General features: G+C 51.2%; 5 protein-coding genes across 5 annotated transcripts; 1 reads left to right on the top strand and 4 right to left on the bottom strand.

Annotated features, from left to right (window-relative positions):
- Positions 1–54,569: 54,569 nt before the first annotated feature.
- Positions 54,570–171,973, bottom strand: OSBP2 (oxysterol binding protein 2). Its single transcript, XM_056342587.1, is given in 16 exon segments — positions 54,570–55,359; positions 55,551–55,771; positions 56,612–56,796; positions 57,241–57,336; positions 57,765–57,868; positions 58,631–58,751; positions 62,145–62,390; positions 65,814–65,981; positions 66,394–66,460; positions 67,164–67,281; positions 69,784–69,982; positions 87,574–87,824; positions 141,054–141,262; positions 163,869–163,946; positions 171,622–171,749; positions 171,752–171,973. Coding segments are annotated over 16 exon segments (2,484 nt in total). The 5' UTR covers positions 171,902–171,973; the 3' UTR covers positions 54,570–55,216.
- A 2,597-nt stretch (positions 171,974–174,570) lies between these two features.
- Positions 174,571–181,456, bottom strand: IQCD (IQ motif containing D). Its single transcript, XM_056326875.1, has 5 exons — positions 181,325–181,456; positions 179,756–180,591; positions 178,292–178,525; positions 176,532–176,603; positions 174,571–175,197 (listed from the first exon to the last, which is right to left on the bottom strand). Exons 2-5 carry the CDS (start codon positions 180,446–180,448, stop codon positions 174,922–174,924), a joined length of 1,275 nt encoding a protein of 424 aa, XP_056182850.1. The 5' UTR covers positions 180,449–180,591; positions 181,325–181,456; the 3' UTR covers positions 174,571–174,921.
- Positions 181,457–197,520: 16,064 nt separating this feature from the next.
- SLC35E4 (solute carrier family 35 member E4) lies at positions 197,521–202,164 on the bottom strand. Its single transcript, XM_056349982.1, has 2 exons — positions 200,966–202,164; positions 197,521–199,608 (listed from the first exon to the last, which is right to left on the bottom strand). Exons 1-2 carry the CDS (start codon positions 201,576–201,578, stop codon positions 199,181–199,183), a joined length of 1,041 nt encoding a protein of 346 aa, XP_056205957.1. The 5' UTR covers positions 201,579–202,164; the 3' UTR covers positions 197,521–199,180.
- Positions 202,165–202,614: 450 nt separating this feature from the next.
- On the bottom strand, positions 202,615–207,399 carry TCN2 (transcobalamin 2). The gene is made up of 11 exons (XM_056349966.1): positions 207,070–207,399; positions 205,766–205,987; positions 204,882–205,068; positions 204,699–204,779; positions 204,446–204,588; positions 204,177–204,338; positions 203,921–204,096; positions 203,433–203,607; positions 203,130–203,322; positions 202,826–202,947; positions 202,615–202,731 (listed from the first exon to the last, which is right to left on the bottom strand). The coding sequence occupies exons 2-11, from the start codon at positions 205,965–205,967 to the stop codon at positions 202,670–202,672; spliced, it is 1,503 nt and encodes a 500-aa protein (XP_056205941.1). The 5' UTR covers positions 205,968–205,987; positions 207,070–207,399; the 3' UTR covers positions 202,615–202,669.
- Positions 207,400–207,586: 187 nt separating this feature from the next.
- On the top strand, positions 207,587–215,474 carry PES1 (pescadillo ribosomal biogenesis factor 1). The gene is made up of 15 exons (XM_056349951.1): positions 207,587–207,739; positions 208,249–208,328; positions 208,577–208,730; positions 208,827–208,936; positions 210,181–210,352; positions 210,590–210,679; positions 211,736–211,852; positions 212,026–212,100; positions 212,508–212,597; positions 212,805–212,935; positions 213,096–213,221; positions 213,369–213,553; positions 213,677–213,819; positions 214,152–214,319; positions 214,799–215,474. Exons 1-15 carry the CDS (start codon positions 207,716–207,718, stop codon positions 214,883–214,885), a joined length of 1,752 nt encoding a protein of 583 aa, XP_056205926.1. The 5' UTR covers positions 207,587–207,715; the 3' UTR covers positions 214,886–215,474.
- The last annotated feature ends 3,991 nt before the right edge of the window (positions 215,475–219,465 follow it).

The following is a 219,465-nucleotide window of genomic DNA, read 5'->3' on the forward strand; positions in this document are numbered from 1 at the left end:
GACATCAGAGCTCTGTCTCTGTCGCTTCTTTAGCGCTTCGATCCCGGGGTTTGGAAGCGATCTGCTCACATTTGTAACGGGGGCTCCTCAAGGTGTGACAGCATTTGCTGCATCGCTAAGGCTGGGAGCAGAAGGCCACGCACGCTCTGCGCTTGCCGTTGGGAAGCCACATCTCAGCCAGCGCTCCTGCGTGTGATGTTAAAAGTTCGTGTCTCTAATGAACGTGGTGGCTGAAGGCTACAAATTTCACTCGTGTTGAGAAAAAAAAGCAGGCGGTTTTGTGGGCACAATACCATCCTGCTTTAAGCAAGCTGCCAGGTTACCCACAGGTTGGGAAGCGCGGCGAGAGAAATCATTTCCGAGCTAAACAATTACACCGCACCTCTCTCAAGGCATCCATTCACAGCTCCCATTGCAGGCAAAAATGAGCACAACGGCAGCAGACACGAAAGGATCCAGGAGCTATGGCCAGCGTTGAGTCACGCAGCTGTTACAGATGTGATTTAAAGCCATGGTGCTGGAGAGCAGGAACAGTGCCTCGCTCCGTGCTTTGCACGGGCACTGCAGGTAGGGGAGCTCTCTGAGATACAGCATACAGTCTCAAGCAAGAGGAACATAAAATCAAGAAGAATTCAGGCGGGGACAGCTCAGGAGGTGTCTCGACCTTAGAGCAGGGTGAAGACTTCAGACGAGATTGATCAGGGTTTTGAAATTACGGTGCCCAGTAATACAGCTTTGGAAGCACCAAGGTGCTGAAACATCACCTTCTGCATATAGTGAACTGTTAATATAGCAGAGAGCCCCTTCAGGAAGATCCTGTGGGCATGGTCTTTCTGCAGGACAGACAGAGCTGGAACAGTAGCCATGATCAGCATTTAGGAATGATGCAAAACCAGGATAAAGTGATAAATAAGTAAAGTGCCATGCTTGCTGCAAGGAGCCGTTCCACTGCAAAGACGCATTCATAAAGCATGAAAAATAGTATCACTGTGTGGTGTTAGTGTTGTTTGTAAAAGAGTTATAGAAATATGTAACTGGGAAATGCCAGAATACCTACATAAAGCTCCTGTGAATTAAAGTGTACATAAAGGCTGGAATATAATTTTCTTTGGATTAGAATTTAAAGCTGTGTCCTTCCCCCAGTTAGGCAATGCAGTTGCCTCAGTTGTTGTGCTGAGATAAACATATCTTACCGTATAGTTAGTGTAAGTTTGTACATTTAAATCATGTTGTCCCAGGAGCTGGTCATCCCCCTTGGAAACATCAACATGCAGTAGCAATAATGCATAGTGCAAACATTCCCCTTAGTCACGAGGGGATCTTGGAGTATTGAATTAAAACCGCGTGCCAGCTCAGCAGCTCCGCGCTACTGAACGCACACGCTTGCAGCTCCTTAAACTGTGTCATTTAATGGATGTAGCTGATTTTTAGTGAGTTGTCTGAAGAATGAACGCTGGGGCTGCATGCGTGCAGGAGAACTGCATCTCTCGTGAATACCACTCCTGCCACGCGTAGCCCCCGGTCCTGCAGCCAAAGCCAGCGTGCCGGCTGATCACCGCTGGGGGCAAAGCTCCAGCTGCGCATGTGCTGCTCCAGCAGAGCCCTCTGGCACCTGCTCTGGTGACAGGGCTGAGCAACAGCTGGCTCTATGGGTGAGTTCATCCACCAAGCCAAAATTCAAATTAATTGGCAGCCCAAGTATAGAAATTGCGCTGCCTGCTACTTCAGTACAAGGTTAAAGTCTGTTCAAGGATGATGCCTTCGAAAAAACTCAACTTCCGCTTGTGTCTCTACAACAGCAGTGGTAGAGGCAGAGCTTCTCCTTGAATGGGCCTCGTGGAGCTCAGCAGGTCCACGTGGATTGAATGCTGTACATTTCCACATGCTGAAGCAGTACTTTTGCCAGGGAGGCAGAGGTCTCACTGTATTTACTATATGTTCCCATATGCTACAGAGTTATGCATCAGCACTCAATTCTGGGACCCCAGATCTTCTGGAGAACATTTTTATGTTAAAAAAATCCTCTGGACAGCCAGAAAATATCTTGCAGACTTTACTATGGTGTGTCAGAAGAGTAGATTCAGAGTTCAACATGACCAGATTGTCTTTTAGGAGGAAAACTGTCTTCTCCTAGATGTAAACATTTCCAGCAGAATGAACAATTCACATCTGTCAATGCATTTCCTTAGAATTTAAAATCTTCCTGGGGGAGAGATTCGTCAGTCCTCCCTGCACCATCCTCAGAGCACCAGAGACAGCACATCCAAGCCCACCCAGGGCAAGGGGGAGAGCGTGGGGATCAGAGAGGAGCCAGCAGCACTCCCCAGGGTCACAGAAATGAACCTGGAGCTCTTAACACGGTCACACACAGCAACAGATGGCAGAGCTGGGGCCACGTTTAAAAAGAGATAGAAGATAGCGAGCAATCCTCACTGGTCGTAAATCACTGTGGGGTTTATTGTGGAGAAAGCAGCTGAAACAGAGCGCCGTAACGGTGAGTAATGCACAGCCAGAGAAAACAATCCCGCCGGCGTAACTCCCAGCTGGGACCTGAAGTGGGACGCGGTGGCTTGGCACTCGCGCGGAGGTGTGCGATGGGGGAGAAGGGCACCAGGAGAAAGGAGAGCACCTCCCACCGTTTGCTCCCTTCTTGAAGAAAAGTGGAGGGGGACAACCCTTTCTTCCTGGCAATGGGCCACTAGCCCAAGTGACCACCAGCCCAAGTGGTCAGCGACCCATCCTCCCCTCACATACAAAAGCAACTATTATTAATATTTAAGCATGCAATTACTAATTATGTTGCTGGAAGCAGTAAGCCTTTACCATTGAAACTAGACATGGCACAAGGCAATATCAACCACGTGGGCTGGATTAACTCGTATTTATTACTGATTTCTATGTATACACAGTCTTTCCCCAACATTTCTTGTAATTTTGGCTCTCTCTTAGCCCTTGCCTTGCTCTGCTTGGTGCCTTGCTTTTAGATGAGCAAGCAGTATATCACATAAAAGTTTTCTAATTCAGCTCTCAGTAGCCAAGGAAGCAAAGCCGCTATAGAAATGTCAGTAAAATAGGAGGGTGTCTGCTTCTTAAAATAGACACAGATGCTAAGGAAGAAAGACTTTGAGGTCTGAAGTCACACAGAAAAGCCGTGGTGGAGCAGGAGGAGAGCCAAGGAGCCTCAGACCTTTGCCAACATGTCCTCTCTTTTGGCCATGCTTGCAATACTCACTTTACATGCCTTTCCCAGTCTAGGGTTGTCTGTACCTGCTGTGTTTGAGGAGGAAAGAGGGGGGGAGGATCCACAGCCCTGGGAGGGAGCTGCCTGGCACTAGCCAGCTCTTTCCAGAGGACCAGGGAGCCTTCAGCCCAGATCCATCTGGGACTTTCACACCTCAGTCATGGCTGCTGCAGCCTTTCGCCATGGCAGACCCTTCTTGGGTGGGCCACCTCTGCCCTTCCTTGGAGAGGCTGGACAGATGCACAGGGGAAATGATATTTGTCCTCTGAACGTGTCTGTGCTGGTGTTTGCTCCCCACCCCGATGGCTCTCTGCAGCCAGGGAACGCAGCCAGCACCCTCGCCTTGCGGATACGAAGCTGAACCCAGCTGCTCAGCCACTTAATGGCTTCTTAAGTGATAAAGTGAGATCCTCTCTGGATGTCCAAGCACATATGACTCCTCCACATTTTCAGCAAGAAGAAATTACTCTTCAGCCTGCTAGCTGAGACTTGATAAATCAGAGTAACCTGTCCCAGCAATGATGGATTGGTACTCCCATTCTTCTACAACGCTCCAGAGCAGGACTAGAATTTAGATGTCCCCAGACCCCTGCAATAATGAGCTACCTGCCTGCACCCTGGCCCGGGAAAGCCACAGTCCTGCTTTGTACGGTGGCTGAAACGGGGCTCAAAAGCATCTACACGACTGCCACAGGCATAGCTTGTAAGCCAAGTGGTAGGGCAGTTCCCCAACAGATTGAAAAGGGGCGGCTGAAGCCCCTCCAGCAGATCTGAATGCCTCAAGTGTTAGAATGGAGAGCCTTTCCTGGCTTCCCGTGGGGTTCACTCTGTCAGGGTGCTCTTGCATCCCCTGCTGCCCCAGGTTTCTCTACTGGAAGAATATCAGCAGTAGAATTTTAACTTACAGTTGCATCCAGAAATCACCAAGCTCTGACCTTCCCAGTCCATCCACCATGACACGATTTCATACAGTGCTGCAAGGCATTGGCCAGGCACCTGGGGACATCTGAAGGACCCTGGAGTCCGTCCTCAGGGGTAGCTGTAGGACTTTTCATGGTCATGAATTTCTCCCAGATTCTGCCAAGAAGAGGTACATTAGCAAATTGGTCGAGTTACCAATTTCGATGTGTTATAGCTCATCATACGAGCCGTAACGACTGCCGGCACGCACAGCCAGCTGTGACACTACAGCGCATACAGCACTATAGCAAGCTCCAACCACCACAAAGTTTGTGGGTTTTATCTCTCCCCAAGCACCCTTACAGGCTTTTGACAAATAAAGCTGGCTCGCTGTGCATCACTAGAAGACGAGAATCAAATGCTTAGTGTGCACCCATTTTGGAGGAAAAATTGATGTGTGTGAATGATGCCTTCTCCCAAATGCCTCTCTCCACCTCTTTCCTTGCGCCTGCCCAGCGCTGTGGCTCAGAAAGGCCTGCACCACCGAAAGAAGAGATGAATGTCTTTTCAACTACCCAATAATAGGTCTTAGACTAATTAAAACAAATCAGCAGATTTCACGTACACATCTCAGCAGCTGGTTGTCTTTCTAATATTACCAGGCATTAATCATCAGAGAGAATGATTTTTAAATAAGTTACCAGTGAGCAACTGGAGAACCGAAGTGGTATAAGCATCTGCCTTAGTAAGACTGAGCTATATGTTCAAAGGATAAACATGTATCACTTATCCTTTGAGAAACACATCTGCCTTTACCCTGAAATATTATCATCACCAGGTGCCAGTAGAAAACTCCTGTACAGGCTGCAGTACTGTTCCTGCAGGGTTTGGTGGTGAATTCAACAATGCAGCAAATGCAACAGCCCAGAGCCTTCGCTTGTGTTTGAACAAAGGTGGTTGCAGCTCCTCTGGTTTTTCATGCTTTACATTGTCCATCCTCCCTGAACTCCACATATCCCACTGTGGTGAGTCGTATTTTTTTCTTTGGTTGTGCTTAGGTTGTGGGTTCCCTTCCCTTAGGGAGCCTGAGTGTGTCAGGCAGCTTTCAGAGAGAAGGATGAAGGGAGGGATGAAGGGAGGGATGCTCCTGCCCCAGGACCAGCCGAGCAGCAGGAGGGCTCGGGGTCTGGGGGCACTGGGCAGGAGGACAAGAGGCACAGCAGGGAGCAGGCAGCCTGCGGCTTCAAGGGAGACCAAGCAACCACTGACAAGACCAAGGAGCAGAGAATAAAGCTAAGAAGTGGCAGAAAAAGCCCTCCTAGAGACAGGCTGGGCTGTGCAGCTCTTCCCCCGCAGCAGGAAAGCCCCAGCACTGCATGAAGCTGAGCCGGGGAGCAGGCAACTGTGCTGAGGAAAGATGAAGATATACACATAAACCTATTTCTATTCCTTCTTTTTTCTCTAGCTCCTTGGAGTTGTCTTAATGTATAAATTAAATATTAGAGGGTTTATTCTAAAAGGCCTTGGGGTTTGGATGTAAAAACCTCTTCTGGCTTCTTTGGATAGCTCTCTGTAAGAGAAGGTCCGAGCAGACCAACCACAGGGCTCTGTCAGACTCAAGACTTCATCATACCCACACAGATCTTAATCTTAGGAAAGAAAGGCTGTGAAATTCTTGTTCTGAAGATCAAGGGCCTAGTGTTCAAATTTCTGCCTCATTTTCTTAGCAGAGGCTTGCTGGAGCTGTCTTAGGAGGTCACAGCATCAGACCACACACTCAAAGCAGCAGCTGGGAAATACCCTGTGTCAAAGGACAAATCGTCTGAGCGTGCATAAGTCGGCACACGGGCCTCATAAACAACCTCCTCCTTCAATACGTTGCCTCTGGACAACTCAGCGAGAGTGGGAGACTGGAAACCGTAAGCAGATCGAAAACTTGCTGCCACTTCCCTGGGGTGCTGAAGCAGAAATAGCAGTTCTAATCTCCCATCTACTGCAATCTCTGGGGCCAAACCAGTGCCTGCCAGTGGAAAGCAGAAAGCCGTCACAGTGGGAGCAAGCCCCCAAAGTGATGTGCTCAGGGAGAGGATGGAGGAGCTCGTAGCACAACTAAATGTGAATGGCTTCACAAAGGAATATTTGGCTTCCAAGACTTATTCTAAAGTTTAAAAAAAAAAAAAAAAAAAAAAAAAGTGAGTCTCGGTATGGTACAGAAGAGGCCAACAGCCCACCAGATTGGCAGGAGCCAAGGAAGAAATGACCATAAAAAAAAGTCAACAGGTGGTTTTCGAGGGAGATGTTTTTCATTATCAGTCTACCAACCTTTCTGGGGCTGAATTACAAGCCCATACGTTAACAAAATCCCTGTCCTCCACCCCTTAGCAAATTCAGCCAGCTGGTATTTTCCCACCCCACAATCTTTTGTATTTCTTTAATACTAAATTTATGCGTTAAAAAGTCAGGAGAATTGGGGGCTGGATCTGTCCATGTACGGTATTTACTCTCCACGGCAGTCTCAGGCTTACAACATTTTAACTTGCCCTTCTTTAGTGTAAATGTGTCTTCAGTAAACTAAAGCAATTAATATTGAAAACAATCAATACTGCAGCCAATACTGATTTTTTCAGGTACTGTAATAGGTATTGTGCTGGTAGCACAGAGTTTATTGATACTGCAATACATCATCTAAAACCCACTATCATCTTTGGCATAGTCTATGAAACAAGTAGCCCTTTCCTGAAGCACATTTAAATGGAAAATGTAGAACTACATTTCCCTGCAATGAGTTTAGGGCTTTGCCTTGGTGGAAAGCACACAGATTTTCCCACTCCATAGTATTCCAGATACAAAGGAAAAATCTAGATGGATTTCACCAGCGCATACGAAATAAGAGTTTGTGTTACTACTCCATGCTTTCTGAAAACAGAGTGCTAGTTGTCATCGTACCCTGTGGTGTGGAGGTTTTCCCTGGGTACAGAAGGCATGTAATCACAACGTGACAGGAGATGGGGAGAACGGCAAACCTGAAATAAACACCCCTGGCACCAGAAGGCACGTGGGTTCAGATTCAATATCCGCTCCAGCAAAATCAAAATATGTGATGAAGATACAGACGGGTGTAAGTTCTCAGTGAAACATTTCTGCTGGTCCCAAATTTCAGACTCATGGAGAGAGTTTTCTATTGTAAGGCAAGTCAAGGTCCCTGATGAAAACTCCTCTGGCACATTCTTCATGGTAGCTTTTGAAATGACCTCTGGATATTTGGTTCTGGGGAATTTCAAGAAATATTGAAAAGTGACGAATTGAAAAGCACCTGAAACTCCGTCAGACTTCTTTTGGATTTTGCATTTAATTGAATTTTATCCTGCATTGTCCCAAAGTGTCACTGAGATATGATGTGTCTTTTATAGCTTCTGTGAAGTGTTATCTTCCTGGAACAACAGAAAGTATAAAGAGCCACCGAGACAGGCTGTGTGTAGACACATTATTAAAAGCTCACTGCACTTTCTGATCTATGCGCACTTCTGCGAGCGGGTGGGAGCACTGGTCCCACAGCCCATCCCAGCACCGAGTCTACTGCCACTCACAGAGGTTTATAATAAGATAGAAATTTCATTCGACATGAAGGCAATGCTCTTAGAGAGAAACGTGACATTTTTGTGTCCTCTGTGTGACCAGAATGAATACATGTGTAATATCCTTCTGGGCCATTACAGCCCAGCCTTTGTGCTGAAGAAGGTTGGGGTGACCAGGCAGCGAGGAGGCAGCTTTACCATTCTGCACCCTTTTCCCTTTCTTGGGTGCCCTGTGCAATGTTAATAGCTGCACATCAGGAGCGGAGCAAATGGATACTTTTCTATTGTGAAAAAGATCTATTCTGTTCTGTTCTGTTCTATTCTATTCTACATCTATCTCTATTCAGGGATGATTTTATTCAAAAGCTGTGTTACTGATACTCTGCTGGGCTGTTAGTCCTTCTTCCATAGCATAATAGGCAGCGGCTAGGAAAAAAAATGCCTTTTCCTTTGCAAGGACTCCAGCATGATTTATCAATCATCCCTGCCACCCTGCAGCACCACCACCCAAGGGGAGTAGTACCCCTTATGGTGCCGATCCCAGCAAAGCCACAAAGGTCTCAATAGCTGTCCAAGACCAAATTGCAGCCGTAGCCTCTTAAGGGGACCTGAAGGTGCTCAGGTCTCATCCAGGTGAGAATTCACCTCTGCAGGGCCTGGAGTCCAGCACTGGATTGCTGCTTGCAGCTGGCAGCCGTGAGGATGAGCTGCTGGGGGGAGAGGGGGGTGCAGGCTGGGGTGCAGGGATGCTGGACAACCTGTGCAACAAGCAGCCTTTGCAAACAGGAATTGTGCCTTGGCTGCAAAGGAATGAAATAGCCATGTCCCCAGTTGAGCTGCTGCCAGAACATCCTTTCCAAACTGGGCCCCTGAGCTCCAGAAATACAAAGCTGCCCATCAGTTGTTCTAGGGAACAGTGACAAGAGCTGGCTGCTGGGACCTGCTGCCAGGGAAGCTGCTGCTGACCCCAGGCAGCGGGGGTGGCAGATTAGGGGGTCTCCCCACCCCCCAGCTAGGCACAGCCAGCCACAGCTCTCACACTCAGAGGCAGCACTGTGCAAATGAGCATGCAGCACCCATGGGGTCCCCTGGTCCCTGCTGGTCCCCCACTGGGGGGACCTCTCTGGGGAGCCAATGTATGAGCAGCCGGGGGACGCTGGAGGGGGGTGGGCAGACACTGCGTGAGGGCATCGCCTTTGCACGCTCACAGATTGAGCAGGAGGTGGGAGACTCAGACAAACCAGCAGCAGCAGCAACCAGATTTGAAACTGGTCCCAAGTACGAAAGCACATGCACAACACTTAAAGGGTGAAATGCCTTAGCTGGGACACATCCACACCCCAAGTGTCCTGTTCAGTGTCCTGTTCAGCGTCCTGTTCAGTGCTTTCCCTGATATCCCTTGCCCTTTCCTGAGCATTGGCCCTGCACAGCTCCAGGTCCCGGTGCTGACAAAGAAGATGGTGGTGGAGACTGGATCACCCCACACCTCCCAGCCCTCCCACGACCCAGTAGGTCCCATTGGGGGCCACACAGGGCCAGGCCAAGGCAAGCTGACCACTGTGCAGGAGGTCTCCCCTCTGTCTGGGTCAGGAACACATTGAGGGGGGTGCTGAGGAGAGCAAGAGCTACAAAACCTGGTATGAGGCAAAAAAATCCAAATCAAAGAAAGGTCTGAATGTGATGAAAGGAAACAGGGAGAGCAGCAAGGGAGAGGGAGCAGGTGGCGAGATCTAGAGCCAGTTCTGCACTATAAGCCCTGATGCTGGGGAGAGATAAGAAGGCAATGCTTATCTACAGACCAAAGCATGGTACAAGGCAGACATGCAGCACACCTTCCTGTGGCTTCCTGGGGTGCAACATCTCATCTAGCAGCATGGTCTGATGCTGGACTGGTGCTTTGTGCTGCAGCAAAGTGGTGTACAGGGGTCCCAAACCAGCAACAGCATCTCTCCAGGTGAGCGAAGGTGTCTCCAATGTGGTCACCTCCATCCATGCACAGTACCTGGTTCCTTTTGGAGACAGTGGAGGCCCCGAGCGTGACCCAGGATGGGCAGTGATGTACATACAGCTCAGCACATCCTTCGCTGTCCCGGGTGAATCACATCCTGAACTGCACCGAGTATAGTTACATGGGTGCCATTGCCTAGAAGAAGATCCCAGGATGGTTAGCTCCGACGTAGATACCTCCAAAACAGACACCTAAATTTTGTGCTCTTGGAGCCAGGTCCCATGTCAAAGGCTGTACCAACAGCCGAACCCCCAGCTCAGCCCAGCTGTGAAGCACTCACAAGTTCCCCATGTTTTAAGAGCAGAAGCCAGGCATGCCAGTGCTGCTCCAGGGCTCTATCCATCTTCCTTCTTCCCCAAGTCCAATCCACATCCATCCTGCTGCTGCCGCACATTCCTGCCCTGCCTAGGAGCAAGGCGGAGATCATGAAATGCAGCTTTAGTAAACAGCTCAGTTGCTCCAAACAGATAAATAATAATAATAGAGTGCAGCATTTTCCAGAGCATTCTTTCCGTTTTAAAGAAGGCATCTCTTCCCAGAGACTGACAGATATTTTCTTTTTTCCCTGCTTGAAGCCATATCACAAAGGGTTATCTTCCTGCTCTTGCACCCTATAAACAAATTGTTTGCTTAATTTGTCACATGCCAGTGCCTGCGATTCCCTTTGCATTATTCTCTTACCAGGCGATTCTCTGCAGCTCATGGGAAGGGTGTTCCCAGCCAGAAATTGATGTCTGCTCTTCCCTAAGAAACTGGTGGTTGGATGTTTTCCTGATTGTCTGAGTGGGGGGAAAGACCTTCTTTCATCACTGAAAGGGCTTATTGAGCCTGGGCTGAGCACACAAGAGCATTTCCAGCTCAAGAATATTTTTAATTGGTTCCATTTCAAAAACTGGGCTGCACAGCTTTTGAAAGAGTCTTAATTCTTATTAATTTTCCCGATAGCAGACGTGGCCTTCTTTTGATGTGCAAATGTGAAACTATTTTTTTTCCCCACTCAGCGTAGATAGGGATCTTTGGGAGATGAATATTATACCGGGGGGGGGGGGGGGGGGGGGGGGGGCGGGGGAGGCAGGAATGGATAGGGAGGGACAGGCACTGTGTCAGGAGGAGCAGCAAGCGTGCAGCAGCCAGGCAGAAGATGACTGATGGCCGTTTTAGAAATAAAAACAAGACAGCTATAACCACTGTGATGCTTGGCGTGTGCTGGGGGCACAGCTGCTCCCTGCAGTACGCGGAGGTGCTGCAGTCACCCATGTGCTCCTCTATGGGACACAGCCACACACAGTTAACCAGTCCCTGCAATGGCCAGCACCAGCAGCTCCTGCACCCCATGCCTGGAGGTATGGTCAGGGCTGAATAGTGGTCACTGGTTTTAACTGGAGCTCTTAACTCCTCACTGTCCAGAATGGAGTAGAAAATAAGCCATTTTACCCATGGTTTTAATTTATCACTATTTCAGCCACCACTTCTGGGTCCAAGGTTATGGAAGTGGTTTTCCTGGTGAGGTCTCCTCTCATCCTATATCAGCAAAGCCCTTCCAGGACGGAGCAGAGCTGTTGCTAACAGTCACCCATGCTCTGGCTTTGCACTTGCCCATGTCCCTGCCTGCAGTTCACCTCACTGGTCCCATGTGGAAAGACCCAAGAGGCTGATGTGACCGAAGCCCTCCCACCTCTGCCCTTACCTCCACACATGCAACTGGTCCCCATCCCCAAACCTGTCCCCAGACGTGGCATGTCTTCAGGCAGCGCTCCCATCACCATCACAGGGCTCTCAGGAGCCCAGAGGCCACCAGGCTCACCACAGTCCTACCAGCACAACCCACCTGCAGTAGGTACGTCACCCAGGAGGGGCTGTCTGCAGAAGAGAGCATCGCACCGAGGTCACTGGGTGCTCAGAGAAAACCGGTGCGTGTGCAACTTGTCACAGGCACTGAGAAGCATCCAGAAGCACCAGGGAGTTCAGACCATCACCACCTGAAGCAATGACAGCCTGGGGTCTGTCCAGGCCAATCTCAAGTCGTCAGACCAAGGAACGAGCTTGTCTTGGAACAAGATGTCTCCAGTGTGGTCATCACCGTCCACGCACAGTACCTGGTTCCTTTTGGAGACAGTGGAGGCCACAAGCATGGCCCAGGATGGGCGGTGATGTACGGCTCAGCACATCCTTTGCTATCTGATGTGCTCTGTGACCTGGTTTCACACACCCTTGGTGCTGCCTGGAGGACATCTTCAGCTGAGCTGTAGCACCTTCCACTGCTCCGAGAGCACCCAGCATGCCATGAAGAGGCCACAAAAGCAGGGCACTGCTTCCCTGTGATGTCACAAGAAAGGAGATGGACGGTGTTAAGGCAGTGAGCCACAGTGATGTGTGGTGGGTTCACACTTGCCTGAGCACTTTGTTTTCCTCTATGCACTGGGACCCCCTATGTGAGCTTGTGTCTGTGCAACCTGGGTGTAAGGCAGGTCTGAAGCCCAGCAACAGCTTAGGCAGATGTTCAGGCAGGAGCACAGGTACAATCACGGAGGTGCCCTCAGCACCACGGGGGGCTAATGAGCTTCTGAGAGATGCTTGGGTGCACAAACCTTTGGGCTGCTTGCCGCCTTTCCCCAGGGAAACGGGCAACAGAAACATTTTGGCTTTCAGCTGAATCTTACCTGAAGGAACACCTCCAGCAGTCAAAGGCTGATGGGAAGTTCCAGTTTTGGTCACTTCTTTGGACCATTCACAAATGTGGAAAGAGCTTGTGAAGAAAAGGAAAGAAAGGAGGAATATGTCAGAGATGTCACTGTAAAGAATGAAGAGAAAAAAAATAGCAATGGAAATCTTTGGAGCAATCTTCCAAACACTCATCAGCAATTTTTTTCTCTTTCCTTTACTGGTTGAACAGACTAATAAGTTGTTGCCAACAAATTAAAATGGCTGTAAAAACATTCTGTATAAGACCATTGTTATTTTTCCCTGTATCTTCTTGTAACTGCTTATTAGCAGCCTGCATCCTTATGGACCACATCAGCTCTGCAGTCACTGCATTGCACACTCACTTGGTTCTCACCAGCTCTTGCACGCCCATCTCAGGTCTTGTTCACTGCAGGGTACGGCCCCTCACCTCACAGGTATAAGCTGCTTTCTTTCTAGAAATATAACCTTGCATTTAGCAATATTAAAATGCATGTTCACTGCAGCCCCTCTTGTCAAGTTATTCAGATCATTCTGTGAAAACTGACTTGTCCCTGTGCACCAATTTTTGTCACTTGCAAAATTCATGTGATGATTTAATATATGCTTGACTCCGGATCACTGACAAGGATTAAGACTTTCACAGCACCCTCCCAGGAACTCGTACCAACTTTGAAGAAGTTTATGACCTTTTGGGGACATTATATCCCCAGCAAACTATTTCAGTGGGGGGACTTAAAGATATCAAAGGACTATATATCAAGTCAACCAGAAAAAAAAGTGATATGCAATTTGGGAAAGGCATACCCAACTTGACTATGAAAATTACTTCTGTCACTTCTACCCGGTATGAATGAGGGACACAAAATGGGAGAGGAGCCATTCTCAGTGAAACTCAGACCTCACAGAAATACCTCAAAAGAATGCCACTTAAAATTTATACTTTACAGTAAAATGATAAATGGAGAGCAATGCAATGGAGCTAACACTGAGAATTCAAGCTTGACGATATAACGGAACTTATGTGAAAAATAAAGAAGACAATAATAAATGTGAAATGGAAAGGATTAATTTTTTGGTTCAGAAGTTTTGCTTTAGAACAAAACACAGATGCCCAGCTTATCTCAAGAGAAAATTTACCTAATCCCACTCTGGAATCAGCCTACTCCACTGACTGTCTGCATGGGCACATCCGTGGCTCTGCAGGGGCTTTGCATGTAGGGAAGGAGATCCTGCAACCCCAGGCAGGTGATGGGCATTTCCCATTGGTTTTCTCCATACCAGGACCCAAGCCAGCAGCGATAACTGGCAACCCACAGGGCTCAGAGAGAGGGGCAACAGGCAGGGTGTAAATAAAAGACAGCATGGAAAGGTACCAGTGCTCGGGGGTGACTTGCTCTTCCCAGGCTACTTGGAAAGACCTGCCCCACCCACCTTCCTCTCTCCCCACTCCTCGATACCAGCACAGCTGAGATCTGGCTACACACCCACAGAAAGAAAAGGGAAGAGTGTTTCTAGGACACACTTTGCTCTATTGCATTTGATAGACCAACCCCAAAAAGGACATTTCTAGCAAGCTACACTGATAACCAGGTGCTGAAGTAAAAAGGAGTGGCAGAGGAGTCAGGTGCTTCTGATGTCAGGAAGAAAACCGTTTTCCCATCCTTGCTGGAAGGCAGGACCACCATCAAGTAGCCTCCCCATCCAACCCCCAGAGGGTCATCCTCTCTCAATTCCAGGCAAAGAAAGCCATCAAGCATTACCAGTGCTGCCCAAGGAAGCTGAGAGGTCATGCTCTGCATGGATAGAGAAGCTGGAGCCGTGGCCACGGTGGTCTGGATGTGCCCCCTGATGCACGGTACACAGGGCTAGGAAGAGCCATAGGCCGTGGCCAGGCTGCAGGTGCTGAAGCTGGCCACAGCAGGTCTTCCCACCCAGACTCATGTGCCTGTATTCCTCCTGCTGAAGGAGGAGGAAGGGTTGTGGTTTCCAAGGAGGAGACAGCGGAATTTCTTGCCAAACCTGACAACTCCTTGCTGGTGCTGATGTGGCAGCATCATTAGTGGGGGTTACCATGACAGCTGACAGGGAGGAAGACCCATCAGAAGGTCATCATTAGTCCCTCACACTTGCCCTGCCTTCCCCTCTTGGGTGGACCTGGAGCAGATTTTCATGTTCCACATTTTAATGCTACAAGCCAGATTTTACGCAGTGAAAAATCCCCTGCCCTCACATGCTGTGAATGATGAAACGCAGGGGCTTTGTTTGCATTTTGGCGTCTCTCAGCAGCAAATTTCCCTAGCAACTTTGATGTGATGTCTGTGCGAGTTATTGAGGGCGAATTTTAGCACGCAGGGAGGAGGTACAGTCATCTTTGACCAAATGTCTTTAATCAGGGTTACTTAGAAAGATAACAGAATCAGCTCAGTTTCTCCTGATAGCAACTCAGCCTGGGTTTGTTGCAAGCACGGAAAGCGGAGGAGTGGCAAATTTATCAGAAAAGTTATACCCTAGGACGAGACAGTGAAAGCAGCAATTGCTCAGCTATTGATCTCCTACCAAAATATGTGGGAGTAGACTAAGCCCAGCCCCAAACTAGCTAAAATGGATTCAGTTACAGCTGGGATGTGCAGCCAGTTCACACAAGGGTCATGCAGACAGCACAGGCATGGATGGGCGGGGATGTGCCTACAGGGAAAGGCCACCCGTGTCCACAGCAGGTATTTTCACCCCAAAGTCACTGACCACCCCCCACTGCTCTGGCCAGGGGTGGGGGCTCAATCCTCAGTTGGCTTCAGTGGGGAAAACACAGCTCGGGTGCACCCATGGGAAAAAATCTGTTTAAATCTGTAACATAGGAAAACTCTAACTCTGGACCTATGGCTTTGTTGAGGACAGTGGAAAAAAAGGAGGGGAAGCTATCACTAATAAGCATTTTAAACTTCCCTATATCTTAACTGAAGATATAAGGCTGAAAAATTTAAGAGGAAAGTCCTGTTCCCAAATGTTCAACCAGGCTTTGGCATACAATATGCATTAGAGGTTCGTATATTTTAACCAGTGCACAGAGAACGCAATATGCCTGAAATACAACCTACCTCTGTGAAAAGCACATCCATGGCACGTCTTACATCAGCTCCCTGCACCATCCCCGGCACGGCAGCAGCGGGTGACTGGGGCTGCTAAAGGAAACCAACTGGCACGACCGACCTGTGACCAAGCTTGTGTGGCTGCAGGGACCTACGGCACAGCTGGGTCCTGAGAAACCACGAGCAAAATACTCCAGAGGCAAAATACTGCCTGGAGGTTTGCAAAGCGTAAACATGTGTCTTTCCGTAAAGCTCAAGGGCATAAATCATCTGAAGGCTGTAAACACATATCAACATTTTTAGGAAAAACTAAAATTTGTGAAATCAAAAATTCTTACCTGTCTGGTGTGTTCAGCAGGGTCCGTGTCCCAGACCACAGCGAACAACTTTCAGGACAGCAAAAAACTGGGAGCAACAGTAACAAACCCCTGCTAGCCTTGCAAGTATGAAACCCTGAAGCAAACAGGCAAGGGACCAAAGGGCAGAATTACTTTCTACCATTTGCTTTGCTCTTTCACCACTGTGCCCTAGCAGGAACATAGAGGAACTCATTCCCAACGGCTTCAGTTATTTCCTTTTAATTTTGTATAGCCCTGCTTTTTGGGTGGGCAAGTCAAGAGGGAACTAACCTTGGGGAGGTGCCGAACCCTTACCCTTGAACTTTAAGCCCGTTTGATTTATTGAAGCAGCTGGACACCTCGCAACTTGTAACGACCTTGGCATGCGGCCCCATCTAAGGCTTGAATGAATTTTTAAAAGACAAACCTTCTGGCAGAGTGGCAAGTCTGGAAAAGAAAAATGAGACACACTGCTGGAGCCAGGCTGTGTTAGAACACTTCTGCAACAAAGCCTACAATGGAAGCGTGAGGGTTTTCCATATTTTGGGGGGATATTTTCTTGCAGAAACCATTTGCCAAGACACCCCTGTGCCACCGCCCAGGGACTTGATGGGACAACCCCTGGCTGCCCTGAGCATCCCATGGACGGGGGGAACCGTTCTTTGAGCACAGCTATAAAAATGCCCCTGCTGTCAATAGCCACAATGAGCTGGAGTTTTTTCCCATTTGCAGCTGTTAGTCATTCTGCTCGGATGACACACTGGGATCCCTGGACTTCTCAAACAGCCGCCGCTCGAACAGTCTGATGGAGCAGGAACATCCCTGGAAGCATAGCTCTGGCCATGCTGCGGCCACCACAGCCCTCCAGCCCGAAGCAGATGGGGACCTGGGATCTCCCAGGCATGTCCCCAGATCCCAGGGTGAGATGGGGAAGGGGACATCCATACTGTGTTGGTTTCCTATAGGCAGAGGGGGTTTGGGAGCTGCAGTGCAGTGCCCAGGCACAAGATGCATCAGTGAGGTTGTGTGAGAGCAGGAGCTGGCAGGGGCATGGGACCATGCAGGGAATAATAAAATTCAACCACCCTTTATTTCCTCGATCTACAGAAGACGCTTGTGTGCTCTTGACACCTGTGCACTTCTCTAGGGGATTCTCCCAGGAAAAAAAAAAAAAAAAAAAAAAAAAAGGATTCGTTTAGAGAAGAAAATAGCAAGTAAAAACAAACATACAGGGCTTAGATTCAACTTGAAAGTGATACTGCGGGCTGAACGGATTGATGCTCCTGTAAAGTAACAGCAGAGTTTGACATCTGCTTGACTAATGGTAGAACTGGGCAAATGCTGCACCGCAGTGGGGGTGTCACAGCTCACATGCTTTGCCCATCCCAGCAGTCAGGTTTAACAAAGATATTTTTGGTAACACAGATGCAGATTCCATCTCTTAAATCTTTAAGGCTTATCAAAGGGGTTTTTTTTCCATTTTCAGCCCTGTATATTCTTAACCACTGAGATCTTCTTATGTATAATAAACACAAAAACGCTTCTCTTTCCAGCTTTGCTGTTAAAGCCAAGATGATTATAAAGCTAAATCCTCGGCATATGGCATGGGTACTGTTCTTGCAAACTTCTCACTGCATCTTGCACTGAAGGGTGAGTTAACCCTTGGTAGGCAAACAGTGTTGTCCTCCCACAGCTCCTTGTGCCAGGGAAGACACCTGGGGAAACAGGCTGACCACAGCGTGCAGCACAGGGTGATCGGACCCACGCACATGTGTGACCGGTGACATTTTCTCCAGCTATTTCCAATTCAAATATATTCCAATTTCTCCAGTAATTCCAATTACAGACAGGAATTGCCTCAGCAAGCAGTTAACCAACATGGGATGGAAGGGAGGCAGAGGGACAGAGGCAGGGGAAAGGTACAGGTAACCCAAGCACCTGCATTACCTTCAAAATTTGGTCCTGCCTCTCTGAAAGCTGGTGCAACCTGCAGCTTGCAAGGCTGGAGCACTGCTTGCCAGGCGGCTGGGCTGGTATTCAGCTCAGGATGCTGTTGGGATTTTATAAAGCCTGGGAAGAGATGAGCAAATGGGGCTGCCCAAGGAGAAACGAGATCTTGCTGGTAAGCCCAGAAAAGTCCAGTGCACAGGCACCATCCCATCAAGCAGGATGCAAGCACAGGGAGCTGGGCTCCTCCAAGCCCAAATCAGGTGTGCCAGGGGTTACATCCCACGGCACTTTGAAGATGCTCCTTACTGAGACCAGATTATCAATCCAGACACGCACCCCAGATAATGGATAGCTCAGTTGCCTCCTCCAGGACTGGAGATGGACAGCAGGAGAACTTCAACCACCGGCTGCACCTAAACAGGTAGCAGAGATGCAACTGTCTGGTGTCCAGAGGGGTCACCAACTCTACAGATGAGGAAAGCCTGAGACGTGACAGTGCTGAACACATCTCAAGGGGATCAAAAAAGAGCTGCAAATTAGGGATGTGTTTGCCATGAAATGCAACTGCAGGAAAGGCCCAGCCAGCCTCAGCTTTGGTTCACCGAGGCATCTTTCCATCAAGTGGGATAACAGCCCCACTGTGTGGCTCCAGCGAGATCAAGCGCATCTTGAACTCCATACAGGAGCACTGGCAGGACACTGCAAGCCTTAGCACAGACCAAGGGACAAATTCAGTGCATCGTCCAGTGGTGAGCCTAAAAGGTGGAGAAAGGCAAAGCAGATATAGTGTAAACCCTGAGAAGTTTGTTGTTTTCTGTGTTTGTGTTTGAATACACAGGTTTTTTCCATATAATTTCCAAGTTTTACTGGGTTTGCACTTCTTAATTTTTTTTTTCCAACAAAGGAGATATTTCGTATCTTTTTAACATCATCTCTCACCCACTAGTTGGATGTGAGATGCCAGTACAAGTATTTATATCATCAAAAAGAGACAGGGCTCCACAGATCCTTCAAAAATAGCTTAAGTGCCTTCCCACTTTACCTTGCAAAGGTTAAAAAAAAGCAATACTGGTCCCTAACGCTAGCTCTGATGATACTGCACTCTGTGGAGGGACAGCTCTAGCTGCCAAGAAAGGATGTTGAGACACCAGTGAGCACCTATTGACAGCTGGAACATGCAGATCCCCGGTGTCTTCTGGTTCATGGGCGAGTCTTACAGCCAAGGGAAGAGCAGGAGGATAAAGCTGCACTTCAGAGACAGCTCAGGAAGAGAACAGGAGAAAAACATAACTAGAAGGGGGTCTGGGGGAGAAGAGGGGAGTGGGGTGCTTGTGGGTACAGCAGCGAAACAAGATTGAGTATATGTACCATGAGTAAGAGCACTACCTTCACTCACCAGGCGGGTGAATGATGCTCAGCATCGCAACCAGCGATGGTATCTGTTGCAAAACACAGTTCAGCAAGCGCTCCAAAGCTGGAGAGAGGAGCTTTTCCATAATCTTGTAAATCTCACGCAGGTCTCTGCTTTAGGGAAAGGCATAGGGCAGCCAGAGCAGGCTACTAGATGCCCAGAGCCAGAGGAGGTTTCTCCGAGTAGCTCCCACAAAATAATACTGTGAACGGCTGGGGCCAGGAATTGAGTTTAAATGGGCGCTGCTGCCAACGTGCCAATGCTCCCTCTGCGTGTGGGACTTCCCAAGGCACAAAACAAAGAGCAAAGCTACAGCATTGAGCGGCGTCTGCATCGGGCAGTTCACGCACTTGATTTGCAAGGAGAAAAACTTCAGCCCAAAGTCACTATGGAAGGCTCCACCTATTGCAGTCGTTAATGATGAAATGGATGATCGCACAGGTTCAAACATGCATTTTTGATCACATCTCAAAGAAAGGGTACATGTGGTCAGCTGAAGTTCTTACCTGTCAGAAGCTCACACATGGCACCATAAATCAAGCAGTCCTGAAGGCAGTTCAGAGCCAAAGGACTTAATTTGAAAATATTCTTGAGTTTCAAAAGCAAGAGGCTGCATATATTAAAAAAAAAAAAAAGAAAAAAAAGAAAAAGCTTTTGCCTCTGTTCCTTAGGGATCCTTTAGCACTCTGTTCACTGCACATGTTTTCTGCATATCATCAATATATCACCTAGATGAGTGCTTCAGACAGCTCTTTGAACAGTGGACACATTTTGTTCCAGGGGTTTCTTTCAAATATATTTTAATCATGGACAAGGAGTTAGACACAGAAGGGACTTGAAGAGTTCCCTCCCTAACTGGCACGCATCTCTCCACAGCTCTCGACCCCTGAGCCACTGCAGTGTAACGCACCACAGCAGAAAGGCTGTCAACAGTGAGTGGTCCTGAGTGCATGAGATTAACAGAATAGTGTCCGCCAACCTGCTCGCTCTGCTTACATTGCTGCCCATCTTCGCGGGCAGGATGCACTCCCTTGTTATCAGGTACTTGGAGTATCTCAAAGAACAAGGAGTCCTGGAGAGCTGCTGTCTTAGAGAAGATGGAGGAAATGCTGAGATATCTGGAAATCAATTCTCTGACTCGGGAAGAGGCTTTCAAGTAAGATCTTTCACAGGTAATTTGTCACTTGCAAAAGAAACATCCAGTTCAATGAATTCAAAGGATCCATTAATATCTCAATGGGAGAAAAAAAAAAACCAAAAAAACCGAAACACCTTGCGGATGGAAACAGAGGTCACTCAGGCATCCACTTTCTAAAGGGCGACAGAATGTTCATTCCAAACAGAGTTCCTTTTATGTCTTGCAGTATTACATATTAGAGCTTTATTCCTAATTGCATCACCAGCGCTCCTCCTGTTGAGCCGGCTGTCGGCACAGGCAGCCTTGCTTCTCTTCAGAGCCAAGTGCTCAGCCGTAATCTCCTTTGACATCCCGTGAGAGACCATATTCTACAGCAAATGACCACGGAAAAGTTATAAAGAGGCTGTGGTAACCCATCAGGCACCAAAATAAAGCAGCTCAACCTGCAGCATTACAGTGTCCCATGAAAGATGGCCTGAGCCAGAGCACAACCTGTGGGCATCAGTCTTTTCTATTGCAACTGTGACTATGATTTAGTATTTCATGATCACTCTTTAAAAATTGACTATATTACTAATGAAATCAGCTTGCCTCCCAAAGAGGGAGCAAAACAACGTGGTGGACAATCCTGCAAATTGGTTTTGGAAGAGGAATGTGAGCCCAAATGCTATAAAATTACTAGCCAAGGAGAGGAAGACGGTGTATAGCTCTTGGGATGTCAGGTAGGAACAGCAAAAGGAGACCTGTAAATCACAGGGATGAAATCACCAAGCAAATCCGGGAGAAGAGCATGTTAGTGAGTCATTGTGACAAGAGGACTCCAAAACTAACTGAAGGTGGAGGAAGGTCATTTTTAAGAAAGCATCTCAAACATCAAACAGGTCACCTATGTTATAACACATCATGTGCTGCCTCTTTGAAAACCTTGTAGAAAATGGTAAATTGTCTGATCAATAGAAAATGCAGTTTCACTGCTATATAAAACCGTGTTTTGGCCATACCTTGGCTTCTGCGTGCAGTTTTGATCCCCTCATCTCAGACATACCACAGCCAGGAACACATCAGAGGACAACAAGAGGTCTGGAATGGCTTTTGTACGAGGAAAACTGGAGGACAAGACCCAGGCAGAGAAAAAGAGATTGACATAATGAACATATGAAAGAAATCAACAAAATCATCAGAGCCCTAAGAGGATGTGTATGTAGGGCTCAGCTTTTCATTTCTCTTCCTACAGAAGGACAAGGGGCATCAAATTAAACTAGCGGGAGTCAAGCTCAAAGCAAACAAAAAAGAGCTTATTCTTCATGCAACAGGTAATAGACTTGCTGACCTCCTTGCCAAGGAAAATTGCAACTGCTAAAACCTTGCATGAGCTCAAGGGAGACATGGGAACGGGTTTGGGGGAGAGATTCAGCAGGGGCTACTAAACACCTCAGCAAAAGCCTCAGCGTAGCAGGTTTGCATGGCAAGGTTTTCGTAGCCGGGGGCTACCGGGATGGCTTCTGTGAGAAGCTGCCAGAAGCTTCCCCTGTGTCCGATGGGGCCAATGCCAGCTGGCTGCAAGACAGATCTGCTGCTGGCCAAGGCTGAGCCCTCAGTGATGGTGGTAGTGTCCCTGGGATAAAGTGCTCAAGAAAGGGGGGGAAAAAAGGTGCAACAGCAGCTGCAGCCAGAGAGAGGAGTGAGGCTCTGTGAGAGCAACAGCCCTGCAGCCCCCCAGGTCAGCGCATGAGCGGGGCAGGAGGTGCTCCAGGCACCAGAGCAGGGATTCTCTGGCAGCCCATGATGAAGACCATGGTGAGGCAGGTTGTGCCCCTCAGCCTGTGGAGGTCCATGGTGGAGCAGATCCCCACCTGCAGCCCAGGGAGGACCCCACGCTGGGGCAGGGGAAGAAAGTGAGGAGGAAGGAGCAGCAGAGACAACGTGTGATGGAGCCCCCACTCCCCATCCCCTGCAGCACTTGGGGAGAGGAGGCAGAGAAATCGTGAATTAAGCCTGGGAACAAGGGAGGGTTGGGGGGAAGGGGTTTTTTTTCTTATTTGAATGGTAATAGATTAAACTAATTCCCCAAAGTCAAGTCTGTTTTGCCCATAATGGTAATGCCTGAGTGCTCTCCTTGTCCTTATCTTGACCCACGAGCCTTTCATTATATTTTCTCTCCCCTGTCCACCTGAGGAGGGGGTGATGGAACAGCTTGGGTGGGCACCTGGCCTCCAGCCAGGGTCAACCCACCACACTCAGAAATCTGCAAGATGCCCCCGAAGCAAGAAAATGGTCCCACCAGAGGCCTGTAGATCGTCTAAGATACCATAAGAGAAGGTCCTCATCAATAAATGTCTGTCTAAAAAGCAGAAAGCAAAGGACTGGAATAAGTGCTCAGTTTCTGGAGTGCAAGGAGGTGGCTTTTTGAAGGGATCTCTGCTTAAGGCAGGACACTTATGCACGATCTGTGAAGGAAATGGATGGAAACGTAACACAATTTGCTGAACTGAGTTACTGAAGGCAGTAAAGGCAAGGGCTGACTACAGAGACTTTCAGGGGGAGCTCATAACATTGAGAGAATGGATGACAAAATGGCAGATGAAATTCAATATAGATAAATATAAAGTGATGCACACGGGAAAAACAAATCCTAACTTCAGATGTACTATAATGGGCTCTGAAAAATTACCACTCAGGAACAAGAGCTGGTGTTATAATGTACAGTTCTGTGAAAATGTCAGTGCAGCTCTCTGAAGTGGTCAAAAAAATAAGAAAATTGAATGCTGGGAACAAATAGAGAATGAAACAGAAACCATTCTTGTAAAGCACTGAGGCTCACCTGCAAGTGGAAAATGGTAGTGTTCCCTGTCCCTTTCCCAGCTTCCAAAGGCACACGGCAAAGTCGGAGAATTTACTGAGAAGAGCAATAAGGAAGGAAAACCAGACATTACTTGATTGAGAGCTATTAAAGAGAGGTCCAGGGGGGTGTTGGATCTGAGGAGATCACATCCCTACAGGCTGATGCTGCTCCCAAAGGCTTCCCTGAGCGCTGACCACTGCAGTCACTGTGGCCCCAGGCGGGGGGCTCCAGGGCAGGACTCTGCCAGCCCACGAAACAGAGGTGTGGAGGGATAGGGGGTGTACAAGCACCAACGTGTGGATCCCCGTGGTGAGCAGGCTCTCATTTCAGGCTTTGTTCTCTTTTGTGTGCTTCACCCTTGTGTCTCCTGACGTCATCTTTTGTTGAGGATGCCCCAGCTGCATTTTGCACAAGCGCTTGCTAAGACGTACGTGTTCTGCCCCAGCGCGGGACTGTACATTTCTGTTTTCATCTCTACCTACACTTCAGTTGTGGGCCCAGCCTGGAGCCTGGGTTTTTCAAACATTATGAAGGTCAAGCCTTGTGGAGCTCATTACCGTGAAGGCTGACCTCTTCCTCCTTCCCTCTGTTTCCTAGTCTTTAACCTGATGCCCTTCTGGAAGGACCTTCCTTCTCATTGTTAAGTGAGTTCGGTGACTTTGGGTTACTTAAAGATTTCTTACAGCTCCTTTGATTAGAGAACCTGTTAAAAATCTTTAGGAAATTCAAGTAGATTATGTCAGCTGGATCCCTGAGCCCTTGCTGACTCCTTCAAAAGCTCCCAGGAGTTCCTAAGGTAGGGCTTCCATTCACAAAACCGTTGTTGAAATTCCACATAAATCACGTCTCACTTACACGCTCCCTAAATCTCCTCCATACTACAGTTTTACCTCATTTGGACATCAGTTTTAATAATCTGCTGTTCCTGGATCTGCTCAGGAGCATTTTTTAAAATCAAAGTCTTTCCGCTTTCTTTTCCTCTGATAGGGAGAAAATTTTAAGTGAGAGGTTTCACAGTAGACTTAATACAGTTAATAGTTTAGCTATTTCATCCTTGAATTCCCTCAGAGCTCTTGACTGAACACCATCCGGTACTACCAAACTGTTACCGTTTATTTTGTCAAGTTGTTTTATAACTTCATCTGCTGAAACATCACTTTGAGACACATTTTCTGACTCATCCCCCATGAAGAAGGGTTCCGGGCTGGGGACTCCTGTAAGCTCCTCTGCACGGACAGAAAACGTTTGCTCAGCTTCTCTGCTGTGGGCTTGTCCTCTTCATGCGGTGCTCCTGCATCTAGAGCGCTGGCTGGCCCCAGAGCTGTTCTCACAGGCATCCTGCTCAGGTGTCTTTAAGTAAAGAAAATGCCATTGGCACGCAACGCCTGAGATACCAGTGAGCACTGGAGGGACGACAGTGGCCCTACAGGTGCTGTGGGTGATGATATTGAGAAGCTGCCTCTCACCCCAGAAGCAGTAAACCTCATGTTTTGTAAGATACAGGTAAGCACATGCATGGCCACTGGTGGCTGCACCATCTGCCAGCTCAGGTGTGCCCACTGCGCTGGTGGGGTGCTCACAGGTTTGTCCCTCCAGCCTTCATGGGGCAGATCTGCTCCTGATAGTGTCCAGGGACCTGAAACCGTGTGGCTACCAGCCATCCTCTTCTGCTGCCAGCCCCTTCTGCAGCCCACCTTCCCCACCTGTGATACTGAGCATCACCTACAGGACAGCATGGATCCCATGGGGCACGGTAGCCAAACCTTTATGTAGGTGCAACGTGTGAGTGCCAAGGGACTGACAATCAGGCAAATATCAGAAAGGTTGTAGGGGATGCGGCATGGATAAGGTGGGCACACTCCAGCTTTGGATGCACCAGCCAGGCTCTCCAGAGCCAGAGGTGGGTAAAGCTGTGTGGTCGATGGGCAGCTGCAATGTGTGCACAGGGCACAAGGACTTGTCTGGTTCCTTGCCCCAGGGAGGGATCCATCACAGATGCCTTCCTCAAACAGGAACCTTCCTCTTCCTCTGATCCCCCTCAAAAAATGGTGTCCCCATCACCAGCCAGAACCACCTGCCCTGGGACAAAGGGCCGATCTTGGAAAGACCTCACCAAACACCAAGACATGAAGCAACCTCCACTTCAGCTTTTTCCCTCACGCCATTCCTAAACCCACCTCACTTGTCACAGGGCAGACACAGAAGGCAAAAAGTCTTCATCAGGACTGTCAGCTCCCACCTTGTCACCATCAGAAATGGGATGCGTTTCTTCCTCTAGCTCTGGGTTGGTGGTCATTGCTTCCCAGGGTCCATCTGGCCATGCCAGCATTGCTGTGTCCTGTCTCCAGCCATGCCTGCTGAGCAGCACAGAACCTTGCTCTCTGCCAGGCAGGTCCATCTTCTCCCTCTTCTCCTGCCAGAGCCTCTGTTGTGCTTCCAAAATCTCCTTCCACCTGGCCCAAGGCTGCACATTCCTCCCCAGCCCCTCACAGCTCAGAGCTGCAGCCTTCCTCAGACAGCTCTAATTCAATTACAGCCTCTTCAAATATTTCAGTTAGGCTTTGAACTGTTTGGTGGAATTTGTATCTAGCAAAAACTGGATTTGCTTCTCTATTATCGGCACTTCCTACGTATGAGAATGAGTTCCCACTGCATTAGCATTCTGGTCACCGGGGCCACATACAAAAGGTGCCACCACTTTTTTAATGCTTTCCTCTCCCTGCTCTAGAGGATGAAGCAGCCTCCAGTTTCTCTGTAGGGTGTGTTCTGCGCAGAGCCTCGCAAGCAAAACACAAGTGTCAACGAAGATTATGATTCATAACCAGAGTATTTAATGCATGATTTTTCCAGCCCCATTGTTTTACAGATGCTGCAGTCCAGGTGCACAGGAGCCAGCAATGCTGTGTGCTGCTGGAAGGCGTTGGTCCTGCCAGAGAAACATTTTCCATCTGCTTTACAAATGAGGACCGTAAAGAGTTCTGTGCAATAACTCCCCCTTCCAGCTGCTTGCTTTGACTCCAAACATACGATTGAGTCAGGTAGAAACAGCCTCTGTCCAGGCAAGAGTGGTCCAAGAGGGCAGGGTGCCAAGAAAAAGACAAGGTGAACATGAAGGAGAGGAATATGTTCTGCTCTAAAACTCCCTCGGCTCCGGTGAGGTTGGACATGTAAAACTGCTGGTTTATAGAAGAGATTTTTCTTCACATTGTTTTGGCTGCGTAGATAAAACCCATGTGAAGTTTCACAGGGGAAAAGGATGCACTTTGAGATAGGTCTCCTGCTCTGCTCAAGCCCACTTGAAATGTCGGCCAAAGCTTCTCTGCTCGCAAGCAGCCAACTGTGTGCTGATTGCAACTGGATAGAGACCTGCATGGGGAAAGATGGCAAATATTAGTGAAGGGGGGTAACTGTTTCTTACCCCTCTTTTCTGGGGTTACATATAAGCCCATAGGGGTTGGCTTTTGGGTGCTGGATCCAAGGTTTGTCTCTTAGAGATGTGGGAAGGGTCCTGTGGTATTTGGACCCTGGCAGGTGCCATTTCTCCATGTCACACCTTCATGCTCTTGCAGAGGTCAGCCAGCTCTCCAGCATCAGGTGATGATAAGAAACCCAAAGGAAATGCTTGGGAAACGGCAGTGTCCTAAAGGAAAGAAAGGCTGGTAGACTCGAGATGTGCTCAGCCACGGCTTCGTGCTGAACCGCACAGTCGGTTGTCCCAGAAGGCAGGACACATCCCCCCTGGCTAACCTGCAGCCCAATGCATCCGTCTCCAGCAAAGCCCGGCCGCACCTAGATTTACCACTTTGGCTTATAGCCTTGATGCTGCTCTATATCCTGTTGCTTCTCCAGGAGAAAAACCCCCCAAGTCTCAAGGACCCGCTGCCTTTTCATAACCCGCTTGCCGTTTCCCGAGCGCTCTGCAGATGAGCATTGCTGAGCGCGGGTCTCTCCTTGCGCAGAGCAAACTTGCCATCTAGTGGGTGAGAGCATCTCTGCAGAGGTGCCTGGGCTTTGTTTGCCTCCAGCGGTCACCAGAGTGGGGTTTATGTCCAACGGGTACCATCCGAAAGGGAGAGCTGCCACCTAGCCTCGCCTCTGGGGTGAGAAGAGTACCTTGCCACAATGACTGATGCAACTGCTCCGCATCTGCTAATTGCAAAGGGACTGGATGCCCAGTATCAACCTCAGGCTTGCTTTTAGCCCGCTGATGTTAGGCAAGGTGGGTCCTATGTGCGTGGTCGCAGGACACTGTCCTGGGGGTTTCTTTTAGGCTCTGTGGCTGCAACTGGAGCTCCAGTGCAGGGTTCAGTGACTGCAACCAAGAGATTTTCTTATTGCTTGCCTGACTGCCATATTTTCCATAGTTCTAATTAAAGCGAGAACTCTGCATATTTCCAACACCCGTTAGATGCATCTCCTACAGGTAAATTGATTAAAAAAAAAAAAAAGAAAGAAAGAAAAGAAAGAAAAAAAGAAAACAAACTGTTTTCTTCTGGCAGCTCTTACAAATTAGCAGTGCATAACATGTATTTCCCTGCAGCATTATCGTGGGGCCCCTCCGTTAAAACGCCCACAAATGTGCTCAGACTATAATGTCATGGAGTGGTGGTTGTTTCACAGCTATATCTTCAGCTATATCTTCTGTTGACTAGCCCCAGTTCTGAGAAGGTTTGCAGATGCTATGATTTACTGCCCTTTCATACAGCAAGCATCTTCTCCAAGAAGAGTGGAAGCATCCTCTGAGCCCAGCAGCAGTGCGTGGGAGCGGGCTGCCTCTTCCTATCCCTGCTCCTACAGAGCATCCATGAGTTTTGGGTTGCAGAAGTGCCACGAGGCTGTAGCAAGAGCAGGATTTTATCACCCAGGGAGTTGTGCAAGATTTCCTTAGCAGTAACAATTACACAAATCAGGAGTTACTGAGCATAGAGAGGCTCTCATCTGCAAACTCAGGGGCCATTTGCGCTCCATAAAATGCAAAGGCAAGTTTGAAATGCGATGCAAAGGGGGGTAAAAGAAGTCCTCGCATTGCAAGCATGAAATACGCTGGGTGTCAGGTTATTACTGGCTTTTGCCTATCATAAAAACAACTCTTGAAAATCATTTAAACATTTTTATTAAAGTTGCTGAAAGAATGGGAAAACCAGTTAATGCACTGGAATATTAAGCGATAAGGCTCTTCATTTGATGGCAACCATTATTCTCATTCTCTTGAGCCCTAAAGAGCTTTTACGGCCAAGAACCTTCTGTTTGACAGTCTTTCAGACGTGAAACCATTAAATGTGAACCGGTTTAAAGCAGGGTTAAGAGAAACCAGAGAATTAGTACTATAAATAACCAAGCAGTGAAGGTCTGCGAAAGGTGCTTGTCCTTCTTGGGCATGGGGAGAAGAGCCTACAGACAGAGGAGGGTGGGAGATCCTGGGGTCTCTGCCTTCCTAAACCAGTGCTCTACACATGGGTTTTTTTACGGGCTGGTCCATCTTTACTCCCCCCACCACAACAGCCCTCCGGTGGGGAGGGATGTAGGATCCAGGGCTGTGTCGTAGTGATGGGATCACTGCCTCTGGTCCTCATCTCAAGCCCCTGGGCTGGTTTGCACTGGGGGTGCTGGCACAGGGGGCTGGTCCCAGGCATGAGGGGTGATGCAAGGGAAATGGATCACTTTTACTCAAGGGGTGATTCTTTTCTTATTTATATTCTTTCTCTCTTTCCCATTTTTTTGGCCATTTCCCCCCCTCCCCGGGACCTGATTTGTCATAAACTTCCTTTTACTTTTCCTCCGTTTGGTTTTTTTTTTGGTTGGTTTGTCTCATGGGGAGAAGGGGAGACATGCAGTTTTCATTATCTCACCCACCGGTGGGGAAATTGGAGGGGTTTGCCTGCATTTTTCTAGATCTCCTTTCTCCCCAGGAAGGCCAAGTAGCACCTCTTGATTTCTTTGCTTCTTCTCCATTTACTGACAGTTTCCTGTTTTGATCAAAAGCATTTAATATTTGCTTCCATTTGACATCTTTTTTTCCCTTGGATCTGCTTGATTTTTTTCATATCTAGTGAAAAAAATCCTCCTTTTCTTTTTTCTTATTTTATCCCATTTCTTGTTCTTTAGCAAAAGATCAGTTTCCATTAAATGTGGTTTTTTCCTCATCTCCACAGTTTTTCTAACTGATTCTCCAATTTTTTCCCTCACCTTCTTCATGCTTTCTCACTTTTTTCATTGAAGCATGGTTGGCTTTTCCCCCTACCCTTCCCCCTGCCCCAGATTTTCACCTCTTTTTGCTTCACTTTTTCTTTGGGGCAAAGCAAAGGGATTTTTTCCCCTTATTTCTTCCTACTGGGGTCAGAAAGCAGGTCACCTTCCCTGCACTGCTGCTCCTTGTGTGTCCACCGCCTTAAGCCCAGCAGGGCAACAACAGCTTTTCTCTCATTGCATATAATTTTTTCCCCTGATGGACAAAATGGTGGCAAACATTGTTTCTCATTTTTCTCATTTTTTTCCCATCATTTTTCATCTTTTTCTTTTCATGTGATCCCTCCAGTGGAACAATGTGGCAGTGGCTTCATCTCGTTTGTCATTTTTTCCTTTAATTTTCTATCCAGTTTCTCATGTCATCTAAGTGGCAACATGTTTTCTTTACTCTTGTTTGGGTAGGTAGCTTTTCTTTTCTTTTTTCCCCCCTCTCTTCTCTTTTCACGAGAGATGAAACAACAGCATTCCTGATGGGGGGAAAGCCATAAACAGCCCCGCCACCCCTCACACGGTCTCCTGGCAGGGGGGACCATGCCCAGCACGGAGGATCTCCTCGTCCAGAGGTTTGTTTTTAAACCCCTGCTTGCTGAAGGCCATCAGAACACATGAGAAAATGCCAAACATGCCCCAGGCAGGCATGCAGAAAACCTTCAGGTCTCTTGGGGGGATGCCTAGCGATGGGGTTGGGAATGGACAAAGCAAAGGGCAGGGTTTCTGGTTATTTGGAAGTGGCTCTCAGGGGCTGGTAGGACAGGAGTTTTGCTTTGCTCAAAGCATCTTGGGTGTTATTAAAGAAAATGATTCCGCATTTGCAACAATTAAATAAATAAGGCAAATCTGAGTAGGCTTTGCTTCCCACAGCTCCCTAGGAAGGAGAAGAGTTGCAACCCATGATCAAAAGTTGCCAACTTTTTCTACAAAAACAGGAAAGAAATCAGTAGAAAGAATAAACAGCTCTGAACACCCACCTTTTCCCAGATCCCTGAGGGACCGGCTGGACAGGGGTCTGCCAGGAAACCATCTGCAGCTCTTCAGCCTTCCCCAGGGATGTGGGGAACTGCCAACAGCAGCATGGAGATGTCTCTGTTTGACCATCATCACCTGCAGTTTCCTAGGGATGACGTGGTCTGGACAGTAAAATTGCTTCAGATTAACCAGCTTTTTCTAGATGGTGTGGGGATTAATATATCCCCAAGAACGTTCACTGCTGCAGGACCACACTTCTGCAAGAACTGGGCTACATAAGCAACACGAGCGAAAAACTCTTGTTGGCTGGTGTTCCCCACCAGCAGCAGGATTGAATTGCCATAAATCAATTGTGTCCAGTTAATTACTGCCACTTCCTCAGGAATGGCGGAAATGATGAGGAAAACACCTTTGATTAATCCCCATTGCCTAGAACTGATGGGAAATTTTCATTAAAACCCACCAATGGCTCTACTTAGTCACTGCTATCCACAATGCGCTAGGACAAGGGTTATGACCCTAGAAAAAGTATCTTCACTGAAATTCGTTAGAAAGCTGAGAAATTGCCACTACAAGGTAAGCACGGCTCATCATCGCTGTCATTGCTCAAAATTGCCTGGAATAAGGAGAGTGCCTCATCCCGAGTAACAACAGATATCCTGACCCCCTACAGAGATGATGGCATTTATCACCATAAATTATATCCATTTCCACGGCCTCAGAATAATTCACCCTTGCAGAAAGCCACTGGTCCCTCCAGCACGCCCAACCCTCAGGGCAGTCAACCAGCATAAACAAAACCAGTCACAACCGTGTCCTTACGAATGCTGGGAGATGGGTATATTAAGTTGGCTGGAATTCCTAGGGATGCTGGGAATTAATCAGTCGGTGACAAATCTGCTCCTGATCAACCATCATTAGCTCTCATTTCCCTGGGAAAGGGGGGAATTACTCACCACGTGCACAAGCTGCTGCCAATTAGCTGAGGTCGTCCGTGGAGAATGGGAACGAAGCAGCTTGAGGCAAATATGCCACCAATTGACTGCCAGTGCCCCAGCCATAAATAATAATGGAAGCTGTTGGGTATAAGTACAAAATGCATCTAATAAATCTAATTACCTACAAATTAAGAGGCTTAATGAGCATAATACAAGCCTAGCCCTGCTTAACAACAATACCAGCCATTCCACGCGCATGATCAAATTAGGCTTTACCCACAAAACACGTACCTGATGAAGCAGCACTCTTTGGGAATGGTGGGGAATAGAAAGAAGCACGCTGCTGAGCAAGTGGATTTCTCAGGGTCAAGTGGGAGTTTCTGTCACGGGACAAACAGGTCTCTTCACCACGCGGACCTGAGCCTCCTTCCAAACAGGGTTACACTCTGTGAGCAAAATACTCTTTGCTACTTGCAACTTCCAGCAGTGTTTAGTAACTGAATGTGTTAAAGCAAGTGAACAACTACAGCTCCTTCTGACCATCACAAACAGCCTAGAAATACTGGCAGAGAGCACAGGCAAAAAATGCTGCTGATTAAGTAGCAACCTACAGAAATTATTGGAATTAGATAGTAGACAGAAAATATGTCTTTAGTTAAGCACTACTGCACACTGCATTACCGTATGACACTAATAACTAACCAGGAGGAAAAAAAATGTCTTTTACAGGCTGATGTTGTCTCAGAATAGTAGAAATTAATCAGCAGATGGTAAATGTACTTCCATAAAATCACCATGCTCCACAGTCCCTATTGATTGGCTGGAGTTAGTAATGATAATCAAAAGAATATAGCTGATTAACCGGTATTGCCCAGGAATAGAGGGAATTAGTTAATTAACATGAGGTGGCTACATTTTCATTTAGTCAAAGCTGATGAGGAGCTGTGGGTATTTCTCATCATAAGCAGAAATTGTCTGCTTACCTGGCACTTCCCAGGAAACTGCTACAATCAGATGTGACTAAAATTAACTGCCACCCCCGAAAACAGCATGAGCACCAGACTGTATCAGCATAAAGCAAATACATCTTCGATTAGCCACTACCTGTAATTCATACAAATGATGGGAGTCTTTACCACAGCCCCAAATGGCTCTTGTTAACTGACATGGCTTAAGAATCAGGATAATTAACGAGTGGGAGGCAAATATATGCGACACATACAACTAAGCACCCTTATCCTCAGTTCCTTGGGACAGTTGGCTCTCCTGCTGTGCTCTTTTTCTCAGTCCAGGTGCCCAGGAGGTGACTGCAGACCAGCTGAGCCCCTTCCTCCCAGTCTCCTGGCCGGTTTGCATGGATGCTTTGAGACTACAGCATCTGCGGAGGGATGCTGGGTGGGACCGAGGTGCATTAATCTTGGTCCATGGCAGCAGCTTGCTCACTTGTGAGTCCCCATCCTGGATGGGTCGGACTCCTTCCCATCGCTGGCTCTCCAGACTTCAAGATCAGCCTTGCAAATGGCTTAGACCACCCCACTCAGAGCCTTGCACCCCTTCTTCCATCTCTGGCCAGCCCTCAGACCAACGCTGGCCAGGTCCAACCAGGCAGCCAGTCCAGCCCCAGACATGGCTGAGAAGAACTTCAGCCTTCTGCTACCTGAGCCAGGCTGTTCCTATGTGCAATTTTTTCCTATTCAACTACCTCTGGCTTTCCAACATATTTTTCTAGATTGCATTAAGTCCTTTTCCTATGGCCCTGGGGTCTCCATGCTGTTCTTAGCACGTGCTTTGACTTGTAACCTTAAGGCTCTTGCTCAGGGATGGTACCCATGGCCCCGCTGCACACACATTAACACACGCCTGCCCACAGCTAGGCGAGGAGATCCAAACAGCATCTATTAAGCACCAAGAGAAAGCACAGAGCTGTGGCTAACAGCCTGCTTGCACTTACAGGTGAGTCATTTCCCACATGCTTATGCAATAATTCCAGCTAATTACCCTCACCTGCAATTCCTGCAGAAGGATGGGGACAACTCTTTCCTTCTGACAAACACCACCGAGCACCCAGAAGTCACTGACGTGGCTGGGATGTGATTATCCTGCTACAACTGCTCCTCACTGCTCTGCTTTCCGTCTCCCTTTCAGAAAAGACGAGAACCGCTTGTATGGAACGAGGATACCACCAATTACTCTGCGTTTCTCAGAGGGGGGAATTTAATTACCGCAAAGCAAATATATCAGCCGTGAACCACGAGTATCCACAATCCCCAGGCATTAGGAGATGCTCTCCATAAGTAAATATCTCTAATGGGTGAGTGCTCTCCATAAAAACATACAAAATTACTCAACAAGAAGACAAGTGATCTTTCAGCTAAGCAGCACTGCTGCGGGTGGGTGGCTCTGTAAACAGTAGAAAATACCAAATTCCAAATCTCCATCTGGCCTTGATTAACTTCATGCAAGCATGAGGTGGGGAGCATCTTCATCTTCAGCCCCTCAGAGGCCCAAGGCCACCACAGACACTAGGGCTGGGGAGCTCCCAGCAAATGTCCTGAGCCTTCATGGTTCAACACACCCATTTCACCACCTTGGTTAGGATAGTTCCTCCTTTTTTCCCTGGCAAAGCATGCTCCACGTTCCTTACAATCACAGAGAGCCAGTCCCCAGAGCCATCAGCCAACCTCCCCGCTCTGCCAGGCAGAAACCTCCTCTCTCTGCAAACCCCCAGAGATGTCAAAGCTGCCCCCCTGACCTGCGTGGAGCTGGAGAGATACTCTATTATTATATTATTACGTTATGTTATGTCATATCAGTCTGCATATTAACACACCAGATTTATTAATTGCATTATATTACGTTATATTACTGGATCGAGACAACCATTTCTGTGTTTCAGGCCACACACCCTTTGCTTGGCGTAAGAGTCTCCCAGTACCACCCACAGCCCTTTATGGCTACCAAGAATACCCAGTAACTCTAGCGGCTATTTTTTTATACCTTTGCAAAATCATATTCAGATACAAATAAGCATTTATTTCCAGATCACGTGTCATACCTCACCATTTCCAGGAGTTCAAGAGTTTCTAGGATGCTGTCGCTCACTCCCAGTGCCAAAAGAAAAGGCTTTGGGATGGGGATGGCGGCATATTCCAGCGCTGAACGAATGCAGGCAGGCAGAGGGGACCATGCACAGTCCTGCCTTCCTGTTCTCCGTTTTCTTCATTTGACTGGCCACAAGCTGCAGTTTTAAGGTGAAAAGAGCTGGAGTTTCACAGGCAGCTGCTGATTTAGAGACTCCCATTTCCTGGGTAGCAATTACATCTGTAAGCAGGATAACACTGGCTGCCAAGGGAAACAGAGTTCAGCACAGTCCTGCAAAGAAACACTCTGAAAACCTAAACAAAACCAAACAAAATAAAAAAAAAAAAAAAAAAAAAAAAACAACCAAGAATGCCAACATGTAACTTAATCACTCCCATACGCACCCAGTTACCTAACCACTTGCTAACGTACACCAGCCACAGAGCAAACACAAAGTGATGATAACATTGAAAGATACTTTGATACTTAACAGGTTTTTGTCTGTAGAAATAGAAGATTTTCTCTGTTCTGCTGCCTCTATTTCTTAACAGGGGAAAAGGCTTGTGAGATAGAACTTCAATCTGCAGTCCTTTCAAAGGCCACATTATTACAGAAGACTTTAAAATAGCCAGGCAAATTATAAATATATATGAGCTATATTAGAGGAACCTTTTATAACACCCAGAAGTTACTTCCTAGGCAATCTCAGTGACAGGGAATGGTGAAGAAAACAAGTCCTTGCAGCACGTGAGCCCTACCACAGGCATCCCTGCATCTCTGCCACGTGTACCCCACCAGCAGTGACGAGGGACTCCAGTGCACCGTCAGGCCACTGGAAAGATGGAGATCTGGAGCCCAGTTAGCAGAAATAATATAGTTGAGCAGAAAGTTCTGTACAGGTAACTATGGCTATAGGATCGCAGCTGCCTGTTCGAGGGCTGTGGCAGGAAGTGCTGTCCCGTTCTGGAGGGTTTTTTCAGCAAAGAAAAACCCAAAAGCTGAGGCCTGCTGGTGGCACTGGCTGGTTAACCGGAGCTGAACCATCAGCTGAACTGAACCATTAACTGACATGTCAAACCCTTGACTAGGGGCAAGATAACAGCTGGTCTGATAACCAGAACAGGTGCACAGGGTTTAAGAGATCCCATTTCTACCTGGATTTTTCACTCTGTGCAAATATGGAAGTGTTTTCTTTTTAAACCTCCTATTTTTATAAGCAAACCGAACCAAAAGAGCACGCCCCAAAAAAACCCAGCTGAGATCTGGAGTCCTTCTAGGCTTCACTTAGGTCAGGTTTTCCCTGCCACCATGAGAACTGGAAGCTTAACATTTGGGGTATTTTTTAAAAATAGAAAAATATTGACTCACCTATAAGGGTCAGCCCCAAGCATCCCTGGCAAGGGGAAAAGCTGGATCCACACACCCATGGTGACCATTATCACAGTAAAAATAGTGACAGCTGCTGGAATTAGCTTCCCTGGTTACAAATACCGGGTTTCCTTGGGGTTCTCCTTGTGCTACAGGGCTTCTCCCTTGTGCTTTATTTTCTCTTTGTATATAAGGCAGAGGTGAACGTTTGTGGCGTGTGTTTTCATATATTACTCCTTGCATCTGACAGAGAGGTTTGCATTTTCAGCTCACCAGAGGGCACGTGGAAACCATGTACCAGGCAGTTCACCAGCGAGAGGCAGCCCAGACCCCATCCTGGGTCACCATTAAGAGACTGGCAACATGAAGATCACAAAAGAAATTATCAGTTCAGGTCACCCCCATGATTAAAATGAGTTACGCCACAAAAGAGGAAGATTTGATGCCATTCTGTAGCAGGCACCAGGAGAGAGTGATGGGCAGCTTTCACCCAGGGATTTTTAAATAGAGGGCTTTCATTCCTAGCAGCTTTTCTACAGCAATTTCTGTTAAACTACTTCTCCTCCTGAATAAAAGGCTTTTTGTTACCCAGACCATTTTATCTCTGAAAGCTCCTCCTTACACCTCCCTCATAACCCAGCCCCCACACACACACCCCAATAAGAATTCACCGCCAGTGCTGGTAGCAAGCGCCTTCCCAAGTTGTGCTCTTTGCACCCAGCAGGTTTCAACGTGGGGCAGCTTTGGAAACCTTTAACTAAAAATATGTGATTGAAAACGTCGGCCAAGCGCAGGCAGTGAAGGGTCCAGCAGGGCTGGAGTCACCGGCTTTAATGGCACAGCCCCGCTGTGCTCACGGTTCACCCTGGATCAAGCTCTCCTCAGTCCTCCACAGACTGTCCACTGTTACAGCTGCACAGAACACTATAAAATAGGAATTGTCAGCTCATATTTTCTTATAGAGGACATTTTCTATAGCATTACAAGTTACACATTGCTCTGTCAGAACTTTCCAGAGTCTTTCTAAACACATCTTATTTTTCTTTTTTTTTTTTTTTTTTCCTGCGTGACAGTTCATCATTTCTGGTGCAGAGCATTGACTTTCAGTATTTCATCCAGCTTTCAACTGGAGTTTGGTTATCCTAAATTAAAAATAACAGCTGCTTTCAGATTCTTGCACTGCCTTCCACAGGGACACGTTCTGTACCAGATGCTGTCCAGGTTGCACTGGTGTCCCAGAGCTGCGCTGCCTGATGGACCTTCAAGCGTGAGTCAAGGCAGAAGCATCAGGTGTTATGGCTTCTAATGAAACCGGTTGAAACGGCATGGCCTGTCCCCCCTAGGATCCCCCGTACACCACGCAGTTCTTCCTGCACATATCTCTCTCTGTTCCTTCACGTCTGTCTCCTCAGCATTTTTATTTCTCACCACTTTGTGCATTTCACAACCAAATGCATTTGCTGCACCTCACTATTTTTTTCCACTCTGCATTTCAACCAAAATCTGGGTTTCTGCAGCTCACGCCACGTCCCCATTTTAACACCCCCCTGCACACTCCCCTTTTTGCTTCTCATCACCAAACTGTCGGCATCACGCCGTGCCCCCGTCTCACCACATTTCCATTTTCAGTCTCCTTACGTCTTCTGCATTACACATACGTCAACATTGGCTTCTCAATGACAACACTTAGAGCTAAGCAGGCAGGCTCCACCGGCTCCCTTCCCTAGCGCTGCCCTCCTGTAACGAGAGCATCTCATCCTCGTGTCTTTAGCCCCAAAAGCCAGGGAAAGGGCCTCCTGGTTACTGTCAAGCAGGAGCCGAGGCTGGGGTGCATCACCTCTGCTCCCAGCCATTCCTCCCAGCTCAGGGGACCTGCACATCTCCAGGAAAACCAGGTGCAAAAGTGAGCAACCGCTTCAGACTCCGGCGGGTATGAGCATCTGCACTCGGAGCTGCGTCAGGTCCTAACAGACCCCTTGCCCCCAGGGCACCGGGGCGCATCCCACCGCTGTAAGTCCCATTTCCATGGTGTGCTCCAGCCAACCGGGGGGACTTTGTCCACCCATGGGACCTGGGAATAGCCTCAGCCATCTCAGCCCGGCGCCTCCTTCGCAAAGGCTGCCAAGAAGCTGCCTCCAGAGTGCAGCCTTAGCCACGGCTTCATCTTGTGCTGCGCAGGGGCAGGAGGCGTGTGGGGCTGCTGCGGATCTGTCATCTCAGATGTTTGTCTCTGCAGTGAAAATATGGCCCAACAGACCCACAGGACAACCCTCAGCATAGTTAAATCTCCATGATAAGTTACTCTTTTGCAGACAGAACAGCTCTGGTAACAAATGAGTGGGCTGTGACCTGCAATGTAGGAGTAAGGGGAATTACTGAGCATTTTAAGGAGATTCATCATTTCCCCGCACATTGGTAGGTGTCAGCTTTGAAATATATATATTTTTCCCCCTTCTGTAAATGATCTCTTTCTGGCAGAGTAAACTCTACCTTGCCAGAGAGCAACACAGTTCTTTACTGATGCTGCTGCAGACAAACAGACCAAAGCCACATCCACAGCAGGAGGGTTGTGCCTTTCAGCTGCATAACAGCGCGCTCACTCCAACTTCAGCCACAGCACCTACACTTCATTTTGGCTGCACAGCTACAGTCTGGGAGGCAGCAGAGCACGAGCCTGCTTATTAATCTTAATTAAGATTAAGGAATCTTAATCAGCAGCAAAGCTGGAACTGACCTGCAGGACATGGCCAAGCCCTAGCACCTTTTAGATGTGTCAGGAAAGCACTGATGCATAACACTGTTCCTAAAATTGCAGAGACTTGCTCTTTACTATTTAGTTTTAAAGCCACATTGCAACTCATCCAGCAGGCAGTTTAACCCATGGCACAGGAGCTGAATGCAGCACCGGGACATCGCAGGGTTTCCCACCTTCACAGCTATGATGGTTGTAGGACATGTTCCCAGACCTGCATCTCCTACCACCTCATGCCTGCCAGTTCTCCTGGGTGAGACTCCTCCAGGCACTAATAAATGCAAGTTAGACCATACGTTTTCCCCATCCCCTCCTCCTCCTGGCCACTGTGGGTGAGAGGCTTCTCCGCAGTGAAGTGCAGAGAAGGCATTTCCCTCCCGCACAGGCGAGGTTATCCCCGTACCTTCACAGGGTCCCTGCTCCGGTGAGCAGCACTGTTCAGGGGCTTACTGGAGGAGTCCTCCTTGCCTTGAGGATCTGCCCAGCTCACCCTCCCACCCTCCCAGGCCCCTTGCTCTCCATCTGGAGGACACATAACACTCAGGGGTTATGTCGGGATCTTCCTGCCAAGGAGGATGCTGTCCCCCTTTGCATCCCCTGACTTGCTGGAACAAAATGCAAATCCAGACCTTACATGAACATGCAAAAGATCTTGGACATGCAAACGTGACATAAGGAACCAAAGCTGTTTTGAGGACAGGAGTGTAAAGTACTTTACACACTTTAAAAGCAGCAGTAATGCTTACCTGCTTCCCTTCCCATGGGTCAGCCATGCCACCGTCAATACCGAGGCCAAAAAGGGTCTATGAGCCCTAAACCCAGTGAAATACTCTTTGTGCCCTCTGAGCTCACCCTGCAGCGGGGTCTCTGCAGGTCTCACCCTTGTACCCACCAGTGGAGGTGGCTGGAGAGGGCTCCCCATCAGCCCCTTAGGCACGGTCACGTGGACACTGATGGGTTCCAAGGCAGCAGGGTCTTTTAGAGGGAAAATGAAGTCTTCTGCAGAGCAGAAAGGACAAAGCTGGCCCAAGAAAAAGGAGGAGAAAGGGACAGTTTGTGCTGGATCCCAGACAGTGGCAGCGAAGCTCTGGAGATGCTCTACCAGAGGAGAAATGGGAGCACAGACAAAAGGGTTGTGTTTGCATCCAGCAGCACCACACAGCATTGGTACAGGTGACCTGTACCTTTCCAGCTTTATTCCCAGCACAAATGTTTTTCCTATAGAAGAGGAGAGGTGCAAAACCATCAAAATCCAAGAGCACTGTGACACCAGCCGTGCTCTGACGACGACTCCTGACATCTTCCAAGGAGTTCCTCTCCTCCTCCAAGAAACTGCCAACATCCTCAAACATTGCAGGGGCATGAAACAGAAACCAAGGACCCGAGCATGCCAAACAGGAACACCCAGGCCGCTCCTCAAGCCCGAGGTTGGGATTTGCCTCCACAAGCCATCAAAACAAGGCAGACGTGGGTACGGGGAGCTATCAGCATTGCATGAACAGAGTAGTCCGGTTTCAGGGCTGCCTGGAAAGCGTGTGGTGACAAATCAGCTCCCATCCTCAGCTATTCTTCCTGGTCTTTGACAACAAAGCATCTTCTCCCTACAGTCCTCTGGATGGCTCCAGAGCAAAGCAATAGGCCTCGCAGCAGCAGGCGAGGGGGCAGAGGCAGCGCTGACAGCACCAGCTTCCACCCAGCCGGAGCAGGAGGTGCAGGTCAGTGCTGAGCAGGTGCCCACCTGCACCCCAGCATTAAAAAAAAATGGTCAAACCTGGAAAAAAGTGAATGCATGAACATTTCAAAACGCAGAAGTGCTACGGTCTAGCTCCATCCACTGCCTTATACCGTTCTTTAAAGGCTTCTCCCAGGCAAGTGTAAAATTGACTCCAAAAGCCCAACGTGACCACAGGACTGGGAGCACCAAGGCTTCAAGTAAAATTCCATTGCAAGAGCACTCCCAGCTCAGTTCCCATTTAAAAGGGGACATCCCACTCCAGAATCAAATACAAGAGACCTCAATTAGATCACCTAGTTTTCCATTTTTATTTTTTTCCCTGTGAAAAACCTGCAAGTTATCCCAGCCACAGGCAGCCTCCAACCAAACTGAAATGTTTCAGCAGGAGTGAGACCAGACTGGGAAGCTCCCAGACAAGGGTCATTTACCTGAACCATCTCCATCTGTGTATTAAAAGTAGAATAACAGCGTTTGCAGTTAATAACAGCTCAGAAGGGGCTGCCTGGTTCTGCAGGGAGGTGACAGGTTCATGCATGGTGTGTGTCAGACTGAGATGCTCAGCGCCAGACACCTCCTGAGCAGCCGTCCTCCCCAGGACATCGCCACTGCACCAGTAGCCAGAGGAACATCTGATCCTCGCTGCAGCAGCAGCAGATTTCACGTATGGACACTTTCAATGCCAGTTTAACCTAAAGCAAAGCCTAGGTGCTCTGCCTGAAAGACTTTCCCCCAGCCTCGCACCCAAACCTTGCACCAAAGCTGGGTCCTGCCTTCCTCTTCTGCGCAGGGGGATGCAGCAGGCTGCTCCCAGCCCCATCCTCCAGGCTCAGCTCTGCTGTACCTGCATCCCTGCATCACCTGCATCACCAGCAGTTCCCCATGCACATGCAGCCCGGAGCTTTGCACCCAGGAGATTGCAGCCAGCACCCTGCACCAGGTCTCTGCACCCAGAGCCTTGCACTCAGTCTCCACACGCAGCAGCCAGCACCCTGCACCCATACACGAGTATCTGGGACCCTGCACCCTATGACCTCAGGCTGTGCACCCAGACCATGCACCCCAACAGGGCGCACCCAGCACCTGGGATGCTGCACCACAGAACCTGACAGCAGGCACCTCGCACTCGGGGCTCTGCGCCCAGATCATGCACCCCATCAAGGTGCAGCACACCAGCATCCCCGCACACACCACCTGTAAGCCCTCCTCATCCCTACCCCCACCACTCTGAACCCCACAGCACCCTCCTGCATCAGCTTACACACCCAATACAAAGCCCAAAAGCAAAAAGGTTTGTCACCATTGACTTAAAGAGAGGAGCTATCTGGTTTGCTTTGCCCACACAGCACATGGCAAACCCACGCAGACAGGGACGTCACAGTGGTGGTCATCTGCAACATTTCCAGAGGAAAGATGAAGATCAAGCAGAACATGGCTGAGGCCCTTCAACAAGACCCATCTCACCCCTCAGCCTGAGCTTATAACCCATGGCCACGTCCAAAGAGGAAGAAGAGGCCCCTCTGTAGGACAAATTAGATGTGGAGACGTGTCCAAGAAAACCATATTAAAACTTTGTCTGCATTATGCAGCCACAGGAACATGCCAATTCACTGGAGCAGCTGTTCCCCACCCCAGCAATCAGATGGGTCCCCATCAGGCCATGACCCACCCGATTCTTCAGGACTAACCTTGACAACCTTGATTTGTCTGGAAGGTCCCATGCAGACAAGCAGTTCCAACAAAGAAAACGTTTAACTTGTGCTACAAGGGACAATATTTCTATACATCAAATTGGCAGCATAGAAGTCCAGGTCCCTCTGTTACTAATAAACACGTAACGCTCTGCTCTGGAGAACCTTCTCTCTTCTGTATCTCCAGGAACACCAGTTTGACTGTAGCCCAGCAGACGCTGCCTCTGATCCTGCCAAAGCTCTTCTTTGGAGTTTTTCCCTGGTGAATATGGTGACGCTGGATGAACTGCAGGCTACGGCTGAAGCTTTTCTCTTTTCCTGGCATTTGGAGGGCTTCTGCAAGAGCATCCTCTGGTGAGCAGCGACTGCTGAGCCCTGCAGAAGCTCATCTCACACCTCTGCATGGCTGGGGTCTCTTCCCCAGGAAGGTTCACTGGTGCTGCAGAAGCCGTGACTGGTGAGCAAAGCTTTTGGCATGTCTCAAAATGTTCCTGGGGTGATTTTCCTGCTGATGGTCCCTCTCATCTTCCACACTGCTCCTTCACCTGCTGGGCCGAAATAAGAATCCAGGTGTCTGTGCAGTGGAGATCATGGGAGACATGGAAGCAGATGCACAGGAGCAAATGCAGAGTCACTGCATGAGACACTGCGAAAACAGAGGCATGGCTTCATCCCAAGCTGCAGAACAACAAGAAAAACAAGCAAAGACAGAAACAGATGCTTCAGCTCACACTGAGCAGGGAGAAATAAAAAAAAGGTGGTAGGAGGGAGGAGGTGCAGTCCAGCCAGAAACACCACTGGCTGCAACGTGCTGTCCTTGGGGATCAAAGCACCTGTGATAACGGAGGGTGATGCAAGTTCCTCCACCTGAAGACTTTTTGTAGCTCGCAGTAGGGAAGGAACAGCACTTCTGTATTACTTTTAATTTTCCTTCTCATTCTGTGCAGGCTTATATCACTTTCTGAGCGGTCCCGATATGCTGAGCAAACATCTTCCCCAGTCTATAAATAAATCCATATAAAAATGGGTGGGAGGGCAAAGAGGGTTCCTCTCTAGCCCAGCCGGCAATCTCTAGCCCCAGCCTGAGAGCACAGGAGGCAGCTCCAGGGAGAGGAGGACCTCATCCTAACCTGCTGCCTGTGTTGCTTTTCCTATCGCTCTGCATCGTCCTCTGAATGGCAGCTGGACTGCAATGGCCACACTCAGAAACTGTGTTGCAGGAGTTTGGGAATAAACTGGAGTTAAGCCATACACGGAGGAATGTCATAAAATTTCTGTTATTCCTCAGTTACCAAAGGCAAACTGGTGAACACAAAATGCTTTCCTTGTTTCTGTTATAGCATCCCTGCTCCAGCACCTGGAATAGACTTTCTTGTGCATGAAACACAGCAGCAGCTGACTTCGGACGTGGGATGATTTAGAGATAAAAGTGTGAGCAAAGAGTGGTTGAATTTCCATTGCCCAAAGCTCTTTCTTTACACCAACAGATCCTCCAAAGTGAGAAACAAAACGACACCTAAGATCTGAATCTCCCCTGAGCATCCTGTAAATTCACACACCCTCTTCCAACAGTTCTTACCATGCCACCTCAAAGCCTCCTAGTCATCCTTCACCGTTTCCATCAGTCATCCCCAACTCCTCCCAGCCCTTGTTTGGAAAGCAAATGGTGACAACCCAACCCCAACGCTTCCGTGAATTGTTGAAGAACCAGCAAGTTCTGTTATGAAAGTCCATCACTAAAGCAAAGTTAACCACGGTCGATCTTCCACTTACTGTGCCTTCAGCTTCCTCCAGAACCAAAACCTTCATGCACATAATGAAGAGGGAAGGACTGAGACTCAGACAAGGAACCCCACAGGTGAAATTCCAGTGATGAAAACATTGCTGTGATCATCCAGAGATTCAGGAGCCATTTCTGTGTCAACCTTCTGCTAAAGCACCAGTTCGATCTTTCCTAGTATCACTCATACGACCAGGGACCTCAGCTGGCTGTTTGCAAAGACATTCATGGAGTCTTGCAATCATTCGGGTTTTAATTAAAAGTTCTTCAGGAAAAAAATGTTGCCTGCCCCACAGTTCTCTCTGTGAAACTTAAAGGGGAAAAAAAAAAAAAAAGAAATGCAAGAACTTCAACAAGGGAACGGCTGTGCAACATAAGTAATTTCAGAGACCTCCCCAATCCAACACGGCAGAAAAACATAATGAAAAACACTTTTATTTTAATCGGAAAGAAAGCATACAGATATTTCAACTCTCATCCCCTCCCTTCCCCTGGAAGGAGGTGTAGTAATAAAGTGCTACCAGAAATTCTCATTTCCCCCCCTGCACATGGAGGAACTCTCCTTGGATGCTGTCCTGTAAATTAAAACCAGCATTCGCTCCAATGAGATGCATCAAGACTGAGAATGAGGTTTGTCCTTTTCAAAATTAAAATCAAAGCATCTGAACAGAACAATTCCCCATTGATTGGGGTTTTTTTCTTTTTTATTGACCCTTTCTGCCTGAAGCCATCCCAGGGTCAGTGCTCCCAGCTCAGCTGAGGGGCCGGATCCTGCTCACCTCGGGGCACTTGGCACCTTCCAGAGCCATCGCAGCAGCAGGTATTTGCAGGAGCTTTGCCATTGCATTCATGGCACATTCATGCAACCCTGTAACTGCAACACCTGGGCTTCAGCGCAGCCCCTGCGGAGGCCTCGGTGTGCGGGAAGGGAAGGATGCTCATGAGATGGCACGTGGGGAAAGGAGTGCTCCCATCCCATGAAACGGCCCAACGACCCCTGAATGCAAGTGGCCCAGCTACCTGCAGCAGCAGGACTCTGGGGAGGGTGAGCAAGAGCTGAATTGTCAGAAACTGGTTCTGTTTCTGCTAGGGGGGCTGTGTCAGCCCCCAGCCACCATCTCCACGCGGTATCCCCATCCTTTCGCTGTGCTCCTGCCCACTCCCTGGCACTTGTTCAGACACCTCATAAAGCAAACTTAGTAACAGCCTAAATGGGCTTGCCAGCTTTCTGTGAAACCTTCATCCCGCAGAATTTTCTCCCAGAGTGGACAGATAATTGCAGCAAGGAGCGTGCAGCTGAAGAGAGAAGAGGAAGGGGATAGCAGAGGACCAGGACCTCTTCTTTTCTGGGACAGCTATTTTCGAAATTACCTTGAGCATCCCTAGATAACTGTACCCTCACACTGAGCTAGGATGAGTCCTCTAAGTCACCAAGAGCAGGTTTCTGCTGGGTGAATGAGCTGAATTATATCAGCGAAGTTCTGCTTGGTGCTGAGGACAGGCAAGAGGGTGCCCAAAGCCCTCCCAGCAGCTCTACTGCCCAGAATAACTTCACCCTCTGAGGGTAAAATCCTGACCCAGTGAAGGAGTCAGTGGCAAGCAGCTCCCAAGCCTCCCTGCGTCTTTTCTGGGGGTGAGGCAAGCTGAACTCCTGGGCTGGGGCCCCACGACAGCGTGGCTTGTAAAATTGCAAAGCCAGGAGCCCTGAGTGTGAGCATCATTCCCTCACCAGAGGTCTGGTCTAGGGGATTCCTGCCTCGCTGCTCCCAGCCCAGGGGTGGGAGGGATGGAGGGACAGAGGGAGGGATGGAGGGACAGAGGGAGGGATGGAGGGACAGAGGGAGGGATGGAGGGACGGAGGAAGGGATGAAGGGATGGAGGGATGGAGGGGTGGAGGGATGGATGCCGACAGGGCAAGAGCCACCAAAGCCCCCAGCACCCGGCTGGGTGGCACAGGCAGAGGGCACAGCTCGAGGAGCCAGGGCCAGACACCACTGGTCAGAGCTCACCCTGGCTCAATGGCTGCGCAGGGCGAGACCCTCCTCCCCGGCCCCAAATCACCTTCTTCCTCTGGCTGATGGGTCCCTGGGCTCCCTCTGCAGCTCCCTGAGGTGATACTGGATTTGCTCTTGGAGGTCACACAGGACACGGAGTGAGTGGCTGGGAGAGAGCAGAGACGAGCTGGAGGAGATGGGCCACAGGCAGAGAGGGAGAGCCGGCATGCCCAACAGCACCGCACGGCATCTCTAGAGGATGCCCCGTGTTGCTGGGCACAGGAGCCCACATCATCCATGTATGAAGCACCTGCGGTTGCAGGACTCACCTGACCACTGCTGGCAAAGAGGCCTGCCCCACGGCACTGTTGGGGAGCGGGTTGTGTTGGCACGGGCACACTGAGGGGGTCCCCACGGCCAGGGAGCGCCCAGCCTGCCCCGGCACCACCGGCTGCCCTGGGTGGCTCAGGAGATGCTCCAGCTGCTGCAGCCGTGCCCACAGCCGGGCGCTCCTGCCAGCCCTTCCCTGGGGGAGCAGTCACAGGGCAAGAGGCAGGTCAGAACGGCACCTGCACCACCCAGACCTGCCCCCCATGTCACTTAGTATAAAAACAGCCCTGCAGCCGGGTCAGAGCTTCTAGGAAAGACCTGGCGCCACCTCACACACCCAGGGCTGAGCAGGAGAGGTTGGCGTGTGCAGGTCAAGCGTGGAGGCACCCAGGGGGGCAGCTGTGCCCTCCCAAGGCATCCCCAGCTCGGTGCAGAGTCCTTGCCCCTGTCAGGCAAGCTGCTGAACTTGCCGCCCAATGTGCCCAGCAGACCCCACCATCCCTGCACAGTCCCCCTCGTGAGCAGGACAAAACACTTGGGTGACCTCAGGGAGCAGCACATCTGGGCTGCTGTGCTCGCCAGCAGTGCTCCCCCTCCCTGAACGAGCCCCAGCCCCTGGCCAGCTGAGTGGAGCCAGCACTTTTGCTGTGGTTGGATGTGACCAGCCATGGTGTGTCCGGTTCTCCCTTTCCCAACCTGCTCCAGGGTCTCCTGGCACCACCGAAGGGTGTCCAGCTTCTCCTTCTGGAGCAGCACGGTGAGCTGGTGCAGGGCTTCCCGCCTCTGCTGCAGGAGGGAGCAGGTATGATGCTCCAGCTCCCGGAGCCTCTGCAAGAGAAGCTGGGGTAGTCACCCCTTTTGGCAGCCCACAGCCACCCTCCAGGTCCAGGCAGGCTCTTCCCAAGGGCAGGCTCCCTGCGGGATGCCCCAGTCCCCCCTGGCCGGGGCGGCACCCCTCAGGCTGCTCTGGCACAGGGCTCGATGACACACCCGGCAAGAGCTGAGGTTTGATGGGGAAATGTCATCAGCACAGGGATCGCCACCCCAGCATCGAGCCCTGCCTGCACCCAAGCTGCCAGCTCTCCCTGCTTCTGCTGGGACTCTCCAGGGACCTTCTGACCTGCAGACCAATAACCCCAGTCTGCGTACAGCCACAAGAGTGGTTTCCCCAACAAATTCTTCTCTTAAAAGCTCCAGCTCCTCAATAAAACCTTCCTGCAGATAAATCTAGTTTGGCTTTTCAGGAATTTGGGCAACAGCAAACGCTTCCCATGGGACACGTGCATGCCTGGGTAAGGGGCTCATCCTCTGACAGGGAATGTGGTGTGCTCCTTCCCAGGGTCCCTCCACTGCAACCCTGGCCCCACTGGAAAGCCAGGAGGACACTGACCTTCTGTAGCTCCAGTTTCTCTTCTTGCAAAGCCGATGTTCTCCTTTTCTCCTTCTCCAGCCCCTCCTGGCAGTCCACACAGGCTCTCTCCTCCTGCCAAGTCTGGAAAATCCCCCTTGTCCACCTCCTAAGTCTTCATCTTTCCCAGGAGCCAGCTCTAGCCCAGGCACCATACACAGGAGCAGCACTGCCTTTCCCTCCCAAAGCAGAGCTGGTGGCCATGGCCAGCACAGCTGCCTGCAGCCTGGTGTCCCCCAGGCCACCAAAGGTAACCCAGGCCACACGCCTGAAGACCCCCCAACCTATCTCTGCCACTTGCAGCGCTGCCTGGCCAGCTCCCGCTCTGGCAGCCTCACCATCCTCGCCAGGTCCACCGGGTCCCCACAGCAGGCATCCTGGGTGGGTGCCAGCAGCGCCAGGCCAGCCCTGTGGCAGGGACACCGTCATCCACATCCCTGCCCACACCGCTCCCTGGCTCTGCAGGCAGAGACCCCACAGGATGTCCACCCAGTGACCAGGGGTCCAGGACCCTCTTGGGCTTCCAGTGCCACCATCTTCTGCTCCCGGGGCACTGGCAGGCACCTGTGGGCAGGCCTGAGCTGAGTCTCCAGCCTCAGTGTGGGATCCGTCCTCGACACCTCCGGCATACCTGGCTCTGTCCCCTTTGCTCCAAGTCCCCTTCGCACGAGATCTCAGCTCTCGCTTCCCCTCCTGGCTCCTCTGCAGGGACCAACACAGTGACACCAGCTACACCAGTGGCAGCCAGGAGTGGGGCTACAAACCCATTTGCTCCTTTCCCTGTGCATTCCCTTGGCCATCACGTGGGACCCAAGGACTGTGGCCAGGCTTGATGTCCTGGTCACAATCCCTCTGGTCTCCACACCCGGGCAGAAGGCAGAGCCAGCAGTTGTCCCCTCATCCAGCACTGGCCACCTGGTGCACCCTGCCACAGCCAGGGCTGTCCCCTTGGAGCAGTAACACCCACCCTGCTGTACCCCACAGCAGGGCACAGCCAGCCCAGGGGTGTACCTTGCAGGGCAGCATGGCTTTCTGCTTCCCACACTGCCACCAGGACGCAGCCGCTTGTCCTGGCCGGGGTGACAGATCTGTCCTGGTTCCGCATCGCCCAGGGGGTCCCGCTGCAGGAAAAATGGCATTTTGGGGGGAGAGCTCACACCCCCCAGACAAACCCCACGAGCAACTGGGGCTGGTCCCTGCCTCCATGCCCTGCACACAGCTCACTGCACCTGCCCAGAGAGAGGGTCCCTGGCCCAGCCGTGCCCCTTCCCCCTGCTTGGTCCCCGTTCTCCATCCTCCTCCAGCCCTGCGCCAGCACCGCGCAGCCAGCCCGGACTCCTGATGAGCTGAGCAGCGAGCTCTCCTCCACCTGCTGCCTGCACCTTCCTTCTCCATGTCATCCACAGCCAGGGTGACAGCCCCTCCATGCTGTCCCTGGAGAGCAGGTGGCTCCTGCCATCTTGAGCCCAGGGGCTTGCTGGTGAGATGTCCCCTGGTCCCAGCTCTGCTGGCCCCTGGCAAACTGCCATGGGCAGAGCCCCTCCTTGCCCCAGCCGTGCCCCTGCCAGCAGAGACACCTCTCTGAGGATGCCCAGCAGCCAGGTCTTCACCATGCAAGGCGATGGCCAACGTATCTTCCCTGGAGCGTGGACTCCCATGGGCAGAGCCCCGCACACCCAGGGCCAGTTGCTTGGAGGGGTCTGGCCAGGGACCCCCCAGGCCATCCCCAAAGCATTGCTCTGGCTTAGTCTGGATATCCTCTCTCCTAGAGACTCCAGGCTCTCCCTTCCCATCAGAGGTGGAGACCTGCCCTGCAAAAGAGATCTGGCCGGCTCCATCGCCAACTGTTGCTGGACATCCAGTCTTCTCCCTGCAGGGAACAAGGACTTATCCTGCCCAGGGTCGTCTCCCTCAGTAGGGACACCCCCAGCAGGCTCATCTTCCTCCTCGGACAGCAGGGACTCCACCATGACCTCCCCAAACCTGGCAGCAAAGTCTTCTGTGCAGATAGAGCTGGAGCTGCTCCGGTCCCCCGGGCTGCGCTGGGAGCCCAGGAGCTGAGCCAGCCTGCAGCAGCGCTCCTCCCATGGGACAGGGCTGGCGTCACCCCGGGGACACCTGGAACGGTGTCCTTCCAGCTCTGCATGGGAAAGCAGAGCCCTGAGCCTCTCCTGCACCCAGGCAGGGAGGGGAAGGAGCCATCCCATCCAGCTGGATCTGAACCAGCTTGGAGGTACCGGCGTTGCCTGTTCTCACCAGGAAGCATTTGGTGTGCGCCTAAGCACAAACACTGAAGGCATCCCACCCCCTCCAGCAAGATCCTCAACCTCAACTGCTTCCGAAAGAAAAAAACACAATATAATCCTTTTTTTTTTTTGTAAACTAGGGTAATTTTTCACCCTGACGGATGCTCCCAGGCATTGCCGTGGCAGCACAGCCCAGCAGCAGCTGCAGCACAAAGGCTGGCCGGCGCAGCGGGGCACAGGGGTGGGATGCTGCTAGCTTTTCCATCACAAAAAATGGGAAGCTGCTACCTGATGGTCCCGAAACTGCCCTTTGCACCTTTGCAAAAGCCCCTCTGACATTTCCCCGGGTACAGCTTTGCTCTCTAGCACTTGCTATTTCGGTCTCTGTGGTGCGCTGTTGTTTTATTTAAGTAGCTCTAGCTGCAAAATCCTCTTCCCCAGCACCAGGTCACCTGCTGGGCCCCAGCCAGGCACCCTCTGCAGCAGGGTTTGGGGCTGGCAGGCTCAGGGGGGCAAAGCAGAGCCCAGAAAGTACCAAAGTGCCCTGTCCCTACTCACCAGCCATCCAAGAGCCATCAAGAAAGGTGTCAGGAGAGATGTCACCATCCCTGGCGCCAGTGGTGCCCCGCACAGCCACCCCATGCCGCCGCAGAGGGGAGCGCGGGGCACGGGGCACCGCTGGCCACCCGTCTTCAGACAACTTCAGTGCACCAGGCTGTGGGACAAGGCAGGAGCACCCTGGTGTTGGGGCTGCATCGTCCCCTGGGTGGTCCCACTGCACCCCCATGATGTGACCCCCCCTTCCCACGCCCCACACCTGGCTGAGCCGGGCATCAGCGGGGTGCAGCCCACAATCCCAGTGTTCCCTTGCCCGAGATCCTGCAAAACCCAGCTGCTTCCCTGGGTCCAGGTCTGCAGAGAGGAGGAAAGAGGCGATGCTGTTCAGGACAGAGCAGCAAGTCTTAAAGCCTGGGGGGGGGCTGGGATAGGCCGGGGGGGGCACTCCAGTGGGGACAGGCAGGGAGGGCAGCAGGCAGCAGCCCTGGCTTCTTGCACCCGGGGCTTGCAAACCGCTCTGCTATGGAGTGGATGGGACAAGCCCCCCCCGCCGCCCCCCCAGAAACACGGCAGGGTGTTGGTCTGGGGCCGGGGGAGAGCCAGGGACCCCCATGCCCCAGGTGCAGCGCCAGGCACCTGTGTGAGCCTTACTGAGTTTCTGCCCTTTGAAGACAGCCTCCTCCAGCTCCATGCCTGGCACCCAGGCCTGCAACACAAGGCAAGGTGTGGGTGAGCCTCTAGGAGCTCTAGGAGCCCCCTGTGAACTCATTAGGCTTCAGGGTGAACACGCCGAGACCAACACAGAGCTCAGCCCGCTCACCTCCCAGAGCTGTGGCGCCAGGCTGAGGGCCACGCCGCAGGGGTGGTGGGTGGGTGGATTTGCAGGTGCTGTAGGGTGCAGAGGTTTGCCTTTCGTTAAAGTCAAGGTGCCGGCGCACTTGCTGCACCCAGGAACTGTGTGCCCGGTGCCCCGCTGCCTGCACCCAGAGCAGGCACGGAGGTTCCTCCCCACCACCAGGCAGGCTCCCAGTGCCCAGTCCCCCACCCCAGACCCAACTCGTGCTCACCTGGCCAAGCTGGGCTGGGGCAGGCAGGCAGGCAGGGCAGGCAGGCAGGGCTGTGTGTGTCTGTCGCCTGGTAACGCTGCAGCAGCCGGCCAGTCTCTGCCCACTCCAGGCTTCCCCTGCCCAGATCCCCTGGGCCTCAACTTTTGGCCACTGCGTGTCCCAGACAACGTCCCTGAAGCCATCTCCTTCCCACCATCCCTAGAGGAAACTCCTTACCTGGGCACCTTCCCCTGGGCCACCATCTTCTCCCTTGGCCGAACTCCACCGGGACATCTCCCATGGATGGTCTCCTCCCCTGGCTCTCCTTCCTTCTTGGGCAACCCCCTTCCCTCATCCTCCTTCTCTAAGCTATCTTTCCCGGAGCACCTCCTTCCACGGGTACCACCCCTGGGCTGCATCTCATGTTCTGGCCTTCCTGGACCTCCTCCCCTGGGCAACCTGCCCATGGACAGACACCTCCTGCCTTGGACAATCTCTGCTGGGCCACATCCTCTCCTGGCCCTCCTCTCCCACCCCAGTCACCTTCCCTGACCATCTCCTCCCCTGGCCAACCTCCCCCTGATCTTTCTCCCTCACTGAACCACTTTCCTGGACCTCCTTGTCGTCTGAGCCACCTCCCACAGCCCCCCTCCGCTGAGCAACCTCCTCTCAACAACCCTCCCTGGGTCATCTCCTCCCCTGGGCCACCCCCTCTGGTCCCTTTCCTGGCCACCTCACCCACCATCCACCACATGCCCAGGCCCCCACGCGCACCCCAGCGCTCACCCGCCTCGGGGCTCCTCCAGGACCCCCACCTGCAGCCTTGGGCAGCGAGTGACCATCTCAGCACTGTGGCTTTTAAAACTCCCGAATCCAAGTTTTATTACCATGTAGGAGAAGAGGGGATCACTCACAATATATTGTTCCAAAAGAAATACATTCAACAGCATTTACAGTGGAATGACATTAAAATCCTCTGGGGGGAATAGAAAGACCAGGAGATGGTGCTCTGATTAAGTGCTGCTGCTAGATGATCACTGGAAGATAGAGCAACTTTTAAAATTAACCTAAAAAACGGGGGACTTCTGTTGTGGAGGGTGCTCCTCGCGCTCCCCCGAGCTCTGCTAAGCTGTGCAGGGTCCGTGATGGCGATTTCTAGGCAGGCGCAGAGATGGGAGGTACGTCAGAGAGGACCCCTCAGGGTCCCAGAGCCCAGCAGGACCCTTGGTGCCAGCACTTACTGAGCAACATCTCGCTCCCACTCCGCTGCAGGAACACTCGGCTCCTGGTTTGGGGACAGCCCGTGCAGGAGTTTCTCACCTCTCCAAGTTCTCAGGCAACACTTGCATTGACAAAGCAAACAAGGAAAATAAGGCATTTTGAAGAGCTCTATTTCTAGCCCATTTTACAAAACCAATTCGGGCCTCGAGTGGGATAAAATCCCCTGGGCAGCTTTGGTTGCCACCACAAACTGAGCCAGCAGCATCAAGGTTTAGTGTGGAGCATCCTCTGCTCTCCCAGGTAGGCGAAAGCCCATCTCCAAAGGATATATGCACATCCTGGGGCTGGGACATCCGGCAGCTCTCCGCAGGCTGCATTCAACAGCTAACGCAGAAGTCTGGATCATTTAAGAGCTGCACCAGAGCCACAAGCAAACCTCCAGGAAGGCTCTGGAAGCAGCAAACATGCCAGACCGGCTGCTGTAACACCCAGAGAGCTGGGAAGTGGCTCGGAGCATCCCACTTCTGAACACGGAGGATACCAAATGCCACCCTTCAAACCCCAAATGCATCATTTCCAGAAGGGAATGTCTTTCTAACACCTTTTAAATGCTATCACATCCAGCTCTGGAGCAAAACGTTGCTTCTCTACTTTGGGAATTACTCCATCACCATCACCCCTACAACCCTACCTTCCGGACAAGCCTAGGGAAATCGTACTCATGCTACAAAAACTCAGACAGACACTTCTGTCTTCATTATTTTTCTTCTATTGTGTACCATAGAAATTTAAGCAAAATAATTTTATATATATTTATATATATATATAAATTAGAAGCAAATAAATAAGATTAAAGGGTACATTGAAATCAGTGGGTGTTGCCACTCCAATAGCCACTCACTACTGTTACGCCGTACAAGGTCTATATATACTGTACACGTAGGTTTGCTGTAAGTAACAGGTATGGAGGTGGTGGAAGAGAAGCTGACCAGGAGGAGACTGATGGTTGAGGAACCTGATTGCATAAATGTCCCATGTGCAGCCTGGGTATTCCAGTTACCATTGCCTCAAAGTTTATTATTGCTAATTATCTTCCAATGTGGATGTGACAGTCCGGCTAGGGCTGGCCTCTCACCCCGGGAGGCAGCAGTCTGTGATATGATGAAGACCCAGAGAAGATGACATCAAAAATGAGATCCAACGGGGCAAACGTGGGTGTCCAGGCCTCCCCGATACTCTCTGGCCCAGCAGATCCCATCTTCAGGGCCCTGCCACCCCCATCCTCCCCTGTGCTGCTGGGGACCAGCGGTACCTGCCTGCGTGGCTGGCGCCCAAGCACCGCTGGCTCCTGCTCCGTGCCGATGGCTGGCAGGGCTTGCTCCGCTTCTTCCAGCAGGTCCAGGGCTGCAGCAAGGCGATGGCACACAGGAGGGGTGAGCAGGGGACATGGGGTTCCCCCCGCCCTGTGCTCAGGCTGCTTTAGTGATGACCTGAAACTGCTCCTGGGCGAGACCAGCCACGAGGGAGAAGGCACGGAGCCGGGCACCGGGCTGTGGGTGTCCTCCAGGCTCAGCCTGTGACCCCCAGTGCCAGGGAACTGTGGATCAGACCCATCTGGCTTAATGGGGAAGACACAGGGACAGGAGACCCAGGAGCAAGGCTGCATCCCAGCGGCACCACAGCATCTCTTCCCTCCCCTCCCGCTTGCATCAGGCAGAGCTCAGCAGGGAGATGCTGCCTGCAAACCTGGCACCGAGGTCCAGGCTCCTGCCAACCCCTGGGCTGCAGCTGTATGGAGTGAGAGGGAGCTGGTACTGGAACCCCCGAGCATCGCTGGCCTGCAGACCTCCTCTGTGTGTCTACCAGGCATTCCCAGCCTCAGCGAGGCCGTTTTCCCCTTTGGATGTGGTTGCAGGAAAACCAAACCAAACCTCACTCAAATCACTCTCACAAAGCATCATGTTAGAGACAGTCCTAAGCCTTGACTAAACACGGCAGACTGCGGGGAATCTGCTCAAACACTTCTTTAAAAAAAAAAAAAAAAAGAAAAAAAAAAGAAAAGTAAAGAAAAAAAATATCCTGATTGGTGCTACTGGGATGACTGGGCACTGTGAGAACCACCTAGAGCCTCGAGGATCAAGTGCCACAGCCCCTGGAGACACTTTCTGAGCAGGATGCAGGCTAGTTCACGTCTGTTTTTGAAGGAACCTGAACCAGAAGCAGATTATTAATTTTTTTTAAATAATTCTATAAAGTCACACACAAATGGGGAAAAAAAATACCAAAGAAAAGAGCTCACACAAATGCACAGCATCCCCACAATGCGAGCATCTTTGGAAGTTGACGTCTCAGCTGATAAAGCTGAGGCGCTGAAAGATATAGGCAGCAACTCCTGATAGCAATAAATATGCTAGGCTAAAAACGAACCAGATTCACGTGTTCTCGTTCCTAATTAGTCGCTGAAAAAGCCATCATTAAAAAGAAAAGGATGCTATTTATTAGTGCGTAAAAAAATAGGTTTGGAATCCCTGTTTAGATTTGCTTTTCAAATTTCTGTATGTATTGACTCTGTGTATTCGCACTGTTAACTGCCGGCGGGACGGTGCCAGCGTGTCCTCACTGTCCCTCTGTTTGTCCCGGTGAACCGAGGCGCAGGGCCGGCCACCCCGGTGCCAGCAGAGTGGCTCAGAAGATGTCAGGGCACGTACTCCAGTCCTGCTTGTCCTTGGCCTCCCAGTAGCCGCCCTTATAAACACAGATCAGCTCCCCCGTCACAGCATCCAGCTTGCGCTCAAACCACAGTGGGATGTAGCCTTCGTAGTCCTTGCCTGTCCAGGGAGAAACAGGGGCTAAGGGCTGCTTGTCCTGAAAGCCGGCAACTCCCGCGCTTCCCCCAGCCCCCAAATAGCTGCAGGGTCCTTCCTTCATCCCGCAAAGCCGGTGGGCTTTCTTCGCCACATCCCCCTCCTGCAGCGAGGGGCGGGCAGTCCCCGCCTGCCAGCATCCCAGAACATCTTACCTTCCTCCAGGGCTTCCACAGCCTCGGCCTCTCGCCGCCGGCGCACAGCTCGCTGCTTCTCCTCCAGCCGCTGCTTCTCCACGTTGGCCTCATCCCAGCGGCCGCTCTCCATCAGCCGCTGGTCGGGTCTCAGCCGGCTGTCCGTGGGGGCCACTCGCTCCTCAGGCTCGTTCAAGGTGAGGGCCAGGTCAGAGAAGAAATACATGTTCTCGGCGTTCTCCCTGCAGGCGGAGAGCCCTGATCAGGTGGTGGAGACGGTGCCTACCGTGAGCGGAGCTCCCCCGGCCCTCTGCGTCCTTGCATCTCACCCCAGCCCCACTGACGCTTCTCCTGCTACCCCAAACCAGATACACAGAGGTTATTTAGGGAGCCCTGCCTCCCACCCTCTAAGTGGAGATGCCAATGACACCTCAATGGTGTCCTGGAGGGGAGCAGACCCCTCCTCTGTTGGCTCCATATAGGGAAGCTAAAAGCCAAGCCTGGCTGCTGCGCTGCACCACTGAGACATGAAACTGCTTCACCCGAGAGCTGCTGGATCCCCGACTGCAGAACCAGTGGCACCAAGCGGAGGGTGCTTTCCACGGGGGACCATTCCCACAGAGCACCTCCAAAGCTGGGACCGGCCATTGGTGCTGCTGAAGGCTGGAGACAGAGCAGCCCCACCGTGGGTAAGAGTCTCAAGAGAGGACCGGTCTCCAGAGGGCTAAAGCAACCAGTGGGACAAGATGGCCAGGGACGCAGCAGCAAGGCAGAAAGCCGACACACCTCCCCACTATAGCCAGCAGCCCAAAAAAACCTAAACAGTACCCTCACCTGCCCAAAACCTACCTGCAACGGATCCCCCCAAAAGCCACCCTCCTCTCGCAGGGACCTGCTCTCTCCTGCCGTGTGCTCACATCGAAAAAGCCAAACCAGCCACTCAAGTCCTGGTCCCCTTCCCATGTCCTCACAACTAGGCACACAAGCCCCCTCCCCCCCACGGGACTCAGGGTGATGCCATTAATCCCCATCCGGCTGTTGAACCCCCAAGCACAGCACCCCACGCCGAGGAGGGGACTCACGGGAGGGGGTACTTCTTCCACAGGACCTTTGGAGACAGCGTCTGGTAGACTGTCTTCTGCTTGCCCTCCATGCTGGTGCTGCCGTGGCTGCTATGCACTATCTTGGAGCACTCCATCTTCTCATCCCATGTGCCAGACATTACGTAGTGGGCTTTACCATCAGCATCACTCACCACCCCTGTCACCTGGCAGAAGGAGATGGCTCTGGTAGCATTTGGAAACATCCAGAGCACAGGGAGAGGCACAGGAGGGCAGAACACCTTCCAGGTGCCCCAACAAGAACAGGTGGACCTGGCACTGCATGTCCTCAGATATCAGCTGTGCCCAGCACAGGGGGAACGCTGGCCCATTCTGACCACACAGGTGGGTCTCCAGCCCACCAAACCCTTTCCAGTCTCTGTGGCAGCTCCAGCACCTGGAGAGCCAAAACAGTGGCTATGCTTGGAGGTCCCTCCCCCCAGACCTCCCTGGTGACCCACATCAGAGGTGCCAGTGTGGCTCCTTGGCCCCGTGCTGGGGCTCATCCCAGCTGCGACACTGGGATCCTGTGAGCCCAGCTTAGAGGTAAGAGTCAGGTCTCATCCCACACAAGGCTGCTAGAAGGAGCAGGGAGATGGATGGCTACGTACCTTTCGGGGGACATCTCTGGAGAAGTAGCTGTAGGGGGTAAATTTCAGCTGGCATTTATCTTTTGACTTATGGTTAACAATCTCTATTTCACCAGACTAGATAAAAGACACAGAACCACAGCGAGTGAGAGACTTTGCAAGGAGACAAATCAGGTGTTAGTTGTAGTGCAGGTACAGATCAACACCAGCTGCAGCATTACTTCTGGCTGTAGCCACCACAGCGACCACCCCCACGAGCCCTGTGGCTCGCCAGCAGCACAGTAGAACCCACCACGCATATGACCACCCTGCTGCATGGAGCTGCTGGCCTTGGGAAGAGCCATTAGGAGCTCCCAAGAAGCCTCCCCCCTCATCCCTGCCAGGAAAGCACACCTTCCTATCATGGCAGGAGTATGGTGGGGACACCAGGCAGCACTGGCATACACCCCAGGAGGGAGGGCAATGTCCTTCCAGCCCCCCTGCCCCTTCCCTGGAGCCCGGTGAGGCCAGGCAGGACCCATCACCTTGGACCCATAGCCACCGACCTGATCAATCCAGAGTTTGCCCACAATGATGTTGTGAACGGTGGAGGTGACTTTCCTCCAGACATAGTGATTCCCGCTGGAGTGAAACTCAAGGTGGATGGCACCTGCAGACAGAGGGGTGCCTGGGCTCAGCAAGGGCAGATGGCTGGGCAGGGCTGCAGGCACGCTCCCCTGGAGCACCCCAGCACCATGCCTGTCCCCAGAGCCAACCTGGCCTCTCTACCTGCATCCCCCACCATCAGCTCCCAACCAGCGCCGGGTCTGGATTCACCCCTCCCTTGCTGCATGCTCTGTGGGCTGCTGCAGCAAGAGAGCTGCAAGGCCCTCTGCCCTCTTCCCACCCCCTCAAAAGCACTAATTTTAAAAACAGGTCAGAAACAAGCTGCCTGGTTGATTCTCAGTGCCACGAGACCAGCCAGGCACCACCACAGCTCTGGGACCAGCCCCAGGTGTGCTGCCCAGCCTGGCGACAGGCAGAAGACAAACAGAACACTGGAAGCAGGCAGCTTAGTGCATCTGCCTGCCAGGGAGAGGATTAAAACAGGGAGTAAGCTAACCTTTATATATCATTTGAGAAGAAATCAATTAATGGGCAGGCAAGATACTTCCAAACCACTATGGTGCTAGCAGCAAGCAAAGCAGTCTCCCTTTGCAGCTGGTGTAATTTCCATTTCCAGGGCAGACGAGTTATTGTCGGGTTGTCTGTGATCAGGAGCACAAATCTGTGCTCTCTGCATTGCTTGGGGTAGAATTCACTGAGCCCTGGGAGAGCCCAAGGGACTGGCATGTTACTTTAACCTTTGAGTATTGCATGAGCAGTGCAGGGAAAAAAGCAAGCCCCAATCCTGTCGGTGTAAGTCACCTACCCAGTGGCATGATGGAGAGGTATTTGCCCCTGAACTTGCTGGCGATGGTGATTTCCTGCCACAACGTCCACCCTCGCTTGGAGTAGACGTGATGGGCAGCTGCCGGGGGGTGGTGGCTCACCTGGAGGAAAGGAGAAACAGCCCGTAAGATCACAGCCACCAGCACCGGAGAGCCCTGGCGAGTCTCACAGCGTGACTCCTAGGAGAGGCAATAGCCGCACACCAGCTTTAGCCCTCAGGCTGCTCTGCTGTGCTGACCTGAACACTCCGGTCTCCTCCTGAACATCAGGGTGACCTCCCATGAAGTACCCTGGCAGCAAACAGAGATGCACCGAGCTCCTGCCAGGATTTTCTAAGGCACATTATTTGAAGCATTATCAATAAAATGTTAATTTAATCAACTATCGTTGTGAAACAATGCTGTACTGTGACCCCAGGACACGACCCCACTCTTCAGGGGTCCTGACTGAGAAACGGTGATGTGCCAACATCCAGCCTAGATCCCCAGTAATCCCAGTGTAACAGCACCTCTCCTACCAGCAGCGGCTCCCACTGCTCTGCCTGGGAATTCCCGGGGGATGCAAGTCTCCAGGTTGTCTGAGACACACGGACCTGCTCAGCCAAGACTTTGGCTTTGCCCCTACAGACACACTGGGCTGGAAAGGTGGATAACAATATCCTCTGTCCTGGGCATGACTTGTAAAAGGACATTACTCACATTCCCTTGCACTGGAAAAGCTGCCCAAGAGCAAAGTGGGAGCAGGACACCCCAACAAGAGGGCTCTGCCTTCACAGGGTCTCACACAGCCGACCCAGCATGCACCACCCACCACTGGGAACCCACTAACCACCAAGCTCCGACAGCTGCACTGCTGAGATCAGAGATTATTTGCACCAACATAATTACAGGCTGAGCGCCCCAAGCTACTGGATTACAAACATGAGCAGAGCAAAGACCTCTCCATTAAATCTCACTGTCACCAGCAGGAGAAAATCCTATTTGGATAACTGGATTTCAGGCACGAGATGATCAATGCTTCGCTCAGTGTGTTGGTGGGCTAAGCAGCGCATGCAGCATCCGAGGAAAGTTCAGAGCAGCAGGAAGGGTGTCTGTCTACCCCACGCTGCCCGCACTGACAGCAGCACCGGGGCAAGATGCGCTGACAACGCTGCATCAGCACAAAGCTACTGTCACTGAAACGTGCCCTTTTGAGGTGGGTCCAGGAGGGAGATTTAGAGGCTCCGCTCATAAACCGAAGGCTCCAGAGCGCTGCAAGGGAGCGGGTTTGTTCCAAGTTACAGTAAACCTATTTTCAAATGAAGCTCATGTGCTGTGCCAGCGAGGGAAGGACTCAAGGACCAGACAGGAGGGTGCACCCAGGGTTCAGGCCAGCCTGCAGCTCAGCTAACATCGAGGTGTCAGAAACAGCAGATTTGGGTACAGATGCAGGAAAACTGGGACCAACCAGAGAAAGCAATTCAGAGCAGGTCATTTATTTGGGATGGAACAGGAATGGAGGAAGGAGGGTGGTGAAACGGAGGGTGAAGGAATGAGACAAGGGATGGCAAGGTGTGGGAGTGATGTGGTCAGCGCTGTCCAGCAGCACCTGACAGGCAGCACCGGGCTTCATCACCACAGCCCAAATGAGGATATAAACCCAGCCTCCTGTTCCGGCTGGACCCTGGAGGGATGAGGGGTGTTGCTGGCTAAGGGATGGACTGAGCATCCTGATAAGGAACCACCCACTTCCTATAGTACTGGGATGAGCAGGGTGACAGCACAGGGAGACGGGGCACCAGGGAGGTGTTGGAGAACAGAGACTCCTAATTTCTCTCTGCTGTGCCTAAAGCCAGCTGGGGAATTTGGCTGTGTGGCAGGACAGGGGAATCACTGCTGCGCAAGGGGAGGTGAAGGTGTGATGCTGCAGCCTCTGACCTGCCTCCTGGGAGCAGGCAAGGGGCTGGGCAGAGCAGGAACAGGAGGCACATTCGCAGTTGTAGCTCATTACACTCTGGTCAGCAGTGTCCTGGCTCACTGCAGCCAAGGGCATGAGCTCCCAAGACTGGGACAGACCATGTGGGCATCGCTGGGGACGATCAAAGCTGGCTGACATCGGGCATGCAGCTCTGGATGGTGCAAAGGGACAGCAGAGACACGAATCTTGGAGATATCTACTGAAGGACCTTTCCTTTTGTCATGAGCAAGGGCTCACATTTCCAGGAGACCCCACAGAGTCTGTCACTGCCTGGAGTAGCGCAGCCGAGAGAAGGGATGTGACAGAAGCTGCTATCCTGCCTCAGGCCAGAGCTTTCCAAGTTTGTCGAGCTTGGGCACCCATTATCACAGAGGGGTTTTGTACGTGCCTGTGTCCCCTGCTGATGGCAGAGCATGGCACCTGCTACAGTGACTGCTCCAGACTTGGGTACAAAGGGCCATGACTTGGAGAAGATGAGGAGGAGGACAGAGACGAGCTGAACAATGTCAGGGGGACACAGGGATGCCGGTGCAAGCCTGAGCCTCCTTCACTGCATATTCTCAGTACGTCCTGTCCACATGTCTGACATCTGCTGTAAACATCATACAGCACAGCATGGCATGTCCAGGTTAGCAGTAAGACCCTTCTCCCATGCAATGCCCCTCCAAAAATCCTATGAGTCTCAGGGCATGGTCTGCTGAACAGCTCTGCAGGTCCTGGACCTGCATCAGACTCTGCAGAGTGACAGAGGTTTGTGATTTTGTTTGATGCTTCTGAACACTGAAAAGACGTGGTGGTTGCTCAGTCCCCAAGATGGCACAGCCACCTCCTGAAGAACAGAGAGGCCCCACCAAAGCGATGTCCCCCCTGAAAGGGGTGATAAATGGCCCCATCTCTCCCCAGGAACCCAGGCCGAACCAGCCAAGTGTGCTAAATATTAAACAGTTCATTTTCTTCACAGGTCACAACTCACTAAGCACTCCAGGTTTTTAATTAAGACCTGATGTTTAACTGATGCATGCCAGATGCACTCTGTGGGTAGAGCATGGGGCTGTCAGAGGTTCTCAGGTTGCTCCCAAGCTCTGAAACTAAAATTCTGCAGTCCAACAAGAAACAAGACCTTATGACACCCTCTGGCCCAAAGACATCCCAAAACCATTTGGGGCATCACTTTATAGCTACAAAGGAGCTCGGGTAAGGAGAGCTTCTTCCTTTCTGCTCAAGGTTTGAGATGTGACAACAACCCCAGCTCCAGAACGGCTGCCAGGAGACCTGGCAGGGTGATAGGGCACCTTTCTCCTCTCCTTCTTCCCCACCTCCTGCTCTGCAACACTGGAGTGGGCACACTTGGCTTCTGAAGAATGGCTTGGGCTGCACGTGCAGCTGCTTCTGCCAGCGCCAATAGCAACGCACTGGCTGTCTTGGCCAGGAGGAAGGCTCAGTGCGAGGAGATGCCCGGTCTCCTTCAGGGAAGGGCTGCTTTGGCTGGACATGAGCAGCAGGGAAGGTACGCAGAGCCCCTACATAGACCAGCTCACCTGCTCGCACAGGGAACGGAATCCAAACTCCTCCAGCCGGTCGAGCTCATAGGTCTCCCCCAGCAGAGGGTTGAATGGCTTTGCGGTGCGGTGGACAGTTGTTGAGTAGGAAGACACTGAAAATGCAGCGACAAAGCACATCTGCTCCGTGGAGCTCTCGCACTTGACTGCTTTGTCCAGCAGCTCGTGGTACTCCAGGTCCTCTGTCAGCCTCTGCAGCATGGAGAGTGGCTCGTTGAAGTTTACCTGGAGGGGAACAAGTAAGAGTTAGCAGAGCAGGAGAGATGCCAAGCCAGGCACTTCATCCTTTGCCTTTTTCCCCCAGCACTGTGCCCTGCTAACCACTGGCATCCCACACATTTGGCTCTCCAAGCACGCTGCTACGCACTCCAAGAGCCAAGGATCCAGGCAGATGGGAACTGCTGAACCGAAGCAGCAGCCCCACAGGGCAGCTGACAGCGTGGGGCTGGATGTGCCAAGGCACGCTGGGCACACACTGCTTCTGCAGCATCACTCAAATGTTAAATCAAGGCAAGAAATATGTGCTCTGCTCTGCTCCCTGAACCATACCACAAAAGCATGAAGGCTTTGAAGTTTCCAGCTGAGAAGAGGTGGGCCAGGGAGCCGGCAGCCCAGTGAACTACGCAGGTATCACCTTGCTCCAGTGATGGAGCAGCAGTGACCCCCAAAACGAGCCTCAGCAGCGAGATCAGGTCCCTCCTGTCTCCTGGCCAGCATCCCACCAGCCACGAGCATCCAGCAACGTGGGGCAGAGATGTGCTGCTCCCCAGGCTGCCCTCCATCACCTCGTGGCAAAGCCACCCCCATGCCAGGCCGCAGCCGAGTTGCTCAGGAAACCTTGAAAAGCTCCATTTCAGGGTCTCCCTGCTCCTGGGGACTGCAGCCCCATGACAGCACCCAAACTGCATGTGTGAGCTACAGGCAGTGGCAGCAGCCATGCCCCATGGAGTAGAGAGCAGAGGGGAAGCCCTGTCCTGGAAGACCCCAAAAGTGTTGTACTTATACCCCCAAGTCATTGCTTTATCAATTAGAAAACTTTGCCGTAAATTGCAAGGTTGGACAGGCTGCAAACATCTCTGGGGAAAAAAAAAACAAAGGGTTGATTTTAGCAGTAATTTTTGTTCTGAAAAGAATCGAAATAAAAAAAAATAATTGAAAGGAAGATGGAGATACTTCTTCTCAAAAGGTCTTCTGCCTCAAAATGATGTGAAATTTACATTTACTTTCAGTTCAGAACAAAGAAATCTATTTTAGAAGAAGCAGATGGTTAAGGATGGGAGAATGACTTCTATAAGCCAAGTTATGTATTTAATACTGAAGAAAACAAACTCCAGACTGTTCCACTTGGGGATTTAGCCTGTAAGCCCTATAAGCAGCAGGGAACTTACAGCATCCCAGAAAGAAAGAGCTGTGTAGAAAGGGCAGCATCACATCCACACACAAAAAATCAAATCACTGCCGGCTTGAGACAACTCTCAGGAGAGATGCAGGCGGCATGAGAACAAAGCCGGCAGCTGCATCCTCTCCACCAGCACTGCTCTGGCAACAGCAAAGCAAAACCCTTCCATGGAGGAAGGAAAATGAACCCACCCGAAACACAAAATCCCTAAACCTGTTTTCTTCATTTTCAATGCTGCAGATTTGTTCATTCAGAGGAAAATTTAAGGCGGATGCTGTTTGTACAGAGAGGTTTTTCAGTCCATCGTATCCCTCAGGAAGGGGACCAGGTCTCAGAAATGCTCGTAATTTGCCAAGAGTCAGCTGAAGCACACGGAAAGAGAAACTCCCATCACTGGGTGCACACAACATGCTCATTAACAGTTTGTACTATAATTAACCACGTTTCCAAACAGCCCTCCCTGAGCCGGCTGCTCCGCTTCCTTCTGTTCCTCCTCCTTCACTCCATTTACCACAACGTCAGCTTGAAAGCCCTCACTCAGCAGCTCCGTTTCAATTCACAGAGCTGCTGCCTTCTCCTGTGCTCCAAGCACACTTACTATGGAAGGAGAACTTAAAATATCTGTTGAAAGGAGATTAAATTGCACCCTGTTGTCTTCCCACAGGCTGCTTGTTCTTGGGGTGAATGCCCCAGCAAGGAAATGCCGTGTTGGGCTGAGCCTGTGAGGTGCAAAGCATCTTCCTTCCTCTGTATCTGTACAGATATCCAGAGAGGAACTGACAGTGAGTGAGCACTTGATGCTGGGCTGAGCCCCTTCTTTACAGCCCATAGCTCTGCTGAACAGGTTACTGAGACAGCAATGCTGGGAAATCGGATCCACTTGCCCCAGGGAGGGATGGAGTAATTACATCCCCTGAGCCACATCAGGGGGCTGCTGTTCGAGCAGAACATATTGCCCTCAGCTTCAGACTCAGCTTTAGCAGATCCCAGAATGATTTTATTGATAGGGAAGGTATAAATTTCCTCTCTCCAGACACCAGCAGCTGCTGGTATTTCACATTCTGAGCTTATTTCTGTACCCATCACACCTTCATCTGATACTGATGCTGCTGCAGAAACACTAATGGACAGCACGGGGCTGTATATCTCATCTGGAAATAGCACAAGGAAGAGACACGCGTCACTCTCAGTTGGAGAGCGTCAGGCACTGCTTTAGGAAGAGACAGAAATACAATCAATTCAGCATCCAAGCCTCTGTAACATGCTCCTCCCCTTTACCCAGCAAAGGAAGGACCCTGAACACAGTGCCAGGGCTATGGACCACACTTTGCTGGGCTACTTCCACACCAGTCAGCACCACAAAAAACCCTAGTCACCCCCAGCTGGTTTACAACTCTCCCACAGTGCTTCTGGGTTTTGGGGAAATGGGATTCCTTACAATGGCACCTAGTCCCACCCATGCTGCTTACTGGGGTGGTGAAGACCTGCTCGAGAAGCAGCAGCCTGAAAAGGGCTGGTTTGCTTTGAAAAGAAGGGCTGTAGGTTTTTTTTCTTCCAGCTCCTGCTTGAAACACTTGAATCCTCAGGGATTCAAGGTGTCCTGGTTCCCTCCTTGCCTCTGCAACAGTTGGATTTGCAGAGAACACCTGGGCAACATCCCCTCTGCTCCAGCTCACTCTGGGACTCATGTGAGCAAGCTGCCAGGGCTCTCCACAGCTGGCACAGGAGAATGGATCAGTCCCAAAGAAAGAGCCAACCCAACTCAAACAGTCCCTAATGTAACAGCCACGACACCAGAGCTATTTACCACAAAGCAATTAGCACTACAGCTCCGAGCCGCTGAGCACAGCCTCCTCCTGCCTGGCGGGTTTAGTTTTCTGGCTGTGCTGGCTCTCTGGCAGCAGACGGATGATTTCAAGGGATAAATAAATTGCCGGTAAAAATGCAGGGCTTAGAGTCAGCAGAGCTGAGCAGGGAGGACACACTGATGGGTGCTGCAGAGCAGGGCTGGGGAAATGAGTGAGGTGGTTTCAGAGGGCTCTGCCAGTGCAGGACTGGGCTGGAAACTGATGACATGCTCCTGTCCCGCTCAAGGCTGCTGTGCTACCACAGCACCTGACCAGACCACCCGGAGCCATAATCCAAATCCTTTGCACAGCCAGGAGCCATGTCCAAATCAAACCCTCAATGCTGGCATCACAGCAGCACCCTTTCGGCCTGCCCTCAGCACCTGGGACATGCTCACTTACAGGCATGGGGATCTTGGATAGTTCTTTGCCGATGCAGTTTTTCATGATGCTCCAGAGGTTAAGGCTGTAGTTGGGTTTGTCAGGGATGCGAGTCCGTCTCCTTTTCTTTGGCAGGAGATCTTTGCAAGTGGACTCATTGCAGCTGCTTTGATTTGAGCTTTCAAAGACCTGTGGAAGCAACAGGAGAAACGCGTGTCTAAGCTGGACCAGCCCAGCATGACCCAACTGGACCTGACAGCTCCCAGGAGCAGCAACCACAGCTCAGGACATACTGTGTGCACTTGTGCTGGGAAGCATCGCTGGAAGCCTGTCTTCCACAGCACAGGGGAAACAACGGTAACAATGGTGACACTGCCCTGCAACACTTTCCTGCTTCCCTCAAGATGGTGTCTGGGGTGCTGCTGTAAGGCTGCTGACATTTGTCCCCTGCCCATAGCTCACAGAGCAACCAGTTCTGCTCCATCCTGGTGGCACAGGAGGGATCCAGATGGACAGTCCCTCCAACAACCTCCTCTCCTTCTCCTGTCCCCTGGTCTCATCCCACTGGGACTGTCCCACCCACTCTGCCCGGCCAACTCACACTGTCCTCCAGGTTCCAGTCCTCGGGGTGGCCCTCGCTGGCCCCACTCAGGTTACTGCCTGAACGCCTGTGGGGAAGAAAGTACTAGCTGGTAAACACCAGAAAGAGCAGAGAAGGGGAGAGAAGAACTGGAGGTGGTGCAGCATAGCCAACATCACCTGGAGCACCTCCCTGCACCACCCCAGGGTGCTGCCTCGAAGGCAACAAGGTGATGGAGGCCATGCACAGGCATTGAGAGGGAATGCTCAGCGCCTATGTCCCAGCATGGGTGCAGAGCCTCTGCTTTTGCCAGTGAGCCCAGCAATGTGACCATGGCTCAGACCACAGGTACCTCCAGACCAGACAGATGCCCAGGGAGGCATCACAGCAGGTCAAGGCAGACAAAGGCAAGATACTCCCTGCTTCTGCCCAATGCTCCGAGAGATCTCCCTCCAAGTCCCTACCCAGGCTTCCCTCGAGCTCACATCAGCTGTTGGGGCAGAGGACTCAGCTTTCCACAGCACAGGTTTGATGCTTGCCTTCTTCACTACAGCTGGGACCATCCTCAGCCTCACTTGCTCCAGGAATGCAAGAGCAGACAGGCGTAGCACAGAGCCCTGGGCAGAGACAGCCCGTTTGCTGGGGGACATGCACCCAGAGTAGCCCCACGGGAGAGGATGCTGCCCTCAAGCCCAAGCACACCACCAGGCAACCAGTGCTCCCTCTGCACTGACAGCAGGTTTCACCAGGTTGCACCGTGCAACGCATGGCTCTGGGGCAGGGGCTTTTACCTGTGGTGCTTGGGGTCTGCGGTTACAGTGATAAAAGCTGGCGCATCCTCCATGGCATCAAAATACTCCGTCTCTTCATCTTCATCACTGGCCTCTCCTTTTGCAGACTGCACACTCCCTGTTGGCACAAAGGGTTTGAGATGTTCAGGTGCTGCTGGTCCCTTTCAGAATCCGTCAAGCACGAGCCTGTGCCCAGAGCCCACCCTCCTCCTGTCCCCACCAGCGCTGGTTCCCTTTACAGCTTTTCCCCCTCCTCTCCATCCCACTCCGCAAAAGGATGCCATACCAATTTCCAGCTCCTAAAAGCAAGGATGCGCCCTGGAAGCCTGTGTCCTGCTCTGCAATCCAGGCATACAAGGCTTCCCTGCCGTGTTCAGGAACACTTCCAAAAATGCCACCAGGCTGCCCGAGCCAGACACATGCGCGTGACTCGCACACCCAACCACTAACGCGGCTGCCACCCCAGCACCGCCCTGTCTACCAGGCAATCTGGTTTGGATTAAAACAGGGGGGGGGAGGGGGGAAAGAAAAAAAAAAATAAAGTCACATGTTTCAGGTGATGCTCAGAGAGATTTCCTGGCCCTCAGATTTTCCAGCCCTGCACTTATAAACTTCTCTCTTCTCTGCTGTGGTGGGAGGGATCACTACAAAGCCAGGAGCAGACTTTAATAGCAGTGACTTTTGAGACCCGGTGCAGCTCCCCTGCTCCTGTCCTTGCTGCACTGCTCCCTGGGTGCAGGCTCACTATGCACTTCACACCAAGCAGTCAAGCAACCTCACCAATGCAGGGCACACGGGCAGAGCTGGTCACCTCTCTCAAGACCTCTGGGCAGTACTGCTGCTCTGGTGATGGTGATGTCGCAGGCATCTGGCACAGCACTGCCGAGGCCATGTGGAGGGACCAGAAGAGTCACCCCAGATGAAGCCACCTTGCTACAGTGACCCGTCCAGCTCAGCAGCTGGTTCAGCTCCCCAGCAGCAACCTCCTTCCCTGCATCATTCCCACACTCCTCCAAAGGAGCAGGGTCACCCCCTGCAATGGGGTCGGGCTGGAATTGTGCCTGTGTCCTGGTTTCAGCTGGAACGGAGTTGATTTTCTTCTTAGTAGCTGGTGCAGTGCTGCGGTTTGGATTTGGGGCAAGAACAACCCTGACAGCGCACTGATGGTCCCAGCTGTTGCTGGGGGATGTTTATACCAAGTCGAGGACTTCTCAGTTTCTCAGGCCCTGCCGGCGGGAGGGCTGGAGGGGCACGGGACACTGGGAGGGGACACAACCGGGACAGCTGACCCCAACTAGCCAAAGGGGTGTTCCACACCATGGCATGTCACGCTGAGTGTATAACCTGGAGGGCAGGGGGGTTGGCCAGGGCCAGGGGATCATCGCTCGGGGACTGGCTGGGCACCAGTCAGCGGGTGGTGAGCAATTTTACTGTGCACCTCTTGTTTTCTTTTCTCTCTTCCCCTTGGATTTCATTCCTCTCTCCCTCTCCCTCCTTTTCATTATAACTGTTAGAATCATTATTACTCTTTTTATTTTATTTCAATTATTAAATTGTTCTTATCTCAACCCTTCAGTTTTACATTCCTTTCAGATTCTCCTCCCTACCCCTTTGAGGGGGAGTGAGCAAGCGGCTGCATGACACTTCGTTACCAGCTGGGGTTCAACCACAAGAGCCTGGTGCTACAGCAGTTTCCCCCCTGCCTTCCCCAGCGGCGCCACAGAACCACAGAATCACTTAGGCTGGAAAAGATCAAGTCCAGCCATTAACTCAGGACTGCCAAATCCATCACTAAACCACATCCCTAAGCACCATGTCTACATGTCTTCTAAACACCCTCAGGGATGGTGACTCCACCACCTCCCTGGTCAGCTTGTGCCAATGCTTGACCACCCCTTCAGGGAAGAAATTTTTACTAATATCCAATCTAAACATCCCCTGGCACAACTTGAGGCCATTTCCTTGAGGCCATACAAGAACAAGGGCAGTGCCTGGCACTGCCACCACCCCCTGTAACAGCCGCTATTCTGTCCCTTGAGTCTATATATCCTTTAAAAATCAGACAAGGCACTATTTACAGTTTTTGGCTACCCAGCTGTAGGCTAATGCCTCCCACAGGGAAGGAGATCTGGCACGAATATGCAAAGCTGTTAGATTTTATTGCCCAGTAACTCCTGTGAGCAGCAAATGAGCCCTGGCTGTGCCATCGCCACCCCACGCAGCTGGGAACTCCACAGTGCCAGGGCAGCCTGGGCTACCTCCAAGCACCATAGCTGCCCTCGAGCAGCCAGAGGTGTGCCCACCGGTGAGGGTTAAGGCTACCAAAATAGTCTGGAATAGCATGAACAAGCTGGGGACACAGCCCTCTTCCACATCTGTATCTTGGGAACATCCAAGTCCCCAAGAAAGGAGCAGCAGGACAATTATGGTGCAATGGGATTTGTTAAAAAAAAAAAAAACAACCTCAGGGGACACACAGGGTATTGCCTTGTGCATCCTTCCCATCTCTGCCGACTTGCTGGGAACAACCGAGCAGAAAGTCCCCGTTAATCCTAGGGCTTCCCACAGGGCTCTGCCCTGTAACAGCCCCAGCCCCACTGTCTGGCCTGCCGGTGCTCACCCTTGGCCGTGCTGGTGATGCCAGTGCTGCTGGCGGACAGGCCAGGGGCCCCACGGCAGGCTCGCTCCAAGCTGTTGTGCTGCTTGGCTAACTGCTCGATGGTCTCCTCCAGCCGGATCCTCTGCTCCCGCTCATACTGCAGTGCCCGTTGCCATTTTCGGCTGTGAGTTTCAGCTAAGTCCAGGAAATCGCGGCAAGCCTGGAGGGGAGGAAGGGACATGTCAGCACCCAGCGTAGCCTGGAAACTTGTCATGGAGCCAGCACTAGCACGTGGTGAGTCCAGAGCTGACTCCCCACCACTACCCCCCTCCTCCTCTCCCAAGACCCTGGTTTTATGAAATACAGTCCCAGAGCTTTGCACAATCCCCCATACCCACGGGGCTAAGGACAGTGCAACTCTGACCATCCAAACCTGAATCATCTCCAAGGAGATGGCTGCAACACTGACAACTTCCCCAAGTCCACGAAGCCTTCGTGATGCCCCACCTCCCATGACAGCCTGGCTTGCCATGCCCCAGCCCCATAGCCCATTTCTGTCCCTGACCCTATCGCTGGTCCCTGGGAGCCCAGGCTGGGCTCTCACAAACCTCAGCCAAGCCCAGCCTTTTGCAGTTGCCCTAAGATCTTGAGCAGCCACCTCCATCTCCAACCCTGCAGACAGGACAGTGGTCCCCAGGGTAACAGCCACAGACAGGAGAGGATGCTCAAATCTGGGAGCCAGCAAGGCCTTTGCTCCGAGAAGGCAGAGAGGAAGGATGCCCAGCTCCTGCCCAGAGCCACAGAGCTCAGCAGACACCAAAAGGCCCGGCCTGGCACCCATAACACATTCACCATGGCCAGAAGCCCTCTTCTCTCCACAACAGACCCTCGGGACCCACCAGCCACAGGGACACACGCAGACACACAGGGGAAGGAGGGCTCACAGGATGCACTCTAAGTGACGCCTTGCAGAATGCACAGCGCTCCTGTCCTGTGCCACCAGGGAAGGGACAGCTGGGACACCACAACCTAGGCTGACAGGAGAACCCCTCGATGCCATAAACCACTACCACAGCCCCCAGACCCCCCCTCAGTATCGCCATGGCTGCAGCATCACCCATTCCCACGTGTGCCAGACACCCAGTAGGACATTTCCTGGTGCAGGATGTCCGCTCGGGGATGGGACACTGCCAGGTCACGCAAGCTGCTTTTCTATTGTCTGATGAGAGAAAGCCAGCCCTCAGAACTCTATTTTTAGGTTATTTTTCACATTAGACTGAAACACCTTGGCTTTGCTGCTTCCTTTGCCATCAACACCCAACCCCACATGAAGCTGAACACAGAGGCAGGGCTGTAACACCTCCTCCCTCCCTTAAATCTCTGCAAGTTGGAATGCACTAAATTTTTTCTTATGTTTAAAAGTAGGATAATATGATTTTTATGGAAATTATATAGGAGTTTGGAGGCAGGCTGTCAACTTACAGGCCAATTTACTGTGCTTGTGCTTCACTAGCTCCAACCCATCGTCATACCAAGGGAGGTCCTCTGTAGATAAATGCTGGCCTGAAAAACTCAAAGCTATCCAAAAGGCTTAAAATGAGAGAGTTTTGAATGTCTTAACAGGCTTCTAACAATCCCCAGGACTTAGTTATTTTCTTTGTTTCCATCTACATGGATTTCACATGTGATTTATTCAGCCCTTGGCAGGTTACTCTAGATTTGGGCTGCAGGTGGCACCTGGATATCAAGGTCTCTCTGGTTCAAGCAACAGGGTCAGGGCTTCAGCTTCCATGACCTGGCCTGATATTACCAGGATTTGCACAACAAAAGCTCCAATTTATCAATTCTTCATCAAACCTCTCCTTTGGATAGGAGCAGGATCAGAGTCTCATCCAGGGAAGGTAAGTTTTTCCTTTAACAACATCAGAAAAAAAAACCACCAGGGAAGTGACACAAAGCATCAGGTGTTCATATTTTAGGTGAAGAAGCACAAAGCAGAGAGAATGAATATCGCATCACAAGGAAGAAAAATGCAGGGGGCAAGCACACGTGCCTTTGGTGACATCCTGAATACAGCCACATCCCCTGGGTGCTCACCACTGCCCCCAGTCCCACCTCACGGAGCCCCCTCATTGCAGGAAGAGGCAGGAACAAAACTCAGATCAAATGATGAACAAACACAGCAAGTTTGACTCTGTCCTTTGGGAAGAAAAAAAAATAAATATATAGAATCAGTGCTACCCATCAGATTTAAAAAGATGTTCTGCTTTGTATTCATGTCTGCTCTCTCCCACTCCCCAGGAAGTGCAGCATGGAAGAACCTGATCCTGCATTTGTGTTATCTCCATCCCCAACTGCTCCTGCCTGCTCTCACCACAGATTCCAGTTCACAGGTGGATTTCTGCAGGATCAGCCCCAGCACCAAACTGGCTGGGGCGAAATTAAATCCATAAACCACAATGCAAGTGTCCCAAGGGCGAGCTCCATCATACATCCATCTTCAGCATCATGAAGGCGCTCCAATGATACACAATCACATGCAGTTTTGCTAGGCAGAAATAATTCAGCCCAAAAGTGTTTGCAAGCTCTGAACATGGGTTTGTCCTACAGCGTCAGCCTCTCAGCCTCTGGATTTCTATTTGTGGCCATCAGCAACTCCAGGAAGCAACTCAGCAGTGCTGTCACACCAATGGAGATGCCCACCCGCCTGAGCTCAACAACTATTCCCCTGCAAGCACCACACTGCAAGGGCATTAAGACTATCATTAGCCAGGAGAAAGGGTGGAAATGCCCCCAGGAAAGGCGAAGAGCAGAGCCCTTTGCACATCCTCAGCGCCACGATGGGCAACGTGGGTCCTGCAAGCTTGGAGCAATGCAGCAGGTCCCCCCGCTTTGCTCTTTCTCTGATTGCAGGCAGGGAGGTGTCAGGATCCTGTCCCTGTCCCATCCTGCATCCTCCCAGCCTGACAGGGACCACCCAGCTCCTCCTCACAAGAGACATGGACCCCGCAGGGATGGGCACAGGGAGATGCGAGACCAAACCGCAGATTTTCAGGGCGCTTCGCACCACGTTTTCACCTCATTCTCTGGAAACAGCTCAGCTCCTCTCCCTATCCCAAAAAGTCCCACTGGCAGCCACGCATGGCCACAGAGCCCACGGGCAGACCCTGCCCTGATGCCTCCGTACCCAGCTTCAAGCTGAAGCCTCCTGCCAGTTAGAACAAACCCATGCCCCGAGCTGGCCTGCTGGCTTCTTTTATTACGCTGATGCCTTGCAATAAGAGGATGAAACCATAAGGGCAAGTAATGAGATAGTGGCTGTGACCTTCCCAGCCCAGCAAAGCTCATTATCTGCTCCAAAGGTCCCTCTCACATACAGCGGGCACAGAAACACCCATTTTGGCGCAGCTTGCTGGCACTGAGGATGGAAATTGCTGGCTGTCCCTGGCTCAGCGGGTTGAGCGCTTTAAAACGATGCGCTAGGAGATCGCCTGTAATTATCACGCTGCAATTAAACACAGTTTGTAAGGTATAATGGTAAATTAGGAGAAAAGGAGGTCATTATAGAGAAGCCACACAAAGCCAGCCCTCCAGTGTGTCACCAGGCTGCAGAGAGCAGCAGGATGTGGAGGAGAAATTGCTTGATCAGTTGACAGGAATCAAAGTCCTAAATAAAAATCGCAGCATATCAAACCTCGGGTCCTCCCATCCCAAGGCTGCTAAGCTCCATGGACCTATGCTGTACTCCAAAGGGAAATCTGCACTGACAGGCTTCATTTACAGCCATTAAAAAAATTTAAAAATCCAAGTGATGGAGAAGTGGCTGCTGGCTTTGCAGACCTCCTCCACCAAGTGTGGGGAGGTTTTGGGAAGATGACCAAGATGGCCCTCATGGGGCCTCAGACCCCACCAGCAGCAGTGGTACCTCCACATAGCTGGTCCTTGTTCCTGGCAGCGCTCCACAACTTGTGTCCATGTGGATTTAGGAGCTGGCTGGGGTACGTATGCACAGGATTTATTCTCTGTTTTTGAAAGACTGTAAGGCCACCTTTCTCTGTAATTCAGACACTGGCACGAGCGCCGTCCCCATGGTCTGATCCAAACCTTTATACTCATGAAGCATCTGGATCCAACACAAAAGAGCACCACATTTGCTTGTTGGAAGAGAAGCGATGCTGAGGGTGGCAACATGAGAACATCCTGCCAGAAAGATCCCCCAAACCCAGCTCAGCAGCTGCCAGCAGCAGCCAAGCAAATTAAAAGTTACTAATTTGCTTTTGTAACTCCTACAGCCAGACAGTGCCGAGTTTCACAGGGATGCTTGCCAGAGGCGAGAGTAGCACTGAACAGGGCTGAGGGTGTATTTTATCACCACAGTCTCCATTCAAGAGAGCTCATTCCTGAGCCAAAATACACCCCAGAACCCCCGCGTGGAGAGCTGGGGCAGCCCCACAGCACCAGCCCATGAGCTCCCCGGGGCTGCAGGGAGCTGAGCATGAGCAGCTCAGACACGAGCATCTCCCCCACAAAGGTCAATATTGAAGGGAAATGAACCCCAGCCCTTATCTCGGGCTTGGCTGTCAGGTTTTCTCAACCCCCATGGCTGCTCACATGGTCCATGAGGAGCCAGGTCTCAGCCACGTCTCGGCTCCATCCTGGCTCACCACCCAACAGCCCCACTCCCTTCAGCAGCTCAAACCAACTCCCACCTTGGATAAGCCTGTTTTGGCTGTCCCCAACTTTAGCAATAACAAACCCAAGATCAGTAGTTGTTGCATTACGGTATTTGCTTACACAGCACCAGCTCAAGCAAGGAGCCATGATGACCCTTCCCCAAGACAAACAGGCACATGAAATGCAGCCACAGCCTGACATCCTCTGGGGCCACATCGTCCCCAGCTGTCAGCAGCAGTAATTAAAATGCCGCTGGCTGCTGCCGTCCACTGAAGGACATGACATGACTTACTTCTGGTCACAGCCACAAAATCCCAGAGAGCTGCAGCATCCCCTTGGACACACGTTCCTCTTCCAGCGAAACCCCTTGCTGCACACTGTCCCCATCCCCCTGAGATGCAGGATGAAGCCCCTGGACACACTGCACCAGAGCTGGCATGCCAGCGTGGCGCTGCTGCTCGGTGTGGGGACACACATCGAGGAGGCCAGCCCGATGCTTCCAAAGGAAACAAATCCGGAAGGAAACCAGTCACGAGGCTCCTCCGGGACTGCTCAGCCAGGTCTTCTGTTCCAGGCTGGGACAGCTTTGCCACCGCTCTCTGTGACATCCATCACCAAGATGCTTTTTCCAGCTGGCTGAGCACCACCAGCTCCCAGGGCTGTTTGGTGCCACTGCAGAGCAAGGAAATGTAGCTAGGAAAACGGTCCTGGAGGAGAGGGGAGTGAAGGCAAATGGGAGACAAAGTTGGAAAGGGGAATGTCTTGCGGGGCGTGGATCTGGGGCATGACGGTGAGAACCTGAGCAGCAAGCGACCATCATGCAGGAAAGGGAGGAAAGAAGAGCGACATTCACTGCGCACAACAACCAGAGCAGGAGGCAGCACCTCGGTGGGATGCTCTCCACATGCCTTCCCTCAGGCAGAGCCACAGATAATCAGAGATGCTGTGCACAGGGACACATAGCTTACCCTGCTGCCACCACTCCAACCACACCAGCAGTGCCCTGGAACCCTCACACTCCAGCCATACCCAAAGAAGCATCAAGAATGATGCTCCCACACCTCGACCCACTGGGGCAGCCAAGGAGGACCAGCTGCAGCAGGAGATGGCATGACAAGGTCCCAGGACAAGCTTGGACCCAGGGAAGGAGACAATCCCTTCATGCCCCCACTCTGCCAAATCCTGACTTCAGGCAGGTTTGGCTCACTGCTCTGCACCATGCTGGGATGACTCCTGACTCCGCTCCCCTCCTGGGCCACTGCCCCTGTCACAACAGCCCAGCCACTGGTCAGGACCTAGGCTGAAAGCACCCACAAGCTGCTCACCCTCATTGTCCTCCTGCCTGCTCTTGTTTCAAGTGAAGCCAGAGGTAAAGGGTCCAGGAGCCACCCACTGTTTCCTTAGTACCCATCTTACCTCAAACAGAAGCTGGGAACATCCGTGGGGGAACCTGGACCTTCTGCTTCATCGCTCGCACGCATCGCTGCTTCCCACCTCCATCAGTGGGTTGTGTCACATCGTCCCCAACAGCAACACCTCTTACAAGCCACACAGGATAAAGGCAGACAACCACTTTTGGTGGCAGCAATCCTTCCTCTGAGGGAAGCTGAGGAGCAAAGGGAAGACCCCACCAGCAATCCCGGAGGGATGCAACCAGCTGCCTCGGACCAGTCCTGGTGCAGATTAAGGTGAGGGCAAGGGACACAAACCTGCCCCAAACTCCAGCATCCCAGGTCACCACTCATTCACTTCATTAACCCCTGGCTTGGTGATTCAAAGGTGCAAACAACTGCAACAGCCAAGCAGAGCAACACCTCGAAATCCAGCTTATAAAACCCTTATGGAGTGGCAGCTAAATTTAGTTACAGCTGAACCTGATCTGGGTGGTAAGCAAGAGACAGCCACAAATCCACATTACGCTGGTGCAGGGACACAGGCCATCCTCACAAAGGTCAGCAGGCAAGAGCCTGCTTTATGAATGTACCACAAAGGAGAACATAGCCCCCAGTTTGCAGGATGAAAGCAAAAGAAAAGCAATTTCCTAGTGAGCTATATGGCTGGGGTGTCGAGGCAATGCACATCTAAAGATACAGCCTTCATACAGATATCTCCATCATCATCTGCAGTTTACTCACCCTACAGCTCTCCTGCAGCACCAGGAAGACCAAGTCATACCCCATACACCCACATCCCCGCAAGCCATCACTACCGTGAAGCAGCTGTATTTAAGCAGTGCCTGGATGCAGGTGGGGTTCGGACAGCACCAACATTTGCTCCACTCCTGCAGAACAGGGCAGCTCCTACCCCCAGCCCAGCCAGGCAGGGACAGGGCACAGCAGTGCTGTGCATGCAGGGCTTTCAGGGAGCCACCTGCTAACACCCCGGAGCAGGGTCTATCACGAGGGAAGTCACCTGCTTTCAGTGCCTCCTAGAGAAAAAGGTGATTTCTTCCTCCCATTCTACTGCACCTACACAAACTTTATCTGCTGCCCTCCTCAAAAGTCTCCTCATGAGCAAGGAGAGGGACCGGCAGAGGATGCTGCGCCCATCCCCACCCAGCATCCCATCCCAGCAGAAGAATGCTTTTAATCCTCCAGCACCCTAGCTGATGCCTCCTCACATACAGGGGAGATGGCAGGGTACAGGAGGTGGCACAACATGCCCCAACTTTTGCCACAGGGCCAGAGCTGGATAGAGTCCCAAAGTCCAACTGCCAGCCTTGCAGCCCAGAGGCCGTACCATTCCTCAGCATCATCAGGGTCAGAGAGCAGTGGCCAAGATGTTCTCCTTCGCCACAAGCAAGCCTGCTTGAAAACAATCAAGACGAAGGTAAGGGTAGGAAGCAGGGCTGCTTAGTCACCCCTGAATGTCCCAAACAGTGCTTACCCCTCGTCATCTTGGCAATTCTGGCAGGTCACCAATGACTGAAGATAAAAGCAAGTTCCATCCATCTGCAGTACAGGTCCAAGGTCCCAGAGGAGTCCAGCATTACCTGCAACCAGGTGGCAGGAGGGACAGAGGTGGCTTCTCTTTCTCCCAGTTGCTGGAACAAGTTGTAGCAGGTCCTAATTCAGTGTTGGATGATGGTGCTGTAAATCACTTGTCAAGACAAGGAGGCACGGCCAAGGTGGTCAAAAGAGCATGTTTTCATGGAAAAACACCATTGAGACTCCTCCAAATTCCCATGGAGGAAGAGGCAAGGTGCCATCAAGATCCTGCTGGGCAGCAGGAGGCGAGATGTGGTGCCACCAGCTCTGTGGTCTGTCCCCATGCTCAGCAGCCGCTGCCATGATGGGCAAATTTAGCACTTTTCACACATTTGTCATGGCAAATATACCAGATTTCACAGCTTGCTGCAGGCTAACAGGAACACTGTTAACAGTCCGTGGATTATCTATGCTGCTGAAAATGATCACCTGAGGTCACCCGCACCCTGCCAAGGTGGTGATGGTGTCACACACCTGTGGGCACCTCTGCAGAGCAGCAGTGCTTCTGGGTTCCTCAACGAGAGCAGTCAAAAATAGGTATAAGGGATAAAGAAATTAGGTTAATTAGCTTGAAAGTGTAAATGGTCACATCAAGGTATGCCAGATTTCTGCGCAGGGGTCTGAACCACAGGGGATGACAACTTCTCAGGAGGCCTAGCAAGGCTAAGCATTTTACCACCTCCAGCACGATGCTGATGGATGCCGAGAGAACGTGCTCAAACCTGTAGTCCCACCTGCCCTGAGCATCCCGAAGGAACAGCTCTGCAAATCTAACCTTGGGGAGGAAAAAACCTACCAGGAAGTGCCTGCTGTTCTGGGAGTGACATCTCCTGCTCCTCAACCAGACCCTTCCTTTGCCTGCATGGGACAAGGAGCACTTCATCACCCAGGAGTGACATGAGAGAAGGCAACTGCCAGATGCATTCAATCATCTCTTTTTCAACAGTGAATTATGCAGCAAGAGGCATCACTTCATTCATGAGGGGAAATAGTGCCTTGCCTTTTTGCATGCATCTGGTGCCTCAGAGATAAGTGCTCCCTTCCTTCCTGGAGTCATCAAAACCCTGGGACACATCTGTGCTGCTGCTTACTGCATAACAGCTCCCCCAGGGAAGGGCAATTTCTGATCCTCTTTTTAGCTCTGACCGCATTCACACCGTGTCAGCAATCCAGGTGCATGGCACGGCATAAAAATGAGTTGTTTGGATTCAAAGCGGTGAGATACACAGAGCGTTTGGACCGAGACAGGGTTAATTTGTCCTTACACTCCACCAAAATACTCTTGAGCAGAAAGCAAAAGGGAAAACACAAGGATGAAGCTGACCTGAATCCCAAATCATCTCACACCAACAGTCAGATCGCAACAAGACGTGGTTTTGAGCATAGTCATCTGCCGCAACAGCGAAGGTACCCACAGACGTGCCGGTGGCCCAAGGCCAGGCTGGCTGGACACCACCAAAGCAGCAGCACAGGGAAACATCCAGATCAACACAGACAGCTTAAATAATGGCAAATCTGTCCCAAATTCTTGGAGTGACCCTCAGCTGGCTCAAGATCATCCCAGCTGTCTGAAGCAGGAGGATGCAGACACACCAAGAGCTGCTTCTCCCTGGGGCAGGGCTGAGGAGAGCCTGAAAGAAGGTGTTGAGCTGAGCCTCATCAGGTCACACCACCACAAAAAAAAAAAAAATAAAGTGGCATTCCATAAAAACCTGTGAGGGCAGCAGATGTGAGTTCAACACAGAAAATCATCCTACTCCTTACTGCCTTTCTTTCCATATTTAAGTGTTACATTGGAAGGAGCTTTACATCCAGGCAAAAACGGGTGCTACAGAAATGCATGGATATAGAAAAGCCCGTTAGTGCCCCAAGGGGGAGTGGGAAGATGCCAGAGCAGAGCAGGCTCCAGCCCACCTCTTGGTGACCTGCTGCTCACACTGCACGTCGCCAATGCCAGCATCTCAGCAAGACCTCCAACGCTCACCCAAGGTGCTCACAAAACCACTGATGATCCTGTTCCAGGTGGCACCGTGCACCCCAGCAGCACCGGTTTCTCTCTGGGGACTGTGGATTCCCTCAGAGTCAGAGATGTCCAAGATGGAGATGTCCATACTCAGGTGGGAGTCGGATCTGGTCTCCTCGTCACATCTCTGGGAGTTTTACTACCTTATGTTATTATGGGCCATCTGCCTAAATGATACAAAGACACCAGCATTTTCCTCCATGAAGCAGGTTCAGCACTGCTTAGCCAGCCACACACACCTTGCCCTGGGTGTAGTTCCTCAAAAGAGGACCTCACCCAAGGGTCCAAAGCAGCAGAGGCAGTCCGGGGCCCACGCTGGCACCACGGCCAGACTGATTGCAGCAAGCACCATTACAGACATGTAATCCACCTCACGCAACAAAGAAAGGATCAGTGTTAAACAGTGGCAAATCTGCCAGCCCAGCTATGTTAACAGGTTCTAATCCCGTACCCATGCAGCCTTTACGTAGGCGACTGAATCTGCAACCATCGCATACTTGGCACGATAAAAGGAAATTTTCATTGTGGCTCTGAGAAGCAGAATAAACCAACGCTGCCCGTGGGTTACAGACCAAAGTGATGCCAGCCAGGAGCTGTGGGCCAGCAAACACACAGGGTCTGGTTTCCAAAGCATCGCTCCCTGGTGGAAAAACAACTGAGGCATTTGCTGGATGCTTCGGCATTCGGTACTACCCCTTCCACCCCAAGCCTCGCTGAGCAGCACACAGCAGCCTCCGCTGGCCATGCCAGAGGGTTTGTCAGGGCACCACAGCATGCCAAGGATGCACCAGGACCAGCATAGAAGATGCAGCTGGAGCTGAGGTGGGGAGCTGAGACTTCATGCTGGGACCTCCTGCTGTAGAGCAGCCAGCCCAGGATCGTGCACTTTCACTGGTCTCCTTCGGCAATGCTTAACATCTTCAGCTTTTCCTTTTAATGCTCTTGCCCACCCAGCCAGCAGCAGGGCCTCTCTCCTTGCACCAAAAATCAGCTCCCAGGGAAGCTCCCAGCATCAGCTCTTCCCCGGCCAGGAGGTATCTCCAAAGTGGCTGCTGTAGTTCCATCCTTCCTCTTCGCTTGCCCAAACCACCAAAACCCACTACAGCAGTGTGGGGACCCTGGCAAAGCAGAAGAGCCAACACCAAGAGAGCAGCCAGCCCCTGCTTTTAGCACACCTGGAGGCCTGACCCTGGCTCTGGTGGGCTTGGAGAGCTCTGTCCTGCAAACGGCTCTCATAAAGAGACATTTATGAGGCTCTCGCTGGCAGCTTCATTTCTCATCTGCCCAATGGAGCGAACTCCAGGCTGGAAGAGCATCTGTCCCCAATCGCATGGCAGGCGGCCGCAGTGGCAGCGAGCAGCTGGCATTGCCCACGGGCAGCTCCAGCCCTGGGACATGGAGGAAGCTGCTTCGGTTTGTACCTCAATTTCAGCCTCATGCAATGCCTCTGCAGCCCGCTCTGCTGTACAAAAGGTGGTGCAGGAGCAGTGGCTGCCATCAGCAGCTTCTCTGCAGGCAGCACCTCTCTATTCCACCAGTCTCCCAGTGCCATAACTTCCTCTGGGTAAATCCACAGAAAAGCCGTGCTGCCATTTCAATGTCTTCTCCTTCAACAGACACTGGAGGAAGAAGCTGGAGAGAAGCACCTTGGTGCATCAGCCCAAGTAAAAGGCGAACACAACCCTTACGATACCAGGAGCAGAACTCCACAAGGGATTAACCAAGCGACACTTTGCTGTGTGCCCTCCCCAGGTCCCCATCCTGCCCCAACGCACCAGTAACCACCAGGCACAGACACGTGGCAGCTACCCGTGTGCTGTGGGCAACTGCCAGAGGATCACACAAGGTATGGGCAGGGCTCACCCGGTGACAGCACAGTGTTTTAACATCAGAGGCAATGCCTGGCTGGGCTGTCTCACGGTTCAGCAGAGCTGCTGATCAACATCAGGCACTGCTGACAGTGCAATCCCCATCTACAACGTGCTAAGCCCACCAACATGCAGCCCTGCTGATCCAGCAGCCGCCTGAGCAAAAATGCTGGAAAGTCTCCACTGAAAGCTGCAACAGAGAAGTTATCGCACTCAGCCAAAAAAACAGGAGGACAGAGCTGTGAGAGACATCATCAGGTACTGGTAACGGATACGTCCCCCTTCCTCTTGCACAAGGCTCCGAGGGGAGCCCCAGCAGAGAGTCTGAAGCCTTCTGAGGGTCAGATGAACACTATGAGGAGGAAGAGGAGGAGGAGGGGGAGAAGGAAAAGTGAGAAGCCCCAAGACATGGTGAGGATAAAGCAAGTTGTCTGCAGGAGCACCAGCTGAAAGCCCTGGCCAGCATGGAGGTCCCATAGACGCACGTGAGGTCTAAGCAGCCACACACATAATATAATCTGGCTGGAAGGACTCAGCAACCATGGGGAATGATGATGAAGGGAGCTGGAGGAAGGCGCCGCCTGTCTGGATGAATCTGATCAGAGATACCCTCACACCTCTAAATTTAAAAAAGCAATAAAGGATGCTCCAAAGAAAGTCACAGCAGCTTTGAGCACAGGGGCCAGGCTCTGCATCTAAACAACCCCTGGACCCCAGTCCCACTCTAACAGCTGTGCAGGCAGGGACAGAACCCAGGGTGACACCCACCACCTTCCACCACCTCCCCTGGGTAACAGCAAGCACCCACCAGTTACTTATTCATCAGCGCAGTGCATCCACAGCAAAACCACCCCAGGACATGCAGACCCCTCGCTGCAGCCTTCTCATCTGACAAGGATTAGGGCTGGGTTAAAGATTTAATCCCAAGGCTGGGGGTTTTCTGGGTCAGTGACATCGTTTGCAATGCACTGATTAGTGTGCATGTTGTTAGCATAGCACAGATAATTAACACGGGCTGCATTACCTGCAAGAACAAGCTCCCTCTTCACAATCACCATTGCAATAGTCACAGGGAAGAGAAAGCCAGCCCCGCTGCAGGGTTTTGCTCTGATTTGAGGCAATAGAGCATCTGCCTGGGGCCATCGAGGGCAGTGGCGGGAGGCAATCCCTGCCACTAACAACGTAAATCCGGAGGCTGAAGCTGGAGCTTGTTTGGTGCATTGCCTGAATTAGCCCCTGTAGTATAAGGATGCACAGGGTGGAGGCTCCTCCAGCCCCACTGGCTGTATTGGGAGCAGCCCCGCGGGCTGCTGTTCTCTCCCTGCCCCAGCTGCCTGGAGTACTATGAAGAAGAGTTCGGGTCAGTCAGCCTCCCTGTGTCGTGATGGGTTTGGGGGACCCTGAGGGACAGCATTGCACGCCCACCCTGTGCCAGCAGCTGGCTCTGCGCTGGGACCTGGCCAGGTTTGCACAGGCAGCATCACCCCCAACCATGCGGTCGCCCCAGGGAAGAGATCCCGGGGACTCAGTTTCCTACCAGCTTTAAGCAGTTTTGCAAGCACACACAGACACATACGGCAGTTAACCTATCACTAAAATAAACCATTAGAAATCACACACTGGGCTGGAGGCTGCTCTGGTGAACCTGATGCTGCTCAGAGCACATACTCAACATCAGTCCGGTTTAACATGGCAACAATTTCAGGAGTACGGATTAATCACAGCAGCATCCCTATGGGAGACTCGGCACTTCACAAAAAGAGCAGTGAAACTGGGCCCTGGGAGGGCAGAGGAATGGCTCTGGGGAAGCACATCTTGCTCCAGCACAGGCACCCAGGAGGTCTCCAAATAAATAATTGAGCAGCTGTAATCACCCCAGCTCCAGCACTCAGACCTTCTACAACTCACCCAGGAGTGGATGCCTCCACTGGGCAAATGCCACTCAGTCTCCAGGAGCCACGCATGGCCACAGGGAGAAGCTGGCTACTCCTCAAGCCACCAGCTCATGGTACAGGGCCACCCCATAACTACTGCTGAGCCAGAGCACAGCCCCAGAGGGCTCCACAGACAGAAATGCTGCCAGGGCTGGAGGATAGAGCCTCTGGAATGCGGCTGGGCATCCCGGAGAGGCTTAAACAAACAACCCACAGCCACCTTCCCCAGGGATGAAGCAGCACATATCATTATCGATCTCGCTTCTGGTTCCAGCACTGTGTTGCACATACTTAAAACCCCTCCCTACAGGTTCAGAGGGGCGAAGGATGCTCTTTGCTGGTGTGTTGGGATGCCAGTACTCCAAATGGATCTGTTCCCACAGGAAAGGAAAACGTGGGTGGGGAAGTCAGCCTGCCTCAAAGTGGGTGCCAGCATCCTCTGTATGACAGGCTTGGGTGGCCACCAGCACAGTGGCCTCTCATAAGAGCAGTCATGGAGTCCTTCATGTCCCTGAAACGGCCTGCTCCTTGCCAGCCTGTGCAGGGCTCCCTTCTCGCAAAACCTTGCCTGCTCAGTATCTCCCACCTCGCACCACACCTCTGCCCTGGCTGCCTCTCTCATCCCTCCTTGCCTGGGCTGCACCACCCAGCAGAGTCTTCTTCCACCTCCGCTCCTCATAAACTTCTAGGGAAAATGCCGACTAACCCAGGAACAACAAACCAAGCCCAAGCCCTGCTGCTCTCCTAGCTCACATCCCTTAAGGGAGCACAAAGCAAGCCAGGAGAACAGCTACTGCACGCTCGCATACAGTTTGGCTGCCTCTGAGCTTCACTGTAGCAAACCCCATTCCCATTAAAAAACCATTTCTAGCACCACCCACAGCCCTGTGAGCTCTTCCTGACGCCCAAACTGGCTTCCTCAGCATATCCACATGGCCTTCCTGCCTGCTGTCTGCTGCTAAATTATGAGACAGGAGCCTTCCCTGCTCTTTGGATGAGTCTACGCAATACAGCGCAGCGCTCTTCATCTCTCTTCCTCTAATTACCCCCTTAATTTGTGGCTTCTTGTTTTCACACACCTCCCACTCCTCCCCCATGGCAGACTGACTTGCTTTTTTGTGTCTCCCCCTCGTTGCTCCTCACAGCCCCACTGACACCAGGCATCTTGGTCCCAGCAAGGCCGAACTCTGCCACGAGTCTCACCTGGCATGGTGTTACATGAGATCTCCAGGCACAGATGGGGGCAGAGCAAACAGGTGGCTCGCAGAGGTCTGGCCCTAAATTTAAGCCCTGCAGCAGTCAGCACCTCTGTATTTTAGATCCTCACCTGTAATGCAAAGGTCCAGCATATCCCACTATGTCTCGGCCAAAACATTCCTCCATCATTCTGAGCATCACCAGCCCAGGGACAGCCCGAGCCACTTTCTCCTCCCAATCTCCAGAGGAGAAGCACCCAGAGCATTCAGCAAGGAGGTCACCTTTGCAGTGAAGCTCTTTCATTTACATATATATTTATTTATTTCTACTTGCTTGTAGCCACTCCTCAGACATTTACATAATTGGATCACACACAGCTGGACAAAAACCACAAGCACTGGCCCTGGAGCATCCATCCCTTCACACTGCAGGCAGCAAAGCCCAGCCCTGCCCTGTCCCTTGCCTGCCAGCTGGGGAACACCAGCCACACAGATCCCAGCAGCCAGAAGCAAGACCTAAGCACATAGCCCCAGGCTGCTCCTGTGAGCCCAGCACTGCTCAGTAAAAGGGCAGTAAAAAAAAAAAAAAAAATAAAAATCAAAAAGGGCAGACAGCTCCTGGGGGTTTGTTGTAGCTGGCGGGTCACAGGTCCAAACCCCCCTAAATCGCTCCAGCATGCAACTGAAAAAGAAGTGAACGCAGCGCAATCTCGGCAACAATCGAGCAGCACTGCATGTCACCATCCTCAGCCAGCCAAGGCATGGACGTGAGCCACAGCGTCTCCTGCAAAAGCCAATCTCTGCTGCCCCAGCAGAGGCGATGCCCTGGGAGGCAGGATTTGGCTGTGCTGGGTGGAGCGGATCAGCAAGGTTTGGTGCTACAGCCAGGGCAGAGCGTGGACATGCAGTATCCACATGCCGGCAACAGCCTGTCACTGCTAGCTCAGTCCTCTCTGGGGAATAGCTGGCAAATAAGGGTGGTTTAATTGCTCCTGCAAGGCACTACCAGCACCTCAAAATCACCTTGTGCTCCCGTGAGATGTGTGGCCCTGAGAAGCCTGCAGGGATCGCGGTGGGCAGGGGCAGGGGCAGGGTGTATTTTCACCTACTGCCAGGAGATGGCTTGACTCCATGTGCTTCCCTGTAGCGATGTTTTGTCTTTCAATACGGGAGATTTTGGGACCTTTGCATTGCACAGAGCAACCCCCCCACTCCACGAGACTCCCTGGGCAGGGTGCACGCAGCAGTTGCAGAAGGCATCACCCCATACTGAAAAAGGTAAATCAAGGTGCAAAAATCTGTGCAGGAAAAGGCGACAGCAGAGCTGGGAGCACCACCCCACCATGATGGGGTCGTCAGGCTGTCGGACCCCTTCCCTCCTGGTCCCCCAGACCTGTTCACCATCCTCTTGCCTTTCTAATCCATCCCCTGCAAAGTATCGCTGCTTCCTTCGGTGTCAGCATCCCCTGCCCACAGTTCTATCTGAAACGACAGGCTCAGCAGGAAGCTGTGACAGCCGTAACCAAACCCCTGGAGCTGCCACTCTGCTCCCATCCTGCTTCTTCCATGTTTCAGCCCTTCCCCTTCAGACATCTCCTCAAGATGCTCAGCCACAAGCTGAAGTACAAAAGGATGCTATTAAAAACAGACCTTTGACACCCACCTGAAAACAAAGGCTTCACTCCCTCCTTGGCCCCTCTCACCTGCTCAGTGTTTTGGACAAACCACCTTTCTACCATTTTTTCCCTGCACAACAGTTTTCATGCTATTTTCCACCATCCAGACAGCCTAGCTGAAGCTTTCATCATGTCACAACCACCACAACCTCCTCCTCTCTGGGCTGGACATAGCCAATATTGCTCTGCTCATCTCTTCCCAAAAGGCTGCCAGAGAAATCCTCTCCCCAGCAATTCCTTGCCCACATCCCATCACTAGTCTGCCTCCTAACAGCAAACCTTGGCAGCACTGAGGGCTCCACCATCACCTCCCACCGCTCGCAACACTGCCATCCCCACTCCAAAAACTTTGACAAACTCTCCACGGGGAGTGTGCTGCACGGGCACCCCCAAAGCTGCTCCAAAACACAAAACACCGTCTCAGGAAACCCTTTCCCCCCATGGCTACAAAATCCTGAGTGGAGACTGGGAGGATGCTGCAACCTCAGGGCTCCCAAGTACCCTCCAGCTCCCATTGAAGATGATTATTATTTTTTTAAAAGCCCACATAAAAGAACACACGACCTCCTTTTGCCCAGGGCTGGAACAGCACAACGACAGCACTGCTCCATTCACAATTCCCCGAGCTCTGCCTTCACATATGATTCCAGCTCTGTTAGGTTTTTGGGCTGTTGTTGTTTGTTGGGGTTGCGTTTTTTTTGCTTTAAATATTTCACTTAGTTTTCCTCTCTCTTCCCCTCCCCAGAGAATATAAGGCTCCCCAAGAAGGGTCATCTCCCTGCGATGGAGGCAGATTCACCCCACAAACAGAAGCTGTCCAAAAAATAATCAGAAAGCATCATCACACTGCACAAGGCAGGGAGCAGCGTTGGTGCCAGTACACGCTTCACAACGTCTAACCAGCCGGGCTGGAAGAACACAGCCAGCACGAGACAGCTCTCGGACCCCGCCAGGGTTAAATTCCCCCATCGTGTAAAACACAAGCAGCTTTACAGAACTCAGTGAGGATGTGGGTCTGCCTCTGCAGCAGGCAATGGGCTCCGAATTGCTGTGCCAGTCACAAAACCACCCCCAGGAACAGCAGAAAGCCCCTCTGCACTCCAAACCGCCTCATTACCCAGCTTTACATCCAAAACATCCTATTTTGGAGCAGAAAGCACACTATAAAATGTAACAGACCTATATCTCAGGTCTCCCTCACGCGCGCCCATGCCCGCTTCCCAGGCTGCAGCTTCCCAACTTCCCACCCCCACGCCGTGGTGCTGAGCCGGCACCGAGCCCCAAGCCGTGCCCCAGCCCCGTGAGCCAACACACAGCTCCTGCAGAGAGCCGGTGCACAGGGAGTAAACGGGGCCGTGCCAGGGGGAAGAAGGACAATGGAGGAAGAGGAGGAGAAAACACACTTCTCCCTCTGCCTCTTCAAAACCGCGGTGCCTCAGCCGGCAGCACTTACGTTGATCATAGCATTGGAGGTGATGCGGAAGAGCGTGGCTCGTTCATTCACCGCCTTGATCTTCTCACCGCTCTCGGCTGGCAGCTTCAGGTTCTCCAGCTCGCTGAGCGAGCGCTGCAGGGCCGCCCCATGCTTCGCGATCAGGTCATTGCAAGTGCTCAGATCCTCCAGCTTACTCGAAAGGGTTTTCAGCGTGCCATGCAGCTCGCTCTTGTCTGACTGCGAGGCGGGCTCCTCATCGCCCGAGTCATCTGCAAAGGGAGGGATGGAGAAAAAACAGTTTCCATGGTTACCCCCGGACCGTACTAACCACCATGGCAGCGGGCAGGGGGACCTCCTGCCTCCTCCCGCACGCAGGCAGCTCTGTCAGGGCTGGGGGTCATGGCCACCACGCTCCCCAGGAGCAGAGCATGGTGTGGAGCGGCAATGTGGGAGCACCACCCTGAGCCCCAAGGCATCTGAAGGACTCCTGTGGCTGTCACCAGGATTTGGTTCAGGGCTACTAAGGCTGAGTGATAGGGGGTGGCATGGGGGGTGGCGTGCTGGTGCTACTGGCAAGGGTCACATGCCAAACCTCCCTTTTCCACAGTGTCAACTCACCCTGCACCAGAAGTGAAACTCACAGGAGCTCTGCAAGGTCTGCTTTGGGCAGGATAAACTATTTCACCCAAGGGAAAGGTCACAAAGACACAGGGGGGAGTAATAGCCTTTATCCAAAACCATCATCACATCTTCAGAAAGCAGAAAACTCCGTGATCAGCATCTCAGGTACAGCAGAAATGGTTATTCCTGCAATTTCAGAACACCTGGATGTCTTAAAACCAGAAAACCAACTGAAAACCAACCAAAAACCAAGTGAGTATAAAGCAGCATTTCTTCTCATCATCCCACCACTCCCCCAGGGAAGGCAGAGGAGGTGAATCGCTCTGAGGGGCAGCATTGCCCCAAGTAAATACAAAACACAAGAGCAGAGCAGGTCCTGCACAGCACCTGCACCCCATCCTTAGGTTTAAATTTTATCAAAGGTTTCTCCAGGTACACCCCAAAACCACCAAGGCAGCAGAGCAGGGAGCAGCCCCTTAATTTCCCCTCCCTCAAACATCAGTCTCTGGATTAAAAAGAGATGGGGACCAGCAAAACTTGCCTGGCAGCTTCTGGGTGAACCAGGGCAGGTATGAGGATCTCCTCCAAGTCAGCCAGGCTGAAAGACATTGCAATGCTGCAAAGCACAGACCTCGGGGATGCCTCACTTACAATGGGGTGCAGCACATCCCCTTTCTGGGCTGCAAGGAAAGGAGAAAAGCCCATAGTTCACTGTTGTGTGGGTGCTTGGGTTTTATTCCTGGCTCATTTATAAGACCTTTGGAAATGCTCTAGATACAGAGAGTGATGTTCAGCCATCACACTTGTGGCTATGAAGCTACCCAGAAAGTATCTCATGGGACAAAGAAGTGTAGCCCGGGGATAAGATTTATCCTACACAGCAGGATCTACCCCAGCTGCCCTGCTGGGGCAATCAAAGCCCTGCTGGGAAACAGGGCACAGAGCAGAATGCAAGTGGCTCATGAAGCACCAGGGCGTCTCCTCCCAACACAACCATTTGGTCTGTCCACCACCCAGCCCCAAGCATCCACAGCACACAAATCTCTGACAAACACAAGGAGCTGCTGTTAAAGCCAGGAGACAATACAGTTTGTGGCCACCAAGGACAAAGGACTATCAGAGCCAGCATTCTCAGCACCCATGGGAAACCAACCAAGACCTTCCTGAGGAAGATGAACAGCCGGCCAAGGTGCTGGGAGCAGGGCCGGCTCCCATCAACAGCCTGGGGAGCTACTGAGCGAGCTGCATGGCTGGTGGACCAGCACTTTGGAAACACACGCCACCAGGGAAGTCTCTGGCACAGGTGGAGAGGACAGGTAGGGGGAAGAAAATGGGAGCATGCAGGTTTCAAAGGGCTCTGTCCCAGGAGGATGCACAGAGGTACCATGACAACAGGCATGGTCTTACACCACAGGCATCCTGTACATGCCATCTGCAAAAGGTCTAGCAAGAAAATTTAAGCCACTTATCCACCAGCAAGTAAAGTAACCAAAACCTCCCTAAGGTCCACTTTCTGTTTCAAGTATTTCCATAGTGCGTTTCATCTTGGGGCACACAAAGGCGCTCTGAATCCCTGGCAGTGTATACACATCCTCCTGAGCTTTGACTATTGTCTTTGTACCTGCCCTGAGCTGGTGCATCTGCAGGACACAGCACACTGTACCCTGCAGTGCCCAGACGCTCACTGGGAGATGGACATGGTGCTGCTACTGCTGCTTAGAGCCACCCCCACAAGGCTTTCCAGGGCAATCTTGGTCAGAGGTGTGAATCCTCCTTTCACGGTCTCCCATGCAACTTTCCTCTGCCATCAAATACCGCATGGGCTTTCAGCAGACCTACTGCACAGCAACACAAGTTCCACCTTGCAAGACTCCATTCACAGCTATCGCCTCTGATCAGGCTGTTAACCTGCTCCACTTGAGCTGCAAGGTCCATGTGCTGGTCCAGGAGCTCCATCCTGGGGCACTGCCCTCAGGCCATGACACCACACACCCCAGCAGCATCTCCACAGGCATGGATCCAAACACAGCCCAGATCTCAGGGGTGCAAACTGCACACAGGGTGGAAACAGGATGGGGGTGGCGTTTACACAGCTCAGCCCAGCCACAGCCACCCATTTCCAGTCCAAGAGCCCCTTGCTCTCTCCAGACACCCACCTACGCTCTCCCCATGAGCATCCCAGCAGCCCCTCCTGGGCTGTGCAAGCTGCCTGTGCTCCAGAATGCAGATAGGAACTACCCTCCATAGCATCCAGGATCCGATCACTAATGATGCCAGTCTTTAACAGCCAATTTATAATATATTATAGTGTTTTATAACAGTACCAGATGCAGAAGTCAAACATGCTAGCTCAGCTTTCATTGCAAACACAAGTCAGGCATGTACCACCACTAATTATGTCAAAAAACACCATTAACTCTGTGGGACTCAAGGGGACAAACCAAATTCGCAATACTTCTGTTTGCAGATATTGGTAATACTTTCCAACGATGTTTTTATCTGTTAAAAAACTGCAAAAATTGTGCCAAGCAGGAAGAAGCATCTCTTTGCCTGTCCTGAGGCAGTATTTAACCCCAAAATCTCTCAGTCTCACTTCTTCCCCCTTTTCTCCTTACATAAAATGCTTTTTCCCACCCAGAGAAGTGCCACAGGGCCACCCTGAAGCCCCGGCTCCCATGGGCTGTTGATGCTCCATGCTTCCCAGAGCGGATCCTGGATCACCTTTCCCAAATGCAATCCCAGATCACAGCCTGAGGATTTCCGCCCATCATTAAAACGCTCTGACACAGGGACAGCACTGCATGGCGACAGACGGGCTCCATCCTTTGCCAGGGCATTACTTCCTGCCTGTCACTGCCCGTTTACCGAGGCTGCAGTAATGATCCCTGCCTCTATGCTCAGCTTGAGGCAGGAGGCGCGAACACAAGCGTGGCCCATTTATTTTTTTTTTTTAATCACTGTGCAGAATTACATAAATGCTTCAAAACCCAGGAAAAAGGGGAAAGGCACCTGAGTCAGACCACGCGAGTCATGATGCTGCTTATCCAGGCTGAGCTAGTTGAGCTGAACATCCCTCGCTGGCTGCCCCAGTTGCCCCAAAACTGCCTGCACTGCTCTGCCGGGATGCTGATGGGGTGGGCAGCAGGATCCCACCTTCCCCCTCTTGCCTGTGCAAATGGAGGAACAGGGTGTCAGACCCTCTGCTGAGGCTGCAGGCTTCAAACAGGATCTTAAGGCTAGAGGGTCATGGTGTACCCATGGGGAGCAATATGCAACGCTGCCACGGGAGCGAAATCACAGCCAACGCAAAGGACAGAAACCTCATAACCTCCACCTGTCCCCAGTAAGCACATCCCCATAACCAGCACTGCCTCTGCACCCAGGACACACAGAGACCTGGACCAATTTATGCTTCTGTGACTCACAGTAAAATAAAAATATCTCAAGTAACGTAATTTGCTGTAATTACCTCAAATCAAAGCACAGGAAGAAGGAAACACGAATGTCACAGCTACAATCAAGCCAGAGCAAGTTAAAGCAGAAACGATCATGCAAAGCACCCAGACAACTGCACGGCCACCCCACCAGGGTGAAGCACTGACACCAGTTCTGAGGATGGGTTTCCAAACCATGATCAATACCAAAACACCCCCCAGCACTGAAATACTCTGCCTCTTACCACCCTTGAGGCACCAGCACAGGCCAAGCACAATCAACCAAGTTCCCTGAAACTACTCATCCCTCACTTTGCTACCTGGGTTTTTTCTGACTGTAAAGATAGTCACTAGTGAAATCCTGGCTCTGGAAAAGCCAGGAGGTCGAATGAGGTCTTGGCTTCACCTACAGATGCAGCACCAGAAAAAGCATCCTAAAAAAGGGCCAGGAAAACACAAACTGCAGCCCCACAGGGACCACTAGCACGAGCAGAAGAGCAGTGTGTGCACTTACAATTATTTTTTTTAAGTTATCCTCATGTTTCCCCCGCTCCATCCTTCTGCACCTGCTCCACACACAGTGCTCACCAGAGACTTTAGCATCCTCCAGTGCCAGGCTGCCAGCAGCACACTACTCTCCAGCCCCAGGAAGGGAGGTGGGAGGACCAGTGCTGCTGTACTTCTTTCTTCTAGAAGCTCGGGAGAAGGCTGACCAAAGCCAAAATACACAGGAACACATATCCTTCTGTTTCCTCAAGCAACCAGCAGCCTCTCAGATCCATCAGCTTGTGGCTAAGAGCTGCCCCAGATCCAGGCAGAAGAGCCCTGCTTCCACGCGACTTCCACCCAGCTTTTGGTTTCTTGGTACCACCAGGACAACCACCACAACAAGAACTCTCCTGCCTGTCCCTGTGGCACAGTCGAGAGGGTAGAGGACAGGGTTGTCCAGGGTCTGGACAGCCCCTTGTTTCCCCATTTAGCAGAGGATGGTTGCAGGGATGCCACTTTGTTGTGGCAGCACAAGACCCACGAACTCTTACAGTTACTGCTGGAGGTTATCTGTAAAGTGCTGGAGGAGAGAGGAGCAGCAACATTTGTTCTTATTGCTGAGGATAAAGAATTCACTCATCCAGAGAGGTGAAACAGCCGCAAGCCATTGCCCGGAGGTCTTTGCTTGGAGCATGGCCAAATGCCACAGCATTGGGGATCCTTCCCTTATTCAAGCTTTTGTATCAATTCAGCGAGGAAAAAAACCTGCATTTTGCTTTGCTAAGGCTGGTAAAAACCCTGAAGGTCAGAGAGTACCCACAGAGAGGGAGGGAGGCTCCGTCCAGGACTCCTCATCTGAGGATAAAGACAGCAGGCGATTTGCAGAAGCGAATCTGCAATGGGCCCAGCAAAGTCACACCACTTGGTGCGAGAGCCATCCAAATGGGGAGTTTCCTAACCGCAGTGATTCAAGATCGCAAAACATCCTGGAAGTTGAAGAAACTTATATTCCTAAATGCTTAGAAGCTAGGGAGGAAGCAAAAATGACTCCCAGCTGTTTTTTCCATCCCTGGCAATGGCTGATAGGTTCAACTTGGAAGAGACCTGACAAAGGAAAAACTGTTCTTCACCAAGGCCACTGCAATGCACGAGATGCCAAGCCAACGCAGGGCAGCATCCCTCACTGGCCCAGCACGGCTCCACCACAATGGGAGAGCTGGCAGAGCAAGGACTGCACGAGGGTGATGGTGAGGAACACTCAGATGCCCAGGCGCTACCCAACAGACTCCCGTTGCAAAACTGTCCAGCACAGCAAGTGCATCCCAACCCAAAATGAGTTTTCATGATGGCTTTGAAGGGGGTTTCCAACACAAGCAGGGTATGAGCAGGAACCAGAACCAGGGCCGTGAGAACTTGCTGAGATGGAAGATGCTCTGTGTTCATTGCCTCTGGATGCTGCCCTCACACCTTTCACCAGTTTGGCCCTTTTGGATCCTCAGCTCCAAGCCCAGGCTGCTCCCAGCAGCTCCTAACTCAAATTAAACCTCAAACCCACATCCACTAGTGGGGCAGGGCCAGGGTGTACAGGGGGCTGCGTGCTGCAACCGGCAAAAAGCCTGGAGGCTCTGCAGAAGCCAGGAAGGCACCCCTGCTCCCTTCACACAGGGAAGATCCTTCAAGGACACAAATACTATTTTAATACATGGTTTCCAACCACGTCACCCTCCAATGCAGCCCACAGCACACCCTGCCCCTGCAGAGGGAAGGGGCTCTGCAACGGATCCCCCTCCTTTGGCGAAGGAGGACAGTGGTGTTTCGACCTGACCCTCGTCCCTCTCTCTCTGTGCCAGGCGCCAGCTGGTGCTGCCAGCAGCAGCTCTGCCATCTGCTCTCCACAGAAGAAAGATCCTCCCTAAAGCAGCAAACCTCCAGTGGGTTGGCAGGGGGGCTGCCCAGCCTGGGACTCCCCATCCGTGCTGATGTGCAGGTGCCCCTGGACACCCTCAGGGAGCAGCACACCCCCAGCTCGTGAGCTTCACCTTGGCTCACCCTGCTCCTCGATACAAGCCAGGTTTGTAACGAAAGACAGACATTTAGCAAGAACTCATGTCACTCTTCTACAGCAAACAAAAGCTACCCAAGGAAATAAACATGAAAGGCTAGCAGCAAATATTTGACAACAAATTGCAAGGTTCCTCTCAGTCCTGTGCCTTGGATGAGTCAGCACAGCTTCCATGGCATCATCCCAGGCCTCCCTGCCCTCCCGAAGCTCAAGTGTCCCCTGGAGACCTCCCCATGCCCCAGTAGCACATAGGGACAACCAACAATTTGAATCCATCCCCGTCTCCCTCCTGCAGTCAAGCTTTGCACCAACCACGGACTGCCCATGACAGGGCCCACCGCTCGGTACCAGCATCTCTGGAGGCGACGCCTGCTGGGACCCTGAGCCAGAGGTGGCCCTGAGGTGGAGGTTTCGGGCTGAGCCAGCATGCAAGGTATCATCAGCCACGTGGGAGCACAACCCAAGCCCAAAACCGCTGCTTTTGCCCTCTGCCTGCAGCACTGGGCAGGGCTACCATGACGTGCAAGCATGGCAGAGCAGGGCTAGCCCCAGGCAGCACAGTAACCCACATAACAGCTACCAAACTTTGCAAAATCCTCCTCTCCCTCTCGCACCAGGAAGATTTTACAAATGCAGTTGCTGCTTTACAATCTTACAATGCACACAGGAAAGATCTGCAATCAAAGCCTCTAACACAAGAGACACAGATCACCATTAACAGCAGCTTTTAATCAATCTCCTCTCCAGGAACATGCACCTCGTGTTTTGCACACACTATGCACGCTAAAAACATGCGCCGCTGCAAGCCGAGTCCCTTCATTCCCCATCTCATACTTTGTTTTGACTTGTGAACCAACTTAAAGGCAATCTGTTGTGATTTGTATTTGTAGGGCACTGGCATGAAGCAGTTGCTATAGGAACAGCCAGCCTCACAGTAAGCTGGGAAGATTATTTTTGGAGCTGTGATGCTATTTAATCTATGTAAAATGGATCGGCAGCTATCAGTCGTAAGCCTCTTCGGGCTTGTTTCTCAGCTCAGAGAGCAACACGAAACCTCAGCGCCCAGAGCAGCGTCTCACAAGGAGGCCATTAAGTCAGAAGTTCCCTTTACGCCTCCGTGTTCTGTCTCTTAAAACTTCCCTCGGTTAACTATTTCCCATGGCTTACAATTTCTCCAGAGCTGGTGGAAAAGCTGCTGGCTGGAAGCACAATGCAGGCACTTCCCCATGCTGGCGACACACCAGGGCTTTGCATCGCAGCCCACGACAAAACCCCGTGACACGGTGCCCACCGAAGGCACTGCCACACAGCACACCCACCCCAAATCATCGGGGAGACCTGGAGCAACCCCAGGGTGCTGCTGCTCAAGGCTGGGCTGAGTGCTGTCGCCAGGAGCAGAGCTGGGAAGAGCCTTTTGACAGGATAAACCAGGAGAAGGCAAAGAGATTGAAGGGTTCAGCTTTAAGGCCTTTTATTGCAGAATTCTCAAACTGTACCTGCAGTCTGGCTGTGACATCTCCATCCCAAAGCACCACAGCTACACGGCACCCCATCACAGCTAGGGGGTGCAGTTAATCCCTGCTTACCTTCCTCTCCAGGTCCAGCACAGATGCTCTCCTTTTCCTACATCCCACACCTTCCTTCTTTGCCCTGTGAGTGGAAAACTTTCTCTTCCCAAATATCCTTGCTTTCAGAAAAACACCTCACCCTTCCTACATCAGCTCGAAACTTCTCCTCTAGCCTCCTGCAACCCTGAGCTGCCCACACCCCACTTTGTCACAGCCTCTGGAGCCTCTCAAAGGCTGGGGCTGGCCCTCTGCAAGAAATTAAATCTTTCTGCTGGTAGCAAAGGATAACAAGCAGACAAGGAGGTGAAAGTGTGGGATTAATATTGCAGGAGCAAAGGCAAGTCAGACTGGCTCCTGCACCACAGAGGTGCAGAGCTTTGCAATGCCCAGCACCTACCAAGGAGCCCCGTACAACCCAAAAGTAAACTCCGCGCTGCACGCTGTCCTCTGCATCCTGTAGGTATACAGGGGAAAAGAGACCACCAACTCCTGTCCACAGGTAAAACCATAATAGAATAGAAGGAGCACTGATGACTTTATTACTCCTGGGCTCCCCCAAAGCCACCAGCAGCCACAGCAGTGAACACAGGGCATCTCAGAGTGCTGCTGAAGCAACTGGTGGAGCAGCATCAGTGGTTTTAATAAACCTCACAGTGCTAACAAGCTTCTCTCAAAGTGAGAACCAGGAGAGCCCAGGCCTGTTGCTGCCATACTCTCCCAGGTCTGACAGGCAGCATATTTAGAGGTTGTTTTCCCCATCCCTACGGAAATGCTGCAGCACATGTCCTTCCTATCACGCACTGCCATGTGGTGACTCTGGGACATGATTTTGCCCATCTGGGGACAGCAGGCTGCCCACAGCCAGCCCAGGCAGCACGCACAGGCTGTAATAAGCACCAGCGATTCAGGAGCTTCCCTACCACTACAGTTTCCAAGGGGAAAGTCAGCAATGGCCATGCCCCACCTTGTCCGAGCTTTCTCTCCATAGTTGTCACCAGAGATCTATTGGAAAGTCCAAAGAGCCCTTCATCATCCGAGACACATCCCCTGGAAACCTCCCCAGTCCATAGCTCAGAGGATTACAGAAACAGGTGACTCAAAGCTCTTCTTCCACCTCCTTGTCTTTAGGAGTTGATCCAACTCAACTTGTTTCTGATGTTTCCAGAGCACCAGCATGTGAATCTCGTCACAGATAATAAGGCTTCCTACCAGAAAAGCAGAGCTTTATCTTTACCAAAAAACAAGTCTAGGCCGGGTTCTCATGTCAGCATTTATCACCACTTCAGGTCACTGCAAACACTCAGCGCCCAAATTTATTTGCAACGCTTAAAAGGAGGTTGTGTTCCAATGCCTACACACTTCTCTCACCTGATTTTGGGGGTCTCAACAGCAGACCTATCCCCCAGCTCTCACTGCCCACAAGGAAGCTGCTGGGAAAGGAGCAGGCTCCGGAGCCACTGCCCACTCCTCTGGCGATCCAGACAGCTCACATACCTGACTTTCAGATGTCTGATGCAGGCTAAATTAATCTCTGCTGAAGTCTTACTTCCTTCTTCCCTTTCCACGGGGAATAAGAAAGTGCTGGACATCAAATTGCTGCCCTGCAGGGGATGGTACCTGTCCTGGCTGCCTGGAGGAAACCTCAGCCAGGAGGACAGGGAAGGACTGCACAGGTCCAAGGATGCTCAGGGTGATGCAGCGTGACACGCAGACCCCAGGCCAAGACCGTCCCCTGGCTGAGCCGCTTGAGGTGGGTCACAGACTCTGCCTCCCCCCTGCCTCAGCTTCCCTCCTGCTGCCACCCAGAGCCAGTGTCTGGGAATCATGGTACATCTGCGGGGTTTGGAGAAGATGAAAGGAAACACAGAGTCGGACAGATGCGATGAACAGGACAAAACCTAACTGCAAAATACCACGGTGAAAGAGCAATTTTTCCCCCTCAACCTCTTTTTTCCTCAGTTCTACCTCTAGTGCACTTTCTCTTGCCTTTTCTGTTACCTGTCTAGGAGTTTTGTATCTGAACATATGAAAAATATCACTCGTTTGGTAAATGACTTTTTTCCTCCAGCAGGCAGAATGTAGGAGGTCCATGAGGACAAGCAAGCATCAAAGCCAACCTCTGCTGTGGCACTCCCAAACAAAACTCCAAGCCCTTGATCCTCACAGGCGCTTCCCCAAGCAAATACCACGGAAACCCATCCCACCTCCTTAGCAGACTCCCTATTTATCCGAACATCAACTAGTCTCCCTGCTGATAACCAGGGGTTTGGTTCAGAAATGTCAGCCCTTCCGGCCTGGGATTATCCAGATCTCTTCGAAACGTTTATCACCCATCATTTCTCCACAAGAGCAATTTCCATGTTGGCTCTAGAAGATGCATCTGCTTTCATCACTTTTAATAGCTATGAATATTAAATAGAAATGGGTATCTATATTTAATAGTTGGGCTTGGCTGCCAAAAGATTTTTACAGCATCTGCAGATGCAGGCACAGGCAGTACTTTTGTGGTTATAAAGAATTACGCTGGAAATTAATCATCAAAATAGTACAACGAATAATCATTCATACATCATTCCAAATCTGGGTGATCACTTAGCAATTATCACCAACCTGGCAGGGCTATTTCTTCTCCCTGCTAATGCAAACGGAAGGCTGTTCAAGCAAATAGAGGCCTAAAAATACCAAACACTGGCTGCTTGTGACAAGCTGTGATATTTCCTGAAGTCACATTCAGTGGAAGCAGGTGGTGGGCACGAGTCAAGGGAGGATGACCCCAACCCAGCGATGGGGGTCCACAGAACAAATCCACAGCTCAAATACCAATGCTTCTAGCAAAACACCCCATCAAATTTGCCTGACATCTGTAAGCACCACAGAGAGAAGCGAAATTAATAAATTCTGCAGAAATTTAAGCTTAAAGACTTCAGCGGCGTGATTTAGATTGGCCCAAGGTTGCCCAGGGGGCTGGACCAGAGACCTCCAGACTAAGTTACTCCCCAACTCTATACTTAGTTGTACTTTGTCACTTGTAGTAATTGCTTTTGGTTAACAAATTGGATGTAACACTAAGTTGCAATAACAAGGGAAATACACTATATGTATCTGGTTAAAAATGAATAGGTAAAATAAGTAGGATACAAAAACAGGCTTAATTTTTGCAGCCTTTCTTTGGCTGATAGCTTGGACAATACAGCATCCTTCTTCCACTAGGACATGCTGAAATAAAGAAGGTAAGCAACTTCTTTTGTTTTGATTTAAAACATTTTACTACCATCTCTTGATTTCTGTAATTCTCATTTCCTTAATACTTTGATGCAGCTGGTTGGAGTCACACCTAAGGGGAGAAGTGATGCTTTAATGTGGCCCTAGTGCTTGATTTTTTGGTAAGCGAACACTACAATGACACAAGGACTGAAAATACTCTGAACACGAGACCAAAGGGATAAAAAGCAGCTGGGGTTAATCTCTCTGACTCGCAACCAGGATAAATTACAGCTTACATGGAAAGTAATCAGGCAAATACACACCGTTACAGCAGGGAACATGTCCAAGGGAGCCAGAACCCCAGAACAAAGGTACCAAGGCTGATCCCATGAAGATGCCTCCTTGGAAGGAACAATGCTCCTGAGAGGAGGCTGCTCAAGCAATTTTTTTCCAAGGCATCAGAAAGCTGATTCAAACAAGGAGGCCAACTGAAATATTGATAGGTCTTGACCTGCTCTGGCACCAGCCCTTCACCATTTTCCTGTGACTGAGTCTTCTGCACTGAAGACGACCAGTTTCAAGGAGTGAGCAGTCAGCCCCATCCTGCCTGTTGCACACCTACCCACCCCAGCCATCAGCCTGAAGCAAAATCCACTTTGTAACAGGAGCTGCCTTGGGACCACAGCCTCAGCACAGCGCAGGCACCCACCCACCTGTGTGAAAAAACTGCTTGCTTCAGTACAAGCAGACCCTACACAAAACTTTTCGTCCATGCTGCGGGAATAGCAGAGGACCACATTTCAAAGAAAAACGCACACCAAGTTTCATTTTCAAGGTTCGATTGGCAAGAAACCAGCATTTGCCCCATTACAGCACAGGACCATACAGGAGACCTAAACCCATCAATTTCTTTTGGCAAAGCTATCCTTGCCATAAGGGTCTTGAAACCAATGAAGTCACACAAGGGATGAATTTTGACCCATCTTATGGTGACAGCTTCCTTTCCTATGAAAAGCATATTAAAATACAAGCCTGAATGGACAGTAGACATACCAGTCCATTAATGCATGTAAAGGACTTCTTGTTTCTTGAAAGAAAAGCAGTGGGAAAGCACAAAGTATTTTTATTATAATTACTGCAGCATTCCCAGTCCAGCTATTGAACATTTTATTGCTGCAATTAGAAAATGATGATGCTACCAGTCAATAAGCCTCAGCAGTAAATGCTGCACTTTATCTGGATTGCAGTCATTCTCTCTTTCCGGCACATTTTCCGATTACCCAATTGCCTGAAGAACTCCAATAAGCTGGTAAATTGGGCTACAAAGACATACGGATGGGTTTAAAACACACCGAAAGGCAGGGTTTAACCTCAAAATAAGATGGACACATTGGAGAAATGGAGACTGAAACATGGGACATAACAAATGCAAGACACCACACTATATCAGCAGGGAGAAACAACGCAACAGATATTGGGCAACTGCCTGGTTAGCAGAAAAGGAGCCAAAAATCATGGCTTATTATAAATCCGATACAAATTACAACAGAATTTCTAAAAGCAAGCTACAAAAGCAAATAAATTCAGGGTTATAGGCATAGAAAAGTCACATCTGAGATATAATTTCCAGTAAGTCCCCAGCAGCCTACAGCCGGTTTGGGATACTGCACTGCTCAGACAGATGCGCACCATAAAAAGACACCCATGAGGACAACATTGGGGCTGGAAAACACATCCTGCAGGGGGAGACCGAATGGAAGGACAGTGTTAAGTACAAGCGAGAGAAAAATCAACAGGAGACATGCTAACAGTCCACAAATAACAACTTTTATAAAGTATAGAAGGGACTGATCTGTTCTCCATGTCCGTAACAGATGAGAGAAGCAGCAGCCACAAGCTTCAGTGGTTGCAAAGACTCTGATATTTGGGACAACTGCCTGAGCCCAGGGCCAGGGATGCTGGCGAGGCTCCGGACAGGGACCAGAGTACTCTGGGGACAGAACAGCAACCACCTGTGAGCATCACTCTGATGGAGCTTATCCTGCCTTGGGCAGAGAGGGGAATTCAACAGGCTTCTTCCAGCCTCGTTTTGCATGATTCTGTGATTTGACGGGGGTTAGGGGGGTAGGCTAGAGATCACTCAGGAAGCAAACTTGCAAAAAGCAGCAACTACAGAGGTCAGCTACAGCATGAGCCAAACCTGGATCCTGCCAAGGTGAAGAGGACTCACCCTTGCCTTTAGACATATAGATAGATTTGAAATAGGATGAAACATAGGCAGGCATCAGCGCTGCTTCCACAAGTCTTTCAAGTGGATTTCTTCAAAAGCTTTCCAAAACTCTTCTCAGGAGCAGCCAGGAGGACTTTGCAAGGAGATTCTGGTTTGCTGGTTTTTGGAGAAGGTGGAAGGGGTTGGGTTTGTTTGTTTTTTTCCTCTGTCCTTTGACTACACTATTCTGCTCTTCATTTCCATTGGAATAAAAAGTTTGGCAGCCACCAGAACTACAGAGCCAGACCTCAAGCCTGCTAAAGTGGAGTCACAGGGCCCGAAGAGCAGAGTTGGCAGGGAATACAAGTGGAGATAAAAACGAGCCCAGCTGATGCTTTTGTGAAAATGCTGGAGAACCAAAGTTAGCCCTGCAGGATGCGGCCAAATGTCCCCTCCTGTCCCCTGCAGAGAACTCTAAATAGCAATGGAAAAAAAAAATTGGTGGTGAAGGTGTGATTATAGGGAAATAACCGCTCATTATCAAATAATTGGTGGCTCATGCTGCGCATCTCATCACCAGAAAAGAATTTATTTTTTTTTTAAAGTTTAAAAGGCCTGATAAAAATAGAAACTTTTTCATTATATGCTTAGAACAGCAATGACACACAAAGTACTGACCTCCCAGTAACAGCTTGGGGTGCAAAGCTCTGCTTTGCTGCCAGCATGTGTTAACACCTGCCTCCTGGATTACAAGCACAGCTAATTGTGGGCCCCAGGGACAGCGACTTTGCTTTTCATACCTGCAAAACTGGCCAGACTGCTTCTTTGTGAGGGGATCCTTGTAAAGCCTGGATTAGCCTCATGGTGGGATGCAAGCATACAACCCAGGCGCCTGCAGCATCACCTCCCCGCTCCTCAGCTACTCTGCAAGGCCAGTAATGGTCCAGGGATCCCAGCACCTCCAGCTGGAGAGTCTGGAGATATCAGTGGGAGGCCCGGCACACCTCCAAGGGATGATTCCACATTTCAGTGGATCAAATCTTTATGGAGCAACTAACACCAGGGAAGGGGAAAAAAAACCAACTGTTTATGGCCACGCCATGCTGAGCAAGGTTCAGTATCAGAAACCGTGATGGAGAAGGTCTTTGCTGAGAGCACATGCAGACACACTGCACTGCTACAGTCTTCGATGTACCGAGCCCATTCATCAGGACATCAGCTTCCCAGTGCATCCCTGACAGCTCTGAAGATGCTTGCAAGCCTGAAGAACGGTTTGGGGTTGGGTCTGACCAGCACACATGCGGGCAACAGCCTGCCTGTTTCTCAGAGCAGATACTCTGCAGTAGCAAAGGGTTTCTGCCACCCAGACTCCCATAACGCTCCTACCTCCCCTTCCCCAGGGATTGAAACTGCAGATGACATCCTCTTTTATAATCATAGAATGGTTTGGGATGAAGGGGACATTAAAGACCATCTAGTCCAATCCCCCTGCCATAAGCAGGGACATCTTCAACTCGACCAGGTTACTCAGAGCCCCAGCCAACCTGACCTTGAATGCTTCCAGGGATGGGGCATCTTACCACCTCTTTGGGTTACCAGTGCCAGTTTTTCCACCACCTTCATCATAAAACATTTCTTCCTTACATCTAGTCTGAGGCTGTCTCATCTGCAGAGGGAACCTGTTCCCTCTTTGCACCTTTAACAACCACAAGTTTTCATGCCAGAATTTCATTCACAAATCACTTGCTGAGCACGGAGGAGACCTTCCAAGCTGTTAGAAGATCAAAACCGCATGTTGCACACTAGGATCACTCTGTCAGCTCCCTGGGTACTGCTCTACATTGAGTTACATCAAAGCAGACATTGTAGGACACTGCCCAGAGAGAAGCTCAAGGCTTGCTACGGAAGCCAACCACCAATCAGGCTGTGTGTGCCACCCAGCAAGCCTCAAAGCTCAGCTGCACCTCTTCTGCAAATTTCAAGAAAGACAGAACAATGTCAATGCTGCAGAGCAAGTCCCCAGCCCACGTCTGGTACCCAGTTCCCCTCTCAACAGAACCGCCGCCACACGAGTTAGACGGTAACATTGAGATCATCCCCTGGGGTATCCTGGGGTCATTAAATTACTCAGCAGATGGAACAGAGATCAACAAATCCATAGTCAGGCAGCCCTGATAATGCTTGCATTTAAAAATATCCCAAGTCAGATTGCTGTGGCAGGTATCAGGTTCAGCCCCAGAAACCTCTTTAGGGGGAACAGATCCACCCTGGGGCTGCCAGCTCCACTGCAGACTATTATTTCATATTCTTCTCTTCCACGGGGTTCACAGTCCACCAGACAGAAAGCAGGGGGATAAGGAAGCCTCCAGGCAGGCAAACCCTTGGTGATGAGGGTCTTCTGGGAGCTGGTTGGCATATGGTGAGTTTGCAGGAGGCCCCGTCTCCTCCCAGCATCACTCTGAAATTTTGTACAGAGACGCTGGACATCTGGTTACTCACCCCACCAAACCCCACATAAAACTGCTTGATAAAGCGTTTATCATCTTTGGATATATCCATATCAGCAATACAGACACAAAAACCTCTGTGACCCATTCCGACTCTCCAGGACCAAAGAGATCCACATCCAGATGAACATTACAAATACGCACTTTAATAAACCATCCCTCCTGCTATATGTATGTACACGCCGAATTCACAGCCAGCACACAATCCAAGACAACTGCAGGGAGGACTTGCACTACCTACAACTTCAGGACTACCTCCAAGTAGACCAGGAAATATTTAGCCCCAAGGGTACAAGTGCCATCATAAATAAGTCATTTGTTCTTGCTTAACAGATGAACAAAGCACATGAAAAATATGTACAAAAATTGTTACTTAATTGTGCCTGTCTGTCTATTCACTACATCCTTTAGTATCCAGAGATTACTATGAATTTGCACTGTTCCCCTGCGCTGAAATGGAGAAGCCACTACAGTTTGGCAGCACCACGAGCCGGGGAACAAGAAGTCCCCGTGTCTCTGCAAGGGCAGCAGGGCAGGGCTGGGCATGAACAGCTTGTTTAGCCTGAAACAAGCCAGAAGAAAGGCAAAATGGCATAAAACTCAAATGTCAAGATATTTTGGAAGAAATTAGTTTTCTTCAGAGCAGAAGCTCACAGAAGTGACCACCATCACGGATGTGGGGTGACACCCCCTTCTTTCACAGACAACAGCAACAGCACTCTGGCACACAGCTACTGAAAACCACCGAAGGTCTTGGATGTCTTCTTAAGTGCGTCACTGAACATACATTTTTAATGATGCTCAAACATTTTCCAGCCTCGGGTCTATCTACTATTTCAGCAGTATGAGGGGGGGACCTCACATATGGGTTGGCCTCTCTTCCTGACATCCATCAGCCAAAGGCAGCTGCACGGCCGGTGGCACAGCTGGCACTCGGGAACCAGACAGCATCTGAGAGGTACATCAGCTAATGCCATGCTCCCATCCTCCGCAGGATAAAGTCATCCTTGGTGTAAGTGGGAGCACTCCCAGGGGGTTCACCAAGGATGAACCTGGCCCATGATTTTTTAATTTTGTTTTTTTTACTAATAGCGTCTTTTTTTTCCTGAAAGTCTCCCACATCAGCAGGCAACACACAACTTGCCCCAGGCTTCCTCATCCTCGCTGAAACCAGTGGGAGATGTACAAAGGACACTCGTACATTCCTGGCAGCACTCTCTTTTCTCACTAACCAGAGATGACAAGGGACCCTGTTCCCAGGGAGGGGGAGCAGCGTCACAAACAGAGGCAGGGAAGGGACTGCAGGGCTGCAATAGCATCATCCCCACCAAACTTGCAGCCACCACAGAACCACACACGCGACAGCAGAATTCCCAGGTTTAGGATGGCTAGCACCAGTGCAACAGCAGTGGAGGTCTGCTGGGATACAGGCTCAGCTCCCACAGCCACACCAGGGCAGCCCATCACAAAATTTCTGCTGCTGTAATGCTGCCCAGAGCAGCTCAGGGGAGGGCATGCTGCAGCCTCCCTTCTCCCAAACCCACCAGCTAACGCACTCCTCACTCTTCAGACCCGGGGGTTACACACAGCAACATCCCTACAGGCTTATAAGCTCAGCTCACCCACGGTTCTGGAGGAAGAGCCATCCAGGCTAAGCTGCATACTGTGGACACCCTCCCATTAAGTCATCTGCCTAAGCCACCTGAGCTCAGCTTACTCACATGTAAGAGGATCAGGGTGGGTGTAAGCTACCTACCTTCCTCCAATTCCCCAAGGGTCAGGACAAGCCAGCAGCAAGGGAGGGATGCTGCAGGATCTGGAAGTCTCCCAGCCCCTTTGCTCTGCCGCCCAGCCTGTAATTGAGAGCCCCAGGCATGGCGAAGGTGAAAGCAGGTCACAAGCAGCCCCAAAAAGGCACCTGACTTACAGCCCCTTCCCACCGCTTTTGCCTTCAAATTTAAATTCTGCTCCTTCAGTACTCACACACAGGCAAAGCCCCGGAGCGCACACACCACCAACCTCCTCCTGAGCACCAGCCATCCAGCAGGGCTGGGACAGGCTCGTTAAGGGTTTGAACTGGAAGGAAAGGCAAACCTTCTGTCAGCCCCTTTGTAGGGAAGATTTTTCTAACTGAGAGCAAGAGCAAAGATTCGGTGAAACACAGAACCTACCTAAAAGTGAGAGACTTCAAGTGAAACCTGCACCAGGACAAGCAAACACCATCGAGGGCACAGCTCTGGGGACATCACTGCAGACTGGAGGGCTCACAGGCAGATGCGGTGACAGATCCAAACCCAAGTTAACTGGAAGCATGCCTTTACAAACTAACAACTGCTAACACGGCTTCAGTAATTACTAGTAATCTTCCCCCGGGTAAGGCGGGATGAATGCCTGCACAACAAAATGTATATTTTCCTGGACTGAGTGTTCATTAATTAAAAGCTGCGGTTTATCAGCACCATTCAAGCCACTTTAATTCACAATGAACAGCAAAGCCACAGATACTAATTAGTGGGCTGCACAGTATTACATCCAGCTTGCTGCTAAGCTGCCAGCATGGGTCCTGGTCTGACACCAGCTCAGCACAAGATGCCCAATAGCAGGAGCACATGGGGGAAGCACCTATTTTCTCCACATCTGCAAAATACTGTTGAGAGGCCTGAATGCTGCATGTCAAGAGATGCTACGGCATGGCATAGCACACAGACATGCCAGTCCTTGCATTGGAGGCGGGCTGGCACCATGGCACTGGTCACAACTGCCTATGGAGACACCCTTCCCTTATCCTTTTCCCTCCTTCCTTCCACTCACTGAGCAGCAAGACTTTCCCAACATGCCAGAACAGACAAACAACAAAGCACTATTCTCTGCAAGGGGGGCAAAAGAGAAATCATTAATGGGCAAACAGCCCTAACAACCCATTTCCTACAAATGGAAAGGTAATTTAATCAGTTCTACTCAGTGACAGATCGGCCCATCACACAGTCCACAGTCCAGGTTTAGTTGGGGAACAGCACAGACAGGGAGAAGGGCAGTCACTCTGATGCAGCAGCATCTCCCCTAGAAGTGCTGCACCGGCTGTCAGCACAGCCTAGTCAGTAAAGAAGGGAAAAAAAATAATAATCTATTTCTGCTGTACATAGAGCCTCTATTTGCAGACCCATTCGGATGGAGCTGGGAGTTCATCTCCTTTCCCATTCTATAAATGCATTTCTGGTCTCTAATTACACCATCAGGTGGTCAAGATGGCCACTTCCTCCCTAATTACTCTGCTTTGTATTTAAGACACAGCTAATAAGCCCATGTTGTTAGTGATTGCTGCCTATTAGCTCCATGGAGGAGAGCATCTCCGGCCTTGTGCTGAGCTACTCTGGCACCGATCCTGTGCCATGAGTTCCCAAGCAGCACATTCACTTCCATCAGCACCTATCAGCAATGTGTCCAAGACTTTTGGCTGATTGCAAATTTGAAGTCAACCATAAAAAAGTTACTGTATTTTAAATGCATACGTATCCTCGTCCAACTGAGCCACACAGGCACATGGTCAGGAACCCACCTCCATGATTGCTAGAAATAAAGGGAAAAGGGGCAGAGAGGGCACCATTCACAAAGAAAACTAACAGTCCCTGGCATCAGCACACAGTTTTGCTACCTTGCTGAACTCTGAGGGCTCCTTACTGCAAAGGAGGCAATGCAATGATCCCTGTTTGCAAAGCAGGACCTCCCATCAGATGCTCGCTGCCCTACAAGCTCTTCCTAACAAGCCTTGCAGGGCTGCAGAGGCTGCATAAACCACTGCTGGTGCCTTGTCACGTGCATGCAAATACCTGCACGTCCAGCTCCACTGGCCATGGGGGTCAAGGACAGCTGGGGGGGTGGTTCCTCCCTTGCTCCTGCAAGCAAACATCCCAGCCGCTTCTCCTTTTGTTCATGCTGATTAAAACAAGAGAGGATTTCCACAACACGAAACATCTCTAACCATCCCCACGGACACCCCTGTGGCTAGTAAAACCTTCTAGAGCAACGTACGTTAATATATACATAATATAAAGTATACACCTTACATAATACATGATAGGTGTACAGCGTTCAGTCTGTATTTTAAAAAAAGATGAATCCAACAGCCCTGGCCACAAACTTTAAGCACTTTCACAAAGTGAGAACAGCAGCCACAGGCTGTTCAACTGCTGAAGTCAGAACAGAACTACAGCTCTCCAGCAGGCTCAAGCCAGGCACAAAAGCCCAGGGTAAACTACAGATATCTTTTAACCCTGACAGCAGCCAATTTGGCAACAACCTAGGAACTAGAGGATTTAGCATCTCTCCATTCTTTTACAACTCAGCAAGATGCCTTTCTAACTGACCTACTTTCCAGGGGAACTACATCACTAAACAGTAGAGGACGTACCTGTGGGTTTCACGGGACAGGTATTAGGTATTACTTTCTATTTCACGCTTCCTCTGGATGGCTGTGCCAAGGAAGGAGATGTCAAAACTTCCAGGCAAGAGCCCCTTAGGAGATTTTTAAGTAAATCTGGAAAGAGGCTGAATCAACACTTCTACTTTTGGACAGACTACTCAACAGTACAGCAGCCACTCATGCCTGGTCCCTCCTCAAATTTTAATCCAATATTTGTTACATAGCAGGGATGGCCTGTACATCAACTTTAAAACATTCATTCAAATGGTTTCTAGCTGGGCCATAAAATAAATACACACTGCTATTATGTAACTATAGGAATGTATTTATTCACCTATTTTATAGCCCAGCTATAAACTACTACCACACGTGTGCACCTTGGTGCAGATGCCACAAGCCCAATGCACTGATGACCCAACCCAGGGAACCCTGGTCACTGCTAAGTGACAGCCCAGGATTTGACTTTCATTAGATGATTATCATCCATATTACCATCAAATATTAATGACATTATATTTGCTGAGTAGGGAACACCATAAGAAACCCAGGCCTTAGCACCAAATGCACTAAGTGGACCTCCCAAGGGATACTTCTGTTGCAAATTTCCTCTGCAAGCAGGAGCACCTTTACTCCTACTGGAAAAAGCTTTCATAGCCTCAAAATTAACTAAAGACAAACTCATTATCTTTATCTGTCAGACCTTTTATGCACAGTAACTGTGGTCTTTGTATTCCTGCTAGCCAGCACTCCCAGTGCATAAGGCAGGCAGCTGTAACCTGTTATCATAATGCAGAATACCTCACTCTAAAAAGGCGGCTTTCAACACCTCAGTCCTTCCTTAATTTGGCCGATGTCAATGAACCCAATATACAAGATCCCATCAGCTCTAACCAAAGCAGATCAGGCCTTCAACATACAAACACAGAAGAATGCAAAACATCTCCTTAATTCCATGTTCACCTTTTTCTCTCACTGTCTAATCACAAGGTCTGCATTGGTTTCATCTTACAAGCACAAAAAAACCTATTAAAAGTAACCCCAAGCCTCCAGGCTAAGCACTTCTCTCCGCAAGGAATCTCCTGCCAAGCAAAAAGCCAGGGCCAGCTTTTCCCTGGGCTGCTCATTAAAAGTGATCCTTATTTTAAGCATACCTCAAACAGCTCCTTTTTGGTGAGGTAAGTGGATTTAAGGCCAAAATTTTTGTAGAAAACAACTATTACAGTGTGAGGATTTCTAAATGAAAAGCAAAGCGCCCTTGGGAAGTATTTTCACTTCCAAAGTATTCCCCATTTCCAGCGGGGAATGGGCTTGCCAGAGAGACTTCTAGCACATCACATTTTTTACAGTAAACTGATTTTAAAAGCCAATGTTTTCACAGCTTTGGGGTTCAGTTTGTTGCTTAAACATCAGAAGTATCTGCTCGTCACATCCCAGGACTAACAACCCTCTGGGCTTGCCGAATATGCTCCACATGTGGCATATGGACATGCCCCCTTGCCGTACAGGGAAAGCTTAATAGATGTCAATGCAAAGCTTCCTCAAAAAGCATCACTTGCCCACCAGAAAATGCTTTGGGGGCAGCAAATGACCAGTCCAGACAGAAAAACCACTCCCACCTTATCCTGCCAGCGTGAAGCACCATCACAGAGCCACCGGAAGCTTCTGCATCAAGAGATGCATCAAAAAGAGCCTGATAAACACAATATTCACTGAAATGGAGGGGGAAAAAAATCAGGCTGTGATTTGAGATGTCCACTCCAAGAGGGCTGCGTGCTGCCTTCAGCCCTTGTCGTGAGTCACTCCCTTTGCCCAGGGCTGTGGAGATCAGGTGGGGTATCTTCATTCATAGGAAAGGCTTATGAAGGACACCTGTAACTATTAAAAGCACATAGATACTGCACACATACAGTACACTAGAGCTTACATTTCACACATGCAGCCCCATGATAAATGCATTCAATGTGCCCAGGAAAAGAAGTGCACACATCTGTGGTGGCTGCAAGCAACCACAATCATTTTGTCAGCACTAGGCAGAACAACAGCTGAACAACTCAACAGTTGGGCAAGATGACAAGGAACAGCACAGGCAGAACTACAAGAAACCCTGAGAATATTTGAATTTTTAAGTTGATAAAAAAAAAAGAAAAAGTGCTTTGTGCTCTCTATCACTCCCGTTGCAAAGATGCCAAAGCCACCTAACACCTTCCCAGTATCAAACCAGAAATAATCTGACTTCAGACACCCTTGGAAGAGATCTCCCTAGGTTTGTTCCTTGTGGTCACCAAGGTCTCCCTGAAGCCCCAGTCACCGCTTCTCTTGTGCTTAACACTCACCACCTTCCCCTCAATTTTCATGCATCAAGAATCAGGATGGCTTCAGCTTTTTGTGAGAATAATTCTGGTTTGGGGCATTTTATTCTCCACTGAAGCCTAGTTATATAAACTGCTGTGCATGCATGTGCAGATCTCCTGTTACTCACATGTCCTTACATCACCCAGCTAGAAAAATGGCTCAAGAAGAAAACCAATGGAAAGCAGACAATCTGGATTTGATAAAAAGAGCACTTTTTTTCTCTGTCATCTGAAGCCTGCTGTAAATCCTTAATTGCTTTCATTTTTATTTGACCTATTTGCATTTCTTCTTTCCTTGCATTTTTCTAGGGGAAAGAAATTACATTTAGATAAAATAGCTTATTGTGAAGTGATGCTTGAGAGCAGGATGGAGATGCACGTCCACGTGGACTGTACCATGACCAGATCAAGCAGCGGCTGATGCTCACACACCGTTCTGCAGAGGCAGCTTCACACCACACACTAATGAAAATAAAATAGGACCAGTGTTTGGAAGTTGCAACTTTAAACACCTATATCTAAAGAAGATGGGATGACTCATCTCACCTTTGGACAGCCAGAAATGGAAAGCCCAAATCTGAGCAGGTCCATCCCCAGGCTTTCCTCAGGGTCAGTGGGCAACCTATTTTGGGACGAAACAAACAGCTCTCGGAGGTGCCCAGCTCTCTACTGACAACCCTGGGTAAGGGATCAGGCTTCAGCTTTTAAATTGGATATAGTATGATCTCAACTTCAGTGAGGTGAGATGAAACCCACACAGGAGATGGTGACATGATTCCTAATGAATCTTTGCAGGAGGAGATTAGTGACTTGGCTCCCGATTAATTTTTTGTTAGGATTTGCCCCTTTTCCTCCCATAAACCTATTAATTATCTCAAACTCCATCAAAGCAGCAACAGTTGGATGTGACCACCAAGGAAGTCTCAGCGCCACCAACTCCCAGCAGGTACAGACCCTCTGGGCAGCGCAGAAATGTAAAGAAAATACAGTAAGCAATGAGTTGTCAGTGCCCAGGATCAAAAGAGCCTTCAGTGGTCTGAAAGGAAAGTTAAGAGCATCCTGCAAACCCTCCTTTCTCACCACCACCCCTTTTCCTTTGCTGTGAGAAGCCTGGTTTTGCTTGGCCCCTCCACCAATGAAGCAATATAGAAGTTGTCCAAAATGAAAGGCAGGACCCCCCATGGCAGACTTGTTCTGCTTCATCGCAGGATCCCACCCAGAAAAAGCACACCAAAATTGTTTGGTAGCACTCACAAAACAGGGATTTCTGCCCTAAACCAGCACGGATTTGGGCAGAGTATCACTTGCCCCACAAAGAACAGTGCTCCTGCACACCCACCACTGAGCTCTCCTGAGACTGGCAGTGGGAAATACCTGGAGTAACCTCAGGAGCAGTAACTATTTGGAGATTATAGCGCGCAGCCTTAAATTCCAGCTCACCACCACCCAGTTGCTCCTGGAGAACATCTCTGTCTCCTGCAGTATGTTAGACCAAAGCAGGGGCAAGGCGGATTACAGTACACACACGCACTCATTTTGTCTCAAATGCAAAGTGGTTTGGCTTATAAAAAAAAAAAAAAAAAAAACAAACCACACCACACAAAAACCAAAAACACCAAACTATCTCATTTACTGAAACCAAGTAACAGGTCTGATAATTTACCCTTTACAAGCAAACCAATTCTTTGTGACATTGAAGATGCACAAAAAGAACAAACTATAATAAAATTTAACCTTCTCCACAGTAAAACTTTGTAAATCTGAACCACGGGTGATTTACCGTATTTTTTAAACACCTGATAAAGTGCAAAGACCAAGGTGCCACACATTTTACAAATCTCAAACCAAACCTAGAAAGGACATAGCACATGAAGCCCAAGAGTCCTGTCTGTAGGCAAGATGACACGCTGTCACACAAACACCACCAACGGACCTGCACAGAGTATTTTTTGTATTTCTCTGTCTCCCAGGGCTCCTGCATGAGGTTAAAAACACACATACACCCATCCCCAGAAGGCTCCTGACTAGCTGAAGCAGCCCCTCCATTGCTCCCCAGGATGCTAAGGGAGCACATGCTGGGCTGGATCCGTCCGGCAGCGACAGCAGGAGTACGCCGGGAAGGCCACTAACCCTTGTGAAATTTATTCAGACAGCCGGCGTTGCAGAAGGAACGGATGGATCCAGTCTCCCAGCAGCCCCTACCCTTCATCCCCACCGTGGGATCTCTCTCGCAGAGGCTACGCACTACATGGCTGTCAGCTTTAGGATGGAAAATAAAGAAAAAAAGAAAATGTCCTTATTCAGCAGTCAGCCAGATGGCTGCATCGCTGCACTTACAGTTCCACATTTCACATAAGAAATTCTTGCCACATGCTGTTAGCAGAGCACTACGGCACCCAGCACACAGCAACCATCAAATCACCCTCTTACCAGCATGCACTACGGAGCAACCTTAACCCCATCTCTGCCAGAAACCGGCATCATCCTGCCAAAAAAAAAAGGGGTAGGGGAGGAGGGAAAACAATGCCAGGTCCTGCTAAGGGGAGGTTTCGCTGGAGCCATCTCCAAAGTGATGCTGAACCGGCTGCTGGATATTCAGCCCAAAATTCAAAGGGATGCTCTTTTTGGGAGAAAAGATGGTATTTGGAAGCATGTCCCTTTAAATGCTGCTGAGGTTATTTTTAGGACACTTGTTTAAAATACGCATCAGAATTTCTTTGGTTTTATCAGAAACATCATTATATATTTTACTTGTGCAGCTACTTTTCACATCTCCCCAACAGCTCAATAACAAAACCTCTGATGTTTCACAACCGCACACCCTCCTGATGTCTATTTTCTCACCCCTCCATTGTGGGACAAGTGGATTTTCCCAGCCTTTAATATTTCACTGGTCTCAGGGGAACCAGCAAGTCCGGAGGAAAAATGCAGCATGAAACACAATTCGATGTAAGATGAGCAGCTGCAGCCAAGGTGCTACTGCATGATGTGCAGCTGAATACACAATCAGGGCTCAGGGAACTGGAGATGAGACCACTGTCAAGTATTTACAAGTATTAATAGTTTATATGCAATACTTTTCTCCCACTTTAGCTGGATTGCAAGGCTTTTATAGCAATGAAGGAAAGGTTCATCATCCACCTTTTAAACTGCAATTACTCTCTGTGTATACCTATTTTAAAAAAGACGGAGGGACTTTTCAAGCATTCTGGGTGGGAAAAGGACAAATTCTGAAAAGTCAAGCTATCACCACGCTACATACTTGAGGCAGGGAAAACTAATGCTGGCAATGCACATGCATGTAAAAATGTTATTAACTTGGTTGCATATATACTCATGCTTTGGGTAGGAACCAGCATTTTTTCAAGGGAAAAAAAAACCACAAATACCACAAGAACAGCAATTTTTAATTGGCGGGGAAGGCCTCAACAGGATTCAGCTCAAAACAAGCACTTCCATTTCTGCTAGCAGATCCAAGAACCAGATGGAGCCAAGATCTGTGTTTTGACACCAATATCAGAGCCAATACATACATACATCTATATATCAGTCTATGTATACATACATACCAAGAGGGATAGACATACACACACTCACACATATGTATCTCATATACTCATCTTCCACATACAAATTACTCAAAGCTCGTGTGCACGCCTATGACCTGCAGAGCTGTGACTTCCTACAATCACTCCATTTCCCTGAAAATCAGACCACTTATGATCCGTTCAGGAGCAGCTTCCAGTCCAGGCCCCTGTAGATGACATCAGGCTGACATAACCAATGCCTTTTTCTTCTCTGGGCCAGCTTTGCCTCCCAAGCTTCAAGCACAGCCTGCCACTTGCCAAGGACAGACAGCAAGAGGGGGTTTAAGGGTGACTTGCAAGAACCTTCCACTTGGGTTTGGAAGGTAGAACAGCAAGAGGAGTGCAGCATGGAGACAACCACTTGAGCCTTGCAGGAGTCTGCAGGGAGCGAAGGTCAACTAGGCAGGACAAGCAAGGCTGAGCTAATAACCTGCTGCGTATGAACACAGCGATACAGGGTCTTGGTCAAATACAGAATGATTATCTCAAGTTGGAAGGGACCCACAATGTTCATCCAAGTTCAACTCCCTGCACCACCCCTGTGAAGTCTCCCCACTCACCAGACAAACCCGTGGCATGTAACTCAGTGATCTCTCCCAGTTAACTATAGGAAAATGCATTTAATGGCTGTCTAAATCACCAGGAAAAAGGTTTTTTTCCACCAAGATACTCTTTGTTTTGCTCTTCTAAGCAACTTCCTTATTCTGGTGGTGGCTTGAACACAAGTTAGCTATCTCCTATTGCAGCAACGCAAGGAAGGGTCACAGAAAGCAAAGCTAAGACCCTCCTGATGAACCTGATGTTCACAAACGGCTGTAACTAGCTCTGAATCTCTTCTGCCAGCTGCCATGAACCTCCTCCTGCCAATATTTAAGTCACAGCTGCAGTAACTCATCTAAATGCTTGGAGGACTAGTCCTAAATTTCCCTTTTAAAAACAGATTGCAGACTTATCCCTGAACAAAAACATGAGTTACCTTGGTCACAGGAAGAGTTACCTTGGTCACAGGATCAGCAAAAGGTACCTGGGAAATGCCACCTGCCATGTCACTTTATGTCACAATGAAATTTCTTCTTGCTTGCTTTCTACAAGAAATACTCCCATCATGACGTTACTTCTTGCTGAGCAACACAAAATCAGTCAGTGAGACAAAGGTGGGAACGGGTGTGGGGGTGTGGGTCATGCAGGGCTGACTGAGGGGGGCCAGGAAAAGACCAGGATAAAAATGATGAATGAGGGGAGCCAGAAGGAGAACATTCATCTCCCCGTGGCACACCCAGCATCCCCACAGACATGCACCACCTCCTGGATCACCAGCTCTACCTTCAGGCTCCGTTTGGCAATATCAAAACTGCATCAGATTTTAAAAACAGACCCCTCCCTTGCAAATTCTACCCTCCAAATACTTCATGTGGAAGAAAAGGAGGCAGGAAGGTTAGGGTGACGATTGTAGTTTGGTTTTAATCTGACTTCTTTGTCCAAGTTTGATGAAATTCTAAAACAAAGTGGAGACACTTCCAAGTATTTTCTGTTTTCCCATTCCTGAGTGCGACCACTAACACACAGACCCACCAGAAGTCCAAGGGCTACACACTTTGGCAGGACATTTCCTTTTCTCATCATTATTATTCAACTGCTCTTGAAAGCATCCATAGTCCTTCATTTTCTAACATCTTTATAGTTGTGCCACATCCATCTCTAAAACCAACTGATAAAACATTAGAAGAATTTTAAAAATCCAGAGCTCTAATAGGAGTAGTGGTACTGCAACTACTCAAACCCCAGCTCATCCATTAAAAAAAAAAAATATATATATATATATCTCGATCAGAAGTACTTCATTTGTAGCAGCTGAAATAATGTCTCCCTGATTCAGCTGCAGAAAGCAGCACTGCATACGGTCAGTAGGAAGGGCTGCCCTATGCAAGGACCCACTGCATCTCTACAAGCTCTAGAGACCACTCACATATGGGGGGAGTCATCACTTCATGAACTTACACATTAGTTTAAGACAACTAACTTCAAGGTCTCTTTCAAATACGTGCATTGCATTACACACCCCGAAAGGAGCACAACCCAAGCTGCAAAACCCAGCACTCAAAAGCACCAATATTTCGGTGGCCCACACGTGCCAAACACAGCCCACCTCCTGGTTCGTTATAGTCTATATTAATGCAACTACATACTGTGCTTTCCACAGCACCTCTTCCTCATCCAGTGCTCAGCAGGGGCTCAGCTCAGTGAAGCAGGGAGGTGTGGAGGGAGATCACAGCTGTAAGGCTCCGACCGAAGGCGATCTTTCCCCCGGGATGCTCTCCACAGGCTCCATATTCTTTCTTCCCTTCACCTCTCTTCTCTGCAGCTCTCATCCCCCTGCACTCAGGGCTGGAGATACCTCCTCCTCCTCTCCCTGCATCCACCACGTGCAGGCACTGCCTGCCCTGCCACAGCACACAGGAGGAAAGAACCCGGCTCAGAAAAAACAGAAACTTCGGAGATGTCAGCTGTTCGGGTTTAAAAGGTTTCTAACAGAAAAGCGCAAAATCAGCCCCTTTTCGGAGGCCGCCGCTTGAGCACAGGGGGGCAGATCCGCATCTCAAGAGCGACAACAGCTACACAAAGACAGGCTCCTCGCCAAATTTCAGGTCCTCACTTCAAGCCATATGGGAGGCAGCACAACAAAATTGCCTTAAAATAATTCTGAGGACTTCTGCCTGCACTGAAATACTGTATAATACACTAATTATAATAACTATAATAATATATAGTACTGCCTTGAAACAGCCCTTCTAGAAATGCCCAAATATTCCAAAAAAAAAAAAAAAAACCAACACAAAAAAAACCCACAAAACCCAGCCATATGAATACAGTCAGGACCCAAAGAAACAGAACAAATAGGTAAAGTTTAATACAACTACAAGAAAATGGAGAATCTTACAAAGAAAAGCATTTCACACAGCTATCAGCGAAAGGTGTCTCCAACATTCACAGCAGCAACACAGGGCTGGAAGGGATATCGAGAAACACTGAGGCAACATCCAGAGTACCCATACCACCTCTGACACCGACTTGCCAAACCTTGTCTTGAAAAGTGTATTTTGTAAGCAGACTTATTCTCAACACCCAAGTTATTTTCCAGCTCCAAACTGAAGGGATTGCCTCTGCCCCCTGCAGACACAGGGAAGAAACAGTCACCTTCTTTCTGTGCAAAAAACTTCAGCATATCAGAAGCAACTGTCGTATCTTCATAATCTGCTTCCTTTTTAAAAAAAAAGTAGTAAAATTAGATTCTTTCATGCTTCCTAGATTGCCGGGTGTTCCTCACAACTCTCCAAATACCTTCTGCCTTTTTAAAGCATGATGCCCTAAAACAAAGCACATATTTACCTGCACAAGCATGAAATAAAAGGTATCTTGAACAAAATACCTGCCTTAAAACAGCCAAACACAATAGTGATTTCCCCCCACACCCCACAGTACTTCACACCTGGCTTTATTAAATTTCATCTTACAGATATCAGACCACTCACCAATTTCCAATCCTCTCTCGTTGCTCTCCTCCCTTCCAGGAAAAGCCATTCACACTGTGCCAACACAGCAAGAAAACTCTCAAGACTTTCAAAAGGAAAACACATTTAGCATCTTAAACCTTCTCCTGCCAGCTAGGTAACTTCTCTATTGTTCTGTGCATCAAAGAAAGAATTATTTAAGGGGTAAAAAGTAAAGAAAAGAAGTAAAACATAATAGTATCTTTACTTCTCTGGGCTTCCTCATGCTTCTCCCTGCAAGGAATTAATTTTGCTGTAAACACTTAAACACAACTGAACCAAGGCACAACAATCAACAATATCTCGAATCCTCTCTCCATGCTCCCTTCTGCTGCACTGAGTTTGCCACCATCATCAGCAGTAAGTCAGCACCAGCCTGGCAGCACACCTCCGTGGAGCAAAGCCCCTCAGCCCCATCTTGTCCATGTGGGGTTTTTGTTTGTTTGGGTTTGTTTTTTGTTTTTTTTTTTTGTTTTGTTTTTTTTACAGTCAAACTGTCCATGAGCAGAGTCAGACAATCCAGAGCCGAAACCTTCCCCTGCAGACAAAATGCCATTTGGGGAAAGACACACTCACTGCTCCCTCTGACCTGCCAGCCCCACCGTGCATGCCTACCACACAGCAAAAGAGCAAAATTACAGCCGGCTATTACTGCTTCTTTCTGTCTTCCTAATTGAAAAGAATTTCAACCTCTAGATATTACCAGGAAAACAACACGTGCAGGTCCAGAGCAGTTTCAGACCCATCTCACTCCCCACAGACCACAAATCTTAAACCACAGATGCCCAGAATCAAAACCATGTAACTTGTCCAAGGTCATGCAGAAAGGTTGTCTCCAGAGAAACAGATCCCTGACAGCTTTTCATTAGCTTTGTCCAACACTTAGCTTTTTCTTTACATTTTGCTGCTGCCTTCATTTATTTTGTGGAAAGAGAGAAAACACTCACAGGCTCCAGCATGTTTACACTTATTCCCACAGTGGGCTTGCGTACTATGAAAATCTTTGATTAATGAAGAATATGCAATGCACCCTTGAGATGAAAATAAATGGAAAAATCAAAATAACCATTTTTTCTAGTGTAAACAGGCAGTTGAAAGAGATAACGCATGGATCTTTCATTAACACACTGACAGTTCTGCTCACGGACAGCTTGACCAAGGCTGCTCTTTGGCACTGTAGGTCACAGCATCCCTTGTTAGGCACTCAAAACTGTTAAAAAATGCATTTTAATCACAACCCGCCTGTATTTCTGTTTGTTTAGCTGGATTTTGACCTTTGTACTGATGAAGAAACAACTCGCATAGAAAGAGAGCTCAACAGAAGGAATTCAATGTGCAAAAAAGAGCTACCAAAAAAAAGGACAAAGTCTGAGCTATTACATTGCCATTTCTCCTTCACAATGTGAAAACCTAACAAAAAAATTGTCTTGTATCATATCAAGCCAAAAGACTTCGACATATTCCAAAATCTACCAGATTCTGGATGACATGAGGCTACACTGTTCCACGTATATCAGTACCCATCAACACCACACATTATGATTTACCAGCTTCTGGAAATATGTCAAGTGTATTTTTTTTCCACATTAATTTTAAATTTGACATCACAAAGCACGCCACTCTGGGAACACCACAGTCATCTCCACCTTTCACTACAGCATCAAACTTACCACATATCTGACAAGAAACAAAACAAAAACATTGTAATTTGCTTTTAAACAACCTGTCCCACAAGGAATAGTGCAACCAAGACAATTCAGGTTTAATAGAACTCAATGTTTAATCACACATTTATTGCTCTTTGCTCTTAAATCTCTTATCAGGAAAACACACCTTGCTATTAGCAGATAAACAAGGAGTAAAAACACTTACAATCAACTTTGTGGGTTGTTTCCTTTGGTTGTTTTTTTTTTTTTTTAAATCTGGCCCCTCATTAATATAGACCTACACGTCCCATAGTTAATGACATAGCAATGCAATATCTCTTTTTACCTCATTTGCAATCATCTACCAAAGCAGAGCATCATCAGGCCTCAGAAATACTGAAATTAAGTATCAAATGTGCTTGGAAAAAAATCAAGTCTAAGGGACAAGGCCAAGCAGGAGGTTTTCTGCAGCTGGCAGCTCCATCGTGGTTCCAACCAGCTCCTGAACGCCAGAGCAGTCATGAAGCCAAAAACAACCTGAAAAGCCAATTACAGCTGCCCAAGCCCACCCTGTAAACCACAGCTGTCTCTGGTGGGTTGTGCTGGCTGGCACAGACACAGCATTCAGGTGGAAATCCCTTGGGAGCTGGCACATCTTAGTGCCTGTGGGGTCACACTTGGTGGCCCCTTTGCGCAGCTCTGACTGCCAGCCATCCCTGCCATCCCCTCAGCACCTCGGGGTCACCTGGTCCCACAGCAATGGTGGGACCCCAAGGCCTTATGTGGGGGTCTGAAACACCACATGCAGCGTGTCAGCCCTCCAACCACACTGTGCCAAGGTCCCACCATCACGCTGTGCCATTGTTGCTTACTCAGCAGAGCAGTGTCTTTCCTCTTGGACCACTCTCCGGAGCCACACAGCCCACCTCCATGCTCGGCATGACAGTCAAACAGAAATTAAGCATCATCAAGCTTTAGTAATACCCAGAGCTTCTCATTTTCCCCATTTTTCAGACAGGTTCAGTCTCCATCACCCACATCAGCAGCTAACGCAACATATCCAACCATTCAAGCATTTTAGGATCTAGAAAGCCTGAAGAAGTGTTATGAGGCTTAGGCAGGAGCTCAAAGATATGGTCCGCTGCCACAGCTCCTTTTTTGCAGTATTACGCACAATGAAAAAGAAAATACATTATGTATGTATGCTAAAAAGTGCTGGAACATTTGCAGTGTCTTGAATGCCATCAGGAGGCAGGGGAAAAACACATTAAATGTTTTAATTTATTAAATTAAATGTTTTAATTAAATGATTTAAATAAGCCCTCTCTGACAGGCCCCACAGAGGGTAACTTCTCACCCCCACATCCTGAAAGACGTGCAAACAGTGGCCCGGGGTGGACAAGGTGTTAGCTTCCAGCCCACGCTAGGTAAGAGTCCACACACAGATTCTGCACATTGCTGGCCGTGACCTCTGTAGCCAGAATCCTTCAGGCAAACACTGCCACTCACCTCATGTAGAAAGATTTGGTCTTGATTATAAACCTTCCAGTCAGAGATTTAGAAAGAAGGGAATAAGGCATTGTTGAGACAAGCATCTTTATACTGACACAACTCACACACAGGGGAAGCTGAAGCATATAAATAAATGCACTGGATAAAAATAACACAATGAACATCAGCACCAACCTTGGTCAGTGGCCAAGACTTGCTGGAAAACCATCTCAGCCATGCAAATTGCCATCTCTGGTCTCCTGTGAGCACTTCTGATCGATAACTTTGTGGCTGATGCTATTATTCCACTACTTTTCCAATGTACTGGAATTCCCCCTTTGAGCGGGCCCGAATCTCTAGCAGTAGAAAAAAAAAGACCTTTTTCAAAACTAAAGGGACTTTCTCAACATGAGATGAAACAAAGGTATACATCCATTTTTTTGTTCCTGCAGCTTGATTAATTTCTTTTAATCACTTCCTTGGCATAATTATTCTGCAGGTTTCTTAACTGCCTGTCAAAAAACATCAGCAGGTCCTTTCCGGCTCTGCTGCCAGGTCTGATCGTGCCATCTACTCAAATGGAGACTTCAGTTCTCCACCTTCTCACCCCTGTGCCCATCAGAAACAAATGCCCTGAGGCACAGGTGAGGAACCGCCTGCAGACAGTCCCAAGAGACTGACAAGCCTCAGCCGTGTCTGGCTGCACCATCTGGACACGTTGGGCCACCTTGCTCTCGCCAAAGAAGCTGGTTCATCCAGGAGCATACCAGTCCTGCAGCTGGGTGCTGGAGAGCAGAGGCAGAAGGCAGGGGAACAACTTGATTTCTTTTTTTTTCCCCCCCTTCCTTTTTTCAAGCAATGCTAATCCTCCAGTATCTCTTGTTGTGCTGCTTATTAACAAGATGCTAAGCAGTGAAAGAGAGCAGGAAATGCCTCTCTGGGTCAAGACTTCCCAAGTTCATGCAGTGCAGGCAGGGAAGGAAGAATCCACTTGCTGAACTGACTTAAAATCAAAGAGCTAGAAAAGGGAGTAGGACAGAGGTGCCTTAGCTGGGAACCGGCTCAGGCAGATGCAGCACCACTGAAAATGAAACCCCCTAGTTCTGTGGAATCACAAGAGTCAGAAGGAATACTATCCAGCTTCAGAGCCATTCACAAGTAGATTAACAGGGATAAAATATCCAGCTGGTCCCCACAGAGTCTACCATTCCCTATGATCTGCAAGAATTAGATTTGGGCAGGAGACCTCTTCCAATCCTCCCAACGTTGCATCCACATAACTGGGTGCCTTGTGTCTAACATGCCCCTGGGACCAGCAGGATTTCCTGCTCCATCTCACCCACCATGGGAATAAGCTGTACTCTTCCAGGGGGGAAACCCTGTCAGTAGCTGCCAGAAAAGAAGTACAATCTGCACCATTTCTGGGAAGAAGAAACAACTGCCCGATGGCTGTGGTTACTGACTGGCAGACAGCCTGGCTGCAGGTTAACAGCTCTGAATCTCGGTAGCATGACCAGTAGTGCCCAAAAGAATAAGCAGCCTCCAGCACTTTTCACGAAAGGAGGATGATAAACCTACCCCTGTAGTTTGGAAACCTCCTGCAGCACTAAGGAGCCTATTTAGAAAGCCTTACAGCTTTTCTATCCCCTCCATCCTCTTCGAAGTCAGTGTCAGCATCTTATGCCATCAGGCCCTTCTCTTCTCCACCGTGCTGCTGCTGCTTGCACCTCTGCTTAAGTCCAAGGGCTCTCTGCACAGCCTTTCCGTCCTTACTTATGTCAGAAGCCGAATGATTACCTATGTCTGGTGTGCCAAGTCACCGCTGTGCTCCCATGCTGCTAAATATAACACCTACCACTTCCCTTGATAAGACTCTGTCAGCAATTTAAGCTCCTATCAGTACATTTCAGGGAGAATCATAAACTGGATTTTTATCATCCTGTCATGCATTCATTCCTCCTTGTTTTCCCATAACAGCTTGTCCAGCTTTAGCTGTAAATGAATATTTAAGTTTCTAGTGAATGGGTTACTGCCAGAGGGAAAGCGTCTCCCTGAAGAGATTACTTTAAAATTGGCAAGACTCCTTAAAGCTGAATTTTTAGTTGAAGCTACAAATCTAATAACTGAGGTCAAAAACCACCCATTATTCACCTCCATGAACAGCATTCCCCACCAACGGTAAGTTATTACAGTACCACGAGAAATCATTTTACACAGAAAAAGGCAGGCTTCAGTGCGGCATTCCTCTTGCAGAAGCCTCTCTGCACCCCACACTAGTAGTTTAGCCCCTTGTAGTTTAATTTTTAATTTCTTGCTCCATCCTAAACTGCAGTTGAACGGTCTTACGATACTTGCAGCAGCTGTATTTCAGTGACAGGGGCAATACCTCGTTGTCTCACCTCTGTGGTGGACTGTAAAGTGCCCCAAGGAGGAAGGTAAGGGCAGCAACACCTCTGCAGCATGCATGAGCTACAACACCTTCAGTCACAGCAGGACGCTGCCCAGCACATGTGGCTTCACCTCCTTTTAACTGGAGAAATTCTGGTCCTTAACAAGGGGTTTCTTGCAGGAACATCTGCACAGCTCATTCATTCTGATCACTTTATCAGTCTGATAATCAGACCCACCGCGACTGCAGCAAAACATGCTCCGGCTGAAGACCTTGGGAATTTCTCCAGCACCCATCCCAAAATACTGACATGTAACTGGGTGTTATAGAGGAAATGAACTCTTACCAGAAGCTAGCAGTGACATGGCGTTCAGCAGCATGACAAAGAAACCCTTTCCAGTGACAGGGGTCTCTGCATGCCAGTTTGGTCAAGCTACGTGCCTCCCTCCTTGGCAGCCAGGCAGGAGGGGGTTCCTAGAAACCTGACTCTGCCCTGGTGCCCCCAAATGCTTTTTCAGACCTTTTAAAGATGACATCAGAAAACAAAAGCAGAGAGTTGGAAAGCATTTGCAAAAAAAACTAAAAGAAAAGCTAAGGAAGCCATACCTGCTGCTTGCTTTTGTACTGTTCATAAGCCAGACACCTTTAAAAGGCAAACAGAACAAAAAGCAATTAACATCTGTTCCTTTCGGTAAACTTTATCAGACAGATGCAGCTGGTCTCCTCCAATGACCCACACACCATCCAGACTAATAAAATCTGGTTACGCAAGGACACATGGACCTTCCTTCCCTAGGCAAGGCAAAAGCCATCACTCTCCCCAACAGCAAATATTCCTGGCTTGGCTCAGCGCGGCAGCCATTCCCTCCCCGCTGGCATGCAGATTCACCGGCTGAGCTGACATCTCACAATCACGCTCGCTTCAGAAGTTTTTATTTTAAATAGAATAACAAGTAGGTTGTTACCTACCATGAGGCTACCTGCAAGAAATTCTGTTGCAAAAATCAAACACCTGAAGTAAGGAGACAGGGTCAGCATCAACTATGCAGTTACACCTGCCCTCCCCAGCTCACTCACCAGGAGGCAGCTACCAGCATCCACAGGAGCCATCTCCTGCCATGTGTGCGTTTAAACACAGAGTACACATGTCAGGGTCCCTGCACATCCCAGGGGACATGGGTCCAACCCTGCGCACCAATTCGCAGGTCCCATCTCCCTTCCCTAGCACCAAGCTGCGTTGGGTTTTTGTCCTGCTGCCATCTGTCTGCGGTCAGGCAACAGCAAGACCAGGGAGGTCACAGCCCCAGAGCCAGCAGCCACCTCCTGCCATCCACCGGTGGTGGACACATGGTGGGTCAACACCACAAACCCCTGCAGAGCACAGAGCCTTACGCCATGGGTTGATGCACAGCACCACAGTGCCAACTGCACTTGGCAAAGAGGCAGGGAAAGGAGAGTTACAGACTGTAGCTATTAAGAGAAACAACTTGCAATCAACTAGAGCTATGCAAATGAAGCTGCTGGGATTTCTAATTGCAGATAAAGCCCTTCCTGGGACTGCATGACCTCCAGAGGTGCCAACCAACCCCAGCTTCCATGTAGCTTCACGCCTCTTCCCTCCCTGCAGGACTGAAGCCACCTGTGAAGGACTCTGCATCCTGCAAAGCTCTCAAGCAACTTACCCAGCCCGACCACCCCATCGCCTGCTCCATCCTCAGGCTCTGCTGCTGCACAGACATGCAGAGCCAGCTCGCTGCTCTGCCCCCACCTTCCCACACCATACACCAGCGCATCTCGGGCTGCAGAGCTCCCGGCACTTCTGAGCTGTCCCATCTACAGGGTCACTCCACAATTACCTCAGCTAAAGCTCCAAGTCCTGCCACTCCTGACACCCTTCCTGACCAGGAGGACCCTGGACCCTTCCCAAGGGACTGGGATGCAGTATGGTCAAGCCCAGTGGGGCCGAGACCCCCAGCAGGAGCAGCACTCCATGCATGCCACCTCTCACCAATGGAGCAGGCCACAAGTTAACATTCAAGACAGATTTCCTTGAAATAAGATAAAAAGCTGAACAGAATTAAAAGCAACATTATATCCTCTTGAAGTTGATCTTTACTTCCAAGTGTGACCCTTCTAACTTAAAAATTCCTAAACTCAACAAAAATTATAAATTTCCCAGGCTGGACCCAGGGAAATATCCCAAAGGTGCATCTGTCAGCGCCAAAGGCTATTTCAGTGCTGGAAGGAGACAAGGTGCTGCAAGATACCAGCACAGGCTGGTCGGATGAGCCATTTCTGCCCTGGCATCTCAGTGTGGCAGATGTTTTGGGGTCCCCATGGGGCACCACGAGATGAGAGCAGCCTGAAGCATGCCTGGGCCCAGGCAAAAAGCTGAAATGCTGGAGAAAGGAGCAGGAGTTTTTCCTATAGTAGCCTCACCAGAAGAGCTGACTCTCCTGTCCCACTGGAGAGTGTCTGAGCAAGGTTTAGCTGCTAAATGCTGTTCTTTTAAGTCATCCTTTAAAGGCCAGCTGCAAAGTCAAATACAGGCAAGCAAACACCTTCAGCATCTTTGACGCCAGACGCTCTGCAGAGACATTTCTTATGAAAGAGCTGGGGAGCCTCACGGCAAATCCTGCCGAGCACCACAGGGAGCCAGGGGTTCATGGAACGAGCGTGCCAGGAGAGGGCAACCTGCTCCTGCTGCATCGCCTCAGCTCAGAGCGGAGAGCAAACCACCAACAACCTGCAGCCGGTGCCCTGAATCACAGCATCCCTCAGCTACTGCTTCGGACAGCAAGGTGACACTCAGGAATAAATTACCACCACAGCCCTCAGTAGGCAGTTTAAGAAAACCAGGAACATGTCGTTTCTGTGGATTTTTTGCATTCCCTTGAGGCTGACAAACCATTTGGCAGTGCTGGGTGAAATGCTCTGTAGGGACCCAAATGACTGTAGCACGCTCAGATATCCTGATATCCCCTTTACCTCATCCCAAAGGATGCTGGACACCCCACAGCGATGGGAAGCCACACATGGCTCTACTGGTACACTGATGCCATCAGTCCTCCTGAGCCTGGAGTCCCACCAATTCACTGACCTCTGAATAACAAACACAACCATTGCATCCGATCTGAAAAAAATACAAATTAATTTAGCCACGGGAAGAAACACAGAGGGACACATCATGCCCTGCAAGGGTGGCACAGGTCACTTGTACCCAACCTCAAGCTCAAATCCATGTCTCTGTTCTGTAGATGGGGAGTAGAAGCTGGCTTACTTTATTAGACACAAATCACACATGAGAAGGGCTTCCTTCCAGTCATTGACTCCTTACTATAGAACAGCTCTGCCACCTACACCACTGCCTCAGCCCAGCCACCAAAAAGATATCTTCAGACTTTTTGAAGGGATCAACTTTCATTTAATTACTCATTTCTAATTATTAAGAATTACTATTTTCAGAGTTCAAAACTAATTTTTCTCCAACAGCCTTTTCCATGTCAGTTAAATTAAATTTTAAATGCCTAAAAATAACAAAGAAATACACTGAATCAATTCCATGAGCTGGAAATGCTCCCCTCAGTGCTCCCAACCATATGAAAATCCCTGTTACATTACTGAAAACTGTATTAAAACCTACTAACAGGTGAAACGTGCTTGGCTTAAAAATCTAAGTGACAGGCATCCGTTTTCAGCACTTAGCAAGAGTTCAAGGCATGAGACCCAGCAAGAGCCAGGACATACAAGGACCCAGCCGCAGGGTTTTGCCCTTCTTCGCTGCAGATGCTCTCCTGCACACACAGCTTCGCATATCAGCATCCCCAGGAGGAAACCGTGCCTTTGACCCACACCAGGAAGCCTCCTGTGATGCAACTGTGCGGAGCAGAAAAGCCTACATGCCTCCAAGTGTGAGATTTCAGCATCTCCAGATATGCCAGCAGAGCCACTCTCTGCCATTGAGCCCAGCCTGGGGCTGTGGGCACTTGGTGCAAGCGGTACCCACGGCACAAGGCAGCATCACCTGGCAGTGAGGGCAGGGGAGGTAACACCATGCCAACTGCCTGTTTCCCCTGCCAAAGCAGTTCTGCTTCCTCTGCCACTGCTCCCTGGTGCGAACCAGCCATCACATGCTGCAGCCAAGTGCCAGCAGCAGCTGTGGGAAATCCCACCAGAGGCCTCATTGGGTGGCTACAGGGTCTGAAGTCAGGATCTGACCAGATGTCCTCACTTGAGAGTCAGCTTGTTCATCAGACAAGTGCCACAAACGGCTGGGGCCGAGAGGTCCCCCATGCAGCCCAGCAGCCTGTTGATGGGCTCCCCACTGCCTTCAGCATGAGTTATTGGCCATTTGCTTTGTTTCTCATTACAGACACAGGCTCCCTCCCTGTCTGTGTCAACTCTAAAGGAGCATGCAGCTCGTTTGTAGTATCCTCACGTTCAGGATACACTCAGTGAAATGCTGGGCCCAACCTTACACAGCTCCAGGTTCACGAACAAGCTGCTGTAAAGCCACAGACATCAACCCCGAAGACCCAGAAATACAACAGCAAGTTAAAATTCAACACAAGCAGAAAATTAAAATTAGCAATTCGCCACTGGTGGTCAGTAAGAAGGTCAGTAAGTAGTGTTGACTTGCATGCCAACTCCAGTTATAACCATTACCAAAATGACAGACCAAGCTAATATTAGCAGGTGCAGCAGAGAAGTAATGACACAGCTCACCCTTCCCACTTCTGCCACCCACACGGGAACAGGGATTTTTAAGATTGCAGGGAATGTACGCTGCACACCTGGCACAAGCCAAGAAGTGACCTGCCCTATGACAAGCTAGGACTCACCGGCTGTTTTAGCTGCATCTGCTCTCCAAAAGACAAGCCAAACAGCAGGATCAGCGCAAGGCTGGCTTACCAAGGCCGGCAAAGACACAAGCTGCTCCAATACAACCTGCGTGGATGTAGAGCTGCTCACACATATCCAATTATTTCACTGAGTGACATGGTTGTCTGCTTGTTGAATTAACGAGGAAAGTAGGAGTTTAACAGCTGGTTGAACCCGTAACACAGCAACTCCCCACACCAGTGGTTTTCAGTCACTAACTGGAAAGAGACCGGCTAAAGGAATAAACCAGATTGGGCACTTAAGCAAGTCTTGAGCACTAGCTGCTCCCAGACTGTGCTTCGCTGCACCCAAACCACGGCTAAAAGGACCTGAAGAAACCCTGGCAAAAGACACGGCACTGCTTGCCCCAGGCACTGCTACGTCTGGTGGCACATCCCGCTGCACAGCTGAAGCCTTGGCTCAGCAAAGGTGCTCCCAACCAGTGCAAAGCAGGGATACCCCTACATCCAGTCAGGCTATTCCCAGTCAGAGCTCAATAGCTCCTGAAAGCTTCTTTTAAGGCAAAAAGCATCCTGCCTGCCCAGTCCCAGCCCCATCACTGGAAGGGCAGAGAACTGGTGACAGCCAGTGTTTGGCCAAGAGGAGCACTGCCGACCATAAGAAATCCTGGGGGCTTTTTGCTTGCTCCCCAGGGTTTCCAACTACTGGGCCAGGTGGTCAGGAATGGGATGTGCATCAGCCACTGCTGCATCCCAGCCCACCATCAGTCTGCTCCAGAATTTACATCTTTGCTTTGCTTTTGCTTAAGGATAATTCTGCCCCCAAAAGCAGCCAGCATGATAAAGGTATAGAAAGCCAACCACACGCCAGCTCTGTAGCAAAGCCGTGACCCACACCACAAGCCAGGCAGAAGGCTTGAGAATGGCCAGGTTGGAGCTTCCCTTTTTCCAATGGGAAAGACAGCCAGCTTCTGCTGCAGCAGCCTGAGGCCACCCCGCCTCTGGCCACCCCACGCAGCACCATGCACCAGACCAGCAGCACCAGGCTCAACCTGGAAACAAACACCCTTGCAACATGAGCCCCTCCGAAGTCCATCAGAGCAGTGATCCCACCCACAGCACGAACAACCACCGACGGAGCCCAAATTCACCCACCCACATGATGGCTGCACAGAGCACGGTGCCACCTGCCCCTTGGTCCCAGCTGCCAGGGGCTGGCTCACTTCGTACTGAGAGCGGCTTCGCCTGCAGGCGATGGAAATTGGTCACCAAGGGTGTGTTTTATTAAAATGAACCCAGGACTACTTCAAAACAGCTTGCAGGCATGCAAGTTATAAAGGCAAAGGACCATAGGTTTCCATCCCATTTCTCAGGACACACAGCCATCCCACCCTGGAGGGACAAAGGGCACAAATGACAAGGCAAGAACTTATCATGCGTATACACATCAAGAGAAAAAGGTAGAGGGAAAATAAAAATTTTAAAATATAATCAAGAATTTACACAGGCAAATCACTCCTCCATCTGTCCAAAGCAGTCCCATACGCTGGTACAAACAAAAAGATATGGAACCTGGGTTGGGGACAGAAGACGAACAGCTCTTTCCTGCTGCCTTGGAGGAAGGGAGAAGGGGCAGCAAGGGGTACAGGGCTGCGCAGGAAGGCATCTACTCAAAGCGTTTTTACCTCTGCAGAGAGCAGAATCTTCAGTTGCATCCGCAGCCCTGAGGTGAAACCTCAGGATGGGATCTGGGCAGGGCCCAAGCCCTGCCACCCACAAGCATTTGTGTCCTGCTTCGCTCAGGGCATCGGAGCTGGTAGCCTCCCAGGGAAGTCCCATGCTGCACAAAGCCACTACCAAAGGCAGAGGATTTGCTTCACCAGGTGGAAAGGGCTGGTGCTTCTGGACTGTGGCCATGGCACAGGACGTGGGCTCACTCCAGGGCCCATGCCATGATCCCCCAGCAAAAGGGAAGCAGGTTTAACTCATTTGTCTTGCAAATACATCTGCTAACAGAGGCAGGCATCAGCCCAACAGTGTCTACCATAGCATAGCAAGCAACAGCAGCCCTCTGCTTCCCACTACCAATACCAAACTTCTCTGACGACCCTGGTGCACCAAGGTCTGCAAACCAGCCACTGACAAGTCCTCATTCAAAAGGATTACTAAAACCAACATTAATGCAAACTGAAGCTGCTGCCTCCATTCTTCCACCATTACTGCTTAAAAACAGCCAACATCATACAGACCAAAGCTGGAGGGATCAGGCGATTAATCCCCCCCACAAAGAGGCACAGGATTCAACCCAAGCCTCAGGCAGCCACTCATTGCTCTTTCTGGGTTTCAGCATTTACAAGAGCAGCCAGTGCTGGCTCCTGAGGTCTGCTCTGGTCTCTGCCCACCCAGCTCTTTACAGGGATTAATGCAGAGCCAACAGCTCCTTGTTTCCTTCGTAGGCTCAAAACGACACAGGGAAAGGGACTGGACACACAGATAAAGCAAAACTTTGTCCACTGCAAGCAAAGGATGGGACCCTATGAAGGCTATTTCAAACCCTGGTGAAGTAACCAAGTGCCACTTGTCATTCTCCAAGTGAAATAATTAAACATGAGTTAAAGGAAAACATGTGCAGAGCTTCCCAGGTTTTACTGATCTTTGCTTTGCAGCCTTGCACAGCTTTTGTCACAAAAAAATGCATGGAAGTGATGAAATCATACAGAAGCAACAAAAAGGCCACCAACCATTAGACATAGGAAACACTTATTTAATCACAGCTGAAAACCATGAAATGATGGAAATAACACTTAAGCCATGCACTCACTCACAGCGAATACTGGCCTTTGTCCAGAGTGCAGGGCAAGAGGTTGATAAATAATGAAATGAGGAAAAAACACAGATTTTAAAGAAACACAGAAGCCAGGGACAGGAGAAAAATAAAAAATAAAAAAAAACCAACATGATACACAGCACTTAAGTACAGGAAGAAATTTGTAGTAAATACAGACATGGCAAGACAGAAAGCATTCTGTCTCCATTTTTCCTTTATATTTATCAAGTCAAGGAGTAGCACAATCCTCACCACAGATCTTTATCGCCCTCCCATTTTTGCTGGTGAAGCATTTATTCAACTCACCAAGGAGAAAACAGGACTGACTGCTATTGCTACAACGGGCTACTTTAGACCCCTAATTTTGCCTTATCTCCCAGCTCCTACAGCCACAATGCAGGACCAAGTAAGGACTAAGAAGGGTTTTTTTCTCTCTGTATACTTGCTCCAAACTCCTACCATTAGCTCAGCCAAAAGAGAGCCTTTTCCTTCACTGTACACGTCCCAGGTCCGCTTTGCACAACCCTGCCAGCTTTGCAGATGAAAGAAGGGGCCTAGACAGCTGGTGCAGCTCCACACAGCGCAGCTGTGCCAGACTTCAGTGGACTCAAATATTTGCAAGTCACCAAAGCAGCATCCCTCACCCCAATGCCAGCTGCAGGCAGAGGGCATTCTGCACAGAGCCACAGTGGCATTAACAGATTCGTAGCCTAAGTAGTAATTAAGTGGGCTATAATTTAACAGCAATGCTTGTTCTATACTTGGGGAATAAAAATAATCAAAGCTTTCCTTTAAGATCACCACGAAAACAACTTTTCACTCAAAAATTCTATAAATCACAGCATCAATGACATCTTGCAGACCCAAAGTTTGCTGTGTTCACACTCAACATCTCAGGCCTTTGTCATCAGCTGATATCCTCGTGCAGCACATGCCATCCCCCCTCCTCCAGGAGGAGCATCTTTCTGAGCACCAGCGTGGGAGCAGAGGCTCCTGCCCACTGCTGCACTGCTCCTGCTGCGGCAGCAGTTAACAAAACCCTCGCCCCCTTCACTCCTCTGCACAGTCACGGTTCAATTATTTATTTTCTGGGGATTTATTAATGCAGCCATACCTGTAACACTGAGTACACAGGAGGCCATCAAGTTCCAACAAGCAGCTGGAGCAGGCTCTGTCACTGCCACAGAGCACAGCTCACCACACACAGCCTACTTCACTGCACTGATTTCTGCAGTTGTATTTTAGGAGCCCTAAAATGTGCTTCACGAGTTCGTGCCACAAGTCTGCCAACAGCATAGAAGTGCAGGACAACTGCCTGGAAAGTGAAGTGCCACTACCCCCTTCCTCCTGCTCCCCAGGGCAGCAGCACACACCAGCAGAGGCGGTGGGGATGTACCTGTGCTGTCATGCAGGTGTAAGAGGACGTCCTGCAGAAGCGGTGGGGAACGCCATGAGCTGGGACATCATTTTCCATCCTACTTCTGAATCCTGCTGGTACACCACATGTCTGCAATGCTAATGTGTACTGCTTCCCCAACACCACTCCATGCCTCATAGCAGGTTTTGTGTTTTCTTTAAAAAGAAAATTTATAAGATCATCTTGGAGCGTTTTGCCAGTCTTTCTCTTGCCTTTAGCTGCTGCTGTTGCACAATAAACCCTTTTCCATCGACACCACAGCAGCAATGAACGGAGCAGCCACACGGCACATGCAGCAGCAGCACAGCTCCTTCACTCACTCCAGAGGACGAGGCTGCAGCAGCCGAGATGGCCTATATACTGCAGCCTCTGCTGAGCTCCCTGTTGTAATGCTTAATTTGTGATGTTACATAAGCACCATTTTCTGTGTTCCTTTGCTATAAATTATCATCATGGATTACATCTACAATAGAATAATAGTTAACATAGTATTGCACCTGGGAAACAAGGGAAAGATCAGCATCAAACCAAGGAGGTCAGCGTATTTCAGGGGTAACTATCTCAACACGTAAGTGGAAAACAGTTACAAGAGAATTAAAACAGATTAGCAAAAAAAAAAAAAGGGGGGGGGGGGGGGGGGGGGGGAGTGGGGAGGGACAGTTCCTGGCTTGTGACATAGGAAAATCCTAAAGATTCCCCCCATCCTCCTCATGTTTGCATTGCCAGGCAGCAGCCTGAGAAAGGGAGCAGCTGGAAGCTGTGCAAATCTCTGACTGTTTACAGCCCATTTCAGCTGAATGTCCATCCATCAGGATCTCATCAGCTGCAGATATTCAGACAACCTGATTAAGTACTCACCCCCCTGGGCCTCCCATGGCAAGGCCTGGAAACTTGACAGGTTGAGAAAAATCCCCAACCTCATCAGACACACTAAGACCAACAAAAATGAGAATTCACTTACTTTTTCCGCTTGCCACTTGAATTTCCTAGAACATGCCAGATATGTATTCAGATCCCTCATTTTAACCACCTGGACTTAAAAAGAAGTTTTAAATTTAAAATTTATATTTTTCTAAATTTTAAAAATGCTCTATAACCCTCCATGTTTAAGGCAACTGCCAATAGTCCCATCACCTGAGAATCCCCAAGCATACAGCTGCAGCAGATGTGGAGGACCACAGCCATCTTCCGCACCTCCAATCCCCAAAGCCCTTCCATTCCTTGCACGGTGCCCAGGAACTTCATCCCATCACACTGGATGATAGCTAGGGATGGATCTTGTCCCACACACTTCCAGCACGTCTGTGGCAAAGCAAAGGCTTGCAAAACAAGGAAGGGAGTTGCAGGAGACTGTGCCTGCACCATGCCACCAGGATGTGGCTTTGCCAGCAAAGCCTGTGGGTACACCACCAGCCTGATTATGGAGAGCTGGAGAAAAGAGGATTGCTTTACACAGCCTCTTCGCTAAGGTCAGGTATTCAGTAGTGAAGGCAAAAGCCAGGGAGATCAAAAGCAGCAGCCCAGAGAGCACAGAGGACTGGAGAAGTCCCCCAAACCCACTTGAGATGGCTCCTGTAGCTCACTGGCACCATTTCCACAGCAGCCAGCAGGAAGCTTCATGCTCCGATATCCTCCAAACATCCTACATCCAACCCTGGGTGTCAGGCCCCATCCGACAGGCAAGGCTGGTAACTAGCACAATTATTCCTAAATAAGCCTAACCTAATATAACCTTATTACACGGAGAATAAACACTCAGAAATCAGATCAGTATCAAGCCTTGCAATTCCATTAGTGACATACACAGCTAGAGCAGGGTTACCCCCAAGAAAGGGCTGAACCAGCCAGCAGGATTACAGTTTTTCTAGACACCACTAGTCAAAAAGAACCAACAAGGACTCTTCAGAGCATATATAAAAAAACCAAACATATATGGAAAAACCCCAAGGCCAAGTACCATTGTGATACCCTCATAGAAATCTTGCCGTTTTTGAAAGAGGACTGGCTGAATCTCTGAAGTTTGAAAACTTCCATGTTGACATAGTAATAAACCCCTTCCATGGTACCTAAGAGCAGGCATGGCTCCAGCTGTCTCTCCTCCACACCGCCTTGACTTACAGGGGGTTCACACACCACACACCCATGGTGCATCACAGCACATCCCTCTGGCCGCAACAGGAGAAGCTGAAGTGTTGACTACGGCTCACCAGTCATGGCTGAGATGGAACAATCTGTCCCAGTCGCAGCTTAACAGGGAAACAGGAGAGGCAGAGCATCCTGCCAACTGCAGAAGGGAACACAAGTGAGAAGCAGAAGGCACTGAACAGAGACAGGAATCATTAGAAGTGGCAAATCCAAGCAAACGGCTCCATCTCAGCAGCACTGTCAATTATATTTTTCCATGGCAGCAGCTCCTGGCACAGTTAATGGCTGCCACCTATCCCTGGAAAATCAAGACTCCAAGGATCAAAAAGACAATTAGAAGAGCAAGGTAACGGAGTGCTGGCAGCCAGTGCCTCTCCAGGCACAAGCCCTACGAACGGGGGAAAATAGATGGCAGTGTAATGAAGAAACATCACAAGGAGGATGGGAAAAGAGAGCGCTTTTGTAAAAAGAGCTGGAAATAGCAAGGACTATTATAGCAAGCAATGAGCTGGTGTCAACAGCATATGGACAACAATGACGCAGATTGTCTGGTCCTGCCACAACCAGAGCAGAAGCACAAACCACGGCCACCTGGCCAGGAGCTTGCTGCAAGGAAAGAGGGGGGGGGGCAACAACAGGATAATTCACAGAGCAGGGCAAAGAAGGTTGCAGATGCTTTGCAGTATCACATTCCCAAGTCAAAATGCCTTCTGCAAACAAATCCCTTACTTGGAAAGAGGAAAAGAACAGCCAAAATACATCAAGCAACAAAACTGGCTTTATCACTAGAGCAATTAAAGGAAAGCCGAACTAATTATGGATCCTTTCTAATACTACTACAAAGGCACTATGACTGGATCTGGCATGCAGAAGCAGAACTACTTTCTGGCAGCCTGCTTGGGTGAGCTGCAACCTTGAGAGCTGCACCTTGGCTCTCACCAAACCGCACACCTAACCTGTGGTGGGATCACCAGCCTCTGTGGCAGCAGTGTTCCTCTCCAGAGTTTTATTCTCCCTTTACACTCTGCTACAGCAGAAACTGATCCCAGTAGCCTGCCTGAGTAGAAGGCATCACCAGCACTAAAAACCCTCCTCCTCCCGCTTCGCACCACTCAAAGCTGCTGCTCTCCTACAGCCTACAAACAAGCCCTTATAATGCTGCTTTTAATCACTCCCTTTTTGCTAAGAAAACAGCTGATTAAAGTAGTAAGAATAACCAGACAACCCAAGCAGTCAACCCACTACCCCAAATCCCAGACCCACACCACACACAGTCATGGCCAGGGTGTTGGTCTCAAAGTGAATCCTCCCCCAGATGTCACAAACCCAAGAGCCTGAAAATGCCACATGCAGGCAGACAGGCACAACCGAGATATTTTGGGGAGCATTGTTTCAGTGGCAGCCTTGCCAGGATGGTCACACAAGGTCAGCCCAAACACCCAGGCAGCTTCATCTCTTCTCTAGCAAGCAAACTGTAATTAGTACTTAAGAAACAGGATAAAGGGACAGGGCACATGCAGGAGTTTTTCTGGGCACAGCTGGTAAGCTTTTAGTACTGTGCTGCTTAAGGACCTCCTGGTTTGCATTTTGTATACAGAAAGTTACAGCTTATATCCACGAGTGATAAAACTATGCCCAGATCTGTTCAATCTCTCTTGATTTTCTAACTTCCCACAGCAAGTGCCACCACTTAATTTTGTGTTGTATGAAATACTAATTATTCCTGCTTCATTTAAACCTATGACCTGATAATTTCCTCCTTGTTATAAGCAATTGTCCCCATCTATTCCTGCAGCATTTACTATCTTACACACACACCTCCAGCTGTCATTCTTCCAGATGGAAAGTAAATTTTTCCATCCACCTTCCCTTGGTGGAGGAGGTTTTATTTGTCTGGTTAATCTTGTGCCTGTTCGGGTTTTAGGGTTCTGCTTAAGTTTGCTGAAAACTTTCTGAGCTAGTGTGATGAGAGCCAGGGCCTCTCCAGGGGACAAGCATCACAGCTGCTTGCGAAGCAAACCTGTATTTTCTCTTTTGCTCTTTTCTCAGTGTTCCCAGCTTTGTTGCCACACTGACATCTCTTGAGCCCTGACCCCAGTGTGAGGCACCAGATGCATTTGAGGGGAGTTGGCAGATGAGTTGGTCATGGCACAGATATGAGCCCTGACACCTATCCAGTTAACTCCTGGGTTTTTTAGTATCATGAACACCAAAAGTGCCTTCAGTCAACCCAAAATCTGCACTGGTTCAGTCAATGACCTGAATCACAGTGTGGATTTCATCTTCCCTCCTCCCAGGAACCACCGAGCAGGGGGTCAAAAGAAGTCACCAACCCCTCACATCTCTAATCAATCACCAAGCAGCCCAAGTTCATTTTGCAGAGCTCTCCCAACACAATACCTAGTGTTTAAAATACCAGTCACAGATTTCTACCCTCCTCTTGTAGGCTTTTCCAAAGACTCTCCTCATCACATAGCCAAGAAAATAATTCTCACCATTCACACAATCAATTCTTGTATCTCATGATACTGCCCTAAAAAGAAAGAATATTTCTACTGCCATAAAAAAAGGTATGTTAACCGCAGCCATCAAATACTTTTAAGTTTGCATCCTCCAAGCCACAAGAGCAGACAGAAAAGCGAATATAAGCAGCAGATAAAAGCACTTCTTTGCTGCTGCCAGTCTACAAAGTTGGAGCTGTCAAGAGGCCAATGCACAAACTGACAAAAATTCAAGGGGTGATGCAGATACAATATGGTGAGTGGAGAAGGTTGGAATTATTCAAGAGCTTATAGTCATGTGAACAGAGGGCAATTACAGAAATCTGATTTTCAGGACAGATAAACAGCACAGGCCCACACCAAGCACCGACACCATGGGGTGATGGAGCTGGGTACTGTGGGCAAATCAAGTTTACTAGGACTTCACCAACACTTTATAAATCCAACTAGAAAATGGAATGCCAAATTTGGCTGAGCAGCAGCTAAAGGTGAGCCATCCAGCCAGGTCTGGGCCCCTTCTGTCCTAATGCTACGCTACACATTGATTTTAGAGGAATTAAGCACCACATGGTAATTGAGAACGCCAAGACAACAACCCAGCTCTACTCTCGCTTTCTGCCACTAATACACCCTGTATCACTAGGCGTGTTTCTCACCAGTGAGGCAGGATGAGGACAGTGAGCTTTCTCAGGTGACATCTATCAGTACTTACTCATGTCCAGGCTCACAGCTCATTACCAAAATAGTACCAGCTACACACTGGGTAGAGGGGAAACCAGAGCTCCTTCAGTTACACACAAGAGGGAACAGCAAAGTCTCCTATCTCATACTTTGTTTGGGTACAGGTTTTGCTATTTCTTAAAAATAGAAATGAAAAACAGTCCTGTGAAAATGGCATCTCCGCGCACAGCTTGAGCTAGCTAGTACTCCAAGTTAAAAACGCTTCTGTATCTGGTTTTTTAGGTAACTACTGGGGGAAAAAGATTTCTCATCCACCCCAAAATAATCTCCCAGTAGTCTAGGTATTTGCAGAGTTGACCTGGTTTGCTGGTCCAGCACCCCATCACATCCCAACTGCCAGTAAAACAGGGAGAGACCACTGATTTCTGCAGAAACACAAATTAGTGGAGAACTCCAGCTTACACTTGAGCATGTTTTATTTTCAGCAGCGACTCAAGTGTGGCTCATCTTTAAAACATGTCCAAAAAGAGGACAGGCTTTTTGGTTTTTTTTAAATTAATTAATTCCACACTAACACATTGCTGCTTTTTGGATGCAAGGAGAGGACGATTCCAACGGACCTCAGAGCACCATGAAGGACACCCCCTCCCCTCTCCTGGGTGCTCCTCACCTGCTGAAAACTGTAGAGCTGAAAAGCTGCTCCACACATGAGACCGCCCCAGCACTCATTAGCTGCAGACATCTCAGAAACAGCCAACAAACCCAGCCGTCTCCTCCCCAGACATGCCACCTCCAGAGCCCCCACATTCCTGAGCGCCAGCAGGCAACGCCAAAGATGGGTTCCTGCTGCATCCCCTGCAGTGGGCAGGGCAGCAGGCAGGGCCTGTGAGATCACCACAAGGATGGCTTCTCGTGTTCCTCCGCAGAAGGGCAGGCAGTGTTAGATACTAACCTGCTTCTCTGTCCTCCTCACCTGCCTCCTGCAACACTCGCCCAGTCTTCTGGCCTCCCAGAACCATCAATGTTCCCTCCCAGTTGGCACATGTTCATTCTTTACATTAATTAAAAGATCTCTAAGTGGGACAAAACACCATCAGCCAGGTGAACAAGCTATAAAGTAATTCACCAACATCCTCAGCTCTAACTCCACAGCACAAGGTTTCAGCACCCATTTACAGAGTGTCTTATTCCCTTGGATCAGATCAGAAAAGCCTGGAAAAACAAGAGTTTGGTTTAGTTTTTTTCTCCCATCAGCTCCCTGGCCTGAACCACAGCATTGCCCTGCAAACAGCTGAGTCAGCACAACTGTGAGGCAGCTCAGAAACGAGCATCCGCAGCCAAATCAGCACTGCTGCTGCACTGTCCTTACCCTGAATGGCCTGAGCTCGCTGGAGTTAGGAAGTCAGCATGTCCAGAGCCTTAAGACAGGAAGTCTCTGCATTTGCTATTTTTGTGTAAAGACACAAACCAAAATAACTGTGCATGACTCCAGAGGCAACATCACTGACATCCTCCTGCAGCCCCTGGCTAGGCGGGAGCTCAGCAGCCAGCTGCCTGTGCCGCTCCCCGCCTGCCCCAGCACTGCCCACAGCCTGACGCTCAAAAAAGTAAAGGTAAAGGCACACACCAGCTTCTCTCACATGCAAGATCCTTCTCCAAACACCCACCCAGCTAGAGGACTCACTTCCCACTATGGGATGTTCAGAGGACCAATAGCCATCACACCCAGCTCACCACAGCTGTGACCTGGCACAATGTCACACTCTGCCAGGCAAAACAAGGGTCCCTAGAAACTTCCATCTTCTCTTCAGTCAGCTGTATTCTCCATCAGTATTCACATACATACCGCAGCTGAAATATTAAGGGACAGAGAGTTCACAATACTTTATGTAATTAAATCCATAGATGCTAGTGCCCCAGAACACAGCATACTTAAACAATTATGGGAATTGGTAAATGGCTCACACACTAATCAACTTCTGTATGACCTTGTGGGATGGCTAATTATACAAAAGTCAGACCACATTAGTCCAGGACCAGGGCTTTATTCTCCTGCAAGTCAAACCACTGGCACTCTGGCATTCTGCTGCTCTCTATAAACCATTATATTAAGCACAGACTCTGCCCGCACAGTGCCTCTGGCAGCCAGCCTCCCAAACAACCCACCCACTGGTGCACACATGAAAATATTAATGCGCTCCCTTCTGAAAGTGTGGTTACACTAATTTTATGTTGACTGCGTGTTTTCATAAGCCAGCAGCATTAGACAGAGAGCTGCACCCCGCAGTCACACCGTGGCACACTGTGGTTTTGGTGTGCACACAGCAGCATTTCCCCTGGGGAAGCAGAGGATGCACTGAAGCAACCACAACCTTCCTCGGTGGTGACTCTGAGAGATAAGCTTCACAAACATTCTACCTACAGATGCATATTCTCTGTAGTTGATAGCACAGAACAGCACCTGCAGCTGCCCCAGAGCCCAAACCTGGACCAGGACAGCAAGATGCTATACAAGCACTGCACCAAAACAGCCCAGGCTATGTATGCAACAAGTACCACAGCTTTCCTCTGTCTAACCCTCACACACACCATTTCTGAAGTACTCGGTGCATTTTCTGAAGCTACATTTTCTTTTTAAGCAGAGCATTATAAAATCAGGCGCTTGCTAACTCTTTTATCTTGTATAAGGCCTGATTTCCAGCATTCAAAGTAAGATCTGGCAGTGGTTTTATTTTAGGACAGAGGCGATAACCAGTTTTTTAATACATTCATGGATTTTGCTCTCTGCAACTTGAAGCCATGCTTGTTTGTGGAAGAAAACCAAACATTAATCCCAAGAATTATGAACATTGAAATATTTCTAAAATACTCTGTTTGTTAAGCACCTAACTGATCCATTACACAATGGAACAGTAAAAATGACACTGTGGACTGCATAACAGGCATGGCTCTCTGACAGCTTTATAGCTTTATATTAATGCAGTTGCCCCAAAGGTATACTAATAAACACCACACCATAGCTTAGTGAGTGTAGGGGGCAGAAGGAGAAGTATGTATGGAGAGAGACAGCTCGGCTAAATATATGGGTCATTCATCTACCAAACTATCCTAAGCTATGGGTGAATCAGAAAGACACAGCTCCAGCACTGTGTTGTGAACCGGTGTTCCCTATAGTGCCACTGACCACTGCACTCAGTGCCTCTTACAGCACTCTCTGTCCACAAGGACCAATACAAAGTCTCCAGGACAAAGGCGCATACATCCTGCCTTCCAGAAGAAGCATCATTAGCTCATTTTTACCAGCTCGCTATAATTTACAGTCACTACCAGGGGCTTTAAAGACCTGCTCAATGCTGCATGACCAGATGAGATTATGTTTGGTACGCACAGTATTGTTTAAAACCCTTTGTGTCTCTGTGAAACCACCAGCTATTTTTAATTGCATATGAAATAGTATCTGCCAGGGTTTCTGCACAATTTAGCTAGCACAGAAGAGCTCGTTTACAAGGAGCTTTTAAAAAGGATCCAGTTGCAGATTCGCACACTAAGACACACTCTACCTGACTGGTTGTTCCTCATGCGGATGGCTTTTGCTTTGGCCAGCTCCAGGGCTGTGACCCAGCGCTGCCTCTCCACTTCCGAGTTTGCCTTTAAGTGGTACGTCCTTCCCCCGTTCGAAAGCACTATGTTACAAGAGTCCTCTGTATCGATATGAGCCGTGGACAGGTTGATGGTCCCGCGACATGTATGGGCCATTTCTGCCTGCGTCCTGCAGGGGAACAGAGGGAAAAAGAAGTATCAGTCTCCCTGCACCCAGCCTGTCCCCAAAATCCCACCAAAACTCCCTCCCGCTCAGCGGAGACCTGTGGAAACGTCCCAAGCAGGCAGCAAGCCCATCAAAGCCACCAAAGCTAGGCAAGCTCCTCGAACAGAAAAACAAGGATGGGATGTAGCACATAGATCGAGCTTGTTCCCTTGTACAAACATCACCCCCATCATTTAGCCTGCTGGTTTCACATCCTGCTGTGCTGACTGCTTCTGGTTGCCCTAAAAGTAAAACTACCAAGTGCACACCACTGGCCTTTCTCATCTCATTTGCATTGCTGCTTTTCTCCCTTCTCCCTGCTATCCCACCTCCAGCATCTAGTATTTTGTGGCTCTTTATATCCTCTCCTTTCAATCACTATTTTTTCTCCAGTTGTGGTAAGATCTCACATGCAAAGATCTCCACTTGTAAGGCAAATTAAAGCAGCACAATTCTTTTTCAGCTGTTAAAGCACCTTTACTACTGGCAAAATTGCTTAGCACTTCTTGAACTTCAGTAGGCTCACCCACATGAGCAGAAAGCATTCCTGGGGCTCACCTCCCAAAGAACCAGTCCTCCTTCCACCCCAGCTGGACATCCCAGGGAGAACCCACCCTTACCCACAACGATCCCACTGCTGACAGCTGCATCCAGGACTTCATGTCCAGGGGCCAAAGCCCCCCAGCCCATACACAACCCTGCCTCATGCCACAGCCCCAGCCAAGGACAAAGCACAGCAGGTTGCTTCAAAGCAACAGCCCGTGCAGCATCCACAATAGCTGCTGCTCTATCATGAAAATATTTCCACATCTTCAGACATTATTACCTCTCCATGGGCTTTTAGCTTTAAAGCTGAAACGACTACTTATTATTTATTAGTTTTCCTCTTTCCCCTCACCAGCTCTTGGGCCCCAGGAGAGCGGCCAGTCCCATGCTGCCAGTACCACACCAGCCAAGAGCCGCCTTCTTGTGCACAGAGATGCCTTGTCTTTTCAGAGCATGCAAGCTGTGGAAGAGCCACATAGAAACCGACAGCCACTTCTTAAAACATGACTTAACAGTGTTTTCAGAAGCAACTGAAGCAATTTTTTAAAAAATAGTTACAAAGACTAGGTTTTTTAAGGCACTTGGGTACAAAGATAAAGGCTGAAATAGTCCCAAAACTGCCTCCACACCCACTGCTGCATTGCAGATGCCTAAAATAGCTCTACAAGCATTAAGCCAGTAAGTCCTCAAGGTTTCCCACCAGCCCAGCAGACACACTCAGAGCAGCCAGCACAGGCACAGCCGACAGCATCACTAACACCACACAAACCCCAGCAAGACCAGGGCAAACACGGCAGCCACTGGCCTCCACTGCCCTGCTCCCACCCCAGGGGCTGCATGTTCTCCAGCCTGGGGTATAGAGGCTGCAACCCCCATGTCCCTCCAGCCAGGAAGGGCTGAGCAGCACCTGGAAGCGAGGACCTTTGGACAGGAGGAAACATGAGAATTTTCCTTGATCCTCATTGTATTTTTCCATCTTTTACCATCCACCTTTTACTTTAGTTCATTAATTTTTTTTTACTTTGAAATGGGAAAGGGGATGGACAAAATCAATCAGCTGTGCTGCATGCATACCCACTCCCAATCCTCATTCCTCATCCACCCTGACAACCTTCCCACTGCCCAGTGCCTTCTCCCCCTGCCACACTGCCTATTCCCTCCCTGAAAGTGGGACTACAATAAACACATTTGGCATTAGACCACTTCTAGATCCACAGCCATCCCCTGTTCCCCCCAGCACCCACAAGCCACTTACCACCTTGCATTTACACTGCACAGCAAGGCGGGATCCTTCCCAGCTTGTCCACACTCCTGACCTTGTTAAACAGCTGATGTAGAACAGCCATCATTAACACTTTGAAAATTCAGTTCCCCTTTTCCTCCCTTCTGCTGCCAGCTATCACTTCCCATAGCAGTTCAATCTTCCTCAGCGTGTTCACCATTTTTACCCACATAACTAGTCAAAGGTCCGAGGAGAGTTTTCAAGACTGTAAATTCCCTTAAGTCCAGGTGACCATGCTGGGGGAAAGAGATGGGAGCAGGACAATGCTATCATAGGACAAATATGCCTTGTATACTTTTAAATGCTCTTGTCTGAGTCATTTCCAGAGTCCTCTCTCCTACCCTTTTCCTAACATTATGACATGCTGGAATTCAGCAGATGTCAGGCAATCATTGCAAGGATTTTGCTAGTATTTCAGCAAAATACATTACTACACAGTTGCTCACCGACTTGCAATAGCAGGAGGAATTGCAGTCACTTGTAGAATTACATGCCCCTTTCCTCCCCCCCAAGCCTAGCAGCACAGTCCTCACCCAGGAACATTGCCCCATCAGTTCTGGATGGAGGCCTGTCTGAAATGCCCTGGGGGTACTGAAGGAGCCACCAGATCCAGAGGCAGGACAGGCTCTTGCCTCATCAGCCTTGACAATTTATAGAACAGTTTGCATCAGCCACAGGCAGCTGGTGTGAGCACCGTGGGTGAGGATGAACTATTTGCTCAGGGCAGCAAAGTAACTCAGAGCACAAGGTCTAGAGAAGAACTGGTGCTCCTCACACACCTGACTGCTTTTTAAAGTTCAGCCTTGTTACCTGAAGTTATTTTCCAAACAGCACACTTATTTCCAACTAGTTTTGAAGGCTTGAAAGCTATTCGTGCATGATAAAGCACCTAACAGTGAGAAGACCTCACCCCAGCTGTACAAGACTACTTCAGACTCCAGAAGCAGCGAACAACTCTTGCTTCGCAGCTTTGAACCCTCAGTTATGTAGCTCTGCTTTAAGTCCCATATCTGTCTGTTTTTCCATCAGCCTTCTGCTATTTTTCTCCACTTCTTCCTTGTTCCTTTACCCTACATGTCTTAACCCAGCTATTTGCTCCTAAAACTACAATACCCCCAGGCCCAGAAGGTCTTTGCTGATCCTCACAGGCCAATGCCAAGTCTCTCCCTCTGCCTCTGATTTCCCTCTACACAGAGTCCTCCTCATCTCCATTCAGGGCATCCAGTTACTCCTTTTTTCCACTGCGAACAGCCTTCCTCCACCCCAACAGCAGCCACCCTGATGCACAGCTCCCAGATCATTAATAACACCTCCACAAACGTACTGAAGTCCAAAAGTGATCACTGGCCACTGCTTTTTCAAAATTTTAAAATCAATTCACATCTTTAAAGGTAGGAGCTGAACAAGTCATCAGCTGCTGAGTGCTGGAAGCTTTCATGAAGGCACACATCACCAGCTCGGCAAGTAGACCATTCCCACCACTGCCAGGAGCATCTCCCCTTACTCCTGAAAGACTCAAGGCAGTTTGCACATTGCTTCCTTCTCTGTGGCCTGGAGCACAGTGACAGCCCCATCACATCACACGAGCAGCGGTATGGCAAATATCTGATTTTCAACACTGTTCACACGCAGCATCTGTAAAAGCCACCACATGTTGGTGATGAGCTTCCTACACCTTCTGGCCCTGCTCCACATGCTGATACAGCAGGAGAGCCAAATTTTGGCTGCACTTTGCTCCCCAAGGAACACATCACAAATAGGAGTCTCTAGGTCTCTTTAGGGAGGTTTTACAGGCATAGCCTTGAATTACTCTCAGATAGTGTTGGCAATGGAGTTCATTATGGGATGGAGATACGGTTCCTACCAGGGGAGAACAGGCAGCAATCCAGAGATACTCACTACCAACCTTATTGCTGGGATTGCATGTTACGCAGAAAGAAGCCATTCTGGCTGAACACGAATTCAAATCCCCAAGCCCCACAACCCTAACTACAGCATCCTGAGGACTTCTCTTGCCTGCCCAGCCCCGACGCTGTTTTGCAGAACAGATTTAACCTAGGGTCACATCCAAGCTCAACATGCAGACACAGAAGCCGTGCAGAAATGAAAGCATCTTGGTACCTCCCAAGGACCTACGGTTCATGTCTCACAGCACCACAGGGTAAGTTCAAACTCAGTCTACAGTGTGGTAACGTTTGCTTGCAGTGGGGGTGAACTGGCTCCAAATGAAATCAAGCACTGAATTTCATTTCCAAAGTCATTCTCTTCATGATGCAGTACATACCGGTGGGTTCTCAGAAGGGATTACTTCCCACCTGGAGAGAACTGCAAAAATTATTTTCTCTTCTACACAAAAAGGTGACTTCACTATATCAGTTTAAGTCATGTTAAACAGCCTTGCTCTCCCACTCAAGACGACTGTTAAGCTACCTTCCCATGCCAATCTGCATGGGAAATCAAATCCTACCAATCAGCACCCACACACGAGGCAAGCACCTGACTCAGCCCCAAGCCAACAAGCAAGCAATCTCCTCTATCCACATGCAAGGGGGAGGGGAAAAAAGAAAAAAAAAAAGGTGCCCTTCAGAAGCACTCGTGGTCAGCTGGATCTGCTTATTCACCACTAACAGCTCAACTATTGCATAACATGATCCAGGCAGATTTTCTGATTCTCAACTTTCTGCAATAATCTGAGCACTGCACATATGGGAGAGCACCTGGGCAGGCTGCAAAAAAGCCAAAGGGAGTGTAAACATGGACATAGACCACACAGAGCTGGACAGAGATTAATACCTAGGATTCTTCTGCTGCTCCCTCTCAAAGCTAATGATGGGACTCTCCTTCAGAGATACAAAATTACAGCTGCACGTGGGAGATGGAAGAGGACTGCTTGCATACAGCCCTTGCCAATATACACAGTGAGAGGGGCTAAAACAATTTTAAAAAACAATACCTGCAGGTGTTAAAAACCAGGGAGGACTTAAGCATCCATCCGGCAAGGGGAAAACTTAACATCCTGGGTGAATATAACCCCTTACCCCCCAGAGCACAGCAGCAAGATCCTCAAAGCACCAGGGCAAGCTCCATGCAAGTCTTGAGCTATTAACCAAGCCATAGGCTACATGGCCCTGCCAGGGCTGCCCAGCTCCAGCATGTGGCTCCAGACAAAAAAGGCCAGGAATTGTGGAGGCAGATCTCATGGCTTATTCCCAAATTCATTCTTGTAGCAACAACGGTGCTGCCCATAGATGCACTAGGATCATCAGAAAGGAGTTTTCTTACTCTAAAAGCACGAACATACTTTCTCATGATGCCAGCAGGTCTCTACTTCAACTGTCAAACCTACTCTGGATACACAGGTCCCAGTTCCTGCACAGATTCTGTCAAAGCTAGCAGAAGATGCTGTTCTGAATATGGCCACATTTGCGTTTTTTATTTTGACAGTGTGTAGGACACAAATTTCAGACTGGCATCATCACTCAGGCACCCTACCACAAGTACAGCAAAGCTCTTGCATCACAGCAATTTCCAGAATGCTGGATTTTGCAAAAACCTTCAAAGACCTTGTTATTAAAATATTATTTGCAGCATTTCTCTCTCTTTTTTTTTTTTGTGGGGGGAGGGGTGCTGGAAAATCTGCTTCAGCTACTTTAATACCACAAATCTAAACATACAGAGCTTGACAACTTATCAGCATCAGTTACTTAAAAAGGCCTTCAGTATAAGACTCCTGGAGTCTAAATTTTAGCAACTCATTCTGCAGCCTGTCAGATCAGCTACATGCCGTACTGCAATAAAAGAACAACAAATCATGATTTAAAGACCTGCTTTCCAGTTCTGAATGAATACTTGAGCTACACTAGGCTTCCGAGTATGCCAGTGCTATACAAGAGAAAGATGTTCCTACTTTTCAACAACTGTAAGAAATCTTACTATATATGAAATGATGAAATTCCTTTGTAAGAGCTCAGAAGACAGATTTACCAACAGCGGAGGTGAAAAAGTAGATCATCTACTAGCTCCACAGCTCTGGTTTCAGTGGTATCATAACAGCCAGAGATTTAGCCTCAGATGCTGGTAAGGTGTTGCTTATACGGGTTTTGTAATAACTGCATGGCTCTGCTGGAAGTTAATAAGACGCAGCAAGCAATAAACAGCTCCAGCTCACGCTGCTCCTAAACACACCATTCACTTAAAGCAAGCAAGCATGACAGATGCTCACAGAATTTCTCTGCTAAGATTTCCTTTCCACCAGCAAGGCTCAACACCATTTCTGGGCAGCCTCATCTGTCCTGAAACTCGATCACTCCTTTTCTCACAGCTCAGACAGGATCAGGCAAAGAACTCCAGCAGGGAACAGAGATTGCTCTGCACAGGACCCACTTTCCAGGTGGCCAGCAGTATTTCAGCGTGCTTTATAGCTTGAGCACCAACAAGGAGGTCAAGGAGAGCACAGCAGCCCAACTTTGAGACCAGAGCACACACCTGCAACCCTGGCAGCTCAAAAGCTCAGTTCAGCTAAGCACAGTGGGTATGACACATGTACGGATCTTGTTACACCCTAGCTAGGAGCATCCAGCATCACAAGGGCGCTAAAAATGCTCAGGCTAGTGACTGTGCAGCTCTCCAAAGCGGCTAATCCACAAAAAACTCAGCAGGAAGCTACGAAAAGACTGACCTGAGGCTTCTCTCCTAAGCTGGGAGGGCCAATACTGCTTGCTCGTGGGTTCCCAACACCACTCCATACCACTCGGCATGTTCACAGGAAAATCCAAACACAAATTAAGTTATACCCCAAAAAATAACCTCCTGAAATACGCACTCACTTGCTTCCTAGAGATCCTTCTCCTACTATCTCAAAACCTTGCCATAAGCCTCAGTAACCAGCACACCTGATTCTACATTTTAAATACTTAATTCCCATCTTATCACTCCTACAGTCGTTCTGTTTTCTGGTATAAATGTAGGTTACTGCAGGGCTCAAACTTGTCCCCATGCTGAGAGCCACAGCCACCTCCCTGGAACAAACTCAGAGAGGCACAAGGTGAGCAGCATTTAAACAGTCACATATTCTTGTCTTTCCTATTCCAGCATGTCCTTCCCCTTGGGGTTTCACTCACCACAGTTATGCCACAACAAGTAAAATTTGGGCACATACGTTAGAGGCTGCTGCATCTGAACCTCCAAGTGTCTGACCACACATTTCAAAAAATTCATCCCCAGTGTAAGCAAGGATGCGAACGCCAGCACAGCTCATAAGCAGCCATCTGAGTCATTCTTCCCTTGGGAAAGCAGCACTGAGTGTTTATACAGAAATCTGCTGTGAGCTACAGCCCTGGCAACAGGCAAGAGGTACTAGCAGACACACTAGACCATTTGCCAGGTTATCACTCAGCTGCTTGGTCACTATTTACCAACGAGGAAATATTTCCTAATTTAAATAACTTTTACAGGAAAATCTACTGATGTTGCCATGCAATCTCCTTTGGTCTTTTTTCCTTCTCTCAAAGATTACTTGAGCTGTAACAGCTCATAATGTGTGGCTGAAGTTTTACAAGGAAGCTTTACTGTTCACGTTTGAGTTTTGATTGTAGGTCCAGAAACAGCCTCCCCAGCACCACTGGCATCACCGTGACAGCTGGCTCCTGCAGGTCACACGCTTCAGCTGAGATGATGAACACAGCACAGGGACAGATCCAAGCGGTTCACCACCATCAGGGACGTTTCTGACTTGTACTCTGGAACCCTTACGAAGGATTCAGGGAGAAAACAAGGGACACATGAAGCGTCTGAAAAGGAAAAGTTACAGACTGTCATAGAAAAGAGTGAAACTATGGGGGCAGGCGGTTTGAGTCGTGGAAGTGAGATACAGAGACCTTACAGCAACATTACCACTACACATATGGCATGAAGCTGTACACAAATCCCAGGTCCATTTCTGGAGCTAGAAAACACACACCTCAAGGAGCTTCCTCTGTGAGCTCCACCACCACACTGTATTTCAAGAGCTAGATGCTCAGAAACACTTTTTGGCTGCCATATCTCAACAAAATTACAAATCTAGGCTTCTGCACCGGTGCTGCAGATCACACCCAAAAACCAATGCAACACAGCCAGAAGTAAACACTGCATCCTTGCAGCACAAACCCAGCATCTCAGCATACCCTCCAACATACCAGGAGACCTGGAAAGGACAGGACTGATAAACATGTTGGTCTGGAGATGCCGGTGCACATCTGGTGTCAAAGCAGCTCAAGGACCCAAATGACAACTCACAGCCCAAGAACTGAAGAGCGCTGTAGCAAGATGACTGTTGTCAACCATCCCTGAACACCTCCAGCCTGGCTGCCCTGGCCACTCTACCAAATTCAGCCAGCTCAGCACCACCTTACAGCTAGGTTTACAGTTTAGCACTCACACGCTGCCAGACAAACACCACCAGGGTTTGTATCTGTTCCCCGGTTTTCTCAACAAGATGACAAGGATAAACATTTTCATCCTGATCTATCAAGAAGAGAACAAGGCAAAGGAAACTTGTAGTGTAGCAGATGGACTGCAAAGTAACACATCCAGGAGGTACTTCCCCAATTAGAGAGAGGGAGTCCTGTTCCTGCATCTGCTCAGGGCTCCCTGACAGCATATTCCCTCCCACAGGAAGAAGGTAAGTCCCCAGCACTTGCAACTCGGGAGCAGCAGTTCAGCACATCCCAGTCCCAGGGAGATCAGAGGGTTTCTCTGCAGAGGGTTGTGGAAGAGCATCAGCCCCTGCAAAGCACAGTGGTCCAAGACACAGATCATTGTGCATCGCATGACCACGGATATATAGGTATACAGGAAACAGGGCAGGTATTCTTATAACTACCACAAAAAAAGGCAAATGCGCATTGAAGTTCATTTAAGTGTGGGCGTTCTGACAGAGAAGCAGAGTACATCACCAGAAACAGGCAGGAATCCCAACTATAAATGGCTGCGAAGCATCCCTCTGGCTGAGTCTGCTAATTGCTACTACTTCTTACCAGTATTTCAAAACACAGACATTTAATAGAGAAATTGTGCAGACCTCTCATCGCTTGCGTTTGTGCAACAAGATTATTTCACTTCTGTTAACATTACACACATGAAGACCATTCTCTGGTGGTGAAAGTGTAGATGTTTGACCCCTCATCACTCCACATCTGATTACACTGGGACCATACTAATCTCTGCCTTTGCTTTCTCCACTATATGGCAACCTGGAAACATTCAGAAGTTCAGACAGAAAACCACTTTTTAAATCCTGTTTACCCTGGAAAAGAGAGGAACTGGAAAGCCTTGCTGCTTCTTACACCACTGACCTCTCCCAACTTGCCAATGCATCTTCCATGGATTAAGTTGAAACCAGTTTATTCATTTCATTTTCCCATCCCCCTGAAAAGTATCATATGATTAACTAAGTTAAGGGCTCTGCAGCCATAGAGAAATATTTGTACCAGCTGCATAACTGGGAAATGCCCTTTAGAGTAAGCTGCAGAGCCTAATGCAGGCAGAGGCAAGAACAAAAATCAAGGACCAGGAAACAAGCAAAATTGGGCAATGCAATAGATCGGGACAGAAAAGAGGTGATACCGAATGGATTTATACTCTGCCTGGCTCACAGTATAAGCAATGCATTGAAATACTTTCAGCACCTTTTCTTTTTTTTTTCCCTAAGATGATGGAGAACAATCACCACAGTCCACAAGGGTAATCAGGCTGATCCTTCTCTTAATTAATTGCAGATGGAAATTTCTCTCAAGAGATTTTGTTTCATTACTAGAGTGGGGAGCAGCACAAAAGGCAATGCAGTCACAAGCACTCAGGGTGCAGGAAAGGCCATTTGTGCCCATCTGCCACACGGTTCAGCAGCAAGCCTCCCACTTCCCACAGGATGCTGCTCTCTGCTTGCGTTCCACAAAGCACGAACCAACTCTGGACAATGCACAAGGATTTCCATATAGAATTCATAGTCTAACAACTATCTGGATTAGGTCAAGCTCTCTGATCCTTCAGTGACCCCACCAGCACTGCCATACAGTGCAGGGACAGGAGCTGCGCACTCCCCATCTCACCCTGACAACAAAAGGCTGTTGTGCCACCACCGCCTCCTCAACGTCGCCTGTGCCGGCCAGTGGCTCCCTCCCCACCTTGGCACCAGCCTCCAGTCCTATGCCACTGCCACTTCGGCATCCTCTGAGTCCAAGCAGTTAATCTGCACTGAAATCTGGTGCCCAGTTTCACAGTCACCGGCATCCCATTGTCAATACGAGAACCTTTAAAACATTTCAGGCAGAGCAGCCCCATAACTGGGTTACAGAAACCTGCAAGTGCTTCCCGGCACATTTCCTAATAAATTGAGGTTTTGCACGTCCTTTGTTCAGAATAATTGGGGGTATAAAGCCAGTGAAATCTCTGCATTCTCCTTTATGCATGAGAAATTCCAAAAAGCACCTTAAAACTGGTTTTATTTTGAGGCCAAAAGCTCACGTGCCTGAAATTAGGGGATGTAAGTGTGGACACCAAACCTCTTGGGGTTATTGTTCTCCCTTGGTTGAAGGAAAAAGGATTTTTGTGATGACTCAGTTCCACAACACAAATGCCAAGAGAAAGCAGGCGCGTGGCTCAGGAGGTATTTCCCCCAGCTCACACAGTAAGCAGTATTCACGTTCAGCACATCACAAGCTGGTTCAGCACAGCTCTCACAAACCGCAAGCTCCACATGACAAATAGCTCAGATTATTTTTTTCCTTCCTCTTTTTGCCTTCACCAAACCTACCAAATCACAAACAAGCCCCAAACAAGCATATGGTAAGCGTTGTCCTGAGATTTCTGTAAAAAAAATGCGATTTACTTCTATTTAAAGGCCGATTAATCTGCAACTGGCTGCAGTCAGGATGGGCACAGATTAGCAACGATCGGGTTTAAAGGAAAGCCTGCAATCCGGGCTGCAATCCTCACCAGCCGGAGGGATGCCCGCAGATCAGGCACCCTCCACAGATCACAAGAATATTCCCACCCATCCCTGACCTGTCCAGCAGCTTCCCAACCTGACTTCTGGGCCAAGCCCCTACCCACACCTGGGACCCAACACCAATGAGCCTCAGCCAACACTGCACAAGCAAGGATTTAGGGCTGACTTGACTGTAAACCTCTGTGGTAAATAAATGGATGCAGTGAAGCAATCTGGGTTTCACACTCCTTTCTCTAGTGCTTTGCCACTTTAGTTTGGCTGCAACACCTGTGCCAGTGCAGGGCAAGCCTCTGCAAGGAAAAACCCCAAAGACACTTCTGCTTTGCATCATGTACAAATAGAACTTGGTTCTCCATGCTTCACAAAGAAAAAAAAAAAACACCACAAAAACTACAAGGGAGCTTGGGGAAAGTAATCTGTCAGAAACATTCTCACCCACCCCGCGGCAGTGTAGGACAAGGCACTGCACCCACCCCTGACACTGTGTGCCATAAAGGTTTAATGCAAAATCTCACAAGTGCATTAAGCAAACGTTAGCACTTCCAGGTCAGAGGCATCTTCGATGTAACTGAGTGTCAGAAAATTCACTACTGGAGAAGCACACAGGTTTAATAGATGGTCGGGTCAAGAAAATCAACAGCATTGCCCAGCTGAAACATCTCTGAAAACACCCAGGCCTCCCCCCTGCTTCTTTTCTTAAACAAAAGTGTGGCAGACCTGCTGGCTAGATGGCTGAACAGCGCAGCTAGCCCTATTTGGCTTGTCAACAGGCAATCTCCTCCAAATATATAACATATCCAAGCAGAGAGCCAAGCACCCAGCCTCTTGTTTCCCCAAAAAACACTGTGTAAAGCCTGTATAAATGCACACAAACTGAGAAATGCTTTTACTGCTAACATCAGAACCACATCAAAACACATAGATGTACCCCAGCTCCCTTCCCCTCATTCCCCAAAGAGGAGATGTTCTGCTCCTACAGTGCTCCCACAAACAAGATTTCCACCCCAAATAAAAGGATACTCTAAAAGCAATCTACCTAGATTCATGTTCTTCAGGATTAGCTTTTATAACACATTTATGACTCTCCCATGTGCACAGTGCAAGTTTTCTGCCAGGAAAGCTCAGCAGTGATCAGGAGGGGGGAAAAAGGTAAGCCACTGAGCAGGTATCAGCAAGTGTAAGACAGGGTCTGGCAAAGGGATTTTGCATTGGGTTTTTTTATGAAAAAAATGAAGAAATAAAACAAATGATTAAAAAAAAGTTCCCAGTAAGCTTCCCCACTCCTCCCACCATGTCATGCTATCTCCTGTCTGCCTCTGGAGGGGCTGGTGGTGGCCCCAGCTGATAAGGCTATCAGCCCTGTAGACCAGGGCACCCAGAAAGAGCTCTTCAAGCCACTGGTTCGGGTGAGTGGCTTCACCTGCTCCCCAGGGTGAACCTTCACCTTCTTCTGTAGGACAAGAAAAGCTCTCCATGCTGGTGTGGCACTGCACAACCACAGCTTTGCTCCAACGCAACACTGCTGCAACCTCCCAAAAAGGGCTTTTACTCCTCCCTTTCCAGCAGAAGCAGAATGACAGGCTGCAAAGGAGCTCAGCACAGGGAAAGCAAAGCAAAGTGTATCTGGTTGGGAAAATACCCTAGTACTCGGCCAAAAGGAAACCCCATAAGAGTATATCAGAGTACTAAGTGTCCCATTTACAGCAATTAGCCCACAGCTGATACAATAGATGTGACACACAGTTGCCCATCTCAGCTGAGAAACCCAAACCATGAGGTCAGCATCTTTAGCAAAGCCATTAGTGTACAGCTGGGCAGGGGGAAGGCTGCAGCAAGCCGGGCTCTGCATAAGGAGCTGCATCTCCTGCAACAACATTGCCAATGACTGTAACAACACTAGGCACAACAACAAAAAGCTTCTGGGCAAAAGACACAGGCACACCTGTATCACCCTCGGCACTCCCTCACCTGTATTTTGAATGCACTGGCTTTCCTCCCATTTAGGCTCCCCTCTGACTAGTTGCCTAGATGTAGTTCCCTATGATAAAAGCTCAGTTCAGGGGTATGTTCAGGTAACTACAAACACATATGAAAAAGTGCCAAACTGCAACTGCTGGACAGAGCCTGGAGCTTGCAGCCCAGCAGCAACACCAGCAGCTTCGCAGGAGGCAGGCACACGCTCAGTGTTCAAGAGAACCCTGCTAGAAACCCTGTTCGCCTCTTCTAAAAATGCCACAGGAAGCACAGCAGTTCACCATTTTCGTTACTTTCCAAGCAAAAATGCTAAAGATCTAGAGGGGAAAAAACCCACCAAGATTTGTGGGTAGTAGTGCTGCCACATTTAATGCATTAATTAGAAGTTTATGGAAGGTCTGGTCCAGATGCCATCATCTCCACAGAAGTTAGTATAAACTAAGACCTGGGCAACACATGACTTACATGCATGGAGGCCCATTTTTAAGCAAGAACAAACAACAAATGGCGATACAGAACGTTAATTTGACAAATACTGTTACTACACAAGAACACTGAAATAAATGCAATACCAGCAGATGAGAGTCTCAAGCAGTAATTTTTCTTGTTACAGCCTCTGCTTTTAAGTTTTTACTGGTCCTTCAGCCCTTGGGAACTTATATGATTACTTGCGTAATAATCAAAATAAAGATCAGCCATAGTCTGCTCATGTTTGTATTTTCTCACCATCATGGAATCGTATCATAGAACCACAGAATGGTTTGGGTTGGAAAAGACCTTAAGGATCATCTAGTTCCAGCCCCCTGCCACAGGCAGGGACACCCTCCACCACGTCCAAGAGCGTAGAGCACAGAAGGCACAGCACAGTCAATATTAAGATCAGACTTTTATTCCTATCCTGCTGATGTGCCTTCATACTTACAGTATTCAGAATGGTAAAAATATCTTGGTTTTCCAGACTATAGAGTTTAGGGGTGTATCTGCTCTGAGCACAAGACTTACCTAGCCTTTCTGAGACCAAGTGTGGGTTGAAGAGCTTGCTTTCAAGGATTTTTCCATAGCTGCAAGCAGCTCTCTTCGTGCTAGTTACCATCAACGTTAATGTTTTCAGTACCAAACAAATTTTCTTCAGAGACGCTGCCTCTGACCTTGAACATCACTTTTTAAGTCATCGCACTTGTGACTACTTTCAAACAATGCTAAAATTACAGCACAGAATTTCTTTCAGTGTGAAATATTTCTTACAGCTAGATATCTAGATGCAAAGCCCACATGGTTGCACAGACATACTTCTTCCTCTGTTTTAAGGCCTTGGCACAAGAAGACAAAGCTAAAGACCTCACATTTAACACCTCACCTAACTGTTGCCTCTCAGCCCTTGACTGTGAACAAGTTCAGCAACTGCCTTGCTACAGGTTTATCTACTGTACAGCATAAAGGCTGGCTTCTAGGTGGGTGCCAGCACAGATTTGGAAAGCTGTTCATTCAATTGCTTTTTCTCACCAAACACAACAAACAGATGCTTCTGCTCAAGGCAAAAACTCTACATCAGTGGACAACAGCAGTTTCTGAGGCCTCCTGCAACCCAGAAATTTTATTCCATGACCAAAAAAAAGTGTTCAGCTCTACAATCAGCATAACCTACTTTTGGTAGCAATTACCTCTTCTTTGCAGAGATATCAGACACAGCTACCTGTCTTTCAGAACCACTTCAAGTTGCTGGGTAGCGGGCATAACATTGCTACTCAAGTCTCAGCAGAAGAAGGGAACATGAAAACTGAATGAGACACTTGGGTATTTAAGGTACCTCCACAATCTCCATTACCTATGAAATAAGATTATCCTTTGGGGACACACTCCTGAGGAGCACAGGAGGTAGCAATCCAATGAACAGCATTTTTTTCTCCATAAGAACTGATGAAACAGAGAGGGGAAAACGCAAGCAGGATATTAAAACATGTCTGCAATGTGAGTGCATGGGACAGTGTGACACAACATAAGACCTTTCCCATTCCTTATGACACTACCCAAAAAATAAAGAAATTTTGGCAGCTGGCTTTTCAGTCACTAGAGGTGCCAAGAGCTTTTATTAAGATAGAAACTGAGTTAACTGCTTACTGGCCCACGATTCAGATTGGCAGATATCTTCGATCAAACCCTGCAGATGCCTAAGTGACCTTGTCCAACCACTTCTGGACAGACCTGACATCTCGACTGCTTCACCTGCAAGACTGAATGCCCAAAACAGGTATTTCAGTGTTAGCACCTCAAGACCTCCTCCTGAACAGTCACATTTTCATTAGCATCAGCCTCCTTAGATGAACACTGCTCAGCAGGGTCAATCAAGCCAACCAAGGATGAAGAATGGAAAAAAGTTACAACAGTTAGGGCCAGGTATTAAATTTAGGATTTATGTACATATACAATTTATATATATATGTGTGTGATATAATTAATTCATACTGTATCATATATATAGTATTGTGCCATATATTGTGTATTATCAGTAATATATTGTATTATTATATATAAATTATACTGTATCATATAATCTGTCCAAAACTCCAAAATGACAAGCAAGCACTGGGCGACACTGTGTTGGTATATCTACCTTCACCAAGTAAATGCCAGGAAGACAGTTGGACTGCTCCAGTGCTAGGGACACCACATTCCCTCCAGGAGAACACATGCAGGAATACACAGCTGTACGACGTATGTACAGGTATTTTCAGAAATTTATCTTGGGGATTCAAGTCATGCCAATACTCTACATTGGGATCAGTGTCTTCCTGAAAAATCCTATGGATATTGCCTGCGGATTACCAGGAACAGAAGAGTTAAACATACAGCGAAGAGGGAAGGCAAAGTCAGTGACCTTCACAAGGGACTGCTCTCATGCATAGACAAGAATGAATTACAGCTTTAAGCGAATTTCCCAACTGCTCAAACCAGACTTTCAGTGTTATTTTAGTATACTGTGTTACAAGGAAACTTCAGTGGTGCAATAAGATGCTTGGGGTTTTTTAAGGCAGAAATACTGGAGCTGCTTTGGCACAGAGAGAGTCCTGCCCTCTGTTCTCACCAGCTTCATGCTCCTCTGGTTACAGTCAAGTCTAGGTGCTAGTCTCCTAAGCAGCACTTCACAGGACATTTTCACACCTTCTCAAGAAGAATCAGCTGCCATCCCACCTGTCTCCTCCACAAAGTCAAGGTTCACATCCACAAAAGCAGCATCAGCACTTTATTCAAAGTCACTATATTTCATTTCAGAAGCCACTTTCAGAAGCCAAGGGACTTCCAAAGAATCCCACCTTACATGTATTACAAAAGCGAACAATGACAGGCGCTCTGCTCAGCCAGGCGACCCGACCCAGCCCACCCAGCTGCTCAGGCTCTTGGGAAGCAGAAGGATTTTGCCAGCAGGTCCCAAAGCCCCACTGCAGGTCCAGGCCCTGGTGCTTCATAAAGGGGCATTAACAACCTGTCTTGCTGAGTGCCCGAGAGCTTGTGCCCAGCAGTTCCCATCAAAAGGACAGGGCTGGGAACAGTTTATTTTTAGACTTCAGCCTCAGCAACTTTCATTTCCATAGGAGACGCATGAAACGCTTACCTTCTTTAAATGCCTGCCTCCTCTGCCTCCCCAACAATTTCAAAATTATACTGCTTGAGACAGAATAGAGATTTCTCTTTGCTAATGAGAACAATTTCAACAGGATGAAGCAAGCAAAGAGCTAACATACACAGGGGCAACAGCTGGTTACTTTGCCAGCGCAGAAAAAACCAGAAGTGATAACCGGAAAAGCAGAAAGGTATTTGCCACATGCCTTAACCAGCTATCAGTGTATTGATACACACTACCCCAATATGGTATGAGATATAGATACACCTCTGAAAACAAACATTGACAAAGACAGCTCAGCACCAGAAGGAAACCAGTTCTCTGTATCTTTTTCACAGCTTTACATCTTATCCAGCCAACAGAAGAGAGATGAATTCTGTTGCATAGCTTTGTAGTATATCGAAGAACAAACTTCTATACGAGAGCATTAAGGCAGGTCACAGATAAGAATGGCCAAAATTGGTCTAAAAGCCACCCTCTGCATACACGTGCTCCTCCATTTAAGCACATCTAAGAAGGTCCCATGTCTTTCTAGCAGCCACCAGGAAGGACAACGAGCCCCAGGGATCTCACCCTAGCAGGTTCAGCTGCTGGAACTTTACCACCAAAGGAGCCCAAAGTACTGCAGGGAGGACATGGCAAGTGTCCTCAGGGGAGGAGAAAGACCCCAGCTGAGCTGCAGAAGAAAGCAGCCTACTGCTTAGCTAGTATTCAGAGCGTAACTTCATACAGGTGAAAAAAAGCTGTGTTCATCCTCCTCCTTTCTTCCCAGGATACACCAAAGTACTTTTACGCATGAAAATTCACTTTTTAATCTTCTTTCCCCGTTTTTATTTCTTCAGTCTTGTAAGGAGATGCAGGAAAAAAAAGCAGGTTTAAACCCTGAATTGTATCAACATCTTAAGAACTACACACCAGTGAAAAAGTAGTAAAACGCTCTTTTTCCCAAGTAAACGAGCTAGATCACATCATATTCATGCTTGCTTAAAACTAAACTAATCTGCTCAGACTACAGTACTTGCACATGGGAGCAGATTCTCTTTATAGAGATCTGCTGCAGCAGAAAGTTACTCTTGAGGTTCTATTAAAGAGATAAAAGGCGCACTTCACACCATGTACTCTAAAGTGCCTTCACTAATTTCAATCACAAGAGCACACTGAAACCAGACAGTGATTTTAAGCATTTCTGCTAGCTTTACACCCCTCAGGCTATAAATCCACCCTCAACATACCATACATTACCACTGTTGTCTTTGGTTTAGTCCTGTACAAAGCCAACAAAACTCCCCATATTTTCTCCCATTAGCAAGTACAGTAAAAACATTTAGGGTGAAAGACAGCTTTGCAACTCCAGGCAAAGCTCATCACCCCAAAGCCCATCACACCTCAACTGGCAGGTCCACAACAACAAGTTCGGGTCTTGCATTTTGTACTTGTTCTCCTCCCATCCGAGGAAGATATACTCAGCATAGAGGGGGGGGGGGCGGGGCGGGGAAAAGCAGTGGTCCCAGACACATGCTACAAACTAAGTATCAACAATTCACATGCAACTCTTGCATGTCCTCTAAATGCTCCTTGAAAAGCCAAATTTTTTTTTTGATGCAAGATCTGATGCACTGTGGCTTTTCTTAAAGCAATTCCTACCAGGGAACCTCTATCGATGTGGCAGCAGGGGGGAGGCCCAAGCTCACCTACAACACACTCTCCATCAAGTCTTGTGCACATCTTAGGCTCCAACCCCAGCAAGACGATATGGGACCAGCAGCCACGCACACCCTGCTGCCAACCACAACGCAAGGTATTGATCCCAGGTTTGGGCAACACAAAAGTCTGATCAACAAAACCTTATCCCATAGTCTTGTATGGGCAGGGAATACTTTTAAAGATATTTACTGTGAGAGTGGTGAGGCCCTGGCACAGGTTGCCCAGAGCAGCTGTGGGTGCCTCATCCTTGGAGGTGCTCAACGCCGGGCTGGACGGGGCTTGGAACAACCTGGTCTGGTGGAAGATGTCCCTGCCCAGGGCAGGGGGCTAGAACTAGATGGTCTTTAAGGTCCCTTCCAACCCAAACCATCATATGATTCTATGATTCCTGCTGGCAGTATGTGGGTTTACCGTAACATATACCTGCCATGGGTTATTAACACTTGGTTAGTTGTATGAAAAAATCAACAGCACAGGTAAACCAGCAGTACCATAAATAAACCACAATTTTTAAATTAAAAATACACTTAATGCTAACAGCAGAGTTTACTTACATGACACATGGGACAAAAAGCTTGCTAGATTTAACTTATTTCCTTTACAAGGCAAATGAAAAACAGCAAAAATATCTAAAGAATGGTGTATTGAATGTGACACAAAAATGTAATTCCCCTCCATAGCTGTGATGATGCCCAGCTTCAGGGCAATGCCTGCTATGATTAGAAGCAAGCTTACTACTGACATTGAAGCTAATTACTTCACAAATTCTTCCTTCCTAGAACTACAGATGCCTCGGACCAAGTTCACAACAATATTAAAACCACACTGTGTCAAAGACTACAGAGCTCCTACTCCCATTACAACAATCCAGCCTTACCCTGTGAAACCCAGAGCATAGCACAGCAGTCACCTTACAGAGGAAATCTCCACTGGCAAGCTCGCAGTGCTTCACTACAAACAAATGTCACTGCTTCCCTGCAGCATCCATAGGGATGTTCCCCTAAAGCTCTCAGTGCCCCATCTACACTAACGGCAGAACTTGACTCTCACAATCACCAAGCTTGTTACAGGTATTGCACATTTGGAAATCAAATGTAAAAATCATGATTAAATCAGTCTTTTTCCCATGGCACATGCTTTATGCTGTCTCTAAAGCAGGGGATGACAGGTAATACATTAACCTGTAACGTCCCCAAAACAGAGAATATTGGATATGGGCAGCCAGAGAGATATTTCATTACTGTACTGTAAAGGCAGCTTAGGGCTGCAGATGTGAAGTAGAATTCAATCCAATCCGGTAATTACAGACCTTATCTGTGCTGAGACACAGTGCTGCATCATCTAAAGGTACTCAGAAGTGACAATTCAGGGCTGGATGCCTACAGGCTGTAAGGAGGAAAAAACTGGCTTACTACAGGGCAACAAAAGACAACTTGCTAGACCTCTGCAAGTCAACTTCCAAATTTAAAACTAAACTTCCAAGGAGTTTGCATTCACAGGTTTTCCATTTCAAAGCAGAAGTCTTTACTGCTTTTCTTGTGGTGTAAAAGAAAGGGACAGAGAGGAAGAGGTAGATATGCCTCACCCAGTGCATACTCAAAGTTCACCTACATAAAAATGCGGCTCGTCGGAAAACAGTTCAAGGGCAGCACCACAGCTACAACTTCCAGAGACTACACAAGCAAAAGTGAACAGGTAAGAAAACACATTTCTGTTTCAGCTTCTAAGCAAATCCTACTCCTAAAGGGATCAGAAACCCAACCAGGTCTTTACCTACCTAAGCAAGCCAGCAAAACACTGTATTTATTATAAGCTTTAACCAATAAAACCATGATATACCAGTAAAACACAGTCTAATCACATCATAAATCTCAGACATGCATTTATATTAGCTTGCCAATCCTCAGGCTGTCCCAGTGTCAGGCAGCAGCCCTTCCCTCAACTGAGGGCCCAACTTAACAACTTTAGAGAATAAAATTGTACTGATTTTTTAAAAGAAGTACTACAACCACAAGCAGTGCAGGAATGGAGAGCTGGAAGGGCTGGATGAGTAACGCTAGCTTTTACAAAGCCGAACTCTCAGTACTATTAAAAAAATCAACTTTAGAACAGCACAGAGTGCATGGTGAGATTGCATTGTTCAAGCTATACTGAAAGCACCAGTGTCCCGATTCTTGAACAAAGCGGCTTTTCAGTTTTCTAAGTGCATCCTGCTCACTTCCAAATGCAAGGCATAGCAGAGCTCCAGACCACAGGGGACATACCTGCAGCTCCTCCCTTCCCACTCCCCCAGCTGTGACATGACTCTCACCTGTGAAACGAGCAGAGCAGGTACAACACAAGGACCAGAAGGATGCAGTAAACCACTGGTTATCAGTACACACCCAATGCTCTGTAAGCCCTGATCAGATCTCCTCACTTCACATTTAGAGACCTCCCCACACAGCTCTTGCCACCAGGCACTTCGCTGACGCAGCTCTCTTGCCCTCCCAAAAGCCAGCACCCAGCTACAGCTATCTGTCCCTGATACTGGCAGCGGAACATGAATCAGCGAGAGAGAGGGGAAAAAAAAAAAAAAAAAAAAAAAAAAAAAAAGAGTAAGTGAAGGGTGCCATGGAAGTGGGAAATTCTATGAAACAGCCTAAAGCATCCAGGCACAGGTGCTCCTCCGGCACAATGGGCAAGCCACAGACATGACATGGCTTTTCTTCATCCTCCTTCAAGTATCTGGAGAGCTGAAGGCAAACTTACCAAGTTTTAAGCATCAGAAACCAAATAATGAAGAATAGTACATTAACTGAGTTTGACAGGCAACTCAGGAGGCCTCAGGTCCAATCTTCTGCTGTGAGCAGAAGCAACCAGATCAGGTTGCTCGGGACTTTGTCTAGCCACAGCTTGAATATAGTCAAGAGCCTCCTCCACCTCTCCAAACACCTATCCCAGTATTCAGCCCTCACTCCCCATTAAAACTTGTTTCCTTGTGACCACGTAGGATTTCCCATCCTCTGGTACCAGCCCATTGCCTCATTCTGTCACGAGCAGAGCCAGGCTCTGTCCTCCCTGCAGCTCCCACCACATAGCTGTGAGCAGCTATAAGATCTCCCCTTTTCCTCCTCCGCTCCAGGCTGAGCACACCCACATCCCTTCACCACTGCAGCCTTGTGCTGGTGACCCCCAAACTGGACCCACAGCCGAGATGGGCCTCCCCAGTGCTGAGCAGAGGGCATGATCCCTTCCCTCGACATTCTGGGTGCATCCTGCTAGTGCAGCCAAAGAGACAGCTGACCTCTGATGACTCCTAATCATCTTGTTCCCCTTTGCTGAACATCATGAGGTTCCCATCATCCTGTTCCTCCAGTCTGCCACGAAATCATGGATTTCAGAAGAAATGCAGAAGGATCCAGACCTGCCTTCTGACATGGCAACCTCTCTGCTCCATTTAGTATCATCCACAGACTGGCTGTGAGTGCATTCATCCATTAATAAAGACATTACAAAGCAAATACTAGGACTAATGTGATGTAATCTTATAACATCTACAAAAAAAATAATCAAATTACATTGTTCAAACACTACACGCTAGTACCAAGCCACATAGTACTCCTAATCAGTCCTTGGCAGGATATGGCCACTGTGAACATCAACACCACACCAGCTTCAAAAGGGGATCCTACAGGTTTTCTCAAGACAATGGAAGTTGTGTCTATCAGCAATGTGCGCTGATAGCGCACCTTGCATGCCCAATACAAATTACACAGTATTAAGAGGATTATCACCTTCTGTACCATCGCAAAACAACTTTGGGTTTGAGTATTCTCTTCCCTCCTGCTTATAAAAATTACATCCCAAGAGAGATTTAAAGATGGAGAGCCTGCAGCAGTCTCTCACCAACACACGCCACAAGAGACCCAACTGACAAGGGAAGGAAAAAACTGTTTGGATATAATTAAGTCATATGTCATTTTCACCTGACCACACACCATAAACCTGTAGTGCTTTTTGCTCCACAAGCTCTGCTGGGCAACATCTCAGTGGTAACTTGGGAATAATAAACGGTATGTAAACAGCATCCAACATCAGTAACGCACACACTTGGAAACAGCAAAGCTGGAAGGTCTCAGACTTTTAAAAATAAAAGAATGGGGCTTCTGAAGTACACAGCCCTGACACCTAGCCAGGCAGCACCACCCCAGCTCACATCCACATGCCTCCAAAACAGACTTCAAACCAAAGGCTAGAACTTAACTTCATCAACTCTTAACAAGCTGCAGGCACAGGTGACACCTCCACCTGCTGCGTATCATCTCCACATTTTTAAGACAAAAAGGTGCTTATTTAATCACATAATCTCCACTCATGCACAATCCATCTGGGGATAAAGGGGCATGTCTCCATCCTACTGGCATAAGCACATCTCAGTCACCCATGCCCATTCTGCAGCCAAATCACCCAAACTCACCCCATCTTCCGAACTGGGACCGGTGTATTTTTCACACGTTTCCAAGAAGAGCCATCACTCCTTACAGTTGCAGAAGACCTGAAAAAAAAAGTTTGTGGAACCACCCCTGTGCATTTCACAAAGAAAGAGAAACTTCAAAAATCATGAAGATTCACAGAACTGGCAAATTAGTTGCCATGGATATTTTCTGCTGTGATAAATAATTCTCTGTTCGGATGAGTGACAGGCACAAAGCACCAAGTCAGCTGGGAAGTGCCCAGCACCACACTTCTGAGAACAGACTTCTGAGAACGTGGCTGCACTTACAGCCCAACTTCACAGAACGCCACAGGGAGCATCCCTAAAGAAACTAAGCAAGTAATCTGAACGTATGCCCTGGCAACAGGAGGTCAAGTGTCTTCCCAAAGCAGCTTTGCTGCCCATCCAAGGTTACTACTACAAGGCCCTGTTATCACATCTGACAGCTGTGCCATGGGAAGCAGTTCGCTGTTCTTTAAAAACCCACACAGCTGCAGTGTTTAGGTATCCATATCAATCAACAAGCCTGAAATAAGATGAACTTACACATACAGCAGTACCATAAAAGCAGTGGGTGCGAAGGACAACATTTTCCTACTCTGTTTCTTACAAAGGCCTTAGCAAAAACCTGCTCTAGCTATTAATAACAGATTAAGAATGACTGCTTTGTGTTAAAGAAGGAAAAGAGAAAAGCACAGACTCCCACTTCACGATATTTATCTTCACATGCACTGCAGAAGCTGCTTTAAACTGCTACGCGTGCCTATACAGTGCTCTTCATCTAGAAAGATTTGGAGAATTAAGACTATTTTTAGGGAATGAAGGACCTCCTTCTGAGACACTGTAGGGACATACATGTATCTGGTCGTGATTTCAAAGCAGAAATATCCTTGAAGAGTTGGATAAAAGATTTTTAAAAAAACAGCAAAGTTGATAAAAATACAGTTTGGCCCAAATTAGAGTAAAAGAAAGGACTGCTGGACACAGGGCAAACACACACAACTTGTTCCTAAGACAGGCATGCAAGCCCATCAGTATGGCTTACACTGCAAAAATTTCATCGCTGCCCATATAAGCCCTGTGAACTGCACGACATGACTTGCAAGCAGCAACAAACCCAACAGTGCAGCAACGTCATACAGTTATGAGCAACATCACCTGGTGACAGCAGGAGGCGGGGATGACAGAGAGCAACAAGCCACATTTCAAAACATTACGCCCAGAAGCCTGTGCTTGCAAAGGTGAAGCAAATTGTAGAAGTGCCTGGAATGGGATCAAGCAAGAAATTTGTTCTGCTTTTATCCCCGTGCTGCCACTAACAATCAAATCATGGCACTGGCCTATAGTACCATGCTTTCAATTTGCATTTTTAATTCTGAAGTAGATTCGTACATAGCCTGAAGGCTGACAGCTCAGCACTGGTCCTGGAACACATGCCTGTGTGAGTCAGCAATCGCTGACCCAACTGCAACAAGCACATGCAGCTTTGCTGTCCTCCAGCTTTAACTCTGCCCAGCCTGCAGCCATCAGACACAGGAATAGTCAGTAATTAACTATTAAAGAAGCTTTTTGATCAAAACCAAACAAAGGCTGACATAACATGTAGAAAGGTCTCTGCCAAGGTACCATAGGAACAATTAAAGTAATTGAATAGTATAATGGGGAAGGGAAGTTTAACACCTCTAGTTAGCCCAGGTTTTGAAGCACTACCCTATTTAGGGGACAAATCTCCAGGATGTTACAGCATGGCGAGCTGCCCGCCACCCAAACAGCCGGCTGGCACAGCTCACATTTCAGGGTGACGTCCCCAGTTGTTGGCCATCAGCACTAGATCTGAAGAGACCTACAAGAAGCAAAGGGCTCTGATAGCACTGCACGCTTAAGTTACCTAAAATTCCTCAAGTTACCTAGCTGCAATGCAATCTATATATAAGCACAAAACAATACAGAAAATAAGCTCAATAGTCTGACTTGCTGCAACATAAAAATCAACCTACAGATAATGAGTGTCCAAGTCATTCAGAAGCTCTAAACACTGCACACTGCACTGATTGAAAACTCTTTGGGAGGAAATCAGGTAAGTTAAAAGGGATACTGTAAGGAAAAACACAGCAGGTTTCTCACATTACCTCTAACAAGAAAGATCAGCTCCTTCACCAGTGACTCACTGTGGGTACAGAGGATGACAGACCATGCAAGCAAATTTAAACCTGTAATTGGAGCAAGCCAAGTCAGAGCTGAATATGTATCACTCTGGAAAAAGGCAGGCATGGGAGCTACAGTCAAAAGGCAGGTGATGCCCATCATCTCTGTGCACCTGGACCAGAAGAGACCAGCCATATTGCTCCTCGAGTGTGCCCAGCAGCACACACCAACATAAGACCAACCCAAATGCTGACAATTTCTGAGAGGTGAGCAAAGCCACTGTTGTCATGAAGCAGCAGCCTGCCCACACAAGCCTTAAGCTGCAAAAGGCAGAGCTGAGCAGCAGCTACCAGCAATGTAGGGAGAAATGCAGGACTGTAGCAATGACCTTCCCTTGCCTTTGCAGAGGACAACGGAGGAAGGCTACAGCAAAGGCGTAACTACACCTACGTGTTCTCCAGCCACAAAAGTTGGAACAATTGAGACCAGAAATGGGTGAAGGGCTCCCCTAAGTATCCAAGCCGCTGAGCCCATAAACATGCTTCATACCTGCAAACAGCTCCAGGAGCTAAAAATGCAGTGAGAGCAACGCTACCTGAAAGTTCACCATACAATCAACCTTGAGACAGAAATATAGGTTGCAGTTGTTCCACACAAAACCAGAATGCATTCCCCCTCTCAAAATTTTAGTTCTGCACAAGAGAAACCAGTTACTTCAGCTACAATTTCATCAAATGAAGCATTTGGGTCAGCATACTCCATTTAAGATTATATGAGTAGAAATAAAGCATCAATAGTTCGTAACTCTCATTGGCAGTTTGCAACCAGCAAAGAGAACCAGGCAGAATAATACAACTGAAGGAACAAATATAAGACTCCTCATACACTGCTAATAAATCCAGCCATGATCAAGACACCCTTAAGGACTAAGATCTGTGTCTCATGCTCTCCTGCAGTGTCAGCAGCAGTTACTGTTTGGAGCCAAGTAAGCCCAGCTCCCCCACCACAGCACTAAAGCAGAAGCGGAGCAATCAAGCCTGCAACAAGCAGCACAGCAAAGAGCATCGCTCATATCACACCGTGGCAGCACTTCAGTGTTGCTCTGGTGTGCTGTGCCTTGATGGAGCTGTGCAAGCACCGTGTCCCCAGCTACAAAGCACCGAAGCAGAGCTTCCTCAAAAATGGGCAAATGATGAACAATGATCAACAGCAAAGTGCCATACGGATAAAGCGAGCATCCTGTGAAAACAAGACGACTGGGCACACAAATTATTTAAAAGCTGTTCAAAAACAAGTAGCTCAAAGTCACCCCACAGCTAAAGGGCTGTCCTTGAAACCTGCGTGCTCCAGCACCCTCAGGATGACAGTCAGAGACATTCAGCTACTCCTATGTCTGTGAAGTCTGACAAGGTGTTACAAAAATCATTCTACGAAAGTATGTATAAGCTAAATATAAGGAAACATTCCCCTCCCCACACACACACCCCCTAAAGCTGGTCCAACACTGGAAGAGGGGGCCAGAGAGGCCTCAGAGACATTCAAACTTTCAAACTTCAGCAGCTCAAGGTCCTGAGCAACCTCACTGGGTGGCCCCGTATTGAGTGGGCACTGGATCAGAGGCTCTCAGTCTCTTCTGAAAGTCCTCAGTTCCTCCATGCCTCTATTATCAGCAGTGGTTTTCAAGCTCCTTCCTGAACTCACCACCTCAGCTTTCAGCTGCAGTGTCAGCACATGAATGAAGCAGAGAAAAAAACCCTCTGGGTTGTACTCAAGGCCTTACAAAGCTAATCAAGAGTTAACTGCTGGATAAACAAAGCTAGTGAGGAATGCTGCTCTGGGAAACAGTTTTTCCAAAGAACTGAGCTTCCCATGTCCTCCACCTTAGCAGGATAATGCAGACGAGGCAGCTTAACTGCCCCAGGCACCCATCATTCCTCTTAAGAGCAGACCCAGCAAAAGGAGCTGAGGTTGCTTTCTGGTGAGAAGCCTTTCAACTTTACAATGATCAAATCACACACAGCATGAAATGTTTTTACCTTCTCCGTTTGGCCTTGCTTTAACTGGTACATACTGTGACCACAGAAAGTACTTGCTGAAGGCTCTGCAGACACCTAATCCACAAATAACAGGCTATGAACCAAACCCACAGAGGAGACAACACAAAACTTGTGAGCTCTTCGAAATAGGAGAAAGCTGCTTGGAGAAGACAACACTCATCTGGAGCATCAATCACGAGCTAACACCAATCTTTGATGAATTAATACTTACCTAAAGATCCTCTCTAATCTCCTTGAAAACACTTATCTGTTCAAGGTGATTAGATTCTCCTGTACAGACATGCTAATTATAGATAATGACAAATCTGTAAGTGGCAGCCTGCCAGAGCAGTTTAGAAGAGTTTTGATCATTATCAAGTCAAGTAGGCTAGTTGTGCCATGCTTAAACCACCTTCCAACACAGGCATCACCTCTGCACTGTAGATTTCCAAGTCAGCCAGAAAACTTTGTCAAAAAAAAACCTAAGAGAGACAATCAAGGGCAATTAAAATGATCCAACTGTTACTGTGCAACTCCTAAAAGTTCCTAAATCCACACACCTCACTCCAGAGGAGGGTACCACAGAGGAAATCTTCAAGAACTACTCAGCTATTATCATTTTCCAAAGGGTCAGAGTTGGGAATACGAAGCAAAAGCACATGACCTGAAGGGAAGCTTTGCTGGCAGTAAGACTTGATGTCTTCATAGCTTTAGCAAAGATACAGGTGGCTTCAAACACTCCATTTGGAAAGAATACTCTAATTACAAGCTTTAATTCAGCAAACTGTCCCTGTGAAACCAACCGGGTAGAAAACAGACGTTGCACCTGGCTGCTCGAGGAAACCCCACCGAGTAACTCCTGCCGGATGGCGCTGCGCCCACCCACACACCACTACAACAGGAGCTCCCAAGAGGTCACGCAGGATTTTAAGAGCTCAACTCTACAAACAAAAAACCTACCAGGAATCACCACCAGGCAACATGACAGGCTGGTTTTTAAAGTAAGCTAAACAGCAAGCAGCAAGAAATTCAAATGAAACTAAAAGCTTCAATCTGGAACTAAATCAATACACACAAGGAGGCCACTTGGGCATCACGGTGCAGTTTTTCCAAGTAAGATGGTTCTAGTGCACAAGCAAAAGGAAGCTTCTGATGATATTCGTCCTAAATAGTCAACTGCTAAATCATCCAGGCAACCACCTTCCAAACTCAAGCTACAATGGCATCAAAAGCCATGGAGATGAGGAGAGTGCACCAATTCACCCACAAGGGTGTGATTTAACCTGTGAAGCCTTCAGCAGCAAGGGCAGAAAAAGAAAATTCTGGCATGCACCTTCAGAGCTGGGATGAGCACAAAGACCCAGCAGAAAGTAAGACACGTGGCTCACATAATAGCAAGAGACCTTTATAAAAGTTACTTCTTAAAATCCCTACATAAAAGTCAAACAAGCAGCAGACCACATGCTGCCCAGCGGTCTGCGCACATACAAGAGGTCAATGAAAACACATGGTCTGATACCTGGAGCTTCCTTGCTCCTGACAGTTAGTTATAAGTCACATTGAAATAAAAACGCCATTTTACCCCAAACTGCCTCACAGCAGCACTCTGCACTGAGCAATGTGAGCTGACACTCGATGGGTTAGCACAGCCGCTATTTAAAAGCCTTGGTTTTAAAAAGCATCATGGAGGCTTTTTTCCATTTCAGAAAAAATTTACCACGTGTTCTGCACTGTATTTTTGTTATTACTCAGTTCTCATCAAGCCCAATGATGAAAAGGCAGCACAAAAACCTTCAGCACCATTTTTCCCAAGCAGCTGCTGCAGGTCTGCGCTGGCTGAAAGCTCCACAAAGTAATGCAGTTTCAACTTCGCATGCTGCTCAGAATATTTTCCTTGGATGTTTCTGTTTGTTGTTTCAGCCTAAAACAGGTCAAACTGTCTTAAAATAAACTTAGTTGTACCAATCTAAAATAATTGTTGAAGAAAACCACTTGTTTGCTCATGACAGACTTGGCATCAATACAGGAAAAATAATATTCTGACATGGTTACAAGTGGAGCATTAAAACTCAACCTTTTCAAGCCTTGTAGCTCTGCTGGTCCAGATCTGGACTAGAGTTAAAGAGCATAAGCATACCAGAAAGGATTATAAGTAAATTAGCTGAATTACTGAGAGGTAACTACATTCTTGCAGGAGTGTTCATTACAGAGCATTTTTGTTTGGGTTGAGGTTGTAGGGGGGGACTTAAAAGAACTCCATGTGGATAAATACACCATTGAACTTCTGACCTGTTACCTCCTGTAGTCCGACACCAGGGTCCAGGCTCCAGATCCCTCTTTAGAGCTGGAAGCGTTTTATATTAACGCCTGACAGTGAGCTGAAGCTCGGGGATCTGCTTCAGGCTACATGTCATCAGCTGTAGCAGAGAGGAAACCAGAAGATGAACTTTGCGTCACGAGGAAAAACAGCTTTTGCACAGCCTTTACAGAGAAGTCCTCACCCAGAGGGTTTGGTACTTAAAAATGAAAGTTCTAACCATCTTTAATATCCAGGATCATTTCCACATTCTGAAACACAGCCAAAATGTTCTCCACAATACTGAAGGTGACAGAGCACTTGCCTTTCAAGTGACAATAGGCATGATCCTTCCTAAACGACACAAGCACCAAAATCTGACAATGCTTGTACATTTATATTTTTACGACTCAACTGCTAGAAGAAACACAAGACCTGCTAAGATGACATCACTTTGGCTCAAACCTCGCAGTCCCCACATCCAATACTCGGATACACGAAGCCTATAGCCTGTGTGTATAAAAACCATCACGTTAGACAGCAAAGAAAGCCAGGCAAGACTTTCTGAGTCACTGCTGAGTGCTAAAACTTCCTTCTGTCACTAACACAGCCTGCTGCCTCCCCAGGCACATCCCGGGCCACCCTCTCCCCTCCGCCCTGGCACCGCAGCACACCCACGGCTGCTGGAAGGGTTTTCTGCCTCTGCTCTCCTGCCCAGCAAAAAAAAAAAAAAAAAAAAAAAAAAAAAGAAAAAAGCAAAAAGCAGCAGAAGCAGGTTACAAAAGGAAATCAATTTTAGGCAAGAAGGGCTTTGGGTTTGTGGTTTCTTTTGCTAGAAGGCAAGCTTCTGGCTGTAAGGGCGGCTGTACCGCCGCAGCAGGAGGCGGTGGGATGGGAGATGACCGAGGGGGGGGGGGCGATCCCCGGGGGAGCGATCCCCGAGGGCCCGCACCGGGCCCCGCTGGCTCCCCGCCGCGGCGCCGAAAGATCAAAACCCGAGCTTTGCTTTAGAAGAGAGAAAATAACCAAAAAAAAAAAAAAAAACCCAAACAAAAAACCTAACTAAACTCAGTGAAACGAAAAGATTTCCGTCCCGCAAAAGCGCGGAGCCCGCCGGGCGGCCGCGACTCGTCCCCCACCACCGGGGGCACCTGGCCGGGCCCGGCGGGGCCAGCCCCGCACCCAGCCCGGGCAGCCAGCGGGCTCCCGCCGCGGCAGGCCCGGGCTGAGCGGCCACCGGCCCCCCCGCCGCCGGTACCTGTAGTAGCTGAGGAGCCCGTTGCTGAGCACGAACCAGCGGCGCTGGTAGCCCTTCAGGTAGTTGGTCCACTTGAAGAGCCATCCCTTGTAGGTGTCGGAGCCCGGGGGGGCTGCGGGCGGCCCCCCCCGCCGGTCCCCCCGCCGCCCCGGCCCCCCGGCTCCGCGCTCATGGCCGGCAGCTCCTGGCAGGCCAAGCAGGGGACGGCGCTGAGGAGAGAGACCAGCCCGCGGGTGCTGTTGTTGCCGCCACCGCCACACAGCGCGGCTGCCTTCCCCATAGACCCCGCGGCGCGGCGCGGCCCGACGGCTCCGCTCCCGCCACCCGCTCCGCTCCGCTGGGCCCCGGCGCGGGGGCGGTGCCGCGGCACGTCACAGAAGGGAAGGGGGGGGGTTAAGGAGAGGCACGTGAGGCCGCGCCGCGGGTGCCCCCTGGTGGCGGGGCGGGAAGAGCCCGCGCCCCCCTCCCCCGCCATTTTGACCCCCGCCGCCATTTCGCGACCCCGCTGGCACGGCGCGGCGGGGGGGATCTTGTGGCTTGGCTGCGCCGACCCCTCCTTTACAAACGGGCAACAGGGCCCACCGAGCGGCCAGTGCCTCGGGGAGCCTCGGAGGAAGCTCTGGAGAACGTGGGGGGGGGGCTGTGTATGCAGCCTACCACCACAGCTGTGCCATTACTCCAGTGCCCCTCTCCGAAAACACTGACAAAAACCCACTCTTAACGCTGTTTTAGGGAGGGGATAACCTGGGGAAGAATGCAAACCATCAAGCAAACATGGAAAATAATGAGGGGGGGGGGCGGCATGAGGAGTGGAAATGCTGGGCCAGGGGCGCACACAGAAATGTTTCTTGTTGCCACCTGCCCAGCAGAAGAGCCCTGTCACCCCCCACCAAGCCCCAGGCCAGTTTTTTTATGAGCTGGGTCCTAAAAAAGGGGGACCCCTCTCCACAGCAAGCCCAGCAAAGCGCCGCTGGGACCTGTGGCAGACGCTGCCCTGCTAGGGGCATCTGCTGCGGCCTCTTCCCTCCTGTGCCCCTGCCTTCCCCACCCGGGGATCGCCTTTCTCTGATCTCTCTAATCTGCTGTGATCCCCCCAATCACATTACTGCTCGCCCATCACCTGCACGTGCACCTCTGCCCATGGCGGCCCTGCCAGCACAGGCAGCCCGAACCGGCAGCTCCTGCCAGCCTCACCGGGGTCCCACAGGGCTGAGGGGTTGGTGAAGGGGCTCCCCCAGCCCCCTGACACCGGCCCTGGAAAGACCTTCAGTGAGCGCACTTGGCTCCAAGCCTGAGGATGCAGGCTAGGCAGCTCCTCAGGTGAAGAAGCAGGCCAACTTCATCTGCCGCTCTGGGCAGAGCTGCTTCTGCCCCCCTGAAACTTGCTGAACGTTTCCTCCCCTTCTAAAGAGACACCTCTGAGAGTCCTTCAGCCATGAGCACCAGCACCTCTGGCACTAGCAGACACTGAGCAGCTCATACAGACAAGTCCTACGTCTGCAAACAGTCTAAGAGTACTTTGGACTCCAAAGGCTGGTATTCTCCCATAAGAAGGTGTTCTCAGTCTGTCACCCAGCTGAATGCCTCTCCAGATAGGCTTTGACATCTGGAGGCAACATCTGGAGTTTTTAGACAAAACTCTGCTACGGCTAGGCATCAAAATCAATATTCAACAGCCCGACATCCCCTCTATAATTCTAGGGCTGTTAGTGTTTGTGAACTGAAGCCTCCCTGGAGATGAAACGTCCCTCTTGATGTAAATACACTCCAAATTACCCACATGGGTACCAGCATTTAAAATATCCAGAGATCCTGGCATCTCTTGTGGCTGCAAACAAGGGAAGACACCTTCCCTGGCCATGTCAGAGGAGAGGGAGGCCTCACCTGATCCTGTATTTCACATCCTTGTGATTCCAGCATGTGCTTGGGATCAGGCCCTGCACTGGATTGGACACAGGATGGCAATACAGCAGTTCGTACTGAGTGTTCTACGGACGCATCACACTGACCCTATGACTTACGCAAATAAACAGTCAAGGATAAATCCATCAGGTCCTTGTGTTCAGTACATGGGGTGCTGCTGTGGGATCTTCCCCTCACAGCAAGCTCAGCCCTTGAACATGTCCAGTCACTCTTTGTCCTTAGCCAAACAGCCCTCTCTCCACTGCAGTTTGCATTAGGTGGTAAAAAGCATCTCAGCCCTTTTGCCATAGGTACCAGTTTATGAGCAGAGGTAGAGGGGCAGACAGGGTCTGGTGGCAATTTGGGCTTTGCAGCCAGCATCACTGCCCTCTCCTGGGAAGAGAGGCTGCAATGAAGGGCCACTGAAGTCGGGAGTGAAGAAATAGCACTGGGAGTCTGGATCCAAAATGCTGTTCGCTCCCAGCCTTGTTAAGTGCAAAATATAGGTGAGGGGAGGTGCCTGGGCCTTTATGGTAACATGTAACAGCCTGGTTTCCCCAGAAAATGAAATATTTAAATGCGTGACTGTATTCACCCGGCTCAGTCCCAGTGAGCAGCAAAGAGCTCCATGGTATGAATTGCTACACTGCTACTGAAAATGGGAGACCAAGTGATGAAAAACACTTGACTCATGCCAGTGTGAAAGGGAAAGGCTACAGTATGCTCTTGGGGAATTAGACACTGGAGAACCCAGAGGAGAACATGCTGTCGAAAACAGGGATCTGCATTAAAGAGGGCACAGTTTGCTACTTGGTTTAGGGAGTGATTTGTTAGGATTGGAAGCAGGGCAGGTGCTGAGCGACCATGCCACATCCCACCCTTTGGACGGCCCCTGCTGAAAACTGCAAACTGCCAGGGGTGATGCCCAGTCAGGATTTGCATCACTTCTCGCACTGATAAGCAATGGTCCTGCAGCTTCCTCCTGCAGAAAGGGACATGATGTCTCAAATCCACAGAAGCAGAAACCTTGTCAGATGAAGGGCCTCATCTTGACCCTGGAATGATTTTATTGCCACCTTCAGTAAGAACAGAATGAGGCCCTGACACACAAGCGAAATATAAACAAGGAGACTACAACCAAGGCCACAAGACAGGAACCTGTGCTCCTGGCTCAGTCCCTTCACCGGGAGACTCCTTGCAGAGTCTCCTTGCATTGAGGAGACCTAAAATGGAGTATATTGGAACCGCAGCTCTAATATACTCCAACTGTGAGAGGCAGCCCCAGCCCTAGAGGCCTGAATGCAAACGATCACTCCAACCTAATGCTTTTATCTAGAACAGCTCAGGCCGAGCAGAGTCAGAAGCTTTGCCAGGAGGACAGATAATAGATTTTGTGCTTTATTTCTTGGTCTTCTTGCCCTTGCCCTTCTTCTTCTTCCTTTTTGACTTGAAGAGGGACCGGACCAAGTAGCCTCTCCAGAAGGCCTGGATGCGGGTGGCAGCAAGGGTCATGGTGGTCAACTCTTTCAAAGCCTGCTCCTCCTTCTCCTGACGTATCCTGCGCTCTTCCTCAATCTGGGAATACTCCTGGAGAAGGACCGCGTGTTTCTCTTTCAGCAGGGATAGTTGGACCTTCTCCTTGGCATAGGCAGCACGAACCTCCTCATACTCAGCCTAGCAAGACAACAGATACCAAGTACAGCAGTTGGGAGGGCATTCAGCAGCTCCTCCCTGTACATCCCTGGGTGAAGGTCCTTAAACTCATCCCAAACGCAAGCAGAACCACAACTGGGAGCTGAGCTGAGTCTTTCCAAAGGGACTCAAAAAGGAGGCATGTGCCCGGTACCCAGGGAATTTCATGAGATGCCAGGTCCTAGTATCTTCATGTACCTCTGAAAAATATTCTCATAATTCTCCCTGTGTTGCAAACAGCACCCACACACAGGCAGGACAGAGTCCCTTTTGCAGGTGTTCCGTGCAAAAAGACTGCAGTTTGGGTAAGGCTGAGCCTGAGCTAACACCTTTGCTAAGAAGCCATTCAGGCAAGCAGCACTGAAGCCCAGCTAATATGCTGTACGCTGTTGAGAGCATGAGAAGTGCCAGACCATGTCAGCCTGGAAAAGTCCAAGGACAGGTATTTTTAATGATGTTGCTACACTTCCAAGCTCAGCAGCAGTTTATGCCTTTCCTAATGCCTTTGAGGAAGCCACACAGAGAGGGAAGATTAGGGGAATCAGCAGCGTTAATGTGTGTCTCTGCCTTATCAAGTTCTGCCCCAAACCTTCTGTGACGTGGTGCTCCAGCCACCCAGCATGCAGGAGACCAAAATAATCCCATTGTTAAGCATCTGACACGGGGGGATCACTTCCTACTATTAGCAGCCAGCTTCTAGGTCCCTGCCTACATTTTGCTTTGTTAGTAATCCAACAGCTTTTATCCATCTCCATAACCTACTTTTTGCTTTGTTAGCAATCCAGCAGCTTTTATCCATCTCCATAAATAGGGCAAGAACAGGAAAGCAACTAGGGCCTTCTCAGAGGCGAGGTTGCGGGGTGTTGATGTGATTCTCAGACTGCTGTGGTTAAGTTGGATGCCAAGGCAGCGGTATGCAGGTTGTTATGTTTCTTAGTGCTTAGCGCATCTCCCAAGGGGGGCAGCAGAAATTGGACGTGAATTAGGGGCCAACAGGATTGAGGATTGAAGCAAAACTGAAAAACCTGTCCCCTAGCATCGGGTGGGCATGTCTTACAGAACATGGCAAACCACTTTCCCCCAGATACTGTGGGATTTAGCAGTGGATGTAACTTTTTCTGAAGTCAAAGCAGCAGAGAACTCCTAACACCTAGGCAGGACAAAGATACCTTTCCTACAAAAGCCTGTACTTCTTTTGGATGCTGAACTGCTCCTCACTTCCATAGCCTCCTGTGTAAGAGCCATGTGTCCTTTTGGACAAGAATCTATCTGAACATATAATTTCACGGGATAGCAAAGCACTCTAAAGTGGATACCTGTTTTTCTCCCATGTCTGTGTCGTATTTCTCGATCCAGTTCACAATTTCCTTCTCCAGTCTGCACTTCCTCTGTAACACAAAACAACAGAGGTTCCTTGCAGGTACCTGAAGCCTGCTAGAGAGTAGCCCGAGTTAGAAAATAATGTAGTTTTGAGCCCCAGCATCATTACATTTGAGCGTAACACCTCCTCCTTGTGGCAAGCTTCCTTCAGCTGACGTATTTTGCTTGCCCTGGTTTGGGGATTCTCATGGGACACTCCCTGAGGCAAAAAGGTCCTATTTGGTGTACAGCGTGGAGCTGGGGGATTGACATGCATCTGAAAGGTGTATTCTGCAGTAGGAAATGAACGTCTGATGGAATGTGGCAAGTCACTGACAAACTGGGGTGACTACCCTAAAATTTAGGCAACAGAGAATTGCTAAACATGAAAGCCGGACAGAAAGTACTCAAAAGATAGTGCCTTTTAAAACAAAGAGATATTTCTAGCTGTAAAATAGCTTAACGGTGGCTATACTGCAGCATAACCAGTTATGGGCCATTTACCACATGCTGCTGTGTCTGTGCTCCCTAGAATCATCAAGAGAAAGATCAGCTAAAGCCCATCACAAGTGCCGCCTGATTTCCTGTATGACACTGACCCAGAATGTCCCAAGGGCTCCCAGGCCATCATGAGGTCAGACCTCAGCTATTTAGACCACACAGGACTACAGGACCTGCTAAAGGGGGGGAAAGGAAACCTCTGTGGTCAGTAAATCTGTCTGCATGAGCATTAGAATGAACCGAGCAACACACCCACAAATACTGCAGTGGCCTGCAGCCTCAAAAGAAACTGTCTGATAGAGCCACTCCATTAAAGGTGGTGTAAACGGGTAGGTTTTGGATTTTGTGCTGCAGCTCTAAGTTGCATGTCATGCTTTGTCAGTGCCCAGCCCCACGGCCACTTTGCTCTACGTCATCCAATGCAAAAGTGAAAGATGCCCCATTACCAGCACGGGTTGTCCTGCCGATGGGAGGCCAATGCTTGCTCGGAGTAAATACCCAGTAGGAGTAATATGAGGGGGGAAAAAACTGCTCTTTTTCCAGTTCTAGATTCTCTGTGCCCATGCCACTAGCATGTTTTGCTCAGGGCAAAGCTGTTGATACAGAGGCCTGAGCCTGCCTGCCATGCCCATTTCCTCCTCCTGTAGCTGCTCAGCACTGTGATAAATCAAATCTCCCCCCTCATTCAACTCAACCCGATGCCTTAGTTTGTGTCTTCAGCAAAGTGCCAGACAACATAGAAACTTCTTAGCTTCCAAGATCAGCTGTGCTCAACCTTGAATACTACAATCAACTCTAAAAGATGGCTTTATATAGAGCCAATATTATGTTTGCTCTGCTTACCCTACACCAAATCCCTTGTTTCTTAACGTACGCCATGCCTGTTTTGCCACAGCCCAGCTGCTCTGCACTTCAACTAGACCACAGTCTCTCTAGCATGCAGTGTCACAGTGCTGTATAAAGGTGTTTTCAGAGTCAAGTCAGCAGGCAGGAGGAGGACCTGTGAGCAGGCTACTTCCCTGCTGTTGCTGCAGGGTTGCTTTCCACTGGAATCAGCAGAGCATGAGGACAGAGCAGGTATACTCTGACAAAAAGCATGTGCATCCTGCCAGGAGCTAGCATGAACCAAGTAATTACTTGCAGCAGCCAGCAACCAGACCTGACAGCGCTACAAAAGGTTTTAAATGTCCTGTTCTAGAGCCCTCCTCCCATTTACCTTTCTGAGAGCCAGCTCTGATGCTCGATGCTCCAGTACAAGTGCACTGAGTTGTGTTCGTAGCCGCTGAATGTCCTGCTGTAGCCTGGTACATTTGGCCTGGGAGGCTTGCAGCTCCTCTTTTTGCTGTTGTTCTCCTTGCTGCTTGATCTGCTGGATGCCAGCCTCGCAGTCTTTGGACAGATCTTGCATGCTGGTTTTGAGGTCTTTGATCACATTGTCCCTCCTGTGAATCTAGACCCAGAAAACAAGAGAAATACCGTTGAGGCATAAGGTGGGCAGAAGTAAGGCAGTCTTGCAAAGGTGGAGGAGACCTAAGACAACACCCTGCTGATCAGGTAGCAACAGGGACCTGCCACTGCTGGCTGAGGGAACAGAGTTAGACTTGCACAAGGTGCTTTGGAAACCTTCCCCCACTGCTCCTCTGGCAACCTGTTAGTAAAGGTAGAGAACTGAACAAACCATACCAAGACCCACTGGCACTGCCATCTGAGGAACAGCCAAAATCAGGGCTACCCACAGCTCCCTCAAGCTTTGGATTAGGCTCAGAATGGCTGGCTGGGGGATGCAGCTCAGTGTGCTGCCTGCAAGAGAAATCCTCAGCAGGGACCAGTGAAACAGATTTATTCATTATGCCCTGGACAAGCTGCCAAATTGCACATAAAAATCTCAAGTGTCTCGATTCACGGATCTCCAAGGAGCGGAGAGAATGAGGAAAGCAGGCCCTTGTCTCTGTTAGCACCATTCAATGCAGTAAGCACATGACAAAACCTTCCCCTCTGACCCCTCTTGCAGGAAGGAGAAAGAAAAGCATACGTATAAAACAAAGGATTGCTTGTCAGGAGTTCAGGGGCTTGGATGCTGGCACTGCCCACAGACTCACAGAAAGAGCCTGGGAAATGCCTGTTCATTTGTCTGTATCTCAGCTGCCTTCACTGAAAAAAATGAAGAATTTGTATAATCACATATTAATCACAAATGCTCTAAGGCAGCTAGGATTAGAGCTGGAAGTCACAGAAATGTTGGTTTTAAGCAAGAGTGAAGACAGAGCAGATATTAAAAATGGATTTTAATCAGAGCAATCTCTCCCTGGAATGACTTTTCATCATTTCATCAGCAGTGGATGAAGTCTCATGCTGGAAGCTGGCATTGTAGCCCTGCCAAAACACTACCGCAGTAATTTGTGCCTGTCCTGCAGCTCCTTTTTAAACTCAGTGACTTGTATCATTCAAGTTGGCTGGTGAGAACAGGTTCAAAACATGCCAAATTAAAAAAAAAAGTATGCAATAAGCATTTTTAATTATATTTTACAATGAAAATAGTATCTTTAAATTTAGGATCTGGTTTAGAAATTATTTCCAGAATTTCATCTTTAAGAACTGCAAGAAAGGGATCATTTTTTAGCTTACCAATGTTTTGCTTCAGTAACGCTTTGTTGGAAAACATATTCCCACAGTATCATACCTCCTCCTCTTGAGTCCGGATTGCTGCTGCCAGTTCTGCTTGTAAAGCTGTGATTGCTTCAGTGTTTTTCTTAATCTGGAGGAAAATGTCCTCCTTGATCTGAATCTTTCTTTCCTCTTCCACAGGACTAGTCAGGAGTCTCTCGAGCATGAAATTCCTGAAGTCCCCAAAAGCTTTGATGAACACTTCAGCTGGCGACTTTCTTGCCCAGGCTTCATATTTCAGAATGTGGCAAACTGAAGGGTTGGCCAGTAAGAGTCTCAGTACGTTTCTAACAGAACATTTCAGATGTTGCTCTAGCAAGCAGAGACAGCCCCGTTGCTCCTCAGCTGTCATGGTGTCCTCTTCTTCAGGCCTGACAAGCAGATGCTCCATTTCATTTGAAAGCTTTTGGTGCTCAGTCAGGCTGTTTGTGATCTCAGGTCCCAGCATATCAGCAAACCTATCCAGAGAGTTAATAATATGTGGTATCAAACTGCTCATCTCCAGCTTGGCAATTGTCTCATCCAAGACAGCTATGATTCTTTCTGTCTCAACATTATCAGGTTTTAACTGATGTGGACCTAACATCTTCATGGCATCTAATGTGATCATTGCCTTCTCCTGAGTTGCCATGCCCTTCATCAAGGGTTTGTTTCTTTGCTTCACGTCCTGAGATGATTCTTGGAATACAGCTGGATCCCCTGTTGCCATGGCTTCAGTTAAACACTTGTGAGTTGAGTGGTTTTTTAAGGTCTAGAAAGGACACAGCTCTTATACAAGGTGAGATTCAATCAAGGAACTTCAAGGTCCCTCTGCTGCTACTGTCATGTATTCTTCTTTCTTGGATTTTATCTCTAAAAGGAAAACAAGGTGACAGCATTAGAGAAACAATATAAAGTGGGAAAACGTGGGAGTTTCAGATCATGCTGGAGTTCTGCCTGGGTCTGGGCACAGGGCCAGGACATGGGGTTCATGCACCAGAACTGGTCCTTGTCCCAGAAAGGCTGTTGAACACCCATGGGAAGGAAGGAGAGTAATGGGCCACCGACTTTGAAGGGTGGTGAGGAGAAGACTCCCTCCCAACTGTTTCTAAGTAGCAGCTGAAGTGGAGAAGCACATGTTGCAGCTCTGCAGTCCCTAGAGGTGTGTGGAGGCGGGCTTGCAGGTCCCTGGGGCCACCCTGGAGCGAAAGGCAGGGGTCCCAGTGCGAAATCTCTGTCCTTCCAGGCCTGGCACTGCCAGAGGGATGAGGTGGGAAAGGGGATCTGGGTGCCAGGAGGGGCTGTGCTGGCAGGGACAAGAGCAAGAGAGGGCAGTGAGGGGGCAGAGGGCAGCTGCGTGTGGGAGGCTGACTGGGAGCAAAGGGTCCCCTCAGCGTGGGTCTGGGGGAACCCAGGGATTCCCCGGATGTGGGAGTCAGAGGTCGGGGAGGGGGATTCTCGGGGGGGAGGACTCCCTGTGTAAGGGTCAGGAGGCTCGGGCGGGCCCGGGCCGGCATTCGGGGGTTCCTCTGAGGAGAGGCCCGGGGCCTCGGGGGACAGGGGCCTGGGGGGACAGAGGCCCAGCGGGGATCCCGGGGGTCAGGACCTCGGCGGCCAAGGGTATCTCAGGGATCGGCTCCCAGGGGACGTCGGTCCCAGGCTGCCCCAGTCCGTGCAGCGCAGGCGATCCCGGTCCCGTTCTGGTCCCAGGCCGGCCCCGCTCGCTACCGCCGCGGGCCCGGCCGGCCGCCGCCAGAGTCCCCCGGCTGCTAGGCAACCCTCCCGGGGGCGGGCCTCCCCGGCAGCCTATGGCGAGCGGCTCTGCCCCGCCCCGCGCGGGCCCCACACCGCAGGGGCGCCGATCGCTTGATGGGCAGCGCCCCTGCCCAATGAGACGCCCCGCGGCGGCGAGATGCCGGGACGGGGCGTGGGTGGCCATCTTGGCGGGCGCGGGCGCGGGGCGGGGCGGGGATCCGCGGGCGCGGAACCCAGCGGCGGTTTTGTGGCAGCGGTGCAGCAGAGAAGAGGCATCCCGAGCAGTGTGTGCTCGCAGCAGCGTTCTCTCAGGGATCCCCAGCAGTGCATTGCAGGGAGTCCTAAAAATAAGGCGGAAAATAAAACTTTATGCCCCCCGAGATCAAGTCTCCCAGGCCCTGGTGTCATAAAAGAAGAGCAGGAATGAAAAGTGGAGGGTGTCAGTGAGTAGGTGTCAGGAGCCCTGAGGGGGCTGGCCATGCAGCTGAGCACAGGGAGGGGCACACCAGCTGCCTGCTGGGATGGAGGTGTCAGGAGGACGAGGGCATCAGCCCCGGAGCCATCCCTGGCCCTGGAGCCATCCCTGGCCCCGTCAAGGGGTGACGTGGGGCCTTGGCCGCGGTTCCTGGTGAGGAGAGCTCACAGAAGGGCAGGGGTGCCACGCTGGAATACATTCCGAGGACTCTGCGTGCTCACACACCTCAAGCAGGCTGAAGTTACTGAAATTTAGACCATGTTGCAATATTAAATAAGGCACAACATAAGAGTCTAGCAGGGATTACAGACACCAGCAACCAAGAAATTACCCTAACTGTACTACTAAGGAACGCTGGTTTTATAGGACTCTGCATTCAGGGCCATATAAATGCTAATAAACTCCAGCTGATTAAAATGCTGATGCCGCACATGCCCAATTAGTTAGTTACCCCTTGAATTAGTAATGTCTGCAAAGAACATGTTGGCCCTTGAAAGCTGAGCTCAAGCCCTGCCCTTACCCTGCTGTGCTGTCAGTGAGAAGGGTGCATTCATGGAGACCAGGGTTTTGGTTTCCAGGAGGAAACTTGGCAAAATGCTGAATGCCAGCCTGGGCTCCCAGTGATGCCAGCTCTGTCCTTGGGGGTAGGAGCAAGCATGAAGCAGTGGCGTGGTGGCTGTGGCACCCGTGGCCAGCCTCGTCCCAGGTTTCAGCCAGCCCAGCACCATGCAGCCTTTCCTCGTGTGAGCAGTCCCCTCTATTTCTGTGCATAGCGTGACTGAGCCCATGAATAAATCCCTAGCACTGGGAACTGTGCCCACTGGTCCAGCACGTCGCCAGTAATTAATTATTTCCCCACACAAAGCAGGCTAAGGTCTGATGATGGGAGATGCAGTGGGACTACCAGCGCCAGAATTTTAAGGCCTGGCACTGGTGAGGATGGTTGAGAGGACACCCATGGTGGGGCCAGGCTTGCCCAGGTCTGCTGCTTCCCTGTACAGAGTGGGACCACGGGTCTGGCAGAGACACAGGAGGCAGATGGAACTGCAGAGAGCAAAGTGGGAGCAGACCCGTGTCAGGCTTGATGTATCCAGTTCATTACCTGGCTGGGGGAGCAGTGACTTGCACATGGGCCACCTCCTGCCCTCAGTGACCCATGCAAAGGACCAATTCAAAGGCAACACCGGGATTCAATGTGATGGCAAGTCTGGGTTTGGGTCAAAACGCTGCAGCCACTGGAACAAACCCTAGGCTGGGACATACCCAGCCTGCTGGGGGGAGAAGGGGTGGCTCTAACCACAAGTCTAGGACAGACTGTCCCTCAGCCTCCAGTGAAAGCAGAGCTGTCCAGAAACACCTTCTTGTGCTCTAATTTGGCAGATGGGAACTTGTGATCTTGCTGGATCCAGATCCATGATTTCCTGGCTGCAGGATGATCAGGAGACAGCAGGATGATCAGGACACATGGGATTTAAGCACATAGGGGCCATAAGATTACAAAGGTGATGTGCTGTCAGTTGGATTTTTCCCTCACAGCTGTCAGCCCAGCACAGAGAAGCAGCCCTGAGATGTGGAAAGCTGCTGCTTTTCCTGACAAGGATTTCAGGGGTGAACCCTGACCCCCTGCAAGGCTGCCACCCTGCAGGCATTTTGGCAATTAAATCTGTCTTGAAAAGAATGTCTTTTTGTTTCCCAAGTTGACGAGTCTCTTGATTGCTTCATTTGAAATGGGCCACTGCCCTCCAAGAAATGCACACTTGGGCTTCCTTACAGCTGGGACCTGGAGATCGGATCAGCTGTCTAGTGACTGTCACCAGAGTTGCCTATGCCCTTGGGTGCACAGCCTGCTTGAAGGGACAGAAGGGCCCTTGGGACGCGCAGGGAGAGGATGGAAAGGGTGGAAGGGTGGGTCACATTCAAACCTCCTCTGAAGTAGGGAAGACCTGTGGACCACTGCCACTCCTTCCTGAATTTGGGAATTAGAGACATCCCTGTCTTGCAGGTGGAGATGGGGGTGACGACACGTGCCCAGAGCAGCCTGACTCGTCCTGCAGCTTCACACACCGCTCCAGGCCAGCAGCAGCTCTTCTGCCAGGAAGGAAACCAGATCGATTTGAGAGCTGGGTGAAACATCACCGAACCTGCGTCAATCCCACCTCATCCAGGATGTAGGAAAAACCTCAGATCCATCCTGAAACAATTCACTGCATCCAAACCCACCAGACTGCATCATCGCCCTGAGGCAGAGGTGCCCCAGAATCCAAACTATGTGGGCAGGGGAGCTGTGTGGGGCATGTCCAAGCAGGGCCTGGAGAGACGAGAGACTCTGGGTGCAGGTACAGCCCAAGCACACTGTCCCCCACCGTTTGAGGCCGGCCATGTTCAGACACAAAGGCCTTGTGACTAAACAGCACAAGAACATCAAAGACCTCCCTGACCCCATCTGGGCTTTCACCCACTGTCAGAACCATTCTTCAGATGCTGAATCCCTCTCCTCTGATGAAGGGAAGCAAAGCTCAGCATCTGGGGCCAGGCAGGCTCGGCCGATCAGCTTGGGAGCCCATGATCCACCCCAGCTTGGGTTTCCCCAATGATTTCCATGTTCCTGCTGCCACCCACCCATGCGTGGGACAAGGGAGGGGACAGCAGTGAAGGGGTGGATTACGCCAGTTAAAACAGATGATGAAATGGTGGCGAAAGAGCAGAGGTACACAACAATGCCTTGCTGCAGGGTACAGCACTCCAACCTGGCGTCACTGTAGGGACAGTCCCCTCCTGCCACCATCTTTGCTCTGGCAGCCAAAGTGCACCTACAGGAGTGGGCAGAAACCAATTTGCCAATGCGATGGAAAGCATCTTCTCCTGCTCCTCTGCACATCTGGAGCTCTGAAGCCATGAACCCCTGCAGAGCCCTTAGTGCTGAGCTGGAGCAGGCTGTGTCTGGAGGCACATGAGCTGGTCCTCAGGAGACCCTCACAGGAGCCGGTTGTGCTGGTTGCTGTGCTGCACCAAGCCTTGCATCATGCTCTGCTGGGAACGTGTTGCTCTGGCACCACACCAAGCCCCAGGGGAATCTGCAGGGCTGACTGATCCCTGACCACGGCCCACCTGCAGCTCCGGCTTGTGTTCACTCATTCCCATGTCTCGCCGTCAGTGGGATGACGTGTTCCTCGTCTGTATTGTGAGCAGGTCGGAAGGAGTCTGCTCTTCCCCTGGCCCCCAGAGACTGTCAGAAAGGCTCAGACAGGGCTCTGAGAACCTTATTAAAAATAACGTCAGGCCCTTTTCTCAGAGCTTATTTCCTGGCAGAGGGAGAGAGAACATGTAATCACCCTTGCTACATGCAGGATTGTCTGACCTGCATCCTCTGGTTCCCTTGCCAGCTAATTTAGGGTTGAATGTGGGTTAGTTAAAGCATGACGGAGCTTCCCAAGCACCACTTTGGGGGTAATGGTTGCTGCTTCTGCAGTGGCCACCAGGCAGATGAGCCCAGAGAGGTCATTGGTCATGCACAGGACAGGAGACTCATCACACCGAGGGGCACCGTTGGGATGACGTGGGGGAGCTGCTTATCCAAGCATGGCAGCGCAGCAGAACTGGCTGAGCTGGAGAGGAGACCTGTCCAGCCTCCGAGGGGAATTTAAACAGCAAGCAAATCATGAGAAGTGGTGGTTTCACAGCCGTAGGACAGGGGAGGACCACTGGAGGGCAATGGGGGCAGCAGGAGCAGGCAGGGAGGTATCGCTGCCCCTGTGGCTGCATGCTTTGACCACTGCTCTCCAGAGCCAGGCTGGGAGGAGCTGATCTCCAGCTCCACAGATCTGTACCCTGGGGGTTGCTGACTGCCCTGAACCTTCTCACCACATGCAGGAGGGCTCGTTCCACAAGGGATCCTGGTGCTTTCCAGCCTTCCCACCCTACCTGCCACAGGGTTCGCCTTCAGGAGTGGTGCTCATCTGCCTGCGCAGCTCCAGCACTGCCCACTCCTGCACGGCCAGCATCGGCTCCTGGGCAAGGTCCCGCCGATTCTGCCTCTCTGCCTCTCAGGACACCCAGCCCTGTCACCTGCCTGGGGGAGATGCTGGGGAACAGGACATGCGTTGCTACGTGCAGAACATGAAGCTTTCACCCTTTTGCTTCCTCCATGGCTTCAGGCAGGAAGACAGCTCTGGTGCAGGAGTCATCTCAAAGAAGTAGCAGTACCTGCTGCTGCTGGGAACCCAAACAGACAGCAGGTAGCAGCTAATGTTTTGCTTCTTGGGCTATGTTTCCTACCAGCCTCTTGCAATTGTGGAGGATAACAGTGATGCAGCATGTACGTAAAACAAGCCCAGTGAAGCAGTAGTGCTGGTCTCAGGATAGACATGCAGGAGCTGCTATTTCTTTCCAACTGCACATTCGTCTCAGCAGTTTACAAAGCTTGTTCCAGGTCAGTGCAAGCTCCTGTGATTTAGCATTCAGTGAACATACAATGTTAATACTATATTTGTGGCCCAAGCTTGAACACATGGGCAGGCAAGGGAGCTGCCTGCCAAGCCAAACACAGGCAGTGCTGCCCTGTGATGAGGCTGAACCTAACCACTCACACCTGCCTGTCACACTGTCTGTACTAGGTCTTGCCTGCATGGGGCTATGGTCAAGTCACCTGCCTGTTCTAACACCGCCCCAGGGCATCCATGAGCACTGTACAGTGTGCCAGACTTGGGATGTATCAGCTCCTTCTCCCCTTGGGAGTCTCTTGGGTGAGGAAAGGGCCCAGGTCTCTGCCCAGATCCTGTCTGCTTGCTTTTACGCACTGAGATTGGAGCTGCAGGGAGAGGAAACATGGGTTATATGTCAGTGCTGGTGCCCTGGGCTGCTTTGATAATTCATCTAATCCTGGGTGGCAGCTGCCCTATGGCTCTGGCTTCAGCTGCTCCCCTGGGAAAGATGCGGGCAGCCCGTACTAGCCCCCTCTGCTCCAAGCATCACCTGGTTCAGCTGATGAGCGCTGTGCTGACACAGCTCCACATTCTTCCAGGTTTGGCTGAAAACAGACCCCACCAGTCGGCACCAAGGTGAACGGTCCTTTCCCGCCTGAAGCCATCTGTCGACACTGGAAGGCAAGAGGAACCCCTCAGAGATCCCCATGGGGAAGCACTGGAGCTGGGGACTTTCCTGATCAAGCCACCATTGCCTTCACCTCCGCTCTACCTAAACAGAGAAACCAGTGAGTTCCTGCAGTAAGGAGTTTGCTGAAGAGACAAGTGTAGTGGAGTTCTTGTCAGCTCTGAGCAAACTGACTTTTAAAAGGGGGAAGACAGATGGGTCTGGATGCGCTGAGCTGGCTGAGCAAAGCTGGAAGCCTGAGAGCACCAGGCTGGGAAGGGGATGGCAGAAGCATGGGTGAGCGGGGACACTGGCTCAGCCAGCAGCACCCTCTGCAGTCAGCTGTGGGCAGCGATGAGACCAGCTCTTCGGGAGGAAAATCTCCCTGGGGCTGTCGGGGACACCGAGTGTGTGATTTTGATAGGCACCTGCCTGCTGGGTCTGCAGCAAGTCCCAGCCTCTGCTCTCCCAGGAAGATCTCAGCTGCTTCCTTGCTCTGCCAGGTGGGAACACGTGTGGGGCTGCAGAGCCAGGCCCAGGAACCAGCTAACGCTGGCAGCCTGCCGTGGTGAACGCTACAGCTCCAACAGCTCCACCGGTTTCAAGGCCACGGGGCTGAAGGTAGGCGAGGCAAGGGCAAACGGGGCCAGGCATCACCCCACGCCTGGTGCTCCTCATACCAGGGTGGCTGCTGCGTGGCAAGGGCAGACTCCTGCCGTGGGGACGCTGGGATCAAGGACAGCACTGAGCTGGTGGGCTGGAGGAATGACGACTGGTGACTGGTTTCTCCCAGCACAAGGAGGACAGGGAGGTGCTCAGAGGGGCTGAGCTCTGGCCCTGTCACCTCCACACAGAGGAGCACCGTTAGACAGAGCCCCAAAGCCCCTCTGCTCCCATGGCAAGAGTGGAGGGACATCCCCTGCTCCCTGCAGGGTGCTGGTACTGCTGCATGCCAGGCACCACTTGAGGACTCCCCCCAGCACAGGGTGGGTGCCATTTGAGAGATGGATGGATGCAGCCGTTACTGTAGCAACGGGGATGAACTGCTCCTGGGCTGGCTGCACAGCGGCGCTGAGCTGAAACCGCCCCACATTGAAGAGGAGGCTGATGGAGGGGAGGCAAAGCCGAAGACTCTGAAATCAGAAAGTGGGGAAGCAACAAATGAGCAATCAGTCACTGCTTCTTGTAACGCAAGAACTGGGGATGCATGGTGAATTGGCCCAGATAGTAAGTTTACCACAAACTAAAGGGACTATTTTTTTCACATTGCATTATTAAACTCTGCGACTCATCACCCTGGGATGCTGCGGAGGCCAGACACATACCGGTGAGTCCAAAGGCTGTGGAGGGCAGGTCTGCTGCAGCCCAGACTGCTGAGAGCTGGAGGGGAAAGAGATGGGCTGCAGGAGCCTGGGTGCGCTTTTGCCTGGATGGCACATTTCACAGCTGACAGAGCCAAGAGCTCCAGGCAGTATCCAAACAATAGCTGAAGTGTTGCATGGTAACACACAAATGTCTGGACCAAATCCAGAAGCTCTCACTTGGCTTTAAACCAGTCCTTTTCTCCCAGCATCTTCCCACAAGGAAAACCCCAGGAGACAACCTCCAGGTTCCTCTCTAAAAATCGATGGAATTGCTTGTTGGCATTTCCTTGCTTTTCACCTCAGCACATCTCTTGTTGGCTTTCAGTGCTACCCAAGCCAACTGACGCAGGTACACGCCAGCCAGCATGGTGCCAGCATGGCCCAGGATGTTTCCTGTCTGTCCTGTCCAGCAGCTGTCACGGTGAACAATAGATCCGCATTTTCCTGGATAAACACAGCAGGCAAAAGCTGCAGATGCAGGGCTATGAGGCACTTGACTCTGCTGGTAATTCCTTTTTCCAGCTGGATGTCATCACTAAGGTCTGGTGCAGTATCTGGGCGGCAGCATGGCTGAGGCTGTCCATGAGAGTGGTCAAGAAGGATCTGTCCACGGAGAGGACAGTATGCAGGGCAGGTTTATCATGGGTGTAGGAAGGAAAGACAAGAAGAAGATGCCTTAAATACTCAGGGAAAAAAAAAAAAAAAAAAGACTTTATAGATGTGTGGGTTTAAGCCAATTCAGGTGCCAAACCCCAATTTCCTATTCAGTATTTCTAGAGCCTTTCAGCACCGGAGTGATGACTGTGAAGCATCCTTTGCGGGCAGCTTGAGAGGACGCCTTCAGCTCACTGCTGGCCCTGTAAGGCATCGCCATTGCAGGTGGTCTGTTGTTGCCGAGATGTCCCAGAGATGGAAGGCGCTGCTTCTAAAGTCAGGCACCTTCCAGCCTCAGATTTCACCATGTGTGATGTTGCCAGGTGTCTGAGGCCGGCCGAATTATTGGAAAAGCTCTAGTGAAGAAGAAACAGCATTAGTTACTGTTTACAAAAGCCAGAGGTTAGGGAAAAGTTTGTTGTTTCTTTAAAAAAATAGTTTTACAGTAAACCAAGAAGCAGTGTTTCATTGTCAAGGCCTGATGCCTCCAGATGTTTGAGCACTGGGCTGTAATTTGCCAGGTGTGCTGTCCAGATGCCCGAGCTACACCCTTTGCATTGGTCGTGAAAATTCTCTTTAGAAATCCCAGCTGAGGGGGACAGCTTGAAGGTGCTAAGCATTTTTTAATCCAGTAAAGACAAACCTGAGTGAAGACATGACAGCCATCTTCTGATTATTTCCTCGAGGCCACTGGGAAACAAAAAATTATCAGTTTCATTTAAGCAAAAAACGTTTTTTGTTAAGAAAGCCGCAAGGTTGCAATGCTGGCTGGAGGGCCAGGCCACCTCGAGAAATATTAGCATCTCCTTTACTGTCAGTGTGTTGAAAATCAAGTTAGATGAGCGTTTTTCAAGGACAATCAAAACATACTTTGTGCAACAACATGGCAGAGGCCAGAGTGGCCGGTGCCCGTGTCCCTGGCTCCGTGCTCCCGCCACAGCCCGATCCCAGAGCCGGCGGTTGCCCTGAGCATCCCCGGCTCGGGGAATGGGAAGAAGGGGGTCGATCAGCCGTACCTACCCACAGCCACCCTCCGTGGCCGGCACCCACCCATCCCTGCGGTGCCCGCAGGCGCTGCCCTCAGTGCTCCATTCCGCCCCCCGTTTGCCCTGCACTTCTCGAGTCCCCGACCCCTCGCCCTTCCCCCCATCCCTGGGTTCGTTCACCGCCCTGCACCCCGATAGCGCTGCCGCAAACCCCACGAGCCGTGAGACACGCCGGTGGGGCGCTTCCCAAAGGCACAAACCGAGGGCACCCCCACCCCCCCCACAGCCCACTCCCTCCCTGCCGGAGGCGAGCGGCCCCCGGCGCCGTCCCCGGCCTCACGGCGCGTGTCGCTGCGGCGGCTGCCCACGGGGACCCCGGTGGGCGGGCGGCGCGCGGGTGGGAGCTCCCCACGGCCCGCAGGGGGCGCTCTGCAGGCGGGGAGGGCGGCCGCGCGCGCCGGGGGCGGGGCGCCGGGGGCAGGCCGGGCCGGCGGGGGCGGGGCTTCCCGGACCCCACGCGCTGCCCGCCCTGCCCGCACCCCGCAGCCGCCCTCGGGCACCGCGCTGCCCTTCTTCCCTGGTCCCCCCGAACTGCTGCTCTAAACGCTTGTGGGAACGTTCAGACTTTTGGGCTTTTTCAAAGCGTTTTACCCTTACCAAAGCAAATGTAAGGCCTTACAGCCACGGCCCACACTGCGCGGTAAAGAATTCCAGAGTGATGCTCGTCTTCGGGTAGAGAGGCATCCTGCCACACCCCTCGCTATGGTCAAGGAGATCTTTGAGCAAAAAGCTCCAAATTTCCAAAGTATCACTCAACACCGGTCTGAAAAAAATGACTCACCTGTCTCCTTGACTGCAATTCATCCGACACAGCTGTAAGAAGCGGGTCTGGAGGGCGGCAGGCACGCTCTCTCACATTCTTGCATCTCAGACCCAATCCATCGCACTGACAACAAACAGCCCACATTGTAAAGCCACCAGCAATGTGGTCATCTGGTTTGAGTGGCCTCTCAACCAGAATTTACTGGGCGAGCAATGACCCTCCTGTCACCTGCCCAGCGCAAGAGTAGCACTGGCTTCCTTCCATCCTTGCAGGCATGCAGTGTCCCCAGCATAAGGGGTTTGCATCCCCACCTCCACCCCGGGTCTGTCTGCAAACAGAAAGCTGCCCGTGTGCACAGCACAGATCCAGGGACCCGCTGCAGGACCAAACTGGGTGTCACAGCACAGCCTGGGGCTTGGCTGTAGCCTGGAGCTAATTCACTCATGGTGGCTGCACTGCCCTGAGGTCTTGAAACTCACACCTCGTGTGTGCAGGTGTCCTGGTTTCGGCTCGGATGGAGTTGATTTTCTTAGTATCTGGTGCAGTGCACAATGTTGATAGCACACTGATAGTCCCAGCTGTTGCTGGGGGATGTTTATACCAAGTCAAGGACTTCTCAGTTTCTCAGGCCCTGCCGGCGGGAGGGCTGGAGGGGCACGGGGCACTGGGAGGGGACACAGCCGGGACAGCTGACGCCAACTAGCCAAAGGGGTGTTCCATACCATGGGATGTCACGCTGAGTGTATATACTAGGGGAAGAAGAAGGAAGCAGGGGGGATGTTCGGAGTGATGATGTTGGTCTTCCCAAGTCACAGTTACGGATGTGTTTCTAGGCACAACCAGCGTGCCGCAGTGGCAGCAGCTCTGGAGCCCTCCCAGCGCTGCCCCAGCCCCCCCCAGCCAGGCAGCCTGTCATGGATCACCTCCAGCCCCTACATCCGTGATGCAGAGGCTGCCAACAGCTTCCCCCTCTTCTTCACCCACCGCATCAGCACGGTTGTCAACGTCTCCCCGGAGGTGGTGAACACGGGTGCATCAGGTACCTGTGCATCCCCGTGATGGACACCCCCACCGCCCGCATCTCCAGCTACTTCGACTCCATGGCAGCTAAGATCCACAGCATGGGGACACGCGGGGTCAGACGCTGCTGCACTGCACTGCTGGGGTGAGTGGGTCCCCACCACCTGCTTGGCCTGTCCAATGAAGCACCGCTCCATGTCCCTGGGGGGTGCCCACACCTCGGTTGAGCCCTGCCATCCCATCATACAACCCAACAGCAGCCTCTGGCAGCAGGTCATCGGCTACGAGTCATCATCTGCTCTGGCGTCAGCAGGCTCCAAATGATCAGCTCTCCATCGGGGATGATACTCAATGTTTATGAAAATGAAGTAAGAGTAATGCTGCTGCTCTGCGTACAAATGAGCTCTTGTAACCCCTTGGCAAGAAACCAAGGGAAAGCCAACTGCAGTTTTCCCAGATCCATGCTGGAACATTGAAAATAAACTCTTCTCATCTAAGGGGGGTGGAGCATGAAGTCTTTGCCACTGAAAGTTGGGGGATATGCAATACAACCAGCAAGTAGTGGGGTTTACTATAAATAAAATCAACACAGTTTAAGCTATGCAGTTATTTTTCACACATCATTAGTATCAGAGTCTCAACAGTAACTCCAAAACCATCACGTGTTCAGAGAGTGTTGTTTTATTCCAGCACAAACTGTGCTTCCAATACAGGACAGAAACTAGCTGTGAGTCAGGATATTTGGAGTGTTACCAGCGTTTGTTTTTCCTAACTGGGATAGGACTTTGGGTTTTGAGACAGCAACCCTAAGTCCACTCATCTGCTGCATTCCAGAGAGGGCAGAAAGATCATACTCCAGCACCCCAGCTGGGAGACACCCAAGGATGCCCAGCTTTCCATTATCACACCCTTTCTCTTCACCCACCCAGCTGCACCAATCCTTTTTCAGAAGGTGCCTTGGCCTCCCTTGGGAGATCCGCGGTTATTTGGGTTCGCTGCTCGCTGCTCATAAGGAACCCCATTTACTCCTGGTATGCTGGGAAGTCGAGATGGGAGCAGTAAGAGGAAGCCTGCTGTCAGGTTGAATCATTGCAGCGAGGTCATCATGTTGTTATAAACTAAAAACCTGTCCTGGACACACTTTGGCATCGCTCAGCAGCAAACCATGTATTAATTCTGGTTTATCACAGCATGAAGTTTTCTGCTCCAGCAGCTCTGTCAAGTGGAAATAACAGACCTATTTCAGGTGGGAGTAGGGGGCCCTGGGCTGGCATGTGTGATTGAGGGGTCCCACAGCCCCTGGGTCAGCTTGAGGGGTCCCAGAGCCCCTGGGTCAGCTTGAGGGGGTCCCACAGCCCCAGCTGGTGCGAGGCATTGTAACCAGGTGGGTGCCAGTCTCTTTTCCCAAGTAGCAAGTGGCAGGACAAGAGGCAACGGCCTCAAGTTGTGCCAGGGGAGGTTTAGACTGAATATTAGGAATAATCTCCTCATCGAAAGGGTGGTCAAGCATTGGCACAGGCTGCCCAGGGAGGTGGTGGAGTCACTGTCCCAGTGGGTATTTAGAAGACATGTAGATGTGGCACTCAGGGATGTGGTTTAGTGGTGGCCTTGGCAGTGCAGGGTTAATGGTTGGACTCGATGATCTTAAGGGCCTTTTCCAACCTAAACAGTTCTCTGATTCTAGGATTCTATATCCTACCAGTAGCACTATGGGGCTGCTCCTCCACACCCACAGAGAGCAACCTGGCGAACTAGCTCTCTGAGGGGCTCAAAGCAGCTCAAGTGATAGCTGTGGTGGGTGACAAAGGACCTTGCCTGCCTTTGAGTGTGTTGCTTTTCTCCCATGGCACCTTCTAGAAGCAGAGCAAAGACCTGACTCCTCATGGACACATAAGAAGTTCTTCTTGGAAAACAGAAACATTAAAGGGAAGGGACAGAATGAGATGGTTGGGTGCATGGGTATCACAGAGAGCATCGGAGATGTGGTGGATCTCTTGGAGGAGCCCTGCATACTGTGTGACCCTGGCCTTGGTGCTTCTCAGACTGGATCTCTGACCAGGCAAGGGTGCAGCTGGTGAGTGTAGAGTCATCTCCAGCCCTCTCTGCGCCAGCTCTGCAGCTCAACACCAGGATATCCCTATAGGGAACAACGGTGCCACAAACTCTGGCAGGTCCCACAGATGTCTGGCTCTTGTGTGCTGGTCACGAGGGCACCGCTGGCTGGGTTCCAGGCACAGGCACCAGCTGTCTGGGGAGGGGGAGAGCAGGGCTGTGCACATCTGGATGTGGATGGAGGCTTGTTAAGATGGGAGTCCTGACTGGCTGGCAAATCTATGGGGATGAGGCAGGTCCAAGGCAAGGCCAAGCTGGGAAGTTGGGTGAGAATCCAGCTCCAGCTCAGCGGGGTACACAGCCAGCAGCTGTGGCATCAAGGGTGGGCATCTCAGTTTGGATGCAACTCAAGAGAAGTGGGAGGAAGGAGCAGGGGGTGATGCTGCTGCCAGCTGTTTCTTGACCACTTCTTTCTTCACAGCCACCAGAACCCAGGTGAGACACCTGCACCTGGCACCCAAACCCACTGACCCAAGCTCTCGGTCTGTATCAGAGACCCCTACTTTACGATGTAAAGTTATGTTATAAAACCATAGTATATGACTTAAAGACATTTTTAAAGCTCATGTGATTTCATCTTCTAGAAACTTGGCTACAGGCAGTCAGCAGCTTTCTCAGAGCAAAGCCATGAGCCTGTGCCACAGAGAGCGAGCAGTAAAGCCAGCCTGCCTGCCCCAGAACGGTTCAGAGCAAATTCTGCAGGGTTTTTTGCGTGCTGAACCAAAGAACATGGGACTGGAAGAGAGTCTGAAGGATCATCCTGTCCATCTCCTGGCCCCCAACCAGGCTTGGGCTGCCTCAGGCATCCTCAGATATTGCTCACCACTGCTGGACATTGCACTTCTCATGTCATCTATCCTTGGGCCAGGCTGTCCTGCCAGGGGGAATGCATTTTTCTTAATGTCTACCCTAAAAAAGGCTTTGCCATAATTTCAGCTCCAGAGCCAGGACAGTCCCCGACACCACTTGAGGACTGTGATGCGGTAGGTTTAAGACCACAGCCCGGCATATGAGGGAAGAATATCATTTACTGGTTTAGGCTGCCCAGCTTAGCAAGTGTTTGTCCTTGCTGCCTCCCAGCTGCAGATCCTGTGTCCCTCTGTGCTAATGCAGTAAGCCTCCCGACATCCCCGAGGGCAGCAGTTAATCCCCTGTCTTGAAACACAGAAAATTTCCACCGTGTGGTCCCAGGCACCCAGCTGGCATGCGGTAAAGCCACCCTGGATCTCCTCTCCCCTGCATGGAGACACGCTGCTCCTCCACCAAGGGCAGCAGCTCACAGCTCAGTCCCCAGCACGCATCAGAGGAAGATTTCAGCAGCAGTTAAACAGTAGATCCAGAAGAAACTGTCCAGCCAGCTCTCATTACAATGCTGTCCCATCAGACACACCTTTATTTCTCCTACCTCATACTTTCACTCTTCACCTGGAGCTCCTTGCCAGCCAGCACCTCCAGACTGGTGGGACCAAGCCCATGGAGGTGCCACCCATCCTTGCTGATGCTATTCACTGGCTTCAGAGCTGTTACCCCTCCTTGCATCTCCTGTCCCCTCTGTGCATTTCAGGATGTGGAGCACAGAAACCTGATGGCAGTGCCCATGTGGGAAGATCAAGCAGCATGTGCCACGTGCCTGCTACGCGGTTAACCCCAGGCGGTGGCATCTCAGGGGTTAACAAGCCCTGGCATGGGAGTGCCTCAGCCTGCCTTCAGTTGGGTGTTCTTTAAAAAGAGGTGAAACCCCAGAGGATGCTTGGCAGGGGTTGTGGAGATACACATGGGCAAGGAGAGGCCCCCATATTTGGGGGCACAAGAGCTGCAGGACCCTCAGAGCCCTTAGGTGTTCGTGGCCCTGCCAGGGCGATAACCCACCTCAGTACCCCCACACCCTGAAACCAGGGCTGGCGAGGGGCTCCAGACCCCAGCAGGGACTGGGAAGCTGCTGCCTGCCGGTGGCTGAGGCATGGGGACACACCTGCCCATGCAAGGGCTGTCCCCACCTGGCAGCACTCCTGTGGGGCTTGTCCTGCCCCATGCCGCAGTCTGCTCTCCAGAAAGGTGTCTGAGCAGAGGTATCCCAGTCTGCTCCCCAACCTGTGGGATGCCTTTCCCTCACCTGGCTTCGCTGGAGCAGTGCCGGACCCGGCACATGGGCAGCTGCCACCATGCCCATGGGAAACCCAATCCTGCCTGCAGCCAGAGCGGAGGAACGGCTGGAGCGAAGGATGCCACTGAGCTGAGATCACGGCCTGAAATACCCAGAGAGAGGGCCACCACCCCACCAGGCTAGCCCACCCACTGCTGCCAGGCCCTTCATGGGCAGCATCAAAGCACACAGCTCCAGCATAAATGCTGCCCACAGGACCCCCGTGCCCAGCCCGGCCCCAGCCACCAGCCTGCACAGGGACACCGGCAGCAGCTGGCCACGCTCCCCGCAGCAGCAGGGCAGGGGGCCAGCCCCATCAGCACCATGATGCACCAAAACCAGGGCGGACAAGGCACAGCCGCTGATGCAGGCGGGATGCGAATAGACCCTGGTGCCAGCAAATGAGTCAGGGGGCGAGGACAGGTGGGTGTTCCCCAGGGAAGGGCTCCTCCAGCCCAGCGATGCCACATGTTTGCAGCTCCTGCTCCTCCTGTCCCCTGGCAGGGCACAGTGTGGGTTGGAGCTCCCGGGAATGCCTGGGAGGGGAGTTTCCCCCAGCCCCAGCCCTGGAGTCACACCAGGGCTTCCCTTTTGAAAGTAACTGGAAAAACCAAAATGACTTTCAACCTTCCGCGTCACGGAAAAGCCTCTGAAATGTGAGCCCAGAAAGCAAATAGGCTTGTGGTTGCTGCTCTTGGCCGGGGCAGGGGCTATTTGCTGATAATGTGGGGCCCCTTGAGTCCTGGGGCACCCCGGGATTATAGCACGGGCAGGAGCCCACCAGCACACCGCGACAGCATGGCCGACTGCCCTTCCCTCGCCCTGTGCTGGGGAAGCAGCTGTTCCCGGAACGCTTCTGGAAGCAGCCTCAAAATTTGCCGCCCGTATGAGTGGAAGAATATTGCTGTTTGGGAAAGAGGGCGGGAGCAAGCAGGGAATTTTCAGGGAGAGCGGGTTGTGCTTGCAGGGTGATGTGAGTCACAGGGCTGGAGAAGGACCGGATGGGTGACACCAGGAGACAGGATGCTCATAGCTCCCCAGCGTCACGCTGCCCTGGGGCAGGGCGAAGCCATGCTGCCGCTGGCCAGTGCCAGGTCCCAGCAGCAGTGGCCATCCTCTGGACACGTGCGAGTGACTCCTCTCCCCATCACTGCGTCCCTGCGTCAACCCTGGGGCTGGGCTGCTAAACCACAGCTGTCCCTGCACAGGAGCACGGAGATGCCAGGCACAGTGGGCACGGTGGTCCTGGCTTCCCCCGGGTGCTGGGACATGCTGAGGCATGTCTGTGCCTCAGTTTCCCACCCCTGCACTGGGCAGTTCATCCCTTCCCACCACGGTGCCAGCGGGCGCTTTGGGTGGGAGATCACCTTGGAAGCTGAGGGTGGAGTACAACAAAAATAGAGCTTTATTTCGGGACAAGTGCAATCAGAGCTGGGTCCTTCGGCCCTGGCGCAGAGACAGTGAGCACGGAAGCAGCCACCACACGCAGTGGTGCCAGTGCACCCGTCACAGCACATCCGCACGTCTGTGCTGGCATCAATGCCAGGGCATGCATACACTGGGACGTCCCTTTGCCAAGGTCAGCGTGTGCCATGCCACAGCCCAGCACCATCCCTGAGGGGTGGTGAGTGGGCCTGAGCCGTCCCTGTCCCCTTTGCTGGGCTCTCACCATCTCTGTGAGGGAGCCCTGGGGACGGGCAGGCAGCCCTGCCCCCCCACATGCCTGCTCCAGCCACAGCAAGCCAGGAGGGATGGGGCTGGAGCTGGAGCCGTGGTGGCAGGGAGGGCACGATGGGGACAACAACAATGCGGCAGCACCACCACCAGCCCCATAGGATTGGCACAACACAGTGGGGTTGGGGACACGAGAGGGGACAGTCACCCACCCCATCCCTGGGCTTTTTGTTTGGCCACAAGAGCGGCATGTACACACAGCCCTGGGTTTACTCCAACCAGCAGAGCTTAGTAGTGGTGCACACACACATGCACACACGCACACACACGTGCACACACGCACACACACGTGCACACACAGGCTGCTCCGTGTTTCCCCAGGCAGGACAGCAGTTGGATGTGCAGAGTCATGTATCTGCAGCCACATCCCTGAGCATGCACAGCCTGCGTGTGCACATGGGGACACATGTGACCTGCTCACCCACACTGAGCCTGCGTGCACACCGGTACCTGTCAGCCTGCATGCACACACACACACACCCCTGTGCACACAGATGCGTGAAGGTGCATTTGCACACACAGAATCTGCACAGATGTACCTGCAGAGGCTGCGCGCACACACACCTGTGCACATAAAGCTCTGCACAGACACACTTGTGCACAGAGTACCTGTGCACAGCAGCACACCCCTGCCCACATGCATGAGATCTGCTTGCACATGCAGAGCCTGCGCACGCCAATACATATGTGCACACCGGCACATACAGCTCTGCGTACACAGCAACACACCTACACACACAGAACCCGTGCACACCAGCACATGCATGCCCACATGCACATACAGCTGTGCACACTCACATGTTTATACATACAGAGTCTATACCAACACACATGCCCACATGCATGAGACCTACTTGCATGTGCAAAGCCTTCACACACCAACATACCCGTGCCCCCACGCACACATAGCCACACGCAGAGACCCACGCACACTTACAGAGCCTGTGCACACCCAGCCACGGAGCTGTGCACACAGACCCCCTTGCACACGCACAGCCTGTGCACATCAACACACATGTGCACAGACCTGTGCCAGCCAGCACACGTACACACAGATCTGTGCACGCCAGAAAACACGTGTGCGCACAGAGCTGCACACACCAGAAAATACATGTGCACGCAGAGCTGTGCAAACCAGCACACATACACACAGATCTGTGCACACCAAAAAAACAGTGTGCACACAGAGCTGTGTGCACCAGCACGTGTGGACACCAGCACACCTGTGTGCACAGTACCACGCACACCAGCCCACCCATGCACCTGCAGAGCTGTGCTTCCCCTCCGCCCCCATCCCCAGCAGGGACCCTACTCCCGCCTGGGGAGGCCCCGTCCCAACCGCGTCGCCCAGCGTGCCGCGATGAGGTCTGGCTGGTGGTACATGAACATCCCAGCCAGCATCAGCCCGATGCCCACATAGCTGAGCCCGCTCAGGTGGCTGCCAAAGAGGAGGCGGGAGAGCAGCAGATTGCCCACCACAGTGACGTTGCCCAGGACATGGACGGTGAGGGCGGAGGTGAGGGAGAGGATGCAGTAGGTGGCCAGGTTGTAGAGGACGGAGCCCAGGCAGCTGAGTAGGATGCAAGCCCAGAGCGTGCCGTCATAGCGCAGGACACCCTCCCAGGAGGGACCCACCTCCAGCGCCACAGCTGCCCCGAAGAGCAGGCAGAAACTGGGCAGGGAGGTCAGGCAGAGCAGGGAGAGAGCATCCAGCTGGTCCTCCTGCAGCAGCAGACCTGGGGGGGTGGATGGGGACAGTCAGTGGGACACCTGGACCGTCCTAGCAGGGACATCCAGCCTCCATGGGGCACCCACCGATGCGAGTCCCTGCACTTGGTGCCTGGGTGGTTAAGAAATGCTGTGTCACCAGGAAGGGGGAAATTGCGGGGGGCAGCCCCTTCCATGGGGCTGGGGGTACCTTGGCTTGGGGGGTGCTCCAGTTTGGGGGTCTAGGGTGCCACAGGACAGGGTTGCATGGGGCAGCTTCCCCACCCCGCGTTGGAGGAAATACGGCTTCCACCCCTACCCTCCCCCAAACCTCTTTTTTCAGCTGATTTTGCAGCCAGCAGGAACATTTCTGGGCATGTGGCCTGACCCCTCTGTGTCCCCATGTCCCCCCACCAGTCATCCAGGGACAGCGGGCACAGCCGGGCTGGCTGCCATGCACAGGCAAGCACAGAGGGGCACGTGCTGGGTCCCTGGGGGGACAGAGCAGCCCCCAGCCTCCCTGCGGCCCCCCTCCTTGTCACACAGGTGACAAGGGAACCATGGTGGGTGCTGGACAGTAGCATCCCTTGGGTGGCCACAGCCCTCCCCGCCCCCGGTACAGCCACCAGCAGTGCCCCCGGGACCTTGGCACGGCACAGGGCGTGCGCCTGGCACTCGGCCCCACGCCAGAGCCCGTCCCCCGTGGTGCCCAACTGAGTCACCAGAGGAAACACTCCCTTCCCGGCCGAAAAACAACCCAGCCGGCTCTTCTCCGCCGCCTGGCAAGGACATCTTGGCCCGGGAAGCACCGCGGCTGCCGGACTCCCCGGGCATGGGGACAATGTCACTCGGCACAGGGACTCACAGGGGACCTGGCAGCCCACAGTGCTGGCGAGGGGAGACCACAGGGATGGGGCAGCCTGGGTGTCCCTGTAACAAGCTTAGGTACAGCCACCCCCCATGGCCCCAGGACATGGGACAGTGTCACTGGGAGCCAGCAGTGCCTATGGGTCACCGCAGGGACACCACCGTATTTGCTGGTCACTGACAAAGTGGGATCACAGCAGCTCAGGGCCAGGATCACAGCACAGCCCTGAGGGAGGCATCTGGGTGCGCAAGGGTGGCACTGAGGTGGCACCAGGGACAGGGTGGGCAAGGGGTGGCACTGGGGCTGGGGTGACGCTGGAGCGGCACCAGGGACAGGGCAGAGGGTGGCACCGGAGGACAGAGTGCCACGTAGCTTGGGGTGGCAACAAAGTGGCATAGGGGCCAGGGAGCATCACCAGCACCAGAGTGGCACTGGAGTGACACCAGCACCCCTGCGCCCCAGGGGCTGTGCCAGGGGAGGGAAGGCGTGCAGGACAGGGACAGGCAGCTGGCACTTACTCTGCTGTATGGACTTGAGAGCGCGGAGGACGGTGGCAGCCAGGAGGAAGCCACAGCCGGGCTGGTAGAAGCAGAGCCCGCCGGCGATGCTGCAGGCAGCCCCAGCGCAGACGGGCCCCATGGCGGCATACTGCAGCGGGTGGTGCCGCCGGCCCCCCAGCAGCCCCGACAGCAGGAGGGTGACCAACGGGGTGGTGGTGGCCACTGCCTGCGCCACGTCCAGCTGCACGTAGCTCAAGCCCAGGTTTCCCAACGCCACGCTGGTGCAGAAGGTGAGGCTGAGCAAGTAGATCCTGGCGCGGGGCCGGGGGGCTGGCGGTGACGGTCCCCGTGCCCAGCCCAGTGGGTACCCCACGGCCACCCCCGACAGCATGTGGAGGGACGACAGCAGCAGCGGGTAGCGGAAGCCGTGGGTGGCAAAGATCCATTTGTTGAGGCCGGCCATGGTGGTGCCGGTGCCCAGCCAGGCCAGGACGGTGAGGGTCAGGGGCAGCGATGGCCCGGGGGGTGGCCGGCCTCCCCCTGCCTGCCCTGGGTCCGGTTTCCAGGGCCGGAGGGTCCCCTCGCCGGCTGTCATCGGTGCTTCATCGCCGCGGCGGGACCGCAGGCACATGGGCACCAGCTCCGCTCCCCCCGGCTCTCCGCTCTGCCCCGTCTTCCCGTGCCGGGCTGAACGCCGCCGGCCCCGGCAGGCGGTGGTGACGATGGCAGTGGCGGCGACGGCAGCGGTGGCAATGGCAGTGATGGCAGCGGCGGTGATGGCAGTGATGGCAGTGGCGGCGGTGGCTCCTCAGCTCCTGCTGGAAGTGGCGGCTCCCGCCCGGAGGGTGCCCGGGCTCAGCCCCGCGGTACCGGTGCCATGTGCGGGGGAGGCGGCGGCCGGGAGCGAGCGGAAAGTTTGGCGATGGCGGGCAGCGGAGGGAGGGAGGGAGGCTCCTCCCCACGGGCCGCCGCAGCCTCACGGCCGCCCGGCGGGGGGGTACGGGGGGGGCACGCCCGGTGCAGCTGGACCTGCTGGGATCTGGTGGCCGGGCATCCCCACCGGGGCGGCTGGGCAGCCGGTACCGGAGCCGGGCGGCCTCCATGGCGACAGGCGGCGGGATGCGTCAGAGCCCCCCCCCCCCCCCGCCCCAGACTCATGCGTGCGGCAGGGCCAACGCCATCGCTCCCCACCGCCCGGGGTACCGGACCCCCTGCCTGGGCCCCACCGCCCCAGCCCCGCTCACTGCCGGTCGCCCCCGGCAGCTTTTCGGGGTTGCATCAAATCGTGGGGGGAATCACGCAGAGGCACACCCCCAGGACCCCCCCACCCCCCGCCCCAGGCTGCCACGGTCCCCAGCCCTCGAGGCGGGGGGGATCAGTGGGGAGGGCTGGGGGTCCCCCTGAGGGTTTGTTTATGGAGGTTGGCCCCCGGCTGGCAGCTTGCGGGGGTGAGCAGCACTGGCTTGGGCACCCCAACACCGGCTGCTCCCAGCAGCCACCTGCCCCATTCCCAAGTGGGGCTGGGACCAGAGGAGCTGCTGGTCTCAGCACTCCCATCCCGCTGTGCCCGCAGGACACAGGGCATTGCCTGTCCCTCCTCCTCCTCCTCCCTGGGCGGATTTGGGGTGCAGGCACATGAGGCACAGGGAAAGCAGGAGACAGGGAGCTGTAGGTCCTGCACCCAGGGCAGGTGTTTCATTGCCATCACACTCCCCACGTCCTCTACCACTTGCTCAGGCGCAGGATGAGGGTCTCCCTGTCGCGAGGTCTGTAGTCAGCGATGCCTGCAGAGAAGAACAGCAGCCCCAGGTGGGAGTGCAGCCATGGGGGCTGCTTAGGACCTCCACCGTCCCCCTGGGACCCCCACCTGACACTCACCCATCTGCAGGCTGGTGCTGGGGGCGGTGAGGAGCTGCCAGTAGCTCTGCTTCTGCTGCTGGGCCTCCAGCCCCAGCACCCTGCTCAGAAAGGGGCCCAGGGGGGTGTCCCGGGTGTCAAACCTGGTGGGTGGGAGAGGGGGGTGAGGGTCTGGCCCCAGCGCTGCTGACACTGGGGCAGCTCTGCTGCCAAGGGAGCCAGGCAGCGGGGATCAGGGTGAGCCCATGGCACAGGTGCAGGGCACGTGGCCACCCTGGGTGTGACACCCAGGGACCCCAGAGGATGCTCATGCATGGCGACATACGTGAAGTTGGAGGGTCCCTGCACAGCAGCTGCCGTAAGCACGTCCAGGAGGGAGGCACTGGCGGGCACAGACACTGGCTGGTCATAGAGCCGGTGCTGGGAACACCGCAGCTCGGGGCACTCCACCACCAGCTGCACAGTCTTGTTCCCTGGCCTCTCCGGCAGCGGTTCAGGGCTGATGGGCATCAGCGTGTCTGCAAGAAGCCACCATGGTGGCGATGGACACAAAACCACCACTGTGACGGCATCTGCACTAACCCCATCCCAGCTTTCCCCCATCTCCCCACGCCACCCTGGCTCCTACCCGGCTCCTCCCGGCAGCGCATGGAGGCTATGTCCAGGTAAGAGCGGCCGTACAACACCGGCAGTGCCTGGGCCATGGTGGCAGCGGTGGTGAAGGCGTCCAGGTTCTCCAGCAGCGCAGCCATGGCCCGGCCATACGCTGGCTGCGTCTGGCACATGCTGGTGGCGATGAAGACCTGGGAGCCGGAGGGAGGAAGGTGGCAGGGCAGCAGCCCAAGGAGGGAGGTGTGCTGGGTCCCTGTGGGCACCGTGCTGCTGCTGCTGAGCACCACCTGCCTGCGCACCCTCTGCCCTGGGGCAGCTGCCTCTGCCCAGGCACCCACATCCGCAGCCACGCTCACGCCTACACCCAGCGTGCTCCTTTGCTCATGCCTGCACCGATGTCCGCACCGGAGCATGCACCCAGTCCTGCACGCACCAGTGTCCCAAACCTCCGCCTGTGCCTGCACCCATGCCCCACCCTGGAGGCCCCCTGCAGATGACACCCACCTGCATGGCCCAGGGGGTGCTGTAGACATTGCCAATGAAGCCATCCTGGCCCTGCGCCTCAACCATCCTCCTCCTCACCCTGCGTGTGGCCGCCCGCAGCTCTGCCGCCAGCCTGGTCCCCACCAGCCGCTGCTGCTCCAGGCAGGTGAAGGCCAGTGCCACCACTGCCTCCGTGTCTGCAGGGACATGGTGTCATCCTGGCTGCTGTGCACTTGCCCTGGGCGCCACCGTCCCACCTGTCCCCAGGGACCCTTACCCACAGCGCTGCCGCTGCTGTGCCTGAATCTGCTGTGGTGCTCAGCTGCCAGGAGCCGACGGATCACCTCTTCCCGCACCCGCTTGCGGTGGACGCACAGTGCCAGCACGCCCAGGCTGTACTGGTAGTAACTGGTGAGGGGGTGGCCGTGGTGCCGGGAGCCTGGAGACATGGTGTCATGTCACCAGAGTGAGCTGGTGGCCCCATGGCTGAACATGCTGGTGCCCAGGTGGGTGCTCACCACGGTAGCCCTGTGGGGATGCTCTCACCTGCCCAGTCCTCCTCCAGGTAGTATTTCAGCCATGTCACCAGTGAGCGCAGAGGACCAGGCTCCAATGCGGGACAAGTGGCCTGCAGCCCCAGCAGGTACAGTGCCAGCCGCCCCGTCTCCGGCCACTCTGCCTCAGTGCTCCTGCAAGCCACTGCATCAGCTTCCGCCAGCAGCCAGAGCCCCCCGACCATGCTGGGGGGCTGTCACCCTGCTGGTGGAGGGGACCGTCCCCATGGGACAGATGCACGTACATGCTGTGCTCAGCAGCCGCAGCATCCTGCTGGGGGTGGCTGTGGGGTGCAGCGTGGGGCCGCCCAGCTGCCTGCACACTCCTGTGGGAACTCAGCATCAGTGGGCCGCTGGGGCAGCATGGGTGGACAGAGGACACCCCCCAGAGGCACACGGCAGGGAGCCGGTGACCCCTTGGGACCTACCTGCCATAGCGGCGCTGGAAGGTGTCCCGCAGCTGTGCCAGGTACTGCTCCTCCCTGCGCAGGTTGTGGACACGGGCCAGGCGAAGGGCCAGATAGACACTGGGGTCAGGGTCCCGCGTCGGGTCCGCCACCAGCCCCAGCAGCTGGGCACTCAGTGCCTGCACCACTGCCGCCTTTCCCGGGGCTTCTACCCGCCACGGCCCCAGGGAGAGGGATCAGAGGGTGAGGGGTGGGCAGGAGGGGGCCAAGCCCACCCCAAGCACCAGCCCCATACCATCTGCAGCCCCCAGTACCAGTTGCATGGGGCCAAGGTTGTGATGGACACCCAGCATCCCAACCCTGCTGCGCTCCCCATGCCTTCTACATCCCTTCAAGTCCCAAAACCTCAAGTCCCCCCAACTCCAAAAACATGGAAGAAACAAGAAACATGACATGGAATGGAAGCGTGGAGAATCCAAAGCCCTGGCATGGCCACCCTCCACCATGCCCATAGGGCTGGCAAGGTGCTGGGGTCGTACCACTAACCCCAGGGACCCTGCAGGACCTAGGGGGGCTGCAGGCATCGGAGCAGGGAAAGTGGGCTTTGGGAAGGGGGTACAGGAATAAGGCTCAACCCTGGCAGCCACTGGGGAGAGCGCTGCCCTGGAAAACTCACTGGAGGGGTTTCACAAGGCCAACACCCTCACTGAGGCATGGGGCTGGAATACAGGATGGTGCTCATCCCCCCCAGCCCTGCCCTGGTGGACCCCCCTCCACTGCCACAGCCAGCTCAGGGACCCGCTCTGGGCTCTGTCCTGCATGGGCGAGACCCCCAGCTCCAGCGGGGTCCCCAGGCAGGAGGCAGGGGTCCAGGGCCACAGGTGGTGGCTGGCTGCTGTACTCACCGCAGAGCTGGGCAGGCAGGACCGCAGCCTGCAGCAGGATGAGAAGCAGCCACATGCCAGAGCGAAGGAATGGGTGCCACAGCACAGCACGACTGGCAGCCCGGCAGAGGCAGGCGGAGCCCAGCTGAGCAAGACAGGACACCGCTGGGGACGGGAAGGTGTCACAAGATGCTGTTTCCGCACACTGGGGCCAAGTCAGCATAAAACGGGAAAGGACTTTGGCTGCAGACAAAGCAAAGGGAAGCAGAGCCGACCCACGCCAGGGCAGAGATAAAGTTCTCACGGCCGCTTTTCCCTCTCAGCTCCCTGACCTGGCACAAACCATGCAAGCACCAAGGTCTCCCTGCCCTCCACACCATGGGCAGGGCAGCAAGACCCAAACTGCCAGTGTTCAGGTCAAAATCACTGGTCAAAGTTAACCCAAAAAAAGAAAGGGGATGAAAACCCCCAAAACCCTGCACCCTCCATCGCTGTAACCTTTGAAACCAGTAACTAAACTACTCGCCTGGAACTGGGTTTTTATTGAAGAGGAGAATGAGGATTAATCAGTCCAACTCAGCCGATGAGTGGGTATTGGGGTGCTGAACCCCAAAAGGTAAATCCCCACAGCCTACGGGAGTCCTGGGGTGCTGCTGGGGCTCAGGCCTCTGCCTGCCGAGGGACACCTGAGCTCAGAAGCAGGTGACAGGCTGTGGGGACTCCCTCCTGCCCCCCACAAAACCCCTGCACCTAGCAGCAGCTGAGGACTGGGCTCCCAGTCTCCATCACCGTCCTGGGATATGGCAGGGATCTGCACCGGGATCAGCCAGGGCATGGCCATGGGTGCCCCACCAGCGATGCTGGGCAGAGGAGACCTGTCCCCTCCTGCCACTGAGGTCAGCTGCTCTCTCAAGGGTACTGGGGATGGCTGAGGGCTGCAGGAGGGCACATAGCACCGATCAGCACCCACAGGCACCACCGGGTTCACGAAGCACCCAGAGACAGCAGCACACACTACCCTGCTGGCTGCAACCCCAGAGGCAGTCCAAGTCCCCCCTCAGGGACCACAGGTCAGGTCCAAGTTCACGTTACCCGCAGCCCCACATGACATCAGACAAACCCACATCCCACCCTCGGGGTCAGGCTGGAAACTAATGACCACAAAACCTCCCGGGGTCACCCCAGCTCAGGGACAGGCACCCTGAATGCCCAGCTTGCTAATACTAACACCACAGCACTGGGGGCCCTCGGCTGGCTGGGACAGCCAAATCCCTTCGTGTGGACCCCCTGCCCTCCGGGAGATGCGCTGGTACCCGGGGACTCGCTGTGCAGGGACAGGGGGTCCGGCGGCCTCTGAGGCAAGGGAGAGGCTAGGGAGAAAGGTGCGGGCCAGGGGCCTCCAGAGCCTGGGTTGAGTGGGGCCGAAACAGCCGGGCCTTCCCCCAGGAGCCATCCGCGCTCGCCCCTCAGCTAGGCCCTAGAGAACGGGGTCCCCCAGCGACTGCACCCCGTGCACCGGAGCGCGGCCTGCCGCGGCCTAAGGGCCGCCTCCCGCTGGCCAGCGCCGGCCAGCAGCGACCCGCCAGCCCACTGGCCCTGCGGGTGACCAGGACCCCCCCAGCATCCCGTCCCCGCGGGTGGCCGGGCCGGGCCGGACCCTGCCGCCGCCGCTCCCCGCAGCACCCCCGCCGCGCCGCTGGGCCCCCCCACCCCGCTGCATCCCGGCATGCCCCGCGCCGCCCCGCAATATCCCGGCGCGCTCCGCGCCGAAGGACCCCTCCCGCCAGGCCGGGCGGGCTGCCCGCTGCGCGCCTGACCAAGCCCGGCCCCGCCGCGCTGCCCGCGCTGCCCGCCCTGCCCGCATGAGCGGGGCGGGGCGGCTGGGGCGGGCGCGGGCCGCGGGCGCAGGCAGCACCGGGGCAGCCCGGGGGCCTACGGCGCCGGGAGCACGCGGGCGGCGGCGGCGGGGCCATGGGTGGGCTGGAGAAGAAGAAGGTACCGCGGCATTCCTATCCCTGTCCCTGTCCCTCCGCTCGGCGGCCACGCTAACGCTTCCTGGCGCCCGTGCCCGCCTCTAGCCGGTGCCTCCCTGCATCGTGCCGCTCCCCCCCCCCCCCGGTACCGGTGCCATCCCCGATCTCCATCCCCGGTGCCAGCCCATTCGTGCCGTGACACCCGGTGCCCGGTCTCCACCACCCCCCCTAGCTGGCCCCCCACCTCCGGTACCGGTGCCCGCCTCTGTCTCCCCCCCGGTACCGGTGCCACACACACACACACCCCGGTGCCCGTGCCCATCCGTGCCGTGACACTGCGCCCGGTCTCCCCCCCTCCCCCCTCCGCCCTCAGCGGGCCCTACCCGGTGGCCCCTTTCAGCCCCCTGCCGCCGGTTCTCGTTTATCCTCCCTCTCCGGGCACCCCGGTGGCTCCGGGGCTGCCCCTCCCGCCCCACTCCCGATGGGGGCCCCGCCCCATGCTGACCCCCCCGACCCCCCCTCTCTCCCCAGTACGAGCGGGGAGCCGCCACCAACTACATCACCCGCAACCGGGCGCGGAAGAAGCTGCAGCTGAGCCTGCCCGACTTCAGGTGCGCCCGCCGCTGAGCCCGGGACCCCCGGGACCCCCCGGACCCTGCCCGGGCACCAGCAGGAGATGGAGCCCATGGTGGGAGCATGGGGTGCCCCTTTCCCTGGGCAGTGTGGTGGTGTATTCTGCGTGGCCGGGGGGTTTCAGGCTGCTGAGTGTTTTGGGGGTTTCCCCCCACGAGGGGTGGCAGCGCGGGGAGGGGGGGAGGGGCCCCAGGGCCCTGTGTCTCATCCTTGTGGCCGTGCCCAGGCGTCTCTGCATCCTGAAGGGGATTTACCCCCACGAGCCCAAGCACAAGAAGAAGGTGAACAAAGGCTCCACGGCACCCAGGACCTTCTACCTCCTCAAGGATATCAAATTCCTCCTTCACGAGCCCATCGTCAACAAATTCCGGGAGTATAAGGTAATTGTCTTGCACAAGACCCCGGGGTGGTGCCTGAGGGGCTGCTCAGGGCTTGTCCTCTCCTGCAGAGCCCCCAGCCTCCCCCTCTCCCCCCAGGTTTTCGTGCGGAAGCTCCGGAAGGCGTATGGGAAGAGCGAGTGGAGCACCGTAGACCGGCTGAGGGACAACAAGCCCAGCTACAAGCTTGACCACATCGTGAAGGAGAGGTGAGCCACTGGCCAAGTCCGAGCAGAGCCATCCTCTTTTGGGAGGAGCTTTCCCTGCAGCTGCCTGGACCTGTGGAGCCTTCACCATGTCTGTCCCTCTTTAGGAATCCACCTCCTATATATCATCTGGGTTTTTTTGTGGAAACCAGCATTTCTGGGCTGGAGAAGACTGTAGTGTGCTGCACGCTGGCTGTAGCAAAGCATGAGTGAGGAGGGTGTGCCTGGCTGTCCTAGGTGGCTCCAGGAAGATGCTGAGAGCTCTCCTCTCCCTGAGCAGTGTTTTCCTTGGAGGGAGGGCTGGTAGAGGGTGCATTGTGCCAACAGGGTTGTTGAACTTGGTGGCAGTGAGAGAGGAGAGGACTCAGGATAGAGGGAACCTACTCTGGCAGGTCTCTCTTCCGTGTCCCAGTGGTGCCTGGGACCTTGGGTGCAGAGAGGGAAAGGAGAAACAGCACTGAGAGACAGATGCTGCCCTGACGAGCTCTGTGCTCGGGAGGGAGCGCTGGGCACCTGGCAGCTGCACCACTGCTCGAGCTGTGGGGCCGCGCTGTCTCCCTCCAAATGCGACGTTTAAGTCCTGCAGTTTTCATTTGGGCCTCATCTGTCTGGCCGAGGAGGGCCACGTCCCGGTGTGCTGCGCCGCAGGCACGCTTGTCTCCGTGGGTCCAGGCAGGGATTCCCCCATGGGTCAGTGTAGCAGGTGCCCTAAACGCTGTTTACACTCTCCCTGTAATCAGGGGTGTTGCCATCCCCTCAGCCAGGGCGCTTCCTGGCTCCCTGAAGAGCCCTGAGCCCCGGGAGCTGTGTGGCTGCAGGCTTCTCCCTGCCCAGGAGGGACACCCTGTCCCTGTGGGTCACCAGCTTTGGTGGGATGCGTGGCAGATGGATGTTCCATGGTGCTGGTTCCTTTCTCGTGCAAGGTCTCTGCCAGGCCCAGCAGCTTCTAGAATCATAGGATGGTTTGGGTTGGAAGGGACCTTAAATTTCATCTAGTTCCAACCCCTTGCCCTGGGCAGGGACACCTTCCATTAGACCATGTTTCTCCAAGCCCTGTCCGGCCTGGCCTTGAACTCTTCCAGGGACGGGGCATCCACAGCTTCCCTGGGCATCCTGTGCCAGCAGCTCACCACCCTCACAGTGAAGAATTTCTTCCTAATATCTAACCTAAATCTACCCTCTACCCTCTCTTCTTTTGGTGGCCACTGGGGCTGGGTGTGATTCCCCCTTCTTCTGCCCGGGCGCAGGTACCCAACTTTCATAGACGCGCTGCGGGACCTGGACGATGCTCTCTCCATGTGCTTCCTCTTCTCTACCTTCCCGCGGACGGGCAAGTGCCATGTCCAGACCATCCAGCTCTGTCGACGCCTGGCTGTGGAATTCCTTAACTACGTCATTGCCTCCCGCTCCCTGCGGAAGGTGGGCACTGCAGGGGAGGATGGGGCCAAGAACCTCCCTGCCCCAGGGGGGCTGTGGAGACAGGGGCATGGGACTTGTGCCAGCTGTGCTGGCAGCTTCAGACTGGGAACAAGTCCTACCGGGCTGTCTGTGACGCTTCCCTGATGAACCTGCTGACAGTGGAAGGGCTAACGAGGGCAGGGGCAGGGAAACACCCATGGCCTTCCCCCCCTGAGCTTTCACTCTGTTCCCTGCCAGGTCTTCCTCTCCATCAAGGGCATCTACTACCAGGCTGAGGTGCTGGGGCAGCCCATCACCTGGATCACCCCTTACACCTTCTCCCACGATGTGAGTACCCACCAGGAGCATGGCAGGATCCATGCAGGCTGTGTGCTGCTGCTGCCTCGCTGCTCCCTTTCCTGTGGCTGGGGAAGAGTTGAGAGACTGTCCTGTGGCTCTCATGCTGCAGACAAAGCCTGTGGTGACCGCGGGGCCAACTCAGGAGGCATGCGGGGCCACAGCCCTCTTCTAACCCCCAGGATGGCTGTACCTGTGTCCCCTGTGGCTGGCTGTACCAGTCTCCCCAGTTCCTTATTTCCGTTTGTCAATTATTAAAATGTGCCTCAATCAGCAATTAAAGATTAACCGGCAGGAATGAGGCTGGTGGCACTTAGGGAAGAGCCGAGTCAGACCCCACACCCTCTGCCAGGGTGGTTCTGCTGCAGCCCCTGTGCAGTCCGGGCAGGTGGAAGGGTGAGGGAAGAGCTGTGGGTGCTACTGTGCCAGGACAGCCGCGTGGCTGTGCCGCACCTTGCCACGATCCTCGGCAGGCAGGAGGTTGCCATCCCAGCAGTGCCCTCTTGTTTCACTCCCAGGCTTTCCAGGGCTTGGCACAGTTGGGTTGGGGCTTTCCAGCTTTGTGGCCTTTGGTATGGCCCATGCTGGGGCCTACCTCCCCAGCTCATCCCCGCAGCATCTCTGCCAGCCCATGTCCTTCCCAGCCAGCGTTACTTCTCACTGCCTTGAGTCCTGGCTGTTGTGAGGTTGGCTGGGTCCCTGCTGGGTTTGGCTCTTTGTCCTGCTCTTCTCCAGCTTTGCTGTGGCCTCCACTCCTCACCCGGAGGAGCAAAGTCCCTGGACCAAGCCACCAAGGGACCATCCACGATGGGATGAGGTGCTCCATCTGTCCAAGCAGGTCCCTTCATGGAGGGGTGGCAGCAGGGCCCCATGTAGCAGCCTGGAGAGCTCTCCCTGCCCAGGGTCTGGCAGTGGTCATGGATCTCCAGAACCTGCTGTGAAGGCGACAGGATCCTCCTGCCTGTGCCGATGGCATGGGCCTCTGTCCCTGCAGATGGGATTCTGGTCCTTTGTCCTTGTGTCCTCAACCTTTCCATGTGCCTGCAGCACCCCACAGATGTGGATTACCGTGTGATGGCCACCTTCACCGAGTTTTACACCACCCTGCTGGGCTTCGTCAACTTTCGCCTCTACCACTCCCTCAACCTGCTCTACCCCCCCAAGGTGAGGCCACCGCCTGCCCTGGGGATGCGCTGTGCTGGCCCGAGCCAGGTGGCACCACCTGATGTGGGTGGTGGGAAGTGAGCTCATGTTGGAGAGTTGGTGTGGTGGATGGGGGGATGTTTGAGGACTCTGGGTTTGGGAACTGCCTCCCTACATGTCTTGTTTCTGCCTAGATTGATGGCCAGGCTGATGAGCTGAAGCCTGTGGAGGGCAAAGAGTACGCCATGGATTCAGAGAGCTACCTGGAGGTGAGGGACGCTGCCATCACTATGGTCCATGGGAGAACCCTGTGTGGTCTTGTCCTGACTGCAGACCTCCTCCTGGCATGGGGCACTGTGTGAGGACCAAGGGGCAGAGCCAGATCCCTGTGTGGTGGAAGGGGCTCCTCCAGAACTCCTTGTCTCTGTAGACTAGCCAAGGGAGGAGCTGTGCTTGGCCTTGGGAGCCACTGGCCTCCCCCCTGCATGGCAGGGAACCCTCTGAAAGCCCCGTGCTGGGGCCTGCAGTGTGAGACAGTACATGGAGGAAGGCTGTCTGGTCCTAGGTTGTGTGACCTGTTGCTCTGAGAAGTTGCCTTCCTCCAGGAGGATGCCCTTTGTCCCATCCCCAAATTACTGGCTGGGCGTGACACCTTCTTGGTCTCCTCCCACTGCAGAAACTGTCGGCTCTGAGCGCCAGCCTGGCCCGTGTGGTGGCACCGACCCACGAGGACGAGGTGGAGATGGATGAGTTCCCAGTGGAGGGGGTAAGAGCCTGGGGGGGGAGCTCAGCCCTGCCCTTGGGTGATGCTGTGTGCAGTATGTCTGGTGCCCAGGCAAAGGCTGGCAGGGCCTGGTGTGGTGTTGGGAGGGACTGGCAGGAGGGTGGAGACAGCATCTGAGAGCCCCCTTGCAGAGAGGGGCTTGGCAGGGGCTGTTTTTGGGGAGGAGGCTGAATGCTTTGTTCTGAGCAGGAGACTGCAGAGCAGATGGATGCGAAAAAGAAGGAACAGGAGGCCCTGGAGAAGCACAAAAAGCTGTTTGAGGGGCTGCGCTTCTTCCTCAACAGGGAGGTACCTCGCGAGCCACTGGCCTTCATCATCCGGTACGTGGTGGGTGGCACCTCAGCAGCCGTGCTACACCATGATTGCCTCCCCAGCCTTTCTGTAAGGACTTTTGAGGCCAGTCTGCCTGACATCCCACAGGCGAGGTGACCCTGAGGGCCCCTCCTGCCTGCCTGACTCCTCGGTGGGTTTTGCTGGCAGGTGCTTTGGTGGCCAGGTCTCCTGGGACAAGTCCCTGTGCATTGGTGCCACCTATGACGTGAGCGACCCCTCCATCACCCACCAGATTGTTGACCGGCCCCAGGTGCAGCAGCAGGTTGTTGGCAGGTGAGTAAGGCGCATGGCCTGTCCCCACAGAGTGTCCCTGGCCATCTCAGAGCTGTCCCACGCTGTGTCTGCTCCCTTGCAGCCCCATGGGCTCCAGAGCCTGCGGTGGGAGGGAAGAGTCTGAGCCTGCGTCCCTCTGCCCCACAGGTACTACCTGCAGCCTCAGTGGGTCTTCGACTCCGTCAATGCCAAGCTGTGCCTCCCTGTGGCCGACTATTTCCCTGGCGTGCAGCTGCCCCCGCACCTCTCGCCCTTCGTGACGGAGCAGGAAGGAGACTACATCCCTCCTGAGAAGCTGAAGCTGCTGGCTATGCAGAGGGGCGAGAACCCAGGTGAGGGGAGGCTCCCAGGTCAGAGGAGTTGAGGAGCCGGGCAGCGTTGCTGCCTCAGCAGGGCTGTACCTGCTCTGGAGCCGGCGACTGCTCTCCTGTTGGTAACGGTGGGTCTCTCTGTAGATGGAGAGAGTGAGGAGGAGGAGGAAGAGGAGGAAGAGGAGGGTGACAATGACAAAGAAGAGGAGGAGGAGGAAGATGAGTCTGAAAAGGAAGAGGAGATGAAATTAAAGAAGATGGAAGAGCAGAAGACTCAGAGCAACAAGGTACGGTGCCAGCAGCGGGGTGGGAGCCCCAGGACGAGGCAGCTGTGGTGAGCTCTGTCTCTGCTGGGGCTTTGCTTGCTGCAGGGTGTCCTGGCCCGCTCCCTGCTCTGGGACTGCTGGGGCTGTGCTGCTCCTGTGGCAGCCACCACACCTCTGGGTCCTGGACCTGTGTCCATGAGCTGCAGCTCCCATTCACGCTCAGGACCTGCTGCCTGGTCTGGAGAGTGCTGTGGCTCTTCTGTGGCCCCCAGTGAATGTGTGGAAGCATCTCTCCCTGGGAAGGGTGGTGGGTTCCCAGTGTCTGGGGTCCTGAGCTCTCCAGCTCCCTGCAGGCGCTTCCCGTGAAAGTGACCGCTGGCAAGCTGCGGCTGGAGGACAAGCAACGCCTGGAGCAGGAGCAGCAAAGTGAGGAGAAGCGTCTGGCCATCATGATGATGAAGAAAAGGGAGAAATACCTCTACAAGAAGATCATGTTTGGCAAGAAGCGCAAAGTCCGAGAGGTACGAGCGTAGGGCTGCTGTGGGCAAGGACCCTTGCCTGCATCCCGATGCTAGCTCTCACCAGTCAGCTTGCAGCTACAGGTCATCAACACGGGGTCTGTCCTCACCTCAGGGGAGAGGGAGCAGCTTCTGCTTCTGACACTACCAGCTCTGGGCTGCCTCTGCTCCTCTCTGTACCTGGTGAGGGCACTGAGCAAAGGTGGGCAAGGGTGAGGCCCTGCCAGCCTCTTCCCCGGTGTCACCAGGCTGCGGTCTCGATCCTGGCAGGGCAGAGCCCCTTCTGCTCCCTTGAGGCTGTGGCTTGTGCTCAAAGTGGAGCTGCTGCTCCTCTCTGCCCTGTGCCTGACCTGGGTGCCCGCAGCAGACGGAGCCTCCCATCTCTGCCACGTACAGCAGGAGGGTTTGGCGGGGCTGGGGGCAGAGCAGCCCGTGGTGTCTGCAGACCGGTCTGACTGTGGGTCTCGGGGATTTCTCTACAGGCCAACAAACTCGCTGCAAAGAGGAAAGCCCACGACACTGCCGTTAAAGAGGAGAAAAAGAAGAGCAAGAAGGCACGACGAGCGTGACTGGGCCCTGGGGTTTCCTGAGGGGGCTGGCTGGCTGGCTGCACCCTGTGGACACCACTGCATTTGGGTCAAAACCCTTCAGCTTTGCTTTTGAGACAGAAATGCTAAATGAAAACATTTCCCATCTGTAAATACACCTCCCACTGTGCCTTTCCCAGGGCTCCCTCAGCTCCCCTGCGCTGGTGTTGATGCCCACCCCTGCCAGGGCTGCAGGATTAGTGTTGCAAGGACTGTCCTCTTCACGCTGGTGCCACCTCTGCTTCCTGACCTGCAGGGGTGGCGGGTGAGGAAGAAGAGGTCAGGGAGAGCTCTGGGCTCTTGCAGGTCCCTCTGGGATTGTTCCTTTTGAATTTGCTGAGCCCCCATGGCAGAGCAGCTCTCCAGGGCTGCCTGGCATGGCAGGGTGTTGTGGTGTGTTTTGGAGGCTCTGCACAAAGAGTGGGGCTTTGCCCCAGCTTTGGCAGAGAGGAGTCTGCAGCAGAGGAGAGCCCATCCTCTGCTCAGCCTGGAGCTACCCTACAGCATCCTCATGGTAGGCCGTACTTCTCTTGTATTTTTATTTGTAATTAAAGAAGGTGATGCTTTCCCAGTGGTGTGTGTTGTTTGTTACCTCCTGGCCGTGGCGTGGTGGCACAGCTGCACTCTGCCTGGTCCTGGGCATGGCAGAGGAGGCACAGATCTGTCCATCCAAGATACATGTGGGGCTGGAGTTGGCTCCTCATCCTGTGCCACATGAGTACGTACATCTAGGAGATGGAGCAGAAGGTACAGAGTATGGTTTCTGCTCCAGGTGCCACAGCCTGTGAGCACTGTCACTGTTACTTTGCTCCTTGTCACCTTTGCCAGTCCTTGTTCCCAGCAGCAGGTCTTGGTAAGGTCTGCTCCATCCTGGCTGGGTGCTGAGAGCCAACTCACTTTGTTCAACCAGAGGGAAGTGCAAAGCCCTGCTACTGGGGAGGAGCAGCACCAGGACATGGTGGGGCCATGGGAAGCAGCGCTGTAGAAGAGGACCTGGAGGTCCAGCCAGGCACCAACTGGACCATGTGCCATCAACGTGCCCTTGGAGCAAAGAAGGCTAATCAAGCTGCTTGAGAAGTGTTGGAGGAGGTTGAGGGAGATGATCCTGCCCCTTGGTGCTGGTGAGGCCACTCATGGAATGCTGTGTCCAGCAATGGGCTTCCCAGCGCAAGAGAGGCATGGACACGCTGGAGCATATCCAGTGAAGGGTCACCAAGATGATGGAGGGATGGGAGCATCTCTCCTAGGAGGACAGGCTGCGAGAGTTGGGACTGGAAAAGTTCAGGTTCAGGGGGATCTTATCAATGGGTATAGATACCTGAGGGAAGGGTGTGAAGGTAGAGGCAGGTTCTTCTCGGTGGTGTCCAATGCCAGGACGTGAGGCAATGGCACAAGCTGAAACCCAGGAGGTTCTTCAGAACATCAAGAAACGCTTCTTCACCGTAAGGGTGACCAAGCAGTGGCACAAGGTTGCTCAGAGCAGCAGTGGAGTCTCTGTCCATGGAGACATCGTGACCAGGCAGGTTGAACCAGCTGGCCCTCAGAGGTGCCCCCAGCCCCACTGCTTGCAAAGGGCCAAGGCAAAGGTCTTTTGGGGCTCACTATCCCTCTCCTACCTTCCTGCAGCAAGCGGCCAGAATAGCAGTTTTGGGGGTGAAGGAGAGATTATTTTGGGGCTCTTGGCTGAGATAAAGCAACACACGGAGAAAGCAGGGCTGCCACAGCCGATGCCGGGGCATCAACCCCCTGGTGGCACAGGGCACATCTGGAGGATTGGCAGCCCTGGAATCAGTGCTGTTCCCCCCCTTTCCCCTAAATCCTGGGGACTTTTCTCCCAAAACAGCCACCCACACACATTTCCTCGCCGGGGCCTACACACGGCCCTGGGGCCTCCTCATGGCTGCCCTCCCAGGCACAGGAGGGTAACACCTTTGGGCAAGATTTATGGGGGTTTTCCCCCTTTTCCGGCTCATTTCAAAGGTTGGGAAGGGGTGTCCTGCGGCGGGGTGGCTTGCTGTGGGGATCTGAGGGGTTTTGGTGGTGGCACCCTCACCTCCAGCCACGGCGAAGGCTCTGGTATCCCACAGGGATTTGTAGGGACGTCCTCGTTTGGAGTTGCGCTGAATTTGTCCCATCACATGGGGCTTTGTGGGGACACTTTGTCCCCAGTTGTGGCGAACGCTGTGCCGTCTTGTGGGGGGGACACGTTGTCCCTGGCCATGGGAACGGCTGGTTATCTCATGGGGCTTTTATTGGGACACCCATGTCCACAGCTCTGGGGAAGGCTGCTGCGGCTTGTGGCTCTTTTATGGAGATTCCTTGTTCCCAGGGCCATGGAAGCAGTGTCACCTCATGGCACCTTCTGCATGGACGCCGTGTCTCCAGCCGTGGCCAAGGCTGTTTGTCTCGGGATTTCATGGGGACACCCTGGTGCTCAGCTGCAGGGCAGGCTGCACCATCTCATAGGGCTTTTTGGAGGACACTGAGGTGCGGGCTGAGCCACCCCATGGCACCGCTCTGGGGACAGGTCTGGCTGCGAGCACTGCCGGCCCTGGGGGTCGGTAGCCCCCAGCAGTGAGCCAGCAACAGCACAGATGGGGAATTGTCCCTAAAAGCCCACCTTCTTTTTTTCCTTCCTTTTCCCCCCCCCCCCCTTCCTTTTTTTCCCCTTCCTTTTCCCCCCCTTCCTTTTTCCCCCCCCTTCCTTTTCCCCCCCCTTCCTTTTTTTCCCCTTTCTTCCCCCCCCTTTCTTTTTTTCCCCTTCCTTTTTTCCCCCCTTCCTTTTTTTCCCCCTTCCTTTTTTTCCCCCCCTTCCTTTTTTTCTCCCTTCCTTTTCCCCCCCTTCCTTTTTTTCCCCCCTTCCTTTTTTCCCCCCCTTCCTTTTTTCCCCCCTTCCTTTTTTTTCCCCTTCCTTTTTTCCCCCCTTCCTTTTTTTCCCCCCCTTCCTTTTTTTTCCCCCCTTCCCTTTTTTTCCCCCCTTCCTTTTTTTCCCCCCTTCCTTTTTTTCCCCCCTTTCTTCCCCCCGCCTTCCTTTTTTGTTTCCCCCACATTTTCTTACTTTTTTTCTCTTTCCCCTTCTTTTTTGGGTTTGTTTTTTTTTGGGGTGGTGGTGGCCCTGAGAGTCCTTTGCCTTTCTTTTTCCCCTTCCCCCTGCCCCCACCCCTGCCTTCACCTCTCGGAAAGGTGGAGGGGAGCTCCAGGGGCTGCACCCAGAGCTGGGCTCCCACCCTGGGCCAGGAGACCTTGAATGGGGCTTCCCAACCCCACTGCGCTGGGGCAGCCGATAAGGAACGGGCGGTGGGACCGGCACGCAGAGCCAGCCACAGGCAGCGGCCAGGCTGCCCGGCCAGTGACCACGAACCGGTTGTGCCACCCCAATGGCCACCAGTTCCCCCTCTTTAACCAGCACTAATGACAGCTTTTCTGCATGATACAGGTATCTGACACACGCTTGGCCAACAAGTGTCTGATGGGGCCAAGCCCTGGCCCGGACAGGGTGTGCCACCGCCTGTGCCCCCAGCCAGCCACTCGGCTCCTCATCCAGTCCCTCAGGATCCCCGGTTCCAGCGCGTGCTTCCCCAGCGGTCACAGCTTCCAGCGTGAGTGCTTTGTTTGTACCCTCAAACCCAGGGGGATTGGCTCTACCCGCTCCCAGGTGGGGGGATGGGGGTGGGGGACGCTGTGGTGGAGCTCCCCTGGCGAGGGTTTATACCCCATGGGGTGTGGGAGATGGGGTGTTGTGGCTCCCCGCCTCATTTATAGTGCAACCCAAGGCTGTGAGCATCCCTTCGTCGAGCTGCCGCATCCCGGCTGCCATGGTCCCCATCTGGCTGGAAATCCTTCAAAAGCCATCCCCCCAAAAAGGGGGAAACCTGGAATTAAGAGAGGTGCCCTGGGGAGAGGGGGGACACAGCTCCTTGCCCCCACGCCGCTGTTTCCAGGGCAAACCCAGGTAAGGGGATGAAAAGGTGAGCAGCTGTGGCAGGCAGCAGAGCCGGGGGTGTTATTTAATCTGGTGTCATGGTTATTTCTGGCAGCAGCCGTTACCCCGTGACAGATGAGTTGGGGGGGCAGGGGGAAGAGGTGGGCAATAAACACCAGGCGTGACTCCTGCCAGGGCTGGGTGCAACTGGAAATGCATCAAATGAGAGCTGGGGGCAGGCTGCATGCTTGCTGCGTGCTTGGGCATCGCAGCAGGGACGAGTCTCCTGTCCCCATCCTGGCAGCAGCCTCAGCCTCCCCCGGGGCAGGCGGGCACATCCCAGCATTGATTTTTGGGGAATGTGTGGCTGCTCTCACTTGTGCTTGTTTGTTCTCCTCTGTTTCCTGGAGGTGCCCATCCCTCTCTCCTGCTCCTGGCACGGCCGGCACGGCTTTGGACTTTAATTTTGAGGAGCCAGATGGAATCCTTCATCCAGGGCCGTGGATGCTGGGAAGAGGCATCTGTCCCAGGACAGTGGGGACATGCCAGAGGGGCCAGCAGGGAGGTGGTGGCCCTTTGTCCTTCTTGCAATGACGGAGGATATTCTGGCTTTTCTCGTCCCCCAGTGCTGGCTGGAGGT

This window comes from Falco biarmicus, chromosome 1 (genome assembly GCF_023638135.1).
Source record: "Falco biarmicus isolate bFalBia1 chromosome 1, bFalBia1.pri, whole genome shotgun sequence".
NCBI classification, from domain to species: domain Eukaryota; kingdom Metazoa; phylum Chordata; class Aves; order Falconiformes; family Falconidae; genus Falco; species Falco biarmicus.

Bases quoted from the DNA above. Each gene is read 5' to 3' on its own strand.
- IQCD (XM_056326875.1), bottom strand. From the start codon at position 180,448: ATGGCAACAGGGGATCCAGCTGTATTCCAAGAATCATCTCAGGACGTG. The intron at 178,526-179,755 runs GTATGATACTGT...TTCTGGGTCTAG, and splicing joins TCCGGACTCAAGAGGAGGAG to ATTCACAGGAGGGACAATGT. The intron at 176,604-178,291 runs GTAAATGGGAGG...TTTGTGTTACAG, and splicing joins CAGAGCTGGCTCTCAGAAAG to AGGAAGTGCAGACTGGAGAA.
- SLC35E4 (XM_056349982.1), bottom strand. From the start codon at position 201,578: ATGTGCCTGCGGTCCCGCCGCGGCGATGAAGCACCGATGACAGCCGGC. The intron at 199,609-200,965 runs GTAAGTGCCAGC...CCACCCCCCCAG, and splicing joins TCTCAAGTCCATACAGCAGA to GTCTGCTGCTGCAGGAGGAC.
- TCN2 (XM_056349966.1), bottom strand. From the start codon at position 205,967: ATGCTGACTTGGCCCCAGTGTGCGGAAACAGCATCTTGTGACACCTTC. The intron at 205,069-205,765 runs GTGAGTACAGCA...CGTGGCGGGTAG, and splicing joins CCTGCCTGCCCAGCTCTGCG to AAGCCCCGGGAAAGGCGGCA. The intron at 204,339-204,445 runs GTGAGAGCATCC...CCATGTCTCCAG, and splicing joins CCTGGAGGAGGACTGGGCAG to GCTCCCGGCACCACGGCCAC.
- PES1 (XM_056349951.1), top strand. From the start codon at position 207,716: ATGGGTGGGCTGGAGAAGAAGAAG. The intron at 208,937-210,180 runs GTGAGCCACTGG...GCCCGGGCGCAG, and splicing joins GACCACATCGTGAAGGAGAG to GTACCCAACTTTCATAGACG. The intron at 212,936-213,095 runs GTACGTGGTGGG...TTTTGCTGGCAG, and splicing joins CCACTGGCCTTCATCATCCG to GTGCTTTGGTGGCCAGGTCT.